This window comes from Pteronotus mesoamericanus, unplaced genomic scaffold, assembly GCF_021234165.1.
Source record: "Pteronotus mesoamericanus isolate MK-2021 breed Mesoamerican mustached bat unplaced genomic scaffold, CSHL_Meso_final contig_221, whole genome shotgun sequence".
NCBI lineage: Eukaryota > Metazoa > Chordata > Mammalia > Chiroptera > Mormoopidae > Pteronotus > Pteronotus mesoamericanus.
The window spans coordinates 13,468,077-13,747,940 of record NW_026555092.1 but is presented as its reverse complement, the minus strand read 5'-3'; the positions used below and the strand labels follow the sequence as shown (position 1 = coordinate 13,747,940).

Genomic DNA, 279,864 nt, shown 5'->3' with positions numbered 1-279,864 from the left:
TGTGTGTGTGTGTGTGTGTGTGTGTCTCTCTCTCTCTCCCCGCCCCCCCCCGCCCGGCGCCCACCCCCCACCCCGCCACCCCTCTCTCTGTCTCTGTCTCTCTGGGTCTTTGTCTATGGCCCCTCCTTCTGCGTTTCGCCTCCAGCCAGGGCAGCTCAGAGCCACCTCACAGGTCTGTCCTGGGCAGGGAGGAGGGCAGAAAGAGTGGTCGCAGCAGCAGCTCAGCTCAGAGTTTGCCCACCCACCCCTCTCAGCCCCCCCAGGAGGCTACTGCTATTGCCAACACAGCAGCCCCCTTGACCCCGGTTCCCAGCCTGTTTGTTTACTACAGCAGTGTGGAGAGGCTCTGCAGTGACTCAACTTCGCCGCTCCAAAAGCTTGGTGCTGGAGAGGGGCCAGGAGCCCCCGCAGCGATGCAGGCAGGCTGCCAGGCAGCGAGGCCCTGCCCCGGGAGCAGCGGGGCATCCTCCAGGCCGGATCACTGTGAGGGTTCCCGGCCAGGCCCAGCAGGGCTTGGAGCAGCAGGCGAGATCCCCATGACCCTGATCCCCCAGGGTGCCCAAGCCGGGCAACTACCGACACCCCCACAGCAAAGACAGAACCTTGGCTGTACAGGGAGGGGTCCCCACTTCTCAGGAAGTCTCTCTAAGAACCAGGTGGAGAGAGGAAATAGATAAATGGAAGTTACAAATGTATTAACACTGATCAGCTCTTCAACATACACTCTTAGTAAGTATGTCTGAACTGGTAGTCATGTGAGGCATTCAGTCAGCGAATGGATGCCTGGATGGGTGCATGCCTGGAGGGGTGCATTCTTGGCTGGACGGATGGGTAGATGGGAAGACAGATGGAGTTATAGTTTCCAGGTTAGCACAGCCCATCAGTACAAGATCTTCCTTTTCCTTCATCCCACCCAGAAAACACCCTTTGCTGGGTTTCTTTCTTTGCCGAAGACTGAAGAGCAGGCCTCCTTCTTTGGCCCCTGAATTTTTAACAGCTTTTCTATTTCCTCTTCTCCATCCCTTTTCCTGCAGGAAAGAGTGAGAAGTCCAGGTCATGGGCATGGCTGGGTGGTCAGAAACCAAGAAGCCCACCCTGGCTGAGGCCTGTGCATTGATGTCCTTAAGGAAAGGTCAGAGGAGGCCAGGCAGCCTAAGTACCGCCCCTGCTGCCTCCAGCAGTTAGCAAAGCACAGGGAGCGTTTTGAGACAGTCTCATCAGACAACAGGTACAGACCCTTCTTTTCTCCTTGCCAGGGCTCTGACTAGACTCTCTGAACAGAGCCCTTAGGACTGAGCTATGCAGGGGACTTGAGGGGGGCTGGGAGCTAAACGGAGGAGAGGAGACAGGGATGATGTAGCTGAGAACCCTGGGGAGAGAAGGCTCTGAAGCAGGCCTAGCTGGATGGGATTGCTTTGCGCACACCACCCTCTCTAGCTTCAGTCTACTGGTGGCTTCTGGGAGGCTCAGGGCCTGATCCTGGGCAAAGCCAAGCCAGGACATGAAAGACTCTGGAGCTGTGATGTTCTTGGGACCACCCCACCTCTCCCATTGTGGGGATCCTGGTCTTTGTGGGTGGCAGACACTGGGTGTCTTCCCAAGGTGACTGGGAAATAGGAGGAGACTGGAGGAATCAAAGGAGCACAGCTGTCTACCCGGCTTCCCCAACCCCTTGTATTGTGAAGATTAAATGAAGTAACATACGTGAAGTGTTTAGACACGTAGTAAGCACTCAGTGTTAGCCATCAGCCCCTAGGATAGTATCCGGCACCACACAGGCACTAAATACTTGTTGAAGCAATGCATGGATGGCTGACTGACTAGATGAATGAATGAATCATGCAACCACTTAGCTCCTCCACTTCAAACACTACAAGACAGAAATCAACATTAGCTCTGTTAAGACAATTTTAACATTAAGTTTATTCCTACCCCAGGGTCTTTGCACTTGCTGTTCCCTCTGCCAGAAGTGATTTCCCTCACATGGTTCACTCCTTAGTTGATTCAGATCTCTGCCACTGGAAATGAGAAAGGGCCCTGACTACTGCCTACTGATAGAGCAACACCCACCCCAAAAGGCGTCTCTCCTTCCCCAGTCAAGGACCCTTACCAAGTGTGTACACACACACACACACATCCAGACAATTCTAATTAGACCACCCAGGGTTAGCCCTTGAGCCAACAGGGATCTGGCCTTGGCAGGTGATCCCTCCCATACACTGACGGCCATCAGTATCCATGTACAACAAGCGTTTGTCCAATCCACAGAGGATGTCCTGCTCTGTCCACAACCACCCCTTCTCCACACAACTAGTCTTGGCAAGAACCACTGTACCAGTAGAGTCCACTGGACCAGGATTTAAGAATCCTAGCTCTAACACTTAAGGGGGGAAAAAAGTTTTATTGAGCATTTGTTGTGTGCCAGCCACTGTGCTAAGCTGCCTACACACGTCAGCTCATTTAACCCTCACAGCAAATAAGCAAGGTAGGTATTATCCTCGTTTTACCCCTGGCCAAAGCGGAATAAACTGGCCAAGTGCTTGGGTTATGGAATGAGATAGAGCTGCATTCAAATCTGGACCCTTCCACTCACTTGCTGTGTGACCTTGGGCAAGTCACTGCAGCTCTCTGAGTCTCTGCTGCCATCTCTGTAATGAGAAGATAAGGCAGCCGCTGCCTTTGATCCTTGTGAGGATCAAAGGAGATTATGGATGAAAGTGCTGTGTGGTGCCAGGCATGCAGTCTTCAATCAAGGTCGGAGCCTGCCCTTCCCTCCTTATCTCACCAGCTCCCCTGCCAAGGTTTGCAGGCTGGGACTGGTCTCCCCATGGTGCCAGGCACAGGGCTGGGCACAGCCAGCACACACAGAATGTTCTTGCTGATTGACAAATTTTCCCAAGGCCTTAATTGCAGGGGGCACTCCCTCTCCCAGAGCACCCAAGCAGGGGGTTCCTGCCCTGGGCAGCACCGGGGGGAGGGGCCCTAGGGGGGAGGCCCCTTCCTGCTTCTGAGCTTCTCCCTTGTTTGCAAGCTCTCACCGCCACCATGCGTCCTACCCTGGACCCCAGATCCTGTCCTGGTTCATTGGGTCTGAGTTCCTACCTAGAAAGCTTGACCGGCATCCTGGCTTCTCCAAGATCGTGGCCACCTAGAGGCCCACCAGTTGCTCACCTGCAGCTCTGACCCTGTCCCAGACACTTAGCTGGACCATGCAATATGCTCACAGACACCCCTGCTCACATCAGCTGCCCAAATCACCCACTCCAGAATCCCAGGCTCCAGTCTGCCCAGGACGGAATCCTTGGCCACCATCCACCTACACACAGCTGTCACTTGTGCCCCACCCAGTAGTCCCCACACAGGCACACTCAGAACCTGCAGCCGGTTCACCTGAGCCATGCCCTCTGCAGGGCCCTGGCAGAAAAATCACCAAGGCGCTTTGACATTAATCAAAGACACACATAAATAAATACGTGTAAATCACATACAAACCGAGGTAGGAATTTACATCTTTCACTGCTGAGTTAGCATCTCCAGGCACTCGCTGGGGTGACTGCCTGTAGCTCAGGAGGTTTAGGACAAGAGCCTCACCCCCGTCTAGGGGCCCAGTGAATGATCGCAGATTCATCATCGGAGATTCTCGAACTTCCAAGCTGGGAGTACCAACCACCACTTATTGACTGCCTACTGCATGCCAGGCGGTCTCTTACCCGCTAGCTTCTACAGGCATTAAAGGAAATAACATGTCAAATACTTACAATGGCACCTGGCACATAGTAAGCACCCAATATATGTGAGCTATTATTATTAATATCATCTCTGAGCCTCAGTTTCTTCATCTGTAAAATGGGAATAATAGTTCCATCTAACTGCTCATGTTTTAGTAAGGATGCAATGTGTAAACCCAGATAGAAGCACTTAGCACAACTCCCGCACATAGTAAGCACTCAATAAATCTTAGCCATTGTTATTAAATAGTGTGTATCCATACAGACAAGTTCTGGAAAGACACAGCCAATAGGAGGCAGTTATGAGGGGTGAGGCAGAGAGATTGAGGCAGGGTTTCCACATCCTGTGTCTAAGATAAAGAATTATCTAACATGTATTTCTGAAGTAAAGAATTTTGACATATGAACTTATACGGCTTTTATCGTCAGCAAGAACAATAGAGATACTTCTATTTGGGGAACAAACACCAGCATGCATGTCTCGGCGACCCCTATGGCTCTGCACCCCTCCCTGCTCGGCCTCTCTCTCCATGTGCTCTCCTGGGGGTCTGTGTTCCTCCAAACCTGGCCAGGCGCCAGGCGGGCCTGACCAGGGACAGCAATTTTCTCTGGACACGACATTTATATTAATAACAACTTATATGATTCTCCCTCTCTGGCAGGAAGAGCAAACGGAGGAACCCTGGAACGTTTCCACGTAAGCCAAGCCAGGCCTCAATTCTCACACCTGCCCTCGAGGAGTTGGGCTTGGACCCAGGCAGAGGTTCTCTTTCTTACATTTAGTCCCTTCCCCACAGCCCACAGAGAGGCTGTTATGTCTGGATTCAATGCTGCCCCTGACCTTCACTGCTCTTCCCTGCTCCTGTCAGCAGCAAAGGCATCAAATCTTTGGATCCTGTACATCTCCATCCTGGTCACACATAAAAGACACGGGCAGGACCAGCTCCAAAGGGCCCTTGTCCAGAGCACTCTGGGCCCACTGCCCAGCTCCCTTTGGCTTCTGTCAACCCACCAGGTATGAATAAGAAGGTGCGCCCTCTTCTCTGACACTCGCTCCTTCTGAGACTGAAAGTCCATTATCTCTCCCAACCCATTTTAAAAAGAAGAAGAAGGAAATGAGATCACAGTGGCACAACCACGTGGTCAGTCAACAGGTATCCTGTATTAGTACCACTATAGACCAGGAACTGGGCTGGGTGTTGGGAGACAGAGATGAGACAGAGCCAGCTGCCCCCAAGAGCTCACAGTCCCGTGGGAGAGACGGACACACAAAGGGTAATGACAACACAGGCCTATAAATGCTAACACAGAGGTGTCTTCACAATACAGTGTGAAAGCAAGGCAGGCAGGGAACAAGAGGACTTCCAGGAGCAGGTGACCACTGAACTAGGACTTGAAGGATGTGATGGGGAGAGAAAGGGCATTCCGAGGAGAGGGAATTGCGCGCGCAAAGGCAGAGGGTCATGAGGCCCTGGTGTGTTCATGGGAATGAAAGCTCCGTGCTGCTGGATTCCGAGAGCACACAGGGGCAGGAACACTGGGGGCTTTGGACCCGATGATATACACAATAGCGAGCAATGGAAGCTGCCCAGGAGGCAAGTGACATGTCTGAGTGGTGTCTTAGGGGAGCATTCAGGCTTGACTCAACAAAGGGGCTGGAGGAAGGGAGAACTGTTCTAAACCAGTCCCTAGATTTTATGACCTATCTGCTCCCCTGACATATTCTGTTAACTTTGGTTTCCTGGAGCCGATGGGATGTAGGCTTTGGCTGTCCCTTCAGGGGCCCAAAGCAAGCAGGCCAATGGGCCTACAACTGGAGGTAAACTGAGGCACCCTACCTAAAAGCCCTTCCCTGGTAGAAAGGAAAGCAGGGACAGGAGTGTGGCACATGCTCTGTTCTCAGCCACAAACCAAAGCTGAGACTCAAGGGTGATGTTATCTGCAATGACAAGTCCACCCCCAGGCTCAGACAGGTATTGTTCCTGGCTCGGCAGACATCCCCAAGTCAGACAGATGTCCAGGGCTCCAACAGACATTGCCCCCAGGCCAGGAAGATTTGCACCAGGCCCGGACAGATGCTGTGTCAGGTTCAGACACATGGCCTGGGCCCAGGCAGAAGCTGTCCCGGGGCCAGACAATGTGCTGGGCTCAGCCAGGTGTCCCAGCCTCCAACAGATGTTGTCTCCAGCCCAGGCAGATGCTACCCTAAACTCAGACAGATGTCTGCCACCAGAGATACATAAAGATGCTAAGAGGTCCCTGGGAAAATATAATTCCTAAAACTTCCTTTTCTACTTTCACCCAAGACCTGTTACCCCCAAGAAAGCTGAGGAAAGCAAGCATGGAGCCCAGCCCACTCTCTCCAGACTCTCCCAACTGGTGAGGGTCAAGGAGCTATATCCTCTCCCTGACTCCAGGCTACTGCATGAAGGGGAAGAAGGCGCATGCTGTGGGGCAGTGAACGAGGCATGGGAATGGAAGTACAGGCATCTGCGCCATCTGTGGAGTGGTTAACAGTGAGGCCCAGGCTACCTGAACTGACTCTGCAGGAGGCGAGGGGACGTAGGGAGCAGGGGGCGCTGATAAGAGAAAGGAACGGTTTGACGTAAGGCCCAGGCCCACTAAGCCCTACCTCACGCCCGATCCTCTGAGACTGGAGAGGAGTCATATCTCTGGTCAGTAACCTAAGAGTGTCATTACTGGGTCATTTGAAGGTACTTACTGCTCCAAAGCTGGGCTGCATTAAGCTAGAGAGAAAGAGGAATAAGGAGGCTGGCCTCGTGTGGCCCTCCTTCCTTCCCCAAGAGCCCTCACAGAGGCATCCCAGATATGGAAGGAGAAAGAGCTTTCCCCTCACAACCACACAGCTCCTATCAGGAGCTAAGCAGAAGCTGGAGTTCAGAAACTGTGGGCTGCTGGATGTTCTGGCTTATGGAGAAGCAGCCATTAGACCTGGGATGGGGGAGGGAGAGGTGGGTGGTACAATGAGAGCCCCACTAGACTGAGTCTCTTCTGGAGGAGAGCTGGGAGGCATGGCTCATGGATATGCAAATTAACCTTGAGCCACTCCCACACAGCAGGTCCCATTGGGACCTCCCTCTATTTCTACCTACTGCCCCTCAAAAGCTACCTGGAGGTTGAGGAAGGTGAGGTGTGGTCTTTAAAACCACTCTCAAAAGGAAGCAGTGTCTGACACAGTTACAAACACTAATACACACACATTAATACACACAAAGCACACACACCCTGACACAAGCACACAAATACTTACGGGCATAAAGTACAAACAGGAACCCATGCAAGGATGCTAACATACAGTCACCATATATGAACCCCAAGCCCCCAACACACTATCACAAATATTGTACCACACACAAAGGCACGAGAGCGCCCCATCCCACTGCTCCACCCCACCCAGGCTGCCCACTCCCACCTCCCCATCCCCCGCCATCATATGGGGACATATCAGCCAACATCAGCCCAGGAAGGCACCTTACTCTTCTACTGATGGTGACGAGGACTTAAATTATCACTCGCTGCTCCCACCCCGCCCTGTGGTGGTGAATTTTGCAGCCATCTAGATTAAAAGTGTTAAAAAAAAAACACACAAAAAAAACCCCTCAAACCTAGCCCCAGCCTTTCAGAGTGATTAATCCCACTAATGATTTACCGATTTGCAGAGAGCGTGTTCTGCATAACCGGATTGTGGGCATTAACACCAGCTCAGAAGCTGCCATTCTGCTAAAAAGGAAAGTAAATTTCAAGAGCAATTGGCCACCCCTCAGTAGAATATGTTACTGATGCACTGGGAGGACCCCCGCCTCCACCCAAAGGCCTAGGGACTGAGGCAAGGGAGGAAAATGCAAGGCAAGGTTCATCCCTAAGAGATATTTCACCTTCCATCTCACCTTCCCTTTAGCAAGACTGAAAGACAGGGAACTTTAGATTAAAGAAAGGAGACAGCTTCTTTCTCCTCTGCCAAAGACAACACTGCCCTTCCTCCCCCTCTGCTCTGCTCCTACGGGCTCCTTCGAGCACAGGAAGGACAGGTGAGGTACAGACACCTGCAGGGTCTGAGTTTGGAGGTACAGTAGGTGGAGACTTGAGAGCTCAGAACAGCAATCACATCCCACAGGGAAGAACTTTCTGGATGGTGGCGAGTACTATGAATCTGTTTAGCTGACACCAACCTACACCAAGGCAGCCAATGGACAAGATGACTCTGGTGCTGCCCCAGGTGGGAATCTGTGACAGCCAGGACCCTGCCAGACTCTCGCAGTCGAAAACACATTCCAGTCCAGAACAACAGGGTACGGGCGTGGTCACCCCTGACATCGCTTAGCAAGAACTGGTCGGGGGAGCAGGCAGGTTCTGATCCTGCTCACATAGCCTCTTACTCACCCCAGGCACCTGGGGAGAAAAACCAAGCCACACTTTCCCTTCCAAGTTTCCATCTGGGCAGTGATCTCACCCCGCCTTCACAAGAAACCAACAGAGGCCATCCAGCCCAGCTTACAGATGAGGATGTTGAGGTTCACAGCGATTACAAGGCTGAGACTGGTCCCATGTCATCCCGCAGGCCTGAGTCTGAGCCAAAGTGGAACCCAGATCTCTTGCCACTCTGAAAATGCAAGATCTAGGGCACGAGGAGAAGACTGGCAGAAGGGAAAGGCAGTGAGCTGTGGGTGCCACCATCCTGCCCCGGCCCCGAGCCTGGTCCGCCCTGGCCAAAGACTCAAAGCCCAGGCACACCGGGCACCCTAAAGATACCAGCTCCCCAACAGCCTTCCCCACGGGCCCCCATCTCCCTCTCTTTATCCCTTCTCAGCACTCCTGACATCAAGGAGTCCAGGAGGAGTGTGCTGGAGCCCGACTCTCCCCAGAACTAAAAAGGCCTTGAGTCTGCAACTGCATCTGCTCTCAGCAATTCCTGGACTCTGAGTCCCCACTGACCAACTGCCACAACACCGCACAGGGGCTCACAGTCCAGAGGGGGAAGGCAGCCAGAGCCGGCTGCCCGCCTCTTCCCTCCCAAATCTTGCTCGGGGTGCCACTGAGCATGCTCGCCTGTCTGGGATGTGCGTCTGGAATATCACAGTGTATGTGTGGCCAGAGGGCGCCGATGGGGAGCACAGTTGTGTTCCAGAGGCCCTGCTTGAATCTCTCAGGAGGGAGTGTGAACGTAGATGGCAAAGGTTTGTGTCTGTAACTCGGGGTTGTGGAGAGAGAGGATGTGGCGCTGGAGTTTGTGTAGTTAGTTGCCTTTCATCCCTGCAGAGCCTCCCCCTGCAGCCCCTCTCGCCTGGAGACCCCCCACAGCGCGGGCCCCATCTGCTGGAGGCTCGGTGACCTGTGTCAAATGAGCAGGCGCTCGGTCACACTCCAGAGCCTGGCGGAGGCTGAGCCACTCTGGGAAAGCCCTGGAAGCTCCTGGCCTGGGGGTGGGCTGGGCAGGGGCCCTGCTGGGGAGAGAGGCCTGGGAGCCTCTGAGACTGGCGGCAGCCTGGCTGGGAGCTACCCTCCACAGACAAGGGGAGTGAAAAAAAATATGAAAAGAAAGGGCTTTCCTGCCTCCTTGGGACTAGCGCTGCTGCCGAACCACACGCACCAAACTCTGCTTCTGATCCCCTGTGCAGATGTACTAGTTCCTACAGGGTGTAGGTGCATGTCGACATGATGTGTGAGGTGGGCCTCTTTGTATCTGTGGCGGGGGTGGCGGGGGGAAGGGGGATGAATGTATGTGGCTGGCTCTGTGCTTATGTGTGTGAACACAAGGGCATGCCTTTTTATGTGAATTGGCATGCCAGTTGAGAGGCTCTGTGCTTGTGACCCCAAAGGGCCTTTAGGTCTTATGTATTTCTCTGTGTCACTGCTGAAGGAATGACTACTTGAGCCTATTTCAGCCTGTATGTAGGTTTTGCATATGTTCCTATTTAGACACATGCCTATATTTATCATTGTGTGTTGGTTTGTGTGAATATGAATATCTGTGGGGATCCAACCTAATATGCAAGTCTGTGTGTCCCTATTGTTTGTTCCTGGGCTACAATGCATGTGTGTATCTGAACGTGTGTGTGCATGATGTGTGTGTGCGCGTGTATGTATTCATCTGTCCATGTGTCTAAACCATTCTGTGTCTGTGTGGGTCAGCTGGGTGACTGAATTTTGTGTTCCAAATTCTCCCCAGGGTCTATGAGGATGTGGCTCCAGGAAAGGAGGCTGCGCTGCACCAGGAGCCTCTATCAATGGCCATGCCATAGTCCCCACTGTGTCCCACACAGAATTTTTGGAGAAAGAGTCAAAAGGATGTGGAGACTTCCTGGGGAATAAAACTCTCAAATACAAGAAAATTTGGACTCAAGACCAAACCCTTGTCATTGTAGAGGCTTTAAATCTTCCAAAGCAGAGAAAGCGATGTCACCTTTTCCTAGTTCACACTGCTGCTCACCCCAGGGGCAGTGTCTGACATTAAGAGAGCATCTCAATGACATGCTTTGCTTTATCTTTGCAACTTCAGGGCAATCCTGAGAAGCAGGCATTATTGTTCCTGTTCCACAATGAAGGAACTGAGGCTCTGACAGGCAAAGCAACTGGCACAAAGTCACACGGCTGCTAATGGGAGTAAAAGAACTGGGACTGAGACTTGCTGACTGACAAGCTGGTGACCTAGGAGCCTGGCTTTGCTGCAGACACCCCTCAGTTCAGCACAGACCTGGGAACCCAGCCTAGGAGGTCCAGCTGGCCATGGCTTTCTCCCAGAGAGCTACCAGAGACAGGGCAGAGGGCTCTCTCTGTTTCAATGGCCAAGGCCACTGCCTCCACAGGCACCCTTGCCCATCCCACTGGGAGAATGATGAGGAGTGGGACCTTCAGAGGTTCTGTGCCCTGGGACAAGCCTCAGTTCTTGTAGCTGTGCCCTGGTGATAACAATCTCAGTGCACTCTCACAGGGCTGAGAGGTGTAGGTACAATAAGGAATGAAAAGCACTTGGTAAAGCACTGTGCCGTCATTATTTGATGTTCCAAAGACTGGACATCACAACACTTTTCCACTGTCCAGACATTTCCCTTCCTCCAGCAGAAACTGAGACAGATTCATAGAATCACAGGCCACCTCCATAGCCCCATTCTACAAATGAGGAAACTGAGATTTAGTTAGAACAGGGGAGTAACTTGCTTATTCACTGAGTACTAACAACAGAAACGAGTCCTTTCTGAGACCCTTCTCCCCCCCTCCCCATTGTCTTGAACCACCTTCTGACTTACCTTAGTGAGACAGTTAGACTGCCTAAGGTACTGTTATTCCTAATTTACAAGTAGGAAGAGCAAGAGCGAGAGAGACTGGACCAAAGTTATTCTTGCCCAGGAGGAGAGTGGCAGGTCCAGGTTGGAAGCCCAAGCTTCAATGTCATGCAGGTCTGATTAGGGCTGGCATGAAACAAGTCTTCAGTACAGAATTCCCAAGCTTGGCCCTTCCTCCCGGGCTTGGGGAAGGGGCCAGGAAGGCAGGTGGACCAGGAGGTATGGTGCTTTATGATCATATGAAGATAAGATGATTCAAGATGCCCACTTCCTGGACCAGAGTCCAAGGAAGTTCAGCATCCCTAGCTAGATTCAGACACAGCTCTTGCAATAAGGCTGATACCTAAGGAGCCTGTTCAGAACAGTGGCCACTGGCTGGACAAGGACCTTGCCCTGTCCCACTCCATTCCTGGGGAACCAGCCAGAGGCTGGTCCTAGGGGGTGAGAGCCTGGGTAAGCAGAACCTGTGCCCAGGATGACCCTTATCACTGTGGACTCTGCCCCAGCGACCCCTGGGATCACCCCCACGGCAGTCACCACCAAATCTCCCATCACCCTGCTTCACACTCTGAGGCTTTAGTCCACAGCCCTGACTTGCCCAATAGACGCCGTGCTAGGCCCCAGCTCAATCTTTGATCTGGGACCCCAGAGCCCTGGAATCTATGAAACCACGGGAGACAAGATCACGGAGAAAAAAAGACGTGGGCTAGCGCTAGAAGACTGTGCCAGCCAAACCTCAATGGGAGAAAGAGGTGGAGGTCACAGTTCACTCCACTCAGCCTATAACCCAATGTGGGGGTTTAGAGGCACAGGCCAGCTAATGCTAAGGTCCGAGTCCACTGAGGATCCTTCGGAGTCCTCAAATGGGGAGGGATGGGGAGGTACTGAATTGCATGCCTCATCCTTCCAATGAGGCCTACTCTGTCTCAATTCCTTTTTCAGTAGCCCCAAGCACGTCGGGTTAGACCCAGCCCAGGGCTTCACTGCAGGCTGGACAGCTCCCGGACTTCAGGCTTGCTGGATTTCTGAAGTGGCAGGCGCCCTTCCCCAAGTCCCTGCCAATCCTCACCCACAGCAAGTTTCCCGGGGCGTGACCCTGTCATGACCCCAGCCAATGAGCCGGTCAGGCAGGGAGGAAAAGGAGCGAGAAAACGGCGTGAGACAGTATCGGTGACCCCAGCGTATCCACCACCCCTGTTCGCGGTGTTTTCCCGGAAGCTACAGTCGAATACCTCTCACTCCAAAACCCGGAAACCCCGCGCGATCTGATTACATCGCTGCCGCCGGCCGTTCCATCTGGAGCCGTCCACCCGTACTCACCTGGGCCGAGGTGCCCGGGAGAAGAGCCCGCGCGAGGCGTGATGCCGCCTCGGGTCCGACTTTGCGCTCGCTGAACGCACTCTCAGGGCAACGGAGGTCGGCGCAGTTGCGGCGCTGAGTCTAGAAGAAGGGAAAGGAGACGCGCCGGGAGGTATGCGGAGAGCAGCTCTATGCCCGCTGTAAACCGCCGGGCACAAGAAGGGCAAGGTGAGCACCCTCGCCGTAACCGAGTCGGGGACCCACGCCGCCTCCCGCTCGTAGCCGCCGAGACCCGCGGGAATCCTAGCCCGCCGATAGCTGCACCGCGGAGGGAAGAGCATGGGGCTGAGCGGCTTCTCGGAGCCCGAGCGCCTCCCGGAGCCCTCAGTCAACGCCGCCGCCACTGGCCGCTCGGGCACGAGACGGACGGGAATTCAGCTCGCGTGGAGAGTGGGACCCTAAGGGCTCCGAGCCTCCAGCGCAGGGGGAAAGAGGGGCCCACGCAGCCAGGATGAGAGGGGGCGCGGTCCCTGTGCCACCCCCGCGCCACTCCCCACGTGGCGGCCGCGCCCCCGGGGCGTGAGTGTGTACGCAGACGGTGGGGGGCCGTGAATGAAGTCCCAGCTGCCAATCAGCACGGCCGGCGCGCGGGACCCCGAGAGCGAAGCCCAATGGCGAGCTCTGGGCGGCCAGGCCGAGCGGCAGGCGGGTGCAGGGGGCGGGGGCCGGGCTGGGGGGCGGGAGGCGGCTCCGCGGGCAGCCAATGGGAGGCGGGTGGGGTGGAGCTCCGGAGCGCTGAGCGGGTCTGGGCTTTAAGCCGGCGGAGCGCGGCGGCAGGGCCCGCAGACGGAGCGGAGCGGCGGCGCGGCGCGGCGCGGAGCGCGGGGCGGCATGGCCACCACCGCGCAGTACCTGCCGCGGGGCCCCGGCGGCGGAGCCGGGGGCACAGGACCGCTCATGCACCCAGACGCCGCGGCGGCAGCGGCGGCGGCGGCTGCGGCCGAGAGGCTGCACGCGGGGGCCGCGTACCGCGAAGTGCAGAAGCTGATGCACCACGAGTGGCTGGGCGCGGGCGCGGGCCACCCCGTGGGCCTAGCGCACCCCCAGTGGCTACCCACGGGAGGAGGCGGCGGCGACTGGGCTGGCGGCCCGCACCTGGAACACGGCAAAGCAGGCGGCGGCGGCACTGGTCGAGCCGACGACGGCGGCGGCGGCGGTTTCCACGCACGCCTGGTGCACCAGGGGGCGGCCCACGCGGGCGCGGCATGGGCGCAGGGCGGCACGGCGCACCACTTGGGCCCGGCTATGTCGCCGTCGCCAGGGGCCGGCGGGGGCCACCAGCCCCAGCCGCTCGGGCTGTACGCGCAAGCGGCCTACCCGGGGGGCGGCGGCAGCGGCCTGGCCGGGATGCTGGCGGCGGGCGGCGGTGGCGCGGGGCCGGGCCTGCACCACGCGCTGCATGAGGACGGCCACGAGGCGCAGCTGGAGCCGTCGCCTCCACCGCACCTGGGTGCCCACGGACACGCACACGGACATGCACATGCCGGCGGCCTGCACGCCGCGGCGGCGCACCTGCACCCGGGCGCTGGCGGCGGTGGCTCGTCGGTGGGCGAGCACTCGGACGAGGACGCGCCCAGCTCCGACGACCTGGAGCAGTTCGCCAAGCAATTCAAGCAGCGGCGCATCAAGCTGGGCTTCACACAGGCCGACGTGGGGCTGGCGCTGGGCACGCTGTACGGTAACGTGTTCTCGCAGACCACCATCTGCCGCTTCGAAGCCCTACAGCTGAGCTTCAAGAACATGTGCAAGCTCAAGCCGCTGCTCAACAAGTGGCTGGAGGAGACCGACTCGTCCAGCGGCAGCCCCACCAATCTGGACAAAATCGCGGCTCAGGGCCGTAAGCGCAAGAAGCGCACATCCATCGAGGTGGGAGTCAAAGGCGCGCTCGAGAGCCACTTTCTCAAGTGCCCCAAACCCTCGGCGCACGAGATCACCGGCCTGGCCGACAGCCTGCAGCTAGAAAAGGAGGTGGTGCGCGTCTGGTTCTGCAACCGGCGGCAGAAGGAGAAGCGCATGACCCCCGCGGCCGGCGCGGGCCACCCACCCATGGACGACGTTTACGCTCCGGGAGAGCTGGGGCCGGGCGGGGGCGGTGCGTCGCCGCCCTCCGCGCCCCCGCCTCCCCCGTCGGCCGCGCTGCACCACCACCACCATCACACACTGCCCGGCTCCGTGCAGTGACCCCGCGGGCCGGGCCCCCGCCGGCGCGCGGCGACGCGCCGCGCGGCCTGTACTCTTTTTGTTCGGTTGCTTTGGATTTTACAAAAAGCCCAGAAACTTTCGAACAAAACCAAACACCCGGACGACCTTCTTCAACGATCGGCGAAGACGACGGATAGGCTGCGTCGCCCGAACCCCGGGGGAAAGAAGGGAAGATCCGGACCGCGCCAACTCACCCTGGGCGTCCTGCCCGCCGCCTGCTCCCTGCCCCCATTCCCTCGACGACCCCCGCCCCTGACCCCCGGGCTGTTCGGGGCCGGATCCCGGCAGCGGCCTCCCCACAGCGACAGGTAACGCGGTACGGGGTTAGGAATTCCCCGGGAGAGAGGGAGAAAGGACGAAGAGAGGAGGGTTCCCCGTCCCCTCTCCCCGGCGCGGATACTAGAGCCTGCGGATCGAGAGTGGGGGACTGTCACTTTATTCGCCCCATGCCTCTTCTCTCCCAAAAGGATGCGCCCCATCCCCCTTACCCTTTCTCCGGGCTTGGTTTTTTACGGTTTTTATTTATTCATGGAGCCTCTCGGTTCCTGGGGTCCTTCTAACTCCGCCCGCGCCCTTAATTTAAATCGCTGTATACTGTATTTATCGGGGCCCCGGAGGGGAGGCCGCGAGAGCCGCGTCTGTGTATAAAAGCAGGAAATAGCCAAAGCTTTAATCTAGCCTAATTTATTTTTTCCTCTTACCTTCCCTACCCTACCCCAAAAGAGCAAAACAAAAAAAAAAAAAAACAAAAACTAACAAAAAAATTCGAGTGCTCATTTTCGTTTCGTTTTATCCGAGCTCCAGCTCGGTTCTGGCCACGCTGTTAAGGGGTCTGCGCTTCCACCCACACCCTGAAGGGAAGGGGCTTCTGCCCGACTGTAGACCGACCACCGCAAAGCAGGGCCCCCGCTCCCGGCGGGACCCTGCCCTCCTGGCCACAAACAAACGAAACTTGGAAAAGTTGGAGGTGTTTTTTAACCAGCTGTAGAAATAAGCCGTTCCCTGAGAGCCTTCTGCTTGAGTCCCAGCAGCTTCTGTCTGCTCCCTTTGCAGCCCCCTGGGATGCGGGAGGCTGGGAGAGAAATTACCCAAGTTTGGGGTGAGGTGGGAACCATGTAAATATGTGAGATATGTACACACTGGCGGGGAAAAGAAACATTTTGTGCTTGATTTTTATTTTTGGTTTTCCGGGTTGCCCTCCGTCCCCATCCTAAAGGATTTTGTACACCAACTAATCCAAAAAAGATATTTTAATATGATTTCCACATTTCTGACCCATCTCTATTTATTTCTGGATGTATTTGGAGCTTCCCCCTTCTCCATTTCTTGTTTTGTTTCTTACGGTTTGAATTTAAATTTTGTTATTTTTATTATTTTTTGGAACAATGATTTGGTGCATTCTCTTTGTATCTTTATTGCAAAAAAAATTAATAATGTAGACTGGGAAGTTCCCTTTATATTTATGTTATAGTAAATATTTTATTACTCACATAAACATGTACCCCAGGGCTGTGTCCTGTCCTCTTTACTACCAGGGCTGGGTGGATTTGTGGGTAAAATGATGGGATACCCTGGCCTCGCTATTGTAGAGAAAGGTGACGGTACAAACCTTCTTCCAGGCCAATACCAGCACAGACTGTTACTTGGGCAGCAGCTGGGCCCTCGCTGCCAGTGGGTGAGTTTAGGGAAAATGAAGCCGCCTCGTGTCTGCTCCCATACACAGACTATCCTGAGACCAGACCAGCCCAGGACAGTGAACTGCAGACACCACACTGAATATGGGTCAGCCGTTCCTCAGGTACAACTCCATTGCTTAGCCTACCTTGACCTGGACCACTAGCTTGGCATCTTTGTATCCCACACCTGACTCCCCAACCCCTGACTTTGGTTTCACTTTGTCCTCCACATATGGGGTCTGGGCCAATTTTCACCATTTCAGGTCCTGGGGCAGCTGAAAGCTGGGTTAGGCCCCACCAGCCCGCCCCAGCTGGCTCTCCAACCTCAAGCAAGTGGTGCTAAATCTACCTGGATCCACTGGCAGTTCCCACAGTGGTCTCAGGAGGAGAGCGGGCCTAGGGAGGGAACCCTACCTGTTTGCTTCAGCAAAGGCTGTCCTACTTCTCAGCAAAAAAAAATCACCTGCCTCAACTTCTCCTGTGGAAGAGTGGGGGTATAAACAACTGTGCCATCAAAAGCTCTGCCATCTCCTCTCTAGAGATGAATACCCAAGGACCACACCCCCCCGCAGCGAGTGATGCATATGTTTATGGGTGGACCCCACAGCTGTGTAGTCACGACCTGGCTGGAGGACTTAGACATCTTCAGACATCCCCATTTCAAGCTTTCAGCAGCAACATGCCCCCCTCCCCAGAGTTCAGGATGGTGGAGGCAGGTCAGTGTCCCAGGCCCGAAGCTCAAGACCACCTGTGTCCCAGCCAAGATCGTTCTTTAAAACGACTCTTAAAAATACTATTAGAACAGCTCTTTTTACTCCACAGATTCGTTCTTTTCCCTTCTCAAGAGAAACCACACGAGGTTTCTTTTACTCAACATAGAAACAAAGCTTGAAGGCACAATTGCTTGTTTTGGGGGGGGGGGGTTGTGTCTCCGGTGAGGGTGTATGTGTGGCCCCGCTCCCACCAGGGAAGCTGCCCACACTTAGGCCTGTGAGAGGCCTTGGCTCCAGCCGATGGCTTCTAGGATGCTCGGGGGTGTTCCCAGGTCCCCACTTTGGCAGTCCCTGGTCATGCGGGAGCCTCAGGGTGATTGTGCCATGTTGAGAGTTCCAGTGACTTCCTGGGCTCTGCCCTTCAGTCTTGGGAGAATTGGCCCTGCCGGTACAAAGGCCACCACGGTTCTCAAAGGCTCAGCCCCTCACTCACTGCTCCTTTTTTTTTTTCTCTCTCTCTCTCCCCTTCACTCCAGCCTAGTGAGCAATTAGCCCTGTAATTGGCACCTGTGTCCCAGCCAGTCCCCACACTGGCAGGCCACTGAGCCTCCCCATGCTTCTTAAAGAGGAGGCCAGGAATTGACGGGCCATTGGGGAGACACCGTGTCCCAGAGCTTCAGGCCACCCTACCTTGGCCTATCATTTTCTGCTCCACGAAGTCTGGAACTTCGTTCGAAGCAGTCCCATGCTCCCTCCTTAGGTCTCCATTCCTGGATTTGCCCCAGCCTCAGGGCCCCGAAATGAAAGCACATGAAGCTCAGAGCTCCCTGTGGCCTGCACCGCCCTGAGCCACAGCAGGTTTGGAGGTTGGAAAGGGCGACTGGGAAGACGGGGCCTTTCACTGGCCTCTGCCTGCAGCTGACACCAATTGATTGATTGATTTCCTAATTATCTGCTTAATCCTGTACAAGAGGGTGGATTTATTATTTAAGCAAGTCAACTCAAAAACAGCAAACAATGTGGCCTCCCAAGAACCAGCAGCAGCTGATGAATAGAACAAAAAGATTTTAAAAAGTGGAAAAGGGGACGGAAGAAAATCTTCCACTTTGTGAGCATTTTGCTTAATGAGACACCAGCCTGGGACAGCTACCCAGTAACCAACCTCTGGTCCCAGAAGGCCCTGCAGGCTCCTTCCCCCAGTCTCCAGCTGGGATTGAGGGTAGGAACTGCAGCACATTTGACCATATAAGGAGAAGCCATAGGGAGAGAAATATTTTACCCTGAAATCTTACTCCCTGAATAGAGTTTAGAAAAGGCGCAGTCAGTTGTGAGCTTGACAGAGCCAAGCCGTTTCTCCATCCCGTGTGTGTGTGTGTGTGTGTGTGCATCTACCTGCTCGTTCCTGAGAGCCTCAGACTTCCTTTCGTTCGAGAGAGGAAGAAGTCTCTAGCATTGGGCTTGGAGGAAGCCCAAGCTTCCCCTAGCTAATTTGGAATTTTCTGATCCCATCTTCCTTCCTCATGTGAACAAAATTACTTTCTATGATCATGTGGCCACATGTTCTGTTAGTGAGAGCTTCGCTCTCCCGATGTGAACTTCTGTGTGTTGGCGTATGAATGTGTGTGTGCCACTGCGCCTGCAAATCCATAGCTGCTCCCAGAAGTAGGAGGGGGGAAATCAAGTCTCTGCCACACTCCTAATGCTTGGAGCTGGGGGAACATTTGCAGGGTGGGGAGTTGGCCAACAACAGGAAGAAGGAAGGTAGCCATTGTGGTCACCTGTGGTCATCCAGGCAAACCCAGAAGGTGTCCTGCTGGTATACCTTAAGGACACCCATCTCCTGCACCAGGAACTTGCGCTAGCTTATGTGTTGCCTGGCTTAGGTCCGGTGCAATCATCCCTTGACCCCAGGACTCGCCTGCACGTCCACTGGACTGGCTGACCCCCAACCACAGCTGCCCACTTAGCGCTGTTTGGAATCGAGTCTCCCCCAGAGAGGCTCTGGGCCTGCACATGGGAGCGTCAGTCCCCCAGGGATGCACACCCAGGCCCAGGCTTTCCGCAGCAGGGCTTGAGCTCCAGAGCAGGGGGAAGAGAGAGAGGAGGTTTGCTATCTCGGCCCAACTGCTCCTCCTAAGCTTAACAAGAGGATTCACTCAGACTTCCAGCTTAGCGGCTGAAGCCAGAGTAGGCGTCAATCTCATCCCTGTCTGGCATATCTGAAAACCTTGCCATTAATGTTTGGCCAGCCGATCCGGACTCCTCTTGCTGCCTGGGAGGCCTCCATGTGGGAGGACTGCCCTCTATTGGTCCCTGAGCTAGGACATAGCAACAGTCACCAGGGCCACCTCACGGCTGAGTGTCCCCTCAAAAAGTCGGCTTCAAGTTGCCTACTCTTTGGGAGCACCAGGTAGAGCAGAGAGAGGCAACAATCACCTCCAAGGATGCAACCCTGCTTCACATACACACACAGGCTTGCTGGAGACTCTTCCCTCTCCATCTATCACCCCACCATTCCCATGGTCACTCTCGGAAATTTGCCTTCACAGCTACGCCCTCTGTCTGCCTGCCACTCACACCCATTCGCCACCACTTCTGCCATTCCACTAAAACCCCCAAGCACACTCTCACCAGCTTGCTCACTTCCTCATGCTAACACACTCGCGGTCACACCCATCCCAATACCACTGTTTGCCTCTCCAGCATCAGTTTTGTGGGCTTTGGCGCTGAGCTCTCCAGAGTCACCAGATACCTGGCACCTTTAATATTTGATTAAGCACACACAGTCGTCCTTTGCAGCATTTGTCAGGGTCCCCCTACTCTCAGGATTTCCAAGCACTTACCCCACAAAGCGCTTTCCAAACACATCTCTGCCCATCATTGTTCCCAGCTCCTCCCAGCTCTCTCCTGCTCCCTTCAGATAATTAAAGTTAGGCTGTGTGTTTGTATGTATGTGTGATCTTATTTTTTAAACACACACCCCCACACATACATATGCGTGTATATATACAAACACACACAGCAATTAGATCTATCCGTTCCTGCCATCATTCCTCTTGTGCAGGAAAACCTCAGCTACTCACATGTCCCCACATCACCACGTGATGAACCCAGCATCACTTAGTCACGGGCTCCTGATGTCTCTCTCTCTCCCTCTCTCTCTTTCTCTCTCTCTCTCTCTCTCTCTCCCTCTCTCACACTGGCACTTTCGCACAGTTACACACCCCCCACCCCCGTCCCCTGGTGTTTTTCCAGGGGCATGACCCGCCCCCAGGTCATCTGAAAGGACTCCCCTCAGATGAGCTTAGTACCGGGAGGGCTGTATCTCAAGCCCCCCACACACGTGCACCCAGAGGATGTGTCTCCGGCTGAGCCTGACCAGGGTGGGTCTGGGTATTATTAGGCTGCAGAGACAGCACGGAGGCATATGGTCTCGTACACAAGAAATAATGTTCATGTTAAATCAGACCTCATGCATAATGCATAGTGCCTGATCTCACATTATTTTGGGTGTTCGTCAAAATCAGTGTTCTTTCTTGTGAGGGCTTCTGAAAAGAAGGGGGAAAAGCGTTTGCTAATTGCACCTGCAGCCTGGACCCAGGGAGCCTCCCTCTGCCCCGCTTCACCCACCAGTGGGTCTCATCCCTCTGTCCCCTCTGTCTTTCCACATGGAAGGAGGGGCTGACTCAGGTCTGTAGCAGGCGTTAAGGCCCGTGTTATTTTTATTTCTTTTCTCTCGGCTCTCCGTCCCCAGAGGGTTCTGGGGAATAGCAGTGGCTCTGTCGTTCTCACACCCGGTTCATTTGCCGTTTTATGAACTCCCCGTTGATTCATCGCCTCCCTAAGTCAATGATTCACTCTTGATGGCTTTTCAGAAATCCTTCTTCAAAGGCTCCAGTTTATTCAGCTCTTGAATAGGAGCAGACCTGGACCCTGCACTGCTACTGTTACCCTTGCCTAGGGTGGGAAAGTGTCCCCGTCCTTGGCCTGTCCCTGGGGCTGGCTGGCCCGGGGAGGAAGAAGTGCTCCCTCCGCGCGAAAGCTGCTAGAGTTGACCCCAGCAGCTCCCAGACAGACCTGACCCTCCAAGAAGGCCTGCTCCAGCCACTGTGGCTCACCTGTCTTCTCCCATTGTCATCGAAGTCCCCAGGGAAGCTCTTCATGTCTTAGAGAGAGACAGAGAGCTGAATAGTGAAATGCAAGGGCTGTGAGACCAGGCAGACCCAGGTACAGATCCTGGCTCCACTTCCTGTTCGCTGCACAACTTTAGGCCAGATACTTACCCTTTCTTGCCTCAGTTTCCTAATACAGTGACCATGGCAGTTCCCAGATCATAGAGCTATTTTGAAAGTTAAGTGGGAGGATGTACATAGAGTGCTTAGCATAAGTAGGTGATGAATGGATGAAAGCTGTTTGACTGTGGGGCCTGGGCAGGGCATCATACAAAAATAAGTGAACAGGGAAGAAAACCAAAATATAATGTACTTTTACCAGAGACCCTGCTCTGTCCAAGTCACGCAGATGTAGCACATATCCACCACTTATTTTATTCTTTATTTTCATTATCTCACATTTAGTTATTCCTACCTTGCAAATAAGAACACTGGTGCCCAGAGCAGTTTCATGACCTGTGCAGAGCAGCAAAACTAGATAATGATAGAACCTGGGATAAAACCCTTTTTACCTGACTCCTGGGACAATGTTCTTTTTATACTCCCCACTGAGGTGAACAGCAGTGTCCGGTGCTGGGGGTATGTGCACAAAGCAGAGGAGGTTCCAGAACCCAGGACTGGGCCAGGCAGAGAAGCTGCAGACCAAGGGTGTTGGAACTAATTGGCTAGGATCTGTGCCCCCCCCACCCCCTACCATGCTGCCATTAGGTAAATCCCATGAGGCTCAAGGAAGTTGGCTGACTTGCCTGGGGTCACCAAGAAGGTCAGTAAGCCCTCCTGATGTATCTATGTAGAGTGCTGCATACTGAGTAACCCATATAGTAGCTGAGAATGTGGGTCCTGGCACCTGCCTGGGCTTTCATCATGGCCGCGCCACCCACTACTCATGGGACCTGGGGCAAACTACTTAATGCTTGCCATACCTCAGTCTCCTCATCTGTCAACATAAAATAAAGATAGTACCTGCCTAGTAGGACTGCTGTAAGGATTAGATGAGCGGTGATGTACGTAAACACGAGAGAATCTGGCAGATTGTAAGTACACGTTAAATGTTAGCTGTAAAATTAATTCTATATGTACGACACATATCATTATATTATTGCTGGGCTGAAGCAGTGCAGAAAAATAATACCTATTGCCTCTCCCTGCCCCCCAGGATTATTTCTCTTCATTCTCAAAACCACTCTGGAAAGTTCAAGCTGTCCATCCCCAGTTCACAGATGAGGGAATGGAGGCCCAAGGAGGTTGAGGGACTCGTCCAAAATGACCAAGAAAATTAGTGACAGGTGCAGTCCTCTAACCTCTTCCTCACTCCTGCCTCTTTGTGGCAACCCCATGTCCCCAGTAACGTACACTGAGCCTCTCCCAAGGCTCTGTGCTGGATTCTGGGGAAACAGTACCCAGAGAGTCAAGGGAAGCCTTATAGATGGTGGTACCAGGCTGGGTCATGAAGAACAAGTAGGGGTTTGCCTCAAAGGCTCAGGGCCTAATCCCATAGAGGCAAAATCACTCAGCCCTGGTGCCCTCAGATCCCACTCGCTCCCCCTTCCTGAACCTTCATGCCTCTTCCTGCCCTGCTCAGGAACTTCCACCAGTGGGCTTCTACCCCCTCCTTTGACCTCAGCACAGAAGATTCAACTCAAGGTCAAAGTTCTAGACCCCGTGGAGCCACCTAATATGAGACTAAGTCTGACTGTAGATTCCTGCAGGTACCAACTCCTGATTCTACTGTACCCCCACCCCAAGACTGACCACCAAACCATGCTACAGGCATTCTGGCTTTGGGGGATGGGGTGGCAGGGGGAGGTCAGTTACCTGGGTCCAGTCCTTACTCCACAGTTCCACGGTTCATACCTAGCATCACCCAACTTGGGTCATCTGTCATCCCTCGACCTCGATATATGGCCATTCCCTCATTTAAACATCCATCTGTCCATCCTACATCCATCCATTTTTCCATTCATCAACCCACCCACCCATCCATACAACCATTCATTCATGCATCTGCTCACCCATCCACCCCTCCATTCATCCATGCAACCCTCAGCTACCTCTTCAACAACCCACCGTCCATCCCCTCATCCAACCATCAAGTTGAACAATCAGTCTCTATGTCAAGCAGCGGGGACACAGGCATAAAAAAGATTACTCCCTCGTCCTTAAAACCCTCCTAGATTAGCTTCTTCCCCTCCCTACCTCTCAGTCACATAGGGTAGGCATGTGAGGGCCCTAGTGGGACCATTGTTTGGGAGGAAACAATGAAGTCTATTGTTATATCTATGACTCTTGTGGGTCAGAGCACTGGGAACCTCCGCGCCCCGCTCGTTTCTCCAGGGCCTTCCGGAAGATGTAGTCGCTATGGCCTCCGCATGGCCCTAAGACTGCCCTTAACGCTAACTTCTCACTCCTGAGATGCCAGGTGCCGACCTGGACTGGAGGGACTTCAAAGGAAGCCAGGGAGAGGAAAGAGCCTATGAGCGTAACTTCTGCTGAGACTGAAGATCACCACTGGGACTCGGTCTTTTTCCGGCCAGAAATGGCAGCAGCATCTCAGCACTGGGGAGATGTGGGGAACTGTGGGGTCCCAGACCTGTCCCCACGGGCTGTGTAAGCTTGAGCACATCCCTGCCGTTCTCTAGAACTCTATTTCCCCGCCAGTGCAGTGTGAGTAGTGGTCTATGGGTCCTCCCAGCTCTGAGATGGCCCCTCTTGATTCTCAAATCCCTTCCAGCCTGGGTGGGCCTGCCCCTCTGACAATGGAGCCTCTCTGACCAGCCCACACACAAGGAGGGGTAGGAGATGACGTGGTTGGTGTCCAGGGCCCTGAGTCCTCTGGCTATTCAACCCTCCCTCCCCTGACACAAACAACCCTCAGTCACCTCCCCCTCCCGCCCCCCAGAATCTGGGCACAGCTGGGGCTTGCTTTGCCCTGGCCACCCCATGAATCACCCCTCTATGGTCCCCTGGGGGAGTGGTCCAGGGAGCATCCTACGCCCCCTGCGGGGTGAGGGCCAGAATCGCGGCCCTCAAGCAAGCAGTGTCCACAGGAACAATGGGGGCCTGTGGCTGACAGCCGGAATGCAGCCATTGTCCTGCCCTGGCCCCCAACCCCAAGGCCTCAGGTCCCCAGGCCAGGCAGGCTGGCGTGGGTCGGGACGTCAGGCGCTCGTGTGCCAGGGCCAGGACACATGGCCTGCTGCTTCCCTTCCCTGGGCGGGCAGGCTGGCTGGTGGGCCGGTGGGCCAGACCCCACCTCCACACACAGCCTCACAAAGAATCCCGTGCACAGGGTGAGAAGAAGCAAGATGGGACCCAAGGAAGCCAAGCTGGGCTCCAGCCCACCCATCCCTGGGATACTGGGAGCAGACTCAGAGAAGGGGCCTTGGAGCTCTGAGACCCGAGCTATACATCACAGTGGGGAGGGGGACCACATTAGAATAATGCAGGATTAGAATGGGGTTGCTATAGCGACGTATTAGGGCAATACATCTAGGGAGTCCCGGCCCCTTGGTGATGTATGACTCTGCTCAGCTGAGGGGAGCAGGGGGAGGGGACCTGTCCTGCTGCTTCCAGGCGAGAGCAGACACCAAACATTCTCTTTATTGGACTCCAAAAATAGGCTTCTCAGAATCCTGTCAAGACTGAGAGAGATGCCCTGCCAACCCAACCTCCAACAACCCCTCTTCAGATCATGCTTAACTCTGCTGCAGCTTCAAACCTCAGCTCCAGCCCCAGCTCCAGCCCCCCACCCACCTCCTGCCACCCTCAGCCCCAATCTCCATCCCAGCCCCGCCAGGCTCCGTCCTTCTCTTTCAATGCTAAGGACCATTCCTGTACTCTCTCCCAGCATCCAATGGGGTTAATAGGACTATATTTGGGGAGGAAACGGGGATTGTCCAAAAATACTCCTCAATCAAACCACTCAAAGCTATTAATTTGGGAGGTGCCTGGAGACTAAGTCCGAGCTCATACATTCTGTCCCCTTCTCACCCGCAGGCCTCCCCATGCCGCCGCCTGGGCATCCCACCCCCATCCAACCCCAGGTCTGGGAATTTAACTTCCCTCTACCTACTCCCAGGGCCACCACAGGCTGTATGGGTGACTAGCACTGGCGAAAAAATTGTATGGGCTTCCAAGAAAAAAATTCATGAAAAATCTTCATGTAACGTTTGTCATGATGGTACGCAGCAAAGTCAGGCCATGGACACACTTTGAAAGTGCTGTAGCAACTCATTTGTACCAGCTTGCCCCATCTCAGAGGTCCTAGTCCTCAACCCCCAGGGCGCTCCAGGGAAAGATTCTTTTGAGATAACCCCCTTTGCTATTTAGTATCTTGGTGAGGAATAGGAGGCAGGACCAATTACCCCCTTTAAGAATCATGGGGCCCTGCCCCGGCTAGTGTGGCTCAGAGGACTGAGTGCCAGCTTGTGAACCAATGGGTCGCAGGTTCGATTCCCAGCCAGAATATATGCCTGAGTTGCTGGCCAGGTCCCATGTGAGAGGCAACCACACATTAATGTTTCTCTCCCTCTATTTCTCCCCTCTGTCTAATAATTAATTAATTAATTAATTAAAATAAATAAAATCAAAAAAAGAATCATTAGGCCCTGGTCGGGTAACTCAGTTGGTTTGAGCCTTGTCCCAAAGGGCTAAGGTTGCAGGTTCAATCCCTGGTCAGCACACATACAAGAAGCAACCAATGAGTGCATAAATAAGTGGGACAACAGATCGATTCTCTCTCTCTCTATCTCTAAAATCAATAAATTTTTAACAAACTTTTTAAAGAAAGAATCATTGACGTGCCTATGAATATAGCCCTGTCTCTATCTTGACTTGCCTTCTGTGGGCCCATGTTTGTATGTAACTCCCACTGTGCATGTGCATGCATGTGCACACACACACGTCTTGCTTCCTCACCGAATGGTAATTTTTAGTTAATTCAATTGATTACAATAATAACACAACCTCAAAAAGTTGTCCTTTTCCTTTTGAAAGTGACACTCTGGCCCTGTGCCAGAGAGGGTGCTTGGCTCCAGGTCAAGTTGGAAGATGCTGACCATGGAAGTCACCCCCTCCCACCAGAGGAGAACATGGGTCACAGGACAAGGCACCGCAGGAGGTGTAGCTCTCTAATGTGCACACGTATACATGCCTGCCCGTGGACACACATAGACACACACGCGCACACACTGTGGCCCTGCCCTGGCAGTGTCCCTACAATGGAAGAAACTAAGTTCATCCTTGATTAGAAAGAACCGACAAAGGGAGTTTCTTCTCTCACTGTCCTCAACTTCTGGGCGCCTCCTTTCTAACACTCACCCAGACATACATATACACACAGTATACACACATATTCACACACAGCGGAGGGAAGGGAAGGACTAAAAGAAGGTGGGCGAAGACAGAGGGTGTGTGCCCAGAGGGCAGTTCCTGGGGCGGGGGTGGCAGGGTGCCCAGGGCATTGAGTGGGCAGGAGAGCTCCATGGCTTCCTCTCTTCCCTAGCCAGCAACCAAAGGTCAGCCCAGGCGGCTCAGCCACGTGCAATCCATCCACCCCCGTGGGGTCATGTGAGACCAGGACCAAAGCCTCATCAACACACCATTGTGCTCCAGAGCCCAGCCTTGTGCTGAAGGGAACAAGCTCCCTCCGGCCCAAGGCTAGTCAGCGCCCCCATGGTCCCTGGGCCTTAAGGGACCTTCTGAGGGGGTCTCTCAGTCCTACCTTGAGAACGAGCTGGGTGAGGCTCAGCTCGATCCTATCCCTCTTTGGGACTTTCCATCCCCTTCTGAAAAATGGGAAAGAGCAGCTTTCCACTCGCATTGAGAGTGCCCGGGGTGAGAGCAAGGAGAGGCAAGACCTGCTTTTTCATGTTCCCTCTGAGGGGCACATATACCATCCCATGTCAGCCACCCCTGCCCATTCCCCAAATGCTCTGGAGGGGAAAGAGAGCAAAGCAGAGAGGGTCGAAGAGTTGCCCTTAAGGTCATCTTGCACGTCAGTGCTGGGATGGGCCCCAGAGCCCCTTGCACCCTGGCTCCCAGCCTGGACCACAACACAGGCTCCATTGACTCCTGGACACCCTCTTTCCCAAGATGCATGCAAAGCTGTGGGCTCATGGGTCCTGCCCACAGGCCCCTGGCCCCATAGGACACACCCAGGGAAGGAGGCCAGAGCTGGATGGATGGGTGGCCATGGATGTACACAGTCCCCAAGGAGCGGCAGAAGGGAGGAGGAAGGAAGGGATGGATACAGCCCCTCCCCTACAGTCTCCTGAGTCTGGGCTGATGGCTCCCATGGCCATTCTCTAGGCCCTGTCCCACCCAACCTGGAGTAGAGTCAAAGATCTTAAGGATCCAGCTAGGACCGATTCTCTGCCAGTGCCACTTCCACCCATCCCTAATTCATACTTATTCCTTTCAAAAACAGGGACTCCCCCACCCCCGCCACTGACACTCAACCTGGGGCCAAGCCAGCCTGACCCACCCTCTGTCTCCCACAAGAGAAGTCAGGTGGGGAAAGATGGTTGTGTCTGGGGGAGGAGGGTTGGAGGAAAGCCGGGGCTCCGCTACGGGGAGGGCTGCCCCAGCAGGGTGACAGAGAGATGATTAAACCCACAGAGAAGATTGATAAGGGAGCTAAGCAGCTGCAGCTCTGCAAGGTGGGCTGGGGACAAATCTCATCTTGTCCTGGCAGCACTCGGAGCACTGGGGGGCTAGGCCAGCAAGACAGCTCATGACCTACACCAGCTCGGAGCATGGGTGGTGGGAGGGAGGGTCTGCTCCCGCCTTCTTCCTCCAAGGCCTCTGAGGGTGGCTTCCAGAGCCCAGCCCTCATTCCTGCCAACCCGGGGCTCCCTCCCCACCTCACACCCCTCTGCACCTGGGCTGCATGCCCCTTCTCACCAGTGCCCCCTTCACCCACAGCATCTCTGCCACAGCTCTCACTCTCGTTATTATTAGATGTGATTTACAGCGGAAACGCTTAGTCAGACAAACCAAGACTCCCCAGGCAGAGGGAGTGGGAGAGGAGAAGAGAGTCCGCAGAAGGTGGCCCTCTCTAGGCAGGGCCATCAGGAGAGATACAGGAGACGGGCTCCGGGATGAGCAGGAGGTCCATCTCTCCCATTTCTGCTCCAGGCCCAGGAGCCTCACAAGGGTCCCTCGGACATCCTGGCCCCTTTTCTGACCCCACCCAGCCTTTCAGCTTGGCAAGGCAACAGCCCAGGGACCTGGGAGTCTTGAAATCAGGGTGGTTCTACTGGGCTGTTTCCTCATACCAGGGCTCCTACTCCAGAAGGCAGCCCCTGGACTCCCAAAGGTGGAGAGGGGTGGGAAAAGTGCATCGCTGGGGCCCCGGCCCCAACTCTGCAGGCGGAGAACACGGGCACCGTGAGCCCAGGTGGACGTCCAAAGGCACAAGAATCCGTGGGGAGCATGCAGTCGTTCCTGCTTCCACCTTGCTTGGAAGAACTCAGCGGGCAGGTCCGTCTCTGCTCCCTGGGTCTCTGACTCCCTGGCAGGGAGGAACTGGGCATTGTTGCCAAAAATAAACGTTCCCTCTCCCGCTCCCTGGCTCCCTGGCTCCTGGCTCCCAGCTCCCGCTCATTAGGATGCGTGGCGTTTGGCTGCGGTCCCACACCTTGCAGCTCATTATAAATATGCAGTCGCTGCTGGCGCTACCCCAATCATCTCTGCAATCAGAGCTTTTAATTAGGTTAATTAAATTGTATCAAATCTCGCAGGGACGCAGTTCACTGATGCTGATGAGGCAGCCAAAACAGACCCCAGCTCCTCTGCTAATGAAGGCCGCTGCCTGCCTGCGCAGTGAGGGAGCCCGAGCGCATAACAAACGGAGCGTCCTCTGGGAGGAGCCGCTGTCCAGGCCCCGAGCTCCCCCGACGTGGCAAGGGGTCTGCATCAAGCTCACCAGGATCCAGCTTGGGCAGAGACTCCCGACCTGGGGACTATCCCCTTCCCTGGAGAACAAACTGGGGCAGCTTCAGGAGCCGTGGCAGGTGGGCAGTGTCAGGGCCCAGAGCACCTGCCACCCCTACATGACAAACTTAGATGTGCCCCGAAGATCCACTGACTCCATCAGGGGTTCCTTCTTTACTATCCCTCCAAAAATGGCACAATAAGGCCAGGACTCAGTCTCGACACACGTGCGCGCATATACGCACACGGCCCTGTCACTGCCCCTCTGGATTGTCTTATTTGCCCGGGAGGCCAGCGTGAAACCAGAAAGCTCAACCAGCCACTGGCGGCCTAGTCTCCATCTGCCATGGAGGCCATCTGCCCCTGTAGGGAGTGGGGGTGGTTTATAATGCTACCACCAGCCAGTAACAGGAGGGGGCACATCTCCATGTGCCAGATGGACCAGGCCACCTTCCCACCTACCGCTCTACCTAAAGAACCCTCTCTAAGGGACACTTGCCCCCGACCTCCTGGGATGAAATTGGTTTCTTCCCAGGCCACTGTCCATCCTGAGCTGACTGTGCCAGGCCACTGGCAATCCATTCCTGGGGCCACTGAGGGCCCTCAGGCTCCAGAGCTAGAGGGCCCTGCAAAGGTCCTCCCCTGCCTTTAAGCAGGAAGGCAAGTGCTGCCACCTCCAAAGGGGCTGTCCCCAACACCCCTCCAGCAGTGGTCTGTCTGGTCTGTGGCAGAGCAGCTGAGGAGAGAGGATGGGGAAATTTTCAGTGCTCTCGGGACATGCTCTTTCTGCTGTAGAAGCTGTTTTTTTTTGGTTTGGAAAGGTTTTTTTTTCCACCCAGTAATGTGAAAACATGAAACCTGAAACCACCCCCCCACATTTGTCACCTCAGAGCCTTTGGGGTAACTAGGAGAAAGCTGTAAATGAGTCAGGCTGATTCTGGGGGGGGCGGGGGGTGCTGCCCAGGTGCCTCCGGGGCACCGTAATTTCATTAACACTTACAATCTGAGCATGGCTGTCAGGTGACAGACGGCAGGAGGAAAAGAGAGGGCTTCCTCCCCACCCTCCTTTTCACCCCAAACACAGTCCCCAGGTACACTCCTCTTGGCTGGAAATAGCCAGGCCCTTGGCTTTGTCTGCACCAGCCCAGAAGCAAGGCGCCCAGGACTGATCTACTGCCCTGGCTCCCAACAGGCCGCTCCCCTCCCATTGCAGAGACTGGACAGGGAGAAGCAGGTACACACTTTGGTTAGGAGACAGACGGATTAGACAGCACTTCCCAAAGGTAATGATGATGGAACCAGGAAGAACAAGGATGCAGCTTCTCGAGAGCCTGAAGAAGCAGGAGAGGTTTCTTTCCTTTGACCAGAGCTGTTTAGGAAAGACCAGGCGGAAGCATGAGCTGAGCAGTCTCTCAGCCTCCTAACTCGAAGTGGTGGGCTTGGGAAAGGAAGCCCAGCCCTTCTGGGGTTTCGTAACTTCTCTCTGATCCTTCCCAGCACTTTCTGCTGAGACAGACCCATGTTGCTGGGTGGGAGCCTGCCAGCGGGGAGGCCCCGTGACATGACTGGCAAGAGAGAGTGCACCCTGTGACCCCAGGAGGCAGCTGCACGAGCCCAAGAAACCTGCCAGCTCAGCCCCAAGACAGCATTTCAGGCCCGCCCCCAATCCCTCCACTCACCTGGGGCCCCGGGCCAGGGCTCCCACCCAAGCTTTGCCCCCCCCCTCCCCCGACACCCTGGGCACAAGGCTCTGTGAACTGACACCCTGGGAGAGCTTGAGGAGGAACGGAGGCCAGCGCCATACACCCACTTGCCTCACTCTTTCAAGTCCCGACAGGCCCTGGCCTCACCGGCCCCCACAGGTCTGCTGGCTGCCTTCCCTGCTGGGAGACGTGCAGCTCTAACTGCTCGCTGCCCTGCAGCCAGCTTCAGACACTCGGCATCGCACACGGGGAGACCCCGGCCACGTCTTGGTGGAACCACCCTCCGGACAACCTGGGACTCCAAGACATTTCGTCTATGGTCCTCACTAGAAATGTAAGGGGAAAGCCCTTTCCTGCCCAGTCCTTGTCTCGGGGCCAAACTAACCTCCAGGTGGGGGAGCAGGGGCGGGAGAAAAATCTTTTTAACAAGAGCTCTCCCCTGGCATTAAATCCAATAAACTAATGCACACGAAGCACCGATGGAGTACAGGATGCTCTCGGACAGAAGCGGTGTGCTAACGCTAAGTCGGGTGGACAGCGGCAGGCAGGCGTGAGCTAACCCCAGAGAAGGGGCAGCAGCTCCACCTACTGGGCCCTTTCCCACCCTGTCACCAGGAATCAGTTCTCTAGTCAGAAAAGGATTTTATTCAGGAATTAAGCTAGGGCTCGGGCCTCTCCTGCTTTGGTTAGAAGGGGTCTAAGCTGTGGAAATGGACCAAGTCTCTGCTGGGGAGACAGGAGGTGGGGGAGGGAGGTTCCATGTCATCCAGTCAGTTGCTGCTTTGGAGACTAGGGTTGCACAAGAGACCTGAACCACACAAGCTCTGACTCACAGAAAGGCTCCCATCTCTGCAGGCTGCCCACATTCCCCTTGGCACAAACAGCTGGGGCAGGAGGCCAAGAGCCCAAACCACCCCTGTGCCCGGAGGGTAGATCCTAAGGAACCAAGCCAGGAGCCAAGAGTCTGAGGTCCCACTAAACACCAAAGCCATGGAGGCCCTGGCCTATTTTCAGGACTCCAGGCTCCTTGAAGCTGGAGCCCATGTCTCTGGTTATTCACAGGGGACAGCCAATCTCTTCCCTTACAATGTGTGGGCCTCAGAGACGGCCGTGGGTGTGACAGTAGTTTGACATCTGGCTTTATCCCCTATGGTTCTGATTATCTCCAACCTAGAAATTATGCTACTCCAAGAGGATAGGCTTTCCAGCTCCCTTTAGCCTGTGCACATGCCTCTTCATGCACAAGGGGTACCTACCTATCACATAAGGACTTGTGTGAGTGTAACCTCCACATTGAAACCCCGGTGGTGTGTTCACTTACCAGAGGGTACGTGGATGTGCACGCACCTCTTTGTGAGGCCTGAGTAGCATGTGCCTTGTGCCATCTACTAACGTGAAAGCCTAGAAAGTGTACCTTTGTGTGGGTGTGTGCTTAAGAAGGCATCTAGGTAAATACCCCACCATCCCCCACCTTCCTAACCCACGGAGGCAAGGGACAGTAAGGGCAGCGATCAAGCCACTTTGTCCCAGAACAGGTTGCTGACTGGCCTGCTCACTCCTGTCCAACATCTATGTGGTGAGTTCCTCCCCTGGCTAGGACTCAAGTCCCTTGTCATTAGACTCACCGTGTATTTGGTGTATCTGGCACCTCCCCAGGAGGGAGATCAGAAGCAGGCTGGAAGTACGTACTTCCTGAAGGCTAACGCTTCGGGCTTCCATTCCTCTGGCCCTCCTTCCTATTTTCCAGGGCCCCCAGACCTATATCCCACTGTATGTAATATGAGGTAACAGCAGGCTTTCATTTCAGGCTTTGTACCTAGCAGTCATGGGAACTTAAGTTTTAATGTTTTGGGGTTTTTTTTCCAATTATTAAAATCCGTGCCCTGGCTGGTGTGGCTCAGTGGATTGAGCGCCGGCCTGTTAACCAAAGGGTTGCTGGTTCAATTCCCAGCCAGGGCATAAACCTGGGTTGTGGGCCAGGTCCCCAGTAGGGGGCACGTGAGAGGCAAACACACATTAATTTATCTCTCCCTCTTTCTCCTTCCCTTCCCTTCTCTCTAAAAATAAAATCTTAAGAAAAAAAATCCATATACAGCTGCCCGCCCCCCACCCCAGGAGGTCGAGGTATAAACCCTGCTTCACCCACATTTGCTCTGGGCATGCTCAGTTCTGCCCTAACCACCCTGGCCTACCATCCCTATATGGGCAAGGAAAGTGCAGGTCTCTGAGAAAAGAAACCTGCCACACACTCTGGGGTCCACCTCTCTAAGGCAAAGCAGGGCTGTCGCAAGCCGCTTACAGCCTTGAATTCATGAACTGGCCCGGAGTGCAGAGGCCAGGAGCAGAGAGCAAGTTCTGTTCAGATTTGAACTTCAATAGAGAATAGGTGGGTGGGTTCCTAGTTCCCAAGGGTTTCTATCTGCAGCTGTAAAGTGTGGGAGAAAAAAAATTCCTCCTTGGCTAACTCATGAAGCCACCTGAATATCCAAAAATGTAGAATGAATGAGGGTAAAATCAGTCCATCCACTGGATAAAACATTATGCAAACAAAAAGAATATTTTAATTTTTACTATGAACATTTATTGCTTTTTAAAAATTTTGTGATGTAACAAATGGATAAGAGCAAATGATTTAAGTGAAAAAACTACAGTATAAAATTGTTTACTATATTTACAACTACAAAACACAAAAACATACACAAAATTCAGTGCATACCTTTACAAAATGAACATAAGCCAGAATGCTCATGTACTGTTCACCTCCACTGTCCTGGATCCCAGCACTGTAAGTATGCAATAACTATCTGTTGTTCTTGAATAAGCACTGGGATTATGAATGAACTCATTTATTCCCCAAATTTGTTTTAATGAGATTATATAACTTTCATAATGAAAAAAAGTAAGTATATAAAAACAAGACTAATTTCACAACCCAAAAACAGAAAGAGTGGGGAAGGGGCTTTAATGTTGTTTATATCAAATGTCAGATCTGCAATAAATTATAATTACAAACAAGAAAACAATGTCATTTACACTAATGGAATTTGAAATCATTGGAATAAAAGAACATGGAATTCTTTCCCACATGGAATGACAAGGCTTATAGAACACTCAACGTTTTCGACGACTCTGAAATTTGTAAATAGCTGGGGAGTTCACCGTTTCTTTCTTTACCTTCACCTTCTGAGTTTTATCCTGTAAAAGAATAAAAAGGTTACCAGGAAGTAGGAAGTAGGAGACGGTTTTGTAAAATAGGAAAGTTCAGAGACTACTTATTAGGAAACCCCTCCTCCAGCCCTTCTCAAGTGCAGGAGAGACAAAGCCCAGCCAGCCCACGGCATCCCCAGGATGCGCAGAAGCAGCTTCTCCCCTGGGAATCGACGACAGCACTAGTGTGTGGAGATTCTTGAGAAAACTGAGAAGAAACTAATCAAATCTTTTTTTTTTTTTTTTTTTTGGTAGAGTTTATTCTCTCATGAACCCCAGATGAGAAAGGCACACCTTAAATGATCTGCAAAGCTGAAGAATCTGACATTTAGAGGGATCCTAATATGGAAGGGGCATTGTATATTCCTCAGCTCTGTTATTTATCTACACAATGTTGCCTATTTTTAGACACCAATGAGTGACATGCACTGTTTTGTTAACCTGTTTAAATGTTAAAGATAGCTGCTCATAAGCTATAAAGTTCATATGCCACCCGATCCTACCCTTTGCTGTTCCAAAGCACTGACTAATAAGACTCTTATTACCTTCTTAATCAAGGCACATTTCAACATTGTCAGAGTAACAGACACGGGCTCAAACCACTGCCCCTAAGGAGCAGACATTTTCACTGGGGCTGATTTACACACAGCTGAAATCCAGTCTCAGTTAAGACCTTTACAAGGGGCGGGGGAAATGAAGGCCGCAGGCTCTCTCTCCTTACCAGAAGATCTTTGCGTGTTTGAATTTTCTGTGCAATAACAAACAATTTCTTCTCGCGTTCAATCCGCTGTGTCAGGCAGTTGTACTGCTTTTGCCTTTCTTGAGCTATCCGCTGCAGAGGAGACACATTTTCAATAAAACACTTAAGATAAAAAACGAGTAACAAACCGTTTCTTAATCCACTTAAGCCCCAATGCGTAAATGGCTTTATCAACTCCCTCGTTAGTCCAGAATCAACAGTACTGTAAGTTACTATCAAGTAATGATACTATAAAGTTGTCAATTTTAGGAACTGACCTTTTAGAGCTGAACGGAACCTTGGAAACTTGCCCCAGACACATGGTTCACCTGGAGCAGAGTCAGGACAGTCTCGCAGTCCTCAGGAATCTTTCCACTACTACACTAAGCTGCTTTAACCTTCATGTGAGTGTACGGTTACCTAAGGCGCTGCAGAAATGGACCCGTACTGGAAACCCTACACACAGCGAGTAAAGGAAGAGAGAAGAGCACCAGGCGAAGTGTGCTGGTGTCTGAGAACCACGGACTACAGGAAGGCCTTTTCAGCAGAAGTGACCTGAGATTTCTCACTGCTGATGACTCCTCCAAGACCACTAGTCCTTCAATTTGGGGGAAATTGTAAAGCTCTGAGAAACTGATGAAAGTTTTGGATTATCTCTTGAAATAAATGTACATACGTGCATACAAATTTGTAGAGCTTATTCTCTCGTCGAACCGCTGTTGAGAAAGGCAAAACTAAACGATCTAAATTTGCACACACACACATACCTATTTACTCAAAATTTCAGTGTGGGACGAGGGCGTGAATAGACTTCCTAAAGCCCATTTATGGATTGCCCACCCACCTCCAACTTACAGACTGAACATTCCTTTGCTATCCACCCACCAGCAGTCTCTTAATAAAAACAATTCTGCCTTAAACGCAACCATTAAAACAAACAACACTACCAGACAAAAATGGTAAGATGCAAACTTTTCCAGTTTCTCAAAAGGTACGTTAGTGAGCTATTCTACACAGAAATTGGGAACACTAATCTCCTTAGGGACTACCACAATACTTCAAAAATATCAGTGACACAGCCCATTGAAAATACAGCTAATTGGCAAACAGGGTTATCACAAGAGCACTAGTCAGCCAGCCCCTCAGCTGGGAGTGTTATCTGCACAGAGGGGGATATTACTGGGCCTCAGACTTAAACAATTCCCTAATCCTGGAACAGTCTCACAGCAGTGGTTTCAGACAGCTTTTGTTTTCACTTTATTGCACAGACTGTCAAATTTATGGGATTACCCAATATAGTCAAACTAATTAGGGGTATTTATATTACTAAAGCAAGTTTTAGCTGCCTCTGAGCTAGAGAAACTGCTGTGAAATTAAACATTGGAAGCAAAGCTGATGCGGTGTAAATGATTCAAATCAAAATAGAACAGCTGTCTGACTGAAACACATTCACAGAATTTTTTCTAAATGAATCAGTCAGAAGTGAGAGTTCAACTCCAGACGGCTTTGAGAAAAAGCATGTCTTCGATAGAAGCCCAGTTACAGTGATGGAAAACACCATAAGGAAAGTCAATTCAAAATCCGGTGCAGCCGTGGCCGGCTGGCTCACTCGGTTGGAGCATCATCCCGCACGCCAAAAGGCTGTGGGTTCGCTCTCCAGCAGGGGTGCATACAGCAGGCGGCCAATCAGTGTTTCTCTCTCACCTCCCCGTTCCTCTCTCTAAAGTCAATAAACATATCCTCAGATGCGGATTAAAAAATAAGATAAAAATTTCTGGTACAAATGCATATTAAAGACTTTTTGATATGTGCATCACTGGTAAAGGTTCAATATCAAAGTATACCGGATCCCTTAATCTTCAGTGCCCCCTTCTTCCTCCATATTTTAAAACTGTTGACACCTAGCCCTGACTGGGTAGCTCAGTCGGTTACAGCATCATCCCAATACACCAAGGTGGGTTCGGTCCCCGGTCAGAGCACATACAAGAAGCAACCAGTGAACGGATAAATAAGTGAAACAATAAATCAATGTTTTTCTCTCCCCAATCCCAACCTGCCCTGTCTAAAATTCATTTAAAAGAAAAAGAAAAAACTGTTGGCACTTGTTACAAGCGTTAAAAACACAAAGCCCAGGATGAGAGCTCAGGTTCAAATGCAGGACAAAAGGCCAAAACCTGAGCTCCTGGCCACAATGTGACCCATACGCCAATCTTAGAAACCAAGAAACTCTCCTCCACTCCCATTCCCATCATCAAACTCTCCTGCTAAGGGAATTTAATGAGTTTTCCACAAGTAATTATATTAAATTCGGTGGCAAAAAAGAAAAATAGAGAAAATTACCTTCAATCGAGTCTGATGAGTAACTCCTTTCACTTTCTCCTTCTGCAAGGTCTCTATCGTGGGTCTATTAAAGACCCTGTCCACTAACTCCGGGGCGGTTCGAAGGTGAGTTGCAACGTCAAACTGTTCAACTGTAAGTCAAGACAATCCATAAGGCACTGTCTCTAACACCAGACCACACAGACGAACATGCTAGACTGTCCCAGGAACCTTTATACATTTCATACCTTCCTTTTTAGTGTCAAAAAAGAACACATGCTTATTTTGTTGCTTCCCCTGGAAATCCAGCAGATGGAGCTCTGATTTTAGTCTTTCAATTTTCTAGAATACAGAATATGGTCTTATTTTAAATTGTGTTCTTTTAGGATATTAGAAATGAATTTGCAAAATTTATACCATTTCACATCATTATCACCAGCCAGCAAAGAAATTGTTTCATTCTTTTAAAGGAAAGAACCAGTAACATTTATCAAGCACCAATCACGTTAGGTGTAGCGTAATCCAAAACTTATTTAATCCTTACAACAATCCAATGAGATAGAAATGAAGAAAGAGCTTCACAGAGATTAACTGGTCCATAATCGTGGGGCTAATAAATGGCAGAGCCAGAATTCAAATTAAGTCTGTCTCATTTGCCACATTAACCTCTTTCCACTCTGCCATGTTTCTAAATCACTTTCACAATTAAGCATACTTTAAGATTGGAAATGTGAGAAGAAATCAATGTATAGCTTTAGCCTGATGAATTTATATCTCTTCCTAGCCAACAAAAATACACTAGAACAAAGAGTTTCAGTTGTTACCTTAGCTTCTGCAACCCTTTTCATTTCTATATATTTGACATCCTGAGTTCTCATCAGTTTCAGCTGTTCTGGAGTTACTTCTTCCTTAGTCTCCTTAATAACATGAACTCCATCCTAAAAATCCAAATTTGAAAAATGCATTAACTATTAGATTAAAACCATTATTAAGTTGTTGACACAGTTCATTGTTGGAACGAAGACAACCAAATGCTTTATGCAACAGCAATACAGTGTGGTAAGCCTCAAGGTGCACGGTCAATTTAGCACCTCTGATCATCCATTCTTAGAACAGCTCCAGGCATAAGACAACTCAGAGTCAGGGGCAGAAATGCAGGCTCCTCATGAAGGGGCAGCTTTGCCTAGGACACTGGCCAAGAGCACCTGGACCAACTCGAGAGAGCGGCTAAATGAAGGCCAACGTTCTTTCCCTCCATCTCCTCCCCCATCCTTACTTTACTTATTATGTTGAAGCTTAAAACACCAACTGATCCATTAGACACCCACCTGAAGTTTAACTCGAGTCATTTTATAGTAAAATTCATCTGGATTTTTTTCAAGAGCTTTCTTCCGGAGAGCTCTGAGGTATTCTTGCTTTCTCCGGTAGTCACTAAAAAGCAGGTTAAACAAAGTTCGTAGTGAAAAGAAGGGAAAAAAAAAAAAACACAACAAGCACACTTTACAAGCATCTAAAGTATACACAAAATGAAACTCAAAAAAGCCAAAGCAATGATTTGATCCACCCTCCACCATCACTAATGCTGAGCTCCTGTCTCTGTAGGTCCTCTCCTGGCCCAATCCGGCCTGAAACTAACTGTTCCTATCTCACATGTGTTTTAGTGCCCTTTATATCATTACAAGGCGAAACAAAAACAAAGCACAAATTAAAACTGGGTTCTTGTCTTGGCTGGAGCGGCTCAGTAGATTGAGTGCAGGCCTGCAAACCCAAGGGTTGCTGGTTCAATTCACAGCCAGAGCACATGCCTGGGTTGCAGGTCAGGTCCCCAGTAGGGGGTGTGCAAGAGGCAACCACACAGTGATGTTTCCCTCTCTTTCTCTCTCCCTACCCCTCTAAAAATAAATAAAATCTTTTTTTTTTTTAAACTGGGTTCTGAGGAAAGCGCAGGCACCAAGTGACTAAATAAGATTCAGAAATCACACAGTGCTGTACAGCACAGTGACTAGAACCATGGACTCTGGAGCCAGACACCTGGGTTCAAGCCTTGACTCCACCACTGCCAGCTGAGTAACCTTGGATAAGTTAGTTAACCACTCTGTATCCCCATTTACTCTGTAAAGTGGGTATGTTAACAGTAGTATCCCAGAAGGTTGTTGGGAGGAATGAGTGTAAAAACTGTACCTCTCCTACAACACTGCCTGGCCCAGTAACAGCCCTCAGTTATTATTATTATTAGCCTTAAAGACTCTGGGACCCAGAGCAATCCATCTTCTGCCCACCATCTGTACCATGGGCTTCAGCTGACATGCATGGCTAACAAATAATTATAAAGCAGTTTGAGTATTTTACAAATAAAGCGCTAAAAAAGAAGAAGAATGGGGATAATTGTTTTATAAAATGTTTTCAGAGTTCATTATCACCCACGCTCAGTCTCATGAATCTATCTTTCACATCTCTTCATTCCACACCACACACACAGTGATGCAAGAGGCTCAACAACTGGAATTTTAGATTATATCTTGCACATAAAGAAAAGGGAGAGAAAAAAGACTCAGTTTTTGGCTCAAACACCAAGGCAGGGGCAAATCAAAGCCACTATGAGAAAATGATCTGTAGCAACATAATAAAAAATTTCACAATGCAACTAGTTAAATAAATAATGCTCTGCCTACATACAGAAAGTTTAGGGTCACAGACAAGGATCTGACAGGCTGCCAGAGTTTTGGCCATTTTATCAATGGCAGGAAATTATCCCCTGTAGGACATTCAGGCAATTCAACTGCAATGCAGGGAGGCTGTAAGCTTTCTTGGCAGCATCTTTACTAGAAAGATTGAACTCACTTTGCACGAAGTTTGTAATCTTTCTTTTTCTCCAGCAGGCCCAGATGTTTTCGAAAGCCAGGCTAGAAGACAAAAAAGAAGCATTAAGTTTCCTCACGACATGAAGGGAAGAAGCATCTCTGGAGTGGTAAGTAAACCCATGTCCTTGGAGCCAACTCGATACCCTGTTCCCTTCCCTCCCCCAGCTGGGCTCTGCCCAAGGATGAGAGGAACAGTGCGGACGCCAGAGAGGTCACAAGCACTGCCATAGTAGGTTTCTTGGCCTATTAAGGACAGAGAGAAGCAACAATGACTCGGCACTAAGCAAGCAGTTGCCAGTTGTACTAAAATTACTACAGACTTAATCCAAGGGTTTATAAAATACTATGAAGGGAAATTATAGTAACAGGGAGGCAACTGTGCTGAGAGCTAAATTTAGAGTCTGCAGAATTGGGCTGAAATCCAAGTTTTACCTCTTTAACAATCTGTGACCTTGGGCAAGTCATTTACCTTCTCTGAGCTGCTGTTTCCTAACTATAAAATGAGAATCATAGTACCCACTTCTCGTGATTATCATAAGGATTAAATAAGATTCTGTAAGTGGCAGAGGCAGCACATGGCTTGGCACATAGCAGGTGATTGGCATATGCTTACTGTTCTTATTGTACCTTTGGTACAAAGTATGAGAGGAAACCAAGTATGACAGACCATACTTTCTGTAGCACCTGGATAGAATGGAAAGTACAGGGATTATACCTTGGTATATCTTTCTACGAGCTACCATTTGTTGAGCATTTAATATACGCCAGGGTCTGTGCTAGATGTTTTTGCCTACATCATCATAATAAGCCACATTTATTCAGTACTTACTCTGTTACAAAGCAATCTGCTATGATCGTTAAATATGATCTCATTTAACCCCCACAACAATCATGGGAAGTAAAGCAGACAAAGAAATGTTTACCCCAATATTCCAAAGGGGAATAAGGTTTAGAGAATGACTTGGCCAAGAACATAGAACTAGTAACTGGGAAAGCTAAAAGGAGAGCCCATTCCACCTGGGGCCAGTCTGTGCCCGTCTCCTCCCCACTGGACTGCATCCTCTTCTGCTCTGGATAATTTTTGACTTTTGAGGAAGTGCATACACTTCTCTATTGTTTAAACTTTTATAATAATTTTGGTGGAATTTTAACAGTCGCCTTTCTCATCTTTGATCCCTGAAGTGATGCAATAAATAATTCAATATTTAAAAATAACACCCAAAACCTCTCCTGATAATTTTTATTTTAATTACACCAGACTAAGGGAAGTTGACAGAGAGTGCAGAAAGAAAACTCAAGGGCAACATCACGAGGCAGAAATCTTGAAAGCTGCCATGTCCACTTGAATGTACATCACCATTAAAGAAAAACACCTGGCATTGCATCAGATTGTTCACACAATTACACATCACCCTCCATACAGAGTATCTTCCATAGTTCCCCACTGCCTCAGTGAAGGACCTATGGAATAAAGTCCAAACCTGACCCAAATAGGGAGTGCTCTTGTCCATGTGCTTACCAGTGTGCCTTCCAGCATGGCCTTCTCCACACCTCTCCCAAAGAGATCCTCTAATCCTCTTCAGACATAGCTGTGTCTTGTTGACCAGCCTCGAAAGCCCTGTCTTCTCTGCTAACCCAAATCAACTACTAACGACTGTTACTTTGGATGCACTATTCAAATCTCTTGAAGCAGCAGATGCCTCATTTGTAAAATGAGGATATCATCCACCTCATAGGGATTGCTGTAGGATTATATGAGATAATCCTTGTACAGCATGTTGAGCTGTACCTAACACATAGTCAGTGCTCAAAAAGTGGCAGCTATTATTGCCTTCCAAGTCCAACAAGCTTCACCACGAGGCTTTCTCTCAGCAACTCTACTCTTCCCACCTAAATTCTTCACTTGGCATCTTTTATGCGTCACCTCTCATAAAATTGCCTCTTCATTTATCTTTTAGTAGCCTCTGGATTTTAAACACTTGGTCTGATTCCTGGATTTGCCACTTTCCAACTAGAGCTGTATGTCTTTGGGCAAATTACTTTACCTATCTGAACCTCAGTTTCCCCATATGCAAATGAGAGAACGCAATAAGCACCTACTTCCAAACACTGTTAAGAGTTAAATGAGATAATGAAAGGACAGCATTTTGTACTTTATCTGGCTCTGGCATAGAGCAAGTAAACACCTCTAGCTACTATTACTTTTAGTAATCCACAGATAGAGCCAAACAAGAAGGCAAATTACACTACTGCTCCCAGCACACCACGGAGCACACAGCCAAGTAGGCAGTAAATGTCTGATAAATGCTATTAAGTAGGAAGACTAAACTGTGGTTAAGAGGCCTTAGTTCCACCCCATCGTTTGACGACACAACTTCAGACACATCCTTCTCTCTTCATTTCCCATCTGTAAAAGGAACTAGACCAGATATCTCTACGGACCCTTCTGGATTGGATATTTGATTCCCATAATTTGTCTCACAAGTGTAAAAGTGGAATAAATTGATTCTGCATACATTACGTGATTTTTCACTCAATGTTCCCCGCACATACCCTCCAGAAAAGTCCTACAATTGTTTTTTTGGCCTGAATGGTTTGTGACTGGCAAGTCACTTTGCTCTCTGGACCTCAGTTTCCTCATTTGTATAATGGAGATGGAAAACACCAACATTACTCGGTGAAACATACACAAAAAGCATATGTGGCAGATCATGGTCCAAAAAGCCCACGATGATACCATATTTATAATACCCGTCTCTTCGGTCACAGCTCCTTTACCCAAGCGAGCAGAGCTGAGCACCTTTAGATGTGAGTGCCACTTCCAGTCGGCGCACTTATTGGCTATATGAACTTTGACCTCAACTTCCACAGAAATTAAGCCCTTTATACACAGTATCCCCTTTAATTACCCGAGTGAAAACTTACAAGATAGCTTTGATCATCCCCGTGCCCTTCCGGGAGAGAACAAGGCCCTGCCTTCCAGAGACCGTGGCTCCACCCCAGGCACGCCGGCGTTAATACCATATACTTGCATTAATTTAAATGCAGTATCTGAGCACAGAAGACACCGGGACCCGCAGGCAGAGAGGGGGATGGGGCGAGAAAGCACGTGGGGTCATAAGCCGGCGTTCGTGGAGCCTATGCGATCCTACCTGGCTTCGCTCTCGGTGTTCCCGTTGTCGGGACTTAGCTGCCTTCCGAAAAGCAGCCGCCATGCCTCCTCACGCTTGGGAAAGCTCAGTAGACAACCCACACCACCTCAATCGCGGCGTTCACCGATCCTACGGGAACAGGCCGAGCTGCTGGAAGCTTAGAACCGCCCACTTCCTCTCCGCAGCCTATGCGGCGCCTGCTTCTCCGGAAATACATCCTGTAGCCAAGGCGTCCACCACAGGCTGCTTCTGGGAAGCGTAGTTCTCTAAGCCTAGTCTCGTGACACTGCAGGAGCCAGTTCTCATTCGCCAGCGCTTGTCTACGTGTACCTAGCCTTCGCGCTCTGCTCCGCGTTGGCACCTGGGAACACGTGGCTGGCGCGGTCTCGGCCGAGCCAAGCTTGAGTGTGCGCGTGCGCAGTCACCTACGGCCGTATTCCACTTGCAGTGTTTAGGCGGTGCGTTTAAAGTCCGGAGTTCTGTGAATTTTAGGATGTACCAGAAAAAGCATTCTGTAGAGCGTTGGTCCCCGACCTTTTAGGCACCAGGGACCGGTTTTTCCACGGACTGGAGGGGGTGGGGAGTGGGACAGGAGGCGGAGTTCGGGGGGCGGGGGCAGTGTAGGAGGCCGAGCTCAGGCGAGCTTCACTTTCCTGCCGCCGTTCACCTCCCGCTGAGGACTCGGTAAGGGGCGGGGAGGGTGGGGGTCGGAGACAGGAGGCGGAGCTCAGGCGAACTTACTTAGGGGGCCGGTTCCTAACAGGCCAGGGACTGGTACTGACTGGTCCAAGGCACGGGGGTTGGGGACCCCTGCTATAAAGAGACAACCACCTTAAAATCATGTCTGCCTGTGTCATTTACTGGCTTTGCGATTTCTGACAAGAACCTTGACTTTAAGGAGCATCATTTTTCTCATCCGTAAAATATTAATACTGTCATGCACTGCTTGCCTCATAGGGTCATCAAAGGGCTCACAGTTGAATGGAGGAGTCATATCATGGTAGTATTTTTAAAGTTCTGAATCTTACACTCTCAAGAGACTGGCTGGTTGACAGAATGTGTCAGAAGCAGTACAATGTAAATGATTAGGACCTTAAACCATAGAGGTGCGTTCTGATCCTACCTGCTACCAGCCAAGACAAAGTTAGCTTCACTCAACCTTAGTCGTCCCATCTGTAAAATTAGGGTAATAATACTATACCCACAGAATGCTTGTGAGCATTAAATTTAAAATGCTGAGGTCACAATCAAGTGGAGCTATTATTGTTATTAATTCCTAAATCTAACTGTAAGGACAGACAGAGGGTTGGGCACAGCAGAGCACTCCAGAGGCATTTGGTTTCTTTTCCACCACGTAAAGCTAACCTTCAACGAGGTCTGTAATTGTACCCATTTCACACAACAGGGCTCACTCCTCCAGTTCAGGAGCTCAGGGGAAATCCTCTACTCTATCCCTGGAGGTACAAGTCCAGGAGACCAGTGAGCATGAAAAAGCTGGGAGTAGCTGAGATCTGCGGTGTTAAATTTTTTCTGCCTCTGAGTCTGAGCCTTCTCCAACTAGGGCCACATGCACTAACAAAATGGTTACTTAGCCATTGAAAGAAAGACAAGGCCCTTCAGGATCTGGCCTATGCCCACCTTTCTAGCCTCATTTTGATTAAGAAGCCCTGCCATCAGGCAGAGTGAGGAGGTGGCAGCCCCAGTCACTCCTACCACTCCCTCTGAAGAAGGCATTGAGTGGTGGGTGTACCCAGGAGAAGAGAGCTCAGCACTGAAAGGGGGAAGGAACCCTAGGCAGCCCAAGGGGTAAGAGTGAGCAATACACCCAAAGAAGGAAAGAAGTTTTCTCACTGCAAGAAGGCTTGTGGTTACAAGCACCAGAGTGATTCAGCACCCAGAGGAAACCATGAGAGGCCTGTCAGTCATCACCCAAGGCCTCCTTTTGAAAACCCAAGGTGAGAGAACAGTTGGGAGACCCTGAACAAGCCCCCTTTCACTACAAGATAAGGAAGGGTGTGTGGGGACCTCCTGAGTGAGTGAAGGGACAACAAGATCTCACTTACCCAAGGCTAGTCGGTCCAGCACTCGGGCTCTGCTTCAGCCCCAGGCTCAGACACACCTGTTCCCTGGAGAGGGGGGGAAGACTGATGGGAAACAGGAACAGGGAGTCCATGTGGCTGATCCCTAGACCTCCCTGGGCACGTCCTCCTGGGTCACTGGAAATAGAGCAGGCAGGGAAATGTGAGCCCACTGGGGAGCTGGAAATGGAGAGAGGAACCAAAGGGGCCCTTATAGTTTAGGCATTAGGAACTGCCCTACACCAGTTTCCCTTCTGCAGGCGGAGCCAAATCAGAAATCTCCTAACTTTTCTTGCCTCCAGACTCCAGGTCCAGCAGCAGAACCTTAACACTTGACCATGAAAGGGAGTGTATGTGCTAGGGAGAGATCCCACATATTGAATACCTACTATGTGTTCTCATCCAACCCTCACAAGAATGTAGTGAGACAGGAAGTCATCCACTCTTAGCAGATGAGGAGACAGGCTTAAAGAGGTTAAATGACTGCAGAGGCTGTAGAGTCTAACAGTTAAGCTCTTGAAGGGGACCAAAGTTTGGCTACCCTGAAGCTGCCTTTTTGGGATGTTGATTTTAAGCTGTTAATTAAGAAACAAAACCTCACATCTAATACCCTATTCCGCACCCCACTCTTTCTCCTCTGTCCAAAAAGGTCTTATACACCCGTTGTTGCCTCGCTCTCTTTGGAATTTTCATGCTTATGTGGATTCCCCATGAAAATGTATTAAAAGTTTTTATTTCCTCCTGTTAATCTTCTCTGTTAAGCTGATGATTAGCTCAGCCAGAAGAACTTAAAAGGTGGGAGAAAAAGTATTAACATTTTTAGCCCTCTCATTCTTTTTTGGCATTACGAGTTTTGACATTTGACTGAATTTGAATCTAGTCTGCCATTATTAGCTCTGGCATCATTGGCAGGTTACTTACTTCCTCTCTGTCTCCATTTCCTCATCCTTCAAACAGGGATAAAAATACATATTTCAAAAGTTGTTGGAAAACCAAGTGCATTAATGTACGTAAAATGTCCAGACAGGGCTGGTGCAAAGTAAGACCGCAGGGAAGATGGGCTCTTATTAAGGCTGTTGAAACCATGAATAAAATCAGAGACCCCAACTCTACCTTTGATCCAGCACCATCTTTGTTCACTCATAACCTCTCCCTTTCTGAAGGCTGCTCACAAGTTCCCTTCCCCCAGAGGAGACTTTTTTTTTTTTAAGATTTCATTTGTTTATTTTTAGAGAGAGGGGAAGGGAGGGAGAGAAACATCGATTGGTTACCTCTCACAGGTGCCCCAACCAGGGACAGGGCCTGCAACTCATGTGCCCTGACCAGGAACCAAACCGGTGACCTTTATCTTTGTGGGAAGACACCCAACCAACCAAGTCACACCTGTCAGGGCCAGAGGAGACTTTTTTGCCATCTACTCCCAACAGGCCATCTTCCTTGCGCTCCCTAGCACTAGGAGTCACCTACACCTTTAACACAAATCCCAGAAAAAGGGCCTGCCCATGGGCTGGCTGCTTACTCCCTGGATTCCAGATAGCGGGTGTCTGTGGTCCAAAGTAGGGGGAAAGGAGGAATCCAAACTGAAGCATATCTGTCATTCATTCATCACCGAATATTTATTACCCAAACATTAGAGTAGGTATTGGGAACAGGGTGGTGATCAGGAAGGACCCATTCCCTGACCTCATGACTCTTATAGTTTAGGCATCAAGAACAACAATAATGAACAAGCAATTAGTTAATTTCGAAAGGAAACCCGGCCTCAGGGGTGCCTTGGGATCCAGGAAGGCAAGCCAGTGATTAAGAGATGGCAGAGGAGGATGCTCAGGAGCCCCAGCCTGAGTGGGAATGAGGCTCTGCCGGGCCAGCGTAACTGGACCCAGCCTGTGGTGTGGGACAGCTTCTGTGCCCACCTGAATCTCTACTCTAGATGCTAAGGTGTTTCCAAGCTTGGTGTGTTGTCTCTTGTTTTGCAAACAGCACAGCAGAGCCTCCTCCTCCCTCCCCTACCCTTCCAGAGTGAGGCTATTTATTCCTAGTGACAAGCCTGAGGATCCCAGAGGGGGCGGCCTCAAAGACCTAGTAGGGCTTTGTGTCCCTGGTAGACGCCAGTCCTCCCTCCAGGCAGAGCAAGGAAGCCAGAGAGTTGGAAAGGGTAGAGGTGAGGAAGGAGGGCTTCCCTTCACTTCCCTCCACTTCCCTCCACCTCTGCTGGAGTGCCCTGACCATGCACAGTCCTCACACCCCTCCCTGAGAAGCCCAAAACTCATGAGGCCAGGATTAGGGTCTCCCCTGGGCTTCAAAGGTCAAAGCTATTCCTGGGCACTGGGGAAACCTAGGCCAGACTTCTCAATCCCAGGATGCAGCTGGAGGCAAGGAGGTGGCTACTTCTGTTTTTGCCACTCGGAGTTATGGAATAAAGCCCTTTGAAAGTCAAGGCCGTAAGGTGGTGGAGTGGGGGTCCTCCCTTCACTCCATGGTCCCACAGATCACCTAGGTCACTGACAGGGCCAAGCCAGGAGAGTCAAAAACTACCCTCTCCTCCACGCTGGATTAAAGCCTCTTTCACAAACTCGGGCTGAATGTGACCCCTGGGGGTAAATTGGGGGTGGAGGGAGGACACGAAAAGGGCATGAAGACTCTTGGTCCCCAAATGGAGCTCTGTTGGTTGGGTCCTGTACCCTGCCTGAGATTGAATACAGCAATCTCCCGCTTGCAGCTGGGGGGCGGGGGAAGAAGAGGGGGGAGCAGGGAGAGAGGAGAGCAAAAGCTTCAGGGAGGGGACAGGGGCGGGGTCCCGGCCGCCTAGGAAGGTTGGAAAAGCCAGGTTAGACTGGGCCTGAGGAGGGGGGCTGGGGCGGGCTCCAGGCTAAAAGGAAAGCGGGGGTGGGGTCTGCCCCCCCAACCCCGCCGCGGGGACCTGGGGCGGGGGGCGGGGTCCGCACCCAGCGGGCAGGGGCGGCTGGGGGCGGGGTCCGGGCGGGGCCGGCCCCGGCGCTCACTTCCTCGGGGAGGGGTTGGGGCCGCGCTCCCACTCGCCCACACAGTCCGGGTCACAGTCCGAGTGCAGCCGGCAGCCTCGCCGGCAGCTCGCTCGGCCCCCGCACGGCCCGGCCCGCCCCGCAGGTAGAAGCCGCCGAGGGACGCGGGCCCTGTTTCTCGCACCACCCCCCGCCGCCGCCGCGAGCACCGCGCCCCGCAGCGGCCGCCCGCTTCGAGGTGAGATCCCCGCCGAGCCCGGCACCGATCCCAGCTCCCGGCCCCAGCCCTCGAGCCGCGAAGGGAGCGGAGACGGCCCGCCCACTGCCTCCGCCTGGGTCCCGCCGCGGGCGCCAAGGGCGCTAAGCCCTGGAGGGCGTCCTCCGGACCGCAAGGCTCCCGGCAGCCTGGGAGGGGCGGGGATTGCTGCGGGAGTTGGGCGGGGGAGGGGGCCAAGTTTGAAATGGAAAAGCCCGTGTCTCGAAATAGAGACCCGGAGTGTTTGAAAAGCTTGAGGCTCCCAGAAAGCCCTGTGGAGCGGGAGACCGGGACCGGGACACGAGCTACAGGCTTAGAGAGGAGGCTACAGAGTTGTTCGAAACAGGGGCAGACACTTGAGCGTAGCGTCACGGAGGGACCTGACGCATAGGGACGGACGCTGGTTTTACGGAGCATTTTAGGAAACAGTGGAAAATGACTCCAGCGAGCACTCCATAGGGCCCTTCGCAGGCCCTTGGAGGGTCCTGGACAAGTAAGCTTCCTTAGCCCGTGGAGAATCAGCCTCTGTGAGGCCTGTAGGACATTCAGGCATACAGAGATGCTAAGAGGTGGAGAATTCGGGTAGGGTGGGGACCAAGGCATTCCTCCCAATAGAGACACTAAGAAACCAGACCTGGGTGTTCAGAGGTAGAAATTCACAGAGGCGGGCAGTTGGGAGATAGCCAGTCAGAGATACGGAGACTCCCACAACATACAGGCGGCTGTGAAGTGTGCAGAGACAGACGGGAGCTGAGTGGAACAGCGCTGGACACCGAGAGACTGAGATTTAATGGAGGCACACTGACAGCTTCCAAGGCAGAGCCTGGGAGACTCGGCCAGGAAGATTGGGAAGCAAGAATGTGGGGAAACACAAACTCTGGACCAACTGAGCCCCCATGAGGACAGGACCTGAGACAGTAAGATTGAGATCAAGAAAGAGCCCCAGGCATACACCAAGACAGCCCTAACTTATTTTTAAACTCAGATCTTGGACGAGCTGCTTCAGCCCTGGGGGACCTGGGGTGAATGAACTGTTCCTCTCTTGTCCCCAGAGCAGCTGCTGGATCCTGCTTCCCACCCACCCGCCCCCCCTTCCCCTAAACTGCTGTGACTTCCAGGCTCTGTGGGGGGTGGGGAGGAAGGGAGAGTAGAGAGTTTGGGGTAGGTGCCTGGTAGCAGGGGGTGGGGGGTGGGGGGAATTAGATTTCTCCCCTTTAGTCTCCTGTCAACTCCAGGGAGCTGGGGGAGGGGTCTTTTCTGATCCTGACTCACAGCTGTGGGGCCTGGCCAGGGTTCTGGATAGTGGGGGCTGGAGGGGGGTAAAAGGGTTGAGTGGTTGGCATGGGTAATTGGAAAGGCTCCTGGGTGTCTTCCAATTGAAGGGCTGGCAGCTGGGGAGAAGAACCAGCCTCCTGTACTACTGATGTCACCCAGCATCTCACGTACCCCTGCTCTTAAAGGCTAACCACCACCTCCACTGGCACTGCAGCACTTCCAGGGAAAGGGAAAGGGCTCCAGGGCTCTCTGATACCTGAATGACCTTGAGGATGCCCCTCCCTTCTCCCTGGCCTCTGTGCTGGGCTGTAAAATGGGGATGACACACTATCCTGCCTGCCTTTTGTGAGATCTGAGGAAACATTGGGTGGGTGGGTGGCAGTGCACTTTGTGAGAGGCAAAGCAGCATCCAGATGTGTGCACCTGTGCGCCTGTGTGCGGCGTCTCACAGTTATGCTCACTGGGGTCAGGCTGGCCCCATAGCCTGGGCCCCTTTGGTTAGAGAACTGGGGATTCCCCCTTTGTTCTCTCCCTGGCCCTGCACTGAGAATGTCCAGGTCAAATCCCAGGCCAGTTCCCTGACCCAGGCCTGGCTGAGAAACTATTGTCTGACCCCAGTATGAGAGAGGGGCTAATAATCAAAGCACTAATATCCTCCATTTAGTGACAACTGACTAACTGCAAGGTGCTTTCCGAGTATCATCACATTTTAGCCTGACAATAACCCCAGGAGGTAGGAAGTACTATTAGATGGGAAAACAGGATCACAGAGCTAGAGTGACTTGCCCACGATCTCCAGGGTTTATATTTCACAGCTCAAGCCTCTGCATACCACATGCCACAACCATTTATCTGGCCATTCTGAGCTCTGAGAGGTGCCAGATGTGTATGTCTGGGTCAGGTGTAGGAGTGTGTGTGTCAGTGGGGGCAGGGGCTGAGAGCCATCTGGCCAACTGAGTAGTCTCCCTTGCACAGCCCTCCCTGCCAAGAAGGAGCACAAGACTGGCTCCCTCAGTTCCCTAGACCTGCCAGGGAAAGGGGGAGGAGGGAAATGGGCAGAGACAGGTGGGCCTTATAGTGCCCTTCACTCTGTCCTCACTAGAGCCCAGCTGGACAGACTAGGGGATTCTGGGAAGAGAAACAGGAGCCATGCCCATACCCTATTTGGGGTGCCCCTGTCTCAGAGCGGTGACTGCCCCACACGCGGCGGGCCCAGGGCTAGCATGGACTTGAGAAGGTGGCCACTGCTTAGAGCCAAGCCAGGAAGGAAGGAAAAGGTCTACGGCACTCCTGGACAGAGGTGTGGCTGCACTCCACCTGTGTGGCCCCCTGCTGCCCAGTGGCAGGCAGCCCAGGCAATCCTCAGATGTTGGGCCAAAGGAAACCCAGGCCTGAGTGACGGGGAGCAGACTGAGAGGGGTGTACTCCCCTCCACCCTACAGCATAGCTCTTACCCCAGAATTCCCTGCTGTGAAGACCCCAGCTTCTGGTTGCCTCATGCCCTAGCCTGGGGTGTGAACTGAATGTCCTCCCACTGTACAGAAGGGCAGTTGTAAGCTCACGAGCTATCCCTTCAAAAGAGCCAGACTCTACAGGCTTGGGGCGTCTACTGGCGCCTGGAGTCTGAACTCCAAGCCAGAGCAATGCTTGTTGGGAGAATTTCCCACTAGGGGTGGCTTAGAGAAGGAGGGCTTTCCCTTCAACTTGAGCCAGGACAGGCTCTGGGGACGGCCAGATCCTGAGGTCTAATGTGGAGGGAGTGGGTTGGTGGGTTCCTTTGTACTCCCCAGGCTCATCTGCAGCTGTGAGAACATCCCCTTCCTATGGGTCCTGGTGGTTCCTCTCCGCCCACCCCGGGATCCCAGTCCTCAGAGAGCAGGCTTCATGACAGAGGAGGCTGGAGGCGGGGAGCTCTGAACTCGGGGCTAGAGGCTGGAATCGGGCAGCAGAAGGGACCAGGAACCCCACTTCCCTACCCGCCCCACTCCCCATGCTCCTGTTCCAGAGGCAGCTGTGTGGATGACCTCATCCCACAAATATGCTTTGTTCCTGAGAAAATGGAAAGTGTCTGAGGTTTGGTTGGGGGGTGGGTGTCTGCAGCAACAGCTCTTAGGGCTCCCCTTTGCCGGACTCCCCATCTGAGAGGGGGCCTGATTGGGGAGAAAATATCTTCAGTGGCTCCCACTCTCACCCTTCACTCCCCCTGCCCCAAACCCTTAGAAATCCAAAAAGCTGGGGAGAGACTGTCTCTCCCAGAGGCGGGAGGGAAATCATGACCCAGGGGATGGAAAGATGCTGGGGCTTTGCCAGATGCTGCCAGGAGTGGTGGCCCCCAGCAGGAGAGGGCAGGGAGGCACACTGCATAATCTGTCTCCGGTTCCCCTCTCCCTCTCTTTTCTCTCCCCTGTTGCTGGCAAGACCTGACATCTGGCCATCTGGGCTGCCACAGCTGCTGCAGATGTTGCAGGCCAAGGCTGCCCAGGCTGGTGTGACCAGAGACCCAGTAGGGGGTGAGGGCAGAGGGTACAGCTGGGGAAGCTTAGCTGGGTCCAGCTTGCAGGATTTCCTTCCTGCTTTAACCTAGGCTGAGCCTCTGAAGTCCTTGTTGCTGGGCTGATTCTCCTGGGAGGTGAAGCTCAATGACATCGCCTCCTCCACCTCCACCATTCATCCGCCCAGCATCCCCCTAACATTCCACTATTTCCTGGATGGGGACGGGGTGGGAACAGCCCAGTCCCATCCCTAAGCTCCCCACTCCGGCCCTCTGCATACGGGTTCCTTTATCCATATCTCAGAGTCTCTGCCTAGGAGTCAGGAGAGGGTGGGAGTGCTCTTTATATGGGACAGGACAGGGTGGCTCTCTGCCCCTGCTCTTGCCCCCTTGGGGACAGCAGTGACAGTGGAGGCTAAACTCAGGCTGGGGCAGGAAATGAGTCACTGACCCAGGAAAAGCCCCCTCCCCCCAGATCTGCCAGGACCCAGATAAGAAAATAACTTCTGCTTCCTGATTTTTTCCTGCCCGCCTTCTATCCCCAGAGTTAAATACAGAAATAAACATGCAGGATCCCTGGGTTCTGAGAAGCACCCCTTCCCCATCACTGCCTACTCTGACCTAGAATGTTCTGTACCTGTTCTCTTGCTCTTTATCATGCCAAGGACACTTGCAAGCGGCTAAGCCACAACCCATCTTGGTGACCCCACTGCACTTTGTGTCCCTAACAGGGCTCACCGACAGCCACCATGAGCGAGGCCTTTGACTGTGCAAAATGCAGTGAGTCCCTGTATGGCCGCAAATACATCCAGACAGACAACGGCCCCTACTGCGTACCCTGCTACGACAACACCTTTGCCAACACCTGTGCCGAGTGCCAGCAGCTGATCGGGCATGACTCGAGGGTAAGGACCAGGCCTGACAGGGCAGGGAGTGGGTGGAGGCTGGCAGGAGGGGCAAAGGTGCCAGTGCCTCTGCCGTGCTCTCGGCAGGAGCTGTTCTACGAAGACCGCCACTTCCACGAGGGCTGCTTCCGCTGCTGCCGCTGCCAGCGCTCCCTAGCTGATGAGCCATTCACCTGCCAGGACAGTGAGCTGCTGTGCAATGACTGCTACTGCAGTGCCTTCTCCTCACAGTGCTCCGCCTGTGGGGAGACCGTCATGCCGGGTACGTCCCCGAGGGCTCACTGTGTGTGGGACCGGCATTCCTGGCATCTGTGCATGGTTTGTGCGTAGGCAAGGGACTGGTACACCTGTCTGATACATACATGGAGGCTTATACAGTAAAGACCTGCATGGACTGCATTTCCTCGAAACTTAGTGTATGCAGGATCTGTCCTGGTTGTATGCTCTGGGGAACTTAGCAGGCATAGGGACAGGCACTCTCAAGTATACACATGGAAGCTTAGCATGTACATGAACTGTCAAGGTTGGTACACTCCTGACGGTTTAATATATGCTGGACCAGTGGGCCTGGTATACACCTGTGGTCTTATGTATGGGCAGACTGACACATCTGGGAGCTTAGCATGTCTGAAGAGCTGCATGTTTGGTACATGCAGGAGCTAAGAGTATGCTGAAGCTGTCATGCTTGGTACATTGGGGCTTGGTGTGTGCAGAGACAGATAAACAGGGTTTAACGTGTGTTGAGCTGCATGCCTGATAGATGTGAGGATTTAGAATATGTAGAGAATGGCATGATTAGGCTATGTAGGGGCTTAGCATGTACTGAACTTCCCATGTCCAAAACATTAGAACTTTGTGTGGGCAGAGACTTGCTTGGCTAGTGTAAGTAGGGTCTTTGTGTATATGCTGAAACCATCATATCTGGTGTGTAAGGGCTTAGCATATACTGAGTCGCCGTGCCTCTGATATGAGTCAGTCATATCTGGTCCATATGAGAACTTCTCATATGTCAAACCCTCATGTCTAGTTTATGGGGGCTCAGCATGTGCTCAACCAGCATGTCAGTGGGTAGGGGGGAGGTTAGCACGTGCAATATACGTGTTGGGGGCCCTGCTGCATGTACATGGATACCACCCTGCTTGGGCTATGGAAGCAGTGGTAATTCCCCTTGGTGGGGGGGGGGTTGGGTAGCAGAGGGTAGCACTCAGGAGCTTGGGACACAGGTTCTGAGTGGGACCTCTGTTCCCCACAGGGTCCCGGAAGCTGGAGTACGGAGGCCAGACGTGGCATGAGCACTGCTTCCTGTGCAGCGGCTGTGAGCAGCCGCTGGGCTCCCGTTCCTTTGTGCCCGACAAGGGTGCTCACTACTGCGTGCCCTGCTATGAGAACAAGTTTGCGCCTCGCTGCGCCCGCTGCAGCAAGGTGGGGACTGGGCCAACAGAGTGGGGACACTGGTCTCCACTGCACGCATGGGTGGGGGTAAGCAAGGCTCTGTTGTGGGGTGGGAATATCCACTCCCCACGGCTGACAGGTGCTGCCCCCACAGACGCTGACACAGGGTGGCGTGACATACCGTGACCAGCCCTGGCATCGAGAATGCCTGGTCTGCACCGGGTGCCAGACACCCCTGGCAGGGCAGCAGTTCACCTCCCGGGATGACGATCCCTACTGCGTGGCCTGTTTTGGAGAACTCTTTGCACCCAAGTGCAGCAGCTGCAAGCGCCCCATCACAGGTGGGATAAGGGTCAACTAACTGAGTGGGAAGGGTGCAGGCGAGGGAAGGGGATCTGAGATTGGGCAAGACTGAGGGCCAGGACCACCCTCCAGATCTGCAGAGCTAACCCCCAGCCTCCCTCCAGGACTCGGTGGAGGCAAGTACGTGTCCTTTGAAGACCGCCACTGGCACCACAGCTGCTTCGCCTGCGCCCGCTGCTCCACCTCCCTGGTGGGCCAAGGCTTCGTGCCAGATGGAGACCAAGTACTGTGCCAGGGCTGCAGCCAGGCAGGGCCCTGAGCCAGGGCTCCTGGGCCCAGGCCCTCCCAAACCAGGGCTCGAGGACTAAGGCTCCTTTTCCAAACCACCTCTGGGACCCAGCCTCTCCCCAAATTGGGGCTCCCCCTGGGTTCCAGGATTCAGCCTCCCCACTCCCAACATCCACAAACTGGTACTTCCTAGCCCAGGACCCCCAAACCTGGGCTCTTACGGAACCTCTCATTCAGATCCCCTCCCAAGTCTGAACTCTAGAACTCAGCCCTGTCCCCTAGTGTCATGGTTCCCAGACCAATCCCCTGACCCCAAATCAGGGCTCTAGACCCCATCCCTCCAAACTGGGACTCTGGGACCCATGCCCCTTCAATCTAGGCTTCTCTGAAGAGACTTTAGGTCTCTTATGGGTGCCTGAGAAGTCCTGTACTCGGGCTTGACCCTCCCCACCCCTATTCCACTCCTGTCCCCAGGGCTGAGGCTGTTTGGGCAGCAGATCAGAGGTTCACTGGTTAGGGGGTCCTAGGGTACAGGGTTTTTGCCCAGCCTGCGTTCGTTGAGTGTTTTCTCATTTCAGCTCCATTTTGCCCAGAGATGGGCAGAGGGGTGGGATTGTTTCATCCACTTCCAGATTCTGCAATAAAGCAGCGTGAGGTAGCACAGGCCTCTGTGTGTTTTGTCTGGAGATGGAGGGGGAAGAAAGGTTCGTTCTTCCGCCGACCAGAGACTCTGAGGCTATTCAAACCTCGGTGCAGGGCAGAGGGGGAGCTGCGAACCACAGGATGGGAAATCTCTCTGGAGAAAGGGGATCCCCGCCGCTGCTACCGTCCCTCTAGGGCTTAGCCTGCCTCCCTCCTGCTGGCTAAGGGCTTTTTCGTCCCGTGGAGAAGGGAGGGGTTTGGGACAGTTTCTCAACGGAAGCAGGGGTGCCAGTGGGTTACCCCGTCTGGTGCAAATCCCGCCCCATCTCCCTTAGCCCTTTCCAAATCCCGCAGAGCACCCGGTGCGGATCCCCAGTCTGGGCCCAGACCCTCAGCCCCCTTCCCCCTCTTCCCGAGGATTAGCCGAGGCGGCCCGGGATCCGCTCGCGGCCACACGTTTTTTGCCAAAAAAGGCAAGGATGCAGCTGCACGCGCCGCGGGAACATCTGGATCCGATTCCCGGCATGAATGGGTCATGGCCCCGCCCCCGCTCCTTTCCCCCTCCCCGCCCCCAGTGATTCAAGGGCGGGGGCGGGAATGAGCCAGTGCGCGAGGGGGGCTGGCCCCCAAAGTGGGGAGATTGGGTGGAGCGCTGCCCGCCTCGCCCGGCGTCCGACGCCCCGGTCCCTGCCTGCGCCGTGGCCTGCGGTCTGGGCTCGGTCTGGCTGTGGGAGGCAGGCGGACGACTCCGGGCAGTTCCTGCACGCTGGAGCTCGGGCGCACACGGTTTCGCCTGCAGCCTCCTGGGCTGGGGGCTGGGGGCTGGCGCTACGGGGCTGACGGACCCTGGCGCCCCTTGGAGGAGGGGCCCTCGGGGACCGCAGAACCGCGTGATTATATGTATCTCATATGAAATCCTCCCAGGAATACTGTGGGGCGGGCAATTTTCCATTTCACAGAGGTGGATACTCCGCTTGCCAGTCCCCCAAAGTTACATCGGTAGTCACTGGTAGATATGGGATTCTAATCCTCTTTAAACTGCCTTCCTGACCCTATTCGGATTCTAAACTTTCTGAGGCCGTGGTTGAGATTTTCAACAAACCTGAACAAATGCCCACTTACAATTAATGATTATATGTTTCCATTTTTGTCTCTTCCACCAGCCTCTGAGGACTGGGTTCGTGCCTGCTTTGCTCGTCCCTCCATTCTCAGCTCCCGGCACTTACTACACGATCAATAAATAGTTGTTGAGGAAAGTAGTCCAAGCATAGAAAACAGCTGGTGCAAAGGCCGGGAGACCTGAAAAAAAACATATGGTGCTTTGAGGAAGCAGCCAGTAATTATATTTGGAGGAAGTGCCAAGAGACTAAAACGGCAGGCAGGCAGGCAGGCAGGCAGGCAGGCAGGCAGGCAGGCAGGCAGGCAGGCAGGGGCCAGACCGTGAAAAGCCCAATGTAAAGCAGCCAGTGGAAATGTTTAAGCCAGGACACGATGAGGTGATCACTCTGGCTGCCGTATGAATAATGGATCGGAAGGTAAGATGAGCAGGCTGGTTAGGAGGCTAGTGCAGTGGTGCAGGTGAGAGATAATAAGGCAGGTGGCGGCAGGGGTGGAAAAGACAGGACTTGGTGATTGGTTAGACAAGGTGGCAAAGGAGAAAGTTTTAAGGAAAGGAAGGCATCAGGTGAATGGTGTAGCTTAGGTGATCTATTCACCAAGAAAAAGAGGTGTCAGATACAATACTTTGTCATTGATTTCAAGATAAAGTTTTCAGATTTAACAGAGCAGAAACCCAGATCCATTGTATATTCAAAGGTGTGACATGGTTTAATTGACAATTTCCCCTTCCTTCCTCCTTTCCTTCCTTCTTTCATAGAATATAAAATAATGGTGAGGTTAACATTTGATGGGATCTCATATTCAATAAAACAGGGTAGATCCCAAACCTTACAAAAAATGAAAAAGAAAGAAAGAAAAAGATACTAGCTGGGTCTCTGCAATCCTGAATGGAGATTTCTTTCCTTTTTCCTAGTGGTGCAGGAAAAGCCTCTGGTGAGTTGTACCTGGGGTCCCCTCCCTATTGTTGAGGCCTTGCTTAAATTTTTAGACATAAATATAAAGATAATACAACATCATTTGATGTGAACCCCAAGAATTTACTTGCTAAGATGGACTACATGGTGAACTGAGGACCCAAATTTTACAAATAGAGCCTAGCAGTCATCTGCTGGCAGGGGCTTCTTGCATACTCCGTATACCATGAAAAATCTCTGAACTCACAGCTTCCCACACTGCCCTCCTTTTTTATGGCATCTGAGTCAACTACCATAAAGGAGTTCCTGGTTTCGCCTTTCAACCAATGGGTGGAGACCTGTCCCCACCAATCAGAGCCGTGGGATTCAGACCAGTCAGAACCATGTAAATTTGGATATCTTATTTACATAAAATGGACTTAATTCGGAACCTCTGTGGGCACTTGAGAACAGCCTTCCCAAGACTATACTTTCAGGAGTCATTTCCACTGTTTGTTACTAGAGAAGTTCCTCTGAATGTGTAGAACATCTGAAATCAAGAGGGGGAGCCGCAGCATTCTCCTCTAAGTGTGGAATCAGTTCTTGGTGGTGTTTTGTTTTGTTTTCTTAGAGAGAGGGAAAGGGAGGGAGAAACATTGATGTGAGAGAGAAACATTGATCAGTTGTCTCTCATATATATCCCCACTGGAGACTGAACCTGCAACCTAGGCATGTGCCCTGACCAGGAATTGAACCAGCGAAGTTTCGCTTTGCGGGACAATGCCTAACCAAGTGAGCCACCCCAGCCTGGGCCTTGGTGTTGTTTTGGCAATTACTGTTGGTCATTGATGGTCTTTCTCTTCCTTCCTTAAGAAGAGGAAGAGGAAGAGGAAATAGTCTAAGTGATTTTTGGGAAAAACTAACACAGAAAACAAACCAAAACAAAAAACAAAAAACCCTCCCTCTTGTCTCAGGTGGAGCAAACTTTCACACAATTACTGAAAGCTGTGACTCCCCAGTTTGCCTGAATAAATCCTATCCTTTTTTTGTTCTGATACTTTTCAGATTTGTTTATATTTTGGTGGCAGTGATGGGATCTGACACAGCACCCAGGCTGTCTTCCCAGTGCTATCTCAGAATCAATGTCCTGGTGCCAGCAAGAGCCCTTTCTGTTCAGTTGTTTCCTACTGGTGCTGAAAGGCCTCAGGTGATCCAAACCTCCTGCACTTTCAGTTGAGGTCTCCGAGACTCTCCTCACTTCAGGGAAGCAACCCTTTATAAAGTTCAGTTTGGACTTGGTCCATATGGCTCTTGGAACCTCATCCATAAGACTCAGACTCCATACAGTTCTTTGGACCTTGTCCATAAAGTTTTGTGGGGACAGGTGGGCTTAAGGGGCATTTGAATGGATCAAGGGACATCTTCATTAGGTGAGTGAAAATGGGGACCCCATTTTCTAAGTTCTAAGTTCTCTTTCAATGACCAGCCACCCTCTGGTACCCCAGCCAATCTTATGCACAAGACCTATGGCTCAGAAAGTGATAACTGGCTGAGTCTTTGGACAAAAATCACTGAGACCCAGAATGATCTTAAAATTTGCTGGGCCAGGTGGGCTCTTTTGAGATTTCAAAACTTGCTTATTTGCACACACAATTGCAACAAAGAACACACGAAACCTCCCAAAGACAATGGGAGGATTTCAACTGGTACCTTGAGAACTCTTAAACCAAACTTGTTATCACCTCTTGTAAAGAGAATAATTCTAAATTGAATAAACACCTTAATTATTAGAAAAAGGAATTTTTCCCTAATTTTTGCACCTGTAAAATTGAAGTGAAAGAGGACCCATTTGGAAACTCTTCCTCTAAATACTGCATGTTATTCCTGAGCTAACAAGCGTCCAGAAAAACCACCCTCTTCACCTCTTCTACCACTTCCATTTCACCTCACTTTCTCCTCCCTTTTGTGCTTTTTCTGTACTTCCCTTTCTCTGCTCTCCTGATATCTCTACTTCTCTGAATGCACCAGACCTTCCTCCCCCTTCCTTAATAGGTCCTTTTAAGGTTGAATCAGGTGATAGAGACAACCAAAATTCTTTGTTGCTTGGACAGAATCCAAATTTATGGCCCTAGTAAAGGGTTTCCCTGACCCTAAGCTTAATTCCCTTGAGTTTGAATGGCAATTTCAATGTAATTGTCAATGCCTATCAGCCTGGTTTTTCTGATCTTTATCTACCTATTCACAGGGTTTTAGAAAATGTTTAGCCTGGAAATTTATCTTGGCTGCTGATTGGAATAAACACCTCTGGAGGACTTTAAATTAACTGGTACCCAGGGTTTTGAGAAGGCACAACAAAAGGCCACTAAATTATTAAGAGTTACCCCCTAAATCTTTCCTTACCAAGTTATTTGGAAAGCCATCCACCATTGCAAACAGAAAAAGGACAAATCTGTTCTTGCCTATTTTGATAGATTTGAACAGACTTTCCAACAAAATTCAGGGATAAAAAAATTTGAATGATGAAGCTCTCAGTCCGTTCAATTCCATATTTGTGGCCAGCTTTTCTGAAGCTTTCAGTACCTTAGTAGAACAACATGACATTATCTGGGCCACCAGACAGCCACATGAGACAGCCTCTTTGGCTACCCAACTAAGGCTTTGGAGAAAGACAAGGAACCTAAGGCTACACCAGCCCCAGATTATCAAAAAAAGACCCCTAAAGCTCTGGCACTCCAACTACAACAATTAAAAAGAGATGCCCAGTCTTCCCAAAAGCGGCCAGCAGTAACCTTTGGAAATAGTTTAATATTCAGTTAACCCAGAAAACCCCCACAAAATCATGCAAATCAAGAGTTTCAAATCTTGTCCTGGCTCGTGTGGTTCAGTGGACTGGACCTGCAGTCTGAAAGGTTGCTTGTTCAATTCCCAGTCAGGGCACATGCCTGGATTGAGAGCCAGGTCCCCATTTGGGGGCCTGTGATAGGAAATCTATCAATGTACCTCTTGCACATCAATGTTTCTATCCCTCTCTTTCTCCCTCCCTTCCCCTCTCTTTAAAAAATAAATAAATAAAGTCTTTTTTAAAGGTTAAAAAAAGAGGTTCAAATCTTTGTGTTCACTCTAAGAATACTTGTGAAACTGTCCAGTCCATCAAGGTATGCATATTCAAAAAGCCACCAAGTATCAGAAGGATGCCACTTTACATGGTGGAGTGGGTAGGTGTGCCCAGGCCAAACAGTGGAGTTGAACTCAGGGTCTGCAGCCCAAAAAGAGTGAATTTTGTGCTGCACATCTTAAAAATGCAGAGAGTAATGCTGAACTTGAGGGTTTACAGTGGTTCTTTTTTTTTTTTTTTAATTGATTTTATAGGGAGAGAGAGAAACATCTATTTGTTGTCCCACTTATGCATGCATTTATTGGTTGCTTCTTGTACGTGCCCTGACTGGGGATCGAACCTTCAATCTTGGTGTATCAGGATGACATTCTCACCAACTGAGCTACTCGACCAGGGCCAAACCTGAGGGTTTAGATGTAGATTCTCTGGCCATTGAGCACATCCAGGTGAACAAAGTTCCCAAGATGCCACATGGAACTTAAGGAGTTCATGGGTGGGTTAACCCATACATGAGCTCTCCCTGCCACATTGAGATGCTCCTTAGTGAAAAAGAACAGATTGTTCCTAAACAAGAAAATGAGGTTGCACAGAAGAAGATATTCCAGAAGAAACTGAAGAAACAAAACTTATGGCCCAGGAGTAAATTCAACATAAAATAAACACTAATAAAAGAAAAAAGGGAGCAAGAGAGAGAGAGAGATGCCTAAGAATTGCCAGCCCCTAAAAATCAAAATCAGAAACTTCTTTTTTCTGTAAATACACTGGACAGTTTAAAAGGGACAGTCCTGCCCTGGCCAGTGTGGCTCAGTTGGTTGGGCATTGTCCTATAAACTGAAAGGTCACTGGTTTGATTCCCAGACAGGGCCTATACCTAGGTTTTGGGTTTGGTACCCAGTTGGGATGTGTGCAAGAGGCAATTGATCAATACTTCTCTCTCACATAGATGTTTCCCTCCCTTCCCCTCTCTCTAGAATCAATACAAGAACAAAAAAAAATTTTAAATTTTACTTATTTATTTTTAGAGAGAGGGGAAGGGAGAGAGAAAGAGAGGGAGAGAAACCAATGTGTTGTTGCCTCTCATGCACCCTCCACTGGGGACCTGGCTGGCAACCCATTTATGTGCCCCAACTGGGAATCGAACCAGTGACCCCTTGGTTCACAGGCCGGCACTCAATCCACTGAGCCACATTAGCCAGGGTGAATAAAAATTTTTTTAATTAAAAGGGACTATCTCAAATACAAACTGGCTATAACTAAACCCTGACAAAGTTTACCAACCCTCATTCTCTAAGCAGGACTAGCGATGCTCTAGGGACATTTCCCCTGTTTAAAACAAATCAATTAGGGAAATTATATATAAAAATCAGGGACAAACTCTAATTGACACTGGAGCCCTGTCTGCCATCAACCCCAACATGCTTTCAGAACTCCCCGGAGTTCTGAGTTTATCCAGATGTTCGATGTTACCAACCAACATATGGGAGTCCCTGAGTCCTTACCCATCCCCTTTCAGTTGAGACTTCTTACTGGTAATCATCATTTCTTACTCATTCTATCAGCTTCCATGCACCTCTAAGGAAGAGATATTTTAGAAATCTACCAAGCCCACATTTCCTTTTCTCACCAGGGCATCCTATCTCTAGGTTGGCTCTCACCCAAATCCCCATTTATTCAACTAGCCTCATCAACTGTATGCATTAACTATATACATCCTGTTCTCCAAGTGCTGCCCAAAAGCCTTTGGGCATAGTCCAACGCTGATGTGGGCCATATCTATTCAGCAACCTCAATTAAAATACAGATAGACTCCAACAAACTCCTCAATATTAAACAATATCCCCTAAACCCTGAGGCCTTAGCCAGGATACAATCTGTAGTAGATGACTATATATATATATATATATGTATGCACACACACACACACACACATAAATATGGGTGTGGCACAATAATGCCATTTTTTAAATTACAAAATCTTTTATTACAATATCATAAGCATGTAATTCTGCAACATAACACTACCACACTCAAGCACACCATATGACATTTTAGGTGAAATGTTCAAATTAAAATTATAAATTATTACAACCTCATTATTACCCTACCAACCACACTCAATCGGGCATTATTTCTGCCAGACCTTTTTTGTGTGTGTGTGTGTGTGTGTGTGTGTGTGTGTGTGTGTAATCTGTCCAGAAGGTATCCAGCCATGTACTATGAAAAATAGAGACATTTCTTGAACAAGGTATAAGATACAAAAAACATTGTACATAGGACAATGACACCTCAGTCCCCTTCAAAATAGGCATCTTGGGACCTCACACAGTTTTCCCAGTCGCCATCAGCTGCCCCGTTCTATTTTCCTGAATCTCATCAACAGTCTGAAATCTCTTCCATTTCAAAGGTGATTTTAGTTTTAGGAAAAGCCAAAAGTTGCAGGGCGCCAAACTGGGGCTGTAGAGGGGATGAGTCACCTGGGTGATTTGATGTTTTGCCAAAAAATTCTGCTGGAGTTGCGCTGCATGAGTGGGTACGGTGCTGTGATGAGGCCTCCAATCATCAGTTGCCCATAGATGCGGCCTTCTGAATAACCTGAAGAGATTCCACAGAGGAATGTTCAAGATTAACACAACATTTGATGCAGATTCGTTGCTCTACTCACTCAGCCATTTTGAATGTGACAGCCACACAGTACACATGCTCACTCCATGGTGTCTACCGCCCCACTGACTAGTGCAGGGAAGTCCTCATTGTTCATGCCTGTGCATTGCAGTCCACTCTCCTGGGCTGCCAGGTTACACTGATGTTGCTCAAACTGTTCTCATTATATTAACAGTACCTGGACTTTTTCCGGACAGACCTCTGTGTGTGTGTGTGTGTGTGTGTGCACACACTACATGTACATATGCTCCCTAGGGTCAGCCCTTGAAATAACCCCGTTTTATCCATTTGCAGAATGAAAGAGGATGGCAATTTGTTCAAGACCTCAGAGCCATAAATAACAGTCATTCTCTGACATTCCATGATTTCCAACACCCACACCCTGTTCTCTAATGCTCCCTCTGAAAGCTATTGACCTCTGCAGTGCATTTTTCAGTAGATTCCGACAGCCAAACTCTTTCTACCTTTATGTAGAAAGGCCAACAATTTACTTGGACTGTTTTTCCTCAAGGATTCGCAGAAAACCCAGCTTGTTTCTCTCAAATCCTTAAGGCCTATCTAGCCACAATTTCCTTCCTACATCAATGATTTATTCTCTCTCTCTCTCTCTTTTTTTTTTTTTTTTTTTAGATTTTATTTATTTTAGAGTGAGGGGAAGGGAGGGAGAAAGAGAGGGAGTGAAACATCAACCAGTTGGCTCCCACAGTCCCACAACTGGGGACCTGGCCGGCAACCCAGGCATGTGCCCTGACACGGGGTGGGGGGCATTGAACCAGCGATGCTTTGGGCTCACAGGCCTGCTCTCGGTCCACTGAGGCACACCAGCCAGGATGACGATTTACTCTTATGTTCTCCATCTAAAGAGGTTTGCCTCACGGACAGCCTCCATGTATTTCATAACCTAGCTTCCAAAAGACACAAGAGAAACTCTAATTTTGTCAAATCTCCATTAAATTCTTAGGACACCTCCTAACTCCAGAAGGGTTAAGTCTTGATCCATCATGCCTACATGACATTTTAGACTCCTCCCTCCCTCAAACAAAAAGACAACTTTAGGGGTCCTTAGAACTTGAGGGTTATTGTCGTTAACTGGCTTCTTAATTTTTCCTTTGGCTTGACCACTTTATAAACTACTCAAGACTTCCTCTTTACCCTGGCTGTGTAGCTCGGATGTCCCAGTACGCCAAGGTTGTGGGTTCAGTCTCTGGTCAGGGCACATACAAGAATCAACCAATGAATGCATCAGTAAGTGGAACAACAAATCAGTGTTTCTCTCTGTCTCTCTCTTCCTTCCTCTCTCACTCTAAAACATAAAAAAAAAAGAAAAAGAAAAAAAAAAAAAGAAACCTCCTGGTGCCCTACAATGGACCTCTGATGCCCAACGATCCTCTGAGAGAATAAAAACCAAGTTTACCTTAGCTCCCACTTTAGAGCATCCAAATTATAATCTCCCTTTTCACCTCTCCATTCATGACCTTGAAGAGAATGCCCTAGGGGTTCTTACTCAGCTGCCTTCTGGGCAAAATAGGCCTATGGAATATTCTAGTCAGCAGTTAGATCCAATTGCTCAAGGAGTTCCCCCTTGCCTCAGGGAAGTTGTTGCCGTTCCCACCCTTATAAGGCTACTGAGAAGATAGTTATGAGATTTCCTCTTACAGTCTATGTTACACACTCTGTTGAAATGTTCCTTAATTCCCATGATACTCAGTACCTTTCTGTTAGTCATCTAGCCAAATATAAAGTCCTCCTTCTGTCTTTACCCCACCTGACTATCACCCAATGTGGCTTACGGTACTTTCTCCTGCTACCCTACTTCCTCTTCCAGAGGATAACATTCCCTGTGATCGTATTGTGTTGATTAACCAACTCCTTACCCCATCACTGGATCTACAAGAAAGCCTATTTCTGAATGCAGACTAAGAATGGTTCACCAACAGATCCTATTTAAGGGGACCCAATGGAAATTACCAAGCTGGATATGCCATTGTTTCCCTTAATAAAATCATAGAATCCAGCTCCCTACCTGATGCCACACCTGCCCAACAGGCAGAACTACATGCTCTTACTGATAGGAGAACTCAAAGAGTTAAAGGTTTTAGCTCTAGCCATAACTGATAGGCTGAAGTGATTAATGCATGTGAAAGCTGTTATTCTAGGAACTGACTTTCAAGACCAGGTAACTCCAGGAGGTCCATGAGCAATTCAACCTTTGTGCCCAAGGGGGTCTGCAGATGATATCTGAGCCATTGTGTTCCAAGGTGGGAATGCAGATCAAGAATTGTTAATCAGAAGATAAAGAAATACTAGAAAAATCACTGCAAGACTGTAACTCCTACCCCATTAACCTTTTTCCCAAATCCCTTACCTACCCTTTCTTCTCCTTATAAAAAGTTAGGCTTGAGCCTTGGCTGGTGTGGCTCAGTGGATTGAGCACTGCCCTATAGTCCAAAAAGTTGCCAGCTCAATTCCAGTTGGGACAGATGCCTGTGTTGGAGGCCATGTCCCCAGTTGGGGGCGTGCGAGGGGCTACTGATCGATGCCTCTCTCACATATTGATGTTTCTCTTTTTCCCTCCTTTCCCCTCTCTCTCAAAATAAATAAATAAAATATTTTTTTTAAAGTTCAGCTTGAGATGAAATGTTAGGATGGTTTTTGAGAGTACGTAACTCACTGTCTTCTCAAATTGCCGGCATCTAAATAATGTGCCCATAAAGATTCAATCTTTGCCCTGGCTGGTGTGGCTCAGTAGCTTGAGTGCCGGCCTGTGAACCAAAAGGTTGCTGCTTAGAGTTCCAGTCAGGGCACCTGCCTGGGTTGCAGGCCAGGTCCCCGGTTGGTGGGGGCTGAGGAGGGGGGTTGTGCCAATCATTGCTATTTCTCTCCCTCTCTTCCTCCCTCCTTTCCCCTCTCTCTCTTAAAGTAAATAAAAAGTAAAAACTTTAAAAAAAATGTCAATCTTTGTCTCTGCTTATTGGTTCTGGTAGTGACGGGCAGCAGGAGTGCTGGCTTTTCTGGTTTCATTGCTAAGTCATGCTCATTAGCCAAAGATAAAATGGCCAGTATCTATACTGACAGGAGATAAGCTCCTGGAGCAACCCATGACTCTGCCATGCTCTGCAAACAACCAGGGTTCCCTACCTATTCCAGACAGAAAATTAAAAACCAATACTTTGTCCTGGCACTCCCATATGCCATACTGACTTTCGGAGCCTTGCTGTTATTAACATTCAGGGACATTCTTCTGCCCAAAGTAAGGAAGCACAAGGAAATAAAAGGCCTAATACTGACACCAGATTGGCTATAGGAGATAACAACAACCCTGCCTATAAAAACTTCATCTACTCCTGCCCTACCTCCAGTTTCACACCTATACCAAACACTAGCTAAGTTTCATGCCATTTCTCTGGAGGATAAAAGGGAGAAATGGATTTAAAAACATTGGTTGTCCCTTTGATTCTTCTTGATGCTTATGGATAGGCCCTACTAACTCTCCCATCCTCCCCAATAGTCACTAAAAGGAGATTTTTAAACTTCATCCATGACATAACTTCTTGAAACACTAAGAAAATGATCCAATGAGGAAAACAACATTATTGGGGCCCTTCACCCACTCTTGACCACCAGACATATCAGATGGGGAAAATGTGTCCAAAATATAATCCTGGGAAACTGTTGCATGCCTCTCTGGGCCACTTTCCATGACCAATGGGTCCTTTAGAGGTAAGGCAGCTAAGACTTTATCCAGCGCCCTCCACGTGGTTATAGATATATGCTGGTTATGATCTGTGTGTTTTCACATCGGGTTGAGTCTTTCCTTTGCCATGGCCCTGGCAGTAGCTAAGGCTGTATTAGAAAAAATTATTCCATCTTCAGGAATCCCAGGGGAGCTTAGTGATTGAGGAACTCATTTTATAGGACAAACTGTTCAATCATTTGTAAAATCTGGCCTATCTTTCAGCATTTCCATTGTGCTCATCATCTTCAATCCTCTGGATTGGCAGAACAAACCAATGGAATAATAAACACCCAATTGGTAAAAATTGGCGTGGCATTTAGCCTGTCATGGCCCAAGACCCTCCTTAACCCTCTTGAACCTTTGTTCCACCTCATCTGGAAAATATGAAACTTTAGCCCTTTGAGATTATCACAGGTTGTCCTATGCACCTAGATGAAGAACTGCACTAATACTTGTCAAAGGAGATCTTCTATATTACTGCAAGGAGCTTATAACACCCTACAACATAACAATAACCTCTTAAAGATTCCTTCAACAATGTGCTTCTGGGAAACAAGGAATGTCCTCACAGCCTCAAGCCCAGGGATATAACATGCTGGAAAAGACACCAACTCAAAGACTCTTCTCCAGCCCCTCTGGAAAGGGCCTTCCTTATCAGGTACTTCTGACCAATCCTTGTGTTGCTAGATTCCACGGTGTTGACTCATGGATTCATGTTTCTCATTTTAAAACGTTCCCAGATCCTGTTGCTGAATGGGTTTCCCAGTCCATTACTGCAAACAAACTCTGACCAAAATCTAGGCAACAGGACAGAAGAAGATGATGGCTGATGAAGACAATTTTTCCCAAGAAACAGGACCAGGACTGTATCACAACGGTCCTTACAGAGATCCTTAACTTGAATTTCTTGTCTTTATCTCTTGCTAACTTTTGTTTATAAGGCTACCCTGTATTTTAGAGATTATCAACATGATAACGAACCCAATTCTTTTTTAACTCTCTCCCTCATTTCTCTCTCTAATGCTTGAAAAGATAATATTTTAGTAAAACTCTCTGAGAGTGCTGCTAAGGGTGGAAATTTAACAGATTGTCATTTCAGTCGCCAAAACCTTAAATCAATAAAAGACAAATACGTGCCACTTGTTGCTCCAGTTACCAACCTTAATACTTTCTCTAATGTCACTGTTTTCCCAAACCAACCCATATCCAACTTCATCGTTCAGGTAGACATGATTTGAAAACCAGAGACATCTGCCCCCGCGTCTCAGTATTCATTGTCTCTGTCATCTCTACGGATTTTAAATTTAAATCTGCCCCCATCTCTTCCTTACTTGATATCTAAATGTCTGTATGACAAAACTAAAAGAAAGATATAACCAAATAATGTAAACTTGTTCTTTCAATTGGATACCACCCTGATGGATTTTGAAAAGCATGTAAACGGTTTCACCCATGGCAGGAAAAAATTCTCTCAGTCATACCTATGAATGAATCCATAAATGAGAATCCTTGGGGGAGAGGGGATGGCTTATGCACCTCCCACGGTCATTTTATTTTTGGTGTAGGTGAAGATACCCCAACTAAAGGGTAGGCGCATCAGAGGATTGAATGTTGGAGATGGGGGGTGAGTAGGGCTGGGGTGTAATAGGTAGTGATGGCGGAAAAATAGGGAAAACTGTAATTGAACATCAATTTTAAAAAGATTAAAAAAAAAAAAAAAGCCCTGGCTGGTGTGGCTCAGTGGATTGAGCACCGGCCTGAGAACCAAAGTATCGCCAGTTCAATTCCCAGTCCAGGGCACATGCCTGGGTTCCAGGCCAGGTCCCCAGTAGGGGGTGTGCAAGAGGCAACCACACATTGATGCTTCTCTCTCTCTTTTTCTCCCTCCCTTCCTCTCTGTAAGAATAAATAAATAAAATCTTTAAAAAACATTTTTTTTAAAGCCTACAGGACCTGGTATTCCCAGGTGGTCTTCCATCCAAGTACTAACCAGACCCAACCCTTCTTTTTAAAAATTTAAAAAAATAAATAAAAAAGGATGAGCACATCAATGTTTAGACAGTTGCTTATTGGGGCAACTTGTTACTTCTTTATTTATTCATAAGGACCCCTGCCTTTCCATACGTTCTTCTTTTTTCAAAGATGTTATTTATTTATTTTTAGAGAGAGGGGAAGGGAAGGAGAAAGAGAGGGAGAGAAGCATCAATGCGAGAGAGAAACGTCAGTCGGTTGCCTCTCATATGCATATCGACCAGGACTGAACCTGCAACCCAGGAGGAATGTGTCCTGACTGGGAATTGAACCAGTGACTCTTCTCCCTGCAGGGACAACATCCAACCAACTGAGCCACGGCCCTGCCGGTCAGAGCTCCATAAGTTCTTTTAACAAAAAAACATTTCCACAGGACCAAAGGCAGATCATGAAGCCCAAAAGGGAAATGCTGGCCATTTATGATGACAATATAGGACAAAGTATACTCAACATAATTATCCCAAGTGCCAGAACATATGTTAATAATATAATTAGGAATTTATCCACCACCTTTTGCCAAATAACTAAAGAAGTGACCAAGACTGTTGCTGCCCAACAAAAATCCCTGGAGCCCCTTGCTCTGGTGGCCCTTGACAATCTCATAGCTCTTAAATACTCGCTAGCCAAGAGGGGTCTGAAAAAGAGGACTGCTCTGGTATTTCAAAGGTGTGTCAATCTAGATGCACAAGAACAATGAACAGGACTTGCTTAAACCCTTTACTAAATAGGTTATATGCCTGTGGCATGACTACTCACCATGACCTACCCAGTTAGGAATTCATGATCAAGTCACCCTGTGAGGTTGCATTTCATCACTGTACTTGTAGGCTTTATTATAGAATCCCTTTTTGTTCACAAAAGAAACAACGTAAAACCACTATTATCCCCATTTTACTGACAAGGGCACTGAGGTTCAGAGAAGGGGCAAACTTTGTCAAAAGTCACCCATCCGTGCTTTTCAGTACTCCTCAGGGCACACAGCCTCCCCTTGCCTGCCTGGCGGGCCTCAGGAGGGCGCAGCAAAACGACAGGTTCGTGGATTTTTGTATGCCCCCTAGAGGCACCTGCAAACCTATTGGCATTGCTCTACCTCACACCCCCCGCCAGCAGAGGGCACTGCTACCATCTCGATAGCACAGATTGGATCTCCTTGTGGCGCTCACTTTTCCTCCAGTCCCCGAGGCACTTCCGGTACCACGGAACTTTGGTGCCGCCGGACTCGCAGAGTAGGAACGCTGGCGCGCAAGGCGGCAGCAGTTAATTCCGTCCCAGTCGGTGGTCTGAATTGAGTTGAGGCGGCGGAGTAAAGATGGAGACAATTCTGGAACAGCAGCGGCGCTATCATGAGGAGAAGGAACGGCTCATGGATGTCATGGCCAAAGAGATGCTCACTAAGAAGTCCACAGTGAGTGGGGCCTGGGTAGGGGTTCCATCTGCGGCTGGGCCCCATCCCCGTGTGTGCCCTCTGAGAGCTTTCTTTGATCCTCAGACCCGCCCCTTTCCAGGGTTCCCTTGCCGAGGTCCATTCTTGGTTACCTCCTCCCGGGGCCCAGCGCCCCCGGGGTCCCCTACTTTTAGCCGCTAAGACGAGCGCCTAAGCTCCGCCCTTGGGCGGCCTTTCCAATCCAGAACTCCGACTAACGGCGTTTGTGTCACCCTTTGCCTTTCTTCAGCTCCGGGACCAGATCAACTCTGACCACCGCACACGGGCCATGCAAGATGTGAGTGCCCCGCTGTCCGATTCTCTTTGGGTCAGAATGAGCTGGGAAAGAGAGGGAAGGTGGAGTGCAGGCTGTAATATAACCAGATTGGCCAATCGCGGATTGCCTGGGGATGTCCACGCGGCTGCTAAGCTCTAGGGTTGCTGGACTGCCCTTCCTCACTTCTCTGAACGGGGAACTCATTCATTCTTCATTACTCGGAAGGACTCCCCTTTTAGCATCTTGTATCCCATCGATGTGCAAAGAATAGTTATGAGAAGTCGATTACTCAGGCGCAGAAAGTATTATCTCTTTTCTTCAAAACAATGCATCTTTTGAGTCATTTGTGCCTACATTGCCTGCATTTACCTAGGAATAGTTCAGTTTATTACTTTAAGAAAACTAATCAAAGTGTTGATTCTCATTAAACCTGACAGGTAAATTGAGGTTCATACTATGCTCTGTCTTGCCTTTGCTTGAAATCAGTTCAGAAAGGCATAACAGATCTAATGAGAGTTTCTGATTTTTAGGAGATAATTAATATGACAAGTCTCTAGTCCTGTGTCTAAATTCCCAAATCCAAAATTCTCTGAAAACAAACGATTTTTTTTGTTTTGTTAATTATTTGGTGGCAAAATCTTTCCCATGTATTAAATAATGCATAAGTTTTACTGCAGAACTATTAATATTTGTTCCAAATTCCACTAGGAATCTTACATAACATATAATACTTTTCTGAACCTTAAATATTCCAAATTCTGACACAGATCTGGCCCTAAAAGTTTTGGAGAAGGGACCATATTCCTATTCTGTCCTGAGTTTGAATCTAAAGGAAACTATGTGATGTTTTATTTAGCCTGTGCACTCCTCAGACTTTTTTTTTTTTCACTTTATTGTTGACACTATTACAGATGTCCCCATTTTCCTTTCCTTTGCCCGCCTCTACACAGCCCCTGCCCCCCACCTTCCCCCTGCTCAGTGAAGCCTTTTGGAAAAGTGAAAATCATCTTGGATAACCCTTTTATCTTTGAAGGTCTTAGGTGAGAACTGCAGTTTAGCATGTGGCTCTCTGTTGTGGCTCTTTTAGGGGAAGTAAAATATCAGTAGCACGTAAATATAGGAATCCTCTGCCACCCCTTAAATTGACTTGTTTTAAAAACTAACCAGGAATCAGTACTGTCTATTAAAGGTGTGCGAAAGCACGGGAACATTTTACACCACATCTCTGGAGGTTTCCCTGGGCTTTGACTGGAGAGCCCTTCTTGGTTGCTTAGCTCTATAGTTGTACAGATTCCTTTGTTCTGATGGGTTTTGTTTGTCTTTCAGAGGTATATGGAAGTCAGTGGAAACCTGAGGGATTTGTATGACGATAAGGATGGGTAAGTGACTGTCACAGCCAATCCAGGAGTTAGTACTTCTGAGGAGGCATGGTGAAAGGGCTGATTTTATGCCATGTTCTCTGGATTTTTTATGAAATTGCAGGTTACGAAAGGAGGAGCTCAATGCCATTTCAGGACCTAATGAATTTGCTGAATTCTATAATAGACTCAAGCAAATAAAAGAATTCCACCGGAAGCACCCAAATGAGGTATGACCTCAAAAAGTATATTTTCTAAACCTGCTTGCGGCTAACACACACATTCTTTTTTGAAGGAACATCTAAATGGCACATCTTCATTTTCCTTTCACCTTTTCTCTAGTAGGCTCGTACAGTTGTTTGTATGGAAAATAATAAATAATATAAGAGTAAACTCTTATGTTTCATGTACTCACAACTGTAAACTTACTTTTTCTCCACCCTGTATATTTAAATATATAGAGGGGTGGTTTCCAAATTCTGCTACATGTTTGAATCACCTGGAGATCTTTCACGGGTACCGATGCCGGCCCCCTCCCTTCTGATTTCACTGGTGTTAGGTACATCAGGATTGTTTAACACTCTCTTAGGTGATTCTAATGTGCAGTAAACTTTGGAAATGGCTAGTATTAAAAAAAAAAAAAGTCTGTTAACAGTGGTTACTTATTTGTATGAGAATTAATAAAAGAGGACTTTGAGTGTTCATTTTGTCTTTTTTGTATTATGTGAGTTGTTGGGAGTACATGTTATTTTAGCACTAGTTAGTCCAACAATACAGAAGGGAAAAGAAAAAGGTAAATGGAAAACAGTGTTAGGCTCCTAAGAAAAATCAAGACTGCCCTAGCTGATATGGCTCGGTTGGTGTTTTGTCCCATGCACCAAAAGGTCGTGGGTGGGTTTGATTCCCAGCCATGCACATGCCTAGTTTACAGGTTTAGTCTCTGGTCAGATTAGTAACTGATCAATGTTTTTCTCTCTCCCCCTTTCTCTCCTTCCTCCCTCTCTAAAATTAATATATGTTCTTTAAAAAAGAAAAATCAAGACCAAATAAGGTGTCAGAAATCCTACTCTATACGGCCCATTTTTATAATGTTACAACTCTTACATTGAAAAATTCACCTGAGTCCTGCCTTGTGTGGCTCAGTGGACTGAGCGCCGGACTGCAAACCAAAGGGTCACCGGTTCAATTCCCTGTCAGGGCACATGCCTGGGTTGCAGGCCAGGTCCATGGTTGGGGGCATGTGAGAGGCAACCACACATTGATGTTTCTCTCTGGCTCTTCCTCCCTTCCCTTCTGTCTAGACATAAATAAATAAAATATTTAAAAAAGAAAAATCCACCTGAGCTTTTCTCTTGTTTTCATCAGATCTGTGTGCCAATGTCAGTGGAATTTGAGGAGCTACTAAAGGCTCGAGAGAATCCAAGTGAAGAGGCACAAAGTAAGTAGGATTTAACTTTTCTATTCAACACTAGCAAAAGTACAAGTTAATGACAGAACTCAGTTTGCTCTCAGGGCCCCAGAGAAATTTGTAGCCACGTTCTCTTAGTGGTTTCCTTTTTGCCGGTTTCTCTGGGCTACATTAACCTCCTAAATTGGCCTTGGATAAAATACTCAATTTTGTGCTAGCCCAGCTCAACTTTACTGGCCTGGAAAGCTGGGGTTTGTTCACTTTGTGAACATAGGGAGGATATTTCAGTGAAGGGCTGCTTCATGAAACAAGAAACTAGCAGTGCATTTGAAAAGCCAAGTCTAAGGAAATGGTCTTTAGTGTTTGAATCATTGGTATCTGATTGCTACAGATTTGGTGGAGTTCACAGATGAAGAGGGATACGGTCGTTACCTGGATCTCCATGACTGTTACCTCAAATACATTAACTTGAAGGCCTCTGAGGTAAGACCCAGGAGAGGAGAAAGTGGTTTTGGTACTAAGGGTGAGTCAGGACGCTGGACTGGAGCTACTAGACATGAAGCAATTAGAGTGTCTTCCTTGTGTTTTGTAACTGTTATGGAAATATTAATGAGGTAATGTGTTTTTCTTAGAATGAAGCCGCATTCAACGTGAAAGGTTTCTACAGTGACTACAATAAGCATACTTATTAATATAAGCATATTTTGCTTTCATAAAAATTAATGTTTTTCAAAATTCAAATATATTTGCTCCTGTGTTAAGCACATCTAACCTGGAAGATACAAAGCAATCTCACCAGCAAAGGGCTATTTGAGGTCTTTCTTAAAAGACATTTAAAAAATAACAGTCCATGAGATGCAATTTAATGTAACAATCTCAGGAAGATCTCAAGAAAGTGTATGATGAAGTTCCTCTTGGAGTTGTGAGGAAATGTCCCAGAAGTTCAGTGACTAAACTTTAAGCTCCATGAGGGCAGGTTCCATGTTTGTCCTGTTCTTATCTGTGTCCGTGTGCTTGGTCCAAAGATGTTCAATAAGTGATTGAGGAAGTGACTAAGTGGCACCTTCCAGGACCTTACTGTAGGATGTAGTGTGTATCAGAGTCTTTAACCAAGTGCCTGGCATGCAAGTGTTCAACAAATATTCCTTTCAGTTTACCATTTATTAACTTGATCTTTATTTTACAGCATTAATTGTATGTCTGCTATTCTCCCCAGTTAGTGTAGGAATTAAATGATAGAACATAAAAAGACTAAAGTGAGCCAGGCCTTGTTATTTTGTTAGGTTACACTCAATTTTGATTTTATTTATTGGAGATTATATTGTAACCTGGTGGAAACGCCTAACTGAAGCTCTTGTCACTTCTTTTCTCTTTCCAGAAGCTGGATTATATCACATACCTGTCCATCTTTGACCAGTTATTTGACATTCCTAAAGAAAGGAAGAATGCAGAGTACAAGAGGTAAGCATTACTAGCCTCTTGGCCTCTACTGGATTTAGTTAGATTATTTAGTGTGAAGAAGTGAGAGCAGAGTTCTGAATTTTGTTGTGTGGAAGGCGTTCATGGTGACTTTTAGGTTTATTGAAGGATAGGGATTTTGAATGACATGGTTTTAAAACCTTTGTAATACCCTGTCTGTGAGCACATCTGCGATCTTACACCCATACTGTTATTAATTTTGCCTCATTGTAGAAGGAAGTCTCCCACCCAAGGACCTCTCTGTCTCTGGGGTTTAATGGAGAAAAATTAAACTTTCTCAGGTTGTGACTAAAGTGAGGTGCCTGGGTCTGATGTATAGATGTTAAGTTTCATTTGTGTTACACCCCTGGTTAGTGATAAAATAAAATTTTATTTTTACCTGAAATAAGTTAAATTAAAAAAAGGGTTTTTCCTCCTTTTTATTGAATATATTATGGTGATACCATTTAACCAAATTATACAAGTTTCAGGTGCCCAGTTCCACAATACATTATCTGTGCACTGTGGTGTTTGTTCACCAGCCCCAGTTGAGTTTACGTGAAATCTTCTATGTGTGAGTTAAGACTGTAGTATTTGGGCCTTGGCCAGGTGGCTCTGTTGGAGCATCATCCCTGAGCACAAAAGGGTTGTGGGTTTGATCCCAGGTCAGGGCGCACGGGAGACAACCAGTCGATGTTTCTCTCCGTGTCTCTCTCTCTCTCTCTCTCTCTCTCTCTCTCTCTCTCTCCACACCCCGCCCCCCGCCCACATACACACACTTCCTCTTTCTCTAAAATCAATGAAAAGCATATCCTCAGGTGAGGATTGAAAAAAAAAAGACTTTAGTATTTGGAATTATATGTGAGGATGAAAGAAGATAGGAAAGGTCAGAATCAAGAGGACTTGTTAGGAAGAAGGTCAATTGTAAGGTCATTTTTTAAAGTAGTAATATTACTTTTAAAAACTAGTATCATTAAATTTATAAGTATAGCCCTGGCTGGTGTGGCTCAGTGGGTTGAGCACTGGCCTGTGAACCTAAAGGTGGCTGGTTCAATTCCCCAGTCAGGGCACATGCCTGGGTTGCAGACCAGGTCTGCAGTTAAGGCTGTGCAACCAGTTGTTGTTCCTCACGCACATTGCTGTTTCTCTCCCTCTCCTCCCTCCCTTCCCCTCTCTCTAAAAAATAAGTAAAATCTTTATTTTTTTTAAAAAGATTCTAAGTATACATGTATTTTACAGGGCATAACAGTGTATCAAAATAGAAGCCCTCTTCGCTTTTTCTAAATTGCTTGTTCCTCTATGTAGATACCTGGAGATGCTGCTTGAGTACCTTCAGGATTACACAGATAGAGTAAAGCCCCTGCAAGATCAGAATGAACTTTTTGGAAAGATTCAAAATGAGTTTGAGAAGAAGTGGGAGAACGGTACCTTTCCTGGATGGCCGGTGAGCCTCCGCGCGGGCGTGGGTGGAGGACAGACCAGGGAGTTAACTATTTTACTTTAATATGGAACGTCTGCTCTAAGGCTTGTATATGCTAATCCCTAAGGTCAGTGTGGCCATGAGGAGGTCTCTGCCCAGTATGCTAGGTTTTCTCTGTGTGCTTTGAAATGAGCTTTGTCAGGGTCCACTTGCCACTGGCTAGGTCCAGGATTTTCATCAGTCATGTGATTGCTGGTATGTAGTTCCTCCTGACCAAAAAAATGCATGAATTAGGTGCTAGGAATCTCTACTATATATTTTCACAAATCCTGGGGATAAACTTGAGTTTCCCTGAACTCTCAGGAAGAGGATGTACCATCTGTTGTTTTAGGTTTTGCCCTGCTCTTGTAGGAATTTGATTCTTATTCACATGTGTATATAACAATAGCCAGCCAGCACTGGGTAATTTAGGTGGCTTCCATGCCTTCATTCTAAACCTCGATCTTAATAAACATTGTGTCATTCCTCTTGCCAGAAAGAGACAAGCAGTGCCCTGACACATGCTGGAGCCCATCTTGACCTCTCTGCTTTTTCCTCCTGGGAGGTATGTTTTCTTCACCCAGTGTGCTGGCCTGGCCTGTTCCTCCTCAGCGGGACCACTCAGTTCTCCTGTTTTGATGCTATGGGCTTACCATGATAAGACACCGGTTCCTGGGACCAGACATCTACAAAAATAAAGAAAAAAAGGGGGGGACCTCTTAAACCAAGTACAATCCTTTGAAAACTGTGAAATAATAATTCAAACTATATTCGGCTGTAGTGGAGGTAATGGAACACTACCAGTGCGGTTATCGGTGGACTTGACCTCAGAGTCAGTCCTTCGGGGAGTTTGAGCTCAGTGCGGGAGACTGGCTATGGAATCTGTGGTCTTGCCACAGCTTCAGGAGCACCCACACCACCAGCCTGCAAAGACCCAAGTTTGAGCATTTGTTGTTTGTCAAAATCTATTAAAATAAAATTGTTGTAACCTGTCTTTTTTTATATAGGAGTTGGCCTCCCTGGGTCTGGACAGATTGAAATCTGCACTCTTAGCTTTAGGCTTAAAGTGTGGCGGGTAAGAGGCAGATTTTTCTATCATAACTGTCCCCTTTATTGTGTTTGCACAGTCTACGTGGCTCTGATGCCATTTTTTCCATCACCCCCCCTCCCCACGGCAAAAAAAAGCAAGTCTGTGCAGTAAAGTAATCCTGAAATCCTTCTTCCCTCTTGTCTCCTTAGGACCCTAGAAGAGCGAGCCCAGAGGCTGTTCAGCACCAAAGGAAAGTCCCTGGAGTCCCTTGACACCTCTCTGTTTGCCAAAAATCCCAAGTCAAAGGGTACCAAGCGGTAAGTGGCTGGGGCAGCGCCTCTGCTTACAGTTTTAAAGTGTTATTCCCGTGCAGAACTTTCTTCACAGCAGAGATTTTAAACTGTTTTTATCACCATGACTGATCTATAGAGATCCAGTCTGCTCCTTTTCTCTGCTAATGTCAGAGAGTGCTTCACTGTTACAAACCACACACAGTTCCTACTTGGGTGAGAGAGAGTGGGTGAAGTCTCTAATGTTGCAACTGCTCTGGGGACTCTTTGTTACCTTAATAGCCTATAGATAGGGTCAAAAAAATGTTTTCTTAAGTTTATTTTTCCTAATGACAGTTAAATCTGTTCTTGAGCCACATGCTTATACAGGGTACTTTTTATATGTGTTTTTTTCTAATTCTCACAACAATCCTGAAAAGTACTTGTTATCCTGATTTTTGTTTACAGATAAGGACTCAGAGAAGTTATGAGAAGTATCCACTTTTTTTTTGTATTGTATTTGTATCCACTCTCTCAGTTACTAAGTAGCAGAATCCCAAATCTGCCTATTCTGGAGCTCCTCCTTGTATCACATCTCCTTTGTAGGTCTTAGTGATAGGAATTTAAATGTCTGGATATATGCCTTCCACCTTCTAGAATGAGATCAAAGGAAGCTTCTGTGCATTCCCAGAAATAACCTCAGGATTTTTACCAGTGAGTCCTGAGCTGAACAGAGCATTTGCTTTCACAGCACATTTCATGTGTGCTTATAATTTTTAATGCGCCTGTTGAATAAGTGTTCTCAGACACAGGGAACAAGGCATTGGTTAAAAGGACCCTTCGAGTGATGCAGCTTGTTTCTTCTTAGAGACACCGAGAGGAACAAAGATATTGCTTTCCTTGAAGCCCAGATCTACGAATATGTAGAGATTCTTGGGGTGAGTAACTGACTCTGGTGAGACTATACATGCTCCAAGGTTTGGGAGTGAGAGAATTATGAACTTACAGGGTATTTTTTTCCTAGGATGAAAGAGGAAGAGTAGGTGTTAAACTAGGTCAGCGGAAAATGGAGTTCTCTCAGGGTACGAGGCCCTTCAGTGCGCTCCCGTTCTGTTCTTAGGTATCTGCTGTCAGGTGATAGTCCCAAGGTCACCCAATTCCCATGAGGCTAGGCAGAGAGAATGGACTCCCCTCTCAATTCAGAATGGGGCAGGTTCTTTGCCTGAGCTCCAGGATATACCCAGCAGGTAACCCAAGAAGCAGACACTCAAAAGGCAAGTAAGAGAAAGGCTACTCACAGCAGCTTTTAGGTATGACTTACTAAGGCATTACTTACATGTTTACAAGAGTGTGAAAAACGTATTGGGGCTAGAATGTTCGTTGTAAATCTGTCTGCAAGCTGCTCCTTGAGTGTTCTTTCAGAAAGGAGGGTTAGTTGAGGGTGGAAAAAGGCCTAACCTGACCAGGACATTTATCTCAGAAAGTGGGGGGGGGCGGGGAGGAGTAGGAGGAAAATAGTTCTCTTTCAGGGAGCAGGGCAGCACTCGCCCAGAGGAGACGGCCAGCGTCCCTGTGGTTGACCAGCCAGCACACCCGACAGTGTCAGCTTTGCGCGGTTTTCACCTGCTCTCATAGGCTTTCCCTTTATAGGTGCTCAGGTCGTGTTTTGAGTGGATGGCTCAGGCTCAGGCTCAGGCTCAGGCTCAGCTTATTTATGGACCTTTGTCAGTTGCCATGGATGTTTTCATTCTGCCCTTGTTTGAGGACCACATGTCATAGCTATAAATATGGAGTCACCTGCTGGTTCCCTCTGCTACTGTGCCTTCGATAAGAGGGGCTAGCCAGGCACTGGGCACTGTGGGGATGCTTAGTCTCCACTGTAAACTTGGGCTTTGCTAATGTGGGCAGCAGTCTAAGTTGCCAGTCCTCTGAAGATGACCGGAAGCTAACTTCGCCTTTGACATAAGGTGTACCCACTGCTTTCTCCCTCCTTTGAGAGCATCTCACTTTCCTTGCCACGAGGTGGCACCATTCTCTTAGCAGTTCCAGACAAAATGGTTGCCCATAGTTGCTCTCATGTACTGATATGATTTTTATCATTTTTATAATTTATTGATATCTGTTAGTTTCCAGACATTGTGTTAGATCTTTGGATACAGTAGTGAATATGATACAGCCCTCTATCTGCCCTTGAAAAACCCACAGGCAAATGCGGTGGAATGAGATATATGCTGTAATACATTGAGATTGAGTTTTCTAAGTAGAAAAAGGAAGGGAAAATGTTTCAGGCAGAGGAAATGGTAAGCGTGAACAATTTGGTGAGTTACGTTAGAAATTTGGACTCTGTCCTTCAAACAGTAAAAATCCAATACAGATTTTTTCTGCAAAATGTACCGTCAGGTTGGTGTTTTAAAGCAGATAAATCTGAGAACAATATGGAAGCTGGACTGGAGTGAGGAGAGACTCAGCAAGTTAGAAGGTCCTCCTCTGGGGAGGGCACTAACGGTGGGACGGAGAAGGAAGGACTGGTTCAGGAAGCGTGTTAGGGACTTGTTCTCTGTTGTTCTGTCGAAGTCTGCAGCCTCAGGTAAGTAGTTTAGGTTAGTGACATAGCACCTTCAACTTTTTCCTTTGGGACCAGAGAGGGCCTGCTGATAAGAGTTGTCATAGGAAAGCAGACGTTCCCTTTATTATTCTACCAGAAAGAAAACCTTGTCCTTGGAAGTGAGGGGTCAGCAAGATTGCAGGAAAACGGGAGATTTCCCTTCTTGTTTTTCACTACTTTCCTGTGACTTCCGTTTTCATTTATGGACCTGACTTAGGAACAGCGACATCTCACTCATGAAAATGTCCAACGCAAGCAGGCAAGGACAGGAGAAGAGCGAGAAGAAGAGGAGGAAGAGCAGATCAGTGAGAGTGAAAGTGAGGATGAAGAGAACGAGATCATTTATAACCCCAAAAACCTGCCCCTTGGCTGGGATGGCAAAGTAAGTCTCAGCACTACCATCTTTCTCCCCATTTCCCGTTTTGGGAGCGGAGGCAGGGATTCCTCTAACACTGTTTGTTTTCTGATTTCTTTCAGCCCATCCCCTACTGGTTGTATAAGCTTCATGGCCTAAATATCAACTACAACTGTGAGATTTGTGGAAATTACACGTACCGAGGTCCCAAGGCCTTCCAGCGGCACTTTGCTGTAAGGAATTGAAAGCCATTTCTCTTGGAAGTTGATGTATAAAACACAGGTCCTTCAGCAAAGAGGATGGGAGCAGCCTGAAAGGGTCGCTAGTGTCCAGGGCTTAAGAGAATCAGAGAAGGATTGGGTCCAAAGTCGAGCGTGCGGCATTCGGCCTCCTGTGCCAGTGCTGGCCTTGCACAGTCAGTACCTGGAGCAGCCTGCGGGGGCGCTCCGCCACCTGCTATTTGAACCTCATTTCGGTTTTCTCTTGCTTATTCATGTACTTTTCTTTATGTCTTACCAGCGTCTTAGACCAGCAATTTTCAACCAGCGTCCCTTGAGAATTTTAAAACACGCAAAACCTGAGTGTTTAGTCAGGGGCACTGACCTCTTTTCCCTGAGTGTCAAAAACATGACAGCTACCAACACAACAATAGCCATCAGTTTGTGAATAACCCAAATTATACCTTTTTGTTGTTAGATCAGCAAAAGCTGTATTTTTTGGTGTGCCTCAAAATTTTAGTCATTAGCTTACGTGTGCCGTGAGATGAAAACGGTTGAAAATCGCGGTCTGAGCCCACCCCTGACTCCTCAGTCATTTCTCTGCCCCACTGCTAGTGTTCAGGACCAAAGAAGCAGCTGACTGCCTCCTTCTCTGACTCTTAAATGGGCCTTTGCCTCTTTGAAAAAAAGAAACTAGAGGGATGACCGTTACCAAGCTATTCTTGAGACAAGACATCATGCGGGTGTACTCTAGTAAACGGATTCACCCTTGTTTTGTTTCTGCCTTCAGATCTCAGTACTTGGAAGGAAATTTTACAGCATGGAAAAGACTTGCTAGAGCAAGGATGGCAAATTTGTATGAACTCCTTCCCTCCTTGGAGAGACATATTACTAATTGGTCCTGGGTTTTTTCTGCTGAGTAGTCGTTTTCTGTTGAGTCTTTCTCAACACCACTTCCAAGTTGGAATTGGCATCCAGGATAAAGCCCATGCTATTTGCCATCCCTGAGCCAAAACTGTCCTTGCATCAGCATCTCTCCCTGCTCTTCCTCGTATCCTTGCTTGTCCCAGTTAAACAGTCTTTCCCTGTACTTACAAAGGTGGCACTGGCCTGCCACCCGTGCCCCTTGCTCATACTGAGTGGTGGGGGTTGTATGTGAGTTGACTAGTTAGAGTTTTGATATTTTTCTGTGGGCTTAACACAGAGGTTCTGTCTGAAAGGTAACTAGAGTGAGGGTCTAGGTTTTATGAACCAGCCCAGGGAGGTGAAGTGCAGTGCAGTACTGAAGTATCTGCCTCTGGTCAGTCACAGCCAGCTGTTTACAAACATGAACCACAAAAAGAAATGCTGCCTTTGGGGGGAGCTTTTGAAGAGGGTCAGGTTAGGGCTTTTGAGGGGAATGGAGTTAGTGCTCTGTGTTCAGCTCTTTGCATTTCACATTGTCCTTTTGTTTCTCTCTTCCAGGAGTGGCGTCACGCTCATGGCATGAGGTGTCTGGGCATCCCAAACACTGCCCACTTTGCTAATGTGACACAGATTGAAGACGCTGTCTCTTGTAAGTAAGCTTTTTTCTTTTGTAGATCAGACCAAGGGCCACTCCTACAGCTCACTGTCCCAATACCCTGGTGTGTCCAGGCTGAAGGGCAGCTTGTGGATATGTGAAAACTACAACAGTCATATATTACTGCATTTTTGAGGGTCAGAAGTACTGTTTCTCCCTTGAGAAAAGCCCAATGCTGAGTATAAAACAGGGCTTTTAGCCCTGACTGGTGTGGTTCCGTGAGTTGGGCATCATCCCACAAAGTGAAAGGTTGACAGTTCGATTCCCAGTCAGGGCTCATGCCTGGGTTCTGGGCCAGGTCCTCTGTTGGGAACATGAGAGAGGCAACCAATTGATGTCTTTCATGTGCATCAATGTTTCTCTCCCTCTTCCTCCCTTCTCCTCTAAAAATAAAGAAAATCTTTAAAACAGGGCTGTTCACCATATGCAAGACTTTGAGCCTCCTCTTCCCCTGCAGCCATGCATCTCCTAAACATTAAGTGACCCCATGAGACTTGCAACCAGGGGAGCAGTGGGCAGCAGCAGGTCATCCTGGACTAACCCCCTGAACCTGCCTCCAAGAACCCTTTTCGCTGACTGCCCCGTGAGCCAGGGCAGATCCCCCCCAGACTCTTCTGTTGCTTCCTCTGTGCTCATCCCTTCCTTGTTTCACTGTCTCCAGCTTTAATAAACATACTCTCAAAATAAAAAAAAAAAAGTCACTTTCTCCAATAATTCCCATAGGCTGTATCACATTTATTTCTTTCTTCAAGAGTATCAATTCCTATTCTAAGAGGTCTTTGATTATAGTTGATGCAACTTTCCTTTTACAACAAAGATTGTGGTAAGTTTTGCAATGGAGTTATCTACAGGTGGTCCAGAACCAAAATTTCAGTTTAGGTTCAAAACATTTCAAAAGCAGGGTTACCCTGGGGAGTCCTAATAGGGGGGAGGGGGTGTTGATAACACTGTGTAGCCAATGGATACTCATCCCGTTCGTTCCCCTCCTGCAGTGTGGGCCAAGCTGAAGCTGCAGAAGGCGTCAGAACGGTGGCAGCCCGACACCGAGGTGGGTGCAACGTGCCGTCAGGAATAGCTTCGAATGATGGAGCCCCTGCCATGTGGAGGGGAGGTGGGAAGGGGTCCCTGGCTCAGTGCAGTCCAGGGCAGCATGTTCAACCTTTTTCATCTCACGGCACATGTAAAACTAATTACTAAAATTCTGCGGCACACCAGAAATATATTTTTTGCCAGTCTGACAAAAAAAAAAAAAAAAAAAGGTATAATTTTGATTCATTTGCACTGGACAGCTATTGTTGTGTTGGCAGTTGTCATTTTTTATTCAACAATCTAAGGGAAAAGGGGTCGGTGCCCCTGACTGAAGAGTCAGGTGTTGTATGTTTTAAAAATTCTTGCAGCACTCTGGTTGAAAATCACTGGTATAGAATATAATGTGATAACATCTATAAATTGACTCTTAACACGTCAGCCTAATTTATTGGTAATAGTTAAATATGTCAGGCTTTAGATCTGTGTCTTTAGACAGGTTGTGTTCTCCCACCGAAATTCTGAAGTGGCAAGCAGGAGTACCCAGTGTCTTGTCCCGCCTTGGGGCCTCGTAAGAGGTTGAGAATCTATATCTTACATTAGATACGCTTTGAAGATAGCATCTGACGAGATCTGGTCCTCTTGTGGGGTGGGAGGCCTCCCTTTTGGTCTTAAGGTAGTCACCCCAAACAGCAGATTTCAAAGATGAGGATGGCATGTATATGAAGTATGGTAGCAGCTCTTTTCTTTTCGATCAGTGGTTGTCAGTATTCCTTTTGTAGTAACAGTGCTCTTTTCACACCGGAATGTAGAATTCCGATACGTAGAACAGAATAAAGCAGAGCTGCTCTGGAAGTGGGGAAGCTTGACCTACTTGGCCTCCCTTTCAACCTTCCCTGCGGTGGCCTCAGGGACAGCAACCTAGGGTTCCTGGGAACTTTTTGAACTTTCTCTTAGGTCAGCCTTTCTCAACCAGTGTTCCTCATCTTAAATACAGAAAGTGATTGGAATGAACGATTTTTTCATCTAAAGGATGGATCACAACTGGTACCATTCTAGATCCCTGGGAGATAAGTCAGTTCATTACACACAGTGCATGCCTTAGGCAGTGGGGCCGCATTGTCTTCCGGAACCCCAATTAGAAGGGCTGTCTTAGATGGATGCCATGGGATCAGGCCAGGGTGAGCCTGGGTATCCAGACATTGTTTCCAGACACTTCTCCCAGGAGGCCTAGCTAACAGTGTGCCCCTTCTTTTTCAGGAAGAGTATGAAGACTCCAGTGGGAATGTTGTGAATAAGAAGACATATGAGGATCTGAAAAGACAAGGACTGCTCTAGTGTCCAGGAGTGCATTTCAGCTTTTGGGCTTGCCCAGGCTTCCCTAAGATTTGCTTTTTCTATTTCTCCCAACCAAACGCACCTAAAAAGACTCTTTACTACTTAGTCTTATGGTCTAGCATGCATCTTGTAGAGACAAGGCATGCTGGCATATTGTGGGGTTGAAATGTGTTTTATCTTTGTTTTATATGAAAAAAAATTCTGTCAGAAAATAAAACCAGCCTTTGTTCTGAATGTGTCTTGTTCTGAAGCCCTGGACTATGGACTAACTCAGTCCTTTAGCTCCTAACACATCCCTACCACTTTCTCATCAACGTTAGTAGCAAGTAAGGTTTCATGAGCACCTGTTAGGTCACAAATACTAGTATATCTGACCTGACCTCTTTCCCCACTACCTCAGATGAGCATCACCCCAGGATGAGCCCTGCCCTTGTGAGTCAGCCGTTCATGCACATGCTAGGGACAGATGGGGAGGGAGAGCCAGGGCCTCTGCTAAGGACAAAGTTGTTGGCACTGAGGTTTTCTCTTTATTTGCCTAAAGGGGCTGGGCTGCTTTGGAGTGGGCCTGCAGCCCTGCCCTTTCCCCAAGTCTCAGCCTCCTGGCACACGATGGAGCTGGGACGAGCAGTGATTTCACCCGCTTGCCCGTTCAGAACAATAGATTTTGGTGATCCGGTCTGTTTCTTCTACAAGATCCCTACTAATCTTGTTCTCCGAGCCCAGCTAGCCAAGGTTGGGGTGGAGTCGAGGCCCTGCCCCAGGAGCTGGATCTGGTACCCAAATGGGAAGAACTAGGGGGAGCTGTGGAGGCACTGACCTGCGCACGGCACCACCGTCTGAAGGCCAGGGCCTGCCCCGGGACAGGATTCTGGAGGCCCCGTTGCCCCTCAGCACTCAGATCCTCAGTTGGTAATAACACATGTACTAATCCCAACTCAGAGCCGGCCCTCTCCCTCACACCTCCTATTGCCCCAGTCATCTCCACGGTAGGAGGGTTTCACCACCCTGCACCCGTGGCACATCACTCTGGGTTGGTATTTCCCTTCCTCATCCAACCCATCCCTTGGGCACCTCACACGCTCTGTGCTTTGGCTCCTTCAGCTGCATGAAATTCCGATAGGACAACCTCTTCAGGGCCTGAGCTGCTGAAGCAGAGTGAGTGGATAATTAAACCTAATTGAGCCAAGTAGAAACGTTGATTACCGAAAACCAGCCTGAAGTGCAAGGAGACGTTGCCATTGGGGAAAAGAGTTAAACAAGCCTTGGAAATGAGAAATACGGGGAGGAGGCATCCCTCCAGCCTTGTCGGAGCATAGCAGCTCCGGGGCTCCCAAGGAATGCAGCTGCCGTAGTCCTCTAGGAGTGGGCACCCAGGCCTCCAGCGTTAAGGCAGTAGCCCAAGACCCTGTTCTTCTTCTTTACAGTGTGGAGGGGAGGTCGGATAGGACCAGGTTCTGAGGAGCCCTGCCATCATTCTTGCCCAGATAGGTGCAGGCGTCCTGTGAATGTGCACCAGAGCGGCCTTGGAGGAAACCTGGGGCTTCCCTGTCACAGCAAAGACTTTTCTTCATTTGTCATATTCATCTATTCATCCATTTTTTTTTTTAACTGCCTTCCATGTGCCAGGCACACCTAGGTTCACAAACCTTGTAAGTAGAGGTGAGATGGTGAGAGCAGAGCCAGGGGTAAGGAGGTTCGTTAAGGACCTCGTGGGCAGGCAGGAAGAGCCACGTGGCCACGCCATCCAGCTCTGAGGGGCACAGCTACGAGGGAGGTTCAGGCAGACTTGGCATCAGAAGTGCTTTTCCCCAGAGGTGACTCCTCAACGTCTGGACTTCAAGGGGTCTGCTCGGCGAAGATCAGGATTCCAGCTAAGCCCACTGACCAGGCTGGGGAAGAAGAGGTATTGCTGCGTTTTCTTGGTTTTGATCAGTAGTTCTTCATTGTTTTTAAGATGAGAGAGTCCTTTGAAAATACGAAGATAAATGGATTTTTCTCCCTGGGAAAATACGCATGCATAGATACTTCTGCACACAATTGTAGGAGTTCATGAATCTTCAGATGTCCATCCTTGGTTCCTGAGTCTTATTGTTACAAGAATCCCTCCAATAGATATGGAGTCTGCTCCTCCGCCAGGGTGTTTACTGTTGAGAATAGGTGATTTGGCTCACTCTTCAAGGAGGAAAGTTGCCCCATCATAGAAGCTACAGGACTCTGCCGCCCCTCCCAGCCCAGGCAGGAAGCACCTGGGAAGTTGTTCCTGGGACTGACCCCCAGACTGGTGCTGCTGGACCCAGAGACAGATCCTGGGGTGAACCTCCCTGAAGCAAGAGGCTCCTCACGCCCCACCTCTGGGAGGAAAGTGAATATGTATCCAGCCTCAACTAGCCATCCCTTCCTCCGCTTTCCTCCTGTTCTCCATGTGAGTCAGCTTGTGCTGGAAGGTTCTACAAAGAGAGCACCTTAAAGGTAACCAATATGTTGGGGAAGTGAGAGACAAAGTTCTGAGATTTTCCTCCTCCCTCTGCATTTTTTTTTTTTCAGTCCTTGGGATGACAGCTACCTCTCCCCTCATTCATTGAGTCCTGCCTCACCTCAAAGTTCTTGTGGTGGGAACGGGCCTGTGACCTCACCCCACACACTAGCCCTTCTACAATCAGTTCTCCCGTTCCAGGTGGGTTCTGGGGGGACACTGCCTTCCCCTCCCTCTGCTCTCTTCTGAGAGCCCTCTCTACCTGCCAGGCATGTCCCAGTGGGATGTTAGAATGGGGGTCCTTTGATCTGCCCAAGCTGCCAGTTGGTTTTGCTGTCTGCCTCCTGCTACAGCCTGGACTTCGGCTGTGCTTCCTTTTTTGTCTGTGGCTCCTGTCTGTCCCCAGTGGCAGCAACAACAGAGGGAATTCCCAGAGCTGGCCAATGATCGGAGGGGAGGAGGAGCAGCCACCAGCTTCCAGGGGCTGCACTTGCAGCATCCTGGACTCATGCACACAGGCTCGCTGCCCTCCACACCTGCAGGTGTGCAGGTAGGTCTACAGCTGGGAGGGGATGGGGCACAGGGAATATTGGGCATATTCTCTGGAGCCATGGAAGGGGGGCTCAAACTAAAGTAGATGGACAGGGAGCCAGGACTAATACAGAATAGCAGATAACCATCCAGGTTAGCTGCCCTCTGGCCCCCTCACCCTCCTGGGCTGTACTTGCAGCTTCATCTACCCACGCCAGGGAGGACGAAGAAGGAGCTTGTGTGGGAGGCCTGGGCTCTTCCTTTCACAGAACCTTTGGGCCCTTCTCTTAACCTGTTCACCTTTGGGGATGGAAGTCCCGTTGAATAGGTACTGACTAGATGAGAATGGCCTCTTGAGCACAGTCCTGGAAGGGAGGGAACAGTGCAAGGGCTGAGGCTGCTGGTGGTAAGAAGGGGTGAGGAGGAGAAAGAAGTGGCCCTTATTGCCAAGCATCCCTATCCTGCCTCTGCTCATCCCCCTGAGTCCTGAGCACCACCCCACTCATGCATCAAAGACCACTGCAGAAGGGGCCCAGCCCGGAGCGGGTCCTAGCTTCAGCTGTCACCTGAGAGTCAGATCCAGCTGCTGATGGAGGACCAGAGCCATGAGGCCAAGGAAACATGCCCTGCCCTATTAGCCCTGGGAACGTTGGGGGCTGGGTTGTGCTCAGCCTCCCAGGGTTGGGGGAGAAGATGGAAGTAACGCCCACTCTCATCTCCACCAGTTTTCTGCTTTGCATGGAAAAACCTGAACTTGAGCTTTGCAGACCCTTCTAGGTCTGACTCCTCAGTACTGGGCGAGGCAGAGCCAGGATCTAGATATCTAGGTTTCTGAGAGCTACCTCCTGGCCTTGGCTCAGCTCTGATTTAGGAACAGGGTGGGGTCTGAACCCTGAAGAACCTGGTCAAGATGAGCCCTCAATTCTGACCCTCTCTGTGACCCAGGTTTTCCCTGCCCTGGGTTCGGAGGTAGCCTGTCACCCCCACCCCAAGCCCCAGTCCCAGCATGGTTGGAGTCAAATGAAACCAGACCAGTGGCAATGGCACCGGATGTCTATTTCCTGTCGCTGCACCTGTTCCAGCTCTGTCTCCCTGTGATGCTGCTGTTGCCATGCCAACAACATTCACTCTCAGAGGGGCTGTTGCGCCTACGTCAATGTCTCTGATGGCTTTTGGGGAAACAAAAGCTCAGCTCCTGGGGCCCCTTTTCCCCCACGGGTGGACCTCCCCTGTTCCCCAGCCTCAGTTTATTCATCTGCATAGGGCAACAATGGGACTCTCTGTTTGCAGCTCTCACCTGGGCTGCTCAGGACTGGTCCTCCACTCCCTCTGGCTACTGCAGCGCCTCAAAGGAAGATGTCCCTGGCCAATAGTAGCCATAGGGCTGCTCTGCTCAGAGGTAGCTCAGGGATTCCAGCCTTTCCTTTACTCTGGGACCCACCCTAACCCTGGGACTGTCCCTTCTTTGCCCTGACCTCATGACCTCTTCCACTTAACCACTGTGTGACTTTTCCTTGACCTGTGACCCTTGAGCTGGTTACCCCCTGCAGTAGTTCCCTTCCTCCTTTTCCTCTCACCAGCCCTCCTGCTGGTCTTACTGACAGCCCAGAACCTGGTGAGAAGTCAGCTGACCCCTGCTCCAGTGCAGGTAAGCAGTCTATGAAGGAGGAGAGAGCCTCCGGGATGCTTCACCCGTGGGAATGAGGCCACAGTGTTCGAACCCTTCCACAGATATGCCACAGCTTCCAGTGCTTCGGAGACATGTGCTACAAGGAGGCAAAGTTCTCCAACCTAATGGCAGAGTGTGAACCCGGGCAGCACCACTGTCAGGTGCGGGGTGGGGCTCCTGGGGAGTCCCAGGTGTGGGGGGGGCTACCACGAGGGGTTGGCAGTGGGACCATTGGAAGGGGGAGCTGATGTTCAAGTACATACAGGGAGGTGCAGGGAGAGAGACACTGAAGCGGGAGGGAGAGGAGTCAGTGTCTGAGATGCTGGGAGAGGCTGACGTCCAGCCCAGGGCTGGCTGTGTGCATCCCCCCATCCTCATCCTCCCGGACTTTCCGGCCCTCTCTTTATCCAGCTGATTCAACTCAACACTTCCCACTACATGGCTGGGTGCAGCCACAGTTGTGAGATTGGAAATGAAACTGGGCTCAGCCCTTGCCTGCAGGCCAACAACTCTGCTGCCAGCCCAGGACCCTGCTCTCTGCAATGCTGCAGTGGTGGCCCCCACTGTCTGGTGCTCAAAGAGTTGGCCTCGGGTGAGACAGCCCCACCAGCCTGCAGCTTTGAGTCCATGGCCCTCTACCTCTGAGCCCCTACTCTGACTCCTGCTCCCATGGGCCCCATAAGCTCTTAGCCCCACCTCACCTGCCCCCAGCCCTGAGCCTTGCCCATCCACTCACCTCCCAACTCACCCTCACCCCTTAACAGTTTCTCCAATCTGAGCTCAGTTTTCACCAACTCCCCAACCTCTATCAGCACCCTAACCTCTAAGCCCTGTCAGGCTGATCTGTAGGTTTGAGGTCTGCACACTTGGGGACTTGGGGGTCAACTCCCCAAGTGTGAGCTTTCTACCTTCAGTGCTCCCCAACCTGCCTTCCCAATCCCCCCACCTTTCCCCAGCCCAGCTTAGCCAGTACCCCCTCTCCCCAAGCCCCAAGGCAGTCAGAACAATCTCCTGTGCTTGCCTGGGGTGGCAGCAAAGGGGGAAGTTTCAGATGATGACTGTCCGCACACAAGATGCCCTCCATCGGGGTTGGGGCTGGGACTTTGCAGAACTGTCCCCAGGGGAGGTGTCACCGCACTTCCCCTGGCAATCCCGCTCTGCTCCCACGTCTAGGCCTCCTGATTGTCCCAGAGGACAAGCTGGTTCCCATTCCGCCAGCCCCCAAGAGAAATGTGAGTCTCATTCACACCCGCCTGTCCTGGGAGGTGGGGGCAGGGATGGACAGCATGTGGTGGCTGGGGCCAGTGGGACAGGCATAGTGGGGCTCCGCTGCCCTTGTCTGTCGTTCACTCCCTGTCCAGCCCAAAGAGTGATCCCTGCTGCCCCCCTCACCTCTTCTTTCTCTTCCAGGAGAAAGTCTGTGCCACCTTCTCCTGCCAAGGCAGTGAATGCTTCAAAGGGCAGAAAGCTGTGGCCATATGCCCCAAAGACTTGGACTTCTGTGAGGTGGGCCCCTGGAATGCTGCAAGGATTGGGGTGCTGCTCTGCTTCGTAAATGCAGACCTTTCTCCTTCTGCCTGGACTGAGTAGGTCAGCAGCCGAATCTGGCTGGAGCTGGACTTGCTGGGAGCGAGGCTGCCTGGGGTCTCGCATGCGCGACCCTTTCAACTCTGCATCATGCCTCATCCAGGGCAGCATCTGGAATTTTCTAAGTCTCCTTGACATGCCCCCTTGGTTCTGATCACCCTGCGTATTCTCTGGGGACTGGCTGGCTGACCTCATGGCGGGGGAGATAGGGGCCCGGAGAGGTTCAGTTCAGCCATGACCCACTTAACACCGTCCGCTTCCGTGAGCAGGAGAGAGGAGTGAGGGGAGGATGAATGGTCCCATCTCTTCTTACAGCTGAAACGGTCCAGCTCAGGCTACACTGCGGGCTGCAGCCAGGCCTGTGTGACAAGTGTCTACAGGTGTCATAGGGGCACAGCTCAGTCCTGCTCCCAGGAGTGCTGCCAAGCATCGGCTTCAGGGAGCTGCCTGCACCTGGATGGGAGCGTCCACTTCAACCGGGCAGCCCCAGGGGCCACCAGGAGTCCCCTGCTCTGGCCCCTGGTGTGGGCCATGCTGCTGCTCCTCCTCCACTCTGCCGGGCCCCCGTCCCCGTTCCCTTAGCTGGGCCCAGCTGACTCAGGGAGCAGCAGCCAGGAAGACCCTGCAGGCCTGGCGCACCCCCAGGCCCACCCCAGCTCTGCTTCCTGTAGCTGCATCTTTAGTGAAGGGGTTTATCCAGTCCACAGCTGTGGGCTCGAGGCTCCTCACTCCTGCTTCCCAGCACCTAGGCCTGACCATGGGGCCCTCCAAGGGAGGAGGGTTTTTCTGGAAAAACAGGACAGAACAATTGTTCTTTCCCCTCCTGACTCCCATCAAGAGGGAGGACCACAAAGTCCTGCAGGGACAGATTATAAAACGTGTCCGGCCCCATCTACTCTTTCCAGACCCTCCTCCCCCGCCTTTGACATTAAGGGTAGGGCTGGAATTTGGGTTCCCCTGCTCTCCTACAGTGATGTCCACCCCCTTTATCTCCAAGGGTATGAATCAACCCCCCTTTCCCCTCATCCCCCACATGACTTCGAAACCAAATTTAAATAAACTTGAGCTCCATTTGTGCTGTAGGTATTTCCAAGAAGAGGGGAGGGTTGGGTGGAAGGCGATCTGTTTCTGGAAGCAGTTTACACACACAGAGTTGGACTTGTCATTGGGGTGGCAACTCCCCGCTTAGGGGAAGAAGAGGGGCCACTAGTGAGAAGGCACAGCGGTCACTCCCTCCCCAGCAGTGACCCTTCAGTTTGGGTCACAGCTTGAGAGCATGTATATGCATGAAGATGATTCATGAACTAATTCATTGATTCAATCAACACATCCTGAGAGCTGGGGTGGCAAGGAAAAGACAGCACTGTCTTCAGCGGGGTGACAGCTTAGTGAAGTAGTCAACAGGCTGAGAGAGACCTGTCCTGGCCTCCCTTCTCTGCCCTGGCCCTTATTGTCCTTCTGGAGCAACCTCCTCATTTCCGATAGGGAAATCGAGGCCCAAAAGAAGGAGGGCCCTGCCCAAGTGAAAGTGACTAGGTGAATCGGGGAAAGGGGCTTGAGAACAACAGGGACACCATTTCCGGAGGAGGAGAGAGGGGACTGGGTCTCAGCACAGTCCTGCACAGGAACAGTGTCACAGCCTTTACAACATGCGTTTACGTCCATTATCCTCAAACAGCTCCATGAGGCAGGCAGGACAGGGTGCTGTTCACCGTACACACATTATACACATGCACATGAGGCTAAGGGAGGAAATATGTCGGTGTGTGGCAGTGCGGGTGGCACAGAAGTTGGACTCAGACTTGGCAGGTGAGGCGCAACTTTTGTCACTGGCTAGCTGCAGGGCCTTGGCAAAATTGCATGACTTCTCTGAGCCTCAGTTTCTCCAGCTGGAAACGGGGGTGGGGAGGGGAGGGTAATGGTTCTTCGTAGTGTTGTTCCCCTTTAAGCCAGGGCAGGGTAGTTTTTGGGGACGGAGAGTTCCAGTGGAGATCAGAGTTGGCCTGCCTTGATGAGAGGAATTGAGAACGGAATTGAAGAGGAAATAAAAATGCATTGCTTTTTCTTTTAAGGCACCCGTGGCCATCTTCCTTCTGAGCCCTGGGCGGGGGAATCTGGCCCAGGGAATCTGGCCCAATGACTTAGAGGGTTAGAGCAAAGCGGCAGTTAGGGCATTTCTTAGGAAAACCTTTCCGGAAGAGGGAGACCAGCGAACCCTAGGCCCTAAGGGGTTAATGGGGGTGGGGAGACCGCCCCCCATGATTGACGCAGGCATGCTGGGACTTGCAGGCTGGGTGACCATTGTGCGCGCTAGGACTGCTGGGAAACGTAGTCACTGGCAGGCCCGGGGCCGCGGTGTCCCGCACATCCAGTGGTGACAGCTCAGGAGGTAGGCGGCAATGACAGCGGGCTGGGAGCAGGGAACCCAGGGCAGAGCTTGGGCAGGAGATTGTGGGCAAGCTGTGGGCTGGGGCCCCTGTCCTGCGCTGCCAGAACCGGACACCTCCCTGGCCTGTGGCTGATGCAATGGGGCCTACTGGGCGGGGGGTGAGGGCCCAGGAGCAATGGGACACTTTTCCTGTCTCCAAGAAAAGCAGAACAGGACTGGGGTTCTTGTCTCACATGAGACCCTCCCTTCCTGAGAGTAACAGGGTGCTTCCCCCAACCCCATGCAGACACAGCACTGACATCTCCCAAAGAGGGGCCAGCAGGACTTATACTTCTCCCCAAAAGGGAGGCAGAGGCTCATCCAAGGAGTGATGGGACTGTGTCCCCCCTCCCCATTAACAGGACCGCCTGGCACCCCACCTCCCACAAGTAGTCTGAACCCTTCTCAGGAACAACTGGACACCCACCCAGACAAAAGGCAGGACACCAAGTTAAGCATCCCACTGGGGACAAAGGGACAACCCCTCTTCACACGAACTTAACAAAGCCCGTCCGAGGGAGGACAGTCATTCTCACTGCACAAGCGTCCCTCCTCCCTGCCCCTCAGCCCTCTGAGGCAGCCCTCTGACCTCCTGGCTAGCTTGTTTGCTATTGACTAAAGGGGCAGGGAGGAGTGAGACCCTCCCATCTGCACCCCTCAGCATTTGTCTGCTCGCCAGGGGCCAGCATGGACCAGTCTGTGGCCATCCAGGAGACTCTGGCTGAGGGGGAATACTGCATCATCATATCCTTCCCAGTGCTGTGTTCCCAGCCCCAGGGCCTGCCTGCCATGGGAAGTGGAATAGAAGGTGTCTATGTGTCTATCTGCTCTCCTCCCTCTCTCTGAGCCATCAAGGGAGAAGGAAAACAGTATTTACTAAGTACTTACTCAGTACTGGCATCTCCTCCCAACCTCCTGTGAAGCTGGGATTTATTATCCCCATTTCACAGATGGGGAAGGCTCAGAGAGGTGAAGCAACTTGCCTAGGGTCACACAGTGAATCTGTGTGGGCAAGGGAAAGCAGGGAAGAGGGGCAGGCTGGGTTGGGAGAGGCCTCGCCTTCTTTTTGTTTCCTTTGGTTTCCCTTGACCCTGAGCAGCAGGCAGTGCAAGGTGTGCTGTGCACAGGAGACAGCAGGCAGAGCCGTCTCCTGGGGCTGGTGCGCTACCGCCTGGAACGAGGAGGCCAAGAGCATGCGTAAGTGAGGCACTGGTCCTGCCTATCTGGGCCGTGGGGTTATTCTTCACAGTAGCCTCCAGCTGGACTTCAGCCATCCCTCTGGGGTAGTGTCTGAATCTCCTAGAATAATTATAATAAGGATAGTTAATCATTTTGGAATACCATATTCTAAGACCTCCCAATATATTAGCTCATATAATCATCAACATTTGATGAGGAAGCTCCTGAAGAAGAGGCATTTTAACAGAGGCCCAGATCTTGAGTCTCGTGGCCTGACTGCCTGGGTTCAAATCCAGGCTTTGTTCCTTGCAAGCCACACAGTCTTGAGCAAGGTGTTTTACTCCTCTGTACCTGTTCATCCAGATTAAAGTGAGTTGTTAAATGTAAAGTGTGTAAAACACTCTGAAGCACATAGAAAGTGCTCAGTAACACCCACACATTACACAGAGGGAATACTAATACTTGTCAAAGGTCTCATTGCCAACGAGTGAACCTCAGAGTCTCGGAGCTGGGAGGAAGGGACCTTAGACATTTTCTAGTCCACCACCCTCACTTTACAGATGAGAAACTGAGGTTCAGGGAGGGAAAGGGGTGGATGAGATTGCACTGTCTCTGTCCCAGGCAGTGTTAAAATGTGCAAATAAATAGATCGAGCATGTGTTATACTAATAAAGCAGGGGATCCTCAAAATGCGACAAGTTCAGCTTTGATGACCTATCCATAAATTGCAGTTTCTAATAGGTACCGTGGAAAGAAAGGGCATGAGGACTGTGTGTAGCTGGGCACCACCAGCACAGCCGTATGGGCCTGAGGGATGGCCACCGGGCCCTGTCCTCACCTCTGCTTCCTGCCCTTAGTCTCTTCCTGTATACGCACCGGAGAATGGCCATTACCGGGGATGATGTCTCTTTGGACCAGATAGTGCCGGTCTCGCGGGATTTTACACTGGAAGAAGGTGCCACAGAGGGCTGGGGGTACGAGTCCCTCTACTATGGGCTCCCAGGTCATTTCCGCTCTTGCTGGGGGTGGGGCACTTGGAAAATGCTGGGGCTGGGGTGCTCAATTGCTAAGGGCCTTTTCGCTTCCTTCCCCACAGTATCCCCAGATGGTGAAGTCTACATTCTTGGTGAGTGGTCCTTACAGCCTGGGTCCCAGTTGGGGCCAGGGGTACGGGTTCTGGGTGTGAAGTAAGAGCACCCTCGGATAGCATTCCTGTAGCAAACAAGGCTCTGCAGCATCCGCCACGCCCACTTCCGGGCCTCAGTTCCCCTCACTGTCTTCCTTGCTTGCTGGGTTTAGAATCCTTTGGATTGTTTCTGTCACTTCAAACACGACAAGTTCCCAACCCAGAGCCCTTGCAAATGCTATTTCTTCTTTCTGAAAGCCCTCACCCCTCTTCTCACTTAGCCACTCATGCTTCAGGGCTTCAGTGCACACTTACCCTTTTCCAAGAAGCCTTGCTGAACTCCTGAAATTGTATCTCACTGATACACATTCCTTTTTCTCATCCTTGCCAGTGCCATCAGCCACAGAGATTTAATTATTTGTAGTGATTTATGTAATGTCTATCTTCTTTGCCAGACAATAGTAGCTAGTAGTAATAGCAATGAACATTTAATCAATGATTACCTTGTGCCAGGCACGATGCTAAGAACTTTACATACAACTCTATGAGATTGTCACAGTTTTCATTCCCATTTTATGGATCAGGTAACTGAGGCCCAGAGAAATGAAGTAATTTAGTAAGTGGTGAAACCGAGATTCAAACTCAGAACCCAGAGTCCAGAGCCCATGCTCTTAATCACTCTGCTAGATTGCTCCTTCCTATTCATTAGTTCAGTGCATGTTTTGGGGTGCTCTCCAGGTGGCTGCCAGGGGCTAGCGTTTGCTATGAACAAGATGCCACCCAGTCTAGCTTCCCAAACATTGGCCACGACTGTTCTCTTCACCATAGTACTCCCAGTGTAAGGCACATGCCTGGGTGGACTGGCTGAAGGACAACCCCTTCTGTCTGCTTGTATGTGCTTTTCATTCCACTTGCTCGGGGAGAGGCTACAGGGCAGAGAACTTGTCTCTTCCAGCTTTGTATGGTACTGCTATGGCAAGACTTAATCACTTTTTAGAGCCTTGGGCTATGCCTTCTATAGAGTGAGAATGATCTTAATTTGGAGCTATGGTGGGTTCTCTTACTGCTCCTGCAGCAGCCTTTCACAAATTACTTACCGGTTGAAGGGACTTGGGAGGTTGGGCTGCTGATTCTCCATTCTAGGGACTCTAGCCTCAAAAGGCACCCATCCTAAGCTCCTGAAGTTCAAAGGCTTATTTCCGGCTTTCTCTGTGCAGGCTCAGATGTGACCGTCCAGCTGAACACAGCAGAGCTCAGCCTTGTATTCCAACTACCCTTTGGTTCACACACCAGGATGTTTCTGCAGGAAGTTGCCAGGGCCTGTCCAGGTAGGTAAGACCCCAGGTTCTCTTGGGAAGGCTGGCCGGGCACTTATCTGCTACCAGCTGACTTTGCACACTCTGGACTCACACTCCAGTTTCTGTGCCTTCTCAAAGCTGCGGTCATGTGGTCAAAGTGCACCTAGGGCACTAACCAGTCATGGTGTTTGCTTTTCAAAGTTCCTGTTTCTGGACCTGGAATATAAGTCCAGCAGGGTCCCTTTGTCCTCCTGGCTCTGGGCAGGGCTGCAGAGAATGGGTTGTGATTCTGGTGCAGAATCCTTTACAGGTTGGCAGGGTCAACACCTCTTAGAGGCTCATCTCCCCTTTCTCTGCCAAACACAGCTAGAACCAAGGGAAGTCGGATATATGGGCCCTCCTGCCCTTGAACTCTGCTCTGTCCCCCACTGCAGCTGAGAAAAGCTGGCCTAGCGTTGGTGCAGCAGTGAGAGATTAGTGGCCTTTTGGCCAGAATTTGTTTAGACCAGGAAATCAACCAGGCAGATTTGTAAAGGAGAGTTTGTACAAAGCAGAGGATCAGCCACAGAACATGCAAATTTGAGCCACCAGGTGCTGGGGCTTAGGTGTTCACCCAACGCTATTGTTTCCTTTCAGGCTAACACCTTGTCTCTGTAGGAATGGGGGGAGGGCTTCCCTTCTATCTTGGTCTTACCATGGAGCGTGAATGTCTGTGGGGTATGTCAGAAAGGGGACTGCCTTTGGATGCAAAATGGGGTATGGAGGGAAGAGAAACACAATTAAAGAGCCCCAAATGCCTAGTTAAGGGGTTTAAAGTTTATTCCATAAGTGGGGGGAAATTTTTCTCCAAACCTTCAACCATTAAGGATAACTTATTTTATAATTATTATTAGTACTTGTAGGAGGGGTAATAATAGTAAAAACAGCAAAGAGTGTGGACTTTGAAGCTACATAGCCCCTTGCATTTGAAACCTGTCTTTGTTGGTTCTGGGCTGTGTGACTTTGGACAAACCATCTTACCTCTCTGAACCTTGGTTTTGTAGACTTCTATATGTAAAGAATATCTTCCTTATGGAGCTGTGAGAATTAATGAGATAACATATGTGAAAGTATTCCTTTCATAATAGGAGCTCAGAAATATTTCCTCCTTCCATACGAGACAGCTCATACTTAGCTAACATTCATTGTTGACTTGTGTGTTAGACACTGTTCTAAGAACTTTTCATACATTATCTCATTTTCTTTACTACAGCCCTACAGGGTACATATGTATTATCAAAGTCTCCTTTTTACAAAAGAGGAAACTGTGGCTCAGAGAGGATAAGTGCCTTGCCTAAGTAAGTAGCTGGTAAACAACAGAGCCAGGATTAGACAGGATTAAATAGTCTCCTTCAGAATCTGAGTTCTTGAGTTTTGTCCTAATGCTTCGTAAGATCATGCCACCCTGTATCATACAAACAATTCAGGTAAGTCTTTGTGTAGGAGGTGATGTTTAAGCTGAAACTTGAAGGATGAACGTGTTTTTTTCCACAGGCAGGCAACAAGAAAAGAAGGGCAGCTGGAGGGAAGAACAGGTTGTTTAATGGGAGGTGGGTGTAGAAAGAGCTGAGTCAGGAGAAGCCAGTAGAGGCAGCTCATGAAGGGTCTTAAATGAACAGCAAAAAGCTTGCACTTTGCCCTATAGTTTGTGGGGAACGGTAGGAGTTTTAATCCTAAGAATGACAAGGCAGGATTTGCATGTTAGAGTAAGTTCCTCTGGCAGCTGGTGCAGAAGGGGAGAGCCCAGAGGAGGGAGATCGATGGGAATGTTTTGCAATGCTTAGGCATTAAAATGATGAGGCCTGGACCAGGGCCTGGTAATGGCAATGAGGAAGAGAGGATGGACTGGAGGGATCAAACAGATGAGAAGGAAGGCGCCATGGGACAATCAGTTTGGGTGTTCACAAGGTGTTTGCAACTTTAGCCCAAGTGCTAAGAATAGTGCCAGGCACTTAATAAATGTATTGAATGGACGAACAGAGCTTGGTATACCCAGCTGTGAGAATGAAGGAGAGGAGTCGAGGATGCTTTCCCTCTTTTAGGCTTAGTTATCTGTCAGTCACTGTACCTGATTGCCTGCTGGGGTCCATACCTGGGGTAATCAGCAGGGAAACTGTAGTGACTCAACTTCATTGAGCAGTTGTCAGGGTGGGGCCTGAGTGATAATGGACTCTCAGAGCTGACGTGCTCTAGGATATCCACCAGCCCAACTCTTGAATTTTAGATAAAGGGACTGAAGTCCAGAATGAAGTTACAGGTGAAAGTAACCAGGCATTCTCTACTCAGTCCCCGGTGAGTAATGTGCAGCACAGAAAGCCGGAGAGCAGAAGTGCCTTGGTTGGGAGACCACAGTAGAGAAAAGAATTAGCTAACATTAGTTGAGCATCAACTATGTGTCAGACATTTTTCTCGATATCTAGACAATGTACAACAAACAAGTTCTCCTGTTCAGTCTTCGAGCAATACTAAAGAGTAGATATTCTGTTATATAGATGAGTTAACTGACATAGAGAAGGTAAATAACTTACCCAAGGCCATTACTCAGTTGAGGTAATAGGGCTTGGAACCCCAGTTTCTAACTCCAAAGCCCATGGAATCCAGAGATTTCAATTAAGATCCCAGCTCTGACACTCCCTAGTTGTGAATATGAATAATATATTTTATTCCTTCAGGCCCTGGCTTTATTATTTATACAATGAAAACATGAACTTGCCTTATCTACTACTCCGAGGGTTTTATGAGCGTCAGATGAGGCCCAGCATAGGTTAATAATAATTTAACAACTGTGGCAGTGCCATCATCAGGACTGGGACCCAAATCTCCTCATTTATTATGCCTTTGCAAATCCATTTCAGTTTGGTCAGGTTCATGCAATTCTACAGGGGAAGCAGGAAGGATAGTGTAGGAGGTAACAGCAAGTATTTGGAAGCCGGAAAGACCTCGGTTTGAGTGAGAGGCAGAGGAGACTCAATAATTTCTGGCAATCTGGTTAAGAGGGAACCAAAGGACTTGTCTTGAAGGAGTATTTCATAGCAAGCACACTAGAATCTTAGAATATGCGTTTATTTGGAGTGGCTTGCAAGTTGCTGCTAGAGATTAGTTAAAGCATCCCATCCGCTTCCTAGTACTGACATCTGTTTGAGTTCCCACTCTGCCTCGCACGGTGTGCCCTTAGACTTCACCATTCTGAGCTCAGGTGCCATGGGATGATAAATAGTTCCCTACCTAATCAAATTTGTTGTGAGGATTAAGGAGGTAATATACCTATGAAGCACAGAACTTGGCACACAGTTACCACGAGGTTGGAGGAACGGCAGTACCTTAGAAGGGCACTTTTGGTTACACATTTATTACTGCTTTTGAAGCTCGGACCTACCCTGTGCATGAGGAAACAGGGAAACAGGCTTGGAGACTCTACGGAGAGGCTGAGCGATTTGCTCACTGGCATACAATCATGCGCAGGTGAAGCCTGATCCTCAATCCAGCGGCTCAGTACTTCCTCCTTGTTCTTGCCACAGGCTTGGAGCCTGAGACCCCGAATCCGGAGTTCCTGTGGCTGTCTAGATACCGGTGCACTGAGCCAGAACCCTCGCGGCGGGGTTGGAACTCGGCCCTGGGCTCCTGGCCCGGGAGCGCCAGAATTGGCGAAGGCGAGTATCCATCTCGGGAGAGACGGTGGGGATTGGAGGGGACCCGGCTGCAGGGGCGGGCTTCATTATGCCCAGGGGGGCGTGTCCATAGGGCTGACGCGCCTCTGATTGGCGGAGGTGACATGAGAGGGCGGACTCCTCTGGGGAAAGCTCGGGAGGGGTGGTGCGGCGGCGTGATGAAGAGCTTGAGGAAGCAGCAGGGAAATGTCCGCCGCAGCGGGTTCGCGGGAGCGAGGCTCTGCAGGTTCGGCGAGCGGTAGGAAGCTGAGCTGGGGCTCTGGGCTGGGGGCGGTGGCAGCCCGGCCCTCAGGTGGGCAGGGCCTGCAGTTTGGCTGGTGGACGCACGGGGCAAAGACCAAGGCTCTGCTGCTGCGCAGGCGGAGGCACTAGGGCTAAAGTTCTGAGGGAGAATGTTAGTTATTCTTAGCCCGGCGTGACGAGGGCAGGCGGGTAGCAATGGGATATTCTGGAATCCTGAGGCGGAGGTGGTATAGTAAAGCTCCGTCTCTGACTCGCTGTGACCTGGGGCCAGTCGCTGTCTCTCTCTGAGCCTCAGTTTCTCCAACCTAACCTTCCGTCAGTTTCTTCAATCTTGACTTTCCGAGTTTGGCTTGTGTGGGGGTGCAGGCGCCGCGGTAGAACCTTCCTTGTGCGTGAGGAATGCTGCGCACATTGGGGCTGCCTGGCTGGCTTGTCGGTCCCTGTGGTGGATTGGGCTGTGCGCAGACGCGGAGGCCCGGCGAGCCCTGTCCACCCCGGGAATGGAGACCGGGATGAGGTTACAGGTGAACGGGGCTAGGTTTTTTCCCACCCATCCCTGGGTGGATAATGTTGTGCAGCACAAAAGGTCAATTGTTGAACAGGAGGTTGTCTTTTGGAGAGCGCGAGGCTGAAGGCCGAAATTTGGGTCAGCCTGGTGCTTTGGGAGGGCCTGCAGACCTGTATTTTCTGTCCAGCTTCTCGGTTTTCTGCAAGGGCGCCCTGGTGTTTTCTTCTCCTGGGTGTGCCCATGTGGCTCTGGTTACGTGCGAGCTTTGGCATGACCACTAGTACCCATTTGTGCCCCTTTCCTCAGCCACTTACTGGAGATGAAGAGGCTGTCAAGGAGCTGTGTAAAGTGTGGGCCAGCACTTCACTGACTCTTACCAGGCTTGGAAACTATGAGGAGTAGGTGAATAGCATGTTGCACAAGTTTGTAAAATGAGAGGAAACGAGGCAAGCAAGGGACTTCCTCAGTGCTTATGCTTCTCCTTCATTGCAGCCGCCACACGACATGGTCAGAGCACCTAATGGTGCTGATAGTTTGCATCTTTCATGGGTTTATCGCAGCTCACTTGAAATGCTGCTCTTGAAACAGCTATTGCTTCCGTTTCCATGACATTCTGGGCTAAGGTGTAGGACAGTTTAAGCTTAGGGACGTTTCCTTTCCTTGGTCCTCGAAAGAGGCAGCCAGAATCCAGACAGTCGGTGGAGGACAGGCCCGGTGGCCACAGAGAGAGGTGGGTTCTGTCTCCTCGGCCGGCACACCGGAAGCAGGCTGTTGGGGGGTTTCATTCCCTAAGCAGAGGGAGGTCGAGCTCTGAAGCCAGTTATCTGCGCTGGGTGATAAATGCTGCAGGGATCTCAGCATCTTTCATTTTGTTTCAGAAAAACAGAAACTGGCCACTTGCTGGCAAGACATTTTTGTTGAGGTTTTGGTTTTATTTTTGGTTTGAAATGCCTAGTCCCCATCGTAATAGCAACAGTAAGGGAGTTGGGGGTGGCGGTGGGGGTGGATTATCTTATTAAGTGCTAAGTTAAAATTGGGAAGAAATGGCACTAAGCCCACATTTCCATCAGTCTGGGTCATCTGTGTTCAGGTTGCTCTGGCCTCAGGAGAGTGAAACCTTCTAAAAGAGGTAGAAGGAATCCTTTGGGTCTCCTGGGTGGCCCCAAGGGAAACAGGTAGTGGATTTGGTTCTTCTTATGGGCATGTAATAAAAATATCTACTTTCTGATAGCCTAGGGAACCCACCTGAAGCTGCTTAAAAATGCTGTCTGTTATGCACATCAGGAGAAACATGGCTCCCCTAAGGAGCTGTCAGTCTGACTGAGAAAGATGACAGTTCATAAATAGAAGTAAGAGAGCAGAGGGTGAGCCCAGCAGGAGATGGTCTTTTGTAGAGTGAGCAAAGAGTAAGAGCACCTTAAAGTTCTAGGTTTTGAGGGGACAAGGTGAATCTGGTCTTTATTCCTCACCTTTGCCTTGGTAGAGAAAGGAAAGATCTCACTTTGATGCTTCTCTCTAACATTTGTTTCTTTGATTGGTCTCTGTTGAATTCAGGGTGTCAGGGCAAGCTTGGGTAGGGATTGTGGTAGAAAAATGAAATGCACTAGTTTTAGATTGGAGTCCATGTGTTCAAGTTCAGACCAGTGTCTTTGAACTAAGTTGTGAAATTGAAGTGAGATGTAATGCTTCTAGTTGGGTGGCAGCCTGTTTATTTGATTCTCTTGGCCCCTTCGTCTTCTAAGACCTTGCACTGGCCTCAGACAAGTAGCTGCTGTAGGTAGGGAGGGGCTTCTGTTTCTTCACTTACAAAACTGCTCTTCTTTGTGTAGCTTTTCTTTCCTTAGAAAGACAAAAGGAGAAATGCCTTCTTATTTCTCACTAGCAACTGAAGATGCTGTTATCCAGAAAACCCCTTCGGAGAGCCTGCATGCGGCTTATTACGTCTGTGTCATTTTGTAAGATATTCACCTGCATTTCATCCTGAGGACCTGCAAAGACCTGGAGCTATGTTCTGGAGGATTCTGAGCTATGCACTAGAAAAGAAACAGCTACTCACAAGTCCCACTGGGGCAATTCTGGACCAATTTACCGAAGTTGTAGTAACAAACACATTTTGGTCTTTTGAAGTGGTTTTCTTATTCCATGGTTGATTCAGAGTGAGGCAGCTTTGTAGTAGCTCAGTATTTTTTCCTCTGGACCCAGGAAACAAAGCTTAAAGTCTGCCTGGCCTGAGAAAGGAAATGGATGCTATTTATATCTCAGGGTAGCATAAAGGGTAACTTAGATGATCAGGGTAGAAGCCAGAGAGAATGTTGGAAAATAACCCCTGGGTGTGTCTCTCTGTCTGTCTGTCTTTCAGTAAGTAAAGGCTGTATGACCAATATCCCTTTAACATGGAGAAAATGAATTTTCCTAGATGTTTATCCCACAGGTAGAATTACCACCCATCATCTCCACCTTTGTGGCAAGCTCTGCAGGCTGCTAAGCAAATTAATTTGAATCACTTTGTTTCTTTAAGCAAAAGAGAATGGCCTTCACTTTTCTTCCTCCTTTTGTTGTTTGCTTCTCCATTTTCCCTCTTTGTCCCATTTAATCTTGTGTTTGTTTCTAGAACTGGAGAAATCCCTGAAGACTTCCTTTAGAAAACAGTTTGTTTTGGAATTCTACACTAGGCCTCTAGAGCAAGTGAGGTGACCCACAAACATTCAGTTAGCAGTGGAACTTTGCACAGAAAAATCCTCAGGGATGGAAGGTTCAGGAACAGGGAGGCATCAGTATTTATTAGAGGAAAGAGTGTTGGAACACAGAGGCCAGCTGGCTTCCATGCTTTCTTTGCTGCCTGAAATCCACTACAACAAATCTGTAGGCTTTTCCAGTGATGCCTATGTGAACTGAAGCTAGCGAGTATAAATGATGAGGATTTGAACAAATTATATGTCTAAGTGACCTGGATATTTTTATTTTCTTTATTGCAACTTGGTGCAATATTAGACATGTCTCTTGACTTTCCTTTCTTCCATCTGTAAAATGGGAGTGAATGTTTTTGCCTCCTAGAAGATCACACATGACTTAAGGAATGCTGAATTATTTAGGGATGCTTTATTAGGGTAACTGATTTCAGAAGTGCAAATTCTCACCTCCAAGAGCTTACAAACTGGCTGCTGTCTTCAGGGCCTATCCTGGACTGTTTTATTCTAAATAACTACAGTCATCTTCTTTTTTTACTCCTTCCTTCCCTCTGGTTTCTTTTCTGTTAATGCAGTCACTAAAAACCTCGATCATCCTTGAGTCTTCCCTCCCCTCTAATGTCTAACAACCAAATTCTGTTCATTCTTTTTCTTCAATCTTAAAGTTTTTTGAAAATTAAAAAAAAAAAATTAATTCCTGTAGTTGTTGTTGGTATCCTCTTACTGGAATAGTACAGTGATGAATGTTCCTATGTTAAGCCTCGTTCTCCCTTAGGGATCTCTTTAGAACATAGCTTTTATCATGCCTTACTGTTTTGTATGTGAACTTGAAGGTTGCATCATTTCCTGTTGCCTACAAAATAAAGTTCAGATTCTTTAGCCTGGAGTTCAAGTCCTGCACAGCCTGGCATAGCCCCTGTCTCTAGTCTTATCGGCCCTAACTCACCTTTGTTTCCTCTGACTTCACACTTGACTGCTCACTATTTCTGGATAAACCCCTGTGCTTTTTCATCTCTTTGTTGACTGCTCATTCAGCTACCTTTTTATAAGCTTGAACTTGCTGCCCTTAGCGCTTTGTACCCTCTCTCCTCAAAAGCCACACTAAGGCCTTGTTTATCAGTAGGTGCTCAAAAATGTCTGCTGCCTTTGTTTGAACCTTAGAGACCTTTACAGTTCATGTAACCTGAATTTTTTTTCAGCCTGTACAATTCCTGCCCCCTTCCTCTTTGAGCATGCTCTGCACGTTTCTCCCCTCTTCCTGGTTTGCTTCCCTCCACTTCTCTTTCAGCTTTATCACCAGACCACAGGCGGTTCACAGAAAGCCCACTGAAGGGAGAGTGTGAAGGAAAAAGTCATCTTTCCAATAGCTTTTCACCACTACAGCCTCCTGTTGCCTAAAGTAACATAATTGTACTGTCTTCCTCCTTGAAAGCTAACCTGGTTGTGTTTAGTCCTCACCAACCTAAGTTGGATTTGCACAGGGTGCACATTGGAGTTTGAATCCAGGGTTCAAAGATTTGCAGCACACAGAACACTAAAAACGTTGTCTCTGCTCATTTTAAATGCCAAAATCTATGGCACTTTTTTTTTTTTTAAGCCATGAGAGAAGGGGAAATGTTAAAAAGACTGAAAAGAAAGAAAAATATCTAAAAGCATGATAGACTTTTAAGAGAGTAATAGAACTTTGGGGTGGTGGCCAGGCTGAAATAGGAAAAATTGATTCTTTTCATTCTTTTTAATGTGGGATGCCCTGTGTTACGGACTTCTCTCAAGAGTTCCCTGCCTTATGTACTATGTGCTGTGTCCTGTTGTGCCTATTATTATTAACAACTGCCATTTATTATATTACACACTCATTGTGGGTATGTGCCTCACACTGTGCCACAAAAGTTCAGTAAGAGGATGTCCATTTTTCAGATGAAGAGATTGAGGCTCAGAGAGGGTAGGTAACATGCCTGTGACCACTCACTGGTGACAGAGTTGAGAATAGAACTCAGGTTGTCTGTTTGAATATAATACTTGAGCTTTAACCCCTAAACTCTTCTTTTCTATCCTCAGATGCTTCAAAAACAAAACTTATCTACTTATTTGTACTACTTATTACTTATTTATGAGTGTACCATAATGCCATGTCATTGTACCGAAATTATTTCCTCTGCCAGAAATGCTTTCTGAACTCCATGCTTTTCTGATAGTTAATATAGTTTGTTGGTTAAGAACACAGATTCTTGACCCAGATTCCTTGGGTGTCGATCCCAGCAGTGTTATGTATTAGCTATGTGTTTTTGGCAAGTTACTTAACCTGTGTTTATCTCCTGGTCTGTAAAGTACAGAATATAATATAGTAGCACATACCTCATGGAGTGATGGGGAAGATTAAATACTTGTAAAGTGATTAAAGCCATGCCTACCATGTCGTAAGCCTTAATATTTGCTATAAATAGTATTCATGATGATAGTGCTGTCATTGTCAAAATGAATTCAGCCTGACTTGGGTTCTGGGTAGTTGGATCTGGATCTGTTTATCTCCCCTTGAATTGAACATGCGTGTCTCTTGCTGGAGCCCGTGGGATGGCTCCCTGGTGTTGTATACACAGCATAATGTCACTGATAAGCATCAAACCAACCCACTTACTCCTGCCAGTCTGAATTGTCATGTATTTTGCTCACAGGTATTTTACAGATTTTTCCAGTGTGCTGGAAATGTAAGCAAAGGCCAGTGATTGAAAAGAAAGAAAGGGAAACCTCCTCGTAGACTTGTCTAGTAGCAGCTCAGAAAAGGTAGGACGAGCTCTCCATCCAGCAGTGACCGCCACACACTGACACATCCTGTGGAGACCGTGATGGTGCTTCTACTTTGTTACCCGAACAGACTCAACCCATCCTATTCATGTAATACTTATCCTCAAGAGTTTGTAGTTTCGTTGAAGACGTGCTCATGTTTGCAAAAGGGGATGCTGTGGAGTCGAGCATATTTGGGACACAGAGCCAAACCATTTATTGGCATTCTGCTATCTTCTCTGGGCCTCAGGAACCTCATTGGTAAAAATGAAGCCAACAATCAGAAATAACACAGGAAACACTTAGCACAATAGCTAGTTATTAGAGGGTACTCAATAAATGGTTGGCATTATTATCAGAGTAGTGGGGGACTACAGTGGTAGAGCAGAGGGGAAAGAACTAACGCTGCTGTGTACCAGGCATTGTGCTAGGCTCTTGACCCATTTAAATTTCATTTGTTTTTTCTTTTGGCCTCTCTCTAAGTTGAATGATGTTATCCTTAGTTTACAAATGAGGAAACAAATTAAGTAATTTGTTTGAGATTTCATATGAGGTAGTGGCTGGAGCCAGTAAAATAGCCAGGTGTATTGTATTCCAAAGCCCAAGGCTTTTTTCCAGCACACTCTAATTTTCTTAACGAGCTATAACTTGTTCAAACAAGTTGTATGGCTAAGAAGGCCTTCAGAATTCATAGAAATGATTACTGAGCACTAGTGTGGTTAGGGAGTGAATGAAGAAGGATGTAGGACCTCGTATGGAGGCAGAAGTGAGGGTGGTGTGCACGGGAACCAGTCTGTATGTTTTTTAAAAACAATTTTATTGAAAGTAAAGTTACGAAAAAATTATAAAAATGACATCCATGTTATTTTACCCCATTGAATTAATTTCATCCATCTTCAAAATTAATTTCCAAGGTTGATCTTTGGTGTCTTATATAGACTTGCAAATATTTGTGAATTAGGTGGCCTTGTTTCAAACTAGGAAACTTCTCATTTCCCATTGAATTCCTATGAGGAAAGAAGGAAGAAAAGAATATTAATACTCAACTTATTTCCCTAATTACTGTATGGCTTCATCATCCCATCCTTAATTTAAGTGTACTTAGAAATTTAGCAGAAACAAGTGAAGACAAATTTAACCTGACCTTCGTTGGAGATACTGACTACATTTTTTATTAAAATGTTAATTCCAAACAGAGTTGCCATATTTATCAAATAAAACTACTGAATATTCAGTTAAATTTGAATTACAGAGAAACAGCTGCTTTTTTTTTTTTTTAAATAAGTATGTCACAAGAGATTATTTATTGGGTATTTGAAATTCAGATTTATTGGGTGTGGTGAGTTTTATCTGGCAACATTAGTTCTACAGTGAGTAGAGTTTAATGATTTGGAACCAGTCTGTTCTGATTAGCCTGTCTGTGGGTGATGGGTTGGTGAGAGAGAGCAGGGCCAGTTTGGGCCCTATATGCCAGTTCAGCCAGTTTGGATATTAACCTGCAGGCAGTGGTGTAAGGCTGCAAGTTTTAGAGCAGGGAGACATGAAATCAGATTCGAATCTGGCCTGGTCAGGAGACTGCATTAGTAGGGAGAACTGGGAGGACTTCTTAATTGGGAAACTTTTGAGATAACAGGTGAGGAGAGGATGGCCTGGAGCAAGGCAGCTGTGAGAGTGAAGAGACTGGATGACTGACTGGCTCTGGGGGCCCAAGGAGAGGGGTGAGGCTTGGCGGGGGGGCCAACCTGGCTGATGGGGAGAATGACGGTGCTAGTGATGGAAGGGGGCGCTCAGGGAGAGGGCCCAGAAGTCAAAGCACCGTTTTACCTGGGACACACCTGTGCAAAGAACATCTTGCAGACCCCCCCAGTTGACAGTGGGGGGACTGAGCCGAGGCAGAGTTGGACAGCATCATTTAGAATTGACTGTGGAGGCTGATGACCTTGTAGAAGATAAAGAACAAGGTCTAGGCCTATAGTGATCAATATGGTAGCCACTAGCCACATGTGGCTGTTTCATTTAGGTAAATAAAATAAATTCAGTTTTTTATCCTCTCTAGTCACATTTCTTAAGTGTTCAAGTGTGACTAGTGGCTACTGTTTTGGGCAGTGCAGTTACAGAACATTTTCATCATCACAGAAAATTCAATAGGGCAGCACTTGGTCTAGAGTACCTACAAATAACTAGGGAACCTGCAGGGGGAAATGGAGCAAGAGGGGGAGAGAGAAGGAGCAACTGAATTGAGAAATAATGTTGCTGCTTCTCGGATAATTCTCAGAAGAATTTGGGTATTTGGATTTTGGTTTGAACTAACTTATTTTTCCTTTTGTGATACGTTATTTTAATAAAACCTCAGACCCCAAGTCTGTGGTAGGTCTCGCTACAGGACATTGAAACTGAGGCCTTCCCTCCTATCTTTGTGGGCCTTTAACAGGTCTGGTTTGGCGACGCAATATGAGAGAGCCTTGACCATGGGAAAGGAAGACAGCAACCGTTTGAGGCAGATAACTGTTATCTTTATTAAGTTGAGGAAGCAGACGCTTAGAGAGAAGTTGGACAACTTTCTCAGTGTCCTACACCTAGTAAGTGGCAGGGCCAGAAATAGAACCTAAGTCTGACTCCAAAGTCTGTTTTACATACATAACTGAAAATAGAAAATAGTGCTGGATATACATACTATAGATATAGATATAGATATAGGTATAGATATCTATATCTATCTTATTTAGCTAACTTAGAAAGTAACTATAAGCAAAAAGAAAAATCCTACCACTGGGAAATGCCTACTATTGACATTTGATGTGTACCCTTCCACACTTTCCCATGTGTACATATGTATATGTCTATATAAATATAAATGTATGTTGGTAAACATGTGTGTAGACATACACTCCAGTCATTTCTGGTGCATATAGGTATGTCAGGTCATGTTGTTCACTCCTGTCCTCAGTCTTTTATCAGTAGTTCAGAAGTTGAAAAATATTTTGTTTTAAGTTTGGCCCAAGCTCAATTTGGCAGTAAGAATTGCTTGACTGACATGAGACTGTTTATAGGCTTTATTTATCCCACCAAGTGTTACTACTCATAAATTGCACTGTGGAAATATTAAAGTTTTGATTACTGGATATTGGCTCAGACTCTGCTGGGTGTGTTGTATAATATATGGTGTAGGTAATGTGTTATCTTTCTTAGATCCTTCCCAATTCTGAATTCCAAAATACAGTTAGCCCCAAGGATTTCAGATAAGGGGTAGGAGATCTGATTCATGCTACATAGCTGCTTGGGCTCTGGAAGGAGCCTATGGAGTTGTCATTGATTATTTAGTGAAGCATGTGAGAAGGGTTTTGGTTGTATAAGATGTTCAGTGCAATCATCAGAATTTGCAAGAAAAATGGAACACTTCTGTACTTTTATACAACCAGATCGAGCTTCAGTTGTTATTCTGGTTGACCTAGAAAGTAGACTCTTACAGGGAAATGGTTTCAATTGTAGGTGTGAAAAGTGGTTATCAAGAAAGTACCCAGAGATGGCATTGAGCTTTTGCCCTGTGGCCATTTGTTTAGTGTGTGTTTAGCGACTGCTTGGTTTGTTCCATACATTGTGGTAGGTGGGGACTACAAGAAAAAACATCAGTCCTTGGTTAGCTAAAGAGGTAAGGCAAATAAAAAGAGTTAAACATAGTTGTAGTTTTACTATGATAAATGCCTTGATAGAGTGAAACACTGGGTATGTGAGAATCTAAGGAGAGGACCAGAGAAAACTTTTTGAAGATGCTTCCTAAGCTGAGTCCTGAAGGATGAGTTTGTAGTTCACGACATGAAGGTAGGATTGAGGGGGTGGTTAGGATACACCTAGAATCAGGAGTAGGTTGAGGAGGCAGCATCTAAAAAGATAAATCATTTTGGTGTGACTGGATTGTGTGTGTGCAACTGCATTGGAGGTGGGGGTGGGGGGTGGGAGATGGGGCTGGAAAGGTAGTCTGGGGCCAGTTACAGAGGTCCTTATGTTATAGAACAGAAAGAGCTCATCTACTCGGCGCTAGCAGAGCCAAACACTAAACACTGAGAATTGCAGTGGAAGAATACTGGCTATTTTATTACGAACGGTGCTACTCCGGAGAACCAGAAGCAAATGCTCGAAAGCCTGAACTCCTTGATGGTGTGTGGGTTGCAGGGTAAAAATCACAAGACACCTTGGGTTAGGGGTATAGGATCGTGCTGGGAGCTGATCAATCAGAGATGTCCTAAGGGCAGAGAGTCATTTCTTCAGGTCTTGAGGACAGCTCTGTGGTCCGTTCTGGCATCCCTCTGTCTGGTTTCAGGGGTAAGTAGTCAGGGGATGGTTCCACCCAAGGGCTCAGGAACTGAAACATAACTTAGGTCAAGATGTTATCTCTAGCCTGCCACAGGTCCCCATTGTGGGACCATTAGTCAAGTCCTGATTATCAGGGGAGAAGCTAGGTTTCTGAAGAGTAAAGAGATGATTTCTAGAGCTAGGATTGAAAACTAAATTTAATCAAAATCATAAGAACCCTTGGTTTCATTTGTATATAATACTCTTGAGGTTTGGCTTTTAGTCCAAAGGTGATGGAAGTTATTGAGGGATTTTATGCACAGGAATGATGTGCACAAATTCATTTTTTTCTAGGCATTGGCATAAGGGATCAGAGGTGGTAAGAATGGAGGCAGGGAAATCATGAAGTGTGCTTTCCAGAAATATTCAGGGCCTAAGCTAAGGCATGGGAGTAGAGGGTAGGGAAGAGGGTCAGGTGTAAAAATATTTAGGAGAACCCTGGCTGATGTGGCTCCGTTGGTTGGAACATTGCACTGTAAACTGAAAGGTTGCGGGTTTGATTCCTGGTCAGGGCACGGGCCTACGTTGCAGGTTCAGTCTCTGGTTGGGACATGTAGAAGAGGCAACCAATGGATGTTTCTCTCCCTTCTTTCCCCTTTCTCTAAAATCAATAAGCATGTCCTCAGATGGGGATAAAGAAATTTAAAAAACATATATTTAGGAGAGAGGATCTATAGGACTTGGTGACGGTACCTAGGAAGAAGGGAAAAGTCCCAGATGCCACCTCTTAGACTAGGTAACAGGATCTGGAGGTCTGAGGTTGGGAAGAGGGCAGAGGGAGAGTGGGGCGAAGCAGGAGAGGAGGAAGGACAGGAAGCTGTGGCCAGAGAAGGGCTGTGTGATGGCAAGTTTGGTGAAGCGCTGCTGACAGCCAGCTTCCGTGCCAGGTTCAGGAGAGAAAAGATTCCGAGAAGCCTGCCTGTAGCTGGAAATCCCCAAATCATGCCTTAAAGTTTCCATACATAGAGTGGGGAATGAAGATGTTCCAGTCCTTGCTGGACTGAGTCCTGAAGCAGACGCAGGGTGAGAACGCGAATGAGATGCAGGCCTGCAAGGCAATTTTCCAGTCAGTACGCTGCCCACTTATGGACCCAGCTAAGCTCACTACTTGTCCTTTCAGTCTGGCTGTTAGCAGGAACTAAAAAAAAAAAAAAAAAAAAAAAAAAAAGTCTTGGGTCCATAGAAAGCACTGACATTCAGAAAGAGCCTTTGCACATTTTAAAGCCCCGTGCGATATTTACATTAAAGTCTCTACTTTATAGATGAAGAAACTAAGACCTCAAGAGAGGAAGTAACTTGTCACACAGGAAAGTAATGGTAGAGCTAGACTTCAACTTAAGTTTCCTGATACTTTCACGCACTTAACACATTGAATACCTACTGTGCATCAGATACTGTTCTAGGTCCCTGGGAAATAGCATGAAGATGACAAAATCCTTGCCTCACAGAGCTTATATTTTAGTGGTAATAGAATTCAATAAAGCAATGAATACATATAATACATAACATCAAGTGGTATTAGTACTAGGAGGAGAAATGTAAATAGATTCCCAAACTGTTTGCCGATGTACTCTGGGGCAACGCAGTGAACTCACAGGGACACTGTGGGACATTTAACATTTTAAAGATAAACACAGAGATAGGTGAAGTCTTTTGGACACCACATTTAGCTTGAGGTTATTCAGTTTCAATAGATGGTGCTGCATTCCTTTTGATATTAATATCCTATCTCCTTTTTTAAGATTTTATTTAATTTTAGAGAGAGGGGAAGGGAGGGAGAAAGAGGGAGAGAGACATCGATTGGTTGTTGCTTGTATGTGCCCCAACAGGGGACCGAACCCATAACCCGTGAGAGTGCCCTGGCAGAGAATTGAACCTGTGACCTTTTGCTTTGTGGGATGATACCCAAGCAACTGAGCCACAACCGGTCAGGACACATCATATCTTTCTGAAGCTGAGTTTTTGGTGGCTGCTGTGGTAAAAAATAAGTACCATGAAAAAATCAAATATGGAATGCTGTGTGTGTGGTATCCAGTCTGACTCCAAGGTTTGAGAACACTTCAGTACCCAGCAGGCACACACATCTCATTTGTAAGTAATTGTGGTCTTTTAAAATGAAACAGAAATTTTTTTTCTAATTATGTTTATTATTTTTTCATACTGCTACTAAGTTATTAGGGCTTCAATACTTAGTAATTTATTTGGCCTTCACTATTTAAACAGAACTGTTAGTTATATATAGGCTAAGAGGCACTTCAAAAAAAATTACTGGGAGAGTATGGGTGCCATGAACTAAGGAAGTTCAGGAGCCTCTGGTGTAAGGGGCTGCAGCGATGTGGGGTAGTGGGACCTGCTTAGATCGGGTGTTAGAAAGAGCTTCTGACATTTGGGTGATATGGAGTGAGCACCATGGGGATCTGGAGAAGAAGCATTCCAGGCAGAGGGACCAGCAAGAGAAAAGTCCCTGAGTTGGGATGAGCTTGATACGTTCCAGGAACAGCAAAGAAAGAAGTGTGACAAAATCAGATTGAGTGCTGTTTAGCATTGAGCACAGTGGGCGAGGCCAGAGAGGCGTGGAGGCCAGGTTAGGCAGGGCCCCGTCAGTTCCCTTCAGGGGGCTGGAGCCCCTTCTGAAGGCCTGGAAGGCTATTTGAAAGTTTTAAGCAGGGAAGTAACTTCATCAGATATCATGATATACTTATTTTCCATTCACTCTGGCTGCTTACCTAGAAAACTTAAAATAGCAGCATAAGTGTGGAAGCTCAATGGTATTTAGGAAGCGGCTATTGTAGCCTTGGTGGGAATTTCCCAGGTGTATTTTTGAAGGTAGAACTTGCCTGAATTTGCTGATGAATTAGATGTGGGTGTGGTGGGGGGGGGCGAAGGGACTCCACAGTGAGTCTTAGTTTTTAATTTTGAGAGGCTGGTTGAATGATGGTGGCATTTACTGATGCAAGACTAAGGGGGAAGCTGACTGTAAGAATCTGGAGCTTTTGTGAAAGGTCCAGCCTGGAGATGTAAATGTGGGAGTGATCAGCATGGGGGCGGTTTTTAAAACAGTGAGATCACCTAAATGAGAAAGAATGTAGCTAAAGAGATGATCCCAAGACCTTGACGGGAGTCACTCCTGCAGGTGAAGGGTAGGTGGGGGGAGAAAAAGAGGTGTCTTTAGGGACTAAAGAAAGTAATTGCTGGAGGAGGGAGTGATCATCTATCAAGTGCTGCCAAAGAGGTTGAAGTAGAGTTAGTTGGAAACTGGAAATTGAGCCCTGGATTTGGCAGCCTGAAGGTTATCAGTAACCTTAACACAAGCCGTTGCAGTGGAGTACAGCAGGTCCCCAGATAACGTTGTTTCATTCAACATCATTTCATTCTAACATTGATGAGAAAAAAAATTGATTCCTGGCCCAGGCTGCTGTCTGGGTGGTGTTTGCACATTCTCCCCATAACTGCATGGGTCTTCCCCCCACATCCTGAAGATGTGCACATGAGGTGAGTTGGGTGTCTAAACTGCCCCAGCCTGAGTGAGTGTGGGGGTTGGAATAAGTGGCCCTGGAAAGGCCTGGAACCCAAGGTTCCCACCGTGGGTTCTCACCTTGCGCTCTGAGCTGCCGGATCTTTATGAGAAGTTTGGTAACGTTTTGTGACCAGAATTATGCCATAGGAACTTAGTTCTTGTTTATATCAAGTAGCCTATGGTAAAATTGGTTTTCTTATACATCATTTGCTTAAAGGCAGTTTCCAAGAATCTAATGATGGAATTAAGTAAAGATTTACTGAAAGAACATACATACAGGACCCATGGACGTGGACAACAGCGAGGGGACTGATTATGGAAGTGGGGTTCGGGGGGTGGGGATGGGAGGGCAGGCTGGGTGGAGGGAGGGTAAAGGGGGAAAAGTGGGACAACTGTAATAGCATAAACAATAAAATACTTTTTAAAAAAGGAAGTACTCACTGTAATGGGGAACAGAGGCCCAGTTGCAGAGGGTTGAGAAGAGAATGGGAGGTGAGGCAGAGACTGCATAAGCCTTTCAAAGAGTCTGAGTTCAGTCTCCAGTATGCCTTTAAAACAAAAAAAAAAATGTTATTTCAGAATAGTTTTAGGTTTTCAGAAAAATTGTGAAGGCAGTACAAAGAGATCTCATATATTCCACACTCCGTTTCCCCATATTGCATTAGTTATGGCATATTTTTCCACAAATAATGAACCAATATTCATACATTGCTGTTAGCCAAAGTTCACATTTTATTCAGATTTCCTTTGTTTTTACCTTATGTCCTTTTTCTGTTCTTGGGCCCCACTGTAGGCTTCTCTAGGCTGCGACTATTTCTCAGACCTTTCCTTGTTTTTGATAACCTTGACAGTTTTGAGGAGCGCTGGTCAGGTATTTTGTAGAATGAGCCTCGGTTTGGATTTGTCTGGTATTTTTCTCACGATTAGACTGGCGTTGTAAGTTTTGGGAGGAAGATGACGGAAGTGAAGCAGCATTCTCATCGCATCATATCAAGGGTGCATTATCAACATCGCTGCTGCTGTGAACCTCATCCACCTGGCTGAGGTCATGTTGGCCAGGTGTCTCCACTGCAGTTAGCCTTTTTCACTCCCTTCTTTTTGGAAGGATGTCACCATGTGCAGCCCATACTTAAGGAGTGGGGAATTGTGCTTCACCTCTTTGAATGCAGAATATTTACCTAAATTATTTGGAATTTTTCACAGGAGATTTGTTTCTTCTCTTAATCTTTTTATTCAATTATTTATATCAGTGTGGACTGATGGATATTTTATGCTTTGAATTATAATCCGATACTGCTTTTTTATTTCGCTGCTCAAATTGTTCCACCAGTCCTTCAGTTGGCTCCCGTGTCCCTTTGACATACTGTGATCATGGTGGGGGTTTTTGTTTTTTGAGTACTTTCTTATTTTCTGATATTACAAAATGCTCTAGGCTCATCTTTTATATTTATTGCCACATTCCTAAAATAACCATATCTCAGGGAGTCCTGGTTTCTTGTATTGGAGAATGGTATTAGAAGCCAAGATCTGGCCCTGGCTGGTGGGGCTCAGTGGATTGAGAGTCAGTCTGCGAACCAACAGGTCGCCAGTTTGATTCCTGTTCAGGGCACAGGCCTGGATTGTGGGCCAGGTCCCCAGTGGGAGGCGCAGGAGAGGCAACCGCATACTGATGTTTCTCTCTGTCTCTTTCTCCCTCCCTTCTCCTCTAAAAGTAAATAAATAAATAAATCTTTTTAAAAAAACCCCAACAAAACCTGGACATAAAATGTGGTTGTTGCTACCGCTTTGTTCTTTCTTGCTTCTAGGCCCTCCTGATAATACAAAATGCTCCAAACTAGTATAGTGACATTGGAGGTAGGAATATAGTGATTGGAGAAGCATTTAGGAAGAAGAACTGAAAGGCCTTGGTGATTCATTAGGGGTGTTGAAATGTAATTCTTTTCTTTTTTAATGTATAATGGTCTTTATTTACAACTTTTTTGGCAAAAAAGAAGAGGGATAAGTTAGTAAAACAGACTAGCACAGAACATTGAAGCTAATCCTGTCAGATTAAAGAAGCTTCCTTTTAAATGTCCATCTGATTGTCCAAAAACATACAACACTGAATCTGTATATGCAGTGTCCTGTATGAAGTACAGTTCTCATATTTTAGGCAGTCTTTTAAACATAGAAATACAAAAAAAAAATCACCTGTTAATTTAAGTATGTTGTTCTTGTAGTAACACATGGCCAGTGAAAATCAAAAGCTGGCAAAGCAGTAACACTTCCTATTTGAGTGGACAGTTACAACAGTTATTCGTTTTCTGCAATGACCATATTTTCAATTCATCATGAACTACTCTAAACTTACTGTAAGATGTAGCCAAAGACAAGACGTAGGGAGAATATTCCTATTTTGGAGGAGACTAAGCCCTCCAAAATCAGCATGGGAAATAAACATCCTGTTGAAGAATTCTAGGTGGAAAAAAATTGTCAATTTCAATTCATGCTGAGCTGGCTTAATTTTTTTCATTGACTTGTTTGGTGTCATTCTAAATCAAGCATGCTTAATTCTTCTAGTTTATCCATATCTTCCCCCTTAAAACGATTTTCATCAATAGGAACAGCATCGATGACTCCATTTTCCTGTTCCTCCCCTTCGCTGTCCTCTTCTAAATCCCTTCTTTTTTATTTTTTAAGTTATTATTCTATTACAGTTATCCCAATTTCCCTTCTCCACCCAGCCCACCCCCATGAATCACCTTTCACCATTTTTAGCCCTACATCCAGCAGCTTCACTTAATTTGTTTTCATCTTTTTCTGAAGTATATGTGCTGAATCTTTCAAGACTGGCTACAATAATGCCTGTCTCATTTACATCTCTTGGGATATACAGGCTTAAATATGTCATTTATGCTCACTGAAGCATCACCCTCGTCGCCACCTGCTCCCTGGGTGTAGCGGGTATCATCTGTTTCCTCCTCCTCATCGCTAACCAGTTCAGGACAAAATTCAAACACCTCATGACCACTGATCACTAATGCTTTACCCCCTTTTGAAGCCTGCTTTCCTTCTTTCGACATCTTGCTTATCAGCCTTTTCTTGTCTTTTCCTTTTCTTTCACGCAAGAAAAGATTTGAGAGTAATTTTGGTAACATTTGGACTAGGGCAAAACACTCTTTTCAATTAGATCTTCTAACGAAATTTCATCTTTCTTTTTATCTTTTTTCAATACAAATCCAGGAGGAAGTGCATGAGGACGCATGCACATATTACCTCCTCCAGGGCATACCCCAAACCATCCACATTTGTTGTTTTCAGTAGCTTCAGGGAAATGTTTGCACACTATTTGAGCTTTTGCTTTTTTCTTTTCTGCCTCACTCATGGTATTTCTTGTTCACTACTTCTTCCAGTTTTCTTCTCATCCCAATGAATTATCCAAAGTATCTTTTTCAAGTTCTTTTATCTCTTGCATCAATGTAAACAAACACTTCTGCTTCTCACACTTCCTCTCCAAAGTGGGGTCATGAGAGAACTTAAACTTAAAAAACTCTGCATTTTTACTTATTTTTATGAGCAGCAACTACAGGTTCGAAGAGCTCATTTAACTCTTGCAATTCTTTTTGTCATCTTTCTTCAGTTTCTTTTCAACTTCACTTTATACTACCTGATGTGGATTTTGTTAACCAAACTTAAGTTGATGAATGACAGCTTTGATAAACTTCTGTTGCTTTGTTCCTTTCTTATTCTTTAGACCAAAAGTTTTGTCTTCGATAACCTTTTTTTTCTTCCCCCTGTTCTGAGCCTGTTTCTTGGGGGCATTGTGGAGACAGGTGGCCCTGGCCAGACTTAAGCACAGCTGGACATGCATCAGGGTATTTGGCCTTCCTCTGGAGAAAGAGAAAGATGTGGGCCCTGTAATTATTTTCATGTTTCAAATGAGTGTGTTTTCTTCTCAGCCACAGAGTTTGTTTTTTCTAGATCATGTGAATGCATCGTGGAAAAGTCCATGTTTAAGTGATAGTCTTCAGCACAAAATGGTTTAGTGATTTCATGCTTCTGCTGCTCCTTGTAACTTGTGTTGAAGCAGCATCTCTCTGAGCCTCTTCATTGACGTTCCCTTTTGACTAGAGATCTGTGTTTTAAGGTGCAGAGAAGCTATTGACAGATTAGCTTTCTAATTGTTAACTTTCTAATGACCTCACTTTAACAGCTTTCCCCAAATATTTCTTTGTTGCAAGTCCCTGGGCTCTTTGGTTTTCAAAGGCATTTTGTTGACAGTGATAAGTTCTTCTCATTCTCTAGGGTACTTAGGCCCTTTCCAATTTTAGGTATCTAACCCTTGCCTTTTTCCTCCTTGGAATTGAAGTCTCTTTTGCAGTAAGTGGTAATAAAAGCACTATCTTATGTTTTATAATATGCTGTGTGGTTGCAGAGTGCTTACATCACATGTCAGTTATTTGATACCTACAATAAACCTGTGAGGAAGGTAGGACAGGTCAAGTTACTGAGATTTGGAGAGGTTAGGTGACTTGCCCAAAGTCAAAAGACAATAAATAGTAGAGCTGGTGATAGAACTTAGGTTTGCAGATAACTTAGCTTTATTTTTTCAATAATGCACTCTGACTCTAAGGAAAGGGAGTCGGACTCGCTGTGTGTGTTGTTTTCAGCACTAAAGACATCCAACTGAAATCCTTTTTTTCCGCCTCCTGGTGTGCTCTGCGGGAGCTTCACCCAGGCATCAACATATGCCTTTTCTATGCTTTTGAGCAATACGTGGACTGCCAATAACTCCTAGTATGATATGAAAAGCTGTGGCCTGTATGTTAGAGTGTATGTAAGTATGTTTTAATTCCTTCTCTCTCCCCTTAGGTGGTTCTCCCTTGGATGATTTGAGGCCAAATGGGAAAAGCCTGTTTGTGGACCAAAGCTCCCGGAGTCATGATAAACCAGAAAACTTGCTCACAAGGTAATGGCAGCTCTCCTCTCATTGCTACCTTTTAGGACTGAAATTTTCCTCACTGTAGAACTGAAACCATTACTGTGCATGATGTATTGAACAAGTTGTCCCAGGGAAGCTGACCTAAGAAATGCTGGATATTTATTGAGCACTTACTGTGTATACCAGGCACCATGCACGTACACTCATTATCTTATTTTAACCTCAGAGGTAGGTACCATTATCTTTGCTTACAGCTAAGGTAACAGGTGAGAAGATCAGTTGTGTAACTCACCCAAGATCTAGGACTAGCAAGTAGCAGATCTAGGAACCGAAACTGGCAATCTAACCCTACCTTAGAAATGTAAAAGATTAGAAACATTTCAATTTCCCCCTCCTATTATTTTAGGAGTTTCCTGACTTTAGAGAGTCATCTTCTTTCCGTTTTTATATTCTCCTTTCTTGTTCCTCATGGGCTGTCATATTTAGTCTGTACTATAGTTCCCCCTACTGATCATAACCAGAACCTCTGGTAAGGATATTACTTCCTTGTGTCAGTATTTTAATTTTGCACTCAAGAACTTAAAGTGTAGCCTGGTCTTCCGTTCTCAATTCACTTTTTAGCGTTCTTGGTACATATAGATACATTTTTTTGGTCACTCGAGGATATTGTTTTTTAATTGATTTTTGGGAGGGGGTAGGGAGAGAGAGAGAAACATGGATGTGACAGAAACATTGATCGGTTGCTTCCAATACACACCCCAACCGGGGATCAAACCCACAGTCTTTTGGTGTATGGGATGATGCTGCAACCAACTGAGCCACCTGGTCAGGGCCAAACAGATATACTTTTACATGGCCTTAATTAATACAGGGTAGGGCAAAGTAGGTTCACAGTTGTTCATATAGAAAATAATATAGTAACTAATAAATAATATAAGAATAAATTCTATGTTTCACATATACACAACTGTAAACCTGCTGTTACCCCACCTTGTATGTACATGATGAGAGTGATATCAAACACTTATGTGGTATTTATTAGTGTCAGAAATAACTTCAAATAGCTCAATGCATTAAGTGAATTTCAAAAGTTTCTGGAGCTATTATGATTCTGTTAAGTACATGTAAACTTTTGTTTAACTTTAAAGTTGGCATTTGAATAATTTTTAGTATTACTATTAAAACTATACAAATAAGAATGAGATACAAGTTTTCATTGCCTTTTGGGGGGGGGATCATTCCTTTGGAATAGAGATGGTAGAATTTTCAAGTCAGAGGATCTGGACTGTTTCATAGTTTTGTTACGTGAGGCACCCTGTCACCATCCACCTGGAGGAATCATCGATGCTGGGTTTCATTTTTCTCACTTGAAAAATGAAGGGGTTAGATTAGAATATCTTCAAGGATATTTGAGACTCTGAATTTATTTTCATAAAAATCTTTGGACCAATGTACTATGTAATCAACAACGTATAAGTTTACTTAATTCCACCTAGAAGTAGCGTTGTTTTAGCAAATAAGTTTTACTTTAGCCTCCTTTTGTTGTCTGTGACTCAGATGCTTGTGTGTGGAAACTTTTAGTTTTATATTTCTATATTTTATCCTGAAGGACTCCTCAAAATATGATTAAAAAAAATTTTTTTTTCTAGACAGAATAAATCCAAGTCAGAAATGACCGACATGGTTCGTTCCTCCACTATCACAGTATCAGACAAGGCTCATATTTTGTCAATGCAGAAGTTTGGACTGCGAGATACAATAGTGAAATCACACCTTGTGCAGAAAGAAGAGGACTATACCTATATCCAGAACTTCAGGTAGCTAACTGGGTCTTAGATTGTTTTCAAAGGAAAACGATCATTCACCTGTCTGAAATTTAAGCACTTCCTCCCACCCCCAATACCCTGGATTTGAAAGCAGACCCTCCTACAGAATCTCCCCCATCATTTTCTGAATGAGTGATTCCTTTCACTCTTCACTAGCGAGCATTAATGCTAGGCCTTTTCTGGCCAGGCGCTGTGGTGCGTGTGGTACGGTGGGAGTGACACAGCCTGCAGATAGGTACAGAAATATTCGAAGAGCTGTGTGGGTGCAAAAGAAGAACAGTATCCTGACGTTGGTGTATCCCGTGGTCTTTCTGGGTCTTGCAAGAAAGTGATTTAAATTGAAGTTAGTAAAATGAAGTTAGTGTTTGGTAACTTTTTAGGCAAGATTACTGCAAGTTAAATGAATAAAGATTGCATGATTCCTGCTAGATCTTTTAAAGTCACTGCATTGTGACCATAAGACAAAGTAACATTACTTCTAGGGATAGAAATAGTCAATTATGGTGAATACTGCAGTTGCTATCTTTTGAAAGTAGTTACGAAGGTACTTCTCATTTTTTTTTCATTTCCATAGCATGCACAGAGTAAAGAATCATTTTGTGGATTACAGCTCTAGTGGCTGTTAAACCTAAGTAGGAATGTTCAGACAGGGCCTGTACTGTTTGAAGTTATCACAAAAGCAACAAATATCACAGCAGACTGAAGTCGTTGGTTTAAGTTAGAAGTGACATTTTTTATGCTTTAAAATTCTACTCCAGAGAGACTGAAATGAACATAAAATGTTTTCCCCTGTTGTCTCCATAGTCCTCCTGTCTGACTGGTTGATTCTCTTTGGCATTCAGGTTTTTTGTGGGAACATACAATGTGAATGGACAGTCCCCTAAAGAATGCCTCCGGCCCTGGCTAAGTCATGGTATCCAGGCCCCAGATGTGTACTGTATAGGGTGAGTGCTTCTCTTCCAGTCACCTTTGCATTCTCAGAAACGTAGAGCTGTGGTTGAAAGGATGGGGACACGAGTGCGGGGTGGGCCAAAGAAGGTTTACACTTGTTGGTATGGCAAATAATACAATAATTAATATAATAATACAAGAATAAACTTTCACATACTCACAACTGTAAACCTACTTTTGCACATCCCTCTATATACCCGAGCCTTTACAACCGGTGAAGGAATTGAAGAATAAACAGGTGCTTAACTACTGCTGCCTCTCTGTTTGATGCTCTTCCTCCTGGTAAACACATTTCTGGCATGATTAAAGTGATGTGCGTGGCATTTTCATGCTAGTGTAGAATTTTTAGTGTAATCCTCTTAAAATCACTGCACCTTGAACTGCCTTGCATTACTTAGACATTTCAACACTTTGTTAGTCACGGAGCAAAAACATCTTTTTCCAGGGAAGGAAGGTAAGCTTTTTAAAAAAAAAAAGTCCCAACAATCATTCCTTTTTTTTCACACTTTTCTGTCCTCCTACCACTGGGCACTGTTGATGGGGCAGGAGCAGCAAAGAAGCCTGTATGGTAAATTGGAAAGGGCTTAGGATTTGGGATGTGCATAGACCTACGTTTGGACCCATTTGCTACTTGGTGCTTGTATGAGTCCATGATCTCAGATGTGAAATGCAGATGCTTCCAACTAAGTCACAGGCTGGTTTTGCAGGGAAAGTGGCCTGCTGCCTGTGAAAGCACTGGTAACTTCCTTACCATTTTGACCCTCAGCTCTAAGAGTTTGTCTTTTTCCCTCTTGAGGCTCCTGCAATTTAACCAGAAAGCTATGATTTACACACCCAGAACAATCTAAGAACGTGTCCCCTTGCACATTACCTTTCTCCACTCTAACTCCTTGCTTCTCCCGATAGCTTTCAGGAGCTTGATCTGAGTAAGGAGGCCTTTTTCTTCCATGACACCCCAAAGGAGGAAGAGTGGTTTAAAGCTGTGTCAGAGAGTCTTCATCCTGATGCCAAGTATGCAAAGGTAAGAGAGGAGTCAGGGACCTTTGAATTTCACATTGCCACGCAGGGACATTCTAAGACAATCTTTCATTTTTCCATAAGCCAGCCCTAATTATCCTGCTGTTTCACTCCGTAAGAGGTATCTGTGGGTGGGAAAGATTTAAGTCTTGGCACTTGCAAGCTGTTCAGGTTGTCATGTACCATGCTAAGTGAGTTGAACGGGTGATTACCCTGAGTCCTAGTGTGGAGAAGGAGATACGTTAACACCCTCAACCAGCTTGGAGACCAGTTTTCCTTTGGGATGTTTATTCCTGTTTTCAGCTTGTTTAATGCCATGACTTGAATGTTTGGCTCTCTGTTCCAGGTGAAACTCATCCGACTGGTTGGGATTATGCTGCTGTTATATGTCAAACAGGGACATGCAGCACACATCTCAGAAGTGGAAGCTGAGACTGTGGGGACAGGAATCATGGGGAGGATGGTGAGTTCTTGGCGGTGTGCTGGGCATGCTAGGACTTTGATCCCTAAGATTTCGACCCCACTTCTCATGATACCTTGACTGCATGTGTCCAATTTGAGAATGCTAGTACTCTAAGGTGAATTGTACCCTCAAGCAGGACTAGACTGAGCAGACTATTTAGAAATCATATTTTAGGGAATTGCTGGCTGATTTGTCCAGCTAGCACAGATCTTTGTGTTTGCTCCGCACGATTGCCTCTAGTTTATTCTCCCATTTAGTGTGAAATAGGTTGCTGAAACTATATTGGGTGAGAAAGGAAAAGAAAGAATGCTGATGAAGATGTGCATTTTCTTCTTCTTGAGGCTATTGAAGTCCTGCTTTTAGGTTCTACTGCAAGAGCTCAGCTTTCTGTGGAGAAGGGAAAGCATGTAGCTCTCCTGTAATTTAGTGGAAAGTGAACACAGCTTTGCCATAGATTGGCCAGTCATTTTGCCTTTTTGGATTTGTTTTTTTACCTGTAAAATACAGACAGTAACACTGCTTTATTTACCTAACAGTATTATTATGAAGACTAGTTAAGAGAAAACATTTTGAAAGTTTGCAGGTTTAAACAACTGACACAATCAAGTTGTGAACTGGATTTCTTCGGGCTCTTTCTTATAGGGTAACAAGGGAGGAGTGGCGATCAGATTCCAGTTCCATAATACCAGCATCTGCATTGTGAATTCTCACTTGGCAGCCCACACAGAAGAGTTTGAGAGGAGGAACCAGGACTATAAGGACATCTGTTCTCGAATGCAGTTTTGCCAGGTTGACCCAAGCCTTCCCCCTCTCACCATCAACAAGCACGAGTGAGTCTGGGCTACTACCCTAAACGGGTCACCACTCCCAGTGTGCAGAGTTGTGGGCTCTCTATATTGTTAGGGAGGTACCTGGGGGAGGCTTCCCACTGCTGGAGTGGGAATTCTGGTCAGCTCTCAGTTACACATGGATCACGTCCTTTGGAAATGTTTAGTTTCCTAACTTGCCATCTGGCAGACCTAGAATTGTTCTCAAATCATTTGTCCTTCGAAAATATATAAGATTTATTTTAATATGCGTCTGCCTCGATACAACCACACAAGGAAAGCAACCAACAGTAAGCATCTCAATTCCAGGCTTTTGAAGTATGTTTTAGCATTTTATATAGCTGTTCTGTCCAGTAGCATATGTAATTGAAGATGACTGGATTTGGCTGGCTTCACTTAGTCTTTGGTATCTCAACTTTATAAAGATATAGTTGCAGCTGCTAGGAGCATCTTGTGCTAATTTTTGTCTATCCTCTTTATTTCGTTTATCTCTGAAACTTCCTCTATGTCTACGTTTAAGGGATATTAGAATTTCAGACTTGAAATTAACACTTGAAGCTTGTGCCACTTCTTTTATAAAAAGGAAGAAGCCACTGGGGCTATGGTGTCTGCCAGGGAGTATACAGAGTCAAGCCTCTCATCCTGCCTGCTGCCATGGTGGAACTCTCTTGAGCTCACTGGTGTCCTAGAAGCTTACAGGATGGCTTTCCTTCTCCAGGGAACCTAGCAGGGAGTGTGTCTTCCGTTCTGCTAAACCTGCAGCATCCTAGTTTGTCAGGTTGCAACTTGCATGTCAGTTTGTCTGCCTTTATTTTGGGGTGTGTATACTGCTATGCAGATTCTCTAATGACTTGGTGCTTGGCTTCTGATAGAGCAGCATTGGACTTCATGGGATGTGCAGTGTCATCTAGGAGCATTTGGTTATCTTTTTCCCCAAAGCATCAGGTGTAATAAAACACCTGTCATACTTTGCAAAAAGAGCCAACCAATGCTATGGTGGTTGTTAAACCCAGTTTCCCCTGTAAAGGTTGAGCTTTGTTTCAGAGGAACTCAGGTCTAGAAACAAAGGCTGAGAGTGTGTTTTGTGAACTGGAGTGTGCATGGGGGCAGAGGCGATGGTGTAGCATCATCTAATTCAGGGGTCCCTGGGTGATTGACAAGACTCCCAATACTTGATTTTTTTTGCCTCTTCCCAGGAATGAAGTAAATTATTGTTTTGCTTTTAGATCCTATTAGACTATCTTTCCAACCATACAAGAATAAAATAGTCAAGGAGAACTCAAGGCAGTTTATAATTAACTTGGAGCAAGATAATTGAGTAAGCAGCATGTTAGACATGATATTAAATGGGATGACAAGAGAGGAAGGTTTCCTGAGCAGCTGCATCACTCCTCCACCCAGATCCCGAGAGGCTGAGCTTCCAGGGCTTTTCGCGAGAAGCCTGCTGGGTAAGACAGGTAAAGTCCCTGCTAAACCCTGTGACCTTTGTGCTCTGTCCTCACAGTGTGATCTTGTGGCTGGGGGACCTCAACTACAGGATAGAAGAGCTGGATGTGGAAAGAGTGAAAAAGCTCATTGAAGAGAAGGCCTTTCAAACCCTGTATGCGTATGACCAGGTACAGATGGCCACTGTGTCCTCTCTGGCAGCTGTCCCCACACTGTGAGGGCATAGAAAAGCTAGGCTTCCCAACTCTCAGGCCCTTCTTCCTTGGCTTCGGAGGTTTCTCTGAGGAGCTGATGTCTAGTCATTGCTTTCTTTCATCTGCATTTCCCTCTTCCATAGTTGTCCCCGATTTCGGCTCGTCCCTAGAGGTGCCTAGTCTCCCTTGGGAGCAGTATCATGTTCTTTCTATCTCTTTCTGCTTTGCGTGTGCACATTTGTTCATTTAAGTTGGGACTAAAAGGGCACTAGACTTCTCATAAACAAGATACTTGGTATATTTTACTTTATCTTATTTTATTTTATTATACAGGGTCCGGCAGAAGTAATGCCTGCTTGAGTGTGGTAGGTAGACTAATATTATGGGTGTAATAATTTATCATTTTAATTTGAACATTTCACCTAAAATGTCATATGGTGTGCTTGAGTGTGATACTGTTATGTTACAGAATTACATACTTATGATTTTGTAATAAAAGATTTTGTAATAAAAAGGAGGTGTTATTTGTGCCAGACCTCATATGTTATTAATTATACTATTACAGTTGTCCTGATTTTTCCCTTTGTGTCCCCCTCTACCCAGCACCCCCACTGCCTCAGGTAGTCCCCCACCATTGTTCGTGCCCATGGGTCATGTGTGTAAGTTCTTTGGCTACTCCATTTCCTATGCTGTACTTTACATCCCCATGGCTATTCTGTTAACTACCTTTTTGTACTTCTAAATCCCCTCACCTCTTCACCCGTTCCCCCACTTCCCCTCCCATCTGGCAACAATCAAAAAAACACTGTCTGTATCCATGATTCTGTCTCTGCTCTTCTTGTTCGTTTAGTTTGTTTTTTAGATTCAATTGTTGATGGATATGTATTGTTGCCATTTTATTGTTCATAGTTTTAATCTTTTTCTTAAATAAGTCCCTTTAACATTTCATACAACGGTGGTTTGGTGATGATGAACTCCTTTAGTTTTTTCTTGTCTGGGAAGCTCTTTATCTGCCCTTCAATTCTAAATGATAGTTTTGCTGGGTAGAGCAATCTTGACTGTAGGTCTCTGCTTTTCATGACTTTCAATATTTCTTGCCAATCCTTTCTAGCCTGCAAAGTTTCTTTTGAGAAATCAGCTGACAGTCTTATGGGAACTCCCCTGTAGGTAACTAACTGCTTTTCTCCTGCTGCTTTTAAGATTCTCTCTTTATCTCTAACCTTTGGCATTTTAATTATGATGTGTCTTGGAGTGGGCCTCTTTGCATCCATCTTGTTTAGGATTCTGTGTGCTTCCTGGACTTGCATGTAATTTCTTTCACCAAATTAGGGAAATTATTTTTCATTATTTTTTCAGAGAGATTTCCAATTTCTTGCTCTTTCTCTTCTCCTTCTGGCACCCCTATGATGTGACTATTGGATCTCTTGAAGTTTTCCCAGAGGCTACTTATACTGTCCTCATTTTTTTAAAATTCTTTTTTTCTTCTTGTTGTTTTGATTGGTTGTTTTTTTGTTCCTTATGTTCCAAATCATTGATTTGATCCTCGGCGTCATCCACTCTACTGCTTTTTCCCTGTAAATTGTTCTTTATTTCAATTAGTGAATCCTTCATTTCTAAGTGGGTCTTTTTTATGGAGCTGAGGTCCCCACTAAGTTCCTCAGCATCCTTATAACCAGTGTTTTGAACTCTGCATCTGATAGATTGATTATCTCTGTCTTGTTTAGCCCTTTTTCTGGAATTTTTATCTGTTCTTTCATTTGGGCCATGTTTCTTTGCCTCCTTATTTTGGCAACCTCCCTGTGTTTGTTTCTGTATATTAGGTAAAGCTGCTTTGACTCCATGTCTTGGTAGCGTGGCCTAATGTAGTAGGTGTCCTCTAGGGTCCAGTGGCACATCACCCAAGCTGGGTACTCAAGGTGTGCCTTCTGTGTGGTCTGAGTATACCCCACTTTTACAGTTGAGCCTTGGTTGCTATTGGCAGATCAAAGGGAGGGTTTTACCCAGGCCAGTCAGCTGCGACCATTTACCACCAACCTCCACCCTCTGTGGAAAATCAGCTATGCAGGGGTAAGGTAGTGGTGTTCTGATGCAGTCTGTAACTGTCCACGGGGTGTGCTGGCCCTGGGGTTTCCTGGGTGGTTCAGGCCAAGGTCAGCTCCAGCCTGTGTTTTGCCTGGGGCCACCCTGCCTGAGTTATAAAGCACTCTGAGATGGCTGCTACTTGTGCTGGGCTTGGAGATTCCCAGGTGAGGCCAAGCTGTGAATGTGGGCCAGCTGCTGCTAGTGCTGGGACTGGGGCTCACTGAGCCTGTCTGTGCTTGTTTGAGAGGATTTAGGAAGCTCTGAAGCATGAACCAACACCAGCCGTTCATGTGGAAGAGCAGCTTGGGTGGGCCTGTAAGTTGGGTGAGCAGAGTCTCTCAGGGATCTCTAAGGCAGGTCAAACAGTGTGAGGCAGGCTGATGGAGTCTCAGATATGGCACCATCTTGCTGGCTTTTGGGGAGGGGTGAGAATTTTGAGAAGGGATGATGGCATTGGCTCTCCTTGATGTCAGACACTTCAGTTCCTTCCTGTGTGCCACTGGTGACTTTCAAGCTGCTATCCCAGTGCTTGAACTCAGAGGGAGTGAGTCTGAGTCCTTCTGTGGGCTCTTTAAGAGGAACTACTTGGGGTTCCAGCGGTTTTTTCCGCCGACTCAATCCCTGTTGATTTTTGCATCCAGAAGTTGTGGGGACTTATCTTCCTGGCACTGGAACTCTGGGCTGGGGAGCCTGTTGTGTGGCTGGGACTCCTCGCTCCCAAGATACCTTTCCCGAATTTTTATCTACCACACATGGGTGAGGGACCAGCCCGTTCTGCATCTGTACCCCTGCTACCAGTCTGGATATATGTGGTTTTTTTTAATTCTGTAATTGTCAGACTTCCATTCAACTCTATTTCTGACAGTTGAGTGATAGCTGTTCTCTATTTCAGTTATAGTTTTGATGTGGTTGTGTGAAGAGGTGAGCCATGTCTGCCTACACTGCCATCTTGACAGGAAGTCATGATACTTAGTATATTTTAAATGATTTACCTTTTTTTTTTAATGTGCCTCCTGTTCCTCTCTCCTTCTGCTCCCCAGAATTGTCCAGTTGAATGACAACTCTTTTTCCTGAGTGTCTTTACTTCCAATGGTAATCAGTTCGATAACCTGCTTTTTTTCTCATCATTGTTTGGGTTAGCATTTCTATCTGAGAGTATAGACCATTTCACAGGATAAGAGAAATCAGTTTCTCTCTGCCTTTCTTCAGGCTACTCCTCAGATTTAAAAACTGTTCCTCTGATTGGAATTGTTCAGAATGTTAAGGTCCTTTTTCTTTTTAGTCTATGGCCCCCTTTTAATAATCATTAGTCTAAATCTTTCTGTTATCTTTTTTCCCCAGTGCAGATCACTTGTAGGAAAAAAAAATCCCTCAATTTTATGTCTTTCTCTATGTAACAATCTTTTTATTAGCCCATTTTTTTCCTCCAGTTGTTTTTTTGGAGAAATTACTTTTATTCTCTTTAATTCCCATTTCAGCATTAACCCAGTCTGTTTTGTCCTATAACTCTCTGTTTATTGCCTCTGTATTCTGGACTGAGGCGTTCTAATTTTCCCAGGAGTTTAATACTCATCTTCTCTTGCTTTCTCTTTTGGTCTTTTCTAAAGTAACAGTACCTGTTTTATGTGTTCTCTGCTTTCCAGGCGGTTTTAAGGTGTATATATACCCATTTAAGGAGCATCAGCTTACCTTAATACTTAAACTTTTATTATTTCCTGTTTCTTTTTCTTTAATAGTTTACATTAGGAATTCACATTTTGGGGAGTTAGGCAATTGTTGCCTTCTACGTTAGAGCTGGCAGTTTTTCATCAGTCCACTTAGTACCTAGCTGGGTGCTGGGGGTGCAGAGAAGCAGGAGTACCTGTGTTTTTTTTACCTCTTGCTGAGAGTGTGATTTGGTTAGAGCTCATAGAATTAGTGCATTAGGAAGGATGCTAGCTATTATTATAATGTGTCAGGGACTGTTCTACGTTGACAGTCCACATTGCCAACAATCCTGTGAAGCAGATTCTATTACGACTCTAAAATTTACAAATGGGGAAACCAAGGCACACAGCTTCCTTTGATTCCTATAACGATTGGACAAGCTTCTTTTCAAAGTGGTTTTTAATTTAAATTTAATTCATAATTGGTTTCGTGTATTTCTACTATATACAGAGTTGGGCACAAATAATGCCCCTTTTATTAGAAAATCTTTTATTACAAAATCGTAAGTATGTAATTCGGTAACATAACAGTATCACACTCAAGCACACCATATGACATTTTAGGTAAAATGTTCAAATTAAAACTATAAATTATTACAACCATGTTATTACCCTGCCAACCACACTCAGACAGGTGTTACCTCTACCAGACCCTGTATTTCTACATACATGGAAGCCCCACTTTGCTTTTTGGACTGTATCTTTCCATACTTTTTTCTCTACAGTTATATTTCTGTGTTATTGGAACAACTGTGGTACACAGATGAAGCGTTTGGTACCCAGAAGGGAAAAACTCTTGTCTGTTGGTACCTAATCCTCATGGGGACATCTCAGTAAGATGGTACTCTGGTCCCTTGGATGTAGGTAACTCTTATATAAAAGCCTTTAAAATTGTACAAAAGGCAAAGGAAAGGTTAACTTGCTTCTATTCCTAGAAGTTAGTTAACTCAAGATCTCATAGAGTAGCTTTGTCATGGGCCTAATCCCTTTGGACTAGAGTTTGAATTTCAAATTGATTTCCTTTCTGCTGCCAATTTAAGGTTTGACCTTTTTATTTTGATTTTTTTTTCTTCTATCCTTTTGTATAGCTAAAAAATCAGGTGGCTGCAAAGGCTGTCTTTGAAGGCTTCACAGAAGGCGAGCTCACGTTCCAGCCTACCTATAAGTATGATACTGGCTCCGATGAGTGGGATACCAGGTGGGTCATAGATTGCTTCGGAGGGTTGAGCAAATGGAAACCCTGAAACTTAGGGAAGCACCTGCCCTCATGGGCCTAAAGAAGAAGTTAGGTTTACTGTGACTTTGTCCCCATGTTTTGTACTCGGGTTAAACATTTTCTCTCAGTACCTGCTCATTAAGCAGCTTGCCTTTCTCCATGTTTGGTTTTTGTTTTTTTTTTTACTGCCTTTTCCTTTGTTCCTTAATAATTTTTGCAACTGATTTACTTTTATGCTATGTCTAGGGTGTTAAGATGATTCCAACTAACTTAGCTTGTACTTGGTCATTGCATAGTCGTTCATATATTTTATTAGTGCCTATGGTATACCACACCCTATTCGATATATTTTACTTGTGTTATCTAATTTAATATTCTCATTTTATAGATCAGGGAACCGAGGCATAGAAAAATTTAAGAACCTTCCAGGCAGGCATGTGTAGAGCCAGGATTTAAACCTAGGCAGTAGGAATTCAGAGCCTATTTTAACTACCATTTTTTAAGAATTATAGAGTAATTACTGTCAGATTACCTTTTGACTCTCACCTTATCCCCATAGGAGGCTAAGGAGCAGGGAATCATTCTGAACAGTGTCTTGGATGACCCACAGGATACATGTTATCTTTTGGTGTGCCTGAATCACTCCTGCGCCCTCCGATCACTGGGCTGCATGGACTGGAAGGCTTTGCCCTGTCATTCCCCAGCTGAGACAGGGTGCTAGCCATGCAGTGGGTGCCGCTGTGCCTGTGACGGCCCCCAGTGTGGACTTTGCATTTCAGTGAGAAGTGTCGTGCTCCTGCCTGGTGTGACCGGATCCTCTGGAAAGGGAAGAACATTACTCAGCTGAGTTACCAGAGCCACATGGCCCTGAAGACCAGTGACCACAAGCCTGTCAGCTCAGAGTTTGACATTGGGGTAGGTGGGCCACTGGTGCCTGTTGGAATCATTCCATAGGGAATAATAGGTTCTCATAACCAAGACCACCTTTATCTTTCTGGTATCCTCTTCCTCCCTTGAATGTGAGGAAGCTCCTTTAAAAATTGTTTTAATTTCAATTTAATTCATAATTACTTTGGCATACTACCACTATATGTTTCTACATACATGGAAGTTCCTCTTTACTTTAGACTGTAGTTTTCCATGCATTTACAAATGTGTGTCAGTATTCTATATATAACATAGAGGATGTTTTTACTTCTTTGTAAAAGAGATCATATTATGTATATTGTTCTGAGAGTATCTTTTTTCCCCACTTTATGTCTTAAGAGATCTTTATATGACACTAAAGGTAGAGCTTCCCTCCTCAACTGCAGACCTTTTGCTTGTGGGACGACACCCAACCGAGCCACACCGGATAGGGTCCCTCCTTATTATTTTTATTTTGTTTTAATTATTTATTTTTTTATCCTCACTCGAGGACATGCTTATTGATTTTAAAGAGTGGGGAAAGAAGGGAGAGAGGGGAAGAGAGACATCGATGTGAGAGAGACATGGATTGGTTGCCTCTTGTATGCACCCTGACCAGGGATCGAACCCACAATCCAGGCATGTGCCCTGATCTGGAATCAAGCCTATTACCTTCTGGTTTATGAGACAGTGCTCCAACCAACTAAATCACACTGGCCAGGGTTCTCATTATTTTTAGGGGCTGCAAAATATTTCACAGTATGAATAAACCATAGTATATATACTGATGATCATTTAAGTTGTTTCCAAGCTTTTGCTGTTATATACAGTGCTGTGGTAACCACCCTTCGCATATATTTTTGTGTACCAGTGTGAATTTCTATAGAATGGAATTCCTAGGTGAAATTAGTGGTTCAGTGATAAATGTATTTTAAATTAGATTTTGCTGAGTTATCCTCCCAACAGTTTTTTACCATTTTACACTTTTTCCAACCATGTATGAGCTTATTATCCCATATCCTGGCTAATACTGGGTTTTAGCAGTCTTTTAAATACCTACCAACATAGTGAACCAAAAGAAAAAGTGAGGAGAGGAGGGAGGGAGGTAACGAGGAAAGGTAGGGGAAGGGTCACGTCAAGGAACATGTATAAAGGACCCATAGACAAAGCCAAAGTGGAGAAGGATTGAGGGAGGGAGGTGGGGGTTGGTGGGGCAGGAGAAAGTGGTGGAGGGAAAATGGAGACAAATGTATTTGAACATTAAAAAAAAAAAAAAGAAAAGAGATTGCATTATTTTAGATTACATTTCCCTTGTTACTAGTAAGGTTGAACATCTTTTCATTTATTCCCTATTTGTATCTCTTTTTCAGAGACTTGTGTTTCTTTATATTATCAGTTCTCAAGGGTGCCAGTAGAGGCATATCGACATCCATGAGGGTGTGGGCGCTGTGAAAAAAGCTAATGAATTTATAATTAAAGTTCTATTAATGGAAAGTGACAAAAATGCATTTGTAATTCAAAATACAAAAGAGAAAACCTGACAAAATCTTGATTGGTGGAGTACAGGTTTAAAAAGCCTGAGAAATACTGTGTTTTGTTTTTGTTTTGTTTTGTTTTTAAAGAAACACCACTTTAAATCAAAGTTCTAGAGAAGTTTCTTGCTGCAGGCTTTTTGGCAGCAGCAAGCAAAGCAGAGCTAGGTACTGAGCATCTTTCTGCCTGGTCCCGAGATCTGGGAGAACCACCAACAAGACTTTCACTCCCCATCTTCTTTCGCTTCTGCGAGACCCTTCTGTTTCTATTGTTAATAGGGTTCTTTGTTGATTAATGAAATCTATTTAGTCACACTCTCTGTATTGCTGTCTGTTTCCCAATGCCGGGAATGTCCTCTATACAGATAAAGAGGAAATGGGCACAAGTCATGGCGCTCAGTCGCTGATGTTTCCTTCCAGGTGAGAGTTATAAATGAAGAGCTTTACCGGAAGACTCTGGAGGAGATTGTTCGCTCCCTGGATAAGATGGAGAATGCCAACATTCCTTCTGTGTCCCTCTCCAAGAGAGAGGTAGGAAGGAGACATTAAGAATGTCAGCATCAGCCTCTTCTATTCATAGAGCTTAAATCTCATCTACTAGGGCTCAGAATTCTGGGAGGTACCCATCAGACTACTAGACTCTGGTCTTTCTTGATAGGCCGCTTCTAGATAAGGTGAGGCTGATGGTGCTAGATGAGAAGGGAGGGATTGTTGGTTTAGATTATGTTCATCTCCTGTTATTCTAAACCAGAAGCCTTTAACCTTTTGAGGCTTTTTTATTTCACCCACACATGGGCCACCTATAAGTTAAATAATGGCCTAGGTGATCCCAAATGTGTTTTGTTTGATTTTAGTAAAACTGGTGTATATTCTTTCATTGCATTTGTCTTCCCACTGACGCTTTCTTTGAGTTTAAACTGAGTCTGAATATCTTGGGTACACATGAGTTGATGGTAGGGAAGGCAGTATAGAAAAGCAGTGGGCAGTGGGAGAAGCAAAGTTAGGGCCAAAGGTTTTTCAGGAAAGAGCCACAGCATTGATTATTCAGAATAGACAATACCAGGAAGTCAATCAAATGGGGATTTATGGTAGAATATTTTTAATATCTTAGATGTCCAGCTACTTGGAATGATAAGCTTGGTATTCATGTTTGGGGCAGAATTTGTGAAGGGTGTCTTAGAAATGGTTTTTGGGTATAGAAGATGTACACATTGGTTACTTTAGGAAGTTGTTTATAAAACAACATAAGTTCTTGGAGTTTTGAGGTTTAAACATAGACAGCTGGTCTTTAGTGGTAGTTGTGGCCTCCTAGGTAAATACATAGAGCAGAAACATGATTTGAAAGAGGTGGTCCTTCATTTTCTTTCCAGAAAGGGCAAGGATCTCTCACTGGGTGTCTGGACAGGTTGCTGAGAAGAGGGCAATGGTCTGATAGGTCCCGGGCTTGTTCCCAGTTCTGTTTTCAGGATGTGAAGTACATGGAATTGCAAGTGGAATCCTTTAGAATTCATAATGGACAAGTACCATGTCAGTTTGAATTCATCAACAAGCCTGATGAAGAATCTTACTGTAAGCCATGGCTGAATGTCAACCCCAGCAGAGGATTCCTCCTGCCAGGTAAGGCCTCTGTTTTCAGGTTCCTGGTTACTGGTTTGAGGGACACTCTACCCTATCTTTGCTCATTTTCCAGATATAAATTTCCTGTTTCTGAGTGTTTTGTTGTCTGCTTGAAACTTTTTAAAAGTGCTGTGGATGAATCACCCATATATAAAATATAAAATAGTGAGGAGAGTGAGTTGTGCATCAGAAGCATTCTCAGTCATGTATTTGTTCCATAATTTCACAGAAGGAGAAACCTGAGATTGCTGTGATTCAGGAGCTGCTGTTAAAAGAACCATTTTCACTGTCTGCCTCACCATAATCAACTCCCAAGTATCTGCTCTTGTGGGGAACAATAATGGGTGGTAATCCAAAAATTATATCTGGCCCTGTAACTTCTCCTTTGCATTCTACGTTGTGGTGTGTGGCAGAAGAATTAAGCCTGTTTTGTGTACAATTCATAGGCTGAGAGTTTCATGATATTTTCTACTTATCAGGTGCCTTCATCTGACCTTGCTTAGGGCAAGCTCTTTGATCCACGCCTCCCTAGTGTATTAATAATTTCTAGTTTGAGCTCTTCTACTTAGAACTTGAATTCCATAGCAGTTGCCTATTCACATGTTTTTGGTTGTTGTTTTCATATTCCCACTTGGACTATGACCTCTGTTCATGTGTCTTCTGAGTGCTGAGCACATAAATACTTTTATACTTTTTGGTTGGCTCTTATTTCCTCTTTTTTTCTTTCCCTAACCCTTTAAACCTGATTCTCTTTCCCTTCTATCTTTGTTCCCCCTTCTCTCTTGGCCTTCCACCAGCCAACATTACTTTTTAAATTTTTCTGCAGATTCTTCCATTGAGATTGACTTGGAGGTATTTGTAAATAAGACCATGGCTACAAAGCTCAACTCCGGTGAAGACAAAATTGAGGACATTCTCGTTTTGCACTTGGACAGGGGAAAAGATTACTTTTTGTCTGTATCTGGGAACTACTTACCCAGCTGTTTCGGAACTCCCATTCATACCTTGTGCTACATGAGGGAGCCAGTCTCGGACCTGCCGCTTGAAACTATTAGAGAGCTGGTGAGTGACATGCCACAAGGAAAAATCTAGTACTGTGCAACAGCCATGCCAGTCAAACTTCCCAGGGACCTGAGAATTCTTCAGCCTCCCTAGATCTGGCTTACTGTGTCAATTATATATTGCTATGTAACAAACCACCCAGGAATTTTAATGATTAAAAACAAGTTATTGCCTCGCCTGACTCTGAGTTTCCCACATGTCTCTCCTCCTGGTCTTGCTTAGGGTCATTTGTGCAGTTGTAATCAGACTGGCAGATTTTGAAGCCAGCCCAAGTTCTGGGCAGGAAGAGAGTCTACCACTTGATGGGAACAGCTGCAAAATGTAGCCATGCTTCTCAGTCATTCATATACAGTGCCTTAGAGAAACTCAGCCATGGATAGGATAATAATGAAGGTTCCCTGGCCCATAATCTTACTCCTCTTTTTTTAGGGGGTGGGGTTTTAATCATCGTGTGGGGGTATATCATCCCAAACTAAATTTTCTGAGATCACAGAGGCTCCTATGGAGATAGTTCTAATACAAGGGAATTGTGCTTGTTTTGGTAGCGCATATACCAGTATAAGGGAACTAGTTCGGAGCCTCTTTTTGGTACAACATATGCTTCTCCCACTCATGCATTTTTTTTAGGTACTCTTGAACACCATCCTCTCCATTATATAGATGAAAACAGAGGCCCCATAAGGAGAGTAACTTGTCACCGGTAACGTGGCAAGTTAACAGTGGACCTAGACCTTGCATTCAGGTTTTGGACTCCCAAGTCTGTGCTCTTCACTGGACCACACTGTATTTTTAGCTCTGACAGTGAAATGCTACAGGCAGGGTTTTTTTCCCTAAGAAGTTGATGGCATATTTCACCTGGTTCATTGACACTTCTTGCTATAATCCACTCCCAGTTCTCAAAAATCACCTTTGTACTTTGTGCCACCTGGTTTCATTTTTGAATGTGGAGTGTTTGCTTGGGGGCCTTGAAATGCTTCCCTTCTTCCATGGGTTCGTTGTCCCCACCTCATGCGTTGTCCTGAAGCCAGCCTGGCATAAGTTCCATCGGTGGGGCTTCTTACGCTTTTTACTTTTTTTCAGACTCTGATGCCACTCTGGACTGAAGACGATGGCAGCCAGTTGGAGAACCCCATGGAAATCCCCAAAGAACTATGGATGATGGTTGATTACCTATACCGAAATGCTGTCCAGCAGGTGGGTGATGGTTCTGCAGTCAGACCTGATTGAAGCCAGGCTGCCTTGAGGAACAGCATCAGTCCCAACAACTTCTGGCGTAAGACGCTTTTACTCCAGAGAACCTGTGGAAAGCTGTTCTTCCCTCAGGGAATGAATGAGGGATAAATAGGTTCATGTTTCACACCCTTGTGGGATGGCGATATTACATAGAGCACTTGATTATCCCCAAGGGAAACAGCCTAGCATAGGATGGTCTTCCCAGTGCAACTTGTTCCCTCCCCTGGCCTCTGGGGTGGCCCAAGTAGAAAGCCATCTGGAGACTCCTCAGGCACTTAGCCTGCTATCCTTTTGAAGAACTCTCCTTAGCTTCTGGGAATGGGAGGACTAACTTGTTGTCAAGCCAGACAGAGACAGGAGACCAGATGGAATTTCCAGGCCATGAGTCAGGAGGTCTGATTTCTAGAATGACTTGGGAAAGCCTCATGAGATCAGATTGGGCAGTTTCACTGATTCATTTATATAGGTCCCAGTGAGACAGAGCAGCATCTATTCTTATGATATTACTCTTTTCACTTTTTTCCTTCACATTTATTGTGTTACAGTGCTCCAAACCTTGTCCTAAGTGTTTTACAGCATTGCCTCAGAAAGGTTAAATAACTTGGTCAAGCTCCCAAAGCTGATAAATGGGCAGGATTGGGTTTGGAACCCAGTGAGTTTGGCTATAGAAATCACATTCTTAAGTACCATGCTCTTCTACCTTCTCTGTGGAGTTCTTCTCAAGTCTAACTTTTGAACAATACATATCATATGGTTATTACTAACACAGTTGGATGGCATTAAGTCATATTATAAAACACATAATAAATATAAAGTCCCCTAGGCCTACCGGAAATACCTTTATTGCCATAATGTTTTCATAAAGCAATGAACTGTCTTAGTTTTCTTCATCTTATAAATGATACAGTTTCTTCAGATTTTTCTTTTTCTGATTAATCCCTCAATAATACTGCAGGAAACATAGCTACTTGTAAGTGTTCCCTTATGTTGGATCTTACTGTTGTGTATAGTATGCCCTGCCCATAGTTTTATAATAGATGACTTATCATTCTAAAGACCTGTTGTGGAAACATGCCTGGGAAGACCTGCAAGATGAATTAGCCACACCAGCCTAAATAAGATTGTCTACCAGGGTGACTCAGAGTCCCCACTACACTGCTTCTTTTTGTTCTCTGCTGGCAATTACATTTCTAGGTCAGGAAATCATTGGTGATTTTCTGAGAATATAATTACTTTGTGACTTTCTCCCCTTTTTCAGGAAGATCTGTTTCAACAGCCAGGCCTGCGAAATGAATTTGAGAAAATCAGGGACTGTTTGGATACTGGAATGATGGATAACCTCGATATCCTCTGTATCCTTTGTGTGTGTGTGTGTGTGTGTGTGTGTGTGTGAGTAAAAGAGGTGGAGAAAGGAAAGAATAATATTGTAAGGCTCAAAATCAGATATTGTGTTCTCCGCTATCATGTTTTTCTTAAAGTTTGCATAGAGAAGACTTTACAACTGTAAGCAACCAATATAGTAGGAGCTCAGGGGGACCCAACTAAGCTAACAAACAGCTTGGCCCCTTCACGCTATCAGGCAGGCAGCACTTCTGGCATGTGCTCACTCTTGGGCCCTTTCCTAATCATGGGCAGCAGCATCACCTGTTCCTTAACGGTGGGCCAAAAGCTGCTAGCAATCATTCCGTAGCTGAAGCCTTGCTGCTTTTCCTGGAGAGCCTGCCAGAGCCCGTCATCTGTTACAGTGCCTATCATAACTGCTTGGAGTGTTCTGGCAACTACATAGCAAGTAAACAGGTGAGGGCAAGCGCTGAGTATCAGCATACACATGTTGTAGCCCCCAGGCGTCATGGGGCCTGAAGGAACAGAGTAGTCACAGCCTGTCACGTGTAGTATCTTAGAAACTTCAGCTCCTGTATCTTTTCTTCCCAAACCTGTTTTGCCTCTCAGGTTCCTTTTTCCTTTTAATGGCATCACACTTAATTGCAGTGACTCAACCCAGAAACCTGAGTCATTTCTGACTCCACTTCTCACCTCCCACATGCCCAGTCCCCCTTGATCTATCACTGATCTTTTTTCGTCCATTCTCATTCTACTTTCCTTGGTCCAAGGCCTGGCCTGCAGGCTCTCCCTAAGCTGATATTCTTTGAATACTGCCATTTGGTTGTGTTCTAAAGCTCTCGTGTTACTGTTGGTCAAAGGTCATACTTGGCTTTCCATGGCCAATTAATGATTTTCTTAAATATTTAGGACTTCCTATGATCTATTGTACTTGCTCACATATGTAACAGGCCATGGGAGAATAATCTAGAAACCTGCTAATATTATAGGTCCTAGAGCCTCACCCCACATCCACTGAACAGAATCTTCTTTGGAATGTATTTTGTACAAGCTTCCCAATTCCGATATGCAGATAGCTGGAGTACTCGTTGAATTCCAACCTGATCTCGTCCAGGCTTAGCACTTGTTCAGTTATGTTCCTGCCAACAATGACTTCTCATAATTTGTTCTGTCTCCTTATCTCACTGTTTTCCTTCTCTTCTCTTGTTTTACACTTTTTTCGCTCTAAATACCCTAATCCTTACCTCTGCAAGTCCAATCTTGTCTTACATTCAAGACCCAACTAAAATGTCTTCTGTTCTCTTATCTTTGGAGAGCACTTAGTTATAAGTTTGACCTCTAAATTCATGTAGCACTTGATCTGTGCTTCTCTTTTGGCACTTGTGCCAAATGATAAGTAATCAAGGTTTTCTGTGCACAGTTTTACTAATGTATTTGGATTATGTACTCAGTTCTTGGAATATAGCAGACACTTGACAAATAATTAAATGAATGAAAAGACAAATCCCAGCTCTCCCTCTTTCAGGTCATTTCTACTCTCCCCACATTCCACAGAAATGTCTTCTACTACTTGATGGCGTTTTTGCAAGAATTGCTGAAAAATTCAGAAAAAAATCATTTGGATCAGAATATTCTAGGTAAGTATCCAAGTGCCTGTGGAAAGCATCTCTGCAAACTGAGAGACTCATTATGAGAAATGTGGTTGAGGAAGGTCCTAAGTTCCCTATAATGAAACTAAAATCTTGAACTCTAGGTCCAGTTTACCCTCAAATAGATGTTAAAGCAGAAAATTTGCTTTTGAGTACCCTTCCCCACTCCTAATAACACAAAAAATTAGTACCATCTTTTGCTGAATCATTTGTTTTCTGTGTTTTTCATGCAGCTAGCATATTTGGCAGCTTACTGCTTCGAAACCCAGCTGGTCACCAAAAGCTTGAAATGGCAGAGAAGAAGAAGGCGCAAGAATTTATTCACCAGTTCCTCTGCAACTCACTCTGAGCCTCTCTGTCTCTTTTCCTATTTCACCTGAGGCAGTGAATTACCAGTCCTACCTGTTTCAGTTCAAGAGTGGCCTTAAAAGGATGTGAGGCCACTTGGAAGCAAGACTGGCAACTGCCTGTTTCCTGAGCCCAGGCCATTATTTCCTGCCATGGCTGTCACACTCAGTGCTGCTGTGAGTTGTGAGGACATGAGGAGAAATCCACCACCATAAAACTGACATTCAATGTTCAACTTTAGTTAATTTAACACAGATAGATCTCTATTTTTTTTTAAATTTTAGAAATGTTTAAGTAACTGTACTTCTTGTGCTCACTCAGCCAGCCTCCTGGATATAGTCAGAGCCTTCCCTGGTAGCCTGGGCTGAGCTCCCCACAATCAAATATTTGAACACACTTTGGAACTGAAGAGAATGAGTTGGACAGCAAGAATGCAAGTGGCAGCTGCTGGATAAACAGGCCACAGCCACCCCAGATACTTCTGGCACTCTGAGGACATGTGTACTGCATGTGCAAACCCTATCCCCTTTCCTACTCAGGTGTGGCACAGCAACTCTGGGGCTGGCCACTCAGCCTCTGAGGTCAATACAGTGGCTTGAAAATGAAAATACTGAAGAAATTGGTGTTCTGGCTAAACAAGTGGGATTTTCTGGGCCATCAAATCCTCCAACCTGTATATGATGCATTCCCTCATATGTGTAATATATTTTAATGATAAATGTATTTTTAACAGTGGTTGGTTGTATGTTTTTATCTCTTAAGAGATGGCAGCTCTCTGCAGCTGGACCTTTGCTGCCTTAAGCATTGGGGCAGCTGGTCAGGGACCAAAGAGATATTTGCCTGGCATCTAGTGGATACAGTCATTAATCACATTTTTCGATTAAGAGATGGTATAGGCATGGCTTGAACCCCTTGACCCCGATCTAGTTAGTCTCGGGGCGGGGGGGGGGGGGGGGGTTGTTACTGCACTTTGAATATTCCAAGGAGTAGCTTAGGGGAAAACAGGCAGTGGCTCCTGGGAGGTTCTAACAGTTAATTTTCCAGGGAGTTAGAGAAGACAGGAGCGTAATGAAGGCACAATCAGAATCGCTTCTTGGGGTCTGGAACATCACTACTTGAAAGAAATGTGAAAATGTGATTTACTATAGTTATAGGCCAGTCGGATGACTGTGAACGGTTAAAGAAAGGGAGTGGCCAGAAGGTGGCGTACTCTGGCTCCTGCGCGAGCCGGGTTAAGAGCAAACAATCGTCAGCAAGGGAAAGTTGGGACAGCCAGCTGGGCTGGAGCGTGAGGGAACTACACTTACTACGAGAGCGTAGGAGAGGGGCAAGAGGCGGCGGCGACCTCGGATGCTCCGTAGTTCTGCCACGTGGGTTCAATCTTCTTTACTTGGACCCTCCTACCTATATTAATTAACTCCGATGGGTGATGAGGTGAAGCTGGGGCCACAGAGAAATGGCGGGAGTGTCCCAGCCTGACTTGGGGTGACCGTAGTCCTCTCTGTTGCGGCTGTGGCTGCCATGGAGAAGGCGGCCAGCGCAAGCCGGATTTACACTACTTTGGATTAGTGCAAGGGTCCCCTTCCCAAGTCGCGTCGGCTCCCGGCGGGAGACAGACGCGGTGTGCGCTTCCCTGGGCCGGGCTAACCCACTGCCAGTCTACGTCTCGTGGTGCCCCGTCCCTCCCGCTCGTCAATTGGAGGTTCGAGCTCAGCCCCCACACCCTCTAAACCAACCAGAAGCGCCAGGGAGAGGCGGAACCGGTATCTCCTTTTTCCTCCGGAAAGCGGAAGCGGAAGTGACGTTCGGGGAAGGTGGGGGCAATCATGGTGCCGCTGGGGAGGGGAGAAGCTGCCGCTGCCGCCGTTGCCGGGAGCCGCGGAGGTAAAAGGCGAAACTAGATAGGGCTTGGGCTGGGGACTTCCCTGGGGGGCGCGGGACTTAGGCCCCCTCCTGAAGCATTTCCCAGTAGAAAACCCAGTCCGGTCACCATAGGGACCCCACCCCTTCTCCGTTTCCATGGGAATGGGTATCCAGTCCCCCTCCCCTGTTTCCATGGAGACCCGGACGGACCCTGCCCCTCTAAGCCAGGCTTCGAGCCCCCCAACCCGTCTTCAGTTTTTCTGTGTAGCGCAGGCTGGGAGCTGTCCCAGACAGGCTCTTTTGCCAGCCCTCTCTCAGGGGTGCTCTGTTTGTACTCCTCGTTTGCCATCCTCAAACCTCCTGGTCTTGTTTGTTTCGGACAGTTGGTCTCCACGTTGCCGCCGATGGTGCCTGGGCAGCCCACTGGGGGCCCTGGGTATTCCTCTCTTTCCTCGCAGATGCAGCGAAATGTGCATCTGCCGGGTTGCGTAAGCCAGAGCAAGGGGTCGGACGGGTTCTTCCCGGATCCGATCCCTTGGCCTGTCTCTGGTAACTATCTCTCTGTCTAGCCGCCCCACTACGGAAAAGGTTCACTTTCTAATCCAGAGCAGAAGAGAAAGATAAAATGCAAATCCAGACTGAAAGCTAAAAGCGATGTGATTATTTTTAAATTATCTGTTTTGCTTGCCAAACCCACATTTGTAGAATCTTTGTTTGCAGGTAAATGAATCAATATTCCAAAACAAGAAAGCTTCAAATTTGGTATTTTTCCCAAGAGAGCATGTCTTCCCAAGAGAGTCTATCTGTAGGTCTTTTCATTCATTTAGCTGACTTCTCCCAAACTCCTAGTGTCAGTGTACTGTGCTAGGGACACTAGAAACAAAAATAAAGACTACTCATTCCCTCACTGCAGAGAGCGTGCTGTACCAGCATAGCTTCTGCTGGATACCAGGTTGTTTTAGGAGATAAACAGATAAAATGGGTTTCATTAGATATGCCTGATGAGGGATCAGCCCCTCTACCCAGAATCTGAAATATCTGTTCTGGGAAGGAGAAATGAATTTCCACTTGTTTCCTCAACTATAACTTTAATGGACATTATCTCTTTCTCTCCACATAACGACTTTGAGAGAACAGGAATTACCAGTCACCTTATGCATAATAAAAATGAGGCACAAAAAATTTCCCCAAGTAGTGAGTGGCAGAGATGGAATTTGTAGGTAGATGACCCTGCCCTCCAACCTCCTCTCCTTCCACTGGAGACTGCACTGCTTCATGGTCTGATTTGGAGCTATATTTGAGTGGGGTTTCCTTACTTTTAATATTTACAGCAACTCAGACTTGTTGCCCCTTTATCTCCTCTCATTATTTTGACCAGCCTTCAAATCGTTTGGCAGTAAGGCACATTTGGAAGGTCTTGTGAACTGCTATTTATTACTTCAATTTTTTAAAAAGGCATGACTTAAAATGGTTCAATAATTTCAAAGCAAAACTTAAAAATTATTCCCAGGGAAGATGATTTTTCATTTACTTTGACCTGTCCTTGAACTGAGAGGGGAAAATAACCCTGTAGTTGCTGAGAAGGTGCTAAGGTTCTGTGGTATGGCCCTAACTCTGGCTTTGTTCTGTTGCAGACAGGTCATTACCTTTCCATTTCTCACAATTGGGCTGAGCACAATTGAACCATGGGGGAACACAGTCCAGACAACAACATCATCTACTTTGAGGCAGAGGAAGATGAGCTGGCCCCCGATGATAAGATGCTCAGGTTTGTGGATAGAAACGGACTGGTGCCTTCCTCATCTGGAACTGTTTATGATAGGACAACTGTTCTTATTGAGCAGGACCCTGGCACTTTGGAGGATGAAGATGACGATGGACAGTGTGGAGAACACTTGCCTTTTCTAGTAGGGGGTGAAGAGGGCTTTCATCTAATAGATCATGAAGCAATGTCCCAGGGTTATGTGCAGCACATTATCTCACCAGATCAGATTCATTTAACAATAAACCCTGGTTCCACGCCCATGCCAAGAAATATTGAAGGTGCAACCCTCACTCTGCAATCGGAATGCCCAGAAACGAAACGTAAAGAAGTAAGTAAAGCAGCGGGTGAGGGCTCAGTTTGGCTTTTGGAAAGTCCTTACACAACTCTTGTTGGCAGTTTTAGCTGGGGATATAAAGGAGTCCTTGGAATTAGGACCTACAATGGCTTTGCTTGTCAATGATACATGGGCTTCACGTTTTCTTGTGACTGCTTTCCGGAAGTTTTCGTTCATAAGGCTACATTGAAATTTGGGCAACCTAAATTATAATTTTTCATATTTTCCTCCTCAAATCATAAATAAAATAGAAATTTCATTGAGATCAATTTATAGTTCTGATGCTGAAATGACTAGGTTTGGCTTACCTCTGGGTTGTATATAAATAATTTGTTTTGGAGATGAGTATCTGCTGGAATATGCTCTCTTTAGTGAATATTTAATGAATAATAAAGGCTAGCTTTCTTTACTAAGAGATTCAGGCAAGAGACACTATGAGAACAGGTTATCTAAAACAAGTTTTCATTCTTATATTTAGCTAATGTGACTAAGGTAGTACATGTCACAATGCTTTGAAAACAGAACTGTAAAGCATTGTACTAGTGGTGATTATTAGAATAAAAGATGTGGTTTAAAGAAGGTGGTATACATTATCCAGGAACTAATTGAAGGTCAATTATAAAAATATTGTAGATCACTGGTAGTTGCAATGCCAGGGACTAAATGTAAAATGTCACCACACAGACATAGCATAAATTGGCAAAATAGTTTTCTCTTTTTTTGTAATTAAAGTCTTAAAACTGGGGAATTTTATTATTCATGGCATATGGCTTTTCCTTTGCTAGCCTTAGGGTCTCAGAGCTGGGAAAAACTCTAAAGAGACCATGTTGTCCTACCTCCCTACCCCACACAGGAATCTCTGTAGCATCTCTGACATCAGTTCATCTGGGCTCTGCTTGAGCACTTCCAGAATGATGAAAAGACAGTGATACACAGCTCAGCCTAATAGATTTGTTGGCCAGCTCTGATTGTTAGAAAGCTTTTCCTTGTATAGGGCCAAAATCTGCCTTCCTGCAGTTGCAGCCCACTCTTTCTAGTTCTTCCTCCCTGAACAACAGTAAGTTAACCTTCCTCTCGTGGGACAGCCCATCAGATATTTAAAGATCATGGGTTTCTCTTCATCTTCGCCTGTACAGGCTTTACACCTCCATTTATTTAAACATCCCTCCTGTTTCTCATCAGCAGAGTCACCTTCGGTTGCATGAATTCCAGTTTTCCAATACCTCTTAAAACTCATAATTAAGCACAGTCTCACAAGTCTAAGTCACCTACCGCTGAATACTGAGTGACTCTTATCTCTTAATCTGGACACTGTACTACAATTACTATACAGTCTGTATTTTATTAGCTATGACATCATGCTCTCAGCTTGTACTTGGAAACCTCCAGAATAGTGGTTCTTAACTGGGACAATTCTGTCCTCAGGAGACGTTTTTATATGTCTGGAGACATTTTTGGTTGTCATATGGGGGAAGTGCTACTGGAATCTAGTGGGTAGAGGCCAAAGATTCTGTTAAACATTCTACAGTGCACAGGACAGCCCCTCACAACAAAGAATTATGTGGCCCAAAGTGTCAACTGGCCATGTTCCAGTAAAACCTTATTTACAAAACGGACAGTGGCCTGGATTTGGCCCACTGGCTGTAACGTGCCTACCCCTGGACTAGAACATAGGGAGTAGAAGATAAAGGTGGGAAGATAGTAGAGATCCAGACCGGGAAGGCAGTGATAGAATGCTAAGGGGTTCAGACTATATTCTGCAACTGGTGGGAAACCATTGAAAGTGTCTGAGTCATGGAGTGATGTGGTTAGAGAAGCCTTTTAGAAAGATTGCTCCAGTAGCAGTGGTAGCTTGATTGCCCAGTTAGGAGGTAGCTGTAGTTTAGGATTGGGGTTTCATCTGAGTCTGATGAAGGATAATGGCTTTGCATGTGGAAAAAATCCAGAGCTTTTCTTAAGTATAAGAGAACTTGGTATGTTATTAGAGTGTGAAGAATGAGCCATACATTGGGTATGATTCAAAGGATTCATTCAATTTTCCAGTGTGTTGACTTTCTTCCGTCTTAGCACAAGGGCCACACAGATGATTGACAGAACTTCCAGGCTAGGTCACGAGCTAAGTGGGTAAAGTCACCTGTGATAGGTCCTTTAACAGAGGCATAGTCATAATGCTGTATGTGTACTGAGAAGGCAGCTGACTGCTGCCCCCCTCACCCTCTGGGAATCACGATTCCATAACAGACATCAAGAAGGCAAGAAGAAGAGAAAGTTTGGTGGGGAAATTGATGAGCTTGGTTGGAGTATGTTGAAGGCCTAGTCCTTGGAGGAAAGTAAAGTGAACAAGTTGAGAAGCCCATTGGAAATTTGAATCTGAAGTCGAGGAGATGGCTTGGGATTAGACTTTTGGACCCATGAAAGGGCAGTACTTCGAACTACCAGCAGTTTACTCAAGGGAGAAGTAAGAGTTGACCTGAGAATTTAAGAGTTAGAAAGAGAAAGAGGAACCATAGGTCACATAAAGAGATGGGTGGAATGCAGTGTTGTGGAAGCTGAGGAAAGAGATTTAAGAAATGCAGCTATTTCTTTGTGACCCTGAGGAGGGATTGAGGGACCCGAGAGAAGCCATTAGTTCTATTAGTGCAGGTGAGCACGTCAGGAGAAGCTTTCAGGAGAGCACTAGGGGCTGACGCCAGATTTTGCGTGACAGGGAAGCGAGTAGGTGGTGAGGAAACAGGAGGCAGGAAGTATCAGGTTGTCAAGTTTTTTCTTTCTTTTTTTTAATATGGTAGTTGGAGGAAGAAGAGTGATAAGGCAGTAGTAACTCAAGGGGATTGGATCATTTTTTAGCACAGAAAACCTGAACCTAGCTTTGGGCTGATGTTAATGATTGCTAGTGAAAGTGTTTCAAGAGCAAATGTTAGGGAAACAGTAAGTACAATCAGTATAGAGGTTTGTTTATTACAGGGTTTCTCAGAGCTTTTGATGTGCTAATAACTAAGAAGGAAAGAAAGGCAAAATTCTCCAGATGTTTTGAACTTGGGGAACCATTCTGAGCCTCATTTTCAGGGTCAGTGTTTTGTGGAACACATTTTAGGATATGCTGATCTAGGCAGAAGAGAGCATGGTAGGGAGGGAATGATTATGCAATCAGTGATATTAGCTGTCACTTTCCCATTTTGTACTATTTGCAAGCCTGATTTACCATTCCTGTCTTCAGGTCATTGATAATCATGTTGAGCAGGACAAGGTCAAGGGTACTATGAGCACCTTGTTCAGTCTCTTGTGGATTTAGCTCAGTGGAGTTTCTTCCCACCCCATTTTTTCGTTCTTTTTTTTTTTTTTTTAATTGTCCTGCAGTTGTCCCAATTTTCCCCCGTTGCTCTCCCCTGCCCTGACATTTTTTTCATTCTACCCGTGAAACCAACATGGAAAATCCTGTAAACTGTTTTTGAAATCACTAGGTGTAGTGTTGGTTGGAGATTGAGAGAGAAGCAGCAGTGGCTTTTAGTCTTTTAAAATATTCCTAAATGACTAGGCGTTGAGGAGACCTGCCTTCCTGAAGCACCATTGTATCTTAGCTTTTGCTTTAACAGTGATTTTATTTTTTTGGCATTTAAATCCATTCAGTTGTCCCAGAGAGGCCACTGTTTATGGCTGTTTGATAACACTGTTCATGATTTCTTTACTTCCCCTCCCCCACTTTTTTTAAAAAAAGAGAAAGGTTATTAATAAAGTCACAGAGATAGAAGAAGTGAGCTGTGGAAAAAATGGGCTCAGGAAACGAGTTGAAGGGGCAAAGAAAGGGCCCTTGGAGCTTAGGAGAGAGAAGGGCAAAGGCACCGCGCCTGGTGGGAAAAGAAGGGGAGGGAAAGGCAGGCTCCCAAGAGGGAGAGTGCCCCCCCACTTTAAAACTTAGTTTTTTTCTCCAGCTCCCATTCCCAGGTGTTACTCTTGAGAAATTAGATCATTTGAAAACTAGTCAGTCTTCTTGGCTTCTTAAGCAGCTTATTTTCTGAGTCAAGATTTTAGCCTGAATTTCCTGTTTACCCCTGATCGTTCCATTGCTTTCTGTAGTGTGTGGTTGGGTTACCTGTTGCAGCCATGCGCTGCATAACAACATTTCTGTCAAGGTGAACCTGTCAGCAATGGGCCCATATACAATGGTGGTTCCATAAGATTAAAATGGAGCTGAATAATTCTTACCGTCTAGTGATGTCCTAGCTGTGGTAACATCCTAGCGCAGTGCATTACTCACGTGTTTGTGATGTTGCTGGAGTAAGCAGACCTGCCCTGCAAGTTGTATAAAAGCGTAGCACATACAATGAATGCAGAGTATATAGAGTTTGATAATGACAATAAACAACTATGTTACTGGCTTATGTATTCACTATACTACTATACTATCTATCGTTACAGTGTACTCTTTCTACTAAAAAGAAATGTTTGCTATAGAACAGTATGCTGTGTTAGGCAGGCAGCAGCTTCACACATCTCGTGTTTACCTTGTATCTTGATTACATCACTTTCTCTTGTGCTTGATTTAATCTCCTGTTGTTTTGTACAGTAACATGCTGTATAGGCTTGTAGCCTGGGAATAATAGGCTATACCATCCAGCCTAGGTGTGCGGTAGGCTAGAACCATCTAGGTTTGTGTAAGTGCACTCGGTGACCTTTGCCAACAAAGAAGTTGCCTAAGTACGCATTTCTCAGAATGTATGCCTGTCGTAAAGCTGCACATGAGGGTACTTCATTGTTTTTCCCTTGTGCTTGCCTTGTGCAAAAAGATACGCACCAGAACCATGTTATAGATACTGTCTTTTCTTTCCACAGGGACACTGGTCGTTCTGACTCTTAATTTCATGTATCTTATTCTCATACTTGCTGTTTTACTACTGCCTACCTGTTGATTTGGTAGCTTTGAAAAATTTCCAAATATTGTCATTCTGCTCACGATTAGCATTCTTAAGAGTTGCTACTTGAATGTCTTCCTACTCCAGGTTCCTAAGAAGATGAGTTTCCTGTAGTTGGCCCATGCAATCCAGGGTTTCCCATGTTTGCATCTGTGCCCTTCCTGAGAACCTGCCAGGACTGTTTCGTTACCTGTTCATCCACCTCTCTTTGAAACACATTGGTGAAAATAATGTACACCCCACGTGTTGTAGCACTGCACCCCCAACCTCCCCGCCCCTGTGACTAACTGACTTTGTCACTTTTCTGCTGAATAGTTGGCCAAGGAGTATGAAGAAAGCCAGTAATCATATACTAAATATGTTCTTCATGTACCAAAGTATGCCGCTGCATTTTGGTTGAGAAAGAATATCCTTTTCTACCAAGAAGCACAGTTACAGTGATGCTTTATGAATTAGGCTGCTTGTTATGTTGGTTAGTGACATGAGGAGACATTATTTTTAGTGTGACAAATTCTAAGAGTAAGGGAGAATACTTGTTTTCCGTGTTTTGGAGCCTTTTTGCAACGGACCCTTTGGGAGACCTGTTTTCAATCTCATTCCTCATGATCAGTCCCTCAGGCCGTGGGATGATCTACTCAAATAAACGAGGATGGTAGTGACTTTCCGGAGGGGAACCGCCCACTTCCAGTCTCTGCCTATTATCATACGTTTCTTTACAGGCTCCTCCTGAACTCCCACAGAATTGTCATTCAGAACTAGGACAGACAGAGGCTGATTTTGCTTGAAATTTAAGTGTTAAGGATTCATTTACTCTTTCCGCAGGCTTTTATTTAATTGATCATCTACTTTTGTCAAATATCAGGAAAGAAATAGTTCCTGCCCTGAGGGCTTGGAATCCAGTATGGAGACTGCTGGAAGCTGTATGTGCAAGGTTTTGTAGCATTTTCCATTTACCTCCAGATGAAGCTGCAGTAGCTTGTCCCCTGCATGCCTGCATGTGTGTTACAAACCTCTCCACAGCCATCAACATTTCCCAACCTTTCATTTGTGTACATATCGGTTCTCCAGAATGGTGCTGTAGAAATAGCAGGTCTCATATTTACATTTTATACAGGCTGTACCTATTCTGTATTGCTAAAATTTTGCTATTGTAGAACTTTGGAGAAAGAACTCGTATTTTCATGTCTTTCTCTTATTTAAACCAAGCGTATTCTTAAAATTGTTTCTTCTATGATTTTCACAGGGATAATTCACATGGGGGTTCTATCTTTGTTTTGGTGTAAGCTATGTAGCCTTGGGCAAGTTGCTCGCTACCATTTTTGTAAAATCGAAATAAAAATATTTCATTGCATTTTGTGAAGATGAAATGAGATTTATTCATATATAAATATACCACTCTCTATATATGAATGAACATTTAGCATAAAACATTTAGCATAATGTCTGGTGCATTGTGGTTGTTCAGTAAATGTTCATTTACCTCTCTTGTAGGCCCACGTGGTTGTTAAAGGAGGTATGGAGGTAATCTCCAGTTTAAGAAGAGTTTACAATGGTCTTTGTTAGGAACTCTTAGGAAAGCATTTTCTCCTTAAAATAAGTTTATAAATTATGGTTGGGTTCCAGGACAGCCTACAGAAGTCCCAGTAACTCCTAATTAGCTGAACTGTCATAATAATACCACTACAGAATGTGAACCACCTTTTATAACCACATTTTAAAATGAGAGCAGGGTTGGAGTCCTACTGCAGCGGTTCTGTGAACACCGGCCCTTTCCCCAGGTGATCTTCCACTCCAGGCCACTGAAAGTTACTTCCATGGTGGGGACTTGGGGCACCAGGCAAAGCTGAGGCTCCTAGAGCTAAAGAATGAGGACTCCTTGTCATGCTGGCAGGGGCAGCGGTGAGAGGGGGCGCTAGCTGGCACCTGGTGAGCGCCTGCTCTGTGCTAGTCGCTGCGTCAGGAGCTTTGATATAATTTTGTATTTAAGTTTCATAGCCATCTTATAAAATGAGTACTATTGACCCTCATTTTACAGATGAAAAACTGAGGCTTAGGAATATTCCATTAGCAAGTAGTAGAACTGAGATTTGAACTGAGAACTTGGAGTGCCAAACCCTATGCTTTTCTGTCATAACACACTATTTTTGCAAAGATGGGGAGAATGGGACTCTGAGGCCTGTTAGCTGTGAAAAGGGCTGAGAAATGAGGGGCAGCAGGACGCCATTAGTTCCGTAAGGATAAAAGGGTGAGGAGTGGCAACAGCTGTGCGAGCTTAGCTCCGGTGATGGGCAGTGGAAGGCCCGGTGAAGAAATGAGGTCAGTTCACAGCTCTTCTGCTTCTCCTTCGCGCTCTGTGGTTGCACATTATGAGTAGAAGAAATGAGATGAGCGCCAGCATAGGAACAGAGTAGGTATTAGGGAGAGGGAAGGAGAAGTCCCTAGTGATGGGGAGGAAAGGGCAGCTCCTACGGCCACAACATCGTGGCCGGTTGTTTATCGGTAAGGATGCTCACGCACTGGGCGCTCAGAATCAGACTCCCGTTCCCAGCATGGGGCTGTGAATGTGTGTAGAGTCTAATTCTCTCAGACTCGTTTCTTTTTCCTCCAGCAGAAACCCAGCCTTTTCTCTTTCTGAAGTTTTTAAAGTTTTTGTCTCCTGGAGTTCCAAGGTTTAATTTTCTTATTTTTGCTTATTTCATTCACCTTTCCTTTTCTGCTTCTGTTAACAAGGCAGTCATCGCTGATAAATATTTCTTTGTTCTAGAACTACTTAGAACACTTTGTAAAGCAACATCAGTTCTCTGAAGGCTCAGGCTTCCTGCCCATCACTAGCATTAGGCCCCATCCTCAGAGTCTAACCTGGGCTGTCTCCAAGCTCCTTAACTTAGTAACTGGCAGCTGTTTTTTGAGACTGCATAGGAAAACTAAGCTGATGCAGTTTGTAAGCTCTTTTGGAAAAACATTTTATTATCCGCTGGAATCTTCAGGGACATAATGTCCATATTATATATACTCTAATTAATTTTGATAGGCATATTAATTATGAGTCACCTCTCCCTCAAATTCTTTGAATTTAATTTGGGCATCACCTCCTTTGACAGGCTTTTCTTAGTCATCCACAAGTCTAAGTTAAATGCTTTTTCTCAACATTTCTCTATATTCTGACATCCATTATCAGTACAACTTCTTGTACTATCTTGCTCTTGTCTGTTTGATTCTCCTCTTCACTTTGAGCTCCTAGTACCTGGGACAGTATATTCCCTAGAACATACTGTTTTGAATCCATACACAAGAAACCTTAATTGTATTTCAATGTACCGTGTGTTGTAATACCTCCTCTATGTAACCAGGAAACCTTACGTTGTTTTTTGCAATTTCCCGTTCTGATTCAGTTTGAAAGGTTTAGTTTTTCCTTTTTGTGAAATGTGGTGCTGTTCAAAATGATTCTGCAAGACAAATTAGCAACTTCCACTTACTGGCTCCCTCCAAATGAGGTGCGAGATTACTCGTTTATTCACCATACTACGAAGGAGCAGGCATTTGCTTTTCATAGTCAGCCATATCTCCCACCTCTTTTTTATTTATGTATATATTCTTTAATTCTCACCCCAGGATATGTTCATTGATCCCAGAAAGAGAGAGAGGAAGGGAGAGAGAAACAACAATGTGAGAGAGAAACATGGATCGCCTGCCTTCTGTATGTGTCCCAACGGGGAATTGAACCTGCAACCTAGATATGTGCCCTGACCGGGAATCAAATCTGCAACTTTTTGGTGCACGGGATGATGCTCCAACTAACTGAGCCACCCGGCCAGGGCTCTCCCGCCTTTAAATACAAATAGCTTCCTAGTCTCTGTCCTCTCCTAACTCTCTCTCCTGTCTCTCCTTCTGTCTTCTCAGCCAAGTTTCTTGAAGGAGTGGTTATATTCATTGTCTCCAGCTCCTTGCTTTTCCCTGACTTCTCAGCCCATTACATTCTCGTTTCCGTTCCTCCAGTGAAGCTAGTCTTGCTGGGGCAGTTATGACTCCGTGAGTCGGCCGAATCCAAGAAATGCTTTATCAGTCATCTCTGCTACATTTGACCTAGTTACTATCCTCCTGAAACTCTGTCCTTGGTACGATGTTCCTCAGCATTAAGTCCTGCTGGTTTTATTTTGTTCTTCTGCTTAGTCATTTATTCCTTCATTCAACAAATACGAATCGAGTGTCACTTCTCCACGAGGCTAGGCCCTGAGGCTGTGGCAGTGACCAAGACAGACATGACAGATGTGGTCCCTGATCTCATGGAAGCTATAGTTCAAATGGAGAGTAGCCGTTCATTCATTTTAACTAAAAAAATACTTACTAAGTGCTTCCTGTTTTTTAGCTACTGCTGTGCCTAGCAACTAAATAGATAATGATGTAAATTGTTTATGAAATTATTTAATCCTAATGGTATTGTATACTTTAAAGAAATAGAGGAAGCTATGAGAACCTATAATAAAAATACCTATTCTAGCATGCTGTGGGCGTGGGAGTCAGTCAGGAAAGAGTTCCTTGAGGAGGGAACATTGATGTGAAGCTTGAATTGGCCAAGTAAAAACCCTGGATGGGAGTAAGGGTTAAAAGGGTTGGACAGGGCGCGATAGCTTGTCACTCATTGCACTGTTACCTATAAAGTTATCAACTGCTGTAGCATCTTAAGAATGAAATTCTGCCCTTATCATTCGTCATTTTCATAAGCTCTGTGATTGAGACATGCAGGCTCCTTTATTGCAGCGTCCACAGTCCCAGGTCTCCTTCCTGGTCAGTGATGAAATCTCTATCTGGCAGCACCAAAGAGATTTTTGTTCTTGATGGGAAATCAGGATATCTGTGTGGAAGGATAATTAACAATGCAAATTAAGTGTCCGATCGGTGGTATGGTTAAATATTGGAATTCAGAGAAGGGCACTGTCACTTAGACATGGCGTGATCATGAAGGGACTTGGAGGTAGGTAGTGAAGCTTGAATTGAAGAGAGAGAGACTCAGAAAAGCAGAGAAGAAAGGAACCGAGGAACCAGGCATTTCCAGTAGAGAAAAAGCAGCACACAAATGCAGGCAAGTGGAAATCTAGGGAAGTGTGCTGTTGCCTGCAGGCCCACACAGAGCCCACTGTTGTTCTAGAGGAACGCACAGAAGGTGGGAGAGGACCTGGGGAGGACCTGGAATATCTGGCTAAGGAACTGGGACTTTATCACTTAAGTAGAGCTATGGCCTGTGTGGAACACTATTTTAGAATAAATCTGGCAATGAGTGGCTTCAGAACTAGGCACTGAGACACGAGAATACCAGGACTACTGGACCAATAACTCAGTTCAGCAAATGTCTGTGGAGCACCTCCTGTGCGGCAGTGGGAAGGGCCAGGAATGAATAAGTGAGAGAGCACTTGCCTGAGGAGCCCAAAGACTTGTGCAAGATCCCACTGAAGGCTGGCTGGACAGATGAGAGAGGAGTGGGAGGAGAGAAGGGAGGGATCAGGGCCGCTCCTTTCCCACACCCACTGGTTTTAGGGGTTGGTAAGCTTATCGCCCACAGGCCAGATCCATCCAGATGCCTGTTTTTGTAGAATGGTTTTTACATTTTCAAATGATATTTCTAATATACAAAATAAGAACAGGGTTTCATGATATATGAAAATGACATGAAATTCAAATGTCATTGCCTATGAAAAGTTTTTTTGGTGCACAGCCTTTTTTGTCCATGTATGTATTACCTATGGCTACTTTCACAGGTAGCAGCAGAATTGAGTCGTTTTAACAGACACTGCATGGCCCACAAAGCCTAAAACATTCACTCTCTGGCTCTTTATAGGAACCTTGTCCACCTGTGAGTCCCACCCATCCTGATCTCATTCCTTTCTCCTCTGAAACTCAGGATCTCTCTTCCTACCCAAAGCTTTCCCTCTACTGAGCTTTTACCCTTCTCTTCACGTTCCTCCTTAGAGCCTCGACTTCTTTCTTCCAGGACCTTTTCTCCTCCTAAATATGCTCAAGACGTGTCCTACTCAAAAAACCAAAACAAAAAACACCTCGTCAACTTGGAAGTCCACTTTTGTTGCTGATCTCCATCTCTAGCCTCTTCCTCTACTTCACTTTTCATTCAGTTACCTTCACCCAGACTTCTGACCCCAGCACTATATTAAAACAAATCTTGCTAAGTCATTACTGAATTTCTAGCTACTGAATCCAGTAGTTTCCCCAGTCTTTATCCTCCTTGTTTTCACTGACATTTAACATTTTTTAATTTATTTCTATTAATTTTTTATTTTATTTTAATTAAAAAAAAATTCTTTTCCTCCCCCGAGGACATTTTCATTTGTTTTTTCGAGAGGAGGGGAGAGAGAGAAACACTGGTGTGAGAGAAGCGCTGATCGGTTGCCTGGGTACACACCCAGACCGGGGGCCCGCGCCTGGGCTGGGGATTGCTCACGTCTAGACTGGGGTTCACATGCCTGCTCCCCAACTGGGGATGAACCGGCAACCTAGGCATGTGCCCGACTGGGAGTCATCCTGCAAATCTTCAGTTATGGGACACCACTCGCCACTGAGCCATACCTGCTAGGGCTTATTTATTTTTTAGACATTTAACATTTTGATCATTCTCTTTTCCCAGAGACCCATTTTCTGAAGCCTTCTGTGATGTGATTCTCCTTCGCTTCTCTTCCCCTTTCCCCAGCCCTTTCTCCTGATCACCCATCAGTGGCTTCTTTTCTTTTACCAGGACGTTTAACATTGGTGACTTTCATGGGTCTAGCCTTTGTCCTGTTGTAAGAGCTATTATTTTATTGAGTACCTACTATATGGCAGTCACTACGTTTAAATGCTTTACGCAAATTATCCCTAATTCTTAACAACAACCCTAAAATGATAGATTTTTGTTTCTTCTGTGTTATCATTAAGGGAAGAGAGGCTCAGTAAGCTTAAGCGGTTTTCCCACGGTTACACAGCAAGTAGCAGCTGGGGCTGGGGCTGAGCCTGCTGTAGTATGCAGGCAAAGTCAGCTATTATCTGTGTACCCAAGACCCCTGTCACAGACCTTCTTCTTAGCTTCCAGCCTGTGTGTCTGACTGGCTACTAGACATTTCCATCTGAAAGTCCTAGCAGCATCTCCAACCCAACTCATCATCTCTCGCCCAGCCCTGCACCAGCCCCACGTTGGTAGTGTGACCATCTCTTTAGCCCTCCAGGCCATAATCTTGGGGGTTGATCTTGACTTTGTCTCTCCCCAACCCCTTCTACTCCTCAGCACCCAGTTGTCACTACAGCCTGTCACCTCTCCCCCTTTAATTCTCTGGGATTCATCTCTCGTATTGTCCACCACTACTTCCTTAGTTCAGATTCCCTTCCCCTCTCTCTTGGACTGCTGTCCCTCTTTTCTCAGTCCAGCCCTTCTACTCCAGCCCACCCTCCACAAGGACAGCGGAATGATCTCTCCTAAACCCTGATCTGATTGTGTTGCTGTCTTGGTTAAAACCGAGAAGTGTGATGGCTCCCCCATTCTCCTATTTCTCTACTCCATAGCTTAACTAAGGAGGTTTTGCCTTATTTTTCTAGATTCTTCTCCTTCTAGTCTCTCACAGACTACAGGTATGTTGTGGTTAACTGTACCAGCAAACTCATTCATCTTTCCATGCATTTCCCAAGGTATTGCCTCTTTCTAGAATGTTCTTCCTCCTGACTTGTCTGAGGAATATCTTTTCAGTTTGACCCTAAAAAAAATAGACTTGAACAGGTTAAGTGAAAAATCACCCTCAGTTCAGAGTACCTCAGTCTCTGAGCCTTCACTGATTTCTAGTCTTTCTGAGATGGGGTAGGCGTCCTTTTTTATGCTGGCAAGCACCTTGGGCACGTATCTGTTGTCAGGCTCAAAGCAGTGTATAAATTTGTGCATGTCTGCCTCCTTAAAATGAGCATTCCTTAAAAGCAGATCTGTGGTATCTAGCTTGCTTTGGAGAAGGATTGGGATTAAAAGATAAAGATGTTGCTAGGCCCTGGCCAGGAAGCTCAGTTGGTTAGAGCATCGTCCCAATATGCCAAGGTTGCAGGTTTGATCCCCGGTCAGGGCACATGAAAACAACCGATGAATGCATAAATAAGCGGAACAACAAATTAATGTCTCTCCCTCTCTCTCCCTCTCTTTCTCTCTCTTTCTGTAAAATCAATAAATTAAAAAAAAAAAGTTTGCTAAAGCTGAAGAGCATTTACAAAGTATTTTCACAAATGTTTTATCATCTTTTGTTCCTCTCAAAAGCACTGTGAGACTGTCAGGGCAGGCATTAATACTTACATTTCAGCGATAAAGAACCTGAAGCTCAGGGAAGTAAAATGACTTGCTCAAAGCCTTAAACATAAGTGCCAGAACTCAGTCTTCTCCCACCAGGACTAATGCTGCTTCCTCCGCACCAGTGTAGAGATGGGGAACATTGGGGAGATGAGGGAGAAGTTTTGGGAGAAACCTACATTTAGAGGTTAAAGAAAGGAGTGACTCAGAGAAGCTAAGAGAGCCCCACGGAATTACTGTGTGGTGAAGGACACATTTTCAGAAGGAGTGGGCATCATCCATGAGATATTTTTGCAAATAATGAAGCAAAGTGGAGAGGATGAAAGAGTTTGACCCCCCAGAAAGTTCAAAGGAATAATTTTGTACAGTGAAGCCAGCTTGCCAAGGGGCAAGGGATACATGGGTATTGAGGGAAATGGAGGCACAAGTGGTAGCTGCCCTTTCAGTAAGTTTGGTGATGAAAGGAAACCCAGAGGCAGGCAGTTTGAGAAGTGTCACACTCCAAGGAATTTGTGGTACATTATTTTCATTGTGTAGACTTGAAAAATATTCAGTGGGAACTGTGCTATAATATACCTGTTAATATGAGTGACTAAGTATATAAATTTTAGGATGTGTTAGACTCAATTTAACATTGGTCCGCTCTAGTCAACATATAATGCCGTAGGGCAGGATGTTTGAATTAAAATGAAGTCAAAATTTTATTGCAATATAGGTAACTGTAAGAGTATATATCCTCCTTTACAGGATAGATACATACTAAAGTTTGAAAACACCCTTTTATATTCACTTAAACTATTCACCTACCTGCAAGCCTATGTGTTGCCTGTTACTCATCATTTGTTGTCCAGGTGTTATTTGCTCAACAGAAGATATCCCCACAATTGCTGTTAGAGGTTATTTTCCATGTCTTTGTATCACCCACATCTCCTGGGAGCCAAGCCCTGGGGGGATTTAGAGCCTGGGCGGCTCTTTGTCATGTTGCTGAGGTGTCCTCTGTCTGCCAGGTAAAGCGGTACCAGTGCACCTTTGAGGGCTGTCCCCGCACCTACAGCACAGCAGGCAACCTGCGCACCCACCAGAAGACTCACCGAGGAGAGTACACCTTTGTCTGTAATCAGGAGGGCTGTGGCAAGGCCTTCCTCACCTCCTACAGCCTCAGGATCCATGTGCGAGTGCACACGAAGGAGAAGCCATTTGAGTGTGACGTGCAGGGCTGTGAGAAGGCGTTCAACACGCTGTACAGGTCAGCCTTTCTCCCGCCGCGCCGCCGGCCTCTGACCCCGACCGGGTCGTGGTTGCCGAGCCCTCTCTCCTTGAACAGTGCAGGTGCTTACTCTCAGGACTTAAAACAGAGTGCAGCTATGCTCAACTGTTTAAAATTCATCAGAGGAACTTATCACTTAAAGATTGGCATGTAGTGGGTTGGTTGAAAATAATAGTACCTCGGTGTTTAGATTGTGTGTCTCATGTAGTTACTATATGCTGACCAGGGGATCTGAGTATTCAGCATGGGGTACTGTCTCCCCTGGCGCAGGACCTTGGTCAGGCTTCTGTCATGTTCTTTCCTACCTCACCTTGAAGAGTAATTTCTTTCTACCCTGAGAAAGGGGGAATGGTCCAATCATTAGCCATTTCTCTTTTCCACCATTGGTAACAGGAGACTTCCTAGTCTTCAACCTTGGGTATAAAATAACAAATGTAACAATAGCTAACACTTTTAAGGCACTCCGTATGTGCTGGGCACCGTTCTGAGCGCTAACAGCACAAGTAAGTAAATGGAAGCCCAGAGAGGCTTTGTAAATAGCTCAGGGTCTCCCACCCAGTCGGAGGTGGGACCAGGCTTTGAGTCCCAGGCAGTCTGGCTCTAGAGTCATGCTTATATATGCTTCTCTTTGAGGAAAAAATTTGGAACTAATATATATGAATACTGAATTCTTAGGCATTTAACATTTAAAATCATTTATAATTTTAACAAGGTTATAAATGATCAATTTTTACAGAGTAGATAGTTCTATAAGGTTTGTTAGAAAAGACATACCTCCCCATTTCTCCCCCTTCACATGTAACCACTTTCTATGCTTTTAGCTTAATATTAATATTTTTATACTTCCATGCTTTCAAGTATTAGGCTTATATTGCTTCTTGATTTTTCCATTTTAGGGTATTGGCTTCCCACTATGGCAGTTAAGGAAGCTCTGTTTCCTCCTCCCCCATCTCCACCAGACTTGTCACCCTTCCCCAGAGCCCATTCTTCCAATGTAATTATTTTATTTCCAGTGTATATTATTTTTCTTTGTTAAATCAGTATTTAGTAATTACTTCGCCATACATAAAATCACTTTGTTCTCTCATAAAAGATTTTACTGGCCGTAGGCTTATGTGCTTAGCCCTGAAGCCTACTCAGCTGACATGGGGAAGCTCTGCAGTCCGTTGTGACAGAGGGACTTTCTCTGGGGTATCTTGCAGGCTGAAAGCACATCAGAGGCTTCACACAGGGAAAACGTTTAACTGTGAATCTGAAGGCTGCAGCAAGTACTTCACCACACTCAGTGATCTGAGGAAGCACATTCGAACCCATACAGGAGAAAAGCCATTTCGGTAGGTCTTACTGTTTTCTATTTGTTACTGACCAGACTTCAGCTGGGTATCTTGATGACTCTAAAATTTTTCAAAATGGAAAGAAAATTCCCTGCACTAGTTCTTTGGCAGTGTTAGCTCTCCACAGGACAGCTCGAAGTCATTCCCGCGGGGTGGAGGGAGGGCAGTGGATTCCGAGGGCACCCGCAGCCTGGATGATCGCTTTCTGCCCCATTTCTCCTTTTATTTTGAAGAAGCATTTGATGAAAGTCATTTATGTGGTAGGTATTTTTATCAGTGATAGGGAAACACTAAGACACAAGTTCTCCTCTTGAAAAATTTTGTCCAGTGGAAAAGAACCATAAGTAACCAGGCAGTATCTGAGACTGAGATGCCCAGAGGGCTCTAGCACAGGGGAAGGGATATCTACCTGAGAATCGATGGAAAGAGCAGGAGACAAGAAGGGAAATGAGGGATAGGAATACTTAGTCTAGTGGTGCAAGTATTTTATTTTGTTACTTGTTCAGTTGTTTCTTTGTAATATCTCATGTGCGCACACAAACAGATAGGAGCATCCATTTTTTATATTTTATATTTTTTAAATTATGTATCTATATACATACATATTTAATAGATATAAGTATAAATGGTTAAGCTTGAAGGAAGGCCTTGTATCATCTACTTTCTTCTGTGTTCATAGCATGTAATAATGTTCTGGACATTCAGTAGGGACCCAAAAACAATTTAGGGATGATTATGTGACTTTTTAGTGAGATAATGAGTTTGTAAGGATTGCCCCCTACATATAATACAGATATATTACTGAAAATTATGCATAAACAATGAATTCAAATTGTCAGGAAAAATTGCTGTTATAGTCATGGCATTAAAGATGCTACCTTTCCCTTCTTGACTCACTCATTTCCTTATTAGCATATCAGGAAATGAAAAGTCTTCAAGGGCAGTCAACTCTTAAACACCAATTAAAAGTAATTGTATTTTAAAATTACAATTGCACTTCTGAGTCATGTTCCCTCTAAGAGCAAAAGTAGTTAGAGTCTACTTGGTTACTCTCCAGATGCTGTGACCCTTAATGTGACTTTTTTCCCATGGGGCTGTTGAGGAGACTCTGATTTCTATTCAATCATATGCATTTTTGTGATAATACTGCTCATTTTTCTTAAATATTAGATGGGATTTTAAACACAATAATTACATGTAATTAGGAAGTTAAATGCTTTAGAGAAGCTTTCTATTTAAAGAAACAAAATATTTTGGCTTACAAGAAAAAGCATTCATTCATAGAAATAGGAAGCAAATGCCTTGCTTTACAGCAAATGTAAAAAACTACATGGACCCTGCTCTCAAAGAATGTACAGACTTGGAGAACAGATAACAAATGTATATAATGAAGATAAAAGCAAGATTACAAATGAGAGATGCCATTAAAAAAAACCTAAATGTCTTAGGAGTTCTGAGGAGGGAAAGATTACTTCTACCTTTGGTTATCAAGAAAGTAAGGGAAGAAGTGGCTCTGACGTAAACACTGGCGATGATAGAGAAGTCATTGCGGCCACGTGTCCTGACCACGTCCTGACCGCGTTCTAGTGTTATGTTTCAGGCTCCATGCCTCTGTGCGAGCCCCCGGACCCGCTGCTGGTATTTCTAATACTGCGCCGGCAGGAGATTTTCCAGTGGGCTCTCATTGCCCATAGGATTGTGTTAAGTAATTCATCAAAAAGCTTTTATTATCAGTGCTCTCAGCATGTGCCTTACCTGTCAGACGAGATACTTATCCCGGGCCATTAGTTCTCTCTGATCTCAGATTTGTCACAGGGACCTGTCATCATTCTCATGTCTGAAACCAATTTCATTGATGTGATCTTGGTGTTCTGGACATTTGTTTCAGTTTGACTTTGTATTTACAAGAGATGCCGAAGATAAAGGTCTATTAGCTGATGTCTGCTATTTCTTTTTGCTTAAATCATTTATTTAGGTGTGATCATGACGGCTGTGGAAAAGCATTTGCAGCAAGCCACCACCTTAAAACTCACGTCCGTACACATACTGGTGAGTGTAGGTTAATTTTTATTTTCTATTTTAATCTTCATTGAGCCAGTAAATATCTATGTTGCTGTTGAGACCTGTCGAGCTCTCTGGAGGGAGAGCCTAATCAGCTCGGTCTTCTCCTGTAATGTTTGACTTTCGGAGGTAAAAGAATCTACAGGTTGGACTCAGGAATCCAACCTTAGGAAATGAAAGCAATACAAAGACACTAAAAAAAAAACCTGGGGAAAAAAACTAATTTTCTCTTTAAACTTCCCAGGAGCATACCATTCCCAGAGCTTTGCTCTATATTAAGTTTTAGGACTGAGATAGAGAATGTATAATTTATCCAACTTAAAACAACTGTTACCTGAACCCTCATAATAATACTTCTCTCTTTTAGGGAATAGTAGGTGTCTTAATTCAGTGAAATGATTTTATGGTAAAATTAACACTACTTGTCATTCTTGCAGGTGAACGACCCTTTTTCTGCCCCAGTAACGGCTGTGAGAAAACATTCAGCACTCAGTACAGTCTCAAAAGTCACATGAAAGGTCACGATAACAAAGGACACTTATACAATGCACTTCCGACTCACAATGGATCAGAGGTGTGCAGTGTTTTGTCTCTGGTTTTGATCTGGGCACCACAGAACAGCAACCATTGTATATGTATCAAAATAAAAGGTCAAAATATCTCTAAGTATCTGTTAGTGAGAGGGGGAAATCAGCCAAGACCTGTGTCTTGGGGATGGAGTGGTAGAAGCCAGCAAGTTCACCAGGCTCCGTGCGCTTCAGCCTGTGATGCAGCTCCACTGCCTTTCCACCCGGTATGGTGGAAGAGGGCTTGAAGCCAGAGGTCTCCAAATGGCTTACAAAGGGCCAGCCAGATGTTCTGAAAGGGTCTTATTTTCCCATTCATATCTATAAAATGGTATACCTGTACTTGAGTTTGGAACACGAATCAGTGCTTTACTTCACACATCTATTAATCTATCGTTGAAGACTGAGGAAGAGTCTGGGTTGTCTCTTGCCCTTGTGAATTTTCTGCAGACTGAAAGGTTTGAGAGCCACGAGTTTAAAGCACTGAACCACAAAACAAGCCTCTGCAAAGTTTTGGACAGTTTCATTTATTCTTTGACAAACTCTTCCACTGTGTTGCCCTCTCTTACAACTCATGCCAGTGAGATCTCGGAATAAATGTACTGTTATTACTTCTAATGTGGTCTTGGATACTTGCCGTAAGTCTTTTAAACCTAGGAAGTAAGCAGTATTGTTATCTTCCTACTTCATAGGTAAAGAAACACACAGACCCCCTTTTGAATAATGACGTTCTTAGAGTATGTAATACGATTTTGATTTGGGGAGAGACAGCCTACTTTAATTCTGTGGTTTGCCATTTTTGAACAGCAAAGGATACCTTTAAAAGGACTCTCCCCATGTTTTATATTAGTAATAATAAATAACATTTACTGAATGTTTACTATGTGCTGAGTACTGTGCTAAGTAAGTGCTTTTAAATGTTTTATCTCACAAGAGCTCTGTGAGGTCAGTACCATTATTATTATATATTACTGTTAACTCCAGGCAGGGAGAAATTACTTGCCTAAGTATTCAAAGTTTCTAATTAGTCATATTTAGGCAAGCAGTCTGATTCCAGATCCCAGTTCTTGATCCCTATGTTATAAGAGGCAAAAGAGCATTAGTTAGGAAGACTGCAGCCTCTGGAGCTCCCCTGCCCGGGTGCAGATCTAAGCTTAATCACTCGTCAGATGACCTTAGCAAGTGGCTTCTTTGTGCCTCAGTTTCTTCATCTGTAAAACCAGATATAAATATGAAGATTTGAGAGTCTTTGTCTGCTAAGCTGTATTTATTAAGTCATGATCAGTTTTTTACTTTTTCAGTGATCCAAGGACGGTTCAACTTGTTGACCCGCTCTAAGCATTGGAGGTCCCCAGCATACAGTGCTCAGACCTCATCTTCTCTGATCACTAGTCACTCTTCAGTGGCTGGAATCTCCCCTAGTCCCCGGCTTTAAATGGCACCTAGATTGCCTTTGGGTCCTTAATTTATATTCAGCCTGGATTTCTTCCTCAGCTTTAGACTTGTATATTCACCCCCTGCTTGACATCTCCACCCAGTTATCTACTCTTCTTTAAAAAAAAATTATTTCTTTCTTTTTAGAGAGAAGGGGGAGAGAGAAAGAGAGGGAGAGAAACATCAGTGTGTGAGAGAAGCCTAGATCGGTCGCCTCTCACACGCCCCCAGCTGGGGACTTGGCCTGCAACCCAGGCCTGTGCCCTGACTGGGAATTGGCCTAGCAGCCTGTCGGTCCACAGGCCGGCGCCCAGTCCGCTGAGCCACACCCGCCAGGGCCCATCTACTCTTCTTAAACTTGACATGTCCAAACCCCTTCCTCTTGCAGCTCTCCCCATCTTACTAAATGGCACCTCTGTCTTTCTAGTGGCACAGGCCAAAAATCTGTGCATTGTTTTTGAGCCCTCTTTTTTTCCCCTCGTACTCTGTGTTCACTGGCGAAGCCTATTAGCATTACCTTGAGAATGTATCTAAAATCTGGTCACTTCTTCATGTCACTTCATTCAAGCCACTCTCATCTTTTGCCTGGATTATTGCAGTAACCTGCTAAGTGACCTTGGCACCTTTTCCCCTTCTCCCCACTCTCACTCTGCCCTGACATTTTTTTACATAACCCAGAGTGATCTTTCTAAACCATAAGGCAGATAATGTCTGTCCTCTGCTCATAGTCCTCCAGTAGCTCCTTGTATCACTTAAAGTAAAAGTCAAGATCTACACAGTGGCCTCCAAGGTCCTACACTGTGGCTTAGGTCACTTCTCTGACCTGATTTACGTCTCTTCCTCTCACTTCAGCCACGCTGTCCTTGTGGTTCCTTGAACAAAGGAAACGCACTCCTGCCCTAGGCCTTTGTACTTGCTGTATCCTCTGCTGGAAGCACTTTCCCCGGATATGTGCATGGTCTGTGCCCTCTTTCCTTCAGTACCAGCTCAGATGCCGCCTTATCTAAGTGCCCTTTCCTAATCTAATAAGAGAGCAGGCCCCCCCCCCAGCAGTCCCTATTCCCCTTGCCCTCCATAGAGCTTATCATCCTCTTGTGTACAAATACATATTTTTGTTTGTCCCTTCCCCTTACCCCAAACTCCTCGCTAGAATGTGAGCTGTGTAGTCGCAGGGACTTTGTTTTGTTCATTATTGTATCCCTGGGCCTGGAACAGTGCCTAAGACATTGTAGATGCTCAGTGAATATTTGTTGAGTGCATGGGAACATCTAATGCATGAGGTAAGCAGGGTTACCATGTAAAGTATGTGAATTGCAACTGGCATTCTAGGAATCCAGAGTCCAGAGTTAACCGAGGCAGCCATATTTGAATAGTAAATCTCAGAACCACTCTAAGGAAGGACCTGTGTGTGAGAGGCCCATACTGCGGACACAGTGATATAATGGAAGGAAGATGGACTTTGAGTTAGAAGCACTGGGTTTGTGTTCTACTAATTAGCTATGTAATTTTACACAGTTCACTGCCACTCTTCGCATTAATAATGGGAACCTAAAATAATACTTCAAAGTTTTATATGAATATCAAATGAGTAATGTGAAATCACTTTGTAAATGATAAGACCAATTATACAATCATTTTAATATATTATCATAGCTTTCGTTATGCTAGTGCTTGAGCTGTGAGATAATTCTTAAAACTCTAGCCCTGGCTGGTGCGGTTGAGTGGACTGAATGCTGACCTGTGAACCAAAAGGTCACCAGTTGGATACCCAGTCAGGGCACATGCCTGGGTTGTGGGCGTGCGAGATGCAACCCAATGTAGCGTGTGAGACGCAACCCAGTGTATCTCTTGCACATCAATATTTCTCTCCCTCTCTCCCTCCTTTCCCCTCTCTCTAAAAATAAATAACTCTTTAAAAAAAGAAACTCTTTAGTAACCGTCTTTAAGAAATGTAAGAGAGTTATCTAAGAATATCAGGATTTTAAAAATTGAAATAATTCACATAGCCCTTGCTTTGTTTGGATGGTTTACCTCTAGATATTTGAAACATTATAATCAAGTGTTTTATTACAAGATATGTTACTATAAATCCTGACTTTTTTGTTATTCAATAAGAGTTTTTTCTCTTCCACAGGATGCAAATCACTCACTTTGTCTGAGTGACTTGAGCCTTCTGTCCACAGATTCTGAATTGCGAGAAAATTCCAATACAGTAAGTATACCTGTGATGTGGGTGCTAGAAAAATAAGTGCAACAATTGAGCACTTGCATTAGTGGGAAAATTGAGGGAGGCCAGTTTTTTAAATCTTCCATACTCGGTTGTGTTCAATTCCTGACTGCTTAGGGTTTTTTGTTTTTGTTTGTTTGTTTTGTTTTTGATACGCGCTCTTGTAGGGGAGGCTGTTCTCTCTGATGCCTAGTCCCATTTGACCCAGGTCACTCACTGGATAACCTCTTGGCCCCAGAAAATGTCTTTCTTTATTCATTTCGCAAATATATATCAAGTGCCTCCTCCATGAGGCAGTGTCCTGGCGCTGAGCTTGTATGGTAAAAATGTTGGTGTGGTCTGTCTTTGAGGACCTTAAAATCACTCCCCTCAAAGGGAGGACCAGAATTCCAGTTTCCAGACTTTCTGAAGCCCTGTCAGTCTGACCTGAGTCAGTCTTTCCCTTTCTTTGAGCTCCCCGCATTGGGATTTTGAAGGAAGCCTCCACGTTGTGCCCCCTGCTAAAGGACAGCCCCACTGACTCTAGATCCGATGCTTCCGGTCACTGGGTTTGGAATTTCCCCACCTTTCCCATGGCTCCACGCGGTGCCTTGCGGACCACGGCATTAAGCTTGAGTTTTTTGCTTTGTGAGCATCTGCATGCTTCACCTTGTCACCAGCGCTGGTTGTTAAGTGTGCAATTTTTGTTGTTTCCCTTTGCTAAAAAAATATGACTTAGGTTAGATTTTCTGAGTATGTGCATGATAAATAAGAAGGAATCAGTGCAATGGGAACAGAGACTAAATGACTCGGGAATGCTGTGAAAAGTGTTTTTCAAAGTGGAGTCATCCACAACACTTCTGACAACACAGGTGTTTAGACCTCACCCCACGCCTACTGAGTCAGTAGCTCTGGGATTAGCATCGGACACTGCACTTTCATACAAGTACCCTAAGGCCTTGGTTTTGGTGATGACAGAGGTGCTCCTATCAGATCAACTCAGAGAGCAACCCAGATAGGCAGGGTTAACACATGGGAGAAGGGGCCACTGGAAAGATAGCAAAGGCGCTTGGATGGTTTTTCAGGTTTTACGGCTTATCCACTTAGAGCACGCCCCACCAAACAAGGTGGCCAAAACGCAGTCTCCCCGGCATGGTGAATCGGAGGACAGAGGGCAGGGCTACCAAAGCACCTGGAAGACGAGGGCGCCTGGCCTGGAAGAACGCTACAAGGTCGGGGGGGCCCCGAGTTCTTGTATACACCGTCCAAATCTCCAGCTGCCCCTTGAACTGTGGATGTGTAGAGCAGACCCTAGGCAGCCCAGCTAAGGCTGGGAGTGGACCGAGACTGAAGCTGCCGTCCACGGCAGGGAAGGCAGAGTTTGGAGCTAGGGGGCAGCCCAGGCCGTGGAATGTGAGAGCAAGCACCCCTCCAAGAAAGGCAGCAGAATCCAGAGTTTCTATAACGTATTATTTGCAATGTACAGAGTAATCCAAAAATTAGTAAACATGAAAGAAACAGCAAACCACTACCCCTACACAAGAGCAGAGGTAATCTATAGATGAGCCAGATGTTAGACTTAGTGGCTTAGTGGACAAGGAGTTTTTTCTTTTTAAGGTGAGGAAATAGTGAATCAATGCTGTGAAAGGTTTATTGATTGAATTTCAGAGTTTTCAGCGGCCTGATTTTGTACTTGATAATTTTACCTGTTTAATCTCAGTATGTGAGATTAAGCTGATTTTTTTGTAGGCTGGGAAATAAATGAATAGAGTCATATTTTCTATCCAGTCATTTTTTCCTAGCCTGTTTCGGTGTTCCACAGTTAGACAAGGGATTTTAAGTAGCTCAAGGACATGAAGGCATATGCTGGTAATGATCAAATATATAGGAAATCTCAGCAGAGAAATAGAAACTGTTAAAAATGTACCAACTGAAAATTCTGGAACTGAAAATTTATTTGAAATAAAAAATGCACTGGATAAGCTTAACAGTAGATTGGAAATGATGGAAGAAAGGATCAGTTGCATTGAAGATAGGTCAGTAGAAATTAACCAATCTGAAGAACAAAGAAAAACATTAAATAAGCACTTCATATGATTTTTATGCGTATTCATATTTCAGAGCTAATGCTCTAAAGGAAACGTCTATATTGGGTGGCCTAGGTAACCCTTGAGCTATGCAGCCAAAGATTCCTGGTTATAATATCTCTCTTATCTCAGAGGCTGTGTTAAATGGCAGGGGTTTCCTCCCTGGTTAGGGCTGTGGCATAAGATTGATGAGCTTTCTGGAGCTCTGGGGCCACCAGAGGAGGAATCCTGACATGAGAGAACTTTAAGTACTTGTAAAAAGGGGGGATCCTTTTCCATTGCAGCGTTCACCAGCAAGAGAGAGCCTAGGCTGCTATGGGTCAAATTGCATATTGTGCCCTTGTTGCCCAGCATTTACCCCAGAATTGCAAATAGTCTCCTTTTTAGCCTTTCAAGCTAAGGCCATAATTGCGTGAAGTCGTAAGAATAATTTTGCTTTGTTTGACTTTGCTTTAAAAAAAATGAATTGTTAAAATCAAATGATAAAGTTGTATGCAAACATCATTTTGTGGGTTTCTGGGCTGCCAGATAGGTCCTAGAAGTGAGCTTTGGTTTGCTCAGATCTTTGTAAACGGAGGGTCAAAGTGGGAGGGTCCAAGCAGGTGGAGGCCGACCCACGGGGCCACTGGGCTATTGAGCTGCAGGGTCCGTTCTGGTCCCGGTGTTCTTTCCTCTTCGCTCCAGGTCCCAGAGGCCCAGCCTGTTCTTGACTTCTCTGCTTTTCTGCTTTTGGGAGCAGCTCCCAGGGTTTTTGCCCTGAAGCCTGGCAGTGGCTGAGTCACAGTCCTCTCAGCACTTAACTTTTCCATTTTTTTTTTTTAATTAAAAAAACTTTTTATTGATATTAATACACATAAAAAAGAGTGCCCCTGTCATGAATGTACAGCATAATGAAGCATGACAATTCATCACGTCTGTGTAGCCAGCACTCAAATGAAGAAACGGAACAGTCCCAGCACCTCGGAAACCCTCTTCATGCCCCCAACAGCTCTTAACCTCTCCCTGAGGACAATCACTGGCCTGACTTCAAACAACCTGTGATGAATTTGGACAGTTTTAGTGCTTTGTGGAATTGGAGTAATGGAGTATATACTCATTTATGCTTGTTTCTGTTTTGCAACATTATGTTTAAGAAGTCAATCCATTTTGTTGCACATAGTAATAGATCATTCATTCTCACTGAACAGTATTACACTAAATAAATACACCACAATTTGTTCTTTCTACTTCCCTTGGGTATCTGGATAGTTTCTAGTTTGGGGCCAATATGAATAGTACCGCTGTGAACATTCTTCTACATAAGATTTTGGAGTCACACAGGCTCATTTCTTTTTAACAGTGTTGTTATTGCTGATGATTTGTAAACAACACAACCACCACGAGGAAGTTGCAAAGTTTATAGCTTAGCGGAGTTGTTAGCCCATTATTTTTCAAACTGAGTCATGCCTCTTTATTGAGTTATAAAATAGTATTTATAATCAGCATTTTATGAACATCAATAGAATAGAAAGTATTGGAAGATATTGCACATAGGAAAGATAAGCTCTATTTCATAGGCTTTTGTTTCCGTTATACACATAGAGAGAGAGAGAGATATAGATATATAAAATATGAAGTGGGGGGGGTGTGTGTATACACACACATATATATACACATTTACTCTGTAATGTGAAGTGTATTACTTTGTGTCACGATGAAAAGCTTGAAGGCCACTGTCTTTCCTGTTATTCTTAACTTCCTGTGGACTGGAACCGGGAAGCCTCACATAAATTCTGCTTGTAGCTTCCAACACACTGGCAGTCAGAGTCATTCAGCTTCCTCTCTCACTCTTCCAGGCGGTGGAATCATGCTAGAATAAGTGCCCCTCGTGGCTCAAAAGGGCAGTTTCCTCCGAGGACTGTAGATGGGTGGACAGTGCTGCTCACCACACTTTGCCCAGCCCCAGCGCGATCCCTCTCCCTCCCAGAAGCAGGATTGTTGCAGGGGGACCTGGAAGCACAAGTTGGCAGCGGGGCCAAGTCTGGGCTGGAGATAGGTTTTGTTTGGTTTATACAGTGCTTTTAAAGTGTTTTCAGCTACTTGCTTTTAATGACAAATCGGTGGATTTCATCAAAAATTCAGATTCGGACCTATTCTTGAGCTTTGGTACTCCCCAGCGGGCAGAGAGCCACGCGGCGGGATTCCACCGAAGCCCTTCAGGTGGCTGGGCGCCTGCTCTCCAGTTTGCCACAGCTCCCTGCCCCTGGGCTTCACTTACCTCTGTCACACTTGCCCTACAAAATGCATGGGTGGAGGTGGACTGGAGGTGTATTGAAGATAAAAGAATTGCTGCCCTGGCTGGTGTGGCTCAATGGACTGAGCACCAGCCTTTGAACCAAAAAGTTGCTGGTTCAATTCCCAGTCAGGGCACATGCCAGGGTTGCAGGCCAGGCCTCTGGTTGGGGGTACACAAGAGGCAATCATCTGGTGTTTCTCTCGCACATCGATGTTTCTCTCCCTCTCTTTCTTCCACCCTGGAAATAAATTTCTCCCTCCCTGAAAATAAATAAATAAAATATATTAAAAAAGTAAAAAAGAATCGCTGTTTTCCCCTTCCCTTAACTAAAGGGAAGCCTGGAGGTGGTCATTTTATTTGGTGCCTATCAGGACTCAGGTCCTCAGGGCAATATGTGTGTTTGCTAGTTTTTTTCATAATTTATCTTTAAAAATGCCTCTCATCTTTCCTTTACTGTGAGTTACAAAGAATCAGTGTAATGACAGACAATAGTGTGTATAAGACAATTACTATGGCCTGTCATTGAAAGTTCTTTACATGGTTTGATTCACCATGTGTACCTATTAGAATATTATAGGTGTTATGTAATGGCCTTGAAAAGTATTAGCAATATATTATTACATGAGAAAAACAAGGTGCAGGTAATGGATATTATTCAATCCCATTTTAATGTAGAATTTGGTCCTTTACAGCAGGGGCCAGAACCACCCCCCCCTTTTTTTTTTTTTTTTTTTTTTTTTTTTGGTAGAGAGCCAGATAATAAATGTCTTTGACTGTGTAGACCATATGGTCTCTGTCGCATCTTCTCAACTCTGCTGTTGTGGCTGAGAGCACATGGACAATCAGTGAACAAGCGCGCCTGTGTTCCAGTAAAACTTCCTAAAAACAGGCATTCAGCCAGCCACTCAGCTTGCCAGGTCCTCTTTTAGAGTGCTTGAGGACCCACCTCTTGAATGTCTGAAGGTTAGGGACCTAGATGTCACTGAAAAAGGAAAAGGGAGAGAAAAGGAGTGTATCAAAAGGTCCGTGTAGTTCTGTGGCCCTGTGTCTCCTCGTGGTGATGAGTTTCCTCCGATGACAGGTCTCACGTCCTTGTCTTTGTCTGTCTGCCACAGGGCCCGGATCTCAGCACACTTTCACCAGCAATCATTTTTAAATCAATGTTCCAGAATTCAGATGATACGGCAATTCAGGAAGATCCTCAACAGACAGGTTTGTGATACACGCCCTCTTCCCACCCCAATCTCAGCCCTGGGAGAGGGAACCCCCGCGCTGCCAGCACACTGAGTGACAGGCAGGACGGCCGCTCTCCGTCCCTGTGAATGACATGACTCTCAGTGAATGCTTAGAAGAGTATTCTAAGGCCCTTAGAAGGGCCTTTCAGCTCAGCTTCATCTTTTCCCCTGGTTCCTCCAGCAAGGGTCTCCCTGGGGGTCTACTTTCCCTGGATCCTCCAAAAAAGGGTCTCCTATTTCAAAGGCTCTTGTTGGCTGTAAAAAATGAGAGGAGCCATGAGCCCTTTTTCTGATGGGACACCCTGTTCGTGAGTGGGTAGGATCCACAGGCTTAGCTGTCTGATGCAGAGGTCAGACTGTGTTTGAATGAGAATCTGTCACTGAAGCTTCGCAGTAGTCAAAGTGTGCACCTTGGTCATGACAAAAAAGGATGTCTAGCCCCATTTCTAGAACGGCCTTAGGACACATTCCTTTATGCGAAGACCTATACTGGGTCTTCACAGTTAGAAAAGTGAGGTCGATTGTGAAGCCTGGTATTTGGACCAGAGGCATCATTAAATGAGAAGCGGAAAGCCAGCCTGCTAGCAGCGAAGGAGTCGGCTCCGCCAGACTTCAGCTGTCTTTGATTTATTTCACAGGGACTGTGTTTTTGTGGCTCATGTAAGGCTTGGGATATGTATATATATTTCTATTTCTTTTTCTTGCCAGCTGCCTTGATTGAAAGTTTTAATGGTGATGCAGAGTCAGTCAGTGATGTTCCGCCATCCACAGGAAATTCAGCATCTTTATCTCTTCCACTTGTACTGCAGCCTGGCATCTCCGAGCCACCCCAGCCTCTACTACCAGCCTCAGCACCGTCTGCTCCTCCGCCTGCTCCCTCCCTAGGAACTGGTTCCCAGCAAGCTGCATTTGGCAACCCCCCTGCTCTCTTACAACCTCCAGAAGTGCCTGTTCTGCACAGCACACAGTTTGCTGCTAATCATCAAGAGTTTCTTCCGCACCCCCAGGCACCACAGCCCATCGTACCAGGACTTTCTGTTGTTGCTGGGGCTTCTGCGTCAGCAGCGGCAGTGACATCAGCCGTGGCAGCACCGCCCCAACCACAAAGTACTACTGAGCCCCTGCCAGCCATGGTCCAGACTCTGCCCCTGGGTGCCAACTCTGTCCTAACTAATAATCCCACTATAACCATCACCCCGACTCCCAGCACGGCTATCCTGCAGTCCAGCCTAGTCATGGGAGAACAGAACTTACAGTGGATCTTAAATGGTGCCACCGCTTCACCGCAAAACCAAGAACAAATGGTAAGTATCGTGTGTAAACAGACCCTGTGGGGTAAAGTGTATTTACATGGGTGACATGTTCAGAGACTTTTACTCCAAAAGGGAAAATGGCTGTCCTATCTGTCCTGAACCATGTAATTCTATCTCTTAGCCATTTTCCCCAGAATCGGGTGGTATAAATTCAAGGGATGCTGTGGTCGACACCTGCAACAGGGAGGCAGAGAAACAGCTTTCCCATTTCCCCAGCAGTACGCCCTTGAACAACTACTCCACCTGCAATCTAATCCCGTCATCAAGGACAGGAGAGCAGCCAGCAAACTCCAGAGGCCCAAGAACGTTTCAGGAGAGCGGGTTCTGTGTCCAAGGCAGAGTCCCGCTGATGTGAGGGATTGACGTGACCCCATCTGATGGCCAAATCCGAGGAGTAACCTGTGTTCCCAGAGCCCACGTAGAGCCATCTACAAATGCATTTGGTCTCGACAATAAGGGAATGGCTTGCTCCTTCAATTAAGTAATTGTGAGAGTCTGGTATTTAGCAGGTGCCACGTGGATACTCTGGGGGTTGCTGAAAACCGTGGTCTGTTTTTCATAAAAGTTTAACATTCTAGTTAAGGAGGCTAAAATGCTTCAAAGAAAGTTAGCATTACCAGTAGGTAAAGTGCCAAATAATAATAAAAATGGTAATAGAAAAAATAATAGCTATGATATATTGAGCCCTTATTATGTATAGGGGCTTGCTATGCTAACTAAGCACTTTTTAAAACTGAGGATCTAATTTGTAAGTCATTACCCTATGTACGTTATTTTTAAGTTAAATGTTTTCTCTTATATTGAACAGATAGTACAAAGAATTCCCATACACCCTGTTCACCCCCGCCCCGCTCCCCAGTTTTCCCTGTTAACATTTTGCATCAGTACGGTACATTTGTTATAATTGGTTAATCAGTATTGATACATTATTGTTAACTAAAGGCCATAGTTTACATTAGGTTTTGTTCTCTGTGTGGTACCTGACACATGCATGGCGTCATGTATCTACCATCACATTATCCAGAATGGTTTCATCACCCTAAAAATCCCATTTCACTTATCCATCCCTTTTCCCTCTCCCCTCCCAACCACTGATGTTTTCACTGTTTCTATGTCTCTATCTCCAGATGTCACCCGCTGTGCTAACCAAGCACTTTTAATGCATTACAACAATCCTAGGAGGTGGGTGTGATTAACCCAAGGCAAGCTGGGGCCAGTTCAGTGAGTGGCGCGAGGTCACACAGCTGATAAGTGGCAAAGCTGGGGTTTGAGCCTAGACCGACCCCAGAGCCTGGGCTCTTCACTGCTCCACCTTGCTGCTCCAGGAGGGGCTCAGAGACAGTGGGCCTGTTGGGTAGCCGTGCAGGTCAGGTGCGCCTTGTGGTATGAGTAGGAATTAGATACACCAGGTAAAAGACTGTCTGGACAGATGTGTGATAGATGCTCTCAAACTATTTAGAGCTAAATAGTGAGAGCACTCAGGTTCCATAACGGGGCGTCGGCCACCTCTGGAGGCAGCCCAGCCCCACTTTCAGGGGGCTGGGGTCACGGGAAAGGCCTCCTCAGTGCTGACACCCAGTCTGCCTCCTTGTGGTTTTTACCCTTTTTTTCTGGATCTGCCCTGAGGAGTTGCATGGAACAAGTGTTATCATTTCTTTCCCACACAATTCATTTTCATGTATCTAAATATGGGTCTGATTTTTCCAGCATTATTTTATAGTATCATCTTCTATAACTTAGCCAGAAGCTTCCATGTTCCTCCTGGACTTCCTTTTTTTTTTTTCTTAAATAGAAAAAAAACCAAAGCCTTTTTAAGGTAAGACTTGAAGAAAGTAGAAACTATATATAGCCAGTTTAATAAGTGGTGCACTAAAGTCATTGGGCTGATTTCTGGGCATGACTTCATTGTCCTCCTTAGTAATAATATTCCATATAAGTAGCTAACGTTTGCTGAATGCTCACCATTTCTCACGGACTCTACATGCATCCTCTCATTTCATCTTTGCAGGACTCTTCTGGGAGGTTGTTTGGTTATGATCCCCATTTCTACAAATGGGGAAACTGAGACACTAAGAGGTTCAAGCGCTTACCTGACCTTAACAATTAATAAGGGGCAGAATCAGGACTTGAATTGGGTGTGGCAGAGTCCAGGGCCCACCCTGGAGCAACTACCCTGTGCTCAGGGCCTTCACCAGGGCGCTTGTGCCTGTGAGATGACGTCTTAGCCTGTCCTCAGCACGCAGCTTAATCCTTGGCATCGGCGGGGTGGGGGGGGGGGGGGGACTTTCCAGCCTTATAGAAGCCCTGAGGGAGAGAGGAGAGCTGGAAGAGAAAGCTAGCCCTGGGGCTCCCTCTGAGAAGACTGTCAGCTTGGGAAGAGCAGCCTTGGAGGAGCCTGTGTGCACACAGAACCCCTGGAGTGGGCAGCTGGAGACAGCGAAGTAGTGGGGGACAAAGCTGGCTTCATTGTCTGCACTGAATGCCAAGCAGTGGGTTGACCTCATGTCAGAGCACAAACAAAACATCCCTCAGTGCAGAAATCCCTCAACACTGAGGGTTTTCTGTCCTCTTGGATGACCATTGCAGTTGGGGAGGTTTTAGGTTCTTGGAGATCTGCCATGTATTTTTTAAAATTTAATTTATTGGGGTGACAGATCTGTCCTGCTCGAGCAGTCATAAACGCACTTTCTTTTTGTTTCAGCAGCAAGCGTCTAAAGTTGAGAAGGTGTTCTTTACCGCTGCGGTGCCAGTAGCCAGCAGCACAGGTGCGTAATTCCGTGGGAGTACTCAAAGGGCGCAGTTAGTTGTTGCTTTGCCCCAGTTTTTAAAACTTTAAAATCAAGTTTCTCACACTGTATTGTTTATTTATTAAAGAGTATTTTATAATCTCGTAACTGTTGGAGGTTAGTGTGCTTATGGCATAAATACCACATTTAACATTTTTTAACTAGTAAAAGTTCTTTCCCTTTCAGATACAGATTTTAAATGTAGCCAGAAAAAAAGTTTGAATCACAGTTAATGCTAAAGAGGGCAGTTGTTAATTCACTGGACTCTTTTCTAATTACAGTGATGAAGAAATAGCATCTGGGTCAGTGACTATGTAGAACTAAAAGGTCCTTTTTTTTCCTAAACTCTTTATTTTATAGATTAAGAAACTGGGGCCCTGAAAGGTTAAATGCTCCCCCAGAGTCACAGATGAGTCTGGGGCGGAGCCAAAGCAGTAGTTCTCAGGCCTCCTGACCCCCACTCTATCCTCCAGCCCCTTGGTCTCTGGCTCTCCCTGGACACACAAAGCCTGCATGAACTCGCTGAGCGTGTGTGCACGCAAGGCTGGCTGTGTCAAAGGAGGTTTACAGACACCTACTGTGTGTCTGTGACTGGGGCCACATGGATGCATGAGGTGTCCTGAAGGAGCTCAGAGCCCCTCGGGCAGGTGGAACCGAACAAGCCCTGTACAGTGCGGACTGAGGGGATAGAAGAATACACCAGCTCTGTGCATTCCACAGGGCCAGCGCCCTCCCCCAGGCCCTGGTGTAAGCCTGCTGGAAACATTGCCTGGCGGCACCAGGAGAGGAGGGGAGTGAGCTGGGTCTTCAGAGGTAAGAAGAATGTTTCAGGAAAAGGGAGGCGTCTGCTGTGGCTGGCATGGAGGGTGCAGGGGAGAGGATGGCTGGAAAGGAGGCTGGGAATACAGGGTGCCTCTAGACGGTGCGTGTGGCTTTCTAAGGAAGAGGGCCTTGGTCTTGGCACATGGCATCCATCCTTTCCATCGCTCCTGCCTCCATGGCCCTCAGCTCTCACCTGGCCTAGACCCCCGTGCCCTGCAGCCACTTGAAGAGCAGTGTCTCTTGCCTCTCTCGCAGGGAGCTCTGTACAGCAGATCGGCCTCAGTGTTCCCGTGATCATCATCAAGCAAGAGGAGGCCTGTCAGTGTCAGTGCGCGTGCCGGGACTCTGCCAAGGAGCGGGCGGCCGGCAGGAGAAAGGGCTGTTCTTCCCCTCCCCCTCCAGAGCCGAGCCCCCAGCCTCCTGACGGGCCCGGCCTGAAGCTCCCACCACAGACTTTTTCTGCACCCTCTGTCCCCCTCTCGTCATCCTCTGCCGTACCCTCTTCCTGTGAGCAAAGCAGACAAGCAGAGACTCCTCCAGACCCTCAGACAGAAACGTTAAGTGCCATGGATGTGTCAGAGTTTCTGTCCCTCCAGAGCCTGGACACACCGTCCAATCTGATTCCCATTGAAGCACTACTGCAGGGGGAGGAGGAGCTGGGCCTGACCAGCAGCTTCTCCAAGTGAAGGCCCGGGGCGCTCCCCTCCAGGAAGAGGGCGAGCGGGAAGCGCGCCTAAGGTGTGATGCCTGCCATCATGGAGTCAGCAGTTTGAAGGATGAAGAAATCTACTGTTTGAAAGCCTCACCTTTCAGATGTATTTTCTTTATTCATATCCCAGGAGGATCCATTTTAAGGAACTGATCTTTGGGGGAAAAAAACCAACAAAAAAAAAAAAAGCTAAGTTATAAATGAACTGTTTGGCTGCACTGTATGTCACTTTTGCTTATTGTCATGTGAACTTGGAAATTAAGGTTACTTGTATGCATAAAAATTCTAAATGAAAGGGTGTGGTTTCCATCAATCTGATGTTGCCCATCACTTGCACTGGGGCCTTGTGGTTTGGGCAGTGAACTTCAGTGTGTCTAGCGTTGCTCCTCCCCGTGTGTCTTTTGAGTCTGAGGCTGAAGCTTGCTCGGAAGGCCAGATCCTCACTCCATCAGAGAGGGAAGTGGCAAAGCAGGCCAGACAGCTGTGAGCTGGACAGGAATTGGGTGAGATGGTTTGTTTGTGCTTCGTGTCAGTGGAGCTCAGAGTGATGGTAGCAGGCGTCTTCCTGCATCCAGCAGCACAAATGGGCAGCTAAAAGCCTGGGCCAAAGCTGTGGGGATGATCTGGTTCTGCAGGGGCCCAAAGGGTGCTGTTTGCTATCTGTCAGTGTGTGCAGAGCAGGTTCTAGCAACATGATCACAGGCTTTGCCTTCCTGGTTTTTTCTGTCAGTTGGTTGCCATTGCCGTGAATTTTTCTGGGGAAACATCCCTGTTTTGTCCTAGGGTGGACATGTGGGCTTATGGCCAATTGCTGGTCGGTGCTCTGCCTTCCCTTAATGGCATTTTTCTTTCTCAGAGCAGAAGGGCTGCATTTTGCTTATCAGAAGGTGTAGCTTTAAGGGAGGTTTTTTTTAAAGGTGGCATGTAATTGGCAGGCCAGGTATCCTGGTTCCAGGTTCTAGCCAGGCTTTCCGTTGCCCCTCTCATCTCAGCCCGTCGCCCCTCTGGATTTTGCATACAGCCTAGTACAGTGCAAAGAAGGATGTGACTTGCTCAGCTTAGTCATAAGATTTCTAAACAAAAACAAAAACAAACAAAAAAACACAAAACGATGATCTTCTACTCAGGGTAAAAAAAAAAAAAAAATTCCCCTTCCACCAAAAAGCCTGAAATGTTGCAATAAGTTATCTCATTTGGAATGTTTGATTAAGTTGTGTTATATTTAGGAAAGAATTGTTTTTTATTTGTGTATAGAATTACATCCTTATATAGAATGCCTGCCTTTAGCTCCAAGTCCTTGCCTCTAAACGTAAAACATAAAATACAATCCACACTAAAATGGAAAGTTTCTCTCAACTGGCTATATTAATGTAATCATGAGTGCTCACTAGGCTGGCTGAGCTCAGAAACTGGGCATGGCCCAGCGTCTAGACGAGGCCTCTGCCCCCCAAGAGCTCCTTCCCTGCCCAGAGTGAGCAGCATGGTTCCACAGACAGGGCTGCTCTGCTGAGGCAACGATGTCAGGCCGGAAGTAGCCGTAGTTTTGCCTTCCTTTTCCACTCCCTGATGTAAAAAGATCTGCATTTGTCACTCTCCTGTTCTCTGAGCCATTACTCAGGGCCAGCCAAGACAGTATCCAGAGCAGATCACTTAGGGAACCAGAAGCTCTGCCTTTAAACAGGATGTTCAGGGTCAGACTTGGACAGGAGGGCAGTGGTGGTGAACGTTGTTACTGCCATGAGGAGAAATGGGTTTAACCCACAAGCTGCTGATGGCTTCTCATCCAAGGAGTCTAGGCAGGAGAACTGGTTCCCTTTTGACCTTCTACACTCCCCTCCCCTCTACAAGGCTGGTGGGTTCTGGAGACCATTGACCTCAGCAGAAATTGACAAGACAGGAGGAATCTTCTGTTAACACAGTGGGTTCGTCCGGAAAAGCCAACTGCTGAGCATGGCTTGTCCTTGGCTGTCTCTGGACCTTGAACCCATAGGAAGCTTTGAGGTTAGGACCCTTGCTATTTTTCTCTACCTCTTCTGAGAGAGAGCAGCACAGCGGGACCCCACAGGTATGTGGGAGGAGGGCAGGAGCAACCTCCTCCCACACCTGGAGTCACCTGGGACCCAGTTCCCTGGGAGCTGAGGCAGGAAACAGCAGTCCGGGGAAAGCCACGAGAAGCATCCATGGTTTCAATTTTGCTTCTTTCTTTGTTAGCCAGGGCGGTACTACCATTTTGAGCCTACCCATGGCGGTGGCTTTTCCGCTCTCCAAAGACTGGGGGTGATGAAGAAGCATCTTAAAACAGTGTTTACGCTGACAGATTTTTCCGGTTCAAGTGTCTGCCTTTTGAGGGTGATTTGAGATTACAAGGGGGACTATCAAATCGAATCAGCTTTTGAAAAATCAGGAGTGTGCTTAAAATGTGAGTGGTCATAAAGAGTAGGTTTGTTCCATAGGGTAGATGGTCTTTCCTTCCTCTTCCAGCACTCTCTCCCCACCCCCTTCTGCCAGCCTGGCCCTTAGTTCCAGGACTTTGGAGAAGAGCAGGCAGCTGGCTAAAGGGGAGCCAGACAGAGCCTTCACGGGGAAGGTGGTTTCCTAAACCCAGGGATGAACCGAGGGTAAGGTCAGGGAAGGCCTGCAGACTTCTCGCAGGTGGAATCAAGCCCTTTTTCTTCCCTTGGTAACCATAGCCGTTTTCACCCTGTAGATTTATATTCCAGTTCCCACTAGCGTCTCTAGCTGTACTCCTCCTTTACAGGGTGCTAGTCCGCATCGGGAATTGGAGTTCACGGGCTTGGGGGTGGTAGGAAACCTTGGCTGGCGTTGCCAAACTGCCTTAGTGAATTTGGGCCTTCCTAGGCGGGGGTGGGGCATTGAGGGAAAGCAGCCCTACCTTTCCTGACAGGGTCTGGTCAACCTCATGAGGGCATCATGTTTGGTGACAGGAGTTAGTGTCAATTTATTGAATTCCCTGCCCGCGCACTGGCCGCCGCCCCCCCCCCCCCATCCTTTTAGAAGGAGATCATGGTACAAAGCCTAGGAGGGGCCTTAATGTGTGGAGACCTCTCTGGGTAGAAGCAAGGGACTTCTCTTCTCCACCTCTGGGAGTCAGTAGCTTGGAGAGTTTTACCTTCAGTGTCAAGGCAGTGGACTGATGGGGGTAATGGAGGGTGGGTGGGCTTTCCTGAGAGACTATGGTATAATACTGAATGTGTCCAGAGGGACGAGTCTGCAGAACCTCATATTGGTATATTAAAGAAATAATAAAATAAAAAGCACTTTAGGTTATTTTATCTTTAACCCAATTGCTGCAATTTTTTTTGTGTGTGTGTATATATATATATACACTTTCCACAAAGTTTTATTTTTTGCTCAGAATAAAAAGTTAAATTGAGGTGTGAAAAGAAAAGCACTTATTTTGGTGCAATATGTGTAGCTTGACAGTCGTTGTCCCATGTGGCCCTGGCCTGGCCACATTTTCTGCTCCATCAGCCCTGTACCAGGAGGCTGTCTAAAGGGAAACACTATTATGCATTCTCAGCAACTGGTCAATCTATGCAAGCCTTCCCTGTGTGCCTGAGGGCGCCCCCTCAGGCTCTCTAAAGAACTGCTGTGGGTCCTGTTTTCTTCTGCTGACTGTTGAGGCCGTTTTTCATCACTACTTGCACCCTTGCTGTCTTTCCCCCCTTCACCATTACAAAGTGATGCCTGAAAGAAAGGAACAGATTGTTCCGAGATAGAAACCTGGCACCTTCTAGACTTTTATGTTTGTAATCTCGTCCATTGTCCTTAATCTTAAAGACTTCTCCAGAGTCACAGAAACCATTGATTTGTGAAACTGCAACAGTATTGCTACAAAGACTTCACAGTTTTCCTACATCACCAATCAGAAATATGTTTACGGAGGTGTTAGTGGTGGGGTGTCAGCATGAGCCATTTCCATACTGCTCCCATACTGCCCCTGTTGGCTCTTTAAACAAGTAGGCCTCCAACCTTCATTAAATCCAATAAACAAAGCTGTTAATAATTTGCTTTACTACCCTTTTTCCTTCCCCCTCCCACCCCATTTTATCTTCATTCTCAGGCTATAATAGAGAAGTTTTAAAAATATACTTTCAGCGGAAAGATTTTCATATCCAAAATACAAGTGATTCTGCTGTGACATAGATCGGAATTGTTCATTCCTTAATATTGGGGAGGGGGAGGCAACAAAACTAAATTATGCATATTTCTGATTGGTAATCCGTTTAGCCTGTTTCCTCTTGGAAAATTTTTGGGGGAGAGGGAAAAGGGTCCCTTGTTTCCTTCCATGCCCTTTGGGGAAGCTGATGACCACTGTTTGGGCATTTCTCACTGTTACTCCTGTTCAGGAGAGAGCTGCTCAGCCTGCACTGAAAAATGCAAATTAAACTGGATCTTTATGTCGATGTGTACATAGTACAAGCTTTTTTACTGGATGCAAAGTTTAAAACCACACACTGCCCTTTTGGTGGTGTGCCTGTTGGGCCAAAAATTGGGTGACAATGTAGTGTCTCTTTCTCAGCTCAATGCAGTTTCTACTCTTTTTCTTATGGGAAAGTTTTTCATAAAACCTTTTTTCACCAAAACCCAGGGGTGTTTTTTGCAATATCCTTGTTATCCTTGTAGTGGTGCCAAGTCAGAGGCCTCTCTTGCCCTCTACCCTGTGTCCTCAGGCCTCCCCTAGGGTGATGTTTGACTCAACAGTCTAGTCCTTTGTTGTTTTTTGGTGAATGTGGGGGTGAGGGTCAGAGATTAAGGTGGCTGTTTCCTTTCCCTGTGAACTCCTAGTACCTGTTTGGGGAAGGTGGCTGGAAACACGTTTTGCTGAATCTCTGGCTCAGATCTTCTGGCCAGGGAAGGCAAGACCCACGAGAGCCTTCTTTCTTTGACATACACTAGTCATTGGCCAGACGTCTTGGTGACAGTTCTTTAAATCTCAGATAGTTTTATTTGGATTATGTAAAGCCTATCAAATTCATTTAAGTGTGAAACATGGGAACAACGGACTTCCACTGAGCGATATGAAAACGTTACAGGTTCAGTACTTCCAAAGGAAGAAAACTCCAAACCCAAAAGAGTAAATATGAATTTGTATTTTTGAAGAATGTGAAATAATGGTGTTTGCTTAATTGCTCATTTTGTATAAACTTAATATTGTACTTTAAAATATCTGCTAAGAAGTGAAAATTTAACTTTTTGGAATTTAAAAAGCAATATTAAATACTAATGAAATCCTAATTAAATGCTTATTTAAATCTGGTAGTTATCCGTGGTATTTCTTCCCAACCCTGCCCGCGGTTGACAGTGTTTTCAACCACTTCCCCCCTCCCCAGCCGTCAGAATCTTAGAGAGGGGACAGAAAGGAAAGGTCCATCACCAGGATAGTCTGCAGGTTTCCTTTTAATCAAGGCTCTGCTAAAAGTGTTTTGTGGGGCTAGGAGCCCCCAAAGCATGAAATGGACATGTAACACCACTTGGATCCCCCAGAGAAGGCCAGACCACTCTGGAGAGCACTGCTGGCCTGCTCAAATCCGGGTCATCAGACTGGGTATTCCTTGGCTTCATTTCAAAGCTCAGCGCTGCCTTCAGCCAGGATGAAGGGGGAGTGAACCCAGCTGCTAGCAGAGCTGCCACCCCAGGCTGAGGGCCAAGTTCCAGCCACTGCCAGTGAAGACTGGCCCCTTTATTGAAGGCAGTTGTTCAGAGTCCAGCCACCAGCCCCGAAGAGGGAGAGAGCTCAGGGCCACGGGCTCGGGGACGGTCAGGGCTCCGCAGCTCCATCGCCAGCATCCTTTGGAAAGCCACTTCTGGTGGAGACGGCTGGCTGGGAGGGTGCTCCGGGTTTGGCTGACACGTTCTGGTTGGAACAGAAAGGAAAAGAGTGAGGCTGGGAGGAAGGGCCTTGGATTAGGCCCCGCAAGGATATGGCCACTTGGCATTTGGACAGCACTGAACTTTCTCAGAGCCTCTCATCCAGATAAAAGGTGGGAGGTAAAGCGGTGGGGACACTTTCACCCATCAGGGGACGCTAGGGCTTAGCAAAGTCCCCACCTCCCAGGCCCAGCCCGGGGTGGGCACTAACCCCGCCACCAGCCGGCTCCGGGCGCCGACGGCCCAGTTGCCGCAGCATCTCCTCGCAGGCGGCGATGGTGTCCAGGAGCTGCCGCTGTCGCTGCTCCACCGCGTCCAGCAGCTGCTGGGCGCGCTCATCCCGGGGCGGTTGCGGGGGTGGCCTCCCGCCGAGCCCCAGCCCCGCCTTCCCACGGTCCACGCCGGCAGCCTCCCTGCCCGGGAGAGAGGGAGAGACAGACGGTCAGGGCCGGCGCTGGCGCGGGGTCGGAGCCCATTCCCCCCGCCCCGACGGGCCCCCTCTCACCCCCGTGACCAGTCTGAGCCGGGGCCCCATTCCATCTCCGCCTGCGCGGCCCGACCACCGCCCCCCTTTCAGGCTCCCCCCTCCCCAGCGCTGCGCTAAGGCTCCGCAAAGCTGCGCCCCGCCCCGTCCCCACCGGTCTCCTTCAATCCTCCTGGGGGTCGTGGTCCCTTTAAGCTGCCCGGCGCGGAGGTGGGGCCGAGCCTCCCGGACCGGAAGCTGACTGGGCGCGTCACTTCCTCCAGGAAGCGGGCCTGGGCGGATGTCTCCGGCGCGTCCGTGCAAGGGGCTGAGGGCCGCGGTGGCTGCCAGCGTGGGGTTGAGCGAGGGGCCGGCGGGCTCCCCTCGGAGCGGCCGCCTTCTCCGCCCTCCGAGTCCCGCTCGGGCGGTGCCGGGGGCCCGGCTGTTGCGGCTCCCGGGGAGCGGGGCCGTGCGGGCCGCAAGCCCGGAGCGCGCCGGTTGGACCGAGGCGCTGCGGGCTGCCGTGGCCGAACTGCGCGCCGGCGCCGTGGTGGCCGTCCCCACCGATACGCTTTACGGCCTGGCCTGCTCGGCGAGCTGCTCCGCAGCACTGGGCGCTGTGTACCACCTCAAGGGCCGCAGCGAGGCCAAGCCGCTGGCCGTGTGCCTGGGCCGCGTGGCCGACGTCTACAGGTAAGGCCTCCCCGACCCGGCCCCGCTGGGGGCGGCACCGCGGGAGGGGCTTCCGGTGACAAGCTTGGGAGACTGAGGCGCAGAGAGCGGGAGGGGCTTGTCCAGGCTCACCCAGGAATCCGGAACTGGAAGTGTGTATCGTGTGCTTAACGTCTGCCAGGCCCTAAACGAGATGCAGGAACGCAAGCTGTGAACGAGGCAGGCAGGGTCTCCCATTCTCCTGACGTTTTTGTGATTAATGGGGTGGGGGGTGGGGCGGACACTCCCACGGCTTAAAAAAGAAAGGAAACAAACACGGTAGCCTAATTTAGTAGGGAGAGCTTGGAAGAAAATAAAACACGGAGCTTGACAGCGGTGCAGCTGTTTGTAGCCTCGGAGAACAGAGGCATGTGGGCCTCAAGCGTCTGCTCAAGCTCTTAGGTGAGGAGGGAAGACAGATGGATCTCAGTGTAGTCCCTAGGGTCCCCTTTTCTAGATCTACCAAAGTCTGGACTAGGACCAGCAGTAGCCCTTCATGCTTGGATAAATTTGTGCCCCCTTTGTTTCCCAGGTACTGTCATGTGAGAGTACCCGAGGGGCTGCTGAAAGACCTGTTACCAGGACCAGTGACCCTGGTGATGGAACGCTCAGAGGAGCTCAATAAGGACCTGAACCCCTTCACTCCCGTGAGTCAGAGTTTTGTCTTTGTCCCCAGACTCCTGCCATTTGACCTTCACAAGGATTTAGACTGGACCCATTGCCCCACCTCTTCCATCCTTTCTCATGATCCCCTTTCACCTTGCTTCATAGCTTGTAGGCATCCGGATTCCTGACCACGCCTTCATGCAGGACTTGGCCCAGATGTTTGGGGGACCACTTGCTCTCACCAGCGCTAACCTCAGCTCCCAGGCCAGTTCCCTGAAAGTGGAGGTGAGAGTTACCCAGTCCTCCCCCCACCCCCCGGAAGTGTCACCAGGCCAAACACAGTTTTCTCTGAACCAGTGGGGTTAATGGTTTGCTGGAATTGCCTGGAAGAAGAGTCTTAACGGCGGGAAGTCTGCCCTTTCGGCAGGGGATGTGGTGGGGGGAATCCAAGAGTCTTGGAAAGGTTTTAGTACAGAGTTTGAAAAGCAAGGGGAGAATTGGTGTTCTCTTCCTATCTTTTAAAAAAGAAACATGATCAATATAATCATTTTCCCCCTTTTTGTGGGGGTAGAAGTTGGAGAATACAGTTGTGCAATAAGTTTTCACAACAGTGCTATAAAGAAAGTTAAGTCTCTGAAAAGTTAAAATCACTTCTCCCAGGGACTCCTGACCCTGCTCTCTCACCTCTGCCATAAGCAAGGTCCAAGAAAGGATCATCCTAATCCTGTTTTAGCTGCATAGCTTAGAACAAATGAGGACACAAAGAAATGGAACTTACCACACTGTTTTCTTCATACTGAACTTAAATGTAGAGCATTGTAAAGGGACGGGGCTTTCCGTGCCCAGACGTAGAGAGTGGGCTCAGAGGCCTGGAAAAGTGAGAGCTCAGCATCCCTTCTCATCCTCAGACTGCAGGCTTTTATTTGGCCCTGGTGGCCATACTCAGGGCAGTGGAGGAGGGGATGGCGGGAGGTACTCTAACCTTTTCAGCAAGCAGTTGACTCATCCAGCTGGTAGTCACCGTCTCCCATCCCGAATTCCCAGGCCTGACTGCCACTGCAGTGTCTCCATAAGGAGTAGGGGCTGGATGAGGCTGTGCTCTGTCTAGCACAGAAGGGAGTACCCTTCCCACGGCCCAAGGATTGAGCGTTGGTGACATGCACTTGCAGTGTCCGCCCTGTTTTCTTCTCTGTACCGTGATCCAGAGTTCCACTGAGATCCCGTGATCAGAGTACTAGAGCCAGAGTGACCCTTAGAGACCATCTAGTCCCGCTCTCTTACTTTACAACCCTAGATAAAGTAACTTGAATTACTTTAGGCTAGAGCGCACATACTTGGGCTCCTACCCAGGACTCCAGTACTTGTATCTGCCCACCAGAAACGAGGTATGGAATTTCCTCTTGGCACAGCAAGATACTCCTTGGGCTCTAGATAGGTGTTACTTGGGGCGCTGATCAGGGGGATGCCTTCACACCTCATAGGAAGTGGTGTCCTAGGTGCCAATGCAGTGTCCTTAGCAGAGCTGATCTTAACTAAATGAGGTTCCCCTCCTGCTGGGAGGAAGGTGCCTACTGTCTTCGGACTGTGTAGCCATTGTCTTACTTACAAACCCTGCCTGCAGTCTGACATCACTGCAGAGGCCAGGGGAAGGGTCCATATTCTTTCCCTCTCTCTTAGGAGTTCCAGGACCTCTGGCCTCATTTGTCCCTGGTAATTGATGGGGGACCAATTGGGGATGGCCAGAGCCCTGAGTGTCGCCTAGGCTCAACTGTGGTTGACTTGTCTGTGCCTGGAATGTTTGGCATCATTCGTCCAGGCTGGTGAGTCTCTTTCCTGTGGCTTGGGGACAGGATTTGAGTGAGGTTGGAAGATGCAAGAAGGGTCTTGACAAAACAAATGTTGTCACATTCTCTTGCCATGGCAGGGGTGGGAAGATTTGGAGAAGTGGTGGGTGGAGTGAGGCTAAGTTTACTGGTGTTCGCTGGCTTTTTCGGGATTCAGAAGGACTCATCAAGGGTTTGATGATAAGAGGATCGTAATACCAGAGAGTTTAGAGGTCCCCGATCACTGGACTCTGGTGGGCTTGAGAAGTCAGACTCTGAACTGTCTCTCCTCCATTTCCTCCTCAGTGCCGTGGAAAATACTACAGCTGTTCTACAACAGAAGTACGGGCTGCTCCCCTCGCATGGCTCCTGAATGGGAAACTCGGGAGGCTGGAGGGCCCAGGGATTGAAGCTGGACACCATGTGTCTGTCCACTGGTGGGGGCGAGGCCTCATTTGCAGAGGCTGCTGGGACTACAGCGTCACTAGACTGATGCTTTTAAGGCAGTTTGTCTTTCTGAACTTGGTAAACCAGGCCCCAGAAGCTGCTGGTGTAGCCTCACACCTGGGGAAGGGGGCTTTATTTGTTACTTGTAATTTTACATGTCAGCCAAAAGCTGATAAGAGACTTTTAAGAACATTCCTGGGATGCTCTTATTCTGATGATTCTTCCCTCTCTTTTCTTTTAAAAAAAAATTTGAAATATAATTTAAATAACATTTGGAATCTAGTGAGAAGTGGCGGCATTGAAGGTCCAAATGAGCTAGAGCTGTTGGTGCTGTTTAAAAGTCTCAGGTGACCAAAGACATGAGTTTTTGCGCTCCTGAAGCTAGAACCAGGTTAAGATAAAGATTGTAGAGCCACAAGCCAGACACCGTTTCACCTGAAGCCAGAGCCAGAGGCATGGCGTGCGCTCATTGCCGGGCAGAGAGTTGTCATTATGGTTTAATGATGGGAAGTCAGCTCAGTTGGCAGGGAATGAGATAGCGGGGTCCAAAGTAAAGAGTATTGGAAAATAAATCTCTACTATCTGAGACATAAAATAAATTGTAATGAGTTATACCTATAATACCTTTATTTAAATCTAGTGTCTACATATGAATATAGCCTTTATCTGTATTTATATGTATACCAAGCATTAAACACAAGTATTGTTGGGCATTTGAACTTTGTTTTTCTTTAATGAAAAATAATGCTGCTATTAAACATCTTTGAAAATGGCTTATTTTTCTTGTTTGAATTATTTCCTTAGGGCAGAATTACTAGGTCAAAGTGTATGAATATTTTTATGGCCCTTGACACAGAGAAGCCTTCAAAAGAACTGAATCAGGTTGCCGTCAGCATCACCATACTTCTAGTATTTTTCCAATTGTGTCTGTGAAATGAGGCCTCAATGTTACTCCCTTCTGTAAATGACTACAGGTCACCATCTAACCCTTTTCACCTGTCCCTGCTTGCCTTGGTTTCCCCAGCTAAGTCACAAACCAGGTGACCAGGCCTACCCTGTCCATTGGTGGGGTTTAGTATCAGGTACCTTGCTGCAGCTTGGAGTCCTTGTGGTACCCAGCGGGGCCCACTGCCTCCCTTCTGCCTTGCACCCCAGTTCCCAGAATTGGGATTCAGTCTTGAGCCCATAAACTTAATATAGTGGTTTCCAGTGTGTATTTTTTTCAAGTAGATCCTAAGAATCTTGCCAAGAAGGTGTCCTAGGGCCTGCTTTTAGTGTCTCTGCGATTAGCATATTAGTTTATTTGTAAAGAAGCAATGGTTTTTTTAAATATTCCCTTTAGAAATCTTGTTTAAACTACGAATTTAAGTAAACTCTTCATTAACACTAGCCATCCCACATGTCACTTTGTCAGAATCTGAGGGGTCAGAATTTGTGAAGTGTTGAAAAGAGCAAGAGGAATGCTTGCTTTTGAGAATACGACATCATATTTAATTAATACAAATCACAGTAGCACTGAAAATGGCTCTAGTGAATGGGCTTCATTTCAGTTTAGGCAGCTAAAGGGAGGGGTGTGTCCCAGTCCTTTCCCTGGAGCTAAATGTTCATCTGGGAAAACGGAGGCTGAGCACAGAGGTATTTTCTCAGAGGAAACAACACCCAGCAGGGGTAAAACTGCGAAAAGGAAACACCTATAGCTGTGCTTCAGCACTAGCTACAAGGCCATACCAAACAAGGGAAGCTGGATCCTGGAGGCAGTGGGAAGACAAAACCGTTTCTGGTCATGTGCTCCCAGCACAGAGTAAAGTGCTCGGTTAGTCTGTGTTGGATGTGTGTGTGGACGCTCTGGAGGATTGCCTGAAAATTGGGTTCAGGAATCTACTGGGAAGAGCTTGAACCTAGAATTTCCCTTTTAGAAAGTCTCAAATACGGTCCCCTAACTTGGAGGAAATAGACGATGTTGGAAGGACGCCCGAAGAGAAGGCGGAGGCTGGCAGAAGGGAGCAGGGTGCATGCTGGCCCAGAACCCTGACGCCCTTCTGAGAGCAGTGGTGTGGCACCTCCGCTACACCACGCCAACCTGCTGAGTTCGAAGCTCAAAGGGATAATTTTAAAGTGCTCTGACTGGGGATGTGAAGCTTCCCTGGGCTAAGTCCAGTCCCCTGCCAGCTCCTACACACAGTTTCCTCTCCAGGACACCACCCTGCTTCCTGTAACTACAGAGCAGCCCCAGCACCACTTGGCTGACATGGCCCACTTCCCACATGGGCCCAGGCTGCTGGCTCGCCCAGGAGCACCCAGCTGCTGATCGGGAGACAGCAAATGCCCATAACCTCAGCTGAGCCCCACGGGGGTGACGATTTTCTAGTGAGGCTGGGACGTCAGCACCTCACGTTCTGATGGCAGGCCCCTCACATCAGCCACTGCTCCTTCTCTTTGATGAAGTGCTCCGCCCAGCGGCGAGTCAGCTCCAGGTACAGGCTGGGCTGGTGAGGCAGGTAGTCCAAATAGAGACGAGTTGGAGTCTTCTTGGGAATGGCCTTCTCAATCTGGGTGCCCTCGTGCCACTCATTGAAAGAGGTGATGGAGACGATCTCGGGCCTCACCGTCAGGGCTGCCTGCAGGGCTGTCTCATAGTATTTGCCATTGACCCTGTTCCGTGTGTTGTGGTTATTCCAGGGCCGGATGCTGGTGTCAATGTAGCCAGGCCCCACACTGGGAATGAACATTAGGTTGTTGGCATCACAAAAGTTCTTCACAGCTTTCCAATTCTGATGGGAGGAGCCGAAGGAGAAACCATTGGAGGCAAAGTAGGTGTACATGCCATCAAATCCGGCGGCCAGAATGTCGTGAGTGTGTCCCTCCTCCACCAGCAACGCTATGAAGACCCCATCATAGGGGGTGTTGCGGATTGAGTGGGGCCCATTTGGTGTCAGGAGATGGGCCCAGGCCTCAGGGGTTGTCAGGTATGAGTCGTAGATATAAAAGAGTGGGAGGCTCTTACCCATGCTGTTCTTGTAGCGGTAAAATGCGCCGTGGGACCCGTACCTGAAGAGCAGGAGGAAGAAGAGCCTGAGATGGCAGCCTCGGGCAGGAGAAGCCAGCACAACTGTGGGATCAGCCATGGAGGAGAGCTTTCCCGACGCCGGGGCGCAAGTTTGGGTCCAGCCAGTGTCCATAATTGGATCATCATGGCTCAAAGCAAGAACTTATCTCCCTCCCTCCTCTCCCCAGCCTGTCATTTCTTTTTCTTTTCTTTTTTTTTTTAATATTTTCTTTATTTTTAGAGAGAGGGGAAAAGAGGGAGAGAAACATCAATTGGTTGCTTCTCACATGCCCCCAAGTGGTGCCCTGGATGGAAACCCAGGTATGTGGCCTGACCAGGAATAGAACCAACAACCTTTCGGTTTTGTTGACAATGCCCAACCCTCTGAGTCTCACCAGCCAAGGCCCAGCCTTTCATTTCTTTTTTCAAGCCTCGTCTCCCTGCCCTAGGCCAAGCTACCACCACCTTTAATCTGGACTGCAGGCTCCTACTTCTACCTCCTGATAGTCCATTCTTCTCTTTTTTTTTAATCCTCACCCAAGGACACGCCCATTGATTTTAGAAAGCAGGGAAGGGAGGGAGAGAGAGGGGAAAGAAACATCAATGTGAGAGAGAGAGATTGATCAGTTGCCTCCCATACGTGCCTTGACCCAGAACTGAACCTGCAACCTAGGCATGCGCCCTGACTGGGGGGTCGAACCTGTGACACTTTGGTTTACAGGACTCCAACCAACTGAACCACACTGGCCAGGGCGCCATTCTCCATTTAAATCAGCTCTGATTGCTCGTTACCAAGACCCATAAGGCCCCACCTACTTGATCTGGCCCTGCCCCCCTCCATTCCTGCTGTCACTCCATCGATCTCTGCACTCCAGCCACACTGGACTTTCTATTCTGCGGTCAGGCTTGTCCCATCCTGTGACCTTTGGACCTGACAGCCCTCTGCCTGGAATTTTCTGCCTGCACCAGATCTTTGCAGAGCCGCCTCTTATTTAGATGTTAGTTCCCATGTCATCTCCTCAGAAAGTGATCTTGACCACCCACCCATTCTAACACAACACTCTGCTTTATTCTTTATTATTACTTTTTTATAGTGTGGATCACACTATTTGATCTTGCGTGTAACTACTCTGCTCCATGGCACACTCAGCATACACTAAAATGGAATTTTTGGTAATCCTACCCATTACTGTACAACTGGGACTTAGGACAGTGCCTAGACACCTAAAGGCACTCAGTAAATGTTTCTGAATGAATGAATGACATGTGCAAGCCACTTTCACATATATTAACTCATGTAACTCTCACAAGACTTAAAGGTAAAGAGACTTGCCTCTGATTACAGACTAGAGGCTGCAGGACCAGAATTCAAATCCAGGTTGCTGACTCTAAGCCTACTACTTTTTTATTATTTTTTAAAAGATTTTACATATTTTTAGAGAAGGGGAAGGGAGGGAGAGAAACATCGAAGTGTGGTTGCTCTCCCGTGCCCACAACTGGGCACCTGGCCTGCAACCTAGGCATGTGCCTTGACTGGGAATTGAACTGGCAACCCTTTGGTTCACAGGCCGGCACTCAATCCACTGAGCCACACCAGCCAGGGATAAGCCTAGTACTTCTTACTCTAAAATAACTGCTGGGGCCCCTGGCCAGTATGGTTCAGTTGGTTGGAGCACCGCCCCACACACCAAAAGGCTGAGAGTTCAATTCCCTGTCAGGGCACATACCAAGGTTGTGGGTTTGATCTCCAGTCGGGGAGCCTATGAGGCAACTAATCAATTTTTTTCCTTCTCTCTCTCCCCTCCTTCCTCTCTCTCTAAAGGCAAAGAAGAAATGTCCTCAGGTGAGGATTAATAATAGTAACAACAACAACAACAGCTGGGGACACAGGCATCCTGCCCTGTGTCTCCTGACCTGCCCCTCCAAACCTCTTATCCCTATTCCTATTTGATCCCCACCAAAATCCATGCCCCAGAGCAGCCTTACGTGTCAATGATGTACTTGATGTTGTCGTGCAGAGTGATGTCATCCCGGCCCTTGTAGGGTTGGATGTGGAAGGCCACCTGCCACAAGCAGGAGATACTGGTCAGGTGAGAATCTGTCCAAGGATCACAACCTATACGGCTCATGTTCCAGCCATGGCCTAGAGGAGAAGCTGAGTCCGGAGACGGCCTGGCATGGTGGGCACAACAGACATAAAAGCAGCCCCTGTCCCCAGGGCTGAAAAAAGGGCAAGAAGTTTGCCCACCTCCCCCAGCTGGGCATCAGGGAATCACTCTGATGGGCAGGACGGCTAATAGGTTTTGGCTTATGTGCCCATTCCACGTGATTGGCACTAGATGCCTAGAACCATGGGAAGAAGAACACTGAAGCTGTGTTGGCCCATAAAGCGTGTTGGTGATGGGCTCAGGAATGGGAGTGAGGCGCTTTTCTGTCAAAGGAGAGGAAAATGACTTACTTGATTGGTACATTTAGGGAAAGTAACCAGACATGGTTAGCTCAGCTCCCTCTTTCTTCTGGAAAGTGAGCCTACCTGCTGGGAACACGTGTGCTCTGCTCCCTGAGGCAGGACGCTGAGGCTGGAGCCATCTGTGATCCCATTTGGCCCTTGCCTGCCCTCTATCCAGGGTCAGGGTCTCCAACTTAACCTCTGTTATTGTAATATTTAGTCTCCTATTTCTCCTATATTTAGTTTTCCCCACTTTTTTTCAGAATTGAAGAAAATATGTGTGGCCTAGGCAGTATTTATTAGACCGCCCCCCCCACCCCCGCCCAACACCACACTTCCTACTTCTTTGCCATAGCTGGGCTAATAACCAAGAACTTGGGTGGAGGCACTATCCCTATGGATAGTGGGAACATCTCCAGAATGAGCCAGAGGACACTTGACCTCTTCTTGAAGACTCACCTGGATGTCGTACTGATGGGCCGTGTCCAGAATGGCGGGCACCAGGTCATCTGAGGGTTCCCCGTTATCATCAGCCATGCCAGGTGGATACCAGGACAGGACAAGGACACCTGAGACACAACACAGGCTACCTCAGAGACACACAGTCTCCCCGCAACAGGGATTTCTCTCTTCACAAACCATGTCCAACTGCAAAATGGTTTCTGAATGAAATCTTAGAGCGAGGCTCCTGCCAGGTTCGTTCACTTCCGCCAGACCAGATCCCAGAGCCTTGGCCCTGGAGCTGTCCTCGCCCGCGGTGCTGAAGCTCAGCAGCTCAGGGAGCCTTAGCGCACCAGGCGTGGAAGGAGCCTGAGAAAAGTCTGGGTAGGAGCCTGGCTTATGCTGACATTAACAAGTAGTAGAACAAAGGGGAATAGGTGGGCAATGCCACACCCACCCCGAAGGCACAGTCCTATCCCTGGAAGAGAGGTGCACCTTTGAGGTCCCAAAGGGAGAAGAGCCCTGAACACAGAGGTCATCGTCTTCCTCCCGTGGGAGATAGCCCGCCGCTCCAGACTGTAAAATCCTGAGGGATAGGCTTTGTGTTATGTATCTGTGAATACCTCCTCCCACTGTCCCTGGCATTCATTTTTTCCCCCTCACTCATTAATTGTTTCCAGATAAGTTGAAATGTACTGTCAGTGACAAAATCTGGAACAGGTGAGCCTCACACCCCAGGCCACCTCAAGGAGGCTCCCAGGAACCTCTTTTCAAGCAGAGTACTTGGTGAAAAGCTGCTGCACCCCACACGGAAAGGGGTCCATCATGCAACGGGGGCAACCTTTCTCCCTGCAGCCAGCAGAAGCAGGAGGCGCTGCTGCTCTACCCGGTACCTGGTGTGCAAGCAGCGGCCATCCCAGGCTCTACTGCTCTGAATCCCAGCTCCTGCGGGGCCAGGATACCCAGGCTCCACTTACCCAAACCTAGACGCCCAACAGACATGAAGACTCTGCTCCCTCTCCTCGATGTCCCTCCCTAGGACAGCTCTGGCCCAACTACCTGCCACTGGCTCTCCCAGCAGCTCCGGCCTAGGAAGGGGCCTTGATATGTTGGGGGTCAGAAAGCAGAGGTGGGCACATTTGAATACTGGAAAGAGGGGCAGTGCTTCGTGGAAGGGATAAGAAGCCAGGCCGACTGGTGAGTGGGGCCAAAGGCCCGGTGGCTGGATCAGGGAGAGTTGGGGTGTCGGAAGAAAGAAGGGCGAGGCTGGGGGACAGGGACGCCCAGGGATGGGGAGAACTCACCGATGGCGGCTTCCTTGAGCTGGGTCATGTGCTCCCGCAGTACGTCGGGGTCCCGGGAGCTGTAGGGCCCCAGCTCTGGGTAGAAGCTGGAGCCCAAGTCGTCGGGGGGACTATGGCGGCCGCGGGGGTAGCTGGCCGAGATCTTGGGGTCCCAGTGCGGCACCATGACGTGGTCCCAGTGAATGTAGTGGCCCTCGCGCCGCGGGCTCCCATACCACGAATAGTAGAAGGCGTGCAGGTCCGAGTAGACGCGCAGACTCTGTCCGGGAGCGGGCTCGGCCTCTGCGGGGGCCGGTCCCGGGGGGCTGCCCGGGCCCACCGTGCGGGGCGGAGGCGGCGGAGGCGGAGGCGCGGCGGGGGCGGCCGGGGCCCGGGCGGCCGGCGCAGGGGGTCCCTCCGGGCGTCGCTCAAAGGACGCCAGTTCCAGGCCTGGGCCCAGGGCAGGGAGCCCGTCCGGAGCCTTGAGCGTGCGCAGGCCCATGAGCGTGCCGAAGGCGAAGAGCAGCACCAGGAACAGCGCGATGCAGGCGCGGCGCCGCCGCCGGGCCATGGCGGCCCTGCGCTCCTCACGTCCAGCGGGTTACCTCCCGGCGAGCCACGCCATGGCCTCCCGCCCGGCTCCCGCGCGCCGCGGAGCCCGCGCGCGTCCCAGGGAGACGGCGCTGCCGCGCGGCGGGCGCGGCGTGGGCGGCTCCCGCTTCAACCCCGCAGTGCGGGCGGGCCCGGCACACAGAGGATGCAGGCGGCGCAGACCAAGTGGTCGCCAGCCGAGGGGGAGTGGACGCGGAGGAGAGACGAGGAGGGGCCGAGCTGCGAGTTCCCGGGCCGAAAAGCAGGGCTCTAAGTCAGGCCGAGTCGCCCACAGAGGTTTTGTCGCCTTTCAGGTTGGGGCAGCGGGGTGGAGGCGCCGGGCGGGGGAAAGGAATACCTTCCTTTTGGAGCCGAGAAGGTCCGTCCTGGCGGCGGCTCTGGCGGGCGCAGGAAGCGGTGTGGGGAAGCCGGCGAGTGCCTGCGGTTGTCCCCAGTTATCTCCTTCCCCACTGCTTACTCTTCACTGACTTCACCGACCGTCTCCCCACCGACCTCAGTGACCTCCCTCGCTTGCCCCAGATCCCCCTTCCCTTGGAACCCCTCCCACACACCCCTGGGGAAAGAGGCTTGGGGTGGGGGCGCCAGGAGTCAGACGCCACACGCGGACCAGAGCACAGAAGGACGAGGGAGACTGTGACTTGCACGAGGTCACATGGAGCAGGTCTCAACCCGAGAGTCAGGACTGGCTCGCCAGAGCGCTTCTCACTGCCCTGACTGCCTGGTCTCAGGCCTGTTGTCCTCTAGAGCCACCCGTCTGTCCTTGAACAGTCCCTTACAGTCCATGAGGACTAAATGAGAGGGTTACCCTAAAAGCACGAGGGCCTGGCGAAATTAGCACTCAATACGCGTTCGCTGCTCTTTCTGGACTCGGAGTTGCAGAGGGCGCGCCCGGGTAGTTTTTTCCCTTTTAGATTCCTAGGGCTGCAAGAACAGGGTCTGCCTCGCAGGTCCCAGGGCTGTTTGTTGAACCAGACTCTGGTATGATACACTGTAGACAAAGATAACTCTTTCAGTCAGCGTTGATTGAGTTCCTACTCTGCATTACTCATAATTTTATTCATTCAGAAAATAGTTTTGCTCATTGTCTGCCTCCTTTGCTGGTCCGTGATGACAGCAACTCTGTTTCATCAGCTACTCTGTAGTGTCTAAAGCAGGGCTTGGCATAATAGTATGCACCTGATTCTTGTTTCTTAGTAAATGAATTGTAGGAAACCCAGGAAGGGGAGGAGAGAGATTGGGAAATGTGGGCAGGTCTGGAGACCAGGAAAGTGAGTTTGAGAGAATTCATGGTAGTCAATATGAATTAAGTAGAATGCTTTGAGCTCTGAGTAGCGGAGCTGATTGAACTGGCTTAATCACTGTGGAAACGTAGCATCTCATAATGCAGGAGGCCCATGGTAGGCCAGAGTGCGTGGATTCCATGGTTCAGCAATGTCATTAGGAACCTGAGGGGCTTTCTCCTCACTGCTCTGCTGCCCCGCCACTGACTGTATTCCAAAGCCGCTCCCCTCGTATCACAAAACCAGCCATAGTTGTTCAGTCCAGGGCTAAACCCTGACCCAAGGTGACCCAGAGATAGTGCCCTGTTTCCCATTGTACCCGTCATGGACACTGACCCAACGGTCATCAATCACAGCCCTTCTCTGGGATTCTTCTTTCTGATACTGAGGATAGATTCAGTCTTTCTCTCCGAAGGTAATGTCGCCAGAGGAGGAGAAACAAGGGACAGAGAGGAGCATGGTGGTGTTGGAGTCCCTGGCTTCAGTGTTCCTTGAAGCCTGCTTTCAGTGGGAAACACTGAAATAATCTCCTAGTAAATTACCCTTTTATTCTAAGCAAGAAGAGCTCAAGGAGCAGGCTTCCTTGGTTGCCTGTCCATCTCAAGCAGAGGATGAGAAAGGAACTTGGAAGCAGGGAAGTCATTTCGGAAGTAATCCTAGGAACCAAGAGTGAGGAATTATGGAGAATGAGACAAAAAAGAAAAGCCAAACTGATGTGCTATAGATAATGGGGCCTCGGTTCCACCAAGGCTTCTGAGAAGGGCACAAAGGCCTCTCAGAATTAAAAGGTGCGAGGTTAAAGCAATTCTACTGGCCCTTCCTCCACTGGCTGCCTGGTTCCCCTAAGGCTGTTCACTTCCCCGCACTTCCGGTCTCCTTTGTGCCAGATAGGCTCCCAGGAGATCGGAGAAGGGGCTGTGGGGGCATAAAGACGGAAAGACACATTGTGTGTTTGATGTGGGATGCTGCTGGGGAGAGGTGAGTCTAGGCTTGCACAGAGCTGTCCACCCTAACTGTGCTGCCATAACAAACTGCCACCAAGTTAGCAGCTCAGAACAGCCCAGTAATGTGTTATCTCACAGTTTCTTTACGTCAAAAGTGCGGGCACACGGTGTCTCAGCTGGTTCTCTGCCTAGAGTCTCACAAAACCAAATTCAAAGCTTTGGCGGGACTGGACTCCTTAGTGGAGGCTTTAGGAAAGAATTCCTGTGCCAGAGCACTGGTAGAATTCAGTTCTATACAATGGTAGGACTGAGGTCCTCCTTTCCTTGCTGGCTGTGAGCTGGAGGTCTTTCTCACCTTCCAGAGGCTGCCAGAATTTCTTGGCTTGTGGCTCCCTTCTTTCATCTTCAAAGGCTCTACAGCAGGTTCCTGTCTTTCTCACACTTCAAATCTCTCTGACCTCTTCCTCTGCTGCGTCATCTCTACTATCTTCCCCTTCTGCTTTGAGAGTTCCTATGACACATTAGGCCTGGTTGGATACTCTAGAAGAATTTCTCTAGTTTAAGGACACTTGATTAAAAACCTTGACCCCACCTGCCAAGTCCCTGGGCAGCAGTAACTAGACTAGTGTTTGAATGAATAAGAGGACAGAATCTTGGGGATGGGGACAGCTTTGGAATTCTGCCTATCACAGAAGCTTTTGCTGAAATCAAAATGGGCCACGAGAGGTGTGACGCGTGGCTTCAAAGGTGTTTGCTACAGCCACTCTGTCAGTTAAAATGTGTCCCCCTGCAAATAAGAAGGGAAATAGCTAAATAGAGCTTAAAGGAGCATTCTTACATTCTAATGAGCATATCAATCCCTTGGAGATTTCGTTAGAATTCAGATTCCGATTCAGTGTGTCCGGGGTGAGGCCTGAGATTCTGCGTCTCTAATAGGACCTCAGGTGCTGTGCTTCTGGCGGTGTCAGACCACATTTCATGACTTACAGTACAGCTGGCTTATTACTCCATATTTTGAGCAGTACAGGGGGCTTATTACTCCGTATTTTGAGGAGTCTTTAGGGAGACTGGTTTTCGGGATGGTTAATCCAAAGGTTCAAAGAGACTGTGGCATCAGGTCATCTTGTCTGTAGTTCCTTTGGCCTTACCCTCATGGGGGAAAAAGAATGGAGCCCTGGCTGGGTAGCTCAGTTGGTTAGAGTGTCATCCCATAGGCCAGGGTTGCTGTTCAGTCCTGGTCAGGGCACATAAGAGAATCAACCAGTGAATGCATAAATAAGTGGAACAAATACATTGATGTTTCTCTCTCTCTCAACTCAAAAAAGAAAAAGAAAAAAGAATGGAAGCAGGGCCAAGCATCACATTCCCCCCTGACAATATCCAGATGCAGAAGAGAAAATGACTGTCTTATAACCTTTTTAAAGAGTGAGATAAACTCTTCCAGAAGCTCTCAGCTGACTTCCCATCACTTCTCATTGGCCAGAACGGTATCATGGGCTCATGCTTAAGCCAATCCCTTGCCAGGCCATTCAGAGAAGGAGAATGAAGTCAGAAAGAAGGGAGGAAGTGGGGATTGGGCAAACAGGCAAAAATGTCTCTCTTATCTGCCGAGAGTCTATGCCTCTCTTTTTTTTCATTACTTTGAGAGTCCTCCTTCCCTTACTGTGGCAGGAGATGGCAGATTTAGTCTGGAAAAGTGGAACGAGAGCCTCCTGATGGGGCACCAGGCACCAACAGAGGGCAAGGTGAGGCACCATGTTGAAATCCAGGAGAAAGAACACCAATAAGCTTAATGAACAATAAATAGTGCAGACCCTAGAAAGCTTCCTTCCAAGCACAAGTCTGAATGAGTCATCTCTGGAGAAAAGGAAAGACCCTTGAGAAAAAGCCTTATACACACTGAAAAGTCAGCTTACTGCCTGATCAGTCCAGAGTGAAATACATGAGTCAGCAAATTTGCCCTTGCATTAAAATATGTATTTTTTTTTAGGTGTAGAGCATAGTGGTTAGACAATTACATAGTCTACGAAGTGAGCTCCCTGATCATTCTAGTACCCACCTGTACTTTACATCCCTGTGACTATTTTGTAACTTCTTACTCCCATCACCTTTTTCACCCATTCCCCCAGCCCCCTCCCATCTGGCAACCGTAAATGTGTTCACTTGCATCTGTTGCTGTTGCTGTTTCTGTTTCTGTTTCTGTTGTGTTTGTCATTCAGATCTTGCAATGAGCTCTCTAGTGCTTCCCTCGAAACATAAATAACCAGCCAATGATTGCGAGACATTTAGTGAAAACCTCTTCCATGAAAGGCAGAGATAATAGAAGCAAACAAACAGAAAAGAAAGCAAGAGAGCAAGAGTGACTAGATCAGAGGAAACAGAAATGACGGAGCAGGCCAAATAAAATAAGCAAACAACAAAATACTATCGTCTAATATGCCAGAGATGTTATATTCATCAAAGAAGAACAAAGTGCTATAGAAAAGGGGGAGAGGGCCCTGGCTGGTGTGGCTCCATTGCTTGAGAACCGGCCTGCTAACCAAAGGGTTGCTGGTTTGATTCCCAGTCAGGGCACATAGGCTGTGGGCCAGGTCTGCAGTTGGGAGCGTGTGAGAAGCAACCGATCGATGTATTTCTCACATTGATGTTTCTCTCCCTGTCTTTCTCTCTCCCTTCCCCCTCTCTAAAAAATAAATAAAATCTTTAAAAAGAAAAAGATTTTGAAAGCAAAGAGAAGATCCAAAAAGCTTTTGAGGGGGGGAAAAAAGTCACATACCAAGAATTTGGAAATAGAATGGCACTGGAAACGAGAAGACAGGAGAACTGCCTCCAAAATTCTGAGGGAAAATCATTTTGAAGCTAGGATTCTATAACCAGTTTTTAAAGTGTAAGGAGAGAATAAAGACATTTTTAAGTATACAAGGTCACAATTTTTTTCCTCCTATGCCTTCTTTCTCAGGAAACCACCAAAGGATAGAATAAGGAGGCAAGTAAAAAAGATGAGGAGAAACTTGTGTTCTGGTTTTTAACAAATGGTTAACACAGAAGAAAAGCTTGTGGGGGAGCCTCAGGATGATCGTTATGCAAGTTCAAAGAGCAGGCTGCCTTGATAGGAGCAGGAAGACACCCCAGGACAGGTATCTGAAGAAGGACCGACATGGGTAGATCTCCTGACACATAAACACCTCCCAATTCTTCCCTTTCTTTGCCCCTGTGTGACTGTATCATTATTTTAGGTTAAGTCTCTAGTGGATACGTCATACTGCATAATGTTTTCATTGTTTAGCCAAGTGTAAACTATGATTACATTTCCTTTCTTGTCCAATTTCTGTTTCTCCTGGGTTAACAATTCCCTTTTTCTCCCTTTATTTTCTTATTAGTTGCTTCTCCTAAACCCTCCAACACACCTATAACACTCCTCGGAACACTGTTTTCTACGCAGTTCCCATAGGAGAACGTCTACGAACCCGTGAATAAAGCGGAGTGGTCAGATGACGAAGAATGCCCCCGAGTGAAGCGAAGCCGGAGCAGCGAGAGGGAGTGTGGCGCGGGGAGGCTGTGCCGTTTTTAGTTGGTTGGTCAAGGAAGACCTCACTGCGAGGGGGACCGGAAGGCAGAGAGGAGGAAGGAAACCATGAAGACGTTCGGAGGAAGAGAGTTCCAGGCAGAGGGAACAGCAAGTTGGGGGCAGAAATGTGTCTCAACTAGAATTTTCCCTTGCACAGTTTACTGTCACTTCCGCAACCCACTGTCCTAATCTCTCAGGCACCCGTATTCAAACTTTAGTCACTACCGGTGCACTTTTTTATTCCCAGTATCCGAATGGTAACCAAATCATGTTGAGACTACTTGCAGAACATTATCGCTCTCTTTTTCTATATACCCCCTGTCCGCCATATCAATCTTATAATAATAGAAGTTATAGACATTGGGACTGGAAGGGCCCCTAGAGATGATCTGGTGTAACTGTCTTACTGAGGCCCAAATGAAGATGCTTCTCTAAACTCTCAGGCCTCTGGGGTACCAAGCAAAGCTTGATAATACCACCCTTGACTCCACCCCTTGCCCTGGCCGATCTATTTTGCCCGCTGCTCACAAATGAGCGCTGCTTGCACAGCACACTGCCTTGTTCCCCACCCCATCCCTACCCGTCCTACAAATGTCACAATGACCACAGTAGCAATTCAGGCAGGCCTCTGGCAAACATAATCACTTCCGCTTGCTGCTGACCAGCTTAATGCAACGGAATGAAATAAAAGGCATGAATTGGGTTCCTGTTCATTCACAGACCCCTGCGTAAGTGGCCATCCTCACAGCATGGGATCCTGCTCCCCTAACCCCAGCTTTTTGAGCCAGGATCAATCCGACGCAAGCTAGGCAATTAGAGTCTTCCCTCAAGACTTTGTCAAAATTCTCTGTGAGAAGGTAAGTTGAAAGGTTATGCAGAGCCTAAGAGTGGACAACATCACAAGCCAAGGTCACGGGCAGATCAGAGCTATAAGGAGGCAGAGGCTACACGCAGGCTGAGGTGAGCCCTCTGTCTACAAAGAGGAAAGTTCAGCAACTAAGCTGAAAGAAGAAGGAACCAGAGGAATTAGGCCCTAGGAAGAAAGAGAAAAAGCACGCAGGAAGGTTTTTTTAAAAAGGACAGAGCAGATGCCTCAGTATCTGACCACTTCTGGACCCAGCTCCATTTTCTGCCAGGTGTTTGGTTCATCCTTGGGAGATGTTTCCATCCGTCCAATAACCACTTCCCCAGGTTTAAAGGTAGGTTTAAATATTTCTGTCTGTAGTCCTGTCTGGGTAGCTCAGTTGGTTACATCATAATCCCAATACACCAAGGTTGGTGGTTCGATCCCTTATCAGGGCACATAGAAGAATGAACCAGTGAATGCATAAATAAGTAGAACAACAAATCAGTGTTTCTCACTCTTTCTCCCCACTCCCTTCCTATCTCTCTCTATAAAATCAATTGAAAATAAGAATTGATTTATTAAAAAGTATAAGTAAATAAATATTTCTGTCTGTGGCAGACAGACCCCAGAGTGGTCTCCGTGACTCCTGTCCCCCGGTGTTCGTGCCTTTCTCACCCCCTCCCCCGCGCCCACTGTCAGGATGGCTGCAGCCTGTCCCGCTGTCAGAGGCCGACACCGACACTCAGAGAAGGAGTGGGTGGTGCCTCTCACGCATCTCTTTTATCAGGAGAAAACACTTTTTCTAGAATCTCCAATTCAGAAAGCCAGGGTGGTGCCACATACCCATGCCTACGCTGACCCCGAGACACGGGATGGGCTGAAAATGACTAGCCAATATCAATCTTTACTCATCCCTGACCTTGGGGATAGCATTGTCTTCTCTGAGCATAGGGTTACAGTAGATGATCATTTGAACAAAATTGGGGATTTCTCAGCAACAAAAAATAGGAGAGGGAAAGGAATCAGGGTAGTCAACATTGTTTACCTCGCCACAGACATTTTTACTTTCCGTAGAGGGGTGTGTGTGGGTGTGTGTGTGTGTGTGTAGAAAATATCATGAAGCATGTATAGCAATCTATTGACATGATTTAAATTTTGAAACGACTGTGTAGAGTGGAATGAATGGGTATTTTCATTTTTACTTATGATATTTTGATCAGTTTCTATTCGGGAATTAAATTTGAAAGGGACTGCTTTAATCATGAAGTTGGCTGCTCAGAAATAGAACTAAGATTAAAAAAAAAAAAAGAGCCAGAGAAGCACGTGTTGATGGCCCCATTCCCACCCCGGCCCTCAGTACCGTCACTCCCGGGCCCGTGGCACGTTCATTCCTATTCAGGATTTGGGGGCACAAGGATTGAAACCATCCAACCTCGGAGCAGCCTTCACACCAGAGATTGGCTTCTCATGCACAGTTTCCTGCAGGGGAGGACTTTGCTGGACACGGCAGTGTGAGCGTTCTGGCCCTTTGGCAGTTCAGTTTCTCATCGTACATTCGTACATTGCTTCTTTGGGTCCAGTAGCAGGATAGGAGCTGAGTATGATCTACTTCCCAATGCCCCAATGTATAGGCTGTCTCTCAGTACTGTTAAGTCCAGTTTACGAGCTTGGGCTATGATGAATTCACCAAGGTGTCACCTCTGAGGCCACTTGGCAGCTGGCCATATTCCTGTCTCTTTAAACGCATTCCCTTCAGGCTCCTTGCTTTCTAGCCACATTCTTCTGTTACAGCGGTCTCTTTCCCTCATTCTGTCTTTTCTTCTATGACTGTTTCTCTAATTCTCTCTCTCCCTTTTCCTGCATCACCACCTAATCTTCCTTTATCCTTTCCCTTTTTTTCTGTTTTTTTTTTATCTTAATTAACCATGGAGCTGAATAATAAAACATACCAGAACTATGTGCCAAGCACTGTGTTGGGCCATATATAAATTATATTCTGACCTCACGTTAACTCTGAAAAATATATTCATTCTTAGTTTACAGAGGAGGAAATAGAGGCTCATTGAGTCTATGTTGTGTTTGATAGTCTAGAAGTTTGCTTCTTTTCAAAGTCAATAAATGAAATGTTTTGCATGTCTTTTATCTTAGAAAAATACAGTTTAAACATTTGTTTATAACCTCCATCTTACTTTTGCCAGTGAGTCTCTTGTTTTAGGAAAGAAGTCCCCCTGGCTGGAGGCTTGTGACTGCTTCCCACCATGCTCAGGCCTGTGTTCCCGTGGCCTCAGGTGGTGTGGGGACCCTGGCTTCACCACAGAGTCCTTTTCCTTCCCCGCCCCAGTTCCATCCCACCAGAGTTCATGCCCCTGTGGGGACGTCTTCTGGGCCGGGCCCCACACACGTTGCACCACCTCACCTGAGAGAGTTAGTGTCCAGTCCACCTGAGGTGGGCATGCTTGTTGCTCACGTTGCCTGAGGCTCTGCACACCGTGTGTGTGTGTGTGTGTGTGTGTGTGCGCGCGCGCGCTCGCGCGCGCTATTGTGCCACCTGCATACCCCTCTCGCTCCCTGGAGTTACACTCGTGGACACGGTACAGTGGGAGCATCAAGGATGGAACATTTATGAAGTGCTGCATGATTCTTAAAAGTGAATAAAGCTGTTTATAAGGGGGAGGGGAAGAATTCACGCTAGGTATTTTTTCTCAGAGTTCATGTGCCTGCTGAGACATGCCCCTGCTGAGGCTAGGGAGTGAGAGATGGAATAAGAGGGAAAAGACACATTGGAGATGTCGCTTGAGCGGTAGGGCTCCCCATTGCCCTTCGCTCCCTCTCTGTCCTCTTTCTGGAGATCAGGGCTTGGCCCTGAGTTCTCTGAAACAAGCTTAGTCTTCCCCATGGAGGAGGTGACGCATCCTGTCCTACCAGGCTTAATGTACTTTCTGAATCTGTGCAAAGGAAAGAGACCAAATTTTCAGCCCCTAGGTTTGTAACTTTCGGTAACTTGGTGATGGGGTTCGCGGTAAAGTTTGATCTGCTCCATGGAAGATGGCTTATAATTTTTTGGTGTTCTTCCCCATTACCTTAGAGACAGTGAGGTAGGAGGAGGGAGAAATATCCCTTACATCCCATCTCAGATGGGGTCTGGAAAGAGTAGAAGAGAAAACAGGAGTTTCTGCATTGGTTCCAGGCCCCTCCACTCCTACCCTAGGGAGTAAGGCTGCATGTCTTCTGGAGACTCCAACCACTGGATATTGATTATAGGCCAGAGCAGTAGGCAGCAGGCCCCGGGCCAAGGATCAGAGCTCAGTAGCAGAGATGTCCCAAGTCCAGTTGAACATGGAGGATATAGCCCTGGCTGGTGTGACTCAGTGAACTGGGCACTGGCCTGTGATCCAAAAGGTCACCGGTTCAGTTCCCAGCCAGGACACTTGCTTGGGTTGCAGGCCATGTTCCTGGATGGGGGCATGTGAGAGGCAATCAATGTTTCTGTCATATGCTTCTCTTTCTCCTTCCCTTTCCCTCTCTCAAATAAATAAATGAATAAATAAATAAAATCTTTAGAAAAAGAAAGAAAATGGAGGATCTGGACTCTGGCGGGTTCAGCACCATGGCCACAAAACTCATCCTTCATCCCTGTGCACACACTCTTCACCGCCCCCCCCCCACACTCCCCAAGCCCACTATTTCAGGGAGGGATCTAACCTGGCCCTCGGGTGACTGCCCCCAGCACGGAACGGTCACAGCAAACCATGGCTTAGCTTCCTTCTAAGGCACTTGTGAATTTCTCCACGAGGTGTCTATTCTACAGCATCCTGGTAGAGGAGAGTCCCACCTTGGAGCAACTCGTATTCAGATCCAGCTGCTTTGCATATATCTGCACACTCTGGGGCTTCTCTGTTTTGTTTTTGTCATAAATGAATTGTTCAGAGAAAGAAAGACAAGTCTTATTTCACTACATCTTTTTCTCTTCTCTCCCCCATTCCAAGGGTCTAGACCTGGCTATTCCCCCGACGCGCCTGCAGGTGTAAGGGGATGGGAACCAGACTCCCGACAACCAGGGGCTTCTGGGGCATCCAATATGACTTCCCCCCAGGAATTTCCCCTGGAGGTTTGGCTCAGAAACGACCCTTGTGAAGCTTACAGGGAGTCTCTATTTTGTTTTAGCACCAAGGGTTACAGCCTCTGCACTGAAATCCCTGGAGCTCAGGTAAGATGCCGTAGCTGGTGCCTTAGAGACTGCAACGGGGATGGGACCTGATTTTGAAGAGAGGGGTGAAGAGTGATGGAGTGAAGACTCATTTTGAAATAAAAGGAGTCCTGGGTCTCTAAGCAGCTTCTAAAAATACCATCTCCCAAGGCTGGGGGTGGGGCGGGGGGAGAAAAGCGAGCGTGAGGAGAATGAAGATGGGAAGGAGGTGGGGGTGTAAGAGCCCTTCAGGCAGATCTGACTTCAGAGGCCCCTGTCAGCATCCAGGGACTGGCCAGACGCCAACCTCCTTCGGCTTGCTCGGCGGGCTTCAGCCTCCAGCGGAGTCGGAGCCCCAGCCCGCCCTGACGACCTTTCTATCTACAGGCAGGGGACTCCAATTCCTCCCAGCCGCGGCTATCGCTACTGCCCAGCAAACCTGTCTGTGAGCCAGCAAGTGTGCTCGTAAACGTACAACACACACGCATACACACATACAGAAATGACACATGAAAGCAGCTTGTGAATGGCTAGGGGTCTACCCTGCCAGAAAATTTCACCACTCGCGGTGCTCAGGGAAGTGCGGACTGTGGCAGAGACAGGACCCTTGACTCGCGCGCCCTCGGCGCAGAGCGTGGGGCCCAGTAACCGTTGGCTGGAGGGGTGAGGAATACACACATACAAAATACACAGACACTCGGGCCACACAGGTCACGTAGACACAGGACTCACATTCGTTCTCAGGACTGCTTCAGCTGCGAAAGGGACAGGGCTTGGGTTGCCCCAAGAAAAGGGCTCCGAAAAGCCACAGGGTGGGTGGAGCTCTCTCCTTTCAAGTGCAGCCCAGATGGTGGCGCTCAATAGCCGCCTCCCTCGCCCTGGAGGGCCCCGGCCCTTCCCACACCAACGCCTTAAACCCTCAGCTTGCACATAAATGACCTTCACTAGATAGAGGTCGTGTTCCACGTTTCCTTGCGGCTTCTTCGGCGCTGGTCGAACTCGGCGAGGATCGCTCCGCCTCCCTCCCAGACGCCTCGTAGTCCGGGCCGCGGCACTCCTCATCAGTCCCCGGCGGTGGACGGAGAGAGGTGATCAAAAGGGGAAAAGGGACCCCCAGGCTCTGAGCAGACCGGGGGCCGCGGTTGGTTGTGGCCAGTGCTGCCTGCGTCCCGGCAGCAAGAGCAAGAATCTGAGAAATCTATCGTACATGCAAAATCTACCACCGCCCCATCCCGGCATCCACATGGCTTCCCAGGTTCGGAAGCATTGCTGGCCGGGTGGGACTCTTTCCCACTTTGCTCGCCTTTCGCGAGCAGCTTCCAGGGGTAGACTTGGCCCCTTCCTCCTGCCAGCGTGTGTGTGTGTGTGTGTGTGTGTGTGTGTGTGTGTGTGTGTGTGGAGGGCGGGGAGACAAGGGGGCGGGATCGAGCCCTGAGTCACCGGGAGCCGCAGACGCTGAGGAAGCCAAGGGCTGGGAGATGGAGGAGCTCCCAGAGCCTGGGAGCAGGACATCAGAAACCCTGCAAGTCCTGGGAACGAGAGCCCTGCCAGGCTAGCGCAGAGGCTCCAAGTGTCGCGGACTCCCCGAGTTTCGCCCCTTCTTGAGCCACGCCCACATTCTCTACTTCCCAGTAATGAGAGGCTGAGGTTCCGCGCTCAGGGTCACGGACACCAGCTCACCCCCTTCCCCAGGAGTCCAGCCAGCGCTCAGGACTGCCCCACCCCCAAGGTTTGAAGATTGGAGGGACCCCTTCCTTTCCCCCTCCAGTTCGCTGTTCCGCCCCTGGCCGGCGAAACTCCACCCCTCCCACCGCCTGCTGGCGGGGATTGGGGGAGCTCCAGCGGCCGTGCCTCGTGATTGGCTTTCATGGCTGACGGTCACCGACGAGATCCCTCCCCTCGCTGGTGCTGGGGTCTGGGGGCGCTGCTCAGCCGGGCCCGGGCTGGCGCGGCTTGAGCCGCCGCCGCCGCACTGACAGCTTGATCTGCGGACCATGGAGACCGGCGAGGGCCCACATCCTCGGCGCCTGCTCGTTTGCCTGATGCCACTTTCTCTCGCGTTGCTTTTGGGACCAGGGAGGCCCGGGACCGCCGAGGAAGGTGAGGAGACTGGCGGCTGTTCTTGGAGCCTGGGATGCCAAAAGATAGGGGCTGAAGAGCTGGAGCGCTGGTGGAATCTATGCAGAGACTGGAGTCTGTACTGGGGTGTGAAGCATGCGGGCAGCGAAAAGCAAAAGAACTGGAGAGACAGAGAAAAAGGTGGCTAAGCAATGGAGAAGAGAGGGACATTGAGAAGCTCGGGGGGTTGGAGACCTGAGAGGCTGGGGAAGAAAGAAACCAGGAACCGTGGGAGCCAGAGGCGGCGGTCCAGGGGCCGGTGAGACGGACAGGCTGAACCATTGGAGGTGGGAGGTGGGAGGTGTGGGGGCGGGGAGAGGAAGAGAGCAGAGGAGAAGGGAGATGCGGAGGTGAGATCGGAGTACAGGGGGACGGGATGGAGCCCGAACAGCGGGAGCTAGGGGACCACTGTGCAGCCAACTGGAGGTGGAATGCTGGTGGTGGATGGAGCTTCGGGGGTGGGAGCTGGATCCAGGAGCTGCCCGACGTGCTGATCCGGGAGCTGTCCGCACCGCAGTGCTGAATTCGGAGCAGAGACTACCCGGAGCGGTCCGCGCTGTCGGGTTTGCGGCTGCCCGCGGTATCGGAGCCCGAGCCCTGCCTCTGATTCTGAATTTGGGGGAGCTGTACGTTCAGTTGAATCCAGAGGCATCATATCCAGGTGCAAAATGTTGAGGAGTTGGAATTTGAGGCTTCAACCGCGAGGCTGGTCGGGGCGCAGGATTTCTGACACTTTCCAATATGCAATTTCGGATGTGCTGTCTGTAATACTGAAATCCGGATGCTGTTGGCGGTCCTGCCCACTGTCTCTGATGCCTTTGGGGCCAACCCTCTTAGAGACCTTCACTTCGGAGCCCTGTCCCCTTGCTTAAGCTCCAGATGAGTGATCTTCCAAGATTTGGCGATGGCCTGGACTCCTGCCTCTGAGCTGCTGCTGTGCTGTCCAAACCCGTGCTTCTCTGGGACTGATTCTGAGAGCAGAGTTCAGACTTCTGGGCCGATGCCTCCTGGGGGAAAATGACTCTAAGCCTCTTTGGTGCAGGAGGAGTCGTGGTTTTTATATATAAAAGGACCACTGACATTCTTTCAAAGGCAGTGGAGGTGACAGGCCCTGGGAAAGGGGCTGGCTGAGGAAATGAGAGATTTTTATTTCCCCTGCTGCTAAGAAGACATCTCCACTTTGTTTGCCACAGAGGCCCTAGAAGTCAAGTAAAAATGTTCAAGTCCCCTCTATCCCTAGTGACCCCAGACCTCAGAAGAGCCCCTGAGTCTGCATGGATTCTGGCTGTATACAGGGATCCTCTGATACACTCTCTCTCTCCCTCTTCTTGATGTTCAGTTATAATTTAGGAAAACGGAGGATGCTGGGGGGTCACTGACAATGCCACCCCACAACGTTATAGCCGGCCTTAGAGTACTTGCCATAGACTCTGTGGCAGGCTGAACAATGACTCCTCCCGACATGTCCACATCCTAATCCCCCCACCCGTGGATGCTATCTTAAATGGCAAATGACTTTCCAGATATAAGTAAGGATCTTGAGATGGAGAGATTATCCTGAGTTATTTGGATGGGCCTGGTGTAATTGCAATGGTCCTTATAAATAGGATGCAGGAGGAGCCAGAGCCAGGGAAGAAGGCAATGTGATGACAGAAGCAGAGACTGGGTGTGCTTTGAAAATGGAGGAGGGGCCACAAGCCAAGGAATCCAGGTTACCACTAGAAGCTGAAGGAGTCAAGGAAATAGCTTCTCCCCTCTGAACATTCAGAAGGAACCCATCTTTCTGGCACCCTGACTTTAGGCCCATGAAACTGATTCCCAACTTCTGGCCTCCAGCACTCTAAGAGAATAAATTTCTGCTGTTTTAAGCCACCAAATTGTGGTAATTTGTCACAGCCGCCACAGGAAACTAATACAGGCTATTTCCCTAATCATGTCGCTGCCTGTCTCTGGACTTGAGCTACTCCCACACCCTCCTGGGGAGGTATGGAGTGGGAAAAAACCTGTCTGTATCCTTTGTCATATTCACCATCTGTTCAAGTAGTGAATTTACAGGGAACTCACCAAAGGGTCCACCGTCCTGACCTTCTGGCCTTCTGCCATCTCTGTTCTCTTCTCCCCCAGTCATCCTCCTGGATTCCAAAGCCTCCCAGGCTGAGTTGGGCTGGACTGCATTGCCGAGCAATGGGGTAAGTGTAAACCTTTCCCCTCCCCATCACGAGGATCCTGTGGTGGTCCAGGACTCATTCCCTTTAGCTCCCCCTGGTTCCATCAGATCACAACGCTCCTCAGAGCATGTGGTCTGCAGCAGCCCTGACTTCAAGCCAGAGGTACTTATTAGAAAATGTTGAGTTGCAAGTCATACAGTCAAAAATAAGTAAATAAATGTAATAAAAAGCATGCATGAGGAGAGGACTGGCTGTGCCTAGGATTAGAATATGACCTCTGGATGGAGCCATGCTGGACAGTGCCTTGCACACAGTAGGTCCTCTAAGCAGTGTTCTTGATTGATGGATTGATAGAACAAACAAGGCTTGGAATCCTAAAAACGGCTTGGAAGCAGGGTCGGAGTGGGGAGATGTGGCCATGTGACAGTAGCTTGGTATCATAGAAAGGGCACTGGGTGGGCAGCAAAAGGCTCCAGGCACCATGTCTCCCTACCTCTGTTCCCAACTCCACGTGTATACCTAGTCAAGTCCCTCTCTGGAGCCTCAGTTTCCCCATCTATAAAATGAAAAATTGGACTCAGTTGTCTCCAACGTTTCTCCTGGCTTTGCATCTTATAATTTCAGGGATCTGTATAGCGAGTGATGGGGGCCACGAGGGGTAGGCGAGAGAGGAGAATGTGAAATGACGGGGTAGGAGGTTTTCAGCCTGCGCCACCGCCAGGGCTCTATCTACTGTGGGCGCCTTCGCCCTGAGCTGCCCACATCTTTGTTCCTCCTCAGTGGGAGGAGATCAGCGGCGTGGACGAGCACGACCGTCCCATCCGCACGTACCAGGTGTGCAACGTGCTGGAGCCCAACCAGGACAACTGGTTGCAGACTGGCTGGATCAGCCGCGGCCGCGGGCAGCGCATCTTCGTGGAGCTGCAGTTTACATTGCGCGACTGCAGCAGCATCCCCGGCGCCGCGGGCACCTGCAAGGAGACTTTCAACGTCTACTACCTGGAAACCGAGGCCGACCTGGGCCGCGGGCATCCCCGCCCAGGCAGCAGCCGGCCCCGCAAGATCGACACTATCGCAGCGGACGAAAGCTTCACTCAGGGCGACCTGGGCGAGCGCAAGATGAAGCTGAACACCGAGGTGCGCGAGATCGGTCCCCTCAGCCGGCGGGGCTTCCACCTGGCCTTCCAGGACGTGGGCGCATGCGTGGCGCTGGTGTCTGTGCGCGTCTACTACAAGCAGTGCCGGGCCACGGTGCGGGGCCTGGCGGCGTTCCCAGCCACCGCGGCCGAGAGCGCCTTCTCCACGCTGGTGGAGGTGACCGGCACGTGCGTGGCGCACTCCGAAGGGGAGCCCGGCAGCCCCCCGCGCATGCACTGCGGCGCGGACGGCGAATGGCTGGTGCCCGTGGGCCGTTGCAGCTGCAGTGCGGGATTTCAGGAACGCGGCGACATCTGTGAAGGTATCCAGCGAACCCGGGGGTGTGGCGTGGGAGCGTAGCGCCCAGGTGGCAGCTGGGAGAGAGAGTGCCGTAGGGGAAACAGGCAGGAAGGGAGTGGTGAAGCCGCGGGCTGTGGAGCCCCGAAGTCCTGAACTTGTGTGGAGCTTCCAGTGGGTCCAGCTGAGACCAAGGAGTGAAGTTCGTAGGAGGTGAATTTAACTCCATATAAGGGGACATCAGGCGTCTGTATTTCAGACACTAGGATACGCACTCACACAGGCCCCCTCATTTGTTCATGGCAATAAAACAGAGATAATTTGTTCATTATCTCTGTTTCGCAAATGAGGAAGGAAACAGAGGCTCAGAGAGGTTAACCCCTTGCTTGCAACGTTAGGAGACGGGAAACTAGGATTTGGATCCAGATTTCCCCAACTGTCAAGCTCTCTCTACTACACTGTGGTGCCTCCCCTATGCATAAGGAATAATTCTGCAGCAGCCCCGCCGTACTAGCTATGGGCTAGCGCAGCGATTTTCAACCTGTGTGCCACAGGAACTGCCCCCAGAGGCACACTGGTGTGCCACGGGGATTTTAAAGCATGCAATACCTGACTATTTAGTCAGGGGCACTGACCTCTTCCCCCCTAAATTATTTAAAAAAAAAAAAAAAGGACAACAGCCAACACACTAGCCATCTGGTGTGAATGAATAAAAAAATATACCTATTTGGGGGGGGTCTGATCAGCAATAAATATATTTTTGGGGTGCCATAGGATTTTAGTAATTAGTGTGTGTGGCCATGAGACGGAAAGGTTGAGAGTCACTGGGCGAGTGGGACTGGTTACATTATGGAGAATGGGCTGCCGGACCCTGACAACATGCAAGTCAGAGGCTGGCAGGGCAGGAGAGAGAGAGACTGGCGAATTGTCCTGGACGACCGCTAATGTCCCACCCAACTCTCGGAACCGGAGAGTCACTGTGCTCCCTGGGGGAGGCCCTCTGTGTTGGGGGTTCTATGGTGGCACCAGGAACAGACCTCTCTTTCTCTTCCATATTTGTGGCTCTGAAGACTGAGAGTAAGGAAGAGGTGTGGATGTATACACTTAATGGGGAAAGATAAAGTCTTGTGGTTGTTTTTTTAAGCCATGCCATTTTCTGGGTGCCAGGACAACAGAAATGAATGAGGCATAGTCTCTTAAGAAGCTCCTAGTCTAAATTTAAAAATCACAACAGGGCGATATATGCTCTAATAGAGGAATTAACACAGTGGTGGGAAGATCAGAGAGGAAGCGAGGAAACTTGCTCTCATTTCTTCATTCAATCATGCATTCATTACGAACTGAGAACATAACATCTGCATTTATAAAGGGTTTATGGCATGTATACAGATAAATGTCACCATCTCTTCCCTGGGGGAACTTAGGGCTTAGTAAGGGATTTGGAGACATGAACCTTCCTGAGCTCTCCAGGTGGAGTTAGGATCTACCTCTATGCTCTCCAGCACCTACTGCAACCTCTATTTCTGCACCTACCCCATGGTATGCAATGTTCTACTTGTGTGTGTTTCCACACTGGACTAGAAACTTCTTGAGCTCTGGCAATGGGTCATATTGGTCTCAGCAGCTCCCATGTCTGGAACAGGATATGGTATATATGGTAGGTGCCCAATGGAAATGTATCAAGTGAATAAGTGTTTACCATGGGGTGTGATAAGTATCAACGGAGAGGGGGGGGAGCTAGGAGAAGGGAGAACCCAATTCTAAGGGTGGAGAGAGACGGTGAGAAGGCCTTTCTTTCGGGCAGCTAAGAGCATTCCGAGTTAAGAGATTGTGTGCAGAAGCATGGGGGCAGGAGAGAATGTAGCGTGGCTGGGGCTAGACAAGTCAGCGTGACCAGAGCAGAGGGCATCTGCGGGTGGGAGGGGTGATGGAGCTGGTGGGGTGGGGAAAATCATGAGGGGTCTTGAATGTTGAGATAAAGGGCTTAGACTTTATGCTTTGGACCATTGGGGAACATTTGAAGGAGGGATCTAACATGTTCAGATTTGTATTTTCAAAAGCTCACTCAAGTGGTGATCAAGAAGAAAGGACTAGAGAAGGAAGAATTAGAGGCCAGAAGCTGAGGAAGGAGAACAATGCAATGGTTCAGGAGGGAGAGCACAAGGTCTGAACTGAGGTAGTAGCAGAGGTCATTGAGAGATGAGGATGGTTATGGTAATGAGATAGCATCCACACCCCTTTGTAACCATGTGGCACAGGAGGAGAAAGGGGTCCTCTTTGATTCCTGTGCTTCTGGGGAACTGAATGGACAGAGAGGGCCATACACTGGGGTGGAGAACACAGGACATGGATGAACATATTGAATTTATTGTGTCCATGGTGCATTCAAGTAGAGGCAGCTAGAAAGGAGCTCAGCAACAGAGAGATAGGTGCTATTTGAAACTGTGGTTGTGGTTGGGACAGACCAAGGAGAATGCGTGGGGTAAGAAGCAAGAGGGCCAATAATAAAGTCTCACAGAACAGCGATATTGAAAGGGAAGCAGAAGAAATGGAGCCCTTAAGAAAGGCAGTGGTCAGAGGTTGGAGACTGTGAATTCCTGGCTGCCAAGGGAGATGGAAGTGTCTGGGAGGGAAAGGCCTATAGCGTTGGGGAGCAGTCAAGCGAGGCAAGGATTGGACAGCGTCTTCTTGGTGACAGCAGTCTCCGCTGAGCGATGGAGAGACCAGTTGTGGCAGGTTGAAGGATGAAGGAAGCTGAGGAGCTAAAGTCAGAATGTGAACAACTCTCCAGAAGGCTGGATCTGAAAGGGGAGAAGAGGGGGTCGTATCTTGAGGACATGTGTGGGTTGACGGTGGATGTTTACTGTAGATGGGAGAGCCTTGATCATACGATGAAGGAGCCAGTGAGGTGCCAAGGAGGGTGTGGTGGGAGCCGCCTGCCTCAGGGGGAAGAAGTATTTTATTACTGATGTGGGTTAGAATTGCTGACACATATTGCTAATAAAAGCAGACCATGCTTCACTCAGTTTTATTGTTTTTAGGCACTTTGTAGGCAGTGCCTTGCTGCCTGCACCCTCAATGGACGACTTTTACTGCTCCACTCGCACGTTCTGCCGTGGGAAGAGCCAGGAGAGAAGGAGCTGTGTGTGAGTGTGGAGATTAGGTGGCTGGTGGAATGCAGTCTGCGAAGGTGGGGCCTGGAGTGAAGGATCCACCAGTCTTGGAAGGAAGGAAGGAAGGAACGAGAGAGAAGATGGGGTAGATGGAGGTGTTTGTGGATTTGATGGCCAGGCCTTGAGGGAATTACCAACTGATGGCGTCTTGTCTTCCTAGAAGGTGGAAGGAGGGCATTTGTATCAGTGGATCATAGGATCTCGGTCTGTTTTATTCACTGTTGTACCTCCAGAGCCTAGAACAGCTCCTGGCTCATGGTAGATGCCTAAAAAATATATTGAATGAATGGCTCAGGGCTGGAGGGGGAGGGGGAGGTCCATGCTTTGGGCAGTCGCACAGACAAACGCACACTCAACACACTCAGAAACCCTGTCCCACCCTGGAGCTGTGCTGGGTTCCGTCACCCTAGGCTGAGACCAAAGGCCACTTGTAATGGCATCAGCCCTACCTTGGGGAGTAGGGAGCTAAGCAATCGGCCAGGGAAATCTTCACAGGCAGGTATTATTTTGAACTTGGGTTTGGAAAAGCTTAGGAGTTTGCCAGGAGAGAAAGAGTGTAAGACATTTTAGGACAAGTCCCAGAGGTGAGAAGGGAAGAGTTCGGTGTGGCATGGGTGGGCTGATGGCAGTGCGGAGCTATAGGAGGGTTTCAAAGCCTTTCAAGTGCCTTCTGTGGCCAAGTGCCTGTCCCTCTTTAAAGACAGGTAGATATGGAAGCACAGCAAAGACGTTCCCTCTCCTTTTTGTTTCTCCTCAGTGGTCTCGATTCTTCTTTCCCCTCCCCCAGTCACTAGGAAATTATTGAAAGACTTGGGAAGAAGATCAGGATGTATGACCTGTGTCTTCAGATCTCTATAAAATGCCTTGGAGCAGATGTCCTTTAAGGCTCCACGGGACACACTGAGACCCTGTGAGGGGGTGGCACGAGGGGGATTACAGATAGGGAGGCTGATGGGGGCCCTATATCAGGCAGCACTTTCTCACTGCCGTTGTCGCTCAGCAGAGGCAGCCTCAGGAGAGGGCGGCTCCCACTAAGACAGTTGTGTAGGATTCGGCCAGTGGAACTAGACGGCCTCTGAAATTCTGACTCTGACCTTGAGGAAGGGAGGGAGGGACTGGCAGTCAGGAGTCCCTTCCCGAGTCTGCCCTGAACGCAAACCTCTTCTAAACAAAGCCTCTCCAACAGAGAACCAGTGCTGTCTGTGACATGCACACTCGCCTCTGGGACACCTGCCCACGCACATGCAGAGAAAGGGAGCTTCCGGCGTTCCTTTCCCTACAGCCGTGAGACCCTGCACACAGATTGCCTCTCTCACTTCACAACGGAGATGTGCAGGCCATGGCTGTTTTTATTTGACTGAGGATTCCTTGAGGCCAGAGAGGCAAAGGAAGTGCCAGAGCTAACACTGGAACCCGGGACTTCTGAGTCCCAGCTGGGGCCAGCGCTGCTCACCAGACCACAGACCGCAGAGTCAGGGGGTCCCATGCTTTGCTCTGAAGCAGAGACTTCCAAAGGCTCCTGGGCTGCTGAAGCCCTGAGCCAGTGCTGGGTCGCCCTGGGTTCTAGGCAAGACGGACCCTCCCAAGACTAAGCCTTCCAGATGACAGAAACCTTCAGCTCTTCCCCCTTCTCCCAGGCAAGCTGAAAGTTCTACCCAGGGGCTAGTCTCTATCCCTTCCTCTGTACTATGTCTTCTTGAGGCTGGAGAGCAGCCAGCCTTCTGGAACCAGCTAAATTACAGAGAGACCCGAGAAATCCTGGTGGAACCAAGGAATAAGGTGAGAACCACCCAGGCTCTGGGAGGAAGTTGCTGGGAGCCACTGGCTCCTTCCCTGGCCCACCTGGTGGAACTTTCTTAAAGTGGGTGTGTAGCAGTTTTCACTTCAGGTTTGTGATGGAGGAACAGTAATTACTAGCATTACTGTGTAAATGTTGTCTCTACTTGGCTAAGCAGTTTACACGTTTTATCTCAGTTAATCCTCCAACAACCTTCTTGAGGTATTCTACACAAGGCTCAGAGAGGTCAACCGACTTGTCTGAGGCCGCACAGCAAATAACTGGTGCAACTTAGCTGCAAATCTAGGTTGTTTAGTCATAAAAGCCTGTGCTCTAACAAGTCTGTGTTCTGGCTGAGGGGAGAGAAGCAAAGTAACTGAGGAGGTGCCAAGTCTAGAATCAGGGAAACTTCGCTGTCCCTCCCTCTTCTCCATTCCCCTGCCCTCCACCTGGCTGGACCCGCTTTCAAACTGGAGCCAAGTGTGTGATTTGAGGATTTAGGAAGTATTAATCCCAAAGAGTGGTGGGAGGATGAGCTTTGACAACGTGTGTGTCAGAGTGTCCGTGTGTCTGGGAGTATGTGGGTGTCGGTGTGTCCCTTGGTAAGGGTGGAGGCACCTCTCTTATGTTTTCACATCGCAACTGCAAAGTGTGGCTCATTTTCTGCCTGCGGGCACTGTGGCTCTGGAACCAGTCTGCTGGGGTTGGAATCCCACCGTGTACTAAGTGTGGGATACTGGGCAAGTTACTTAACCGCTCTGAGCCATAATGCCCTCATTTTTAAAATGGGGAGAAAGCACAGACCTCACAGGTCGTTGTGAGGATTAAAAGGACTTCCAGAAGGAAAACACTCCAGTGTTCTAACTCACATTAAGCTCTTACTAAGGAAAGGTTAAGTAGTGTGGGGTTGTTCAGTCGGGAGCTTCCACCCCATAGGGCAGTGCTGGAGTAGCTGAGACCCCCCGCTTTCCCCACCACAATTAGAAGAGATAACCCTCACCCTAAGGAGGGCAGGCAGGACAGTGGGGGAGAAAGAAGCCGTGGAGGAGCCCCCTCTTTCTCACACGGCCCCTTCTCGCAGCCTGTCCCCCAGGGTTTTACAAGGTGTCCCCGCGGCGGCCCCTCTGCTCCCCTTGCCCGGAGCACAGCCGGGCCCTGGAAAACGCCTCCACGTTCTGCGCGTGCCTGGACAGCTACGCGCGCTCGCCCACCGACCCGCCCTGGGCCTCCTGCACCCGTGAGTCCCCGTCCGCACTGCATTAGGGAGGGCGGGGAGGGGCGGTCCAGAAAGTCGGGCCAAAGGGCTGGTGAGGGCGGGGGCTCCGCACTGGGGAGGGGAAAGGCAGGCTCGACGGCTGGAGGGAGGGGAGCCTGGGTGGGCGGGGGGCAGGGCTTTGGGTTGGAAAAACAGGGAGAATCCCCACAGAGGGATGAGGCTGGGCTTCCAGGCCGGTCACCGAGTGGACGGCCCCCATCCGCCCCGACCCCGCCTCACCCTCCGGCTGGGAGGTGGGCTCACACCGCTCACACTTTGCTCTGGGTCCCCATTCTCCCATCCTCGTCCCCTCACTAACCTCCGCCCACCCCCTCATTGGCGGCGCCCCACTCCCACATCCCACTCCCGACGCCCCCGTCTCTGGCCCCTCTGTGACCCCTGCCCCGTGCCGCCCCCTCGCGCGCCCGCCCGCCCAGCTTCGCCCCACCCTGACGGCGCGCGCACCCTGTGCCGCCCCAGGGCCGCCGTCCGCGCCGCGGGACCTGCAGTACAGCCTGAGCCGCTCGCCGCTGGCGCTCAGGCTGCGCTGGTTGCCGCCGGCCGACTCGGGCGGCCGCTCCGACGTGACCTACTCGCTGCTGTGCCTGCGCTGCGGCCGCGAGGGCCCAGAGGGCGCCTGCGAGCCCTGCGAGCCACGCGTGGCCTTCGTGCCGCGCCAGGCCGGACTCCGCGAGCGCGCCGCCACGCTGCTCCACCTGCGGCCCGGGGCGCGCTACACCGTGCGCGTGGCGGCGCTCAACGGCGTCTCCGGCCCGGCGGCCGCCGCAGGAGCCACCTACGCGCAGGTCACGGTCTCCACCGGGCCCGGGGGTAAGGCTGCCCGCGTGCCGGGACCTCTGTGCGCGCCGGTCCCCTTCCACACCCTGCGCCCTCCCGAGGCCGCCTCCCGTCCTCCCCAGGATCTTCCCCACGGCCCGCAGCCACCTCAGAGAAGCCACAATCGATGCCAACGCCGCCGCAAACAAGCGCCCACCGTCTCTCCAGGAGACGAAGTGACCCCCCCAAATCCCTAATTCTCGGTAATCCCCACCGAGGATCAAACCCCTTCTGGAAGACCAGGGGGAGGGAATGAGGTTGCCGCGGACTCCTTGCCGCTGGCCGAAGAGGATGGGGTCTTTAAAGAGAGTCGGTGGAGGCCCTGGCCGGGTTTCCCAATTGGTTGTAGCGCCATCCCGCTGCACCACGGTAGCGCAGTCCGCCCAGGGTAGGCCAGGGCGCCTGGGACGAGCAACGAGTGAATGCCTGCGTAAGTGGAACAACACATCAAGGTTTCTCTCTCTCGAATCAATATATAAAATAAAATTTTAAGAAAGAGGCGCTCTCTCTAAAATCAATATATAAAATAAAATAAAAGGAGAGAGTGGGTGGGAGCTGGTGGGCACATCCTGTCTCCTGACTGCGCAGGAAGTCTTTGCCCTACACCCAACTCTGCCGTTCTCTGGCCTCTGCCTTTCCAGGGAGAAAAGAGGTGGAATGTTCCTCTGTCTTTAGTCCTCCCTATATGAAAAAAAATAAATCAGTAGGAAGCAGAATCATACTTCCTTTTCTGTCATAGAGGGATCCTCCATCAGTCAGCCTACCCCAGGCTTTTGCCACATTGGTCAACCTCTTTCCTGGTCCTGGAAAAGAGCAAGGAAGCACGTAGGGTCCGGTTGCAGGAGTGGTAGAATCCGCTGGTCAATACCTAGCAGTCACATGTCTGAGCCTGGAACGGAGATGAATAAATAAAGACCTACCACCCTTTTACACTACACTTTCCTCATTCTTGAAATTACTTTTGATTTGTCTCTTATTCAGCTGGGGCTCACCTTCATGTATCCTTTGCAAGAAGGATAAGTGGTATGGTTTCTGTCTTTTCATATCTGAGAAGATATAATTGGTTTGTCACTCAGCTTCCCTCTCGCTGGTAGCTGTAACTGAAGAAAGTCCGAGGCCTGGGTAATTTTCATTCTTTTGTAAGTAACTTGGAGATACAGAGATATTTATCTTGGAGAGACATATATATATATATATATATCGATATATATATATACATATACATACATACACACAAAGACACACAGATGTGTGTATAATTATTAACTTACTCATGAAAGTAAAATTTAACCAGTATCACTCTCTTTTCATTGACTTTGGCTGGAATATGGTAAAACTTTTGATCACACCTTTTTTTTCTTTTTTATTCCTGGAAAAAATATTTTAGTTATTGCTTTGACCAGAACTTCTGGTAGCTCTAGTATCTCTCTTGAGAATCTCTCTAAGCCTTAGGTTGTACATCCATTTTCTGATTATCAAATCTTGTCACTTCCTTTATCATTTTTAGCTCTTAATCCCTTTCCTCTGCCTTTCGGGAGAGATTGCCCAATTTGTCTGGTTTTCTGGAACAACAGTTTTGGTTTTTTACAATCTCTGTTGTGATTTAACTTTTTCTATTGCATTTACATTAAAAAATTCAGTATGGGAAAAAAGCACCCATAATTCCATTACCCAGAGATTAAAAAAGCTGTTAATATCTTGGAGTATATCCTTCCACATTTTTTTTGTGTCTATCTCTGTACCTAGAACTATCTGCTAAAAAGTCCCTTTTGTATAATACTATATACAATATTTTATATGGTATTTCATATTAGCAGTCCCATTGTTTTGATAGAGGTGAATTTAGAAATAGGGAAATACTCTTTATTTTTACTTATTAATAAAAATACTAAACATCCACTGGTTGAGTGCTGCTCTATGTTTGATACTGTGCAATATCATTTTCTATATTAACTCATTAAAAGGACTGATCATCATTTTTCAAACAATGAAACTGAGGTCTGAGAGGCCACGTGAATTGTCTGAGGTCAATCAGCTAGTAAGTTGACACCCATCTTTGCATTCAGGGCTGTCTCCCACCAAAGCCCCTTGGCTCTATAATGCTTCCACGTTTTAGTGAATTTTTTAAAAAATCAGGAATGGATGTTAATTATATAAAATGCCTCTTAAGCATCTTTCAAGATGACCGCATGTTTTCCCCTCCTTTGATCTATTGGTATGATGAATTCTATTAATGGATTTTTCAATGTGAACTCTCTTTACATTCTTAGATGATACCCTACTGGATATAATTGCATTATTCTTTTAATATTTTGCTGAATTTGTTTGAATTTTAATATTTTTGTCCATCTACATCCATAAGAGAGATTTTTGTAGTGTTTTTTTATTGTGTTTTTTGTCAGGTTTTGGCAGTATGGTAATTCTGGCCTTGGAAAAAGCATCAGAAATAAGCTCTTCTTTTTTCTCCTCTGAACAATTTAAGTAACACAATTATACATTCTTTGAAGGCTTGCAAAACTACTTGGGTAACTCTCTGGGAGCTGTACCATTTTGGGAGGGGAAAGTTTGCTGTAAGTGTCAATCTTTAAAGTATCCCACTATTTAGCTCAGGCTGGTGTGGTTCAGCAGATTGAGCATGAGCCTGTGAACCAAAGGGACACCGATTTGATTCCCAGTCAGGGCACACACCTGGGTTGCGGGCCAGGTCCCCAGTCGGGGTGCGTGAGAGGCAACCACACATTGATGTTTCTCTCCCTCTCTTTCTCCCTCCCTTCACCTCTCTAAAAAATAAATAAAATTTTAAAAAAGTACCCCAATATTTAAAACCCACCTAGCAGCACACATAGTTATTACAATATTATTGACTATATTCCCTGTGCTGTATTTTATGTCCTTATCACTATTTTGTTATTATCAATTTGTACTTCTTAATCCCTTCACCTTCTTCACCAGCCCCTCTGGCAACCACCAGTTTGTTCTCTGTATCTATGAATCTGTTCTTGTTTTATTTGTTTGTTTTGTTCTTTAGATTCTACATATGAATGAAATTATATGGTATTTGTCTTTCTTTGTCTGACTTATTTCACTTAGCATAATACTATCTAGGTCCATCCATTTTGTTGCAAATGGTAAGATTTCATCTTTTTTTATGGCCTAGTAATGCTGTGTGTGTGACCTAGTAATATCCTAGTAATGCTGCGTGCATGTACCGCAGCATTTTTATCCACTCGTCTATTGATGGGGACTCGGGTTGCTTGTATATCTTGGCTGTTGTAAATAATGCTGCAGTGAATACGGGGGTGCATACCTTTTTTCAAATAAGTGCTTTTGATTTCTTTGTATATATATCCAGAAGTGGAATTTGCTGGATCATAAGGCCGTTCTATTTTTAATTTTTTGAGGAACCTCCATACTGTTTCCCATAGTGGCTGCACCAGTCTGCATTCCCACTAACAGTGCACTCGCACTCTTGTTGTTTGTTGATTTATTGATGGTAGCCATTCTCACAGGTGTGAGGTGATATGTCATTATGGATTTTATTTGCATTTCTGTGATGATTAGTGATGTGTAGCATGTTTGCATATGTCTATAGGCCATCTGTAGGTCCTCTGTCCTCTGGAGAAGTTCAGGTCCTCTGCCCATTTTTCAATTGGATTGTTTGTTTTTTTTGATATTGAATAGTGTGAGTTCTTTATAAATTTTGCTGTGGCTATTCAGGATCTTTGTGGTGCCATATAAATGCTTGGATTATTAAATTTTTGTGAAAAATACCATTTTGGGTATTTTGATAGGAATTGAGTTGCATCTGTGGATTGCTTTGGGGAGTATGGACATTTTAATGATGTCAGCTCTTCCTGTCCATGAGCATGGCATATGCTTCCATTTATTTCTATCTTCTTTAATTTATTTCTTTACTGTTTTATAATTTCTCAAGTCTAGGTCTTTTACCTCCTTGGTTAAATTTATTCCTAGATTTTTTTTTTGTGCAATTGTAAATGGGATTGTTTTCTTTGTTTCTCTTTCTGATAGTTCATTATTGGTGTATAAGGATGCAACTAATTTCTGAATATTTATTTTGTATCCTGCCACTTTACTGAACTCATTGAACAGTTCTCGCAGTTTTTTGGTGAAAAACATATGTAGTATTTTTGTTATGTAGTGTCCCCCTCTCCCCTCCCCTTTCTTTTTTCTTTTTTGTTGAATTTATTGGGGTGACATTGGTTAATAAAATTCTACAGGTTTCAGGTGTACAATTCTGTAATACCTCGTCTGTATATTGTATTGTTTGTTCACTGCCCTGAGTCAAGTTTCCTTCCATCATCATTAATCCCCCCTTTACTCTCCTTTACCTCCCCCTAATCTCCTTTATATATATTTCAAGTCTATTTTCTTTTTATAGTCTACTTGTTCCAAAGATTGAGAGGTTTAAGTTTCCCATTCTGCTTCTGATTTTGTTAAAATTCCTTACACTTGTAATGAATTTTTAAAAAAATATTTCAATTTTGCTGATGCACTTTTAGTTTCCCCACAAACCTTTCTCATTATCTCCACTTTTAACTCATCTCATCTTCTTTCTTTTCTTCCCCACCCATTTTCTTTTCATGCCTTCTGCTCCTATTTTGTGGAAACTGTTTTCTTTCACCTTCTTGAAGATGCCAGACAGTCTCCTTACTCGTTCCTCTGTCATACTAAATCACACTTAAAGGTCTGCCCCTCCTGAATCTTCCGAATAATTCTGTTCGCTTCTTCAGAAATATTTTTCATATGCCCAGTGTTTTAGTGTTTGCTGTTTACTTGTTCTTGAACAATGAAATAGCTGGTGTTTGGGGGGAAAGAACAAGATGTGTGAGTTGTCTTTTGGATCAGTTGTAAGGCTTTCAGTTGCAAGTGACAGTAAGTCTCAATCCAACAGATATTTGATTTAAATGATTTCTTAGTTTACCTAAGAGAGTCGAGTTAGAGCGTGGTTAGCTCAGCAGCTCAACAGTGTCCTCACGGTCCCCAGTTCTTTCCATCTGTCCACTCTGCCATCCTTTTCACACAGGCTGGCCCCTTCGTGGCGGTAAGTTGGCTGCAGACCTCACATCCTTACCGTCTGGAGCAGGAAATGAACTGTGTCTTCCTTGTAGGTATCTTTTTCAGAGCAAGAAACCTTTTCCAGAATCCCTCTCCTCCTAGCTGACTTCTTTTGTTGGCCAGAATTGAATTGCAAGTCCAACCCTAACTCAGTCATTGTCAAAGGGAATGAGTGCCCCCAGATGTCTTAGAACAATCAGAATTAACCTGCGTCATCTGGGGGGAGACACTAACTAGATCCTGAATCAAAAATTGCACTCAGCCGTCAGGGGAGAGGGACACCCCTGTTGCGTGGGTTTCCAGTGGTGTCTGCTGCACTCTTGGCCCCACGTGGGTGCTGGGTGAATCTCATCGCAAATCTGCGGTGGGAGAGCAGGTGCTTGGGTTCCGTTTTTAGTTCTGTTCTCAGGATTTATCAGGCTTTCAGCTAATGTATCTCCGTGGGGCTGAAATGGAACCTTCTCTTACCTCTATGTCCCGGCCATCTGATGCTTTCAACAAATGTAGTTTTTAAAAATGACATTCCTAGCCTCTTCCTACCTGTGCCGTCCATCTGTACCTATAAGGGACTGTACCACCTCCTAGGATACTTCATCGCTCTGCCCCCTTTGCATCCCATCTTTTCTGGGAGCTGCCGTCTCTGAGTGGATTTCGGCTGAGAGGCACTCCATGGGGACAAGGACGAGCACTTTCCCTCAAAAGCAGCTATGCAGTGGAGTGATGGTTGTGCATTGTCCAGTTGACAAAGACCTTGCTATTTTTTAAGGGTCAGACAGAGGAAGGATACAGGAACTTTCAAATTATTTTTAGGCTGGGAGGCAATGTCACTCTGTGGGCAGCTTAGCCTGGGGTTCACTACAATCGCGTCCCACTGGCTTTATCACAGGTAGAGAGATGCCTCTCTCCTCCCCCTGCCCCTCCCCCATCTGGCAGTCAGCTGTCAAGACTAGTTTGCGGTGTTCTAGGTTTTCGACTCTTTTTTTCATCTCTGTTTTAACTGAAATTCGACAAAAACCAGAGCTGGAGCTCCTACTTGGGTACCATTTAAAAGCCATGTTAACACATGTTTCAAAGAGCAAGCTCCATGTGTTCTGTCTCCGCTTTCCGGGCCCCTCACCCCCTGACATCAACTTCCCTTTAACCCCCTGAAGTCACTAGGAACCTCCATATTAAAGCCAGAGGGCACTTGGGATCATCATCTTACCCCCGTCTCTTCTTAGCATGTGACACTGATGGCCACTAGCCCCTCTTGTTGGCAGCCTTTCAAGTAGTCGCTCTGTGTCAGTATTGTGCTTACTTTCCTCATATGCCTTACTTCATAAAATTCTGACAGCAGGCCTGTGACCTGTCACCATTGTGTCCATTCTGTGCATGAGGAAACCGAGGCTCTTGCTCACGGACCCATAGCTAGTTACTGGAAGTGTCGGGAGAGAAGCTTCTTAAATATTCCCCTTCTGGGGGCTTCTGTGACCTCCATGGCTCTTGGTTTTCCTCCGACCTCTTTGGCTCCTCCTTTTCAATGCCCTCTTCCTTCGCCTGCCTCTGAAGTGTTGTTTCTTGGGCTTATTTCCTAAAAGCTTTTCTTTGTCTCTTTCTGGGCAGTTTCATCCAATCACTTTCCGATGGCTCTTGGGTCTCTACCTTCCTCTCAGACACCTTTTGTGAGCCCTGGAACCGCTTACCCAGCTGCGTCTCTGGCGTCCTCTCTCAGAAACCCCTGGGCTCAACACACTGAAGAAAAGTCCTGATCTTTCCCCAGTAGCCTGGTGTGGTCCCTGACTTAGTTCAGGCATGAGTACCTGCTTTTTTTTTAATGTTCTCCATCAACATTAAGTTTATTCCTGAGTATTTTATTCTTTTTAATGTTATTGTAAATTAAGCATTTTTTCTTAATATCCTTTTCAGGCTATTCATTGTTGGTATATAGAAATGCAGTTGTTGTTGTTTTTAATTAATTAATTAATTTTTAGAGAGGGAAAGGGAGGGAGAAAAAAGGTGAAACACTTCAGGGTGTGGTTGCGTTTCGCGCTCCCCCTGCTGGGGACCTGGCCTGCAACTCAGGGATGTGCCCTACACGAAATGCCATTGACTTTTGTGTGTTGATTTTGTATTCTGCAGCTTTGCTGTATTTGTTTATTAGTTCTAATAGTTTTTTTTTTTTGTAGAGTCTTTCGGGTTTTCTATATATAAGATCACGTCGCCTGTAGAGTGAGATTATTTTCCTTCTTCCATTCCAGTCTGGATTTCTTTTATTCCTTTTTCTTGCCTAATTGCTCTGGCCAGGACTATCAATACTACATTGAATCAAAGTGGCAAGAGTAGACATCCTTATCTTGTTCTTGATCTTAGAGGGAAAGCTTTCAGTCTTTCACTGTTGAGTAAGATGTTGGCTGTGGTCTTTTCAGATGTGGCTTTTATTATGTTGGGGTAGCTTTTCTTTATTTCTAGTATGTTGAGTATATTACCTCTTGACCAGATCATTTGGATAATTAAGGAGCTGGTCTTCCTGCCTCTTATACTCTAATGTCTCTAAACCACAGAAAATGTAGAAAGAGACTGGGGGATCAGAACCAGCCACCCTGAGGGAAGCTAGAGTGTAGGGGATGGGCACGCAGCAGGCGGCCTGGCGCTTTACCCGCTAGGAGCCACTGAAGTGGAGAGCTGTGTGTGGGGGTGACAGAGGCCTCGCTTTCCTCTGGTCTCTCACGCTCTACCCCTCAGGCCCCGCCCTTCAGGAGCCCAGTGCCCCACCCACATCCATTAGGCCACGCCCCCAAACCTTCCCTAGCCCCGTCCCCAGTCCCCACAAGCCCGACCCTTCCAGCCCGACCCTTCCAGCCCCTTGGCCTTGCCCCGCAGCTGGTTGAAAATCCCACATTACTTCCTTTCAGGGCCCTGGGAGGAGAATGAGATTCGCAGGGACCGAGTGGAACCCCAGAGTGTGTCCCTGTCATGGAGGGAGCCCATCCCCTCTGGAGCCCTTGGGGCCAACAGCACAGAGTACGAGATCCGCTACTACGAGAAGGTGAGTCAGGGTCTGGGAGGAGCCTCGCATTGCATTCCCAGTTGACGTCCCCCTTGCCCATCTGCTTCCCCTTCTTCACCATCTCCTCCCAACAAAAGCCGTTCCTTCCTTTCTAAGCAACCCACTGGCCTCCCACGCAGATTTCCAGGCTGCAGCTCCCTTCGTGTCCCTTGCACGCCGTGGACTCCCCTGCTCCTCCTCTCTCCCCCAAGTCTCTGTTCATCACTAGCCATCATCCTCACTTTCACCGCTGCTGCCCGGTGATTACAGTTGACAAAAGAGCTTTCTCTGGGGGCAGATCCAGCTTTTCTGTGCCCGAATCATAGACATACGATTTGTAAAACCCTTTTTAAGAAAAAAAAAAAAAAAAAAAAGGCAGCCCTGGCTGGTGCGGCTCAGTGGACCAAGTGCCGGCCTGCGAAACAAAGCGTCGCGGGTTGGATTCCCAGTCAGGGCACGCGCCTGGGTTGCGGGCCAGATGCCTGGTTGTGGGCACGTGAGAGAAAACCGCACGTTCATGTTTCTCTCCCTCTCTTTCTCCCTCCCTTTCCCTTTCTGTAAAGATAAATGAATGAAATCTTTTTAAAAAAAGAAGGATAATGCAGAATATTATATTATCTCAGATTTTACAGAAATGCATGGCTGTCGGAGCACATCGCTAGGTCAGGTGGTCCGCTGGGCCTCCGGGGCGTGCTGGTAAATGTTTAACAGTCACCTCTCCAGAACTGTGAATGTGTGAATTATTATTATAATCTTACTGATGGAAAGGATAGGTAACATCATTAAAAATAATAGTAAAAACACAGAGTGTTCCTGCTGGTCCATGCAGCTTTGCTTAAGTAAACCCCAACTCCACTCCCCCCGTGATCAGCAATCTGGGCTCTAAACGCCATCACAATTAGTTACCAACCGGCGCAAAGCCCCAGGAGGGCATTCTCTGAGACCCGGCTGGGCTGGAGAGAGGCACTATGCCAGCGTGAGATGAGGCGTCCACCCACCCATCCATCCTTGTGGAACTTGGTGTCCTTCTACCCCCTGAAACCAGTGCCCTTTTATTACCTTAATAAGATTGTAGCATGCCAAGGCCTGTTTACTTCTGTGAGGGTCAAGCGTGGGGAGAAGAAGAGGAGGTTGATGGGCAAGGCGGGCATTTCTTCCACCTTCTCCCCAGGAGGCACCCACAGGCAGAAGGGCATCATGCTACAGCAGTGGAAAGCAAAATCAAAGTTAGCTTTTCAGCAGGTCAGCCCTCCTCCCAGGCACACTGGGTGTGGACATCCTACTACCCCAACTTTATAAAATTTCAAGTGAAATTTTAATGCATTTTTAATTATGAACCTATGTTCACCGTAGGGATTTAGAAAATTAAAATAGCCTTATGTAACTTATGATTCTATAAGATTCGAAGGCACGGATTAGGCTAAGGAAGATCACAATGAGATTTTACACGGAAGCCATGCTAAGGAGATCTCTGCAGGACAGCAACGGGGCTGTGATCTGCGTACAGGTTTATAGTCCCTCATCTGTAGTTGACATCCAAACCAGAATCTTTTCTGTAATTCAGCTGGCATCACAATCTGAGGATGGGGTTGGGGATCCTTTGGAGGAAGCCTGCGGAATCCCCCACGATGTTAGAGTCAGCTTCTTCCGCCTGAGGGTACCCTCCTGCCTCCCTCCTCCTTTTCCCCCATCATTCTCCCAGGAGTGTGGGTCTGGCCCTGGGTCTAGGTCTCATTTCTTGGTCCCTCCCCAGGGTCAGAGTGAGCAGACTTATTCCACAGTGAAGACAGCGGCGCCTGCGGTCACCGTCACCAACCTGAAGCCAGCGACTCGCTACGTCTTTCAGGTCCGGGCAGCTTCCCCGGGTCCCTCCTGGGAGACCCAGAGCTTCAACCCCAGCATTGAAGTACAGACCCCGGGGGAGGGTAAGTGAGCTTCACTGGTGGGCCTGGGTGGGAGAAGCTGGTACGGGGAGACGAACCGGAGGGGGCTGGTGGGGGCTGATTATCTGTGTAATTAAGGGAGCCTGCAGAGCAGTTTAATGACAACTTAATTAACTGATGAATTTGGAATCCACGGACTGAGACATGTTCAGTGACATGAATTAGCGGGGCTACCTGTGCTGGAGGAGCTCACGAGCACCTCTGCCCCAGGTCTCAGCTCGTGGCTCTCTGCCTCTCAGGACCTAGCCCCTGTCTCGTGAGGACATCCTGTGCCCTCTCCAAGATTCCTGCTATTTCTTTGGGGAGAGTTTTTGTCCTGTGGTAACCTCTTGCTTTGATCACTGAATTCTTGTCCCTATTCTGCGTCTTTCTCTCTGCCATGATATGGACCCAAACGTGGGACACTGTCACTTTCTCCACTAGGCCTTAGAGTATGCCACAGACCTCACTGAAGGTTGGGTTGCACTGCGGCAATCAACAAAACAAAACGAGAATGGTACGCTTTCAATGGTGAATTGTATGGCGTGTGAATACTCTCTCAGTAAAGCTGTTACCAAAACAAAACAAAAGCTGAACATTAGATATCCTGATGCTAAAATGGCTCTGGCTTCTCCACAGCTTTGTCCTACCAGCAACCCCCTGCGCTCCCCTTCCCTGGTTCCTCTTCTCCCACCCACCCCCAAACTCCCTTTCAGGATGCATGGAGAACAGTTAGCTTCCTGTTTTGTGGTTTCTCCTCCTGCTAACCCAGCCCTCGGGGTCTCACCTCTATCTATCCCAAGCAGCTCATGAAAGTATTTTCCTGGACAAAGGCATTTCCCCCTAAGAGGCATTCTGGCACCAGCTGTCAAGATAATAATTCTTTCCAACCTGCTACATGAGTCTAATCCAAGATAGGAAGAGCTCTGAGCCCAAAGGGAGGGGGGAGATAAAATGTTGGGGGAGTTGAAGGTCTGGGAATGAAGACAGCACTTCTTGCTCGAATGCCTGTCTATGCCAGACCTCAGCCAGGTGCTGGCAAAAGGAGATTAGAGCCCTGTCTTGAAGGCAGGGAGGTGTGAATGTGTGGAGATGGGCGGGGATGGCATTTTGGGCAGAGGAAGCCCTCTGAACAAAGGCTCCTGGGTTTGGATGGAGTCAGTGTGGTGGAGGCAGGGACTGATGACTTCCAGTCATTTGGTGCTTTGTTGGCTCGTGGCTCCTGCTCAGCTCCCCGGCCCCCTTTGTGGTGGCCCTGGCTGGGGGTGGGGGTGTGATGGATCTCCCAATCTGTCCAGCATTTATTTTCCAGTGAGGGGTGACCCCAAATCAGGATCATAATAAAAGACCATGCATGCTTCAATACTCTGTTGTTGCATAACAAATTGCCCCCAAAGCTTAGCAGCTGAAAATAAGCATTTGTTATCTCATGGGGCTTTTTGTGGGTCAGGGATAGGGGTGCAGCTAACGGGGGGCCACTTGACTCAGCGTCTCCCACAAGGCTGCAATCAAGGTGTCCTCTGGGGTTGCGGTCATCTCAGAGCCTAACGGGGAGGCTCAGTTTCCTCCTCGGGCTCCTGCTGGCTCTCCGATGGAGGCATGCCCCGTGGGCTTCTCCATAGGTCTACTCCTGACACAGCAGCTACGTTCTTTTAGAGACTGTGAGTGAGCCAGAGGGCACCCAAGGCAGAAGCCAGTCTCTTGTAACCTAATCTTGGACGTGATATCCCATCACTTTTGTGAAGCCTTTAGGAAGAAATGACTGTTCTTCTGCTCAGCTCTGCTCAGCTCTGCTCATTTCTGTTTCTTTTTTCATTCTACAGTTAAGTTTTTGTTTCTGTCTTTCCCAGTGGTTTGTACACGCCTCCGGGGCAGGGGTTCTGACTCATTCATTGCTTCCTCCCCAGTGCCGGCCCAGTACCATTGGATGGATGGACGGATGGATGGACGGGGAGGCTGAAAGCCGGGGTCCTCTAGACCTCTCCCTTAGTGAAATAACCCAGAGCAGAGGCTTTTGGAATCCAGTGCAAAATTTAGGTTCACTATTTATTTGCTGTGTGACCTTGAGCAAATGACACAACTTTTCTCAGTGTCAGCTTCCTCAGCTAAAGAATAGAGACAATCACACCTTACTGGCTTGTTGCAATGATGAAACAGGACCATGTAGTTAAGGCACATGGCATAGTGTCTTGAATGGAGTAAGGGTGCGTTAAATGTTTAGCTTTGTTACTATTGGTGGGGAACGGTCTTGCTTGGTGCTTGGGAGCTCAGACAAGAGGCCATTCCCCCTGCGGAGCTACCTTAAGTCCTTCATTGTCCAGCTGAAAGGCAAAAAGGGAGTCCCAGGCCTGCCTCTCTGGACCCTGGCTCCTCTCTCTCAGAGCTGGGCTGCCGGGGAGGAGCGCTGGCCCCAGACGAAGAGGAAGCCCCAGGCGCCATTGTGTTTGATGGGACAGCCTTGATCCCTTCCGCTGCTGGGAGGCAGAGGTGCTGCGGGAATCCTGCTGTGGGCTAAGGACACTTACCCAGCGGCCTGGCCCTCTGCCAGCCGCAACCTCCTGCTTTTCCTCCCAGCTGCCCCAGGCTCCAGGGACCAGAGCCCCGCAGTGGTCGTCACCGTGGTGACCATCTCAGCCATCCTTGTCCTGGGCTCTGTGATGAGCGTGCTGGCCATTTGGAGGAGGTAGGTGGCTGGTCGCAGCCTGGCTGACCCCTGGTGAGGTGTGTCCCAGTGCTCACAGGCACCAACATCCATACCAGCATTCGTGCACACACAGATTTGCACATGCAAGCACACTGCTGTGTAGATACAGGCCTGGCTGGTGGAGTCCCAGCCCCTCCCCCACTCGCTGCTCCTGCGGCAGCCAGCTCTGCAGCTAGCTCAGCCGCTCTGGGATGAAGGGGATTTAGCTCCTTAACTCATTAAATGTCAGAAGGCATCACTGAGGATGGAATCAAGCTGTGGCTGCTCCAGTGTGATTAGGATTCTCCTGAGGCGCTCAGAGGCCCCCAGCCCCTGCCCCCAAGGGGTCCTGAGGCTCTTGAACACGGGCAAGGGAAGGAAGGCATTAATTGTGTGTATGTGTGTGGGAGGGAGGAGGAGGGGTGGGGGGACTCATAATCCAGAAACCCCCAACCCCCAGTAGAAGGAAGCTTGCAGGAGAGTGGGCAGAGAAAGGGGAAAGATGTGGCTTTTGAGTCTGGCTCAGAGAAGATTCCAGACCTTTTGCACGCAGCAGAAACCCCCTGGCACAGGCTCCCCAGGCAGGTACCAGGATAGGACTGAGCTTAGAAGATTTGAGGTGATGGGAATTCTGCATGCAAAGGGCTGAGTGTGGGGACCGGAGGAGAGAAATAGGCAGGCCAGAGAGCCACGTCTCTACGCCTCAGCATCCTGCAACTGCCTGTGGGCTGGAGGGGCAGTGAGCATTCATTTGGCACTGACTGTTTGTCCTTGGATGAGGCACAGAAAGTGACTGAGCTGGAGAGGAGCCGGCTCTGCCTGGGCCAGGGATTCAGGAGGGCTGGGCGGGAAGAGTGGGCTCCCTCCTCACAGAGCTGCAGGTTCCTACATGGACCTACTGGAAAAGCAGCCACAGACAGGAGCCAAGAGCATTGTGTTCTTGCTCTTGGAGGTTCAGGGGGGCTTAGGGGGCAGAAAGAGAAAGGGAGAGAGAGGTGAACCAGGAGCACCTCCCCTGGAGACTCTGCGGGCCTGGGCAGCTGCCCAGGAGTGCCCCCGGGGACAGGTGTACTAGGCAGGCAGAGTGAGTCGGGAGGGGTGTGTTTCAAAACCTGCTCAAAGTCAAATGGCAGTGAAGTGGGGAGAGCCACTGGTCTGGTGCTGATTGAGGGGCATGGGGCAAACTCCTCCAGCAGGCAGGTCCCAGTTTAGCCGTCCTCGACATCTCTAACACCCACGACCCGCTCTCCAGGTCTCTGCGGTACTTGTTCTGTGCACTGGGCTCCTCCCCTCCGCTTTCCCACCTCAGTCTGTCCTGGCTCATCCCACCGCAGGGTGTGTGTGTCTTCCAAGGGAGGCTTCCCTTGTCTCTGCCGCTCCTCCACCCGCGCAGCCCTGCACCCTTGCCTTCATCTGCACCCACCTCTCCTGGATGTCCCCCGCCTCCGGGAATGTCCTGCCACCAGGCTGTAGTTTGGCTGGCCAGCCCCAGTTCCTGGCCGCTTGGTTCCTTGACTTCTTTATTCCCAAGGACTTTCTCTGCTGTTCCTCCCTTTCCCGCATCCTGACAAGGACATGGCCACCACCCCAAATATTGAGCCACTTCTACTTTTGCCCTGCAGGCTCCCTGTCCTTGCAGCTTGTTCCCTCAGCCACCTCTGCTGCCCTGCTCCTGAACTGCATCACTAGCCCCTCGGGTCTACACACTGGCCTCTCTCCATAGCCATCCCCCTCCTTTGGCTCTAGAGGGGGTGCCTTCCACCTACCTGGGACCTGAACCCACTCCCTCTCACAACTTGTACTATTTATTATGTGCCTCTCCCCCTACATAACAACTAACGATTACTGAGTGCTTCGCAAGCTTTTTGCAACAGCGCTATCAGGCAGGGCTGTCTTTATCCTGATTTTATTAAAGAGAAAACGGAGCCCCTCAGTCCTGCGGCTGCCGAGTGGAGGAGCAGGGAAGCAGTCAGGTTCCAGAGCCCAGGCTGTTGACCGGCCTGCGTGACCCCTTCCTCCTGTGTGACAGACAGCCCTTCTCCCCTTTCCTGCTGGTACCAAACCATGACCATCTTCCTCCAACCTCCCTTCCTCCCCCTTTCTCAGGCCTTCCATGCCAGGCGTCTCTCCCTGCCCTGCCTCTTCTGCCCTTGGTCCCTGCAATATCACCAGGCCAATTTCCCTTTATTTCCTTTGACTTCTGTGATTTCTTTGGCTTCCCTCTTCCCTACCCAGTCTCTAAATGTTGGCGGTCCTCAGACTTGTTCCTAGTCCCGCTTCTCACAGCTCCCGAACTTGTGTCTCCAGAGCAGACCTCTGGTCCAAACTCCAGACGCCTTCGCACACGTATCCAGCTCCCTCCTCACTGACCGTCCCTGCTCGCCCCGTGGGCCCTGCAAACTCAAGTGTCTAAATATGCGCTTTTCATCTCCCTGTCTTGGTAAACGGCAGCATGTACACTCTGCTGGGCAAGGCTTCTCCCGCTCCCTTTCTGCCTTCTAGCAACCTCCAAGCCCCGTGGCCCTGTCACCTAAATGTCTCGAGTCCTCTCACTCCCCTCTCCATGGTCACCCCACAGCCTGAGCCTGAGCCACTACCACCGCTGACAGGGACAACAGCAGCAGCTAGGACGATCTCTCTAAAATGCAAATGGCATCTCCGCACTCCCCTGCCCAGAATCCCCCAGGGCCTCTGCTCTGTGAGGAATAAAAGCCCAAGTCTTTATCTGGGCCGGCAAGGCCCGGCCTCAGGGGGCCCAAATCCAGCTTTGTCCTTTGGCCCCACAGCTGCCTCTGCCTCAGGATGCCATCCCGCCAGGGGGGGCGCCTGGGATGGGGTCAGGGCCATTTATGTTGTGCTCCGCAGGGCACAGCCCTTCTCCTTTGCTTGGCCCTGGGAGTGGGCTGCGGTTAACTCTCAACTCTCACCGTAGGTTTTCCTGGCTAGACCAGCCGCTGCCCCGGGTGCAGGGACTCTGTTTTGTTCGCCTGTAGTGGGAGTGGGGGTGGGGTGGGTGGGAGGGGGTGCCCAGGGGAGGGTGCCTCGGGGAGGGGGCTGGCAGCTAGAGCTTAAAGTCAGGGGTGCAGATTTGGGTGCCTGTGGAGTGGCAAGAAGCGGCACTGTGTCTCAGAGTGAAAGTAACTAGGCACGCTGATGGGGGTGAGGGGTTGGGCCTGGCGCTAGGAGTCCCTGTGGATGCTGCTGGGAGAGGCTTTCGAGCCAGCGAAATAGGAAGGCCCCTCCCCTGGGGCACAGGCCTCGCCGTCCTTTTGAAGACGCGCCCCTGTGGGTGCTGGTGAAATGGGGAGGGCTGGGGCAGCTGGGCTCAAGAAATGACTCTGCACCCCCCACCCAGGCCCTGCAGCTATGGCAAAGGAGGAGGGGATGCCCACGAGGAGGAGGAGCTGTATTTCCACTGTGAGTTGTCCGGGCAAGGCTGGGGGTGGGGCGGGCACCCCCTTCCTCACCCCTCCTGCCCCTTCCGTGCTGCCATTGCATATCCCCACCCGCCAGCTGTGGACGCCCCTTTCCTCGGGGCGTCTCTTTCTCTTTCCCCGTGTTCCCAGTCAAAGTCCCGACACGCCGCACGTTCGTGGACCCCCAGAGCTGTGGGGACCCATTGCAGGCTGTCCACCTGTTTGCCAAGGAACTGGATGCAAAAAGTGTCACAGTGGAGAAGAGCCTTGGAGCAGGCAAGCTGGGCACCCACGAAGCCTTGTCCAGGGGAGCCCTCCCTGGGGCCCCGCCCCGCCCACCCTAGAAGTCCCAGCCCCACCCACTCCAGAGGCCCACTCTGACTCTGTAAGCCTGCCTCCACCCCAAGTCCTGCCCACCCCCCATTCTAGAAGCCCCGCCTTCGCCCAGTCCCCACTCTGCACAGGAAGCCCCACCCCACGCCAAGCCCCACCCCCACCGACCAGGCTCCAAGGGAAGCGGGATGGCAGAAGGGTCTGTGACCCTGCTTCCCTACCTTCTCCCAGCCCCCGGGGTCACCGAGATCTCTCCGTTCAGAGTTGGCCTCTGCAGACTGCCACTGGCCAAAGTTTCATCCCAGGCCTTCACAGGGCAGTAGGGAGGGACCTTGGCAAGCCTAGGGGCCAGACATACCTGAGCTTTAGTTCTGGCTCTATTACGCACGAGCTGCGTGATCAGGGGCACGTCCCTCTTCTGCTCTGAGTCTCAGTTTCCCATCTGCGAAATAGGCCTGATACCTGCCTGCCTCAGACGAGCTGGTATGGGGGCTTCACGGGCTCAGCACCAAGCTGGGCTGGCTGTGGGCGCTCAGCCCCTCACGGCCCACTCCCGGCTTGCTCCCTTCCTGTCTGCACACCTTTGGCCCCTGTGCTCAGAGGAGGCAGCCGCTTTCACCAGGAGCCAGACGCTAAGCCCTGACACTGGGCAGGAGCCAGGAAGGGGCAGCGTGGCAGAATGGGTGCCATCGTCACCCTTCCTGGGTCACACTGGGCTGTAAGAGCCTCTGATGCGCTGGTGTGAGCAAGGTCCTTTCTCTGAGGCTCTGAAAGCTTCCGCTGGGGCAGGTGGGGAGGAATCCCCATTTCACACAGAAGGAAACTGAGGCAGGAGAGGGAAAGAGGAGGAACGCCATGTCCCACGGCTGGTGCTCAGTTTAATCTGATCTGAACCCAAGAGCTCCGAGCCCCAGACCAGAAGCAGCTCACAATCCAGAAGCTGCCCGTCCTCAGCACCCCCTTCCCGCCCCCTGCCGCATTGGCCAAGGGAGCGGCCCCCGGCGGGTGTCTGAGGCGCTGTTCCCCACAGGGCGGTTTGGGGAGCTGTGCTGCGGCCGCCTGCAGCTCCCCGGCCGCCAGGGACTCCCCGTGGCCGTGCACACGCTGAGGGAAGGCTGCTCCGACGCCCAGAAGCTCAGCTTCCTGGCCGAGGCCCTCACTCTGGGTCAGTTCGACCACAGCCACATCGTGCGGCTGGAGGGTGTTGTCACCCGAGGTAGGCCCAGAGCTCCACAGGGATGGAGGCGGGGATGACAAGGCGGGAGTTGGGGTGCTTCTGTGCCCCAAGGCCCCTTCCCTAGCTGTGAGAGGGAGCCCCTAAAATGCCCAGCATGGAGGGAAGGTCTCAGCTGTTCTTCACTGACTCGGGTGGCCCCTCTGACCCTGAACAACTGCTCTGGCTTGGGGTGATACTCTGTGGGAGGGAGCTGGGGCCTTGGGTGATCTTTCTTAGTAAACTTGTTGCAGCTCCTGACCTTGGCCTTTGTCCGCCTCCATTTTTGTCCTTTAGCCTAGGGGATCCTGGACCTGAAGGAGGGTGGCAAAATTAGGGGAGTGCGGCCTTGGTTCTGGCTGCCTAGGCCCAGGTCAGGGCCCTGACAGGGAAGCATGTGTCCAGCAGGGAGCAGACAACTTAGCCTGTGTGTGTTTCCTGTCCCTGGGCACAGGCAGCACCTTGATGATTGTCACTGAGTATATGAGCCACGGGGCTCTGGACGGCTTCCTGAGGGTGAGTGGCGTGGGCCCCGAGGGTGGAAATGAACTTGTTATTTTTGGTCCCTCACTCTTCTTTGTTGGGACTTGGAATTAGCATCGTTCCCTGAGAAGGTGCCCCTGGCCAGGCTGATCTGATGGGTCACAGGGCAAGCGGAAGCCTAGAGAGGGCTGTGTGACTTCCCTGGGGTCACACAGCGTGCGGGGAGCTGAGCGTGCAGCCCTGGCCCCCAGCCCGTCCTCTCCCTCAGCGGCACGAGGGCCAGGTGGTGGCTGGGCAGCTGCTGGCGCTGCTGCCTGGGCTGGCGTCAGCCATGAAGTATCTGTCGGAGATGGGCTATGTTCACCGGGGCCTGGCCGCCCGCCGGGTGCTGGTCAGCAGTGGCTTGATCTGCAAGATTGCCGGCTTTGGGCGGGGACCTCGGGACCGGGCAGAGGCTGTCTACACCACCATGGTGAGGAGTCGTTTCCCCCAGGCAAGCCTGCTCCTCTGTTTCCTGTCAACTGCCCCGGAGTCCCCGTCTCCCCTCTTCCCACCCCTTCCCCGCTGCGTCCCCCACCCCACCTCTCCACCCACTCGGTCCCAGCTCAGTGCCAGCATGGACATCACCTTGTGGCCAGCCTGTGTGCCTTCCCCCGGTGTGCAGCCGGGAGGATGGCAGGTGGGGCTCCATCCGGGACCCTGTGGGGTGGGGAGCCTGGGCGTCGTCCCTGCCCACCCCTGACCTGCCTGCCTGCCCACAGAGCGGCCGGAGCCCGGCACTGTGGGCTGCCCCCGAGACGCTTCAGTTTGGCCACTTCAGCTCCGCCAGCGATGTGTGGAGCTTCGGTGTTGTCATGTGGGAGGTGATGGCCTATGGGGAGCGGCCCTACTGGGACATGTCTGGCCAAGATGTGAGTGACTTGTGGCTCCAGCTCCTTGCCCTCTGACCCTCTTGCCCTCTGACCTCAGCCCCCAGTTCCCTGACCTTTGACTTTCTAGCCTCAGGTTCCTCTTCATTGTTTATTTGCTTCTAGTTCTGCCTGGTCACCACTTAAGTCTTCCTTGGGAGGGTGTGTGCGCACGCGTACGTGTGTGTTGGGGGGACGTAAGGCCTCTTGTCTGCTCTCCTCACCCCCATGGCCCAGGTGATCAAGGCCGTGGAGGATGGCTTCCGGCTGCCGCCCCCCAGGAACTGCCCTCCCCCCCTGCACCGACTGATGCTTGACTGCTGGCAGAAGGACCCAGGCGAGCGGCCCAGGTTCTCCCAGATCCACAGCATCCTGAGCAAGATGGTGCAGGACCCAGAACCCCCGAAGTGCGCTACGACTGCCTGTCCGAGGTATATTCCCACCCATCCCCCACCACAGCAGCTACAGCTCACCTCTCACCTGTCCGTGAATGGCCTCCCCCACGCCCCCAGTACAACTGCCCTAGCTCTCCTAACCCACCTGTCCAGGTATAATTGCTCACCAGCTGTCCCAGATACATCTAATTCTCCCACCTGCCTTAGGCACATGTAACCTTTCATCTATCTTAGTCACTTCTGCTTGTCCTGGATTTTGCTCACATATCCATATCCCAGGCACAGTGACCATTGGATCAATATACGTGGTAATAGTCCTAACTAATTTGTAGCTCTAGTAAAAAAAAAAAAATAAGTGGAATTAGTATGAGTTGTCCTAAACACGGGTTGCCTCCCAAACTGTCCTAGGTATGTCCGACCCCCAGACTGTTCCAGATACTCCCCGTATATTTGGCTGGCTCAGGGGCATCCTGCTCTCCACCTGCCCGAGCGTGCCGAACGCTCACCTGCGCTGAGCATACGTAGCACCCGTGTGAGCCAGGACTCCCCTGAAGGCCCAGTTGCCTCCCAGTCTCCTGTCCTTTTACAACTGGCCTGTCCTCAGGAGAGGGACCGGGCCTGAGTGCCGGATCCCTGCTGTTGATGGATTGCTGCTCCTCTGCCCCAGGCCTCCCACCCCCCTGGCGGACCGTGCCTTCTCCACCTTCCCCTCCTTTGGCTCTGTGGGCGCGTGGCTGGAGGCCCTGGACCTGGGCCGCTACAAGGACAGCTTCGCGGCTGCTGGCTACGGGAGCCTGGAGGCCGTGGCCGCCATGACTGCGCAGTGAGTCTGGGGACCCAGGGCCCTGTCCAGGCAAAGGGAGGGAGAGCAGCAGCTGGGGCTGAGCCGGGCGGGTCTGACCCATCCGTCTGCGCAGGGACCTGGTGAGCCTGGGCATCTCGTCGGCGGAGCATCGGGAGGCCCTCCTCAGCGGGATCAGCGCCCTGCGTGTCCGCGTGCTCCAGCTGCAGGGCCGCGGGGTGCAGGTGTGAGCAGTCCTCACTCTTCCAGGCCAGGACGCCGGGGGCTCCAGACCCTCAGCCCTGACAAGCCCCCGGGCAAGCTGCGCTCCATCCGTGCGGAAGCGAGCTCTCTGCCCGCACTTGGGGCCGGTGTCCCCCGTGTCGCTGCCCACTCCTCCGATTTCCCCCCTCTGAACATCTTGGCTGACTCAGTCCCCCTGGAAAAAGCGTCAGATCCCTGGAGAGGGCCCTTGAGAGAACAGCAGGAGGAAATGCAGGGTCCCAGACACTGAGGTGGGGCTGCGTGGGGAGGAAGGTTGTGGCTTTAAATCACCGGGCTCAGGCCCTTCTGTCTTCCACATCCACTGGGGGGCCGGGGCGTACCCCATTGTCCCACAGACCCATAGGCCAGCAGGCAGCACGTGTCCCTGCTGGGCTCTCAGTGGACCCGGCAGTGACCACAGCTGCCTGGCAGCCCACCTTGCTGGGTCCTGGGGGGCAGGTCCTCAGCGCCTTGTGCTTGGGCTCAGCTCTGCCTGGACATTGGTCCCGAGGCCGAGGCAGCAGAGGTGGTGCTCTGGTCAGGGGCCGGGCCCTGGGGGCCCCAGACTCAGGGGCTGATTTCTGCCTCCCTTGCCCTTGGGCTGACAGTTCAGGCTGGGGGTCCTGGTGCTCCCTTGAGGTCCCCCTGGCTGCCCCTTCGCATTCCTTTATGAACTCACTGGCCAGGACTCCTGGGAAGGACATGAGGGGAGATGTCTTCTCCTAGGGGAACCCTAGAGCTTCGCTGTCTAGACTGGGGGAACGGTGACAAAGTGACTCTCAGAGATGGACCTTCTTTCTCTGGCTCATCCAATACTCACTGTACAGGCAGGAAAAACGAAGGCCCAGTGAGGAGCCAGGGACAGGCCTGAGTTAGAACCAGGTTGCCCAGCTCCCTGTCCAGGGGCGAGGTTGGCTCTAGAGGGAGGCCTTGGTCCTGCCCTGGGACACCGCCACCCTTTCCTGGGGCAGCCAGGGCGACTCTGAGAGGAGCCCCTGTGGGTGCTCCGTCCCCTGGCCGCCCCCCAGCCTCCACGGAGTGCCTCCCACTCTGGCGTCTGCAGGCCTTGGACAGAAGTGGGCGCACTGAGCTGGCTCCAGGGTTCCTTGTCTGGAAGGGCTCCCCCAAAGCAGTGGTGATGATGGGGCCAAGCTTTCGCAGGACAGGACGGGGGCGGCCGGATCTGGCTAGGGCCATGGGGGCTGTCCGTCCGTTCCTCACGACATGCCTCTCTGGGTTTGACTGCGGTGGCGTGGGCTGCGCTGGCTGGGGTGGAAGGAGGAGCCAAGGGCTGGAGGGCAGGGGTGAATGAGACACAGAGCCGGCCCTTGGAGGGCTTAGGCCGGGTGGGGAGATGATCTCAGGCACCAGGAAGCACCCCAAGGGCCCCTTCCCTTAGGAGACCTCGGGTCCGTGGCTGGTGGGCTGCAGTGGCAGCTAGACGCTCTCTCGGCCTGTGTATGTGGAGGGAAGCCTGGAGAGGCTTCTTGGCTGAGAAGCCGACTTGGAAGTTGAGCAGGGCCTTAAAGGTGGGGGAAGGCTCTTTCCTTCGCGTGGGTGAAGTTTTCAGCAGGCCAAGATGGAGGGCTCAGGGCAAGAGGAGCCCAAGCAGAGCGGCTAACCTGAGAAGGCACCCAGCGGCTGGAAGGCGCAGTGCATTTTGGGGGAGCGCCCCGTGGTGGGGGATGGTGCCTCACAGCAGTGCCTTCGGCCTGGCCCCCGGCAGCTCTCCTCGCCTTAGGGTCCCCCCACCCCCTTCCCGTCTCCTGGGCCCCTGCCCCAGCTCAGTGGCTCTGGGGGAACTGGGGAAGACCCAGCTACTGCTTCCACCTTTGACAAGGCTAGAGGGTCCCGGGCCAGGAGCCCTTTAGGGAAGCCCTTGCTCTTGGGAAGCCTGGGGAGGACACGGCGTGGGGACCAGTGTCCAGTCTTGTGTGGGGGGAGCCTCAGCTCCAGCCCCAGCTCCATCGGTCACGCTCTAAAGGTCCAAGTCCCCTTCCCTACCAGCTGTTGTGCAGAGGTGTCCCTGTCGGCAGGACTTCGGTGTCCAGGGTAGACCTCCCTCCACTGGAGCGAGGTCCCAGGGCCCCCGGGTCCCAGGCCTCAGCCCTGCGCGGTGCCGGTGTGAGGCGAGCTGACGGCTCCCTGGGCGCCCTACAGATCTATTTTTATATGGAACTTACTCACTGGACAGTGGGAGGTGGCCTGCAGCCCCCCAGTACACCCGCCTGAGCCCACCCAGGGAGGGGAGGGGCCGGTTGGGGAGGTGGTTCCTTTCATTCGTGCTGGAGATGTTTTTATAATTTTGGGTTCTATATGCAGGACAAAGTAATAAAAACTTGTCTGTGAGATGGTGCCTCTTTCAGTGACAGTTGTTTCACTACTTTCTAGTAGGTTGTGTGGGAGTGTTCCCACCCCTGCCGCAGGGTGGGGCGGGTGGTCTCCAGAGTATGTGTCTGAGATCTCTCTGCGTAGACACGAATCAGGCTGCCTCTGCCATGGAAGGCCCCCAGTCTAGCGGGGGACATGTTTAGGAAACATGACAGGACAATGTGGTCAGGGTTACCGTGGGGGCGAGTGGGTGGTAGCCCGGGAGGTGTAGAGAAGGATGTCACCCAGTTTGGGAGCAAAAAACCAAAGAAGGTTTCCCAGAGGAGGTCGCGCTCAGGTGGCGGTGCCAGCCCCTGAAATAGACAGTATATGGGGAGGGAGTAGCAGGCTGGGCAAGGATGTGAGGAGAGGGCAGGAGACCACCGGCTTGGTTTGGGACGTGCATTTGAGGTCCTGCGGGTGCGCAGGCAGAGATGTCTGGGGGGCGGGTGTCTGGAACGTGGCGCGGGGTGAGCTAGAGGCAGAGCTCTGAGGGTCATCTGCATGCGGGTGGGAGTGGAAGCCACGGTGAGAAGGAGATCGCCCTGGGCCAGCAGGTGGAGGAAGAGGCACTCTGGGGGCACTCCGACATTAGGGGGCAGTTGGATGAAGAGGAGCAGAGACAGAAGCCGAGGGAGCAGTGAGAGAAGCCAGGATGGAGTCACGCCACTGAGCCAGAGGAAGAGCAGGCTTTGCTGTTAAATGCAGAGAAGCCAGGTGAGGAGATGGGGGAAGGGTGGCTGTCAGGGTGGATGTTGTTGGGGACTGTGTGCGTTCCCCAGGGCTGCTGTAACAAGGTGGCACAGATGGCTAAACAACAAGAATTTGCTGTCCCATAGTTCTAGAGGCCGGAAGTCTGAGACCAAGGTGCCGGCAGAGTCTGTTCCTTCTGAGGACATAGGGAAGGATCTGCTCCAGGCCTCTCTGCGTGTATGTGGCTGTCTTCTCCCTGTGTCTGCACATCGTCTTCCCTCTGTGAGTGTCTCTGTGTCCAGATTTCCCCTTTCCCTTAGGATGACACCAGCCATGTTGGGCCAGTCCACAGCGGCTTACCCCGGTGACCTCATTTTAGCTTGAGTACCTCTGTAAAGACCCTGTCTCCAAAGACAGTCAAGTTCTGAGGTATTGGCAGTTAGGGCTTCAACATACGAATTTTGAGGGGGAAAGAATTCAACACAGTGACCTTAACTGAGGGGGCATATGCCAGATGAGAGGATTGAGGGGAGTTTGAGGGGCTGCAAAGGGAGGGAGGCGGGGTGAGATGGCTCCCAGGGTGGCGTGGGGGTGTGGGCAGAGGAGGGCTGGCGCACTGCCTGAGCCCTCACGTGTGCATGCATGTACCACATGCACACTGCTCAGACATGTGCACACACATCACATGCACACACACTTGTACCACATGAGCCCTTGCTGTTCTTGGTCGGCTCTCTCATGCTTCTGCTCTCCCTGGCCTGGCTGTTCATGTTCATGGTTTGGAGAAGGTGTTTTATTTAAACCTGCTTAGGCCAGGCCACAGAAAGTGCTTAGTGATAGCGATTGGGTGGCAGGGGTGGCGATCAGTAACACCCTCTCCTCCCCTCCTGTGCTTAGAGCCAGCTGGGTATAAATTCTCTGGGGCAGATGGAGATCAAGATCCCAGCTCTTTCATAAGGCAGACTGGAGAATGCTGCTTACCGTGTGTTCCTTTGACTCTAAGAGGCACCGTGAAGAAATATCACAGCCAGTTAAACTATGCCATGCCATCTGGTTGAAAGATACATCTCAATTTCAGAGATGTTAAAAATGTGTAAAAGGTACACCTTTGATACGTGAGATGTGGTATGGAGCACATTTCCCATCTTCCCCTGAATTGGACCCACCCACTCCCAGGCTGAGCCAGAGATCCAGGAGCCGGCCCCACCCAGCTTCCTGCGGGACGGGGGGCAGACCAGGGTGCACCCTCCTGGTAGGCAGGAGACCTGTGGGAAGCCACGTCACACCAATTCAAGCAGGTTATCCCTCCTCCCTCCCAATTCTGTTAGGTAAGTCTCTTCTTCCCCGCCCCCAAGGGGAGGAATGAACGAGAGGGTTGGCGAGGTCAGGAGTGTTGCTCTGCCGAAGTCTGTCACCTTAGAGGCACACGGCCAGAAAGTGGAGGACCTCGCCCCACTGACACTTAACACAGAGGCCTGGCACACAGTAGGTCCTCACTAAATAGTATCAGCAAGGTGTGAGGCACCAGGTAGAAGTACAATATACAGCTGGGGAGTGAAATGAACTTCTCCAGGCAGTGAGGCTGCTGACTGGTCTGACAAGGCGTTTCTTTGCTCATTCGGTGAGCAAGTACTGAGCACAAGCACCTGCTAGGGATGGGCACCAGGAACGTAAGACCTGGCTACCTAAGGGCGCAGTGAGGTAAGTAAGAAGCATGAGAGGCGCAGCCACGGGGATACAGGCTGGGTGTTGTGGAGTCCAGTGCAGGGCTTTGCCTGACCGAGTCCCTGGGGAGGTGTGAGAAGGCCCCCAGGGGAAAACCAGGTCGTGAGTCCACTGTCCTTATTAGCCAGTGACTGAGTTCTCGACTCAGTTCCTTACATCACCCCCATCATACTGCTCAGGATGTGAATAAAACTCCTTACCGTATGCACTCTCGGAATCTCTTTGTACCCTTTGCCATAGAAACTTGAGTGACTGCCAGTATCTTGAAAAAAACCCTGCTAGCCTCTCAGGACACTCCCCACCCCACCCCACATTAGCAGTGGGCCCCTGGGCTCTCGGGCTGAGAGAAGTCAGAAACTCCTGTTCATGGACCACCTCGTGGTGCCCGCTCGCATCTTGTGAACAGATCATGGGGCATCTCAAGTCTGCTCGTCTAAGTGAATAACTAAAAAATCCAAAACCACATTTGCTTTTGCAAATCTTACATCCCCTCCTAGTGAGGCTCCACGTGGCCGCTTCTTCCTTCACCACCACACTCATCCTTGAGTCGGCTGGGCACGGATAGGACAGTTGAGACCAGTAGGTTTGCCAGCGTGACCTTTGTAATATTTTGAAGGGGTGTTTCCTTGGAGACTGTCATCTGTATGCATCCCGATGGCTCTTGGCATGTTGTGACACATGGCGTGTGCTCATGGGTGCTGCCAGTTTGCTGATGGGGACCTGGGCTCTTCCTGGTATCTCAGTGCCAAGGGTATGTTACGTCCTCCACCGTAGCCGTTAGCCGAGGATCAGAAAACACCAACTATAATAGATGCTAATATCAACTAAGGGAAAGGTGGTAGTAAAGTGTAGATGGCAAGAAGTGTGGGTTACAGCTGGTGGCGGGGAGTGGGGGGAGAGGGGACTTGTTCTGTAGGTAAGGTGGTGCAGGTGGGGGTGATAAAGGGCCAGGAAAATGCCTAATCCTGCAAAGGGCAAAGAGGAGGCATCTTCGCCAAAGCAAATTGGGTTCCAGACTCCCGTTAAGTGGGAGCTGAATGTGGGCCCCCAGTTTTGATTGATCTGTGTCTCTCACTCCTTCCATTTCTGAAACCACAGTAATTACCTACTATTAAATCTTCAGCATATATGTGTCATGCTCAATTTTAGGTATGGGTCAACAACTATCATTGTGTAAAATTAGAGAAGGAAAAGATTTATCAGAGCTTGTGCACATGTGGACTGAGACACTTTGTTTTTCGGGGGTGTAGGAGACCTTGTGGTAAGCTTTGTATTGGTTATATGAATCCATCATTGGCAGAGTTGGGGATGGTAGTTCCTTTGAGATAAAAGATGTCTGATGCCGTGAATAAAGGATGCTTACATCCCCCAAGAACTAGCTCTTCCTATGAATAATTTAACCTAACTTTTCACAAGGCAATACACTTGGACTTCTTTCAATAGAAAGGCCCAAATAAGGCTTTCGGAAAGATCACGGAGCTTCTAAGGCAAAGAATGAACCTGTTTATGGAAATTCTAGGCTTCTGCAAAGCTGCCTGAGGGGCCCTAGTAAAGGGGACTCCAGGCCCCCACCCCTTCAATCCAGAAAAGCTCTGCTTAGGGTACAAAGTAAATTGCCCGCAGGCACACGGTAGGTAACAGGTAAGAAAGGGAAGTCACTGAGTACGAAAATGCTTTCAATGGGAAGAGGATTCTCTGAGGGGCCAAAGACAGCTGCTTCTCAAGGCCATTTGACTGTGGCCAGTGTTGCCAGATCTTATTTTTTGGAGGCCAGCAAATCATTTTTGTGAACTTTGGTGATTTTTAAATTGCTATAAACTAACTTTAAAGAAACTTTTATAAAATTGTTATCAACTAATTTTAAAAAACAAACAGTTGCGTTTGTTTGTCTATGGGCCATTTTTGGTCTGTGGCCTGGCAGGAAGATTGAAATTTTCTTTGCAGCATTCCAGCCCTAAGATGGTTCGACCCATGCTTTACAGCCTGGGGTGGGGGACCTGTTACCTTCCAAGTCAGCCTCCGGCAGGGAGTGGACTGCTCTGCCTGCGTCATGCGACGGGCTTTCATCAGGCACCTGCCAGGCCTCCGCACTCCCCACAGTGGGGTTCACCTGGGCCATGGCGCACGGGGAGTGAAATCAGGTGAGGCCGGCTCCCGGCAAAGCATGTTGGATCCTTGACGTCAGGCTCTTCCTAACAGTGTACCAGGTGATGATGGCACAGGTATAAACCTCAGGTTTTGGGACTTCATGACTTAAATGAGTAACCTTTATTCCACATGTTGTCTCTGACCAAGGGTCCTTCTCCATGAACTGTCTGTGTCAGATGACAGAGCTAAGTAATGACCCCAGGTTGCTTAGCTCCATGCTGATCATTCTCAACATAGAAAGAATTCCAGGAATTGCAGATCTGCCAGACCCCCAAACTCTGGGAAGTGAGAAGCATGACCACTGGAACCTGTGCCTGGCCTATGGGACTAGACTCTGCAGGTGAACAAACTATAGGTACCCTAGATGTCGTCCTCCCAGATGTAAATTTCTAGCTCACAGAACAAAGGTACTGGGGAAAAACTTCTTGGTATAGGTTACCCATGTCCTAGATCTTGGGGTGAGTGCCCCTTCTTCAGATATCAGTGAGAATCTGCCTGAAGTAAAGATTTTCACATCTTCTGAGTAAAGTAGCTGTTCAGACTCCCACTCCAAAAGCTTCAGCTCCAAAACTGCCTCTAGTCCAGATAGCCCAGCTTGGAAGTAACAGGCAGGCTGAACAAACTCACAATTTATTGAAAACAGGTACCTTTCAATAGCTCTAATTAGAAAAATCAGATTAGAGATACCATTACATTACTCACTCAGGAAAATAATATGTACAAAAATTCTCAGGATAGGGACAATAAAACAACCTGAAAAGAATACAACTTAAACAGGATTGGATTATTAGAATGGTCACGAAGCAAAATAATACAAAGTACAGCAAAGAGCCACACACGAGAAAACTGTGGGCCCTCAAGTCTGGGGTGGGAACTCAGTTCCCATGTTCTTGGACCACATCCCATGATTCTTTGGGGCAGAGGCACTGGCTGGCGCAGAGGGATCTCAGTGCTGACTCTGAGGAACTAGTCCATGCCCAGGGCACAGGCCAAACATGGAATGAGGTCATCGGGCCAGTCACACCTGCTCCCTCAATGAAGCCAATAAAAGAGAGATGCTCCCTGCAAAGTCTATAGACCTGGCAGGGGCCACTGGGCCATGGAGAGCCAGTCGCATACAATCCCAGACTAATCGAAGCCCTAGAAGTCCCTGATCCCAATTCCCACTAACTAGAGAGGTAGAGGAGCAAGACAGGGAAACTGCCTCCACACCAATTTTTGGTCTCGGTAAACAGAGATAAATACAAAGCGCTGTTCCAGAAGTCAGCCTGAAAAAGCCACTGGGCACAGCATGTGTGAGATTCCACAGGTGGAGGGGATGGGCATGGGGGTGGGGGGGGGTGTTCTGCTGTGGTCACTGCGGCGACAGGTCCTGACCCCATTTGTACGGTTCCTCCCAGCTTTCTGGAACTGCCCTCTCATGGCCCAGAACTCTCACTTCCCTGAGCCCAAGCCCCCTGCCTCAAGCATACACAGAGCGGAAACACCAGAGGCAGAGGGTTCCCTGACGAGGGGAATGGTCAGTCTTTCCAAGAACGTGAGGTTCTTCCAAGCCACCCCCATGGAGGCAGAGCAGGGCAGGGGAAACTGAGTTACAGGAGGCAGAGAAGGTGGCTCTGAGAGCAGGAAGGACAGTTCAGCGGGGAGAACAACAGGAAGTTCCGATTGCATAGCTGCAGCAGAAAGTGTCTTTGTCACCTGGGTTGGGAGGTGTGAACGGCAAAACTGATGCAGGAACAGTGTCCCCCCACTTCCCGAGTCCTCCAAGAGGAGCGCCACTCCTTGCTCTGGAACTTCACACCAAATAGACCGTAAGCCTGAAGGGAAGAAGCACCCCCTGAAGATCCATCCTGTCAAGTCGGGCTTCCTGGGACAGCAGCCTCATTTGTGAGTCTGTATGCTGCTGCAGATTTGGGCCAGACGGTTCTAAAAAGGAAAGGAAACCGGTCATTTAGAGATGAGGGCAGTGGGCATGCTTGTCCAGGTGGCAGCTTACAGTCCCCGCAGGCAGCGCTGGATGTGGGGCGAGGCTGGTCTCAGGGAATCTCAGCACTCCATTTTCTACTTGTATCACAAACCAACTTGCCTTTCTGAATCTGTTTCTCACTGAACAAAGGAGCACAATAACGTCTCCTAAGAGACAGTGAAGGTGTGACTGGGGAAGAGGAATGCAGTAGGTCCAGCTGGATGACGAAAGTCATCAGCTTTGGGTGGCTGGTGGTGTGTGTGATCTCCGCACCGGGCCTACGTTCACTAGGATATGTTTGGGAAAGCAGCCCCGCCCTGTCCCCTTCCTTGGATGGGCCCTTCACAGACGCCCCACAAACAAATATGGCAGCCATGTTTGCACCAAGTGCTCCCAGCCACCAGCCAAGACCATGCTGACTGGACCAGGGCAGCCCATCTGACCAAATCTGAGCCAACTTAGTCCTTCCTCTTGAGAATTTAAACGAAGACAAGAAACTGGACAGTTAATGTTGGGCAATGGAGCAATAGTTACAAAGTTGGGAATGTGGTGACCCAAAGCCACCTACAAACCAACGTTCAGGGAGAGCAGAACCAAGAGCCTGTGGAGTGACTCATCTGCTGGGGGGAGGACTGAGGAAGCACAGGAGCCCCAAGGACAGAGGAGCTGGAGGAGCTGGCACACCAGAGTGGAGCTCCAGGAACTCCCCTCGCTGATGGTGCCACCGCTCTGAGGCCTGGCTGTTCCACACTTTCTTTGCTTCTGTGGATTCCTTGTAACAAGCTCCATCCCTGCCCCCATTCCTGAACTGCTGTGAGGAAGTTTCAGTTCCTGGAGGTCAACTGTGCCCTATGCGTAGGCACCAACTGCCTGGACGAGGCAGGATTTCAATTCTGTAGTGGAACACTGTGGCAGGCACTCTGGGATGGACCGAAACTCAACGTCAATTTAAGGACAGAACTGCTGCTTAGGTAAGCAGGATAACAGTCAAAATCCCCCAGTGGAAAGAAGGCAACACAATTTTAAGTACAAAGCACTAGCCCAGACCTGAAAGACAATCCTGAGGACAGCTAACCGATATAGCCCCCGGAGGCCGCCCGGGGGCGGGGCTGAGCGTGAGACTTACGGACAGCTGCTTTATGTTTCCCAGGGCCTCTGGGTCCAGTTGGGCAATATCGACCCTCTTCAAGTCACTGGCCAATAATCGCATGCTCTGTGTGGAGGGGAGAGGGGGTTAAATTGCATGTCCTTCAGGGCAGGAACCTCTACCCAGCAACCCCATGTGCCCCAGTGGGTCCCCTTTGTGGCCGGCATGATGTGGGAGGGTGAGGCAAGGCAGACAGGACATAGGTGGTCACCATGTCCCCAAGGACACAGTGACATCAGTGCTTATCACTGGGTCAGTGGCTGAATCACCAGGCACCAGGGCATGTCCATTAGCTTTGAAGGGCCCTGAAGACCATCTGAGGGAGACCACGTCTGACCTCCCAGGAGGGGAGGTCAGCAACTTGCTCAACTCAACCTGGAAAAACTGGGCTCAGCCTGCTTCAGAACCCGTCAAAGTTAGGCCAAGTGGAAGAGACAGCTCATGTACCCCTTTCTAGATGAGGCACACACCCTGACAGTGCCCTCCACACTGTCTCCATCACTGCACACATCACATGGTGATATTAGAGTTAACTGTGAACATCTGGGCCCCCGAACTGCTTCTCAAGGGCAGGAGTGTCTTCCACATCTGGGGTCTGCTAGGAGACAGGTGCACTAATGTTCACTGATGAACAAGTGGACCCAGAGTGGGGTGAGGATCTTCCCAGTCTGGGCCTCGAACGTGGGAGAGGAAACTGCGTTCTGAGTCCTACACAAGCGTGGAGATCAGGGTCCATGCAACCACAAGGACTTTGGGGGAGAGAAGTGGGTGACTGGCCAGGGCAGGAGATGCTGACGACGGGCACCCTGGGCCTGGCCTGGCCTCCCCCTGGAGCGCTCACCTCTCCGCTGCCCACTGGCACAGTGAGGAAAACCTCTTTGCTGTCGGCAAGAGGGCTGCCGTTCACTGAGACGTTGTAAATCCGCTCTCTGGCTGCTGGAGTGCGCAGGCCTGGGGTCTTGAAGACCCTACAAAGTGGGAAAATCTCTGTCAAGATGGCCTGGCAGATTGCATGACACCAGGCACTCTGAGCCCTTCCAAACCCCAGCTGGCCTCAAGCTGCGGTTTTCAAATGGCACATTTCTAAGAAGGCGAGTTCTAAATTTAGGGGAAAAAATCTTTTTAAGCAGTAATGACTAAACACAGCTGGATAAGGGAAACTGCAATCATCAAACATACATCTAGCAAAAGTCAATTTTTATCCATATAAATTTTAGGTCCAAAACTCCATATGAATGTCAGTTATCCATCCATCCATCCCTCCATCCATCCAGCCTGCCAGAAATAAACTACAGTTAATGTACTTCTATCAAGAGGTATTTTCCAGGGTCAAAGGAGGAGGATTCAGAGGTTACATCCTTATATTAATTCCCAAACTTTCTCAAGACAATTAAAATGCTACCTATTTCCCCTTACATGTCCTTTGCTGAATGCTCATGTCGCGGGGCGGGGGGGGGGGCGTTAAAGAGTGGAAATTAAAAGCAGAAGGTAAGTCTTCCTCACCCTCCCCACCCTAGAGATAACCACTCCCACTTCCTTATGCATCCTTCCAGAAACGTTCCATGTATAGAAAAGCAAATGGGACCGTTAAGGACACACTGTGTTGCAACTGCTTGGAGATGCTTGTGATCCTGAGGCTGCCCCCTCCCCCATCAGCACAGACAGATCTACTTCTTTTTAAATGTCTATACAGCACTTCTGTTCAGGTTATCAGCCCTAGGGAAGGGATAAGCAAGATCATCCTTGTTTGTACTGGTCTCCCAAAAGAGGAAGTCGATTTTCCTCAAGGGTGTAGGCGAATGCCTACCTATTTAAAAAAACAAAACAAAACAAAAGTTTTGATTGGAATCAGAAGAGACCAAAAGTCACTAGAGGCCTCCTAGTCATCAGAAACAATACTCTCTCTCTTCAGATGAAGAATCGTTTTGTTTCTGAAAGCAGGTGAAGCTGCACTCAAGGGAGAGGCAAACAATATCAGGAAGCTCAGGCGATCACCCTCCTCTGAAGATAACTCAGGAGTTATTTTCTTAACCATCCTTCTTTCCTGACGTTCAATGTTGGGCCCCCACCCAAATCCAAGCCCAGCTCTCAATACTCACCTTGAGTCAAATCTGGGTGTCAGGCCTGGAGTTGGTTTCACCAGAGACAGCTCCATCCGGCCCACAGCTGGGGTAACAGTGTTACAGTTGCTGGACCTGCAGGTAAGATGCAGCTGTTAGGTGCACCCACTCAGGCCCAATGGCGGCGGCAGGGACAGGGAACACTTGGAGAGCACTGACCTTGTCAGATACTGTCCTGAGCACCCACATAAACTCGTGTAACTCTCCCAACAACCCTGTGAGAAGCACCATTATTATCCTCATTTATAGATACAAAAATTCATTGACTTCAAATAACTTGCCCCAAATCACACAGCCAATTAATATAAAGCCAGAGCTTTGGACCCAAACAGTCAACCCCCAGAATCCAACTTCCCAGCCAAGCTGAAGGAACAGGAGGGAGGAGACAGCCTCTCGGCGGCCCCGGGCGCCCAGCCGGTTCCCGTCCTCCTGCTCAGCAGTTATCACTGCGCAGGGAGAGCTGAGAAGCGTCTGCGCACTCAGTAACCCCCTCCCCCACCAAGTCTATTTCCCTAAGCTTGTTGGGGATGTAGCCCCCGCTCTCAAATGGTTTAGTAGGGTCCAGCAGAATCAGGTTAAGTCCATGGTGATTATTTAGCAGGACCAGGGGTAACACTTCAAGAAACTAACTATTGGTAAGTGACAGCTACTTTGTGACTGGCCATGGGGTAGCTCTGCACATGGACTGTCAGGTAACTAAACAAAATAATATGCAATGCTTACTATATGTTTCTGGCCTTATTCTCCCTGTTTGTGTTGAAAAAAGTAAGGGAGGATAGAGAACGTGGGCAGATGAACTGGAGGAGGTATTGACTCAGATCATTTCTAGAGGGCCCTCAGTTCAGACACTCAAGGATCTGCTGACTTTAAGCTCTACTGGAACACGAGGTGCAAAAGCCCTCTCGCCCCCTAATTCTGCCATGATGAACGTGGCTCTCACACCAACACCACACAGCTGAATTTGGAAAACCCATTACCTTTTGCTTTTGCCTTTTCCTTGTATGGACTGGGTTCTCTTCCTGGAGGGAGGACACCTTTTGACCTGAAGTCACAATCAAATGAAACTTAGGTTACAAAAAGCCTTTCCTGCAAAGGGGGGAGGTAAGGGAAAGGAGAACCAGCTCTGGAAAAGAAAACTAATATAAGAAGATCTATCTCACAGATTTAAATAACTCAGAACATAATTGATCAACTAAGGCCTATACCTGGCTTGGTCTCCAAAATAGAGGATTTTGGCCGAGATTAAGGGTAAAGGTAAGAGTCTTTTGAACTGATTGCAGCATGGCCGATCAGTCCCCTCCCGACCTTTACATAGTGAGCAGCTGCAAAGGTCACTCTGGGTATCCCAGGCGCCCAGTACAAGGAACTCTCCACAACCCTCACCCCTCCCGAGCCTTCAAAGGTACCTGCCAGGAATCACTCCTTATCTTCTGATGATTCTCTCCTCCTCACCGTCCAAGACCGACCCATGTCCCTGTGCTGGTGCTGCCCCTCTGTGGTCTGCCTCACGAGCCCCTTTCCCTCTTCCCTCACCCCTCTCCACACTCTCCTTGTACCTCATTAACTCCCACCCAGGGACAACCACCCAAAGACCTGAGGGTCAGCGTGACTCTCAGTCTCCTCCTCCCTGAGCTCCCGGCTGAAAGTTCTGTCTAGGCTGCATGTCCTAGAAAAGTATTAAACACTCAGCATGTCAAACGACTGACACGTGAACTGCTCCTGCTCACCTGGACCCTGCACGGCTCTTCCTCCTGGGCCCCACGTGCCGCCAGATGCAGCTGCCTAAGCTAGACACCATGCAGTCATCTCTGGCTCCTCTCCTTCCTCCACCAACCCTGTCCATCCTCCCTTTTAAATCTTATCTCAACACCTTTCCTTTTTATAGGGTCAGAGCCTCAGCCCAAGGGTTACAGTAGCCTCCCTACTGGTTTCCTTCTCGCCAGCTCTCCCCCCTCCCATTTATCCTGAACACTGATCTGAAATACTGATCTGGCTGTCACTTACCATTACCTGCCTGAGGACACTGAACTTCCAAGCCTGCTGCACAAGGCCATTCATTATCTGGCCCCTATTCCACCCAGCCTACTCTGATAGCTCATATCCGAGCCATTCCAAACTGCTTCCTATTCCTTAGTGGATACTTTCATTCTTTCTCTGGGAATTCCCTTCCTTTTCTTTTCTAGCTAATGAAATCTCACTAACCTTAATGGCCTGGCTGTGTCTTAAGGGGGCAGGTAAGACTTAATAGTGTCCTCTTCCACATTTACGCACTTTCCACATATTTCTATGATTGTTTTTGTTATTAGCCATTTAAGTGGGATCTTCACTATTAAACTGTGGACTCTGGGAGGGCAACACTGTATTTTAAGAATTTTTGTACTTCCTCGTTTGTCAGCCCACAGCCTTAAACCTGAGCACGTACTTACTTTGGCAGTTTGAAGTTTCTTATTTTTTTTTTCTTCTTCTTCTTCTTCCTCTATCATTTCATCCACTTGTATTGCCTTTCGTGCTACAAGAAACAGTTTAACAGAGTGCTATTTCTCATGGGAATAAACTTTCACGCATTCACATTTCTTATGGGAAAGAAAACTTATATAATCTTAGGCTGTAAGCAAGAAATAAACCTAAAGATAACTTTTTTTAAAAAAGGGGTCTAGATAAAGGGAACTAACCGAGTGGTGAAGAAACCACCCTGGGTAGGGTCAGCCCAGCATTCTGGCCCTCCCCAAAACTAGGTCACATGGCTTCATGGTGGTGCCTCACTTTCCTCCTCTATAAAAGGGAGTAGTGACTTTATAGGGATATCATGAGACCTGGAATGTGTGCTCCATAAGAACAGGGTGTTATTTTTATTCCTATATCCCAAAGCCTAGATCCCTATAAATGTTTAAGTATTCATGGAATGAATGAATGGAAAGCCCATTGGACAGTACTAGATACATGTTGTAATAAATATCATTGTTATATTATTTATGTAAATGCCACACGAAGACTTAGAAAGTGTCTCATTGCCAAATATGTACAGCCAGGAATTAGACAATCTTGGGCAGGGATTCCATAGAAGAAATTCTGCATTTAATCACAGGAGGACAGAAATCAGGCTAAATATGTTTTAAAACAATTTTTACTATTGGTTGACATTGGTCCTGGTGTGTTCGGTTCCCAGGGGTGAAATCAGAAGACACCCCACACCCAAGTAAGGAAAATTGATGGAACTCAGAGGAGAAACTGATATTATCCAAATGTAGGAATAACCCAAAGTGACCTAATAGGTTGTAAATATGTGGCTGACAAACTCTAGGAACACTCAAGGCCAATTACATTATAACCTCCAGGAGGCAGAACTGGAAGATAACACTTGGAAAGCGAAAATCTCACTGTGCTTTCTTCACACTACGAAGCAATTCTGATGGAAGCCAAGTTGGCATGAGAACTGGACAGTGTTCTGGCCCTGCCCAGTCAAGAAAGTGCCTGCATGGGTAGCCCAGAAATCCATGGTCAGGACAGCCTCCCAGGAGTGGGATGCACTGAGGTGCCAAAGCCTAATGACAGCGACATCAAGTCCATAACAGGGCTCACTAATTGCAACCTGGCTTCCCCAAAACCTTCCCTACAAGACAGTGTTTCTCCGTGTGGGGCGTATGTGTGAGTCTCATTCACATGGATGGGTCACTGAATCAAGTAACATGGAATTAACATGCTGAGAAAGTCCTTTTACAGCTCGCTCTCAACCCTTCTCATCGGGGAAGTCGCAGCTGATGAGGCCACGTCTTGTAACACCTCTGGAGACCCTGCTCACCTGCCCTGACCTCCCCAACCCGGGGGAAGCAAGCAGACCCCGCATTTGGTTCGCAGCACAGCTTCTGCTTTTCTCCTTTCACTCTCCCTGGCACGCATGTCAATTACAAGCCTGAGAACCAGACTTTAGAGGGAAGAGGCTCCCTCGGTGAGGCCTCCTGGAGCAGCCAGCCAGCCCCCCGGGGAGCCTCAGCTCTCTCAGTTCAACAAGGGATCTAAAAAGTACTCACTTCTGGCAGATTTCAGGGGTGTCTGAATAGCTTCTGCTGTTAGTTTGTTTATTTCTCTGATATCCAGGTCCGCCTGTGAAAAACACAGCCAGAAAACACCATGTATATTTAATCAAATGTGAGGAACATTTTAAGATGAAAAACAATTACTTTTTAAAACATATTATTTGATACATACAGAAAAGTGTTATAACACAATATAATAAACTCCCATAAACCTACCATACAACCTAAGACCCAAAACATCGACAATAACTTGCTCCTAGTTACGCATTTTCCCTTGTTCCATTTCCTTGTCTCTCCCCGAAAGGTGATCAGTCTTCTGTCATTCTCCAAAGATAACCCCAGAGATTACATTTGCTTGAAAGTATGTGTGGATGTGTATACACATATTTCTTCACAAATATATATGTGCTTAAATAATATTTTGTTTGGTTTTATTTCTAAACACTGTTTGTGGTTGTAGTTAACCTGTTTTCACTGCTATATAACATCCCACCGTGTGACTCTATCACAATGGATTTGTCCAACCTTCTGTCCAGTCTTTTGCTATTACAAACAGTGCTGCTTTGAACTGTCACACAGATATGTCCAAGTTTTCTCTTGACTACATACTTAGGAGTAAGGCATTACAGGGTTGTAGGGTACACAAATGTTCAGCCTTGAAATTATGCCAAATTAGTTTCTGAAGTAGTTACACTTGGCTAAATTCCATTAACAAACAACTTCCCAGTGACCCACATTCTCTGTAACACCTGGCGCTGTCAGACTTCTCATTTATCTTTTTAAGTCTAGAGGGTCAATAATGTTTCCTGGGCCCTTCAAAAGGCTCCCAGTCACCCTTCGAATTAAACTTCTTCCTTCTTCCCATTAATGACTACCTATATGGATGGGAATAATCAAGACCAGGCACGATTTGTAGGCCTTTCCTCATAGGGAACGTGCAAATATCAGAAGAGTTGCTACAGACTAGGAAAGACATAGGTTTCCTCTCTGGGTTGGAAGGAACTACACGGAGCACTCAGAGATGGATTCTGAGGCTGTCCAAGCTTAGCAAGAAACAGTACTGTGATAGATTCGTGACGCCTGATACAGTGCGTGGAAAGGAAGGCAGTGTCCTACTTTCTGCCATCTCAAGAACCAACTGGCACATTATGGAGAAATCATTAGGGGCAGCCCACTGGTTATCTACAGCGCAGAAGAGTTAACAAGCCTAAGACTGACACCCATGGAAAGGCCTATTTACACAGGTGGTCTGTGGCTGGCACCAGAACTTGGGTTTCGGGGTTCCCACTACTTCTGAGAAGAGTGGCTCCCTGTGCCTAAGATTGGTACAAACAATATGGTTTATTCTGAACACCTGTTCTCTTTCTGGAAGTCTGAAACTTTGGTATTGTTAGGCAGAAGAGGCCTATGTGACCAGCCCCCCAATAAAAACCCTGGGCAGTGAGTCTCTAATGAGTTTTTCTGGCAGGTCACATTTCACACGTTTTGAATTAAGTGTGTCCTATGTGACTCCATTGGGAGAGGACCCTTGGAAGTTGGCACCTGGTTTCCTCTGCACTTTACTCCATGCACCCTTTCCCTTTGCTGACTTGCTTTGTATCCTTCCACTGTAACAAATCATAGCAGAGCATGACTGCAGTGCCCCCATCCACGATTTCACCTTCTGTGACTTCAGTTACCTGCAGTCACCTGCAGTTGGAAAATATTAAATGGAAAAATCTCAGAAATAATTCATAAGTCTTAAATTGCACGCCGTTTTGAGTAGCGTGATGAAACCTTGCGTCGTCCAGCTCTGTCCCAGGACGTGACCCATCCCTTTATCCAGTGTATCCATGCGACCCGGCCAGTAGTCCCTTAGCAGCTGTCTCAGTTATCAGGTCACTGGTATCGCAGTGCTTGTGCTCAGGTGACCCTTATTTTACTTAATAATGGCTCGAAGCACAAGAGCGGCGGTGCAGCCCATTCGGGCAGGCCAAAGAGAAGCCATCAAGTGCTTTCTTCAAATGAAAAGGTGAGTACAGTGCAATAAAATATTTTGAGAGAGATCACATTCATATAACATATTGTTATAATTGTTCTCTTTTATTATTAGTTACTATTAATTTCTTACTGTGCCTCAATTATAAATTAAACTTTATCAGACATAAATATGTATAGGAAAAAAAGCAGTAATATAAAGGGTTCGATATTAGCCATAGTTTCATGCATCCACTGGGGGTCTTGGAATGTATCCCCCGTGGATAAGGAGGTCCTACCACATATATGCTGAGTCCTGTGAGTCCTCCTAATGAATTACCAATCCTGAAGATAGTCTTGTGAGCCCCCTACATACTTAACAATTAGAGCTTTTCTACCAAATTATCATTCCTTTCTTGGTTTTAAATCATATAAGTTAAGGAGAGAATTCTCTTGACTTGGTGTGATGACACTGGATATCTCATTTTGCATTAGAAGCTCTGATTTGTAGTTCTAAAGAGGGCAATGCATTAGCTAATGAGTATAATTCACCTCAAGGTAAGTCTTTTTACATCTTAGATCTGAATGTGTACAGGAGGAACATATCACAAAGGAAGAGAAAACATGGACCAAGAATGTTTACTAGTTCTTGATTTTCTTTTTCAGTCATCCACATCTCTCTCCTACAATACTCACCCCAAACTCTCATTTTTTCCCTGCTTGAAAAACTGGCTCCTAAGTACCTTTAACATCGGAGGCCAGTGGAGATCCACTAGTCAGTGCTACTGGGTACCCTTTGTAGTCAGATCATGTCAAACTCTCAGATTCCAAATGATCATGATCGACTCATAGGAGGCTGGGGCTTTTGGGGTTCACTTTGCAAATCTGCTGAAGGATATAATAAAGTTTCTCCTCAAAAAGATACGAAAATAGATGATTTTAGAAAACCTAGGGTCTCTGTGAAGCCCATTGTAGACCAGCTCCCAACATTGACCAATTGAACTTTCTGCAAGGGTATGAATGTTCTACTTCTGATCTGTCCAATAGGGTAGCTGCCAGTCACACATGGCTACTAAATATTTGAAATGGGGCGAGTGTGTTTGAGGAACAGAATTTCAAATTTTATTAAATTTAATTAATTTAAATAGCTAAATGTGGCTGGTGGCTACTGTATTGGACAGTACAGATTTAACTCCTTTTTTGCCTTACATCTTACTGGTACTGATGCTGGGAGGGAGGAGGTGAAAGGGGTGGGGACTCCTGAGAGTCCCAAGCAAGAGCACAGCTTCCAGGGTATGGCAGGATAAAGCAACTGTCTCTTTGTCACCTGGCAGGTCAGGTCACTATGTAGTGACCTAAGGGCCTAAAGGAACTTGGACTTGAGGCTTTCTGCTTCTCCTGCAGAAGTCAGGGCAAGGGCTGCAAAGAACCTGCCAAAAATAGAACCGCCTCCCTTCCTAGGCCTCCAAATTGTACTCAGCATTTAACAGCTGTGATTTCTCAGTTGACACAAGCAGATAATGTCCCCACAGTAACTTCTTCCACAGTAAGCACTCACTGGTTGGATTTCATGAACAGACCCAACTTAAAAATACTGATCAACATAGTTCCAAAATAGGACAAGTCACTTACCGTTGCTGCTTCTTCCAGGGCCTGCTTGCTTCCTCCAAGGGCTTTAAAAAGATCATTTTGTCCAGTTACAATGAGATTTTAATGATAAATCACCTTCCCATGACCAGAATAAGCCCTTGGTCGAACACTGAAGGACCTTCATAACCTAGTCTAATCCTTCTCTAAGCCTGACCCACACCCCTCAAGCCCCAGTCTATGTTCTACCACACCAAAAAGTCCTGGTATTTCCCAAATGTGCCACTGTCTTTCATGACTCAGTGTTCTGGCATTTACTATTTCTTCTGCCCAAAATATTCCTCTGCATCTAACCTTTGAGAGCTCAAACCCTAAACTCTGTCTTTTACAGCAGATTGCTGTAAAGCGCTGAGTTAGCTGTTCACCCTCACCCTACCCAACAACTACGCAAAGCAGTTTATGCGTCCACCCCATCTTGAACTGAATTCCTTGAGGACAGAGATAATATCCATGGTTTCCGGCAAAATATGACATACAGTAGGCATGCAGTATATGTGTCTTGAGTGAAGTGGTCTACGCAAGGTTAGATGTAGAATAAAGAATTACGTTAGGTCTTCCTGCAGAAACTCTCAGTGTCCTGAATGATGGTTAAGAACTCAAGCTTTGGAACCAGAATACGCCTACATTCAAATAGACTGTCACTAACCAGCTCATAAGATCTTGAGCGAAGTAAATTTTATTTTAATAAAATAAATCCTGTGCCTTAATCTTGTTATCTATAAAATAGGAATAATATTAACAATACATTTGTTATGAGAGTAAAATTAGTTCATATAGCAAGTCCTTGAATAGTGTAGTTTCATTCAACAGCATTTCATTACAATGTTGATGAGAAAAAGAAAACTAATTCCTGGCTGGGGTCACTCTCCTCGTGTTGTTTGCGTGTTCTCCCCATGTCCGTGTGGGTTTCCTCCAGATACTCTGGTTTCCCCCCACGCTCCGAAGTTTTGAAATGATGTGTCTGAATTGTCGCAGTCTGAGTGTGGGGGGGTGTGAGTGCACCCTGGATGGAAGGGTGTCCTGTCCAGGGTTGATTCCTGCCTTGTGCCTAAGAGGCTCTGGTCACCTGTGACCCTGAACTGGAATAAATGGGTTGGAAAATAATAATTCTCGTTTTTATTCATCTTTCTTATAGGTGTGTATAGTTGACACTTACTTCAATGTTTAATATTAGAAGTGTTTTGGGTCTTTATTTAGAAATTTGGTGATGTCTGTGTGACCAGAAATAAGTATGCTGTAGGAATTTAGCTCTTGTTTATATCAATTAGTCTATGGTAAAATTGGTTTTGTTATATGTTGTTTCACTTAATGTCTCAGTTTCTAAGAACCTATGGAAGACATTAAGTGGGGACGTAATGTACATGTAAAACACTTGGTACAATGTCTGGCACAGGAAGCACGATATAAATGTGCTTACTGATCACTATTCTATCTCTTTTGTAGTACTTATAACTTTACCTAGTGGGGGGTAGGCAGAGACAAATGTATTTGAAAAAATAAATTTAAATTAAATTTAAAAAAAAATAAAATAAAATGACCCTTCTCTAGTAACTTCTAAGTTCCTGATTGTAGGTAAAGTATCTGTTTTATTCCCCAGTGTGTCTTCAGCACTAGCACTGGCACTGATACATACTTAGTGAATATTTGTAGAAATGTACAAATAGATTAATAAATAAAATGGCAAGCCAAAAGAATCATTAATGTCTACTAGGTGAGGAGACCAAGCATTTCCATTCCAAAAGGAGGTGACACACTAGGTAATTATTAATAAAGATAATTTAGACAGCAAGGGTAACCCAGCAGAAAGGGCAGTGTCTTGCATTTCCTTGGATACTTAACCAGGGGGTGGGGTACAGGCTGGGATTTTTCTCTCGCCAGGAAAACTCTCGGGTCCTTGCATTTCCCGCTTCGATTTGCCCTTTTTAAGCTGGCAGTTTCCATAAGCAGCCTATCCTTTCGTCTGAGCTCTGGTAACAAACCAAGTTCTTCATTCATTCATTTTTAAATGGGTGGATAAAATATCAACAAAGACTATTTCCTGACACATGAAATTTATGTCAAACTCATTATTTCAGCGTGTCCATAAATAAATCTTACTGGAATACAGCCATGCCCATTCATTACAACTGTTCTGGAACTACAACAGCAGAGGTGAGTAGTTGGACAGATAACCTTCTGGCTCAGAAGGCCTAAGATACTTACTATTTGGTCTTTTAGAGAAAACATTTTTGACTACCCGTAGGAGTAGACAACGGTAAGAGCTAATGAGGTTTTTGGGTTTTATTTATTTAATTATTTATTTATTTAAGTAGGGAAGTGAGATAGAGAGAGGCGGGAGGCCTTAGGACTTCTATTTCTAACAGTGATCACGGGAGCTTTAACTTAGGTGAAGGTTGTCACGGTAACCACACAGGGGCTCCAGGGCGAAGCCTGGGGAAGCTCGAGCTGCGCTTACCGAAGTAGTCGAGCCAGTTCATCTCGCGCAGAGCCTTGGGGAGCCGCAGGATTTCGATGCTGTACATGTTGTCTAGCTCCTTGAGGAGGTTCAACCTGTCCGACTGAATTTGCTTGCATCGTATTTGCACTGCGACAAGGCAAAGTCGATAGGACACGGGTCACCCGGTGGGTGGAGGGAGCTTGGATCCGTGCTGCCCGCGCAATCCGTCAGCACCCCGCAATCGGCCCAGGTAGCCGCGACGGCCGGGGCGCAGCCCCTTACCTTCACGATCGAAGTCCTTAAGAAAGGAGGCGAGCTTCCGGCTCCGTAACGAGTTGGCCTTGGTCACCCCACTGCTGCCCTTCCTAGCCGGAGCCATGGCGCTTCGGTGGAGGCTGCGGGGAGCGAAGAACCGAGCCACAAGGGGTTAGAGGCGGAAATGGAGAAGGGAAAGTAGGGGGCCACGAAGGGGCGGGAGAGGGAGAACGGGCGCCCCAAAGGGTTCGTGGAGGGAGGGCTGACCTTCAGGGCCTGGGCGTAAAGAACTTGCGCAGAACGTACCTGAGGGTCCCAAATCAAGGGCTGAAAAACACCTCTCCGCCGTAGCTGTAAGGGAGCGGCTCAGCGGCTAACTGGAAGTGCGACCGCCCGCACGAAATTCAAACTGCCAAGGGCTGACGAATGAGAAGTCGCCATCTTAGAAGGAGGCTCTACGGCATCCAATCACAAGGAAGCTTCCGCGTTAGGCCTCCAGCTCATACGTAGGACTACAGTACCCAGAAAGCATTGCGGCTACGACATCTTTCGCGACTTAACTGCGTTGGGGGAGGTGGGCGGTCAGGCTTAGATAAACTGCAGGCGTTGGCTGGGGGCTCTGGCGGATTCTCAAACGTGGATGGCTTTAAACTTTAAGTTTTCCCGCTGGTTTAAAGGAAGCGGCCGGCAGTCTCAAGAAGAGGAATACAAGATTCCGGATCCAGAAGCATAGGTCCGGCACGGGGGAGACCGCGCTTGGACTCCGCAATCCGTAGTTTGCAGGAGGAGACCGCCCGAGCCTCAGAAGAGCCTCCCCGGGGGGATAGTCCGGAAACCCTTTCCGAGGTGGGAGATACGAGCCCCGCCTCCCGAGGGACCATCTAAAGGTAAGACAGGGCCTCGCGCCAGGCTCCTATCCGAGGGGATAGACAGCCCTACCTGGAAACCCTGGTTTAGCTGAAACTCATCTGAGAACGGAAATAACTCCCACCCTTGACCCGGTACCTCCCCTGCTGACTTGGGACCCGAATGCTGTTTTTTTCTTTCTGGCTTTTTCCCTCCCTAACAGAAGATGGCTCCGGACCGGCCTTTGCTTGCGGTGCAGGAGGCCCTGAAGAAGTGCTTCCCCGTGGTGGAGGAGCAGCAGGGCCTGTGGCAGAGCGCTCTGAAGGACTGCCAGCCCCTCCTGGCCTCCCTCAGCAATCTGGCGGAGCAGCTGCAGGCGGCGCAGGGTCTGCGGTTTGAGGAGGTGCCGTCACTTCGGGCCTTTCCAGACTTAAAGGAGCGGCTGAGGCGCAAGCAGCTGGAGGCCGGCGACACTGTCCTGGACAAGCTAGGGGAGAGGCTGTAAGAGGCTCCATGACTCCCTTTCTTAGCGGGAAGATTTTAAAATCGGGAGTCCCATAAGTACCTAGGATCAGTCAGGGTAGGGTTTTTACTTGAGGGCATGGCATTTGGAGGTGTCAACCTTCCCTCCTTTGCATTTGTTGGCAGTAGGACCTCTCTCAAAAAACCATTTTCAGGCTTTTGTCTTGTCAGAAGCTGGGCTTGGTAGTGGTGGACTTAGTAGAAGTTTAAAAAGTAAAACAAAAGCAGTGGAGAGTTCTTCTCTGTAGTTTTCTTTGGTAAAAAGCAATGAGGAATTACAGTGGACTCTTGAACAACATGAAGGTTAGCAATGACCTCCAGTGCAATGAAAATCTACGTGTAGCTACAGCTGGCCCTCCCTGTACATGAATTCCCAATCATGGTTTAACCCTTGAACAATGCAAAATCCGTGCATAAGTGGACCTGGACAATTAAAACCCCTGTTTAAGGGTCAACTATATACTATAAACTTGGTGGAAGTCAGAGCTGAAGGTTTTACATACATTATTGCATAAAATCTTTTCAACATTTCTGTGACTCACCCTCACTTAATCCCATTTTGCAGGTGAGAAAACAGAGGCCCAAGCAGATTGCCTCTCCGGTCTTTGAGCTAGTAAATAGCAAAGCTGAGATTCTAACCCGAGTGTGCCTGACACCACAGCCAGAGCCCTCAAGCACCACTTTGTTCTGCTGCACCTTGGGGTCCCTGTGCCCAGGAGTAAGCACATCTGTCAGCCTTTATCATGCCTGATGTTACTCCCTCTGTCTCAGAATTACAGGTTATGGGGATAGAGAAAAGACTGGACACATGTGACCTTTCCTTGACCGGAACAAAAGAAGGTTCTAGTGTATAGAGTATGTGCCATTGACCAATACAAAACTGTCAAAAACAGGGACTGTCTTTGTATTCAGTTGTACAAAATACATTTGTTAAGCACCAATGAGGTGCATGCCAAGCACAAGTTATTGGGAATAAAACAATGAACCAGATTTAGTTCCTCAGCTGAGTAGAAGAGATAGTCAGTTACACTATGTCATGGTACATGCTACGATGATGAACTTTTATTTAAATTGATTACATATTTGTGTGTGGATATTGGGCTGTTATTTTAAGTCTATTTTTAAATTGTGGGTCATGGTCAAACATTTTTGAAAGCCACAATTCTAAGCCGAGGAATGCCTTGCCCTTTGGGAAATTGTAACCTTTGTCTTGGTGGCTGGGTCCCTTGGAGTCGCCAATGGAATAATAACAATATTTACTATAAGCTGGGAACTTCTCTAAGCACTTTCTATGCATTATTGCATTTAATCTTCACAATAACCCTTTTTATTCATTCACCAAGTGTTGTTCTCCATGTGAGTATCAATGTTGTAGGTACTTGGATGCACAGTGAGCAAAACTGACTGGTTCTATATATGCTGGAGAATAAGTAACTTTCCTAGGTTTACAGTAGTCTGTGCGTTCCATGAGCCAAACTTTACTATTCAGAAATGTACTAGGGTGGGGCTAGGTAATGAGTGGATAGTACTGGTTTGTGGCTTCAGTTTCCTCTTACTCCCTTTTCACATGCATGGCACGTGACTCTGGGTAAGCAGTTGCTTTTCCTACGCAGCTTTATGGCAGCCCCAAACAAGCCGCTTGGTCTTTACTTTCTTTGGCAGCTGGGCTAATTACACAGCTTTAATTCTTGAGCCACTCCTACCTCCAAGGCACTGTTACCAGTCTCCTTAGATAAAATGCCCTTTGGGTGCCCTTTGGGATATTTGGCACTATCTGGAGACAGTACTGATTGTCACGACTTAGAGTCGGGGCATGGTTTGGTCCTGTGATCTAGTGGGTTAGGGATGCTGCTAAATATCCTCTAAATATCGTGCAGTGCACAGGGCAGCCTCCACCACAGAGAATCACCTGGTCTGAAATGTCAGTGTGCCAAGGGTGAGGAGCCCTGCCTTAGGCCTTTCTCATGATAATGCCTAATAACAGACCCTTTCTCCCAGAGCTGCCCTCCTCAAGGTGCGTGACACAGTCAGCAGCCACGTGGAACAAGTGCTCCAGATCTACGAGCAGCATGCAGACGCCATCGGCATCGATGCTGTCCTGCAGGCTTCGGCTGTGAGCCCCTCTGTGGCTGAGATGCTGGAATGGTTGCAGGATATTGAGAGACATTATCGAAGTTCGTATCCTTTGCACAAGTTTCAGATCGTGTCCAGAGCTCTTCCAGGAAGTCTTTTAGTTCCCATTTTCACAGGATTACAAAATTGTACAGTACGGGTCGGTTCTCTTTGGCTCCTGAACTTGGGTTCTCCCTATGGTTATTCCTCAACTCAATTACTGAGTAGCCACTACCTGCCAGATATTGTTCTAGTTGCTGGGAGATAGCCAGTAAAAAAGGAAAACATGCAGAATGTCGGATGATGATGAGCACTGTGGAGAAAAATAAAGCAGAGAACGGGAGGGGTGAGGGTGGGGTTGTGATCGTAAATAGGTCTTACTGAGAAAATGACATTTGAGAAAAGACATCAAGTACAAAGGCCCTGAGGTGAGCGCATCCTGATAGGTTTTGGAAATACTGAGGAGGCCAGTGTGGCCAGAGCAGAGTGAAGAGGGGAAGCCTAACAGGAGGGGCGGTCAGAGAGACGGGCTCAACCTTGTAGGGCCTTAAGGTCTGAAAAGATTTTGGCTTTACTCTGACTGAGATGGAAAGCTATCAGAAGGTTTTAACATAATCAAACATATGTTTTTAACAGAACCACGCTGGTTGGTTGTTTTTTTTTTAATCCTCATACATTTTGACTTCAGAGAGGGGAAAGGAGGGAGAGAGAGAGGGAGGGAAACATCAATGTGAGTGAAACATTGATTAGTACTGGTTTGTTGCTTCATTTGCTTCTTGTACACGCCCCAGTGGGGACCAAACCCCCAGCCTAGGCATGTGCCTTAACGGGGAATTGAACCCATGACCCTCCAGTTTATGGAATGATGCTCTAACCAACTGAGCCACACTGGGCAGGGCTACCCTGGTTTTGTTCTGGAGAAAGACTTTGGGTGGTGTGGGGCAAGGGTAGGAGCGGAAAGATCAGTTAGTAGTTCTGGCGTTTGTGTCTTGGTTCTTGCCTGATACCTATATCTACGCACTGGCTTGCATTTCTGCCTTCATTTGAGGAGTTCCCAAATCCAGCCTTTATTCTTGTCTCTCGTCTTGATTCTCAGTTTCCTGTACGTGCCTCCAACTGGATTGCTCACACAAGTGCAAACTCAGAGTTAGAATTGAGCTCCTCTAGCACTCACATGCAGCCCCCTTTTCCTTTAGATGCAGAATCAGGCCTGTGTAATCACCCAGTCTGGAGACTTAAGCAATATCTTCCCCCTTTCTCTCTTTTCTTTTTAAATTGCAACAGTAGCGGTTGTGGCAGCTGCATGGGCAGTAGGAGCTGTAGCTGCAGCTAAGGTTACTGAGCACTTACTATGTGCCCGGTACTATTCTGGGCATGTTCACACTGGCAAGTCACCTGGCAAGTCCTCTGAGTCTGTTTCCCTACTGCGTTTTATATGTTCCTTCTCTATCCCCACTGCTTCTTCCATAGTTTCTTACCTCTCACTTACACTTTTAATCACATGTAGCCTCTTGGCAGGTTCTCGGTCTCTCCCTTCTTTCCCTCTAAGCCATCCCCAGTGAGTGACCTCACCCCATATTTCTGCAGGCGGTTCAGTTCTGATCCTATTGCTTGTATACAAGTTTCGGTAGCTTCTTTTGGGAGGAGCGTGGAATGCAGAATCCCCGCGCAGGGCTGCGATGCTGTGTTCTGGTTCAGCCTGCCTCCTCAGCCACCTTTCCTCCTGCTCTGCACATTGTGCCAGCCAAACCGGAAGGTGCCCTTGTCGCTGAACCCATTCCAGGCTTCCCCACTTCCATGCCTGTGCGTATGCTTTTCCGACCAGCTGGCATCTTCCTGCTACCTTCTCAACTGGGCGAATTCATCCTCTGAATGTCCACTGAGTTTTATTTTGTATGTCACTTAGGTTCTTTCTTTTCAGTGCCTGGCTTTCCTCACCCTGGTAAGGTCTTTCGTGGCACGCACGATGTTCCATTCCTCTGTCCCTGTAGCCCAGGGCCACGCGAGTAAAGAGGTGCTCGGGAAAGAGTGGCATGGGCGAGCCTTTCAACCTGGAGGAATTTCATGATGGCTGCACCTTCACTTCCATGTTTCCTATAGCTCTCTCCAGGCTTGGTTGGTTGGTTTGTTTTCCCTTCAACACATTTCATTTTCTTTTGGATCAGTCCTTAACTTCCAGGAAGGTACCTGGAGAGGAAGTACCTCCTGTCCTCAATCCAGTGGGGAGACTTGGCAAACATCCAAGCTTTGCCCAAGGCCTGGGACCGAATTTCGGAAGACGAACACCAAGACCTGGTACAAGGTACTGGTTTTTGCTTATTCCTTCATGTCTTCCTCCCCACCTTCTTTCCTTGTGTCTTACTTCTGTGGGAGCCTTATGGAGAGGCCCTCACAGTGCCCCGGTGTCTTTTATCAGTCTAATGTTTTATGTCCTCTGGAGGGTGCTTTGTCACAGTTCCTTCTCTCTTCCTATTCCAGATATTCTACTGAATGTTTCCTTCTTCCTGGGAGAGTAAGGGAGCTGTGTGTTTATCTGGAGACCAGGGGCACACAGTTGAAGACCGACAGTGCTGCACTCTGGTATTTCTTAAGAAATGTCAACATTGCAACTGGACATACCTGAAAAACGGTCTACAACCCAAGGACTGGCTCTTGGGAGAATTGTGCCAGATGTTTCTGACACTCGGGCTTCTTCCTGCCAGGTCACAGCTGAGGGGACATGGGCCATCCCTCTCTCTCCTGAGGCCCAAAGAGTGGGTGGAGGCAGAGAATGCAGGAAAGGCAGTGCAGAACACCGAGGGCAGAAGCAGCAGCCACCGAAGAGGAGGGAGGGAAGGAAATAGTGGGATGCAGGGGTGTCCAACCTATTGGCGCCTCTGGGCCACCCTGGAAGAAGAGCTGTCTTGGGCCACACATTAAATACATTGTGACACGTAATCACAAAAAAAAAACTCATAATGTTTTAAGTAAATGTACAGCTTTGTGTTGGGCCACATTCACAGCCGTCCTGGGCTACGTGTGGCCTGTGGGCCGCAGGTCGGACACCCCGGCAGTGCCACTGCCCTCGGCATCACCCAAAGCTCTGAGCCTGGTTGATACCAAGTCCTGGTTTTGCGTATTTGTGTCAATAACTGATTCCTCGAAGAACAAGAAAGTGACCGATGATTTAAAGAAATAAGGGTGATATTGATAGAAAACAGTAATTGTTTTCCAATTGCAATAGCTCCTTGTCGTCAAGACCATTTCAGTTCCCAGCGCCTACCACCAGGGGGAGGTGGTGCCACATAAATGATTCTGAGTGCTTTGCGTTGAAGGTGTTCCTCTATTGCGCTTACTGTCTGAGTGACGGGACAGTGGGGCTCCTAAAATGACATGGGTTTTGTGACTGATGCTGGCAACTGACTTGCCACATGCCTCTGTTCTTGGGAGTAGCTGCCTGGGTGGGAGTACCCCCACCCCACAGTCAGGTGATCAGGTCTTAACAATACGTTCTAGGGACCAAGATGAAAGGGAGCCTGGGGAAGGCTCACAGTTCAACTAGGGAAAGATCTAAACCAGTATTTGTCAAGCTTTAATGCACATATAAATCCTGGTATCTTATTAAAACTTAGATTCTGATTCTGTTGTTCTAGGGTGGGGTTCTAGATTCTGTATTTTTAACAAGGTTCCAGATAATGCTGATGCTGATGATCCAAGGGCCAGACTGGACTGAAGAGATTTAAATTGTAATACAGTAATAAAAGGGTTATATCTGAGGTAAAAACAATGCTGTGGGAGAAGAGAGATGAGAAGTAACCGCTGGTGACGGTGCTTCATAGTGACATCTCAGTTAGGGTCTAGGCTAATTTTCCTAGGCGCTAGGAGAGGAGCACAGGGCACTCCACGCACAGGGGACAGTCTCTGCAAAGTTTGCTGTGTGCCAGGCGTTGTGCTTGTTGCTGAACACAAAATTCAAAGGGCGTAAGAGCATATTCATTGACAAGTTCTCCAGTTACTTAGTTCCCTTTCCTGGACTGGGGACAACCAATGTTCAATGTTTTGGGCATATCCTTCCAAAAACATTATCTGCCTATACAAATGCAATGCTGGGTACTTCTAAGATAGCCCGCAATGGTCCCTAACCATCTCATGCCTGTGTACATCTCTTCCCCTTCACTGCGGGCTGGACTCACAGGTTTGCTCAGGGAACAGAGGACCGCAGAAGCGGTGGGGTGTCACTTCCGAAACTAGTCTGAAAAAAGCTGCAGCCTCCATCCTGAGTGCTATCGCTCACTTGTTCACTTGCTCGCTCACCCTGGAGGAAGTCCGCTGTGGTGCTGGGGGCAGCCCTGTGCAGGCTCGCCAGAGACCCGAGCCTGCCAGCAACCACCCGAGTGAGCCTGGAAGCAGGACCCCTCCCCGTCCCCACCGGCTGAAACTTCAGGTGACCACAGCCCTTGCTAACAGCTTGATTACAACCTCACGAGGACCTACGCCAAAGGCAACCAGCTGGCTGTGCCCAGATCCCTGACCCACAGAAAGAGATAACAGATGTTTTAAGTCATGCAGTTTTGGGGTAACTTGTCTCATAGCAATTGATAACGAGTACAACAAGCAAATACGTTTTTGTGTATTCTCCATAATTTTATATCAATAGTAGAATATTGTATACTCAATTTTGTACCTGCTTAACTGTACTCAGTTTTTCCTACTTACTATATATCTTGGAGATCGTTTGTGTGAATACCTAACAAGCTACTTTAAGTTTTTCTAAACCCGTTGCAGGGCTTTCTGATGTGCAGGCATACCGCACTTGACTGAATGAGCCCCCTGCTGAAGGACGGGTGGGCTGTTTCCGAAGTCTTAGTGTCTGTTCGGTATCAGGAACCCTCCCTCTACTCCCATCCCTGCTCCGACGCTGTTTTTCAATGAGTTAATCCCATCCCATCACTCAGCCCCAAGAAAAAAAAATAAACCAACTTCTGTTGGTATTTTTATTGGACTTGTATTAAATTTAGAAACTAGGAAGAATTGTCATTGTTGGAGTCCTCCTAACACTCTTCCAGCTGTGCCAGTGGCTTTGGGTTGAGAGAGCAAATGTGAGTTCTTTTCTGTTTCCCTCAGGAAAATAGACTCTGTTTTCAGAACCTCATTCCCTATCAGTGAGACAATCCATTGGGATGAAATGAACTTAGGTTTTTTTCTTCCCGGTCTCTTCCCCATCCACATTTAGAAATCAACCTCAAGGTTCTTGCAGACAGAGGAGGGGTTTTTCAAAGCCAGTGGGTCCCGAGCCCCTGAAGAGAAGTACTTCTCTCCACCCGAGGGGAGTCCAGGCTTTATAGTGATTGTATTGGGTCCGACTTTAACCAGCATGACGGGTCAGGTACCACCTGAAACTTGTTCAAGCATAGGGTCGTTAATAATTCCTTCTCCTCATGAGAAGGTGGGAAAAGTGCACATTTGGAGAAGCAGGTTCAGGGATGAGGGGCAGGAGCTAGTGTGTTGATAAACAACTCGGGGAAAGCTTTCTGAATTGCACGTGACCCAGATCTGGATTCAAGTCTCAGTGCAAGGGATCTTGGGTAAGCCATCTCCCCTCTTAAGTTTCTGTTTCATCATCTGTGTAATGGACATGATATAGAAGGTCCAGCAGAAGGAACACTTGCTTGAGGGTGGTTGGTAGGGTACGTGAATGTCTTGCATGAGATGCACAGCAATTTGAACATGTCACCTAAAATGTCATATGGTGTGCTTGGGTGTGATATTGTTATGTTACAGAATTACATGCTTATGATGTTATAATAAAAAAGGGGGGGCGTTATTTGTGCCAGACCCCGTGTGTCCTCACAGGGTTGTAAGTTTTAAGTGAGAGGAAGTATGTGAAGGCTTTCGGTAAATTTATAAACATTTTAAGGGGTTGAAATTCACTTGAGATGTCTTAGTCACCTAAGTGCATAGCCCTGTGCCGTGAAACAAGTATGCTTTGAGAGCCGTAGTGTTTTCTGAGCGCCCATAGCTCGTCAGGGACATTGCCAGAACTTGCTCTGTTCTGGTGAAAGGGGTCCCTCCCTTACACCACTGTTTCCTCTCTGCCACAGAAGGCAAGGGCATCCCTCACGCCCACTCAGCTGTGACAAGAGTTGGGTTTCCTGAAGACCCAGCCCTTCACGGGACAGGAGTCCTCCAAACAACAGAGGCAAGTGCAGTGCTGCCCCCGTGTGGCGTGGCATTGGCGCACAGGCCTCCAGGGCTCAGCAGCTGCAGCCGTGCCGGTTACCTGCCCCCTGATCCCACCGCCAGGAGGGCTGGAGCGGAACCCTGGGGCCGCCTGCCCGAGTCTTACACTTTTGCCCTTTATGCGAGGGGCTGGGAGGAGAGAGCCAGGCCTTAAGGAATGATGGTGGGGGCGCTGCGCCTTCCGGGCACTCTTCCTCCTCCCCGTCATTCCTGGGAGGCTCCTTCTTGGCTTCTACAGAGCGAAGTCAAGTCATTTTTTTCTGATACTGGCACAGCATACTAGGACCCCAGCCCTGGAGAGTCTGACCCAGTATGTGTGGGGAGGGTCTGGGTATCCGCCTCCTTATCAAGTACCCCTCGTTTCTGTAAGGAGTAACTAATCCTGTGAAAAAGAAGCAACTCAGAGCGAGCTGGGTAGAATAGCTACAAAGATTGCCCTTCTCTGGGGAAGAAACTAGTCTTAAATAACTTCCTCGTTGCACCTCTTCTCTTTTTGTTGCTTCCAGCACCTACCTCATCTCAATTCCAACAAGCTCCGTTCCCCCCGCCCCTCCGTGCTGTCTGGAGTGGGGTAGTAATAACGTGGAATGCTGCCGCATCTGTGTTTGTGCATTCAGAGGCCTCCCTGCGTGCCCAGCACAGAGCGGATTACCGGCGACACAGAGATAACTAAGGGAAGCGCAGCTGAGGAGGTCAGGCAGCTACGTGAGCCCGTCGTGAGAAGTGCTTCCATAAAGGACGTGCGGGGCATGCAGTGGATGGAGGAGAGTGAGTCTTTCTGCGGGTTTTTGAGGGAGGCACAGAGGGGGAATGTAAAAGCAGATCTTCAGCAGCTTAATTTCAGCCAAAATCTTCCCTCTGGTCTCTAATAGAGTAAGTGACAGGGGAGGGCGTCAGCACGTGAGCTGGAGCAACCCCCTGTGCCCAGGCTCTCCCCTCCCGACCCAGGCGTGTGCAGTAGTACTTAATTTGCACGGAGAGCCCAGACTAATAAATCCTCTACTCAATTGCAATCCCCACAGCGCATTTATAGGCAGCAGCTGACTTTTATCAGCTAGTTTGTTCTTTCATATAAGAGTTTTATGAGGGTCTCCTGAGCTGGCTCATAACGTGATGAAACGTCTGCAAAACGCAACCATAAATCTGGCACCTGCCAAGTGGAGGATGCTGTTTTCCAGGCACATTTTGTCCAGCTGGTGGCTCTGTCCCTTTGCCCAGTTTGCATTTTTGCACTTGTCTCTTTAAACTTGGATTTGTTTTTTAGCTTTCTGTGGCCTCTTTAAAGCCAACTGAGAAATGAGGGGTAGGAAAAAGGAACTAGAAAGTTACGTCTGGGCTAAAAATTACCCCTGGCTTATGTTGCTCTTAAAGCTGGTTTTGATCCTTCTGGTGAAAGGGAGACATCAGGCTTCCCAGCCACACGAACCCCAGGGCCGGGGACTGAAGGACAGGGCCAGCTGAGCCCATTCTTAATAATTAAGTTCCTTTCTGGGCCGTCACCCTCAGTACTTGCCAAAGGCCAAGTATCCTAGGTTGTCAGTTTGGTAAATCAAAGAAACAGCCCCGGAGCTCCTTTCCGCAGATGGTCTCCAAGCAGGACATCTCTTCCCAGTATTTCGAGCTCCCCCAAGCAGGAGATGAAATTTAAATGCCCTTCCTCCTCCAAATAAAGCAAGACCTGTGCACTCTGAGGCTGCTGGTTGGCGGAGAGAGGCTGGTTTCGTGGGAAAGGGGTGAACGCCTCAGTGGAGTGTGCGGTCCAGTTAGGAAATGCTGGCTGATTGACCTATGTGTTTGCAGGTTCTCAGGAGACTACTAGGCCAGGAGACCCCTGTGGCTGCCCTTCATGGGGCCCCCTCCTTTCCTCACTTTCCCTAGACCCCACTTCAGGGCAGATTTATGGGCACATGATCTGTGCCTACAAGGGTCCCCAGCTTGGGTTAATGTCAGCTGTCACCCTCCTGAAACCCAACAGTTTTTGAGTTTTTGAACAAGCGGCTGGATTTTCATTTTGCATTGGATATTGCAAATTACGTTGCTGGTCTTGTTCCACTTTCCTCTGGTCCTGCTGCTAGTAGTTTCCTCAGAACTGTGGACAGACCCTCTCCTCTCAAGTGCAAGTTCAAGCCTGCACAGAACAGGTTACTTGTCTGTTAATGAGGAATCTGGCTTTGCCCCCCTCCCAAAGGCTCCTGTTATCCAGCTTTCTGGTTACAGCCAATCGCTCAATCTCTATCACATGACAGTGTCTCTAACCGCCCTAAAGAGGTGGGTCCCAATATCAACTCATTAAGTGTTGTCACCTGCTCCTGGCCCCTTACCATCCATCAGAAGAGACTTCTGGTTAATGCGCTTCCCCAGGAGGAAGCTGCCAGCCCCTGTGGAGAGCCTGGGGTCCAGGAGTCAGGCCGGGTGATGGAAGTGAAACAGGGCAGGAGTGGACCCCACCCCAGTCAGAGCCACAAGCCGGATGGGCCCAGCATCCCCTCCCTTCCCCAGCCCCTCCTGGCTTGAGTTCTCAGATCCACCCGGCAGGGCCACACCAGCGGAAATGGGGGTGGCTGTCCCAGCCAAACCCTAAGACTGTGGCAACAGAGGGCCCCACTGGGCCCAGCCACCACATCAAGGGCCAGCTCCACCCTCCTCTTTGCGCCCCCTCCCACTTCAGACTTTCCCGCCTCTTTGTTTCCCAGAGAACCCAGCGTGCAACCTCCGCTCGGGGCCAGGGTCAGCCGAGGGCCTCTGGGGCTGCTGCTGTGTGGTGGAGAAGGTTCTGGACAGGGGACTGGGGCGTCTTCCACTCATCCCCGTGGGATCAGAGCGGGTGGCTTGACCTCTCTGGACCCCAGTGTCTTCACTGAAAGCAAACGCAAAGTGGGGTGATAGACAAGTTTCAACTTCATAGGGCCGCTGCCAATTAAATGGGCTCATACACATGAAAGAACTGTAATTCACATATGAATTTAAGTAATTTTCGTCTGAGAAGCAGCAGGGTGTAATGGAAAGGATTTGGGAGCCACTGAGAATAATACTATAATTAGCATTTATTGCACAGTTTCTCTGCTTCATGCTTATGGCTAGTGCTTTTATTGGGCTGACCAAAAAATCCATTTCTTTTTTCCATAAAATAAAAGACACATTTATCATTTTCACCAATAACTTCATTGATTTGGGTATTTTAAGAACGTCGGCTATCTCCCCTGTAGTAGAACATTGATTGTTCTCAGTGTCTTGATTTGATTGGTATCAACTTCAACTGGTCTACCCAACCGTGGAGCATCGTCCAGCAAGAACTCTCCAGCACAAAACTTCGCAAACCACTTTTGACATATTTGATAAGTCACAGCACCTTTTCTATACACTACACAAATCTTTTCTTTTTCATTTCAGTTGCATTTTCACCTTTCTTGAAATAATAAAACATGATATGCCAAAAATGTGTATTTTCTTCCATCTTCAATACTAAAATGGCTACACAAAAATTCACCAATTTTGATGTTTTTTAAAAAAAATGCACACTAATATGACAGCTGTCACAATACAATCTAACAAAATTGTTTCAAATGAAGTTAAAGACACCTAAGTGTTTCTAGTCTTAGGGAAAAAAACCAAAACAACTTTCTAGCCAAATGCAATATATCCATTACAACAACCCGTTGAGGCAGGTACTATTTCCCAGATTTTTTCAGATAAGGAGACTGATTTGGGAAGGTCAAGTGACTTTGCCAAAGTCACACAGCTGGTCTGAGATTTCAGTTGTTGATGAACTCCATCTAGTGTTCCAATCAGCCATGTAGTCGTCTGGGACAGGGCTGCGTAGGTGTCCTTAGTCACACCATCTAAATGCCTCTGTGCCTCAGTTTTCTCCCTGTGCAGGGAAGACCCTTTATCTCCCTGCGACAACCACTGGGATGAACGCTTGTGTGAGGAGCCCCGGACACAGTGCTGGGTGGCTTTTCTCACTAGCCGCCCTGGCTTCAAAAGCTCCTTTGGGTTGGATGGGGACTGACTGCAGTCTTTGGGGGCAGGGAGGGTGGGCAGTGGTTCCCAGCACAGGTCTGTGATTCCGTGAAACAGGCATGGTTCCGTTGACCCCTCAGTGAGGGGAAGCATTGTGAGCAGAAGCTATGTCATGTCCTGACGACACTTGGCTACACTTCAGCAGCACAGCCAGCAGACGAGCCTCCTTTTTGCCCAGGGTAATCTGGGGACCTGTCTCATTTCTGTCTCTGTCTACTGAGATCATCATCATTCTCCACAAGTCACCAAAGCGCCAGAGTTCATGGGAGAAAGCACAGCCATGCAGCAAGTCCTGCAAGTGTGTGTGAGAACCCCTAGCATCACCTGCGTGGGCTGCAGATCCCGTCGCGTTGAGCCAAGGCCCAGGACGTGAGGAGGGCTCTCCTCTCCCACAAAGGACTTCAACCTAATATTTTCCCTCTACCAGTTGTCTCTAGGCCTGGTGACCGGGCCCACCACAGGACAGCCAAGAGGATGTAGAGTTGCCGTCATTTACACCCTGTGAAACTCCCACCCACTGAGGAATGAACAGGCTTTTGATGGGCAAGGATTTAAGAATTTAAACCAGTGGTTCTTGTTCTTGGCTGCGGTTAGAGTCTCTTAGGGAGCTTTATAAAGCACGGATGCCTGGGTCCACCCCAAGATTCTGATTTAATTGGCTGGGATGCAGGAATTTTAAAAGCACATTCCCTCCCCAGTGACTTGACTATGCAACAAAGGCTGAGAAAAACTGCTTTTATACAACGCCTCTGTTTAAGAATCTTTTCTGGGGTGTCTACTGTGTGTCAGGCTGGGCTCCGAGGGGAGCAGAAGAGTCTGATTTCTACACCCAGAGTGTGAATTCTAGTGGGGAGACAAAATAAGCAAGAAAATGGATAATCTCAGATGGCAGTAAGTGCTATAAAGAACATGTAACGGCATTGGATGACTTGGGGGGAGGATGAGAAAAGCAGAGAAGGCTTTCTGAGGAGGGGACATTTGCTCTGAGGCCTCAATGACATGAAAGAGGCGTGCATCCTCTGGCTAAGCCACTCTCAACGCGTGGGCTGGGGACATCAAGACCTTTTCAGGGGGTCTGCAAGGTGAAAGGTTTACTGATAATGCTATATGTCTTCTCTACTCTCATTCTTGCATGTGTACAGGGAGTTTTGAGATGCCCTGTGAGGTGCAATGACTTCATTACCCTGACAGCTAATGGGGCATGTGATTGTGTATTCTAGTGTTTTAAAACATTCTCAAAAAACAAACAAACAAACAAAAAAACCCAAACCAAAAAACAACCCATTCTCAGATTTAGTTTCTATTTGGGCAACTGTTGATGGATACAATGTACATGAACACACATAGAAGTTCTTTGGGGTCCTCAATTTTTAGGAGTGAAGTGGAATCATGGAACCAGAGAGTTTGAAACTGCTGATCTGGTGGAAGAATCTTCCAGAGGATCCTGGGGGGGGAACCCGTTTTGGGTGTGTGAGAATAGAAAAGAGCAAGAAGGCAAGGGGACTGGAGTGGAGAGAGGAAGCGGTCAGTGGCAGACGGGGTTGGCGGGGAGGGTAGAGGCCCGGCCAGCCGGCAGCTGCAGGGAGGAGTATTGGGGCCCACCCCAATTGGGGGCAGACGAGGATAGGAGGCTATCGAGGTGTGAGATAAAAGACCGAACCAGGACAACAGCAGTGAAGATACACAGACGTCTATTCCAGGGATAATTGGAAGGTTGAATCAACTGGACCTGGTGATAAATGTAGGGAGGAAGGGAGGATGGTTGCAGGTTGCTGGCCGTTCACCAAAGTAGGGGACGCAGGAGCTGATGAGTTTTAGGTTGGGTGGTGGAAGACAGAGTAGGTGTGTCAGGGGCGGGGCTTCTGGAATAGTGCTGGGTCTGGACAACACTAGAGGAGCTGGAGTTACAGTGATAATCAAAGATTTGGGAGAATGTGCACAGAGAGAAGAAAAGGCATCTGGGGAACTTTGCTGGGGAATCCCAACCTGCAGAACATGGCCCAAGTGATGTCTGCAAGGGCCAGGAGATCCAGAAGGACTGGGGCGGGGCGGGCAGGAGCCAAGGAAGGAGAGTTTCCAAAAGGAAGGAAGTGTTGGGCTGATAAGTGTGCAGAGGGGTCATATAGAATGAGGATGGGACCATGCGGGCTGTGACCCCTGGAAGACGTGTTTCTTGGGTAGGGGACACACGAGTCTGCATTGGGGTGAGGGGTAAACGGAGAGGAGGCTGTGGAAGTGATGTGCGCAGGCAGACTTTGAAGAGGGAAAGGAAGAAAGTGGCTTGGAGGAGATGGAGAAGGCAATTTTTAGGATGAAGGAGACAGACACCTTAGGGGATGGTCAATAGCACCAAGTCCCTGAGCACAGGTGAGAAGCTGGCTTAGGCCAGGGGAGGAAAGGAGCGAAGCAGTTACAGGAAGCTTGAGGGAGGATTAGAAGAGGAGGGGGTGTCATCTGGATGGCAGGTGGGGGGCAAGGTGGCTTGCTCAGGGGAGTCAGGCAGGTGGAGGTTGAAGAGAGAGGGAAAGGTTTGGATGGCCGCTGGGGCTGCTGGGTGAGGAAGCTCCTGGGCTCAGCAGCCAGCCCAGGCTTGGGACTGCTCTGCCCCTGCACACAGAGTGGACCTGAAGGGCTCAGAAAACACCAAATGCACCAGCTTTAGGCCATGATTCCCTTCACAGAGCCATTCCTACCTTCTCCAAATGTTTCCCAAATATCTTCTCCACATGGGGAGAACATGGATGGAAGAGGGTAGGAGTTAACATTCTGACTGGTGTGGGGAAATAGAAGAGCAGCCCTCAGAAAACTTGCGAAGGCAGGCAGGCTCATACTGCCGAAGTCCGGGGACCCTGGGCCCTGCCCCCTGGACAGCCATCACCAGGGCCCTCCTCCTCCTCCCCTCATGGCTCCTTCCCTCCCACCATCCACCTGGGCTTCCAAGCCTTGCCCTCTCCCTCCTTCCTGCCTCCCCATTCCACTCACCTCCACCCCAGCTCCAGCATATCAGTCCCCAAGACCGTGACACTGTCCATGCCAGTCACAGATCTGTCTCTTCCTCTTCTTTCTCACTGTTGGGACTA

General features: G+C 48.3%; 12 protein-coding genes and 3 pseudogenes across 27 annotated transcripts; 9 read left to right on the top strand and 6 right to left on the bottom strand.

The window, feature by feature from the left end:
- The first annotated feature begins 13,178 nt into the window (after nt 1-13,178).
- POU3F1 (POU class 3 homeobox 1) lies at nt 13,179-14,600 on the top strand. The gene has a single exon (XM_054571571.1). The coding sequence runs from the start codon at nt 13,220-13,222 to the stop codon at nt 14,567-14,569; it is 1,350 nt and encodes a 449-aa protein (XP_054427546.1). The 5' UTR covers nt 13,179-13,219; the 3' UTR covers nt 14,570-14,600.
- An 18,923-nt stretch (nt 14,601-33,523) lies between these two features.
- On the bottom strand, nt 33,524-43,221 carry UTP11 (UTP11 small subunit processome component). The gene is made up of 8 exons (XM_054572005.1): nt 43,068-43,221; nt 39,896-39,957; nt 38,383-38,485; nt 37,879-37,992; nt 37,303-37,396; nt 37,076-37,206; nt 34,718-34,828; nt 33,524-33,984 (listed from the first exon to the last, which is right to left on the bottom strand). Exons 1-8 carry the CDS (start codon nt 43,128-43,130, stop codon nt 33,901-33,903), a joined length of 762 nt encoding a protein of 253 aa, XP_054427980.1. The 5' UTR covers nt 43,131-43,221; the 3' UTR covers nt 33,524-33,900.
- A 4,839-nt stretch (nt 43,222-48,060) lies between these two features.
- Nucleotides 48,061-55,699, top strand: FHL3 (four and a half LIM domains 3). 2 transcript variants are annotated; one of them, XM_054572003.1, is made up of 7 exons: nt 48,061-48,364; nt 49,101-49,299; nt 52,880-53,053; nt 53,141-53,315; nt 54,306-54,475; nt 54,600-54,786; nt 54,913-55,699. In XM_054572003.1, the coding sequence occupies exons 2-7, from the start codon at nt 49,279-49,281 to the stop codon at nt 55,065-55,067; spliced, it is 882 nt and encodes a 293-aa protein (XP_054427978.1). In that variant the 5' UTR covers nt 48,061-48,364; nt 49,101-49,278; the 3' UTR covers nt 55,068-55,699. The 2 variants fall into 2 exon arrangements, with proteins under 2 accessions (XP_054427978.1, XP_054427979.1); XM_054572004.1 differs by lacking the exon at nt 49,101-49,299 and having other exon boundaries at nt 48,077-48,364.
- A 2,472-nt stretch (nt 55,700-58,171) lies between these two features.
- Nucleotides 58,172-58,351, top strand: LOC129069511 (uncharacterized; annotated as a pseudogene).
- A 12,072-nt stretch (nt 58,352-70,423) lies between these two features.
- On the top strand, nt 70,424-85,236 carry SF3A3 (splicing factor 3a subunit 3). Its single transcript, XM_054572002.1, has 17 exons — nt 70,424-70,638; nt 70,907-70,954; nt 72,260-72,312; nt 72,416-72,521; nt 73,657-73,729; nt 74,091-74,182; nt 75,078-75,160; nt 76,463-76,601; nt 77,113-77,181; nt 77,624-77,691; nt 77,856-77,963; nt 78,784-78,853; nt 80,738-80,902; nt 80,998-81,108; nt 82,558-82,648; nt 83,647-83,702; nt 84,941-85,236. Exons 1-17 carry the CDS (start codon nt 70,543-70,545, stop codon nt 85,016-85,018), a joined length of 1,506 nt encoding a protein of 501 aa, XP_054427977.1. The 5' UTR covers nt 70,424-70,542; the 3' UTR covers nt 85,019-85,236.
- Nucleotides 85,237-93,605: 8,369 nt separating this feature from the next.
- Nucleotides 93,606-142,153, top strand: INPP5B (inositol polyphosphate-5-phosphatase B). 9 transcript variants are annotated; one of them, XM_054572001.1, is made up of 24 exons: nt 93,606-93,667; nt 94,386-94,462; nt 94,809-94,903; nt 95,743-95,840; nt 95,982-96,011; nt 97,229-97,339; nt 100,867-100,998; nt 119,954-120,050; nt 121,673-121,840; nt 122,692-122,793; nt 123,707-123,821; nt 124,164-124,280; nt 124,923-125,110; nt 126,612-126,723; nt 131,624-131,733; nt 132,531-132,666; nt 134,610-134,720; nt 135,644-135,806; nt 136,633-136,868; nt 137,949-138,062; nt 139,360-139,453; nt 139,771-139,898; nt 140,968-141,079; nt 141,325-142,153. In XM_054572001.1, the coding sequence occupies exons 2-24, from the start codon at nt 94,394-94,396 to the stop codon at nt 141,438-141,440; spliced, it is 2,754 nt and encodes a 917-aa protein (XP_054427976.1). In that variant the 5' UTR covers nt 93,606-93,667; nt 94,386-94,393; the 3' UTR covers nt 141,441-142,153. The 9 variants fall into 9 exon arrangements, with proteins under 9 accessions (XP_054427976.1, XP_054427974.1, XP_054427968.1 ...); XM_054571999.1 differs by lacking the exons at nt 93,606-93,667; nt 94,386-94,462 and having other exon boundaries at nt 94,748-94,903; nt 141,325-142,152; XM_054571993.1 differs by lacking the exons at nt 93,606-93,667; nt 94,386-94,462 and having other exon boundaries at nt 94,807-94,903; nt 95,617-95,840; nt 141,325-142,152.
- Nucleotides 117,629-118,952, bottom strand: LOC129069426 (zinc finger CCCH domain-containing protein 15-like; annotated as a pseudogene).
- A 1,108-nt stretch (nt 142,154-143,261) lies between the features above and the next one.
- MTF1 (metal regulatory transcription factor 1) lies at nt 143,262-181,678 on the top strand. 2 transcript variants are annotated; one of them, XM_054571990.1, is made up of 11 exons: nt 143,262-143,323; nt 144,937-145,395; nt 159,621-159,859; nt 161,083-161,214; nt 163,190-163,263; nt 163,713-163,849; nt 167,410-167,487; nt 172,959-173,055; nt 173,787-174,382; nt 177,093-177,156; nt 178,255-181,678. In XM_054571990.1, exons 2-11 carry the CDS (start codon nt 144,988-144,990, stop codon nt 178,683-178,685), a joined length of 2,256 nt encoding a protein of 751 aa, XP_054427965.1. In that variant the 5' UTR covers nt 143,262-143,323; nt 144,937-144,987; the 3' UTR covers nt 178,686-181,678. The 2 variants fall into 2 exon arrangements, with proteins under 2 accessions (XP_054427965.1, XP_054427967.1); XM_054571992.1 differs by lacking the exon at nt 143,262-143,323 and having other exon boundaries at nt 144,893-145,395; nt 177,096-177,156.
- On the bottom strand, nt 169,223-169,334 carry LOC129069552 (uncharacterized; annotated as a pseudogene).
- A 2,443-nt stretch (nt 181,679-184,121) lies between the features above and the next one.
- CUNH1orf122 (chromosome unknown C1orf122 homolog) lies at nt 184,122-185,364 on the bottom strand. Of its 2 annotated transcripts, none has more exons than XM_054571989.1 (3): nt 185,239-185,364; nt 184,812-185,013; nt 184,122-184,586 (listed from the first exon to the last, which is right to left on the bottom strand). In XM_054571989.1, exons 2-3 carry the CDS (start codon nt 184,857-184,859, stop codon nt 184,491-184,493), a joined length of 144 nt encoding a protein of 47 aa, XP_054427964.1. In that variant the 5' UTR covers nt 184,860-185,013; nt 185,239-185,364; the 3' UTR covers nt 184,122-184,490. The 2 variants fall into 2 exon arrangements, with proteins under 2 accessions (XP_054427964.1, XP_054427963.1); XM_054571988.1 differs by lacking the exon at nt 185,239-185,364 and adding an exon at nt 185,106-185,140.
- On the top strand, nt 185,249-189,387 carry YRDC (yrdC N6-threonylcarbamoyltransferase domain containing). 2 transcript variants are annotated; one of them, XM_054571987.1, is made up of 5 exons: nt 185,249-185,756; nt 186,307-186,421; nt 186,546-186,665; nt 188,058-188,200; nt 188,510-188,706. In XM_054571987.1, the coding sequence occupies exons 1-5, from the start codon at nt 185,365-185,367 to the stop codon at nt 188,574-188,576; spliced, it is 837 nt and encodes a 278-aa protein (XP_054427962.1). In that variant the 5' UTR covers nt 185,249-185,364; the 3' UTR covers nt 188,577-188,706. The 2 variants fall into 2 exon arrangements, with proteins under 2 accessions (XP_054427962.1, XP_054427961.1); XM_054571986.1 differs by lacking the exon at nt 188,058-188,200 and having other exon boundaries at nt 188,510-189,387.
- A 33-nt stretch (nt 189,388-189,420) lies between these two features.
- MANEAL (mannosidase endo-alpha like) lies at nt 189,421-196,440 on the bottom strand. Of its 2 annotated transcripts, XM_054571984.1 has the most exons (4): nt 195,891-196,440; nt 194,605-194,714; nt 193,683-193,759; nt 189,426-191,698 (listed from the first exon to the last, which is right to left on the bottom strand). In XM_054571984.1, exons 1-4 carry the CDS (start codon nt 196,438-196,440, stop codon nt 191,062-191,064), a joined length of 1,374 nt encoding a protein of 457 aa, XP_054427959.1. In that variant the 3' UTR covers nt 189,426-191,061. The 2 variants fall into 2 exon arrangements, with proteins under 2 accessions (XP_054427960.1, XP_054427959.1); XM_054571985.1 differs by lacking the exons at nt 193,683-193,759; nt 195,891-196,440 and having other exon boundaries at nt 189,421-191,698; nt 194,605-194,675.
- A 12,860-nt stretch (nt 196,441-209,300) lies between these two features.
- On the top strand, nt 209,301-240,570 carry EPHA10 (EPH receptor A10). Its single transcript, XM_054571570.1, has 17 exons — nt 209,301-209,406; nt 211,549-211,613; nt 212,373-213,051; nt 219,058-219,213; nt 219,712-220,062; nt 228,036-228,169; nt 229,923-230,094; nt 232,666-232,774; nt 236,130-236,191; nt 236,341-236,466; nt 237,554-237,739; nt 238,191-238,252; nt 238,488-238,691; nt 238,981-239,130; nt 239,365-239,558; nt 240,190-240,345; nt 240,440-240,570. Exons 1-17 carry the CDS (start codon nt 209,301-209,303, stop codon nt 240,552-240,554), a joined length of 3,027 nt encoding a protein of 1,008 aa, XP_054427545.1. The 3' UTR covers nt 240,555-240,570.
- Nucleotides 240,571-249,151: 8,581 nt separating this feature from the next.
- On the bottom strand, nt 249,152-263,437 carry CDCA8 (cell division cycle associated 8). Its single transcript, XM_054571569.1, has 11 exons — nt 263,372-263,437; nt 263,093-263,205; nt 262,829-262,957; nt 260,359-260,399; nt 256,765-256,837; nt 255,163-255,245; nt 253,714-253,778; nt 252,716-252,811; nt 251,458-251,584; nt 250,596-250,682; nt 249,152-249,429 (listed from the first exon to the last, which is right to left on the bottom strand). The coding sequence occupies exons 2-11, from the start codon at nt 263,187-263,189 to the stop codon at nt 249,385-249,387; spliced, it is 843 nt and encodes a 280-aa protein (XP_054427544.1). The 5' UTR covers nt 263,190-263,205; nt 263,372-263,437; the 3' UTR covers nt 249,152-249,384.
- Nucleotides 263,438-263,616: 179 nt separating this feature from the next.
- On the top strand, nt 263,617-269,858 carry AIRIM (AFG2 interacting ribosome maturation factor). Of its 3 annotated transcripts, none has more exons than XM_054571983.1 (5): nt 263,617-263,952; nt 264,135-264,412; nt 266,432-266,611; nt 268,725-268,847; nt 269,024-269,858. In XM_054571983.1, the coding sequence occupies exons 2-5, from the start codon at nt 264,138-264,140 to the stop codon at nt 269,166-269,168; spliced, it is 723 nt and encodes a 240-aa protein (XP_054427958.1). In that variant the 5' UTR covers nt 263,617-263,952; nt 264,135-264,137; the 3' UTR covers nt 269,169-269,858. The 3 variants fall into 3 exon arrangements, with proteins under 3 accessions (XP_054427958.1, XP_054427957.1, XP_054427956.1); XM_054571982.1 differs by having other exon boundaries at nt 264,138-264,412; nt 268,729-268,847; nt 269,024-269,172; XM_054571981.1 differs by having other exon boundaries at nt 268,729-268,847; nt 269,024-269,172.
- The last annotated feature ends 10,006 nt before the right edge of the window (nt 269,859-279,864 follow it).

Coding starts and splice junctions, on each gene's coding strand:
- AIRIM (XM_054571983.1), top strand. CDS start 264,138: ATGGCTCCGGACCGGCCTTTGCTTGCGGTGCAGGAGGCCCTGAAGAAG. Junction 266,612..268,724: donor GAGAGACATTATCGAAGTTC/GTATCCTTTGCA, acceptor CTTAACTTCCAG/GAAGGTACCTGGAGAGGAAG. Junction 268,848..269,023: donor ACACCAAGACCTGGTACAAG/GTACTGGTTTTT, acceptor TTCCTATTCCAG/ATATTCTACTGAATGTTTCC.
- MANEAL (XM_054571984.1), bottom strand. CDS start 196,440: ATGGCCCGGCGGCGGCGCCGCGCCTGCATCGCGCTGTTCCTGGTGCTG. Junction 194,715..195,890: donor GCTCAAGGAAGCCGCCATCG/GTGAGTTCTCCC, acceptor GTTGTGTCTCAG/GTGTCCTTGTCCTGTCCTGG. Junction 193,760..194,604: donor CCCATCAGTACGACATCCAG/GTGAGTCTTCAA, acceptor TGCTTGTGGCAG/GTGGCCTTCCACATCCAACC.
- FHL3 (XM_054572003.1), top strand. CDS start 49,279: ATGAGGACAGGACCTGAGACA. Junction 53,054..53,140: donor TGATCGGGCATGACTCGAGG/GTAAGGACCAGG, acceptor TGCTCTCGGCAG/GAGCTGTTCTACGAAGACCG. Junction 54,787..54,912: donor CTGCAAGCGCCCCATCACAG/GTGGGATAAGGG, acceptor GCCTCCCTCCAG/GACTCGGTGGAGGCAAGTAC.
- YRDC (XM_054571986.1), top strand. CDS start 185,365: ATGTCTCCGGCGCGTCCGTGCAAGGGGCTGAGGGCCGCGGTGGCTGCC. Junction 186,422..186,545: donor ACCTGAACCCCTTCACTCCC/GTGAGTCAGAGT, acceptor CTTGCTTCATAG/CTTGTAGGCATCCGGATTCC. Junction 186,666..188,509: donor CCAGTTCCCTGAAAGTGGAG/GTGAGAGTTACC, acceptor TTTCCTCCTCAG/TGCCGTGGAAAATACTACAG.
- CUNH1orf122 (XM_054571988.1), bottom strand. CDS start 185,140: ATGGAATGGGGCCCCGGCTCAGACTGGTCACGGGG. Junction 185,014..185,105: donor GGCTCAGACTGGTCACGGGG/GTGAGAGGGGGC, acceptor TCTCCCGGGCAG/GGAGGCTGCCGGCGTGGACC. Junction 184,587..184,811: donor CGGAGCCGGCTGGTGGCGGG/GTTAGTGCCCAC, acceptor TGTTCCAACCAG/AACGTGTCAGCCAAACCCGG.
- EPHA10 (XM_054571570.1), top strand. CDS start 209,301: ATGGAGACCGGCGAGGGCCCACATCCTCGGCGCCTGCTCGTTTGCCTG. Junction 213,052..219,057: donor ACGCGGCGACATCTGTGAAG/GTATCCAGCGAA, acceptor CCCTTCTCGCAG/CCTGTCCCCCAGGGTTTTAC. Junction 239,559..240,189: donor GCTACGACTGCCTGTCCGAG/GTATATTCCCAC, acceptor CCTCTGCCCCAG/GCCTCCCACCCCCCTGGCGG.
- POU3F1 (XM_054571571.1), top strand. CDS start 13,220: ATGGCCACCACCGCGCAGTACCTGCCGCGGGGCCCCGGCGGCGGAGCC.
- SF3A3 (XM_054572002.1), top strand. CDS start 70,543: ATGGAGACAATTCTGGAACAGCAGCGGCGCTATCATGAGGAGAAGGAA. Junction 75,161..76,462: donor AAGAATGCAGAGTACAAGAG/GTAAGCATTACT, acceptor TCCTCTATGTAG/ATACCTGGAGATGCTGCTTG. Junction 78,854..80,737: donor AATATGTAGAGATTCTTGGG/GTGAGTAACTGA, acceptor GACCTGACTTAG/GAACAGCGACATCTCACTCA.
- UTP11 (XM_054572005.1), bottom strand. CDS start 43,130: ATGGCGGCTGCTTTTCGGAAGGCAGCTAAGTCCCGACAACGGGAACAC. Junction 38,486..39,895: donor GATTACAAACTTCGTGCAAA/GTGAGTTCAATC, acceptor CCTGCTTTTTAG/TGACTACCGGAGAAAGCAAG. Junction 37,993..38,382: donor TGACTCGAGTTAAACTTCAG/GTGGGTGTCTAA, acceptor TTGGATTTTTAG/GATGGAGTTCATGTTATTAA.
- CDCA8 (XM_054571569.1), bottom strand. CDS start 263,189: ATGGCTCCGGCTAGGAAGGGCAGCAGTGGGGTGACCAAGGCCAACTCG. Junction 260,400..262,828: donor GAACTGGCTCGACTACTTCG/GTAAGCGCAGCT, acceptor ATCTTTTTAAAG/CCCTTGGAGGAAGCAAGCAG. Junction 252,812..253,713: donor GGAAAAGGCAAAAGCAAAAG/GTAATGGGTTTT, acceptor TCTTACCTGCAG/GTCCAGCAACTGTAACACTG.
- MTF1 (XM_054571990.1), top strand. CDS start 144,988: ATGGGGGAACACAGTCCAGACAACAACATCATCTACTTTGAGGCAGAG. Junction 161,215..163,189: donor ACAGGAGAAAAGCCATTTCG/GTAGGTCTTACT, acceptor TCATTTATTTAG/GTGTGATCATGACGGCTGTG. Junction 163,264..163,712: donor TCACGTCCGTACACATACTG/GTGAGTGTAGGT, acceptor TCATTCTTGCAG/GTGAACGACCCTTTTTCTGC.
- INPP5B (XM_054572001.1), top strand. CDS start 94,394: ATGGACCAGTCTGTGGCCATCCAGGAGACTCTGGCTGAGGGGGAATAC. Junction 124,281..124,922: donor CAGGAATCATGGGGAGGATG/GTGAGTTCTTGG, acceptor TCTTTCTTATAG/GGTAACAAGGGAGGAGTGGC. Junction 135,807..136,632: donor CAGAGGATTCCTCCTGCCAG/GTAAGGCCTCTG, acceptor ATTTTTCTGCAG/ATTCTTCCATTGAGATTGAC.